We start from the raw sequence: 253,556 nt of genomic DNA, 5'->3' as shown, positions 1-253,556 counted from the left end.
TTCAGACATGCTCGTATTTCGAAGTGGCTGTATGTTAAGATGGGCTTTGGGGTGAAAGAAACCAATGCTTGAAGGCACACAGAAGACAAGAATGAAGCTGGTCCATGCATATTAGTGGCCGAACGAACGGATGGCAGGGCAAATCACAAACGGGGTCAATCGATCCTCTGCGGCCTTGCAGTTGTAGGCTGCTCACGTTAGCAAATAGTTTGGGCTGTGGAGGTTCCAATCGGGCCAAGGCCTCATTCCCATTTTTCTATCAGGGAAGCCCATCGATGCTTTCGGTTTTTTTTTTCTTGAGAAAAGGAAGGAAAGCCCATCTCTTTCTGTGAGCGACTCCTTTCCGCAAATTGGCCATGGATTCTATTGTTGCCATGGCAGGAATCCGATGGGCCTGTTTGTATTCCAAAGAGTACGTATATTTTGTGGCTCTGAGAACATGCACAGAATATCGAGACGCGGATTCTAGTATGCGCTTTGGCAGGACGTCCCAGGAGTGGGCACACTTGCATCTTATTTTTCATCCTTCGCTAACTGAACCTTGAACGTCACCCAGCAGGTAAAAAAGAGTGAAATGACGGGATATGACCAATCTCCCAAGAAGGCAGATGCTCAGTAATGCAACTCGACTACTAATTAGCAGTTCTTGGTCTGAATAGCCCAACTAGCACAGGATGAAGAAAAGGGGCAGTAGTAGCAGACAGGAAGAGAATCGCAGGGATTAACAGAATGTTAAGGGTGCGTTTGGTTCGGCTGTGAGCTGTGAAAAAGCTGCTGTGGAAAAGTTGCTGTGAAAAAGCTGCTGTGAGAAAGCTGCTGTGAAAAAGCTGAACGCCGTTTGATTCAATCTGCTGTGAAACCGTGAATTGCTGTAAAATATCCGTAATGCCCCTGAGATCCTGATATGCTGTATATATATATATATATGTAAAATGAGCGTAACGATGTAAACTTTGCATTGGCGACATGTTTTTCACGAAATTATATTACATATATAAATAAGTGTATTGTTAATTTCAAAAGAGTTGTGAGCTACGTAGCAATCTCATATTCCCCTTGCATTTTCTGATGGTTGATATTAAACCATAAAAAGCAAAATATATAATTGACTTGAAGTATTTTTCCTTAAGATTTTTTTTGTTTTGTTTTCAATGAACAAACGTTTTTCTCAATTTTTCGGTCATGTATCTGATCAATATCATAACAAAACGTTATCTCGAACTGCCAAGATATTACGGAAAAAATACATGAATATAAGATTTTCGAATGGCTGCACAGCCTAAACTCAGAATTTAGAACACAGCAGGAATCTGAAGAAAGCAGAATACATTTCTCAAAATTCAGACTTAAAACAAAATTGATAGGCGATTATCTTCTCCACAAGGGAGTACCATTACACTACAGGATCATAGGTCCAAGACATCACTTCCAACATTACACTTTTCAAACTCAAGCTTCATAATTCATTCAAACAAAACTCAAGCTCCAAGCGCACGGCAGTGCCACCACGGCCCGGTCGCGAGTCACGACCGGGAGGAGACGGCGGCGGCGGCGTTGAGCCCGCGGGCGAGGCCGTGGACGGCGCCGTAGCTGCGGTGGCCGAGCCCGATGCAGCCGAAGAGGAGCGGGGGCTGCGGTGGCCGAGCCCGGTGCGCGGGGGCGCGCGGCCGCCGGGGGAGCAGGGGGGCGGGGCCGCCGGGGCAGCAGGGGCGCGGCCGCCGGGGGAGCGGGGGGCGCGGCCGCCTGTGGAAGCAGGGGGGCGGGGCCGCCGGGGCAGCAGGGGCGCGCGCCGCCGGGGCAGCAGGGGCGCGGCCGCCGGTGCGCGGGGGCGCGGGCGCGGGCGCTGGGGGGCGGGGGCGCGGCCGCCGGTGCGCGGGGGCGCGCGGTCGCCGGGGGAGCAGGGGGGCGGGGCCGCCGGGGCAGCAGGGGCGCGGCCGCCGTGGGAGCAGGGGGGCGCGGCCGCCGGGGGAGCAGGGGGCGGGGCCGCCGGGGCAGCAGGGGCGCGGCCGCCGGTGCGCGGGGGCGCGGCCGCCGGTGCGCGGGGGCGCGACCGCGTGGGGAGCAGGGGGCGTGGCCGCCGGGGGAGCAGTGGGGCGCGCCCGCGGGATGGGGAAGCGAGAGGAGAACGAACGAAAAAAAGAATCGAACCGGTACGCTGTAACCGATGGCAGGCGGGTAAATAACTCCATCTTCCCGCCGCAACGCTACGGAAAGCTGGGGCTGACCGGCTGTGGGAGCTCAACGCAAAAACGCAGCTGCGTTAGGAAAAGCAGCGCGCAAACGCAGGGCGTTTGGTTCGGCTTTTGATGTTCCCACCGCAAACGCAGGTTGAGAACGCTGAACCAAACAGACCCTAAGCCTCTCTTCTACATGATCAGTTGTTGGGAAACTAAATAAAACAAGATCAAAGCTACAGTAGTACTTAATTATGCATTTGCCTCCTTATTTATCTCCGAACGAGGTGGTTCGTTATTACTAGTAACTTCTATCATATCATTGTGCGTTTGATCTAGAACTATCTCTTTATTCTCGTCAAGCTAATTCAGCTGCCCCCTCTGCTGGGACGCCGACGACAAGATGGCGTCGAGCGCCTCCCTCACCTGGGAGATCTCCGGCGGCTTTCCTCCCTGCGCCGGCCAGAACTCGTCTGTTGCGAGAACCTGCAATTATTGGTCAATCACACAGTTAATCACAGCGCTGATGCACTGGTATGCACATTATTGACACCATGTGCCTTCTAAATTGCTCATTAAGCATGCAGGTAGAAGCAGCACCTTGACTTGCAACTGGAGGAACTTGACGTAGCTGATGGCCTTCTCGAGCATGGTGACCAGGTCGACCTTGGTGCCGTTGGGCACCAGCTCCTGCAGCGTCCGAAGCCGCTCGCTGATCCGCTCCCGCCGATTCTGCAGCAAGAACGGCTCAGACCAACGGAGCTTTGCAAAGAATTGGAGTGGAGTATCGTACTGGAAGCGCCGAAGTGGAGAAGCTTCAATTTTGGCGACCGAATTTACCTTGGCCGCGAGGCTCTGCGGGTCCTTGGTCGGGACGGTGGGCGCCGACTTGGCCTTGCTCGTCTTCCTGCTCGCGCCGCACGGCTTCTTGGCACTGACGGCCTGCGGTACCGCATCCTGCGTGCACGCGCGATGAGCTACATGTCTGGCAGAGATCGGAACGGCCGACAAGCTGTACGGAATTTCCGAATCGTGCTGTGATTGCGGCACTTACCACGTAGGCCCGCTTCTGCGAGGCGCGCGCCGGCGCCGCGCGCTCTGGCGAGCTGCTCGACGACGACGTGCTCGGGAACAGCAGGCCGAACGGGCGCCCCACGCCGCCCGACGACGACGCTCGCTCCGTCAGGGTGAAGCACCCCGTGGCCGCGTCGAAGCCCACCGACGCCGCCGGCGCGTGGCGCGGCTCTGGCGCCGCGGCAGCGCCGTCACTCTGGTCCATAGCGTCGATCCACGCGTCGCACTCCTCGTCCCCCACAGCCGCCGTGGCGCGGTCGAACGCCAGCACGGACGCCGAACCGGAACACGCCCAGGTGTTCATCCCGCCGCCCGCCACATAGGCCGCTGCGCCGGCGAATCTCCCTCCCGCGAACAGCGCCGCCGCGTCAAGGCCCAGCAACGCGTCGTGGCCGGAGCCGAGCCCGTCGAAGGCCGCCGCCTCGGCGCTGTCGAAGCCTCCGTACGCCGCGTGCTCCCTCACTAACGCCATGATCACGATCGCTGACCTCTGTTTGTTAGTAGGTTGAGACGAATGAAGCGGCTACGCTGCACTACACACACGGACACGGTTGCTACGCTCTGGTGTGTTCAGTGTTCTGGAGGAGTGTGTTTCATTGGCGCCATGGGTTGTGGCTTTATATACGGGACTGGTGACGCCATGCACATGGGGGCCAAGGAGGATTTCCACAGATGCAGCTAGGTTCATTAATTGCGCGAGGTCGCTAGGGCGACCGAGCTGCCGATCAAATTAGGGATCCTGTTAGAGAGCTCAGTGGGGATTAAAGTAGCAGGACAATGCGCTTCGGATACTGTTAATCCCCTGGCTCCGGTGCTGGGTAAAATGTGCTTCGGATACTGTCGATTCCTTGCAGTGGCAGATCAAAACCCGGGGCCCGGGGGACAACTCCCTGCTGTTCTTGAGCTGCTTGTTCTTACCTTGTCTGCGAGATTAGAAGCTCGATGCTCTCCCTGCTCCTTTTTTAGTTCATGCACACGCTGTGATTAATGCAGCATCCGTGCGTGTAGTTAATGCTGTCGATGGGTAATTCTTCCCCTCCCTCTGATCAGGGGTTGATTTGATCAGAGAGCGACTAGCGCCTGGCGGCTCCCTCAGCTTAACTGCGAGTCAAGATCGTAGCTAGCGTGGATGCACGTCGACGTGTGGAGAGCGAGCTCAATCTCCTCGAGCATGCACCGATTCTCAGACAAAGTTCGATCAGCGCGTATATCTCCATCCGATTCTGTGCAAGTGCAACTTGTACTCCTGCTGGTTTGGCACATGACATGCATGGTAAACCTGTCTCCCATAGTATTTCACAGTGACCAAAGCTTAACTGATGAGGAATGTGCCTATTTGGGCAAGTGCAACTTGTGCTCCTGTTGGTTAAGCAGAAGCTACTGATGCCAGTGACGTGTGACGAAGGTCAGTTACTGTTTGTGTTACCGGCTGGTAGTCGTCACTCTAAACCTAGAGTGATGCAAATGACTTTTACCGGTCAAGCAGTAGATAAATTCGCATCAAACGGAAGGAAGAAAAAGAAAACGAAAAGTCCCTCCCGGCAATGTGTTGTAGGATTAAGCAATTAATGCGGCGAGATTATGGCATTAATGGCGCCCGTGCCAGCCCAGGCATGTGGAGTCCATTAATGAAGGCAACTTGCTTTACCCTCCTGATGATGACCAGCTAAACCCCCAGCTGCATGCTGCTGCTGCCTCGCTTGACAGTTGACGTGATCTTCCATTCTTCCCGGCCTGCCCTTCATGCCGCAGGTGCAACCGCGCAAGCGCTCATCTCGATCTCCTCCTCGATCGACCTCTAGGATTCCACTGCCATGGCGCATGGATAGAAGAAGAGGCCGGAGACGAACCGACCATTCGACACAAAACTAACCGTGCATGCAGCTCGGTAGGTTATTCATGGAGCGTGCGGCGTGCCAGCCTCAGGGCGTTCGGCGTGCACACGTGCATCGCTGACATTTGGGGGCTAGGAATAGGAGAGCGTAGCAGGACCACACGGGCGGGCATTGTTCGCGAGGCAATGCGACTAGGGTTGGATCTAGCTCCAAAAACCATTGTTATCATCTCTGCTACGCGGTGGATCTTGTTCATGTATAAAGAGTAACTTGCAATGCAATAGATAAAACCTCGTTGTTCTACTTGTGACGGCTAGCATAGTACAGGGCTGCCCCGACTGCATGGGATCTTGTTTGTTCATCTACAATGGAACCACTCAGATTGAAGTCTACAGTGACCGAGTGGCACACAGTAGGGTAAACAGTATCAAACAGTGAGCAGTTCTATACGCTTCGAGCGCGTCGTGCGACGCACGTTACGACGCCGCTGCTCATGAACTTATATTTTATTACAGCGACAGCTCTTGACTTACCCGATTTGCACATGAGCTATGGATTTAGAGTTGGTTTGTCTGTATGTGAAGCTCAACTCATTGCCCAATAAAGTATCCAAAACAAAACTCATCGCCCAATATGTCAACCTTGAAGCGCATCATTTGCCAAGCATCGTCTTCTCTAGTATAAACGGAGGCAAAGTCTTATCGTTTTTAGCAGGCGTGTAAGAATCTTTAAAAGTCCGACAACTTGTCAAATTATATGCAAGTTGAATATGTTAGAGTTGTATGGATACCTTCTAGCTAACTAGGATGAGATTGAAGCTACTGATCGACGGGAGAAGCTAGATGTTTCATTTATCATTTTTTTTCTTTTTAATGAGTTGTCTTACTACTAGAAGTTTTTCTTTTCAAAATACAATACACACATTTGAACTCACACACACATCCTATCCTTCCTTTTCAGCATCTGCGAGAGAATAGATTAGCACAACTTGTTGAATTACAACCCTTAATATATAGTACTGTAGTTCTTCTGCTGAAGTATAGCAAGTACAGCTCAACACGCCTCAACCAATCAAGCATACTACTACTGTACATGATAGCCACTACATATATAATGATCCTAGATGTTATCTGATTGAGATTAATGGCGTCAGTTGCCCATGCGGAATCTATCAGTTGCTCCTACCGTTAAGGTTAATCTCTGTAACCCTGCAATAATATTGCAGTTTGCAGCGGAGCTTAGATTAGTACACTAGCTATGCATGCAGCAGACGAGACTGGAATCATCTCAGCAAAATTCTCCCAGCTAAGCTTGCATTGTGGAAGCACCAAAATTCCATTAGTTATTAGCGGGGCTACTTCACAGCCTGATTGCTGCATCATTTATGAAGCTATTATCCTAATGTACGTGCACTCGGCAACAAATACTGGTATTATGAGCTCACATCGATCACCCGTGACGCGGCGAAAGAAGACAGTCCGCATGAGTGTCACATCAACAGCTGCAAGGGTTGCCACCGTTAGCTATTCTTTTTTCCTTGGTTATTAAATTTTGCAAGGTCGGCGGATCAGAAATTAATGTGCACCATCCGAAAAAAAAACCAGAATTGCTGTGCATCGATTATTCGAAAATTCTGTCCCGGCTCAAACAAAAAAAGTCGTCGTTGTTCTGCACAGTGAACGACAAACTGCGTAATTCTGCATTGTGAATGAAGGTCTAATAAGAAAAACAAAAACTTTGCACCGAACGAACGCCGCTGTTTCTGTTGCACGGTTAGTTGGCTACACGTGTTGTTGAGCCCTGGACCTGGAGCCTGGAGAACGAGGGCGCATGATGCCCTAGAGAAATTGAGCAAGCAATGCAAGGCGCGCATGCACGCAGTGTCCTTTCAGCTGCGGAAATGGCCGCCGCAAACTGCAGTGGCTGTTTGAGAGCTCCAGCTCCAGCTCAAGCTCAAGCTCCATTCGTGTGCGTGGGTATTTCTGCGCTCGGAAACCTAAACTACTGGGAGCGCCAATAATTGGCGATGCTGCTGGTGACTTCCGCCCGACAGTGAAACCGCCCGGGATCGGTCGCACGTGTGCGCTCTTTACTACCGTCCGTCCGGTCAACCATCTTACTTTCTTGCTGATTGAAGGTTCACGTAAAATCTTCGCGTGAAGCCACCTAAAATCCCATATGGACACTAAAAAAATAAAAAAATTCTCACAAAAATTAGAAACATCCGGCCGTCAATCCGATAACTCTAATCAGAATAGTTATTCATTGGATCTGTTATTTTTTCTAATAAATTATTCACCTCTACTATTATCAAAATAGACTAAACTAACCTTATAAATTTGTACCTAAATTACCCATCTCTGCCATTATAAAAAGATCTAAACTAAACCCCTAATCTTCGTGTAAATTACCCACCTATACCATTATAAAAATAATGCAAATAATCCCTAAATTTGCATATAAATTATCCAATTACTCCCTCTATCCCATAATATAGCTACTTCTATAGTTTTTCATATAGATTCAGGATGGAGGGTAAAAGTCTATATTACCCTCATGCACTAATTAAGAGAATAATTATAACTTTCCTATTTAGTTTGCATGCAGATCTGCATGTCATAATTAATTTGGATGCATGGAGGGGTATTTTAGACCTCTTATAAAAAACTCATTTGGGAACTCAAAAGTAGCTATATTATAAGACAAAATTTGAATGCTAGAAGTAGCTATATTTTGAGATGGAGGTAGTATGTCATTACTAAAAGTTAAAGTAACCTCTAAATCTAAATTATACAATTATAACAACATGTTAAAGTACACCAATATAAAATTATAAATTACTATTTCTGTCATTATTAATATATTATTTATGTTATTATTTATATAAAAAATACTATCCACGATATGTATCATCACGTATTCATGTATGATGGAAGAGATAAGAATACTGATTCACACACAAATAGTTTAATTAAATATATATCAAACACACATGGAGGTGTGATGCAAAATAAAATCTATTGCAACTAGATAATAATAAATATGTATTTTGGAGTATGTGTTAGAATGTTTAATAGATGAAAGAGGCTGTGAGATAGATAATTATAATTATTTGCTATAAGTCTTATTTTTATATTAATTTTAATTAGCCCGTGCAGGAGTATGAGTTGATAGGCTAGTTGATGGCTAATGGCAAGAGCTTCTGCCTGCTACATTTTTTTTAACGAAATCTGTCTGCTACATTAGCCCTACTCGAACCCATCCAGATGTAGAGATGAGCATCTCTTTATCCTCACTACCATGGAATGCATCATGGCCTGTTCTCAGTGTCAGCAGTTTCCAAATCTTGATGCTGGTGGTACTTGATCGCAGTTCCGGGTAGCGTCGTGGCTGATTTAATTTCACGGTCATACGTGGAGTAGATTAGTTGCCATTTGCACCAGATTTATGACAATTATCTAGTTTATCCACCGCCGCGATCTTCCCGGTCCGATAGTGTCCTGAAGGTTCTGATGGCTTCGCTGAAAAGAAGAGTCGATCATATACTACTTTACCACAACTCCACGACCAGAACCAGAGTAATGTACTGCAGAAAAGATGACAGCAGTGATACGTATAACTATACTTGTGGTGGGAAAAAAAAACTGACTGAAATGGTCATTTTATTTATTGGAATATATGGGCATGAACTCGTCCATAAATGCATTCATGGTGATCATCAGAGGCTTCACTTGATGGAGGTCTTCAGAAAAGCAGAGCACAAGAAAAACCAGCAATTTCGACGTTTCGCTAATTAGTGTGTTCCGTGAAGCACAACGAATCCGTAACCACTTCACCGTTTCATCGATCAGAGGAAAATGCCTTGCGATCTTTATACAGTTGTAAACAGCATGCAGTCTGGAACTCTGGATCCGTGCACCGATCACTTTAAATGCAGATTCCTTCTGATGATTTAGCGAATATACAGGATATTCAGATGCACAGGGAGCGATCATCATTTTGTGAGCACTTCGAGCTGCAAGCAGCAAAAGATACTGCAATTTGTTGCTTTGTGCCCAATTGTTAAGTAGCGAGTATTCAGATTATATACCAACCGCTCCACACGTACAAGCAACTAAAAGGCATTAATGCGAGCCCTAGCTATTCTGCATCATCCACAAGCGCCTTTTCCGGCTCTGCAGGAGGCAAATTGCATTAGAAAAAAAAAAGAAATTATTGGTTGCGCCCAGAGGCAAGTATCATCTCCCGGTTAGTGATATGACTGGATGAAAAGGAGCCGACGCTTTTATATGCATATGATTCAGTAGATATCTCTGACAATGCAGTGCAATCTTAATTCTTAAGTTAATACCGGCCTTTATTGATCATGGCTCTGCTGTCCGCGCGTACGTGTCGGGTCAGGAATTTCTCCCCGCTCGGCCGCTCAGACGATTCCTCGTAGTTCTACTTAAGCAAGGGCTTGTATGCATTTGTGGTTCTTCCCCACCACATGTCATTTCAACGTTAAATTTGAGTTATGTGTCCATGTAGTTTTCATGCATAGTCTCTTACATTTTATTATTTTTAGTGATTAGTCCCACCGTTTACCGGGTCTAGCTTAACTTTGATTAAATTTATGAAAAATGCACTATCATCCATGCGATCATGCAACATCAAATTAGTTTTTATTCGTACTGTATATTGAAGCGTCCCCCCCATCAGGGAAGACTTAAAAGTGTCACTTTATCAGTCCCAGGAGGCTGATAACACTTTTATTACATCAGATGGTACATCACCGTACAACTCTTCGCGGTAATGGGCAGTGAAGCGCCACTATCGCGAGGATTACAACAAAAACCCATACTACTACACTAACTACGAACAGGGGATCATCAGAGTCTTGCGCCATGCGGAGCTCCAACGGTGACCTCACCCACAGGCAAGACTGGGTGCAGGACGGGACCCTACTCGTCGTTCTCGGGGATGTAGTCGGGATCCTCCACTGTAAAGTAAGAACGGGGTGAGTACAAACGTACTCAGCAAGTCCAATCACACCCGCGGAAGGGTTATAACAGAATTACATGCACAGGATAATCCAAGGATAAGGTTATGGTTCATTTGCGGAAAACTTGACTTTATGCAAAGGTTCGTTTCAAAACATTTTTCAAAAAAATAAGTCGCTAAGCATCGAGGAACACACGGTGTTGATCCACACAGGATCTAGTTTAAAACCGCTACCGGACTCCCCGTCCGCCGTAGCACACGGCACCACAGCCGGATACTTTCCAAACAACTCACACTAGATCAACCATTCCCAGAGAGAAACACTAGTTATGTGACCACACCGTAACCTGCCCAGTACCGTGGGCACGGCTATTCGAATAGATTTTTAACTCTGCAGAGGTGTGCAACTTTACCCACAGGTGGGGTACCACAACACGAACACCTTAGTGTCGGTGCAGATCCCAACAAAGCCATTACCCACCTTAGCTAGACCTGACTAGCCACCACGGGATCCATCAAGGGGTCATTCGACCTATCTCCGAGGTTTAACCGGGGCATAAGTCACACAGATCTTATCCCTTTTCCTTGATCACCCGTTGCTCTCAGCTCTCCTGATGACTATCAGGCTAACTAGTGGGATTTATGCTGAGCCGTTGCCCATACAACGGTCAAGTGGTTCGCACGACAAGAAGCTAGGTGAGATGTCACATCAACTCGGTCCTTAGGGGTGACAGGATGGATATCTCCCTTCCTTGCCCTACCACACAGGTACGAGCACACCGACGGCAATTCACCCAGAAATGCCATCCATCCCGTCCGACTCGTCTTTCAAAACCACATTTTATCTCTTCCCACACACACACATTTTCTTTATAAAATCAGGTGGTCAAAGTAGGGTTGTCTCAAGCAAGGGTGGCTACCCTACCATGTTTTCAACACGCAAAACCATGCAATTTCATAAAACAGGCCACTGGGTTGTGTTTATAAAAACTAGGATAGAAACATGCATCAAAGGGCGGGATTGAACTTGCCATCGTCAAACCCTTGCGGGAAGTCCTGATCGGAGCACTGTCCTTCGGGTTCGGGGTCGCAGTACTGGTCCTCAGTTGCTTGGTCGCGGTCGGGAACCTCGTCGTTCACTCCGTGTCCTACGACGCAAACAAACAGACATACAATCAAGCGAAAGAACTAAAAGCTTTTACCGATAGGCTTGAATCGGAAATAATTTGGTTACGGAGTTAGGGGCAATATCTCTGGGTGGTTTCTTAATGGCATAGCTAAAACTACACTAGAAGCGGAGTGGTAAAGTTTCGGGTCAATCGGAGGTCGTTTCGCACATAAAATGACGCGCTAAAGGTGGTTTCCGGGCTCAAACGGGGGTTCGAGGGCTCGTTCGTAAATATCGGAAAAGAGCAGGGATCTATTTGCGAATCTTAAAAATATTCTAGGCATGTTAAAAGGTTGTCAAGTATATCTAGATGTATGCATTGGAGGGTTTGAATTGGAATACAAAACCGACGAGGTTTCATTTGTAAAACGGGAACGGATAAGGGTATTCTTAGAGGGGGGGGGTTTCTTTGGAAAACAGAAAACAGCAGGGGGTTTTGGGCAAAATGGTTTCTTCCTCCTCTCCTCCCCCGTGACAGAAACAGAGGAGGGATTGGGGGGGGGGCGCCGGCGGCCCAATCCCGGCCGGCAGGGCACGGCGGCGGTCGGGGGGTGAGGGGGAAAGAAGGAGGAGGGCACGGGGAACCCATCCCCGGCCTTACCTCGGGCCGAGGTGGAGCGAGGGGATGCCCCCACGGTGGGCGGCGGGCGGCAGGGGAGGCTGTGGTGGCGGCGGCTCTGTGGGCTCGGGGAGGAGCTGCAGGTGGCGGTGGAGGCCGTGGGGAGGCGGCTGCGCGGTGGTGGGGGGTTTTATAGGGAGAGGGCGGCGGAGAAGGGGGCCCCCGGGGGAGGGTGGCGGCCGGCGGCTGCACGGGGCGCCATTAATGGTGCCCCGGCAGCTTGTGTTCGTCGTCGAACGGCGAGGGCACCGAGGGCGGGGCGCTGTGCGGGCACAGGGCGGTGCAGCAGGGGGGGCAGCAGCGCCGTGCGCGGGCGCGCACAGGGGAGCGGGCGGCGGCGGACGCGGGGTGCCAGCGGGCGGCGCGGCACGCGTGGGCGCGTGGGGACAGAGCGTGCGCGTGCGCGCGCGGTGCGGCGCGCGGCGCGACGTCGCGAGGCGCGGCAGCGGAGGACGGCGCGGCGCGGCGCGCGGCCACGCGCGGTGCGTGCGCGCGTCGCGGCGTGGCCGGGGTGAGGCGGAGCGACGCAGCTCGGGAGCTCGGAGGGGGAAACAGGAAGGGAAAAGGAAGGGAGGGAAGGAAGAAAAGAGAAAAGAAGGAAGGAAGAAAAAGAAAGGGAAAGGAAAAGAAAAAAAAAAAGAAGAAAGGAAATAGGGAGAGAAAGAGAAAAGAAGGAGAGGGAGGGAGTGCCGGCGCCGGTCGCGGCGGTGACCGCGGCCGGTCGGCCACGCGCTGGGAAACGCGCAGCGCGAGGAGAACAGTGAGGGGGGAAAAGAGGACGCGTCGGCGCCAATCGCGGCCGCAGCCGCGGCCGGTCGGCCACGCGCGCGGCATTCGCGCGAGGAAAAGAAGTCGCGCCGGCGCTAATCCCGATGGGCGGTCGCGCGTGACGCAGAGCGATCAGTTAGAGTTAGGGTTTTGACATCGAGTCGTTTTTACGAACTAATCTAGCGCAGGATTTAATTAAGTGAATTTTCGGGGCGTTACAAACCTACCCCACTTAAATGAATCTCGTCCTCGAGATTCGGCTGGCTCCTAAACAGATGGGGAAATTCTTCCTTTAGAGCCTCCTCGCGTTCCCAGGTGGCTTCTTCTACTCCGTGTCTGCTCCACTGAACTCTGCATATCCGTACTTCGGAGTTTCTGGTCCTCTTAGTGACAGTGTCCAGAATCTTGACCGGCACTTCCTGATATCGCAAATCCGGCTGCAGGTCTATTGTTTCCACCGGCACATGTTCTCCCTCGGGTACTCTTAAACACCTTCTCAATTGCGAAACATGGAACACTGGGTGTATATCTGACATTTCTTCTGGTAACTCTAGTCGGTATGCCACGGCTCCTACTTTCTTTAGAACCCGATACGGCCCGATGTATCGAGGGGCTAATTTTCCTTGTACCTGAAATCTTCGTGTTCCTCGGATAGGTGAGACTTTGAGATAGGCGAAATCCCCTGGATCGAAACTTATTTCTCGCCTTTTCTTGTCCGCGTAGCTCTTCTGTCGGGACTGAGCTGCTTTCAATTTCTCGCGGATCTCCGCTACCTTTTCTTCTGCCTCTTTTATAAGTGCGGGTCCCACTAGGGCACGTTCTCCGACTTCCGACCACATTAAGGGAGTTTTGCACTTTCTTCCGTAGAGGGCTTCGAATGGCGACATACCCAGGCTGGCTTGGTAACTATTATTGTACGAGAATTCCGCGTAGGGCAGACTCTGTTCCCAGTCATTCCCATAGGTTAGTACACATGCTCTCAGCATATCTTCCATGATCTGATTTACCCTTTCGGTTTGACCATCCGTCTGTGGGTGGTATGCGGAGCTAAAATCTAACTTAGTGCCCATGGCTTTATGTAGGCTTTTCCAAAACCTAGATGTAAATTGGGTCCCTCTATCCGAGACGATTCTGCTGGGCACTCCATGTAGCTTCACTATATTTTCCACGTAAAGTTTTGCCAGCTTTTCTCCGCCATAAGTGGTCCTTACGGGTATGAAATGTGCCGATTTAGTGAGTCGATCCACAATTACCCATATGGAATCGTGTCCTTTCTGTGTTCTGGGCAGTCCCACTACAAAGTCCATGCCTATCTCATCCCATTTCCATACCGGAATAGGCAAGGGTTGCAATAATCCCGCCGGTTTCTGATGCTCGGCCTTGATCCTTTGGCAAGTATCACAATGAGCCACAAATCGTGCAATATCCGCTTTCATCCCATTCCACCAATATTTTTGCTTTATGTCCATATACATTTTGGTGGATCCTGGGTGGATAGAGTAGGCCGAGTTATGGGCTTCGTCCATGATCAATTGCCGGAAATCTCCATTCTGGGGTACACAAATTCTATCCTCGTACCATAATGTTCCCTTATCGTCCACTCTGAAACCCGGTGCTTTGTTTTCTCCAGTTTGTTTGCGAATTTTTACTAACTCTTGATCCGAGCTTTGGGCTTCTCTAATCTTATCCTCTAATGTTGATTGGACGTTTAGCACTTGGCTGGAACCTCGAGGTATAATGTGCACATTTAATCGTGCCATTTCCTCTCGCAGAGGGTCATTCGTGGGCCCATAGGATTTCCGACTTAAGGCATCGGCTACCACGTTCGCCTTTCCGGGGTGATACTGAATTTCCAGATTATAGTCCTTGACCAACTCCAACCATCTTCTCTGCCTTAGATTTAAATCTGGCTGAGTAAAGATGTACTTCAGACTCTTGTGGTCGGTGTAAACCTCACACTTATTTCCGATCAAGTAGTGTCTCCAAATTTTAAGGGCATGCACTACGGCCGCTAGTTCCAAATCATGGGTCGGATAGTTCTGCTCATGGGTCTTGAGTTGGCGGGAGGCATATGCAACGACCTTCCCGCCTTGCATCAGCACACACCCTAATCCTTGTCGGGATGCGTCACAATAAATGACAAAGTCCCGATGAATGTCTGGTAGGGTCAGCACTGGGGCGGTTGTCAGTCTTCGCTTCAATTCCTGAAAACTCCTCTCACAGGGTTCTGTCCAAGCGAACTTTTTCTCCTTCTTAAGAAGTTCCGTCATGGGTCGGGCTATCTTAGAGAATCCTTCAATAAATCTCCGATAGTATCCGGCTAATCCAAGAAAACTCCTGATTTCACTAACATTAGTCGGCTGCTGCCAATTGGATACCGCCTCGACCTTCTCTGGGTCCACTGCTACACCTTCCGCGGTTAGAATGTGACCAAGAAAAGCTACTCTCTCCAGCCAGAATTCGCACTTGCTGAACTTGGCATATAACCTATGTGCCCTCAGCTTTTCTAATACTACCCGCAGATGTTGCTCATGTTCCTGAATACTCTTAGAGTAGATAAGTATGTCGTCGATAAAGACTACGACAAACTTATCCAGCTCGTCCATAAACACTTTGTTCATGAGGTTCATAAAATAGGCAGGGGCATTGGTTAGTCCGAAGGACATTACAGTGAACTCAAACTGCCCGTAGCGGGTGACAAAAGCTGTTTTAGGGATGTCACTTTCTCTAATCTTGAGCTGGAAGTATCCTGACCTTAGATCGATCTTGGAAAAGTACTTGGCTCCTTTTAGCTGATCGAACAGGTCATCAATCCTGGGAAGAGGGTACTTGTTCTTAATGGTAACCTCATTCAGTGCTCGGTAATCTACACACATCCTCATACTCCCATCCTTCTTCTTGACAAACAGGACTGGGGCTCCCCAAGGCGACGAGCTTGGTCTGATGAAACCAATCCGTTGCAGTTCTTCTAGTTGCTTCTTTAATTCCGTCAACTCCGAGGCGGCCATCCTATAGGGTCTCTTGGCTATCGGAGATGTCCCGGGGATAAGGTCTATGATGAATTCTATATCCCTATCTGGCGGCATACCGGGAAGCTCTTCAGGAAATACATCTGGGTATTCGTTTACTACCGGGACTCCTTCTAAGGGCTTGGCTTCCATGCTAAATACCATTGGGTCATATTTACTATCCCGGGTACGGCAGATCACTTGTACTCCTTCGTGGTTGGTTAGGTGTACCACTTTATCAGTGCAGCCTATGAGACCATTGTGTCGGCTTAACCAATCCATCCCAAGGATCACATCTATTCCCCCAGGCTTAAGTACTACTAAATCTGCTAGAAAGTCTACCCCACTTAAATTGATCCTTACCCGGGGACAACCTAATTGACAATTGATGTCGCCTCCAGGCGTCCGGGTTAATAGGGGTGTTTTTAGTAGTACCGTAGGTATTTTGTGCTTCTCCACATAGCTCGAGGATATAAACGAGTGTGATGCTCCAGAATCAAATAACACTGTCGCCAGAGCCGAGTTGACTAGGTACTCACCGAGCACAACGCCCTGAGCTTCTTGAGCCTCCTGCGCGTCGATGTGGTTGACGCGGGCTCGTCCAAATGATTGCTGCCTCACCTGCTGGCTGTTGTCGTTGTTGCGGACGGGCACTCGGTTGGCACCGGTCAGGGCTGGTCTGGGCCCATTCACTGTGTTGGAGAAGGCCGACGTTGCCGGCTTATTCTTGGCGTAGGGGCAATTGGCGATGAAGTGCCCTGTCTCTCGGCAGTTGAAACAAGCCCTAACATTGTTGTTGTCGGGGGTGGCCTGACTTGCATTGCTTTGCGGGGCCCTCGAGGTATTCTGGCTTCTAGGCGGGGCCTGTGATCCCGTCACCTGGGACTGAGTTCTATACTGCATTGGGGCCTGAGTTCCTGGAGCAGTATAGCTGGAATTTCTCGGCCTCTGGAAACGGTCTTGTTGGCGAGCTTTACTTTCCAAGAACTTGCGTTTGTTGTCCTTTCTTTCTTCGGCCTTGGCCCTTTCCGTGAGGATGGCCTTGTTCATCAGGGTGTTGAAGTCTGGATAGATCTGGGGAGTAAGCAAGGTCCGGAGCTCCGGGCTTAACCCCTTCTTGAACATGTCCTGCTTCTTGTCGTCGTCGTTCACTTCTTCCGGCGCGTACCGGGCCAATTCTATGAACCGGTGGGTGTATTCTTCCACCGACATGTTTCCTTGTTGTAGTGCGCGGAATTCATCCGCCTTGCGCTTCATAGTGGCCGAAGGGATATGGTAGCGGCGGAACTCTCTTACAAATTCTCCCCAGGTGATGGTAGAGGCATCCTCGGCTGCAGCACAATAGTTTTCCCACCAGGATAATGCTGTTCCGGTGAGCTGGTGAGCCGCCAGAAGAACTTTATCCCGGTCCTGGCATTCGAATGGTTCGAGCTTCCTCTGAATTACCCGCAACCAGTCGTCAGCATCCAACGGGTTGCAGGATCCGGCGAAGGTGGGTGGCTTGGTCCTTAGGAAGGCCGTCAGCTTGTCGTTCATATTCTGCCCTCGTGGCTGCCGGTTAATGAGGGCATTCGCCAGAGTCTCCAGTATGAGGGTCTGGTTATGGATTATCTGCGCCAGGTCTCCGAGGGGTGGGGGCGGCGGTAGTTGTTCTCCTTCTTGACTCCCCCCTCGGTTCTGGCTTACTTCTTGCTCTTCCTGAGGAGGATTCTGCCCGGCAGGCTGTGCGCTGGCACCAGCGGCTGCGGGGTTCCGGCTACGGGAGGCCCTCGTGACGCTCCGGGGAATCATCTGTTAGAGTGGGTAGAGTGGGATTACGATTAGGTGATGTTTAAGTTGTTTAATACGTATATACGGCGGAATCTACTTCCCGCCAGTAGATAATTAAATAAGCAGCACACAGCACACACAACATCACACACAACAGGCACCAACAACTTTATTACTGCGGAAAGGGGGTACAACTTGGGGTAGGGCTAGGTCTCGCACTACTCGTCCAGGGTCACGCCCGAGGGTACGACTTAGACAAAAAGGGGCTGGGGTGTACACCGCTAGGGTGGCGTCAGTTACTCTACTCGCGGGGCAGGCCTTCTTCTGGGACGGAAAGCGTGAGTGATCCTTGCTCGCCGTCCTCTGGATTTCCATCGGTCAAGGGTTGCGCTGCGGCATCTCCCTCGTCGGCGGCAGCAGAGCTTTCAGGGTTCTCGGGTGGGGCTCGTGCGCTCCCGAAGAGTGATCCCCACCCAATGACGGGTGTCCCGAGTAACACGTGGTCTTCCCCTATCGCCGGGACTGGTGTTCCACTTTGGGTCCAATCTTGCATACGCCGGTCTCGGGCCTGTCTAAGGCTTTCTTGGGCGACAGCTTCGCTACTGACCGCGGCTGCGGCTCTTGCCTCGGCATGGGCGGCTCGGATCTGCTGTATCCTCACCGCGAGCTCTGCTTGCTCGGCTCGGTGAGTCTGCTCCCTCAAAAGGTTGGCTTGCTCGTCAAAGAGTTGGTCCAGGGCGGCTAGGTAAGTGGCCACTTGGTACAGGGGGCCTTCTTCGTGGCGACGTCGCTCCAGATTTCTCATGCGTGCTTCCCAGACTGGGGTTCTGATGGCCGGCGGGAAGAACTTCGCTGGTGTAGGGGCGAGGTGTTCTTCAAAAATCCGGCACAAGTAACGGAGCGCTTTCCTGACGGCCAAGGGGTAGGTGTCTTGGTGTCTAAACCCTGTGGCGGTCGCCCGCCAGGGCTGGATGTCGGGGTAGCGGTTGCTCCTGGCGATGACCAGGATCACCCTGCAGCGGAGGGTACCATGGTGCTCGTACTCTCGGCTGTAGTACCTTGGGCGCTTCGTAACGCCAAGGTCCTCCAGGGTGTTGATCAAGAGGCTGGGGAATCCAGGTGCAGCTTGGCAATCGCCCTGGGTCCATCCTTCCTCAGCCATCTGAAACAAAAGTAGGGTAAACAACATGGTACAGGTGCAAAAGCGAGTAGCTGATATTTATTATTACAACAAGGGTGGTACAGTTTTCATGGATACGTGGTCTTTAGGGTAGGGTTTTTGCTAGGGGTGCTAATCCTATCATGGGGATTCTTCCTCAGTCCTGATAGAGCGCTTCTTTATTGGAAGGAACCGATCCATCTCATTTTCGGTCTGAGTACCCTTATCCCAATGGGTTTCCATGGGTTCTTCTTCTTCTTCTTCGATCCATCCACCTATTCCGTTGCGGGTCTCGTATTCTTGCATCTGGACTTGGAGGGCGGCTAAGGAATACTCGGCGGTTGCAGCTCTTGTCCGTTGTTCCTCCAGCTCCTGGGTTAACTTTTCAACTCCATGGATTAATTTCTTCAGTTGTGCCGCCTGCTCGTTGCAGAGCGCATCTAAGCCCGTAAGGTAAATAGACAGGTGGGAGACCGTATCTTCTAGATCCTCTTCTTCTCGTCCGAGTCCCCTCATCCGGGCAATCCAAGTGCGCCCTCTACCTTCAGTGGGTGGAAAGAATCCCATAGGAGTCCGCTGAAGGTGGTGCCTATAGAGCACACGCAGTCGGCGTAGGGCTTTACGGGCGGCCTTTCGGTAGGTGTCGGGGAATCGGAAGCCCTTTGTGGAGATGAACCAAGGGTCCACCTCAGGGTAGCGGGGGCTTCTTTCCACAAAGATCATCGTGTCGCACCGAAGGGTGCCACCGGAGATGTATTCTCGGTAGGCGTACTCCGGCGTTTCCATGACCCCGACGCGTTCCAGGCTGAGCAATAGTAACTTGGGGAGGCCGGGCTCTGCGTGGCAGATTCCGCTAACCCATCCATTGCCAGCCATCTGGAACAAGGCAAAGACCAGTGGTGAGTGTTTGCGCAGAAAGATATCTAAACCAGGATAAGTTCTAGGGTCTGAAAAGGGGTCTCGCTCCTAGGGTTGCGTCCTACGGCCAGTCTACGGCTCTGATACCACCTGAAGCGTCCCCCCCATCAGGGAAGACTTAAAAGTGTCACTTTATCAGTCCCAGGAGGCTGATAACACTTTTATTACATCAGATGGTACATCACCGTACAACTCTTCGCGGTAATGGGCAGTGAAGCGCCACTATCGCGAGGATTACAACAAAAACCCATACTACTACACTAACTACGAACAGGGGATCATCAGAGTCTTGCGCCATGCGGAGCTCCAACGGTGACCTCACCCACAGGCAAGACTGGGTGCAGGACGGGACCCTACTCGTCGTTCTCGGGGATGTAGTCGGGATCCTCCACTGTAAAGTAAGAACGGGGTGAGTACAAACGTACTCAGCAAGTCCAATCACACCCGCGGAAGGGTTATAACAGAATTACATGCACAGGATAATCCAAGGATAAGGTTATGGTTCATTTGCGGAAAACTTGACTTTATGCAAAGGTTCGTTTCAAAACATTTTTCAAAAAAATAAGTCGCTAAGCATCGAGGAACACACGGTGTTGATCCACACAGGATCTAGTTTAAAACCGCTACCGGACTCCCCGTCCGCCGTAGCACACGGCACCACAGCCGGATACTTTCCAAACAACTCACACTAGATCAACCATTCCCAGAGAGAAACACTAGTTATGTGACCACACCGTAACCTGCCCAGTACCGTGGGCACGGCTATTCGAATAGATTTTTAACTCTGCAGAGGTGTGCAACTTTACCCACAGGTGGGGTACCACAACACGAACACCTTAGTGTCGGTGCAGATCCCAACAAAGCCATTACCCACCTTAGCTAGACCTGACTAGCCACCACGGGATCCATCAAGGGGTCATTCGACCTATCTCCGAGGTTTAACCGGGGCATAAGTCACACAGATCTTATCCCTTTTCCTTGATCACCCGTTGCTCTCAGCTCTCCTGATGACTATCAGGCTAACTAGTGGGATTTATGCTGAGCCGTTGCCCATACAACGGTCAAGTGGTTCGCACGACAAGAAGCTAGGTGAGATGTCACATCAACTCGGTCCTTAGGGGTGACAGGATGGATATCTCCCTTCCTTGCCCTACCACACAGGTACGAGCACACCGACGGCAATTCACCCAGAAATGCCATCCATCCCGTCCGACTCGTCTTTCAAAACCACATTTTATCTCTTCCCACACACACACATTTTCTTTATAAAATCAGGTGGTCAAAGTAGGGTTGTCTCAAGCAAGGGTGGCTACCCTACCATGTTTTCAACACGCAAAACCATGCAATTTCATAAAACAGGCCACTGGGTTGTGTTTATAAAAACTAGGATAGAAACATGCATCAAAGGGCGGGATTGAACTTGCCATCGTCAAACCCTTGCGGGAAGTCCTGATCGGAGCACTGTCCTTCGGGTTCGGGGTCGCAGTACTGGTCCTCAGTTGCTTGGTCGCGGTCGGGAACCTCGTCGTTCACTCCGTGTCCTACGACGCAAACAAACAGACATACAATCAAGCGAAAGAACTAAAAGCTTTTACCGATAGGCTTGAATCGGAAATAATTTGGTTACGGAGTTAGGGGCAATATCTCTGGGTGGTTTCTTAATGGCATAGCTAAAACTACACTAGAAGCGGAGTGGTAAAGTTTCGGGTCAATCGGAGGTCGTTTCGCACATAAAATGACGCGCTAAAGGTGGTTTCCGGGCTCAAACGGGGGTTCGAGGGCTCGTTCGTAAATATCGGAAAAGAGCAGGGATCTATTTGCGAATCTTAAAAATATTCTAGGCATGTTAAAAGGTTGTCAAGTATATCTAGATGTATGCATTGGAGGGTTTGAATTGGAATACAAAACCGACGAGGTTTCATTTGTAAAACGGGAACGGATAAGGGTATTCTTAGAGGGGGGGGGGTTTCTTTGGAAAACAGAAAACAGCAGGGGGTTTTGGGCAAAATGGTTTCTTCCTCCTCTCCTCCCCCGTGACAGAAACAGAGGAGGGATTGGGGGGGGGCGCCGGCGGCCCAATCCCGGCCGGCAGGGCACGGCGGCGGTCGGGGGGTGAGGGGGAAAGAAGGAGGAGGGCACGGGGAACCCATCCCCGGCCTTACCTCGGGCCGAGGTGGAGCGAGGGGATGCCCCCACGGTGGGCGGCGGGCGGCAGGGGAGGCTGTGGTGGCGGCGGCTCTGTGGGCTCGGGGAGGAGCTGCAGGTGGCGGTGGAGGCCGTGGGGAGGCGGCTGCGCGGTGGTGGGGGTTTTATAGGGAGAGGGCGGCGGAGAAGGGGGCCCCCGGGGGAGGGTGGCGGCCGGCGGCTGCACGGGGCGCCATTAATGGTGCCCCGGCAGCTTGTGTTCGTCGTCGAACGGCGAGGGCACCGAGGGCGGGGCGCTGTGCGGGCACAGGGCGGTGCAGCAGGGGGGGGCAGCAGCGCCGTGCGCGGGCGCGCACAGGGGAGCGGGCGGCGGCGGACGCGGGGTGCCAGCGGGCGGCGCGGCACGCGTGGGCGCGTGGGGACAGAGCGTGCGCGTGCGCGCGCGGTGCGGCGCGCGGCGCGACGTCGCGAGGCGCGGCAGCGGAGGACGGCGCGGCGCGGCGCGCGGCCACGCGCGGTGCGTGCGCGCGTCGCGGCGTGGCCGGGGTGAGGCGGAGCGACGCAGCTCGGGAGCTCGGAGGGGGAAACAGGAAGGGAAAAGGAAGGGAGGGAAGGAAGAAAAGAGAAAAGAAGGAAGGAAGAAAAAGAAAGGGAAAGGAAAAGAAAAAAAAAAGAAGAAAGGAAATAGGGAGAGAAAGAGAAAAGAAGGAGAGGGAGGGAGTGCCGGCGCCGGTCGCGGCGGTGACCGCGGCCGGTCGGCCACGCGCTGGGAAACGCGCAGCGCGAGGAGAACAGTGAGGGGGAAAAGAGGACGCGTCGGCGCCAATCGCGGCCGCAGCCGCGGCCGGTCGGCCACGCGCGCGGCATTCGCGCGAGGAAAAGAAGTCGCGCCGGCGCTAATCCCGATGGGCGGTCGCGCGTGACGCAGAGCGATCAGTTAGAGTTAGGGTTTTGACATCGAGTCGTTTTTACGAACTAATCTAGCGCAGGATTTAATTAAGTGAATTTTCGGGGCGTTACATATATATATTTAATATATTTTCTATAAGTTTGCTAAAAATTAGAAGGTTTCATTTAAGCCAAAACTAAAACACCTTATAATTTGAACATATTTTGAAACAGAGAACAACTCACAACTCTCACATCGATTGAATGAGATGGCCACTCAGGAGTCTTGCCTGCTCGAGGGAGTCTTTTAAGTCTTCATATGCATGTTCCACCGCGCTGTTTGTGTTGTGCTATGTATATAATTGGTGATCGCATACAGCTGTGCATTTTGGTAGTTTTTTTGGTAGTTCCTTTTTCTTCCCTCGAATACGCAAGAGAGCTGTACATCTTTGTACAACGAAGAAGTAAGGAAAATTCAAATTACAAAATGTTCAATGCATATGCATATGCCGGGATGCTCACTTCCTGATGGTTAGGGACATTATATTAACCCTCTTGAACCCAATCTTAGCTACAGGCAGAAGGTAGGTTCTGCTACTGTTGTAGCAACCTCAGGTTTGCCGATCGGTTCCATGCCCTCGCCCTGCGCTTCAAACCGCTCATTGTTTGCATTGCTGCGAAGAGATAGCGAGCACACCCTGTATATACGCCGCTCAGGACATCGGCTCCTTGCGCCTTCTTGGTTATTCGGACTTTAGGTGGAAGAAATGTTGTGGTTTTTCGTCTGGTGGTATACATTAGATTATAGATTGTGTAGGTTTGGTTCTTTGGTGGTATTAATGTGGTGGCAACACATCAATGATGAGATATAAGTCCCTTTTGCCTCTTTCCCATTGAAGCAATGCTGGATTAACCGCAGTTCAGTTGGTTAGGTTCCTGATAGTACGTAGTGGAACCCGTCCAATTGCTTATATGATCCTGGATTTATTATAGAAAGAAATGATACTATCCTTGTTAGGTTCCTGATAGTACTGATAGTACGTAGTGGAATCTGTCCAATTACTTATATGATCCTGGATTTATTATAGAAAGGAATGACACTATCCTTATAGCGGTAGACGGCGTGCCTATTGATAGGGAGATGCATGTACTGATATGTGCTGGCAGCTCTTAAAGATCCTCATACGTAGGATTTCATATGCGTGTATTTATATAGGTATGTGTGTGTATGTGCTAAATCGCATGGATTAACATAATGTTGTTAATCCCCTCCTCTGTTTGAAGTGCTATATGTTTCCTCTATACAGAGTTACACATATGTAGTGCTAATTACCAGTCGGGAAAGAGAATAAGATCAAAGTGTTATTACTTATGCATTTGCCTCCTTATTTATCTTCGAACGAGGTGGTTCGATGTTACTAGTAAATTCTATCACATGCGTTTGATCCAGAGCTATGCTCTTGTGTTCTAGCTAATTCAATTGCCCCCTCTGCGACGCCGACGACAAGATGGCGTCGAGCGCCTCCCTCACTTGGGAGATCTCCGGCGCCGTTCCTCCCTGCGCCGGCCAGAACTCGTCTGTCGCAAGAACCTTGACTTGCAATTGGAGGAACTTGACGTAGCTGATGGCCTTCTCGAGCATGGTGACCAAATCGACCTTGGTGCCGTTGGGCACCAGCTCCTGCAGCGTCCGTAGCCGCTCGCTGATCCGCTCCCTCCGATTCTGCAGCAAGAACAGAACGACGGCTCAGATCACCGTAGCAGCGGGGCAAAGAATTGTAGCGGTTCAGTGGAGAAAGCTTGGATTTCGGTCGCCGAAGTTACTACCTTGGCCGCGAGGCTCTGCGGGTCCTTGGTCGGCATGGTGGGCGCCGACTTGGCCTTGCTGGTGGCCTTCCTGCCCGCGCCGCAGTGCTTCTTGGGGCTCACGTCGGCCGGCGGCTCCACACCCTGCACGCACGCGCGCGAGCGAACCGTGAGGAATTCTGTGCGAGCTACATGTCCAGAGAGACAGAAACGAATTGTGATTGCGCGGCACTTACCACGTAGGTCCGCTTCTGCGAGGCGCGCACCGGCGCCGCGCGCTCGGGCGAGGCGGCGTCGGCCGCCGTGCTCGGGAACAGCAGGCCGAACGCCCGCCCCGCGCCGCCTGACGATGCCGCTCGCTCCGTCAGGGTGAAGCACCCCGTGGCCGCGTCGAAGCCCACGGACACCGCCAGCGAACGCGCCTCTGCCGCCGCGCTGTCGCCGTAGCTCCGGTCCGCGGCATCGATCCACGCGTCGCGCTCCTCGTCCTCCTCCTCCCCCGACACCGCCGCCGCCGCCGCCGCACGGTCGAACGCGAGGACAGATGACGCCCGCGCGCCCGGCGGCAAGCAGACGTTCCCGCTGTCAGCCACGTAGCCCGCGCCAGCGTGCGATCCGCCTCCCCCGAACAACGACGCCGCCGCGTCAAAGCCCTGCAGCGCGTCGTGGCCGTACCCGAGCGCGTCGAAGGCATCGGCGCCGCCGGCGTCGTAGCCGCCGTACCCACCGTGCTCCCTCACCAACGCCATGATCACACGACTCACGACAGGTGACCTCTGCTATAGTCGGTTGGAGACGAAGGTGTGGCTAATCTGCACGAGGAATTGCGCCAGCCAACAGATGGCTGCTACGCTGGTGTACTGCGGCGGAGTGTGCTTCCATTCGCGCCTGGGGCGCCGCTTATATAGACGCGGTTGCATGGTGACGCCATGCACATGGGGGCCGAGGAGGATTCCGCACAGGTGCCGCAAGGCGCATTAAATGCTCGAGGTTGGCTAGGCGATTGAGCTGCTGATCCTTGCCGAAGCCGTGTCTCCGGGCGGGGTGGATGGATGGGCGGGGGAGGAGAAGGGGAGGCAAGGTAGCAGAAGCCGCGCCGGAGCCGCCGGGGGCGCCCACGTCTCGAGATTCCGGACGCCTCTCCCGTCTCACGTGGCCGCTTGCAGGATGCCGCTTTGCCTTGCCTTGCCGCGCCTTTATGGCGGGCATGCAAATGGGTTTCATGGGGTTTCGATTTTTTTTTTCTTACAATTTCAATGCAGGAGGAAGCTACTGCCAACTTGTGCATGGGCATCTGATATTCTTGTGTTTTCCCTGATTTCCATGTACCAGTTTCTCGTTCTTTTATATTTGCTATACGTACGGTAGATGACAACACAATGATGATCTGATGGTTAAGCATTGTTTGTTTCGTCTTTTGTGCACACTACTACTACTAGCACTACTATTTAATTTTTCGTCCAATCTTTTAGGGTTACGTGTAATTAATTAGCTGAGCCAAACACAACATTGGGTACACACACTTTGCATCTCCACCCCTAGCACACCGCCTACCTATACTTGCTAAACCGATGATCGTGTTGGGTTGGGCAGCGCATGCATGTTCTTACAAAACTTGAGGCAACAAGTCAATCTCTGCTAACTGAATATATACATTATGTTTGCATCATTCGAGTTCAGTTTGGTTTTAGTGAACGATTAGTAGGTGCGCTGGAGGCGGATCCGAGGATGTCCACAACAGCATCATCAGAATCAGATACATCTTCGTCTGCTTGGTAGTGCGGAGCTTGAGGTTGATACTGCTGCTGCTGGTTGTCCATGTTCCATGTCCTCATCTGCTTGTGCTTGGGGCGGCGCACTTTGTGCTGCTGCAGCACCAGCACGGAGCCGCAGCCTACCATGTCGTCCGAGGCCAGCAGCTCGCCGACGGGGCCTAGCTCCGGGCACTCCTCGTCCAGATCTCCCATGTCGCTCGTCATCACGCCCCTGTCGCCGCCGGCCTTGCCGCCGTTGCCCACGACGAAGAGCGAGCACGCCCCCACCATGGAGCTCAGCGCAGTCACCGTCTCCGCGCCGTTGCTCACGTGCCTCTCCGTGTACGCTACCTGCCCTGGCGCCACGTACCTTCCGTACATGTCCGCCATGAACTCCTCGTCCTGCATCGCCTCCTCCGCCGTCTCTTGGTTGCCCAATAGGCCCTTCCCACTCGGGAGGAGGAACCTGCACAGGGTTACCCTCGCCGACGGCTGCGTCGCCAGCCGCGCTGCGAAGGCGACGGCCTCCCTGTCGTCTTCCCCGCCGAAGAACAACGCCATCACCTCAAGCTGCTCTCCCGTGACCTCCTGAGCGAAGGGGCGCTCCACGAGGATCCCCACCGTGCACTGAGACCTCTGCAAGACCCGCCGGTTCAGCTGGCGCCGCCCCTCGCCCCGGCACACCATGCGCCCGTCATAGCGCTGCTCCATGTGGAAGGGCATGATCACCATCGACGCGCGCGAGTCCTCCAAGTTGTGGCGCACGTCCGTGTCCATGGACGCCAGGTTGGAGATGGCCGTCATCTGGCGCACGTGCACGGCGTGGTCGAAGGTGAAGGTCGCCACGGCGGCGGCCACCTGGTCGATCTCACGCGCGTAGCCCCACTCGTCCTCGTCCTCACCCCCTTCGCGGGCGTGGTACAGCTGGTGGGTGATGGCGTACTTGCGTGAGGTGACGAGCTCGACGAGGTGCAGGAGGTACACGGGGAGCAGCGCGGCGCCCTTGGAGAGGTTGGCGAGCGTGAGCATGGGGTGCACGCCCGCGGCGCCGTGGACGCACACGAGCACCCGGAGCTCATCGTCCACCCTGATGTCCTGGAGGCAGCGCGAGCGGTAGCGGAAGGCGGCGCGCTGCTGGCGGACGATGGCGGCGGACGCCGGGCCGGCCATGAACGTGTTGATGATGGATGACATGAGGAGCACCACCTGCACGGGTTCGCCCCAGACATCGACCTTGTTCCCGAAGTTGATGGCGAGGATATCGGAGTAGCCCTTGACGTTGAGCAATGCACCCAGCACGACGGCCTCCCGCGTCGCCATGCCCAGCGCCCGCCCCGCCAGCACGGTGCCGGCCACCTTCCCAGCCGCGCTCAGCAGCGTGGTGACGGCGACAGCCACGATGAGCTGGACGGCGGTGAAGTTGCCGATCTTGGTGAAGTCGAGGCGGGCGCCGATGGCCCCGAAGCAGAGCGGCATGACGAGCTGGTGCACGGGGTAGGCGAGGCGATCCATGAGCGTGCGCGCCGTGGGGCCCTCACGCGGCATGGCGAGGCCGATGAGGAAGGCGGTCATGGAGGCGCTGTAGCCCAGGGCCTGCTGTACCAGGGAGAGGACCATGATGAGGAACAGCATGCCGCACAGCTCGTACTTGCTGATGTACTGGCGGCCGCGCTTGAGCCGGTTGAGCAGACGCGCGACCCATGCCACGAGGCTCACGGCCATCCACACCGCGACCGCCAGCACCGCCAGCCTCCCGGCCTTGAAAGTCGGGGAGGGCTCGTCCTCCTTGCGCACCTCGGCGCCGTACACGGTGTGGGTGACGATGATGACGCTGAGGGCGGTGAGGCTGGCCATGTCGTTGGCGAAGGCGGCGCCGATGGCAATCTGGCCGGTCTCGGAGCCCGTGAGCTTGAGCTCGGTGACGATGCGGATGAGGACGGGCGAGGCGGTGCTGGTGAGCACGAGCGCAAAGAGCGCGGTGGAGGCGAAGATCTTGTCAGGGTGGAAGGAGCCCTGGCCCGGGTGCATGAGGCCATAGCAGAAAGGCCCGGCCAAGACGGCGAGGACGAAGCAGAGCGCGGAGCCACCGCAGGCTATGGTCAGCGACCGGCGCAGGTTGTGGCGCAGGTAGCGCAGGTCCAGCTCGAGGCCGATGAAGAACATGAAGACCATGCGGACGAAGTAGATCGTGCCGCTGAGCGCGCTGCCGGCGTCCCGCATGCCTAGCTCCTGGAGGTCCATGGCACGGCCGAGCACCGTCGGGCCAACCATGATGCCGGCCTGCGTGCCGACGTCCGACGACGGCCGATTATTAATCAATAAAATATGCATGGCCAACCACTGGTTTACACGTGACGTGTGCATCATAGCATACCAGGATGTGGGAGATGATGCTTGGCTGGTCGAGGCGTCGGAGCGCGGATTGGAAGAGGCCGGAGAGCACGAGGACGGTGGCCATGATGCCGGTGATGGCCATGATGCTGGCCATGAAGTAGGCCCCCTCGCCGACCGCGGCGGAGCACTTGGCGCCGCCGCCGTCCGCCATCGCATCCGATTGACCGAGGATGGATCAGCGGGCTCCGGCCAGCCAGGCCTTCGATCCGCGCGCGCCCCGGCCCCCTAGCATGCTGCCATTTTACCTATATTTGCTCAACGTGCCGATGATCGCGCGGGTTGGGGTCATTAGGTGCTCCATGCCTCCATGCTTGCCCTTATTACAATGCAAACTGGTGGCTACAAAAGTCGATCTTTATCACCAACTAAATATATACATGGTGGTGTGTGTGGCGTGCGTGCATGCATCGTCATGCAATATGATGCACTAGTGCCAGTTCAATTAGGCTGTCACTTGTATTTGTGTTAAGAGGAGAATTTGAGGATGTCAAGAACAACATCAACATCGGCTGCACCAACATGGTGGTGGTGCTGAGCTTTGATAATCCTGCATGCTGTTGTTTGTCCATGCTCCTCCAAAAAGATTGTCCCAACTTGTTGGAGAGCATCCTTCATTTCTTGTGCATCAGCCGTGGATATGTTTTTATAGTATGTAATATTTTTGAAGTGCTTAGTGTTTTTGTATGATGTTCATTTTGTAACAGATAATGGACAATCCATTTGTAAAAGAAACTAAAAGTCAATATATATACTATTAAGATGTTTTCCATCAAAATACATCCTACTCCCTCTGCCCCAAATTGTAATTCACTTTAGCTTTATCCTAAGCAGACATCTTTTAACATCGATCGAGTTTTTATTAAAAAAAATATATCAACATCTATAATTCTAAAAAATACACTATCAAGATATAATTCATGGTGGATTTAATAGAAATAATAATTAAATGTTGTGAGAGTTGGTTCCTTTTTCCTATATAAATTTTTGCCTATTTCTAAAGCACGCAACGTTTCCTATATAAATATTTACCTATTTACCTATGTTGTATGCAGATTTGTAGGGAAGTTCTAACTTGATCTCCTTGAAACGCCGGTTTAGATCTTTGGTGATGCTGCCTTTCATGTATATCTTTCTATTGACTTTTAACAATTTGACTAAGGGAATGTTAGCGCAGTAGTACTAGTACTCCCTAGGGATCTACTTGATGAATCGATCGATGACGTACATACTTAGGGGGTTAAAATAGCGGGACAATGTGCTTCGGATGCTGTTAATCCCCTGGCTTCGCTGCTTCGACGCTGAACAATGTGCTTTGGATACTGTTAATTCCTGGCCTTGATGCTGGGTTGCTGGCAAATCAAGCCCTGCAGGCAATTCTCTGCTGTTCTTGAGCTGCTTGTTCCTTGTTTGTCTGTAAGATCAGAAACCCGATGCTCCTCCGCTCCTTTTTTTTTAGTACATGCACACGCTGTGATTAATGCAGGGCAGCGTCCATGCGCGCCAACAATATTCCGTCCGATCCTCTTCCCTGAAGTTGATCTGATAGCAGTAGAGCATAGCAGCAGGCCTCTTAATTGCGAGTCGAGAGTAGCATGCGTGCATGCACGTCGACGTATCGAGACTCGAGAGGGAGCTCAAATCTTGGCCGGCTTGCTAGGGGCATTTCGTGACTCTGTTTGGGTACGGACGCGTGTTGAATGCGTGCACGGTGCACTGATTCACGGTCATGTTCGGCGCATATGATCCCCATCCGATTCTGTGCTGGTTTAACTCGGCTGTTAATTTCTGTAATATTTATAACTCAGTTAGATAAGCAGCTTTTGATACAAGGAGTGGTGGATTTACCAAGTTTGTAAAAAAGAATAATAATATTTATAATATCAAATGAGCATCAGAGACCTATTATGAAAATATAGTTTCATAATTTATTACTACTTGAATACAGTAGATGTTAATACTCTTCTATGTAAATTTAGCAAACTTAGTATAGTTCGATAGGATAAACATGAAATACTCACTCACTCACTCCAATATGATGTGGAACCGTGTCAAATTTGGAGAATATTTACCATACTCGATCTACTGGTGGCCATGTTATCTATTAGGCTGATCCCAGGCTTGATATCCAAAATTAGAAAATTGTCTCATGTTTTAGGTTCGCTCCCATAAACACAAACGCATAATAACAAATTGTGTTGACTTACAAGAAGAAACAACAATACGAATGCACTGTAAAAGTTGTTTTTAATTAATGCTATCTTCGTGATATGGCAGTCTTGGATATAACACCATATTATTATGCACTATGATTAGCGTTATGCTATCCTTAGGTGACGTGTAGTACATGTGCATTCGTTATAATCAGTACTCTTAACTCCAGAGTGTGTTGAAAATTGCTTTAACGGGTCAACTAGTAGATAAATCCACCACCTCAAACAGAAGGAAGAAAAAAATTGACAAGTCCCTCTAGCCAATGTGTGGGAAGATTAGGCAATTAATGCGGCGAGATTACGGCATTAATGGCGCCCGTTCCAGCCAGGGCTGCTCAATTAATTAAGGCATGTGGAGTTCATTTATGAAGGCAACTTGCTGCTTTATCTTCCTGATGACCAACTAACCCCCAGCGGCCTCGCTTGGTAGCTGCCGTGATCGTCCTGGCCTGGACTGCAGCTGCATGCAGCTGCAAGTGCTCTCTCCTCCTCCATCCATCTCCATCTCTAGGATTCCGTTGCAATGGCGCATGCAACAATGACGAGCCGGGAGGAGGAAGAAGAGGAGGAGAAGGCTAGAAATGAACCGACCAGGCCACCAGCTGACACAAAACTAAGCATGCAGGGTTCAGCTCTGGTAGGTTATTTATTCATGGAGCGTGCGGCATGCCTGCCTCAGGGCGGTCCGGCGTGCGCACGTGCGTCGCTGACATTTGGAGCTAGGAGCCTAGGACCACGCACGCGTGAATGATCTACCAGTACTAAACACCGTCGGTAACGGCAGTTGTTTGTTATCACTATAGTAAGCTTGGTAGAGCAGACAGTAGTTGCTTGACCTGCCTAAAGTCTACTGTTACTTGTTTGGGCTTGTGAAGGACTAGCTAAACTATATATAGCATAACGCGGATGCTGGCTTTTCAGGTTCTATCACAAGGACATGTATTTGAAAGGGTCTAAAGATAGATCGAAGAAAATGGGGTAGATGTTGAGCGGGTCGCCTAAGGCAATAATTGCAGATGCATGGGGGGATTAGTAGCACATGATTATTGTTTTATTAGGGAAAATGGTTCTTGACTTACCCAATTTGTACATGAGTTATTAGATATAGAGTTGGTTTGTCTGTATCTGAAGCATGATTCGTTGCCCAAAATGTTAAACCTTTGAAGCAAAATCATTATTAGTAGAGCATCTTCGTTTGCTGCTGATAGTATGTGCCGGCAGGACTACTAGGAATATGCTTGTAGGTCGATAAGCTGAAGTGTTGGTTAACTACAAGAATTTGTGAGATGTTGTCTTACTGGAAGAATAATGAAGGTTTTTGCTACTAGCTCGTTAGTTGCTGCATTATCATAGCAAATCGATCTCTCTCTTGTGTACAACAGAGTTGTTGAATTCCAGTATCATGCGTAGGTCGGCCAATATGAAACATTAAGGAGCCACACAATGCTCCTAAATATCATTAGGAGCCTGTGTGGAATCTAACGGCTGCTCCTATTGTTAAGCCCTGCAGCCTGCAATATTATTCTCTCGTTCAGCTCGCAGCGGACGGAGCTATTTATTAGATCAGAATTACGATCATGAGACAACATGCCGCGCACTCATGAGTTCAATTCTGGCTCAATCGAATCATCTGATGAGTGATAAAATTCGCCAAAGCTTTGTTAGTGTCAGCAAGTGGGGCCACTTGGCAGCTAGATTATTGGTGCACCATTGATGAAGCTAATAGCCAAACATATAGCGGTGTAATCGGTCAACTAATACTCTACTGATATCATAAGTGGTCGTCATTTGCGATGCGGCGAAATAACCTAGCTGGTCGGCATCAGTACTGTCACAGCTACAGCTTCAAGGGCCATCTTATCACCTTTAACTATTCTTTTTTTCTCTGACCAAAACTATGCTTGGCAAGGTCGGCAGATCAGAAATTAATGCGGGCATCGACTCTGAAAATTCTTCGATCTGTCCTCGTAGTTACGCACAGTGAAGGACAAACCGCATAATCTTGCATGAAAATGTCTAGAAAAAAGTGCGCACTGAAACATCTACAGAATTGTAATAAGTTCCTTTCAGAGAAAAGAAGGAATTGTAATAAGTTTCGAGGGGCCGACAGGACGAACGCCGCTCTTGCTGTTGCGCGGTCAGACGGCCGCTGCACACGTGTTGAGTATCCTGGAGCGGGCCTGTAGGACGGGACGAGAAGGTGCATGCTGATCACTGCCCTAAAGAAATCGAGCGAGGCGCGCAGTGCCCAGCTGCGGAAATGGCCGCCGCACATTGCAGTTGCTGTTGGAGACATCCATCTCCAGCTCCAACTCCATTCGTGTGCGTGGGAATTTCTATGCTCTAAAAACTAAAAATACAGTGGGCGCCAATTATTGCCGATGCTGCTGGTGACAGTCCGCCGACAGTGTCACAGTGGGATCGTTCGCACGTGTGCTCTTTACTGCCGTCCGGTCAACAATTGACTGCTACTAATCTCGAGAGAATAGGGAGCCTCCATTGATCCATTGTAGAAGTAGGTGAACGGTCGGTCTTAAGACTCGATCGTCCCAGCTAGATGAAGATAGTAGCATCTCATAATCAGCTCAGCCCACTCCAACGGCAGCCATTTTTCAGTTGTTGGTGCTAGCTTAATTGAGGGGAAATTATGCTAGTGTGGGTACAACGGAATAAATAAGAAACAGGGAATGGAATTGATCAGAGTTCTCGAAAATGAAATCGCAGTGTCATGCAGTGTTCTGGTTGATTCCAGAGTCATATATACACGGAGTAGATTAGATTAGTCGCCATTTGCACTTAAGAAGATTTATGATTAACGCACCTTCTAGTTCATCCATGGCAATCTTCCCGGGACCACATACACTAGCTATAAAAAGACGGTCCATAAATTTTACCATAACCAGATTATACCACTGCAAAACAGAAATGATTGTGATGGTAGTTACAGTGGAGCTGAAAACATTGTCAGAAAGGTAATTATATTGCTGGTATACTCCACAATGCAGTATTATCGGTGAACCATACAGCCATTGATCATCGAAGGCTTTTGTGACACAGCTCTTACTAGAAGAACAAGAAAAACCTGCCACGTCCAAAAAAAAATGATAAAGAATCATCAAAGACCATAGCAGTTACATAGTTTTACTAATTACTCAGTTCTATGGGTCGCAATGCATTGGTGGCCACTTCAGTTTCGTCAGAAAAGAAAACTTAGTCTTTATACAGTTATTATGTGCTTCATGCAGTCTGGATCCGAGCAACGAGCACTTTAAATGCAGATTCCATCTGATGATTCAACGAATATACAGGATATTCAGATGCACAGCTAGCGATCATTTTGTGAGCACTTCTAGCTTCAAGCAAAAGATACTGCAATTTGCTTTGTATCACATAGTTAAGTAACAAATATTCAGATTACCAACCACTCCACGTACAAGCAACTAAAAGACATTAATGCAAGTCCTAGTTAACATAAGATGATTGGTCTAAAAAATATCATAAGCTGATTATAACTATTTTGTATCAATCCAAATGCCTTTTCCACCTCTACAGGAGGCAGATTCCAATTAGAAAAAGAAAAACAATTATTGATTGTGTCCAGAGGCAACTATCATCTCCCTGATTGATCAGTTCTTTGACTGAAGGAAGTTAACACTATGGTTTTTGTTGATAATACCTCTGCTGTCGGCAAGCAAGTACTCCTTATATTACTAGTGCATTTTCATCTCCTGCATCCTGATCTATGCCTTGACCGAAGGAAGAAAAGGGACTAATGGAGAAGATACTCTATCTGACTGGAACGCAAGCAGCTTAGGTTAATACTCTACTTAACGATGTGGCCTTTATTGATCATACCTCGGCTCTCGGCAAGTGAGTATATTAGTTCCACGTACTAGCAACTAAGAACAAGCATTGATTATACGCTAACTAAGTCCTGGAGCTTGGCTCAAGCCTGGTACTAGGAGACATCTGAAAGTAGTATTAGATATGGACCAGGTCCAGTAAGAGTCAAGGGCAGTGCAGTCTAACTCTGGGTATTTGGATAAGGGTTTTTAATTTTTGTTCTCTGACCGTGAAGTGCAATCTGCTTTAGTTAACACTATGGGTTTTATTGATCATAATTCATAAGTCTGCTGTCGGCAAGTATATTCAGAATCACAGCGATCATTTCTTGAGCACTTGGAACTGCGGCCAAAAGATGCTGCAATTTGTCAGGGAACCTACGGTTATCACAAGTTCTCAGATCAGTATGCAACTCCACGTAGAGGCAACCAAAACCACATTAATGCCAGTCCTAATTCACAGGCTCTATCTGATTCAGTAGCTCTATCTGACGGTGAAGCGCAAGCTGCTTCGGTTAATACTTCTAATACTCCTACTTAGTAATGTGGCTTGCATTGATCATGTATACCGCGGCTGTCGGCAAGTGACTAATATTAGTTCCACGTACTTGCAACAAAGAGCAAGCATTGATGATGCCTACCCTAACTATGTTCTGGAGCTGGCTCAAGCCTGGTACGAGGAGACAACCGAACGTAGTATTAGATTAGATATGGACCAGGTTCCATTATCTTATTTCTTTTACATAAACCAGAAATCGAAAAAAAATATATAAACGTGTTTCAAAGCGGAGCCTAAAAGTTCAGACGTTCCATTTAATTTTGGCCCACTTATGAACAATGTCAGCCCAGTTATGGCCCAGCAACTACCCAAACGTGTATCTATTAGAGCGTTCTCGAGAACCGTCGACTTTCCGGGCCTTCTAATCACAGCGCGGGCGCTAGGAAGGCCGCTCGCGCACCATCTCGGACAGCAGGCGAGTTTCATTTTTAGAAAACTTTCCTCATCCGCAACTTTTCTAGTTTTGAAAATTTATAACTTATACATATAAATTTTATATATAACTTTTTACAAGCAACTTCTCGGGAAACATTTTTCAGCACAACTTTCGTGATACACAATTTTACGCATAACTTATTTCAATCAAATTTTCAGAAGATATTTTTTAGCATAATTTTTCACAACATACAACTTACATATACAACTTTTTTTAGAAAATTTATCGGAAGATTTGTTTATCATAACCTCCACGATAATATTATCTGGAGAACATCTCGCGCAACTTTTACGTATAAGTTCACTATCCAACTTTTCGAAAAATATTTTTAGCATAATTTCAGTGAAACATTTATCAAACAAAAACTTCTCAGGAGAAAACAGAATAGAAGGTAAAAATACTGAAAAGAGAAAAAGATAACACTTGGTTTAACAGAACTCAAAGGAACACATTAAAGAAGGAAAAGAAAAGGAAAGAATGTAACTAATACATGTGCCCATCATGGCATCACGTGTGTGCGCACTAATAAAATAAATTGTATTAGCTCATAATAGACTTCTGTATTTCTAAGACCTTCACGCACGGACTCAAGCTAGCCTCTGTCTCAACAGAGCACGGACAGCTTGTCTCGCTGTCTCGTCACGTGTCAGAAGCTTGCTAATACGTACCGGTGGAATTGGATTTCCGCGCTCCGCGCCGGAAAAAAGAAAGGGAAGGAGCGCTCCGCGCCGGTCGCATCCAGTGCTGGGAAGAAAACTAGCGCGCGAGTGTGGCATGGAATTGCGCGTCTTTCCCCTTCCTATTTCGAGGGCGACTCGCTCTTCCCTCCGTCGATCCGCCGGTCCCCTCTCCTCCGGCATCCTTACCGGCGGTGGAGCTGAGAGGAGTGCCCAGCTTCTTGACGAGAGGGTCCTTGTAGCTTCTTTGTTCCGTCAACGTCTTCTATACCGCTGGCTAGAGTTAGATTACCTGTACATTTCTCCGATGACAATGGCATCGGCAGCAGCGTCTCCGGCAAAATGTGCGTTTCTCCGACGACGATAGCATGGATAGCAGCGCCTCCGGCGAGATCTGCACTAAGTTAGGCCCTGTTTTCCACCCCGTAAACGCAAAAAAGCCGTAAAGGCAAAACTTTCAAAGAAATCTTGCTAATTTGAAGTACTAAATGAAGTCTATTTACAAAACTTTTTGCATGGATGGGCTGTAAATCGCGAGACAAATCTAATGAGCCTACTTAATCCACGATTTGCAATAGTGATGCTACAGTAACCATCCGCTAATTATTGCTTAATTATGGATTAATTAGCATCATTAAATTCGTCTCGCGATTTACAACCCATCCATATAAAAAGTTTTATAAATAGACTTTATTTAGTACTTCAAATTTGTAAGATTCCTTTGAAAAAAATTTGCCTTTACGCCTGCCGAACTAAACACAGCTGTGCTCCTTTGTGAGCTTTCCCTTCCGGGTAGGTGGTGCTGCCGCCAGCTGCGGACTTTCTGATGGGCTCCGTCTTTGGACTGGAGGATGGCGCCATCCTTTTCTCTAGCAGTCTGGACGGTGGCTGCAACAGATTCTCTCGTTTTGAAATCGGGTTGGATCCTAGCTACCACGTGTTCCGGTGGTTTACCTCTCCTTTGGGGTGAATTGTCGCTTAGCGAGCGAGAGATGCTAATGGTTGTGGCGTTAGATATCTTGTTGTCCGGCGAAGCGATGGCTTCCGGCCATCCCGTTCGATCTAAGCGTTCAACGGCTACAAAAGCACATTGGAGTTTCTGATATGCTACTTTTGGTGCTAATGAAAATTTCTGATGTTCCTTCGTCGGAAGGGTGGTCGGCCTCAACGAGCTTGTTCCAATCGTCGGCCACGAGGACAATCGGGATTGTCATGCAAGGATTTGAGTGTAATTTTTATTTTTTTCAAGAGCATCTTTATAAGATGTGGGATGTAAACTATCGTAACTCTGTATGAAATACGAACCCGGTTTTTCTAAAAAAAAGAAAAAAACACAAAACGTCATCACTTCCACTTCCTCCAGCTCTCTGTTAGAAATTCAGTAGCTCCAAGAAGAGGCAGCAGCTCTGATCAGAAGCAGCAGTAGCAGCTGCACATTTCAGAGTCGAGACTATACAGACGAGTTAGAATTCTTGCTACTCCTGTGTCCTGTCTAGTTAGAATTTAGAAGAGTTTTTTTTATAACAGAATTTAGAAGAGTTCGCAACCTGAATTCCTGTAATACAAACTGTACAAGGGCATCACATCAAGACCAATCCATTTTGCGTAGGTGGTCATAGAAGTGGAACCAGCAAGATCGATCCATATGCATTGCTGACACTATCCATATATTCTATGAAAAATGCAGATGCCATAGTTATGCGTGTGACTGAATTCAGGCTCCAGAGTTGAGAATAGCGACGTTCATTCTTGTGCTTCAGTTGCTACACATCTACGCAGCACACGGACAAAGGAGAAGGGGTATAGTCGCCATTGTCCAGTGCAAGAAAATTTGAAAAGATAACAGAGAGAGGCAGAACTGCTGCTGAATTGCATTACATGAGCACCAAGTTCTTACAGCTATCTAGTCTTGCACAAGCAAGATGTGCCAAACAATGATCTGCTCTTTCTCTGCCAAATGCATAGCTAAAGATACAGTACTCGTGCCTAGCAGTGATTCAGATGAAATCTGGATGGTCACTTCTGCTTCTTCGATTTCTTCGGGGGGTTCTTGTCTGGTGCTTCACCGTCGTCATCAGATTCACCCTCAATGGAGTCGTCAGGAACATCATTGGAGCATTGCGCTTGGTGATGTATTCCTTAAGAATCACCATGCTCTTCTCCTCCATCGTGGCCAGCTGCTCGGACAGGATACCGGACTCGGAGCTGATAGCAAACGATTCTGCTCTAGGAACCAGGTTAGCCTTCTTAGCTGTCTGATCGGATCTGACAGCACAAGGGTCTCCCTGTCCGAACAAAACCGGCAAGGCACCGGAATCCTAACTCTAGTCAGCATTTATGTCTAGTCCGTCGCACTAGCTTGCCATGTCATGTCCTCAGTCCTCGCCTCTCATCAGGTCATCTGTCGTGTGGTGGAAGACGCAGGGTGGGCTCCCTCCACTGTCCAGGCCTAATTCTTCCTGGCCATGAAAGCCCATGACTCAGGACGGGCCTCCCTCCATTGTCCAGGCTCGGATCTCGACCGTGTGAAAGCCAAAAAGGCCCAATGCCTCCCTCGGTGGTGAGGTGACAGGTGAGGAGAACCTTGGCTTCGACTCCAGAGCATAGGACGCAAATCAGCGTAGGACGCACACGGCACACACACATGACCCATGTTCTCATCTCTCATCAGATCATCTATTCGCAGACGACAGGTTGTTGCATTGGAAGCCTGTGCTGTCGTACAGGTCTAAAGGGGGTCATCTTTTTCTTTGCCTGAAATTGCTATTTGTTGCTGTCGTGAGTTCTTCGTGAGAGGGGGGAGTACTCTACTTTACACCTAGACCGAGAGCGAGAGAAGCTTCGGAGGGTGCCCGTTGTTGTGTCTATCCAGCCAAGTCGTACAACCTGATAACATTTAGTTTTCTTTTTTTTTCTTGAACAAGCACTGAAAAATAGATACACTGTGTCAGAAGCTTTGTCCAATCACTAAGTAGGGGAGAAAGGGCACTAGACGCGTGTTGTCTAGTACCACTTCCTCCATTCAGATCTACATGACGTTTCGGATATCTGTAGAGAGGGATTGAATCAACCACACTTGTATTGATTCAGAGTGTAGTATTTATACACGTTACATGCATGCATGAGACTAACTAATCTCTGCTAGATTGCTAGATTACAGGAGAGTCGCGGGGAGCCATGCGGAGCGTGGCAAGTGCGCGCGGCGCGCGGGGCGTGGAGCGCATGGCGCGGAACGGAACGCGCAGAGCAGAGCGCATCAGACGCGAGTCGTTCGCGTGACCCGCGCCGTGCAGTTGCATGAGATCCAACACCCCCCCGCAGTCTCAGCTCGTCGATCCGACGCAGAGGCTGGACCTAAAATCTTCAAACAACACCGTCGGGAGCCCTTTGGTGAAAATGTCTGCGAACTGGCGAGCGCTTGGAATCTGTAGAACGCGAAGTTCGCCGACGGCCACCTTGTCCCGAACGAAGTGTATATCAATCTCGATGTGTTTGGTTCGCCGGTGATGAACGGGGTTGCGAGCCATGTACACACTCGAGATGTTGTCACAGTACGCCACCGTCGCCTGAGGAACAGCACATTGGAGCTCGCCAAGAAGCTGCCGGAGCCAAGAGCACTCTGCCACTGCATTGGCCACGCCGCGGTACTCCGCCTCGGCAGATGATCTGGAGACGGTGGTCTGTCGCTTGGACGACCATGAGATGAGCGCGTCGCCGAGGAAGACAGCGAACCCAGATGTAGAGCGGCGAGTGTCGGGGCACCCTGCCCAGTCGGCGTCTGTGTACGCGGTGATCGTTGGTTTCTTGTTGGCATGGAGATAGAGCCCAAGCGTCGTCGTTCCCTTGATGTAGCGAAGGATCCTCTTGAGCATCGCACCGTGACACTCCTTGGGCGCGTGCATGTGCAAGCATACTTGTTGAACGGCGTAAGCTATGTCGGGCCGTGTCAGTGTCAAGTATTGGAGTGCACCAGCCATGCTTCTGTACCAGGACGCGGCCTTCAGAGGTACACCTTCAGTGCTTGAACACTTGGACTTGGTGTCGGCAGGGGTCGCTGTTGGTTTGCAGTTAGTCATGCCGGCGCGTTCCAGGATGTCCAGAGCATAGGCGGACTGGGAGAGAGCGAAGCCGTCGCCAGTGCGCCGGACGTCGATGCCGAGGAAGTAGCTGACGGGACCCATGTCCTTGACGGCGAACGCAGACTTGAGGTTGGCGATGATCTTATGTAGCAGGGCCGTCGTGGAGGCAGAGAGGATGATGTCGTCCACGTACAAGAGTAGGTACGCCATGGATGTGCCTTGGCCGTAGACGAACAGTGAGGAGTCGGAACGACATTGCCGGAAGCCAAGGGAGATGGCATGCTCCGCAAACCTGGTGAACCAGGCACGAGGTGCTTGACGGAGACCGTATAGGGAACGGGATAGGAGGCACACGGCATTCGGATGCGCCATGTCCTCAAACCCCGTCGGTTGCTGGCAGTGAACGCGTTCCGTGATGTTGCCGTGGAGGAACGCGTTCGTGACGTCCAGCTGGTGCGCAGGCCATTTCTTGGAGGCGATCAGCGTTAAGACGGTGCGGATAGTGGCTGGCTTGACGACCGGGGAGAAGGTCTCGCCGAAGTCGATCCCCGGTCGTTGATGAAAGCCACGAACCACCCACCTGGCCTTGTAGCGTTCGAGGGTCCCGTCGGACCGGTACTTGTGGCGAAACACCCATTTTCCGGTGATCACCTGGGCGTCTGGGGGTCGGGGAACCAGTGTCCAGGTGTTGTTGCGGAGAAGGGCGTCGTACTCGAGCTGCATCGCCGCACGCCAGTTGGCGTCTTTGAGTGCTGCGCGCACGGAGCGTGGGATGGGAGAGATAGCTGACGTAGTACCGGCAAGGGCGTACTTGGGGTTGGGCTTGCGGATCCCTGCTTTGGCGCGAGTTACCATGTGGTGTTGTGGTGGCTGCGGTGCGTCTCGCACGGTAGCAGGTGGAGGCGACGGCGTGGCCGTGACTGCGGCCGGCGAGCAGGTGGGTGCCCCTGGAGATGACGGCAACGAGCCGGTGTGGACTGTGGGAGGCGATTCCGGCACAGGCCCAGGCACCGGACAGGGGCGCGGGTCATCATCGTCGGTGGGCGCTGCCGTGGACGGCGACGTCGGGGGTGTACAGGCCGGCGTCGCAAGCCGGAACGGGAAGACGGTCTCGACGAAGTTAACGTGGCGAGAGGTGTAGACGCGGCGCGTGGCGATGTCGTAGCAGCGATAGCCACGATGGTCGTTGGGGTAGCCGAGGAAGACGCACGCCACGGAGCGCGGGCTGAGTTTGTTCGCGGCCGTTGGTGTGAGGTTGGGGTAGCAGAGGCAGCCGAAGACGCGGAGCTCGTCGTAGAGGGGTGGGGAGCCGAGGAGGAGCTGGTGTGGCGTCATGGTTCCAGTGGCGCGGCAAGGGCGCCTGTTGATGACGTACGTCGCCGTGTTCAGGGCCTCCGCCCAAAACGAAGAGGGAGCTGCACTTTGGATTAGTAGCGTGCGAACACAATCGTTAATCGTGCGTAAGATCCGCTCAGCCTTCCCATTTTGCTGTGAAGTGTGCGGACAGGAGAGACGAAAGCTAGTGCCATGGGCAGCTAGGAAATGGCGCAGGGCATGAGTATCAAACTCGCGCCCGTTGTCAGTTTGGAGAGCTAGAATGGGGAGCTGAAACTGTGTATGGACGTAGGAGAAGAAGGAGCGAATGATATTTTGAACATCAGACTTGCTGCGAACGGGGAAAGTCCATATGTAATGAGTGTAAGCATCAATCAAAACAACATAATACTTGTAACCCGAATTGCTATAAATTGGTGATGTCCAGACATCCGAATGCACTAATTGAAAAGGGAAATAAACTGGTGTTTCTGAAGAGGCAAAAGGCAGTCTAACATGTTTGCCCAGCTGACAAGCATGGCAAGAATGAGCTGCTGATTTATTACATCGGAAATCAAAGGTTTGCAGGATCTGATGGAGAGCGCGCGAGCCTGGATGCCCAAGACGGTTGTGCCACAGCTCCACCGAAGGTGTTGACGAAGCAGTGAGAGCATGATGTTGTGGCAGCCGCAGAGGGTAGAGGTCGCCGGAGTTCTCACATCGGAGCATCACCGTTTGGGTGGCCAGATCCTTGACAGAGAAACCAACGGGATCAAATTCAATTGAGACATTGTTGTCGCGGGTTAGTTGTTTGACGGACACCAGATTTTTTATCAGAGAAGGAGTAACGAGAACGTTGTTGAGATGGAGAGGAGAAGAAGATGTAGGAATGGTAGCGACGGCTGTATGGGTTACAGGCAGCCGGGCGCCGTTTCCAACGGTTACGAAAGAGGGAAAGGGGAGAGGCCGAGGGGAAGAGGTGATACCGGAGGTAGACGACATGTGCGATGAAGCGCCGGTGTCGAGGTACCAATCTGCGGAGCTCGGCGGCTGGGTGGCGACGCCAGCAGAGTTCAGGGCGGTGTAGAGCGCGCTGGTGTCCCATGGCGACGCACCGTAGGAGGAAGAAGGCCCCAGAGCAGTAGGAGATTGGTGATGGGCCATCATCGCCTGCTGGGCCTGAAACGGCGGACGAGGACCCAGGACGCCGGAGCCGGGCGCGCGGAAGGGCACGCCCCAGGCCTGGACAAGCCCAGTCCACGGGTTGAAGTTGCCCATCCACGGAGCGGGTGGGCGCTGGGGTGCGCCGCCGGAGCTGTTGCCGCCGAATGTGGTGGAGCCGGTGGTGGGGCCGCGTCCGCGGCGCTTGTGCTTGGAGCGGGAGCTGCGGTTGCCGCCAGTGTCGCCGCTGGAGGAGCCTCCAGTGCCGGAGGAGGGGGCACCGTGGCCGGAGGCGCCGCCCTGCGGAGCGGATCCGGCAGAACCACCGTGGCCGGCGAGGAACGCCTGGCCAGCCTCCGCCTTGTCGTCCTGTTGCAGCTGCAGCTCTTCGAGGAGGAGGTAGGAGCGCGCACTCATGAAGGTGTGCGTCTTGGAGGTGAGCACCGGCTTGACATGGCGAAATTTCTTGTTCAGGCCGCGAAGCAGATTCAGCACCTGGCTGGGCTCGGAGACGGGGTGGCCGACGTCGCGCAGGCTGTCGGCGAGCTTCTTCAACTTGGCGCAGTAGTCGGAGATGCTGAGGTCGCCCTGAATGATGCTGCGGAACTCGGCCTCAAGGAGAACCGCGCGCTGCATCTCATTATCGCGGAAGAGGCCCTCGATATCCGTCCAGATGGTGAACGCAGAGGCATCGGGCTTGTAGACGAGGTCGAAGACGCCCTTGTTGATGGTGGTGTAGATCCAATTGGTGAGGGTGCAGTCAACTTGACGCCACTCGGCATCGCGTTCATTGAGTGGCGGCGGCGAGCGAACGTGACCGACGAGGCCAAACTTGCCGAGAACAGAGTCGAACAGGCAGCGCCACTGGCTGTAGTTGGAGTCGAAGAGGTCGAGGAGGATGGGGACGTGGTTGCGGATGTTGACCGTCTGAACCACGGCGAGGGAGGCAGGTTGAGGCGCGCCGAGAGGGAGGCCGGAGTCGCCAGAGTTGGAAGAGGATGAGGAGTGCGCCGGCGAATGCGCCATGGCGCTGGAGCGGAAGCGGGGATGTAGGATCACACGGTAACTGATACCATGTAGAGAGGGATTGAATCAACCACACTTGTATTGATTCAGAGTGTAGTATTTATACACGTTACATGCATGCATGAGACTAACTAATCTCTGCTAGATTGCTAGATTACAGGAGAGTCGCGGGGAGCCATGCGGAGCGTGGCAAGTGCGCGCGGCGCGCGGGGCGTGGAGCGCATGGCGCGGAACGGAACGCGCAGAGCAGAGCGCATCAGACGCGAGTCGTTCGCGTGACCCGCGCCGTGCAGTTGCATGAGATCCAACAATATCAACTGAACGGCATGTAAAAGCGATTAGGGCAATAGTATAATACTATCTTCATTTTAAATTATAATTTATTTTAATTTTTTAGATACATAGTTTTTCTATGTATTCAGACATAGAGCACATCTAGATACATAGCAAAATATATATAACAAGAAAAGTTAAAATAAATTGTAATTTGGAACGGATAGAGTAGCATTATTTACTCAATCAAAGTGGTGGTTCTCATTTCTCAATATGCAACTGTACCCGGACATCATTTTCCTATTATTACGTTGCCTGTAACAAACTATCTCGACTCTCCTAATAATCAGTGTTCACCTAAAGGCTAAATGGTAGTCGTTCGGTCATCCCTTGAGTAGCGAGTAGGCCATGTACACTAAACAGTGTGTACATAGGCTATACGGTTTGTACGACAAAAATAAAATTCATATATTTATGCAAGTAAAATTTGGAAAATCTAATATTCTATCAACCAAACATTACAAATTACCAAGCTTAACTGTTATATAGACCAAATATATAATCATATGCTCCTTATCAATTGATCATGTTATAGGACAAATCATAATTTACAAATAACAAATGTCATGCCGTTCAAAAAATAAGGCATAGTTGATAGTTCTCTGTAGCCTAAATGTTGTTTGAAATGGTCTACTCGTCGTGTAAAACCGTGTAGTTGCCCTTTTTTACACCGTGCAGGCCTTGTAGCCCTACTTTTTATTATGTAAACGGTTGGATCGTGTAATCACCGTTTAAGCCCTAAACTACACGGTAGCTTTGTCGAGTAGTGTGTACACGGGATACACGGCCGTTTACAGCAACATTGCTAGTAATAAAAGAGAATGGCGGTCCATGTTTCTTTGAACTTGACAAGCAGAAACTACAAAGAAAATCAGCAGCAGGAGGGGTGGATCTTAAGAGGAGGCTAGGCGGATTCGAGCCCTCCTACCCCGTCAAGATCAATCGCTATTCCTCTAAGTTCTCTCCTTCGTTTTTGGGAAGTAAGAATGGAGAAAAAGAGGGAGGAGGAAGAAGAGAGGTGGAGGAAGAAAAAAAAAGGAAGATGAATTTTTTTTCATTTCTTGGCTAGATTCGCCGCTGAGCAGCAGGTACATGAAACGATTTAATAGAATAGAAGAGAAAGGACGCTTTTGTTTTCTGCTCCTCTTCCTTTTCCAATACGAATACGCTTGTTCTCTGCCACCTGCCATTTGCTTCCAAAAATAGTCTGCATAATGTTCTGTCGCCTTTATTATTTCAAGAAAATAATGTTCTGTCGCCCAGAAAGAATAGTAGTGGATCAGAAGCACAGGTTATATGTAGCCACTAGCCAGGCAGCCGACGTTGCCCGACACCCTGGCGCCTCGCCGCACCACGCTGGAAAGGCCCCGCCGCCGCCTCGCCGCGCACCTGTCACCACGAAAAACTAACGGCGGCGGCGAGGCACCGGGGGAGGACGAGCCGATAAGGCGAGCACGCCCGCCCCACCTTCCGGTGGTCCACGTCCCAGCGACAGCGAGGGGGTGGCGGCGGGTGCATTCAGTGCCGGGGGCGCTGCGCCGCAGCGTCACGCAACGCGGCGAATATTCGAAACCCACCCCGCCTCACCGCACAGCTCGCGGCCACCGCGCGGGTCTGACGGTTCTGCCCCTGCTCGCGATCGTGGAAACCACGCCGCCCCGTCGAGCCGTTGCTTCCCGGGAGAACATCGCTCGACTGGCGTCCCGTCAAGGTGTCGATACTCCGTCCTCGCCGAGCAGAGCCGTCTCACGGCCATGTTCCGATACGATCCAACGGACATGCTGAGGAGGCAGCCAATGGGGGTGCCGCGTAGGACGGAATGATGGAGTCTCCGCAGTCCACACCCTGGCGCGAGTCATGCGAGCATGTCGTGCCATGCTAGGCTCGCTTAATTATGGGGCTTCTGGATTTGTCTGCATCCTTTTGCCAATCGCTAAACTTCAGTACGTCATTTGGCATTGTTTTATTTGGGGTGGTTGGAGCCAGAATTGTACCAAGGTACTGATGATGGCAGTAGGAGCATGGGTCGTTTTCACCGTTTGCCGAACCGGTGGTTCTATGTGAGATCATAGGACGAATATAAAGATTAGAGCATGCCACCCGAACTAAATCCAAATTAACAGCATGTGTACTTATGAAAGACATGATCGTTTGCACTGTGCCTTTGGATATATGTAAGCGCTAGACAATGCCTGTTTGTGCTGATACAGTAGTAGAAAAGTATTTTACTGCTAGAAGGTATATACTTACTTCTCTACAGTAAAACACATGTTAGAATAACTCTCATATTGAAATGGGACTCAAACGTAAACAATGTAATACTTTTTAGTAGCAATTTCTCCACCAAAATGGCTCTTGACGATATAGCGCTCAACAATACTGAGCATATTATGTTAACGATCAATCCATTAAAAAGTAGAAATACCTTCATGAGCATATATTTAAGGATTTTTAAAGGCTAGTCTAACGGTTGCATCCTTCCGTGCGTATGGCACTTTTTCCTACCAATGGATTTGGTCAATTTCTTTTTTTAAAAGACAAAAAGTTGGTCAAGTCCTCGAGTTGATATGATCAAAAAATTGTCTAAAGTTTGCAAACTTGGTCCATAGAAACGAAACCACTCAAATTGTTTTAGTTTACATGAAATTCAAATTGCTGCATTTTTCTAGCTCTAGTACAAACTAGTACTCCTTTTCTCGACACTGCTTTAAGCACGAAGATCAATTAAATACGGAACAAACTGCACAGCACTTTCCAAACCTTAAGTTGTCCAATGTCAGGCTGACAGGCGCTTGCATCCACTCACATCGATGTCCCCGTTAACCCTCAAATAATAGTCCAATGAGAGGACCCCGAGTCGGATCCAAATGATCACGTCATCGAAATCCCAAAATCTGGGGGGTAACGTGGTCATTTGCCGCACCGCACGCTCCCTCGCGAGCACCGCTTTTTTGCCAGCGGCTGGGAATTTACCACGCTACCCCTCTGCCCCCCTTTCCTCTCTCTCCCTCTCCCCCCTACTGCCGCTCCCTTTCCCAAATCCGGCCGCACGACGCACCAGCCAGGCAGCCACCAACCGAACCCCCCCCCCCCCCCCCCAACTCGAAGCCCAACCCGACCCGAGCGCCAGGTCCCGTACACCCCGCGCGGTCGCCCCCCTCGCCTCTGCGCCGCGTCCGGCCGCCGGGAGCGGACCGGGCACCTCCCGGTGAGCGCCCACTCCGCAGATCCGTTCGGTTTTTTCTCAGCTTGGTTTCTTGGGGTTCTTGGGATTTCGGGGGTGTCTGTCCCGGGGGATCAAAATTTACAACTTTGGAGCGCTTGGTAGACGCTTCTTGGTTCTTGGTAATGCCGGGGTTTCTTGTTGCCCTGGGGGAGGATTCGTTCGGTTTTCTTGATAATTAGGGTTTCTTGGCTTGGTTTTCTTGATAATTAGGGTTTTGGTGGAGGGAGCTTTGTTTGGTAACCTGTTTGTTCTCTTGGCTTGGGGAGTTGCAGGGTGGGATAGGCGCTTTGGTTCTTGGATGAGCCGTGAAGGGATTGGAAGGAAGAAGGCGTGATGTTTACTCCGCAGGGGAAAGGATGGACCGGGTGGTCAACACCGACTCCGGCGAACCAGCGGAGCGGTGGTGGTGCTCCGGCCGCATCGGCGCCCCTTGGAAAGGGGAAAGGAAGAGTCGCCGAGCTTGAGCACGAGGTTTTGCCAAATCTTTGTCTTTTCGTCCAGTCGGTGTAGCTTCTGAGTATGAATTGTCTATGTTTCTCTGCTCATGTTTGTCTCGAAACGATTTGAAACTAGGCCTCTGAAGTAGGATGAACTATTGTATATCTGACTTTCTGTAGAATGTATTCAGTCTGTAAAGATAAAAAAACCACTTTAGTTTGTAGATATCCAATTCTTCACTTTATACCCTGTTGCTTTTTAAAAGTCTGTTATGGTATCACATTTTATTAGCATAGAGAAAATTAGTTACGAAACTGTTGCAGCATTGCTTATGATGGAGTCAGGGGTTTACTATGCACCACTTCTGGACATAAGCCAAATTTCAGATGGCCCAATGAACAAACAGTTGTGAAATAAGCAGTACTTCCATTGCTATATGACTTTTTTACACCTGTTAAATATTTTTCCATGTTGGTTTCAGTGATTTGAAAAATATAATTACAAACAGTTGTGAAATAAGCAGTACTTCCATTGCTACGAGGCATTTTTAAACCTCCAATTGATTGACTTTTGGTCATTGTTGTAATAGTTATTTACTTCTCTGTCTATGCATATCTGCAGTTGCATGAATATCAGTACAATATGGGGCTGCTCTTGCTCGAGAAGAAAGAATGGGCAGAAAAACTTGAGGAAGTCAGTCAAATGCTGAAACAGAAGGAGGAGATATTGAAGCGGGAACAAGCTGCACACTTGAATGCTATATCAGAATACGAAAGGCGGGAGGAGAGCATGCGGAAAGCATTGGGTGTTGAGAAACAATGTGTAATTGATGTAAGTTGGTTTATCTAAGAATTCCTATTCTTGCAGTTCCAGCAACACAATTCTGACCTGGAGATGCCATGAGTAACAGAACACAAATTTATGTCTGTATGCTTCTGTGTAAAAATGTGATGATTAATACATTATTTGGAACGGAATAGAAAAAAGTATATCCATACCCTTCAATGACCTGCTAATTTTGAAATTGACCTTTAGTAGCCAGGATGATCTTGTGAAGTAATTGATAGGCAACACTACATGGATTGTATTGCGTTTGCCTTTCCACTCTTTAGTTATATAGTTATATCAGTAAAATTTTCCTGTACATAGCCTTCTGATTATATCTGAAATATTTCCTTACTTTTGTTTTTTAATGCTGCAGCTGGAAAAAGCCTTGCGTGAAATTCGCTCAGAGATAGCTGAGGTCAAATTTATGTCTGAGAAAAAGACAGCAGACGCTCAATCCCTTGAGGCTAGTTTGGAGGAAAAATCCTTGGAGATCGAGGGAAAACTTCATGCTGCAGATGCCAAACTTGCAGAGGCAAACCGTAAGAAGTCACAAGCTGACCGAGATTTAGATGAGGTCGAAGCTCGTCAACGTAGACTGGAGAAGGAGAAACTGTATTTTGAGACTGAGTATGTCAGTTTTGCTATTTTGTTTTTTCTACTTATGCTTGACTTGATTGCGCTGCGCATGTGGTTAAAGTTCCATTGTTTTGCCATGTTTAGGCGGAAAGCACGGGAAAAACAACTCAAGGAGCAGGAGGAATCACTGCAGGAATGGGATAAAAAGCTGAAGGAAAGTCAGAACAGACTTGTTGATTTGCAGAGGTCTATAAATGATCGAGAGGAGAGAGCTAACAAGAATGACCAGCTTTTCAAGATAAAACATGGTGAACTGGAGGAAGCAAGAAAGTCAGTGGAGGCAAATAAACGTGCTTTGAAAGCTAAAGAGGATGATATTAACAGAAGATTAAATGAATTACATTCACAGGAAAAGGTATCTAATTTTATTCCTGACTGCCTTTTCTTTATCTGGTGTTGAGAATTCAGTTTGCTCATTTTTTATTTGTTTTGCAGGATGCTAACTCAAAGCGCAAGGAGCTGGAAGAACAAGAAAAGAAACTGATTGAGAGAGAAGAAAAGGCCAGTAGTCGGGAAAAAGTAAGTAGAACAGAGAACTAGCCTCGTGTACCTCATTTTGCTTCTACCAATAAATGGATACCCTTATGCCACTCTTTACACTGGCCTTGGTCATACACCCTTTGTACCCTATGGCCTGTTAAACTTCTGTTATGTTTTGTTCCTTTGCGTCACAGCTTGTTCCTGTATTATCATTTACCATATTTTTTTAAGGATTTTTTGCATATAGTTTTGCCATCATATGAAGTCAGATTTAGCTGGGTTGCTACTGTTCCTAGTTTACCTTAGTGCTTGCCAATATTATTATTAAATAGTGTTCACTGTATGCCATTTCTTCTGTTATTATTGAATGCCACATTTTTCGTGAATGTTTGATAGTCTAATCATCAATCATCATAATATTGCTTTCCAGGAAGGGCTTCAGAAGCTTCTTGAGGATCATCAGGTGGATCTTGAAACCAAAAGACGTGATTTTGAGTTAGAACTGGCGAGGGAGAGGAAATCCTTTGATGAAAAGATGGTACAGAAGCAAGCGGATTTAGTGAAAAGGGAGAAAGATGTCAAATCATTGGAGGCTAAGCTTTCTAAAAGTGAGCAGGTATTGAATGACAAGAAGAAAGAAATGGAAGGTTGGCAGAATGATCTTGATGCCAAATCCAAAGCTCTGAAGAGATGGGAGGAATCATTGAAAAATGATGATAAGAGGTTACTGGAAGAAAAGCAGCGTATGGATCAGGAAAAACATCAAGTTGAGATGTCAAAATCAGAGCTTGAAAGGATCAAATCCACACTTGAAGCTGAAAAGGAAAGAATATTAGAAGAGCAGAATAATCTGAAACTCACAGAGGAAGAGAGGCAGGAGCATAGCGTGCTGACAGAAAAACTCAAGAAGGAGATTGAGGAGTACAGAATGCGAAGCAACTCTCTCTCTGAAGAAATTGAAGATTTGAGGAAGCAGCGGCAGAAGTTTGAAGAAGAGTGGGAACAGCTAGATGAAAAAAGAGCTCATCTGGTAGAGGAGGGCAAAAAGGTGAATATTGAGAGGATGGATTTAGAACGGTGGCGTGACAGTGAAGAAAAGAGGTTAAATGATGCAAAGCTCGAAATGGAAGAAAGATACAAGGAAAAGCTGGAGAATCTTGATCGCAAGGAAAAGGCTTTGAATGATGATATAAAACACAAGCAAATGGAGAATGATGAACTTCTTAAGGGAGAACGTGCTGATCTTAAGCGTAAGTTGCAGCTCCATCAGCATGAACTGGAGATGGAGCTGGAGCAAAAACAAGCAAGTAAAGAGAAGGAACTGGAAGACAAGGAAAATGAGCTAAACAAGAAAATGGACTTTGTGGAAAATAAACTCAGACATGCAATTGAGTTAAATGAGTCCAAGATTCAGAAGATAATATCAGAGAAAAAGCAGCTGCAGATGGAAAGAAAAATTCTACTTGAGGAAAGACAAAAACTGGAAACTGATAAGGCAGATATTAAAAGAGATATTGATAGTCTTCATGTGCTGAGCCAGAGTTTGAAACTACGACGAGAATCATATAACAGGGACAGGAATAACCTCATTAATTTATTTGAAAAGTATAAGGTGTGCAAAAACTGTGGTATTTCCCTCTTTGAGGGATTAGATTCTCTGGCGCTTAAAGATAGTGTTGAAATTGAGTATCCCAGTTTGGCTGTTGAGAGAGATGACCGTTCCTTGAACGCTGATACATCAGCTCCAGATACAGGAACCCTTGTTAATTCAGGTGGTCGCTTATCTTTGTTACAGAAGTGTTCTAGGCTGTTCAAGTTCTCTCCTGTAAAAAAGGGTGATCAGTCATCAGAGCAGCCAACAGAGAACATACCTTTTGGTGCAAGACTGGAGGAAGCATCACGGAGCGATGGAGATTATGAGCCAACTCCTGTCTATGAGATAGCACATGATTCTTTTGATGCAGAGGATGATCTCCCTTCTGATAGTGGAGCAAGGGAGAATGAAGAGTCCAAAAGGCATGACCCAGCTGATGATGTCCAGATGGAGTCTTCATTTGGTGTAGCAGATAATGGAATAGATGTTCGTGGAACTCAATCATTTGATGGCACTAACGACATGGCAGTTGATGCCACTATTGCCTCTGTTGATCAAAACGGAAAGGACTCTGCAGCTCCTGCTGAAGCAGTACAGCCTGAAATATCAAAGCAAGGACGACGCCAACAAAACAGGAAGGGTAGAGGGAAAGGTGGTGTGAAGAGGACACGATCTGTTCGTGCTGTAGTTGAAGATGCTAAAGCGATTCTTGGCGAGACTTTAGAGGAGAAGAATGATGGTCAGGGAGATCCAGTTGCGGTGGGTACACGTAAGCGGCGTTTTGCTGGAGCAACGATAAGTGAACAAGATGAAGAAGGCAGCGAGGCACATTCAGAAAGTGTTTCACTTGGAGGGCAGCGTCGCAAGAGGCGGCAAACTGCTGGAGCAGTGACGGAGACACCAGGAGAAAAGCGTTACAATTTGAGACGCAGTACAGTGTAAGTATTAATCCCTAGTTCATATCTACTTGGGGTTGCTTTTTTTTAAAATTTTGTTTCCTGATCTAATACTTGTGCGTTGTGTTGTTCCAAAGTGCAAATGCCACAGCTGCCACAGTCCAAACTGACAAAAAGAAAGCTGCAAAGGCAGGAAAGAAACATAAGGTAGAGGCTCCTGCTGATGATACGGAAGGAACCTCAAAGGCAGTTGAGGAACCTGCCCCTGAGAGCAAAAGGGCATCAGAATCTGCAGACTATGGTGCATCACAGTTGCATGAGTTTTCCCAGGTAATACCTTTAATATATTTGTGCTCGGTACTGGCCACATTTACTGTCACTGATGTAACCACATGCCTTTTCTCCCCAATCCTTGAATGACTTTCAACATTTGGGTACATTTGTCAATTTGTGTCGCACAGTGCCTCTTTGGTTGTTAGCACATATAGGACCAGAGTCCATAGCTAACTGGAACCTTATCTTTGTTTTAGGCTGAAGTTGGCGATGCCCCTGCCCCTGCAGAGGGCATTGGTGAGGAAGATGGTGATATCGTGGATGGTAAAGAGGCACTGCCTGATGTTCCTATGACTCCATCTGGAAGTGAGCTCGGGGCAGAACAGGATGGTGAGGATGATGATGATTTGGAGAGACGAAACCAATCTATCAGCAAAAAACTCTGGTCGTTCTTCACTACATGACCAGTCGAGAAGAGGCTGCTGAATAGATTGTTTCTAGCTTTTGTGCTTCGGATTCATGATTTCTCATTCTTGGAACTGTAGGACGTGTGCTTTTGGTGTATGATGTACTGGTAGATCTTCCATTCAATTGTGCTTCTCTCCCGTGTAATTGAAATATATTTGTAGTAGACATAGTTTGATGGCGCTCACAGAAGTAGCTCATGAGATGCAGTACAATGGCGATGATGCCTGTAACACCAGTAGCTTGGTTTGTAATTGTTGTTCCTTCTCCCAGGTCCGGATTACTTCGTTGACCTTACAAAGTGTTGTGGCTTTTGTCAGCCGGGGAAGTATTTTCTGCTCTGAATGTCTTTGCATGTTTTTATGCCCCTTTGAAACGCTGCAAGTCAGAATGCCAGCGGCTTCTGCCAGTTGACGAAACTTCTATTCTTTTGTGATAGTGTGATGGGTCTACCCTGGTATATGGATTGACTTTGTGCACGGGGGGCCTTGGGGGTACGGCCGGGAGCTTGAGCCTTCCGTATCCGAAGCAAAATTTAGAGAGTTAAATAAAAAAATCTTCTATCTCAAATTTAGAGAGTTAAATAAGAAAGATGCACTCCACCATACTCTTTACTAGACCGTCTATTTTGGGAACCAGATTCTTTACTAGACCGTCTATTTTGGGAAGATCTTCGAACCTTCTCCTCCACCCTCCATTCCTAGATGGTCTTTTAGGTCCTGATTACAAATTAAAATTAAGAACTATTACTAAAGTTAAAATAAATTTAAAAATCAGTAAAAAATAGAGGCAGCCCCATTCAACGTTTAGCTGGAGCTGTAAGTAAGCAATCTGTTTTCCTTCGTCATTAAGGGTGTGTTCGTTTCGCATTAGAGGGGTCTAAAATACAGACCTATAAATTAGAGGTCTACACATTTTAGAGGTCTAATATTTAGAGGGGTGTTCTTTACAGCCCTCTAAAGCCCTCTAATGTGAGTAAAATTACAGTTTTACCCCTTATCCACCCACACCTCGGCATCCGCGTACACCTCGCCCCTGCCCGCGAGCTCGCCGGACCCTGGCCGCGCCTGGGCGGACCCGAGCAGGTGGCCGCGGTACGAGACGGTGGCGGAGACTGCGCGGTAGCGGAGCGGGAGGACGAAGCCCGTGTTGCGGACGCGGAGCCGCAGCGCGAGGCCAAAGGCGGCACCGGCTAGGAGCGCGAGGGCGAGGAGGAGCGGGAGGGTTCGGGCGCAGGCGCGACAGAGGCCCCGCGCGCGGCGCGGGCTCAGGCGGCGGGGGAGGGGCGGCGCGGGCGCAGGCGGCAGGGGAGGGGCCGGGGGGGGGCAACGCTGGGAAAGGCGAGCGGATTAGAGGTTGTTAAAGGGCTCGTGGGCTCTAAAATTTCTGCACCTCTAAACGTCCCATCGGAGCGCGTCTAGTGGGCCGTTCGGATCCCGGCCTCTAAAGTTTAGAGGTTTCGGGCTTTAGAGGCCGGAAACGAACGGGCCCTAAGGCGGCATGGGCTATCAAGCAAGTAGGGAACAGGTTCATCAGCGAGAACAGGTTGATTCGTTTCCGGCGGATGCGCGAGAAATCAAGAAGCAAAATTTTCCCATTAATTTATTATCACATATTGGTAAATTAAGAATGTGCAGGGGTTGTGATCCCAGATATTCGCGTATGAAAAGATGATACTCAAGGAGTCAAGGAAAATGTTCCATAAAAAAATGCAAGAACAACAGCAAAAAATGTTAGATATTCATTGAAATGATTGATAACTTGTTAAAGCGTGGATTTTTTTGAAGGGTCAACGGAATTATTAAAGCTTGGATTTATAAATTACGCGGTGAGATTTGCTTATGGTTGTCAATACGATTTACGATTCTCTAGCAAATACAGGTAGGACTACTGTACACGAGATACCCACGTGTGCCGCGTCTGGTTTTCACTTTCCTGTTCACAACCCAAAACGTGTGCTGCTACAAGGAAACAAATATCGTAGCAACAAGGAGTTTTCGCAGCCACGCCATCAAGATACATCGTCGTCGTCACCAGCCTCGAAAAATTATTCAGGCTTCCAGCGTGCCGTGCCATTGCTTCGGCAGTAAGACGAGTTGGTCGGTGTCGAGCAAAACCCGAGATCGCACCTCTCCGCGTGGCGATGCGTGGAGGAGACGCAGGAGCAGCAGCGGAGGCAGGGTCCCCGCGCTCGCCGGACCTCTACGACCTCTCCGACGACTCCGACTACGCCGCCGCCGCCGCCGCCGCCTCCGACCACACGGTACTGGCCCGCCCCCCGCCCCCCGCCCCCGGTAAACTCGACGCTACCCTCGTTCATCTCGGCTTGCTCCCGTGCGCGATTTGGGGGCGGCGTGAGCGGATTGCTCGATTAGGTCACTGGTTCCGTCGGGGCCAGGGGACTTGGATGGCTTTACTCTTGCGGGGGTGGTGTGTGCGTGTGGGGTGGGTGTGTGTGTGTTGGGGGGGGGGGTGAGCTCTAGTTTGTGATGCTAATCAGTGCAGCAGTTGCCCCCTCAGTACGCAGTTAGATTGAAGTGGATATTACTTAGTACAAAATTTCTAGAAATTTGTTGGTCTCGTTGGGCGTGCGTGTTGTGGAGATGGATAGCCTATGTTTTCCCTTTGGATCGGGCTGATGCTTGTTTGGTGATTGAAGGCGATGCAGACAGATTTGGCGGACAGAGGCTCTGATGTGATGGCGGGCATTGACGTTGTTTATGAGAAGGAGCGTGTGACCATCCACCTGACGCAGTATGGCTCTGGCCGGATCAGTGGGAAGCTGCGCCTGTTTCTGCAGAAGGGATCATTGTTCCTGGTGAGGCAATCCAGCTCATGTCCCTGAGTCATTAGCGTTCATATACATAGATAGTCTTCATTTATATCTACATTTTTTTTGAAAGGATTGCAGGAGATTTGCTGCAAGATGTATTACTTTACATCTACATATGTACTCAGAAAATGGAGTAGTTTGCTAGAACATAGCATATAGTAACAGTCAGAAATAATCAAGTATAGTTCATACTATCATAGTAGGCATGTAGTCCCCTCAACCTTCTATGAGGACTTAACCTTTGAATTGCTTAGGATGGCAAACACCTTTACTAAATGAACCATATATTATTCGGCTTATGATATACTATTTTGTGTGCTAATAGTTAGCCACATGCTTACTCTTAGCTGATGTTTTGATCAATATTTACAGAGTTGGGAGCCAAATGAAGGAGCTGACTCTTTGTCTACCAGTTCATTTGGTGTTGAAATAGAAAAATGTATGACAGTACAATTTGCTTGTTATTATTGTTAGTCATTCTGGCATCTGGCATATGAAGGACATTGATTATGGCTTACTCTCTCAACTTCCTGATCCTACGCAGACAGAAATCTGTACACTATCAAGGCTTTGCCCTTAAGTGATGTTCGCTTCATCAGTAAGCATACCCCAACATTTACATTGGGCTACATAATAATTGTTCTATCATCAGGTGAGATGTTCTAGTTTTTTGTTCATCATATCATTAGTTTGAAACTCCACTTGATTACAGTGGTAATGCTGATGTGCTCTCATGCTCTACTTTGTTGACACGTGATAGCATTTCTGTTTCTTCTATCTAGATAAAACATTTAATGCACATGCTTGACAGAATACTAGAGCAAAAGGATCATGTTTGTTTATCTTATTGATCTTACCTACTAACTTCTGCAGGCCTGGCTTTTCCTCCATTCTATTTCTACAATGGGGGAATTCGTGAATTGTTTGCGACATTGAAACAGCACATCTTCATTCTCAGGTTTTCTTTTTTGGTTTAATGGTTCTGAATCACAATAATAGTGGTTCATTGTTTCATTTATTAACATCTAAAACAACAGTTTGGTTTCACCATATGGAAAAATCAATGATACTTGCACTGAAATAACCAATTTTCTTTATGGGGAATCATCCATACAATAAGGCAGATAACATATTGCTACAATTGAATCTACACTCAAAAGAGATAACTACAAATGTTAAATTAGCAAGCTATGTAAGAGGTTTTGTTTAACCCTGATTGCAGTTTTTTTTTAATTTCCTTATTGCATTGTTTGGAAGACCTTCCCCCCTGCATATATGATTGAAATGTTCTCTCTTCTGTTTTAAGGTCGGATGACAATCCTAATGTTTTTCTTGTCAACGACTTTCAAGATCCTCTTCAGGTGTGTTATCATATTCTAGTCCGTTCTTGCCAAATAAGACATTCTCAATTTATATTGGAGTTTGATTCTTCTCAGCTTAAAGAGGTTGTAGTCCTATCTGTCAAATAGTTGTATAGTACCTTCAATAGGAAATCTTTTCTTGCCTTATTTGGGTGCAACAGCTATTCATCTTTCAAATCTGTTAAATTTGAATCTCAGTCATTCATCATTTGTAATTAACCTAATCTGTCTTCTAAAGTGTTTCGTTTTACGAACAAATGTTTCCCAGTCTGAATACTGAGCCACATTTCTCCATTTGTGTGGTCACCTTGCAGAAAAGCTTGTCATCCCTGGAGCTTCCAGGAGTAGCCACTGTGGCAAATGCCATGTCACGACAAAATTCACTCAGTTTCACTGGGTCAGTTGATGAGACCAGGCATGGGGCCGATGAAAGACACGGGGAAGCTTCTAGTATATCTCAGTATGGCTCAAAGCAAAGACACAAATCAAACGACCCAGGCCGTGATCTTTCAATTCAAGTCTTGGAGAAGTTCTCATTGGTTACAAAGTTCGCACGTGATACTACATCAAGCCTCTTTCGAGACAATAGTGGTGCCCATGGTTATGGACGGCAACAACATGAATATGTTTTTGATAATAAAGCAAGTGATAAGCACAAAAATCAGTATATAACACCAGAAAAGGCTTATATACCCTCAGCTACACAGGAGGTAATATATCTTGCATTTAATCTGGTATTTTGTCACCAAAATTATGACTTCTGGAAGAAGTTGTTTACTGCACAGAAAATCAATACCAAATCTTTGAATCTGGTATTTTATCCAAAATTTGGCCTAATTACACTGCCAATAAGGATCAAGGATTCAGGATAGTTTTACTGAGCTGAAGACTTAAGCTGCATGGTCATCTGATATTTACTAGTTTAGTAACACTATGGTTTGATCTGGAAACTACCTCCGATAATCTAAGTCATTTGTAGGCTTGTATCTTATGTAAATTAGAGACTCTACCTGAGATATATTGGCTAGTTGGAGGGTAGTTGCCCCCTAGATAACCATGGTTCAGCTCTTACCTTGTGCATATTAATGCTAGTGTGGACATATCTCCCCTGGTCAAGTTTTTAACTTCTATAGAATATTTAAACAGCATTTGCTCAAAATTTATGTGAAAAAAACCCCAAACAAAAAGATGAGCTAACAAAAAAATGTTAAGTGAAACCATTAGTCACTTGGTTTTGTCTTCTAACCTTTGATGCTGTTGAAAGCTTTAATTGCTTAGCCTTTCATGATTGCAAATTGCACATTCATCAATTTGTATAACGTCAGCTTCTCCTCTTCTTTTGCAGTCAGATCCATTGCCTCTGGTATGGGGAAAACAAAGAGATTGCCCATTAAGTGTCGAAGAGGTAATGAGTCTTCAATTTCTGATGTATCTTTTTGAGTTATTCATTTCGACATATTTATGTTTATTTAAATTCAATTAACTTGCGGTATTAGAAGTCCATGCTGTAGTTCTGTGAACAACTGAACATAGCAGTGTGAATTATTAGTTCTAGATACATAACTTAGTCCATGTGATACATTACTTGTGAGTTGTGACTATACAATGGGATGAGTCCAAGATGAGGTTTCTGGTATATGTATTAGCATAAAGTATTTTCGATCCTTAGGACTACAAGTTTCTGTTCACTCTTGATATACATGACCCCAGATTCGCCTCCAGCCCAGACTCTAGGGATGCACAATTTATTTTCAACTTCTGGCTTGCATTCTAAGCAAACCTTTAGGACAGTGGTATTATAATGGAACCATCACCCTGTAATTTCCCATACTTTTACTGGAAAAAGAACTAAATATTTGGATTCCATAGTCAAATCTTTGATATGAATAACACAAGTGGTGATGATATAGATAGGTAAGTACATGGAACTAAAGCTTTTCTGGAATTTTCAGCCCGTAAGACTTGTCCCAGTTTTAAATTTATATTCTGTTCTTAATTTCATGGTGCATAATCAACAACCATCTAACAATATTCCTTTTTAACCATGTTGTCAGTACCAGTTTTCCTCTCTGAAATCTTCTGTTGTTTGTTTGAAAAATTTTCGACAGTGGACAGCTTTCTTAGATCCTGAAGGTAGAGTTATGGATTCGAAGGCGCTGAGGAAAAAGGTCTTTTATGGGGGAGTCGATCATGTTCTGAGAAAAGAGGTTTACACTTAGCACCTGCTCTGAATTTTTTTAACTAGTGAGCATTGCTTTCTAGAAAAATTATTCTGATATTGGACATATAGGTGTGGAAGTTCTTGTTGGGTTATCATGAATATGATTCAACATATGCTGAGAGGGAATACCTTGCTGCCATGAAACGAGCAGAATATGAAGCTATAAAATCTCAGTGGAAGGTTAGTCTGCCCGAGCCGGCTTTTTTTCTTTCTATGTAATACATAGATGGTACATGTTAACATAATTTAGTTTTTGTCACGAGGTTTGTCATTTTAACTCTGGATGAATTTTAAGAACCTGGAACTTATCATGTGCTTCTGTTTTGGCCTCTTTGGAGTCTGGGCATCAGTTGCCACCTTTATTCGGGTCTTCTGCATTTTTTTTATCACTGTTGGTTTCTGGATATATGATGTCTGTGAAGTAGAACATGGTTTTCTAGAATGAGCGGCTGTCATTCTTTGGCAGGTTATTTGTGATAGGGATCAACTGCATGCACTTTGAGCTCCTTTGTTTTTGTTGGAACAATGCTTTCACATTTTTTAGCATACATTGCACTTCATTTACTCAATGTATATCCATGATTATTCTTGATACCATTTGCAGAGTATCTCAGCCACCCAAGCTAAAAGATTCACCAAGTTTAGGGAAAGAAAAGGCCTCATTGACAAAGATGTGGTATAAATAATTTTCCTCTTGTCCTCTTTAGTCTTTACTGACATTCTATTTCAATTCTGCACTATACTATTCTGGCTCACACTGATGCTTTAATATTTTCTCTATCAAGGTGAGAACTGATAGGTCTGTTCCCTTCTATGAAGGAGATGACAATCAGAATGTTGTAGTTCTACGTGATATTCTGTTAACATATTCCTTCTACAATTTCGACCTTGGTTATTGCCAAGTAAGTTTTCGTCTTGCACACCGTCCATTTAAAATGGTTAGAACTTCCTGTCATTTAAGTGTGAAACACAGACTGCACTATGTCACTAGTTTTCTTCTACTAGTTATGTTAACTTACATTCTAGGGGATGACGCTTGAATAGATGCTTCATTCTCATGCTTTTTTCAGATGATGACATCACATTTACATGGAATATTTTAAGTCTTTTGGATTTATTCATTATTTCGGTACTTCCACTTCTAGATATATTGCTACTCCTGCTAAGTTGTTAACAGTCTTATGTGTGCTGTCCTAGTAGAAATAGTTTTTTTCTGTATGAGATGGAATCTTCTGGTGCATTTACCTATATTTCTGTTGTACCAAATTTCTGACTTCTGCAACAACAGATTGTTGTTTGTTTTTTAATACTAACCCAGTAAATCTAGCTTTTATTCTCTCTTTTTATACAATATATGCTGAACACATTTGCGATTCAAAAATTCAACTTTAATTTATTTTTTTAAAAGAATATTTTCTTTTTTTACTGAAATGTTGTCCATGATAATTGATATTGTTTATCAATTGTCTTCCTGGAACTATACTACAACGTTGGTGTTTGTATTGCAGGGAATGAGTGACTTTTTGGCTCCCATACTTTATGTCATGGAGGATGAGTCCGAATCATTTTGGTGCTTTGCTTCCTTGATGGAACGATTAGGAGCCAATTTTAATCGTGACCAGAATGGCATGCATGCTCAACTACTTGCATTATCCAAGGTATACAATATATTCATCATGCCAATGTGCTGAGTCAGTAGCTAGTAAGCAGCATCATGTTGCTCCTTCTCAATTCTCCAATGTTATGTGGCAGAGATTCCAATAAGGAGTCACTATCATATCAATAGAATGTTGCTTACTTGCTTAGTCTACTTACTAGTGCAAATGTTCTAGTTGTTCAGGCGTATCTATTGATTTTGTTATATTGTTCTCATGTGCATTCAGCAGTTTCTTCTCTTCCAATATTGAGCCTTCATATCATGGAAATAAACATAGAGTTTGGTACAAAATATAATTTAAAATTCCATGGAGCTTATAGTTTGAAGTCGCTAAAATCTTAAAACCTTTTCACATGCCATTACATCCAAATGTCAATGGTAATCAGTATGATCGAACCGTTGTCTTTGATGAATGCCTAGCTTAGGGCACGCATCAATTACTTTTGTCCATACACTATATTTATGGATATGCAGTGCTAATTCTTTTTTAATCTTCGTGCCTCAGCTCGTGGAGCTTCTTGATCCTCCATTGCATAACCATTTTAGGCAGAATGACTGCTTGAACTATTTCTTCTGTTTCCGCTGGGTTCTTATACAGTTCAAAAGGTATATATTTTTTTTCTTTTCAAGGTGCAAGTGTTTTGCATATGCATGTGACATGCATCAGTTTGTCATCTTTAGGCTTTATCACTCTGTAAAACTATTTGTTGGTAATGCCAGTACATTCCAGCTATTATCTATCTTACCTGGCAAAACATTGACCAGTGTCCATTAATCATGATGTATTGATGTTAGTAAACTTAGATAATTAACTTCATTTGGAAATACTGACTTGGTTTTTCTGCGCTCAATTGTAATCAGTCTGAGTTCAGATCTGATCTAACCACTTGACAGTTTGTAAATGGTAGATTGGTAGTCTAGTTTTTTGTTTCTTTTTTTCCTAGCACCGGTCTATCCTTTTCACAATATGTCCTGTTAGCTAAAATGAATTTTGCAGGAGATCGATTTAATTAGTAAATCCGAAGCAGTTATTACTTGGATTGATGAAAATGCGCCTTAGCAGTCAGTCATCAGTTATCATTTTTTTCTCTCTAAGATACCCCTATTTCTGATGGATTACAGGGAGTTCAGTTTTGACCAGGTCATGCTCTTATGGGAAGTTTTGTGGACCCATTATTTGTCAGAACACTTCCACTTGTACTTGTGTGTAGCAATCTTGAAAAGATACCGTCAGCGTATAATCGGGGAGCAGATGGACTTTGATACCCTCCTCAAGTTCATCAATGAGCTCAGTGGTCAGATCAATCTTGACCGGGCTATCCAGGATGCTGAGGCATTGTGTACTATTGCAGGAGAAAATGGGGCATCTTGTATTCCACCTGGAACCCCACCTTCAATGCCCATCGAGACCGATGGTGGCCTTTATGTGCAAGAAGATGAGGTTTTGTGAGATTTCACCGGTCACATTAGAAAATAAGTGCACAGAAGCATCTCATCAGTGTTTATCCTGTACTGGTTTCATGGATGTCATAAATCTGATGAGTTGTAAGTTTAACCAATGGAAGAATTATAAAAATCTTAGTGTTGTGTGTATATACTCCCTCGACCCTCGTTAAGCCTGTAATTGACACTTGCTTTCGCTTAATGGATACGGATTATCTATGGGACCCCTGGTTTTGCCTCATCTAACTTCTGCTGGCCAACCCTAACTGGTGACGCTGGCAGGCTTGTGTTGCCAGTGCCTTTGTTCCAGCTTAATTGCTTATGGGGGGTCCTTACTTCCTACTGTGTACTTTAGGCTCTTCCAAATGAAGTGAAGATGGTATTATAGCCAGGGTTTGTTACTGTATCTCCCTCGGAACTCTAAAAGTGGTGGCACACCTAGGTATAAGATTATTTCTTAATTTTGTTCTGAAAAGCAAGATTCTGTACAGAAAAGAGCAAGTGCAATATTCTGGTTGAACTCTCCGGGTATCAGATGCCTGACTCAATCTTCGTCTTGACGAACATGAATGCTAGAAATTTGTATTGAAAGCCTGCTAGTGCTGCCAGCTCTAGTTCTGGACTTTTGGTTTAGCCCGGACATCCTGGTGACGGGAACTTGGATGCTTCCTTCCACTAGCCCCGTGGCAAAATAATTTGGTCGCGAAATGCGGCTTGAAAAGAACATTTTGCAATGATGGTTGCTATTGGGAGACAATACAATTTGGCGTGCCCATTTGCGCATAAGACTAGCTGTAGGGACACAACAACTGGGAAGGATTAGTTGTCTCGCAGGGGGATTGTGATTTGGTCTCAGGACCTTATGATTTGGTTCCATACCTAAATCACGAGCGCACCAATTTCAAGCTATCGAAACTAAGCGAAATTTCGCTTCAAGCCTAACGCTTTTGCCCCAGTTTCCCGGAAAGATCACACGAGTCTTGCCGCTTGCGTCACAGGAATTTGCACCGAAACTTGTGAAGGACACCAGGCCCACGGCCAGGAGCCAAATGCCGCGCATGGTTTTAGGAGCAAAGCGGAATCTTGCGCTGGATCTCTCGGTCCGTCCAGGAGACAACACGGTAAGTATCCATCAGTCCATCCATGAACAGGAACCCCGGCATCAAGAAGCAATCAAGCACGACGCCAAGACAAGATTAGATCCCTCGGGCCCACGAAACATTCTCTCTGCCGTTCCCTGCGCCTGTCGTGGTAAATGAGCAAAGCAAGCATCCCTCTCTTGCTTGTGCAAGTGCCCTTTTTTACTTTCCTGAAGAATATGGTGGACTTCGTGAGGTTGGTCGCCATGGAAATGATCAGAGAACGAGCGCGGGCAAGAACTCCATCCATGGCTGTCTCTTGCTCACGCTCCGTTTCGACAATTAGACTTCTGCGCCGTCGCCGTCGCCGTCGTCGGCCGGTGGGCAATGGCTATCTGCCTTTCCGTCGTCGCCGTCGTCAGATGAGCTGACGTGCAGAGTTCGTTCAGAGTAATGATAGTGCTGGAGATGTTGCAGACCTGCAATGAATCCACAATGATGTTCAACAGGTAATACCGCTGATCTACTTGCACATATGAATTTATTCCGGACCGGAAATGATAAGTACAATAGAGACTCATGATATGATGGGTACAACAAAACATCGGGATTTATTCCGGGCCGGAAACTAATTGCAACAAAATAATTTATGATAGGTGCAGCAAGAGACCGAGAATCAACCGGAAATTAATGGATTGATTCCGGGTCTCTTGTTGTATCTATTATGAGTCTATTTTATTATAATTAGTTTCCGGTCCGGAATAAATTCCGATCTTTTGTTGTACCTATTATGAATTTCTTGTCGTACCTGTCATTCCCAGCCCGGGATAAATCCACATGTAACCGAACAAGGTCTTAGTGTTTTTGTCCATGAGCTTCCACCTTGAAAGACAACTATGATTCAGTTGATTATATATACAGTATACCAGTGTGTTTTATTGAGAAGTGTGGATAAGAGAAAGAGAGGCACATTCCAAGGCAGTCCTTAATCCAAGGACGTCTGCTGAGGTGCGCACTCGTGCGCAATCTTGTAGTAGCAACTGAACTCTACTTTCTGAATACCGACAGTGCCATACTTGTAGAGGCAACTTGCACCAAGAGGTCCCCAGTGCTAATCACGCATGCATCCTGAATCCCAGAACCTTTTTGTTGAAGAGCAGGTTGCCCAAACAACTCGACCAGTACCTACCTGTACCCTTGCAAGCAGATGAGATGAGCGTTTGATGATTGGATACCACTGGGCATTCCAACGAGTTCATTACGACATAGTGACAGGTCCAGACACAGTGATTAGGGAAGAGATTAGAGTAGAGCGCGAAGTGAACGGTGACGACGCAGGCCATGGAACTGAGTGGGGATAACGGAATATTACCCGCTTCTTCCTCCTCCTTTTCTCTCTCTTGTGGAATGTGCCGTCAAGATTGGACGGCGAGGTATAATGTTGTTGCATGTGCAAAATTCCACTTCTGCAAAAGGGAGCTACTGCTACTCCAAGTCGCGTGATTATTTAGTACCTACTTCTAGCACCTGTCTCTGGGTTTCGAGTAGGCTGCGACGCAGGCCTACCCTGATGTACGCTGATGAGGCCTGTCGGCCACGACATTATGCTGTGATGTCTGAACTCTGAAGTAGCACAAACTTCTGTACACATCTGATCATCTCTAACACAACATTAGCCGTTTCATACTGTGCATCCTTGCCAATTTGACTATGCCTCGCAACTGAACTTCAAATCTCCCCCATCGAAACACTGAAACATGGCTCAAGTTCTCATCGACAAAGGGTACCCATTTCCACAAGCGAGCACCTCTTCATACGCTGCTCCTTCACCAGGCAACTATGGGTAAACATCCTAGCTGCTTTCGGTAAGCTTTGCCCTGCACCTGAGGTGGGCTTTACCTTGCAGGAGCGATGGGAGCAGCTGCGCCTTCTGTGGATAAGCGAACACAGAAGAGGTAGCTGCTTTCGGTAAGCTTTGCCCTGCACCCGAGATGGGCTTTACCTTACAGGAGCGATGGGAGCAGCTGCGCCTTCTGTGGACAAGCAAACACAGAAGAGGTTTTGATACTCTCTTTGCCCTCGTCTCCTGAGAAGTTTGGAAAGAAAGGAATGCCAGGATCTTCCGAGTGGCATGCTTGTAGTAAGAACAGCTGCTCTTGAAGATCAAGGCTGAAGCGGAAGCTTGGGTCACTGCAGGAGCAGTGGTGCTGGGTTGTCTTGGAGGGGAGTAGTCCGTTTTCCTTCCTTTCCCGGTGCTCTAGTCCATCATGTAATATTTTCTCAAAGCGGAGGAGCGTTGTAACGCGTTGTAAAAACTCTATCTTCTACCTTAGTGAAAAGATAAAAAATACGTAATTCTTTTGTGTATTCGATTAAAAAAATACCCATCCGACAGCGTCGAATGCGTGCGGTCGCCGTCTCTCGCCACCCCCCAGCTCATCAGCGTCCCCCGCTACAATTTCGGCGGGGCGCAACAGGATATGACAGGCGGGGCCCACGCAGCCGGGCAGAAACGAAGCAAGCGTGCGAGCAGGCAGCTTTTCGCGCCGCGACGCAATGATGCGTGCGCGGGAATATCGTGGCCGTTGGCGCCTCATTTAAGAAACGATTATCGCTTGGGCTTTAAAAGCTTTCCCTTTTTCCAGGCGCGTAGGCCGGCCTTTAGGCTAACAGTTTAAAGATCCAACTGGTCTCTCCGTAGCCCAACAACCTGGGCAGTCCTCATGACATTCCTTGGGCCATGCCAATCGCCACGCACTCTCCTGGCCCACCTGGTCCCTTCGTTCCTCTCCTGCCCAGCCGGCGAAACGCATAAAGCCGGCAACGGCATGGATGAAAAGAAGAAGAAAAGCGGGAGGAAAAGGGTGGTTCCATTGTTAAGCCCTAATGATGAGGAATAAGTGGCAGAATTACTCGGGATTTGTAAAATGTAAAGGACCCTTCCAGTTGCGCCAACTTTAGAATATAAAAATTATTCAGGCTCCATGGTCTCAAATTGTCCATTTGTCTTTTGATTAAGCCTAGAGCAAGAGGACCATGTTCTTGAACAGTTGTAAAATATTGCAGTTCATTTGGTAGAGTGCAGGGCTTTGCAACCTGCCAAACTCCTTTCGGATATCATTGCGAAATTCTCGTTTCAGTAGTGCCAGGTTGAGCCGTTCTGAACATCATTGCAGCTACTTAGTGAAGTCTGATGATGATAAGGGAGTACTGTACTGCGAATTAACAAGGACAAAGGAATGGAATATACCTATACATCAATCATGATGCAGGAATAGGAATCTACTAATTAGAGGTCCCATGCGTCAGGTTTGGTGCATCAAAACCTCAATAATTATATCACAACTTGTTCTTCAGAAAGAATGAACAAAACATCTTCTAATCGTCCTCTACTGCACGGCTGCACACCCATGAGGCAAGGGCAAAAGGAACGGTTTTATCATTGTTATAATATATAGAAGCAATACTAGATAGTAGTAATTATTAACTTTAGTCAAAAAGAAAATAAATGGAGAGAAAAGGAGAGGCAAAAAAGAAGTTCAGAGTTTCTGATGGCTGATGAGAGACATGATAAGGAGTTGAATCTGACTCAGCCGGTGCAACTTGTATAGATGTATGACAGTACTATAAGATGTCAATTTCAATAAATCTCTCTCTTTTTTGGAGGAACAAATACAACAAAATTTAAGCAATCAGTCGCGTCACACTTATGGCATACAGTATTTGACGGTATAATATCTGTTGAACAATAACGGATCAAAGAACCTACACTGCACCATCACGTTCTCCATCGCATCTCCATCTTATTACGCAGCAGGGGCACTGATATTATTCCCAAATTTTCCAATCCAGTTGATCACATGACCAAAGAGAAAGATGATCCCCAACCTACCTATCTAGAACCACACCACTTCACACCAAAACCTAATCACCCAAAGTTTTAAGCCATGTAAGTGATCAGTAGCGTCGTACATACACCATTGCCAAGACCTCCAAATTACATGGAACGCAACTACACAAAAGCCCAACCAGATTACGCATGCATGGTTACATACAGAGGGGGGATGCAATGCAAGCTGAAGCGTCGTCTCCGGCGGCGATCAGACTCGTAGCAGGTAGATGCTGAGCTCGGGCCCGCCGCTGCCGTCGGGGTTCATCATGTAGAACGCCTCCGAGTCCCTGGAGCCCACCACCCGCTCGAACCTGGCGCGCATGTACATCAGGTCGCCCTCCGCGGCGCCGGAGACGTCGTCCGGGAGCACGCCGGCGCCCACGGACACGGGCTCCACCGCGCCCAGCACCCGCCACTCGTCCGCGCCGCACTCCCGGCGCACCGCGAACCCGCACTTGCGGCCGTTGCAGTACGCGCGCCACGTCGGCTCCTCCAGCAGCCCCCGCCGCTTCTCCCCTGCAGATATTTTTTTTTTCTTTGGCGTGTTATTGGTTGATCCCGGTGCAGAAATGAAGTCGACCATTTGGCGCGGTGCGTGTCAAAGTGTCAGTGACTCGGTGGTGCACGTACCGGCGGCGAGCGGCGTCTTCTCGCACTCGAGGGCGAGGCGCACGAGGCCCGAGGACATCTCCCTGACGAGCGCGCCGGTGGAGTAGGCGGCCATCTCCACGAGCAGCACGGGCGCGGAGCGCGGGTCCGTCTGCAGCGCCACGTGCACGCGCCCGCGCCGGCGGCCGAAGATGGTGCCCGTCACGCAGGACCCCAGCTGCCGGCGCCGGCGCCGGTGCGTGATCGCCGCCAGGAACGCCGCCCGCAACCGCGCCAGCGCGTCCGCGCGCTTCCTCGACGACGGAGACTGCTCGGAGGACCCGTCGGCGGCCGCGGCCGCCCCCTCGGCGGGCTCGTCACCCTTGCTCTCTTGTTCGGCGGCGCTCGTCCCGCCGCGCTGCGGCGCCGGCTTGCCCGAGCCCTTCTTGTGCAACCACGGGAAGCTCCCTCTCCCGGCGCCGCTCGTCACGGAGGTGGCGGCGCCCCTCGAGCTCGGGAGCGGCAGCGGGGAGGCCGCGCGGAAGGCTCTCGCCATGGCGACGGGACGGATAAGCTCAGTCGCTCTAGAGCTCAGCTTCCCCCCCTGCGTGGCGTGCGTGCGCGCGGCGCGTGATAACAATAATGGGCTGGCGGAGCGCGCGCGCGGCGCGAGTATTCGATGAGCTGCTCCTAGTGGCGGAGCCGGAGGCGAAGTGCCGAGGCTCTTTAAGGGGGTTGGCAGGCGGCAGGGTGGTGCACTGGTGCACGCGCGCGGCGCGGCGCGGCCCCGAGCTCTTTTGGCAAAGCGGCGGGGCGGGGGCAGACGGGGAGTGGCGGCCGCGGGCCCTGGCCGCTCGGGGCGCCTGCCTGGCGAGCGGCCGGCGTCCGCATGAACGCACTGGCGGTTTGGCTCGGTCGCGAGAGGGGCGGACGTGCGCCGTGCGCGAGAGGAGGCCGCACCGACCGGGCGACCAGGCGGGCAGGGCCCGTGTGGCCGGGGGTGAGTGAAACGAGCGCGCGGCGCACAGGTACTCGTGCGGCGGCGGCAGATGGGAGAGGGCGTCGGGCACGGCCGCTGGCCGCACGGGCCGTGTCGCCGTGTCTGGCCCGGACAGTGTGGGACTCCGCGTCATGGTTGACGCTGACACAGGTGGTGACGTTTGTACCACTCCACTTCGCTTGTACCACCAGTACCAGTGCTGCTGTTGCTTGGCTGCTCTTCCTGGGCCCCGTTTAGATCGCAAATCTTTATAATTTTTGGAACTTTTTGCTATTGCAGCGTTTTCGTTTGTATTTAATAAATTTTATCTAATCATGGACTAACTAGACTTAAAAGATTCGTCTCGTGATGTACAATTAAACTGTGCAATTAGTTATTTTTTTACATATATTTACTGCTCCATGCATGTATTCCAAAATTGATATGATGGAAAGAGAGTGTAAAAAGTTGGAAATTGGAAGGGATCCGAACAAGACCTTGGTCACTCTTGGTACAAATGGTACCAGTACTGCACTGCTGCCTGAGGTCCTGTCACCGAGAGCTAGCTGCTCTTCTTGGTCAGAAAACCTGGAATGCGAAGGTCCACCGGCAGGTGCGGATGTGATTCTGTCATCCATCAGCAGCAGATATCTACTCCATCACTTGTTCGATCACAGGTTGGTATTTGGTAACAACCACCGGTTCACGCTTGTGCCGACGTGAAGTTCGGCTTCTGTTCACCTGCAGCTCAGCTGCTCAAGCAGGAGACAAATCGAGACTCATCAAAAAGCCCATCACGGAGACGCATGTTTTTCCAGGCGAGGCGTCGCAAGCTCCCAGAGATAGAGTTAGCATGAGGCTGTGATCACCATTCACCAGTAGAGGCCGCGGCGGTCCCCCATAGCCCAGATGCATGTCGTCCGCCGGAGGCGGAAGGGTGTTGGTGCAGGGAGGGAAGCGGCATAAATGACGGCCACCCGCTTGAGCGGCGCCGGGTTATGGCGTAGGGATGGGGATGGGGATCAGGGGATCGTTCGTGCACGTAAGTAAAGGCGGCGAGCACTGGCAGCGGCCTGTGAACTCGTCACGGACCCTGCTAGCTAGGCCTCGGCTGCTACTCCATCGGATCGGGGTCAGCAGCCGTGTCGCCGGCTCGCCGCCCCGCATATCTGCGTCAACGGAGGTCGTCCTCTCTGCCTTCCGCGCGGCGGAGGAGGTAGAGGCCGTGACGTCATTTGGAGCCCGGGTCGTCATGCCCGTGGGCTCAGGATTGCGTGGGCCGGCAGGCCAAAACTTTACAAGTAAAACATGAACGAATTTCCTGTTTTTCTCTAGCGATACTTTTCAGTCTGACCGTCTGAGGACCAGCAAACATGATTTACGATGAATTTGATGTATGGTTAATGATAAAGATGAACTTTGATGGCAGGCTGAATGCTCCAACGATCTGGTGGGTTGATACTTGGTGCCACCTCTGATTGCCGTCTGGAACTTACTTAGCCATGGATGGAATACAGTGAAAAAACCAACTCGTTTTTCGCCCATGTACGATCGGTGCGGGCTTCGGGTGCCTTGTTCTGGTTCAGTTGTCAGGTGGGAAAAAGATGCTGATTCAGGTGCGAGCAAAGAGATGCCTGCTGTGAAAAAACTGAAAGTCATTTGGTTCAAACTGACATGAGTTGTCGACTATAAAAAAGTTATATATTGTCTTTATACAAATTGACAGTATACAATATTTCTTTGTGATGAATAAATTCTTTTTCTTTTAAATCTTTATTTTTATATATATATGAAAATATTTGGAGTTAACTTTTTTATTCTTTTTTATTTTTATTTTTCTATATATTAAAATATTTATTTTCTTATATAAAAAAGAATTGAATGGGTGTATAGGTGACCAATAGTAGATGTGTAGTTTTTATAAATTCGGAAAAGCTGCAAAAGTAGGGTACAACCTGCTTTCAAATTTATACTGCACAAAGTAGCTTTTCCAAAACAGCTGCAGAAAAGCTGAACCTGTTTGTGCTTTTTGAAAGCAGGTTCAGAAAGCTGAACCAAACGCAACCTTCATCGACACTTCCTGGCCCAAAAGAAACTAGCCGATTCACAAACCTGTTGCTCATGATTTTGTGTAATCGGATTTCATAGAAATGGAGTGTTTCGAAGGCTATATATATCCTACAACCATCTTGGATCACAACAGCCACGTTTTTCAGGCCATCCTCTGTCTGTTTCTGTCAGAAGGCCAGGACTTATGGTGAACGACGCTGGCACCGAGACGCCTGGCCGGGGGTCCGCGGCGGCGACGGCACCACCCGCCTCTCCGGGCGGTGGCCGCCGCTTGACCTCGCCTCCGGCGACACCTCCCGCCATACCGAGCAGAGGCAGCCACCAGTGCGCCATGTCGAAGGCGCAGACCTGCCAGGTGAGAAGCCCCCTGTTGGCATCCCAAGCATGGCCAGCGCATGTGCACAGTACAGGCAGTAAGCATTTCACCATGCCTTGCAGGCGCTGATCGGCCAGGGAATTGAGCTGCCTGGTCTCCATGATCCATAGGCAGCACACCCTCACGCAGTCACGCTCGAGGGCGAGCGCACAAGAAGGTGACATGACAAGTTAAGGCTTGTTGAAGGATTGAAGAAATGCCGGATCCGGTTCGCAAGACCGGAGAGCTTGCCGGAGGGTGGCGGCGATAGCGGCGAGGAGCGCACGCCAGCGTCCAGTTCTTGCGGGACGAGTATGAGCGCAGCCACCGCCATCTACATGAGGCGAAACGGAGCAGATGGATCATGGCAGCGGCGAGCCCGGCGAAGCAGCGCGGCGGGATGGCGTGAGAACGGGGAAGCGCTCAGGAAGCGTTTGGATTGGGTCTCCCTTCTTTAATCCCGGCCGCTAGTAATGGATCGGACGGCTCAGCGTGCCTCAGGGATGGACGGTAAATGAAATACCGTCCACCCCGGACGGTAAATCAAATACCGTCTGCCCCTGGTCGCCGCGCCGACACCCGCCGGCGAGCTGAGAGGTGCCGAGGGAACAAAGGATGAAGAATCGGGGGAGACCTGGAACTTTGTAGGAAGGGCACGCAACGCCGCAACCACGGGAACTTGCGCCGTGGGAGCAGGATCGCTCGCGGTCGGTTAGGTGAGCGCGCCGCGGATGCATGGCCGAGTAGCGCTAGAGCGGGCCGGCTTGCCGGCGATGGCGATGCGACCGCCGCCTTCGCGTCCGCGTAGGCCGGTAGCCCGGAACGCGTCGTGGTGTATCGAGAAGATGGGGGTGGTGATGTTGGAGGAGTGGGCACCCGGTGTCGAGCCGTCGAGGAGGAAGAGAGAGGAGACGAAGAGCATGGCGACTGTGGGGCGCGGCCGAGCTTCAGGGTGCGGATTGGGGATCTTGGCCTGTCCTGCTTTAGGTCAGGGTCGGTGGTGAATGGCGATGCCACCCATGTACGCCGGCGGCGCAGTGAACGTCAACAGCGTATTCCAATTGCCAATCCATGTACGAGCTATGACGACATATGGTACCTGCCTGCTCTCTTGCTCCAGCTTATCCGATGCCCAGAGCTGCAAGTGTAAGTGTTGCAAGGATTTTGACTGACTGCAAGTCTGAAACTGGATTGGACGCAAGATTGATAACAAATTGCCAGTTTATCCGTACTGAAACTATTGAGGAATCGCAACAAAGCAGAGTTTCAGGCGATTGTCGCCCTGATCTGAAAGGTTGTGCATCCTGTATAAGTAGGAAAAGGCTGATTGCCAGATCTCACAATAATGTCCTGTGAAGCCCGGGGAAACAGAGTGATTCAGTGTTTGCAATTGCAATGCATACTTGCATCTGTATGGACTGATTGCCAATGGAAAGAATATTAACAAACGTGCAAATGCGAAATGACTCTGTCCAAACTGAAACAATTTTCAGGAACTGCAAGGCAAGCAGCGAAGTAACAGCAAGCAAAGCTGCAGAGTTTCAGGGAACACGCTTGTTGTTCGTCTACTTTGGTCTCTTGACTTTGCACTAGCCATAGGAACAGAAGGTTACTGCCTAGTTAGGCGCTGCCAGGTGTGAAGATAAAAGGCCTGAACATATCTTTCAGCATGCACCCCATGAACCAAATCTCGTTGATATAAATAGATCCGTTAGTTACCTACATTGCAGATCGTGATACACATATTAACACTTCGTATAGAGAAATCCAGAGAATAAGATAAAACAATAAAAGAATAGCTCCATTCCAATTGTAATTTCAGACTGCTGAACAGGAACTTTTCAAGTTTTATGGTACAATAAGGTGAAGTGGAGAGCGAGCGGCTCGGGAGTCGGGACATCTGTTTTCTTCAGAGAGATCCACGCTGAACGCTTGCATCGTGATGCCTGCCCGGTGATTCTCGGCGTCGGCGCCATCAGTCTCTCGATCTGACCGGTGGGCGCCGCTTCACCTCCCATTCGGCGGCATCTCCTGTCTGCCACCATGGAGAAACTTATACAACAAGCAGAAGGAGCCAGCATCGCACCATGTCAGAAGGCACAGGCCGCCCAGGAGAGAACCCTCCCTGGTGGGCATGATACCGAGCATGGACAGCCGGCGAATGCACCGTGCGCACCCCCTGCAAGAACACCAGTCTATCCGGTGCCCTTGGGCGAAACGCATGGGTATTTCTCTTGACGGATCGAGATCAGACGACGAACGTGCATACAAGCCTTGGGTAGTTGGGTGCTCGCCGGAGAAGCAGCGCGGTGGGATGGCGCGAGGACGGGGAAGCATTCGGAAAGCGTTTGTAAGGGACCGCCCTTGTTTAATCCTGGCCGCTAATTATGGATCGGACGGTTCAGCGTACCCCAGGGGTGGACGGTAAATGAAATACCGTCCACCCGGCCGGTAAATCGAATACCGTCCGCCCCTGGTCGCCGCGCCGCCACCCGCCGGCGAGCTGGGAGGTGGCGAGGGAACACAGGATGAGGATCCGGGAGCTCTGGAACTCTGTAGGAAGGCCGCGCAACGCCGCAACCATGGACGCTCGCGCCGCTGGAGCAGTATCGCTCGCAGGCGATGTGCCGAGCGCGCCGCGGCGGATGCATGGCGCCATGGCCGAGTAGCGCTAGCGCGGGCTGGCTCGGCGACGATGGCGATGCGTCCGCCGCTTGCGTCCGCGTAGGTCTGGCGCAATGTGATCTACCGAGAAGATGGGGACGGTGATGTTAGAGAAGCGGGCGGAAAAGCGGGCGCCGGCCAGATGTCGCGTGGAAGGATGGAGTCGATCAGCAGAGGGGGACGACGCCGCGCGGCGAGGAGGAAGAGAGAGGTGACGCCTCGCATGGCGGCGGTGGGGCGTGGCCGAGCTTCAGCTTCGGGACTGGGGCTGTTTGGCCTGCCCTGCCCTGCTTCAGCCTTCAGGTCAGGGCCGGTGGCTCCAATTGCCGTCTGGAATTTACCTTTATTCCGCCATGGAATACAGTGTAAACCTAACTCATTTTTTCACCCATGTACGATCCATGTGGGCTTCGTCATCACCTCCGGCCCCAGAAGGAACTCGCCAATTCACAAAAATACTGTTCTTGATTTTTAAATCGGATTACATAGAAGCAGAGTGTATATATATCTCCAATCCAAGAACCATCTTGGATCAGAATTCAGAACAGCCACGTTTTTTCAGGCCATCCTCTGTTTGTGTCAGAAGGACGCTGGCACCGAGACGCCTCCCTGGCTGCTGCTGGTGGCCAGGGGTTCGCGGCGACGGCAGTACCAGCCTTCCTGGACGGTGGCCACCGCTCGGCCTCGCCTCCGGCGACATCTCCCGCCATACCAAGCAGTCAAGCAGAGGCAGCCACCAGTGCGTCATGTCGACGGCTCAGACCTACCAGGTGAGAAGCCCCCTGTTGGCATCCCAATCATGGCCGGCCGGCGCATGCACCGTGCGCGCCCGCGGCGAGAGCACCAGTCTCATCGGCGTCCTTGGGCGAAACGGAATAGATGGATAATTTCTCTGGACGGATCGAGCAGACACGGCGCGTGCATACAAGCTCAGGCCTTCTCGGGTGCTCGCCGGAGAGCAATGGCAGCGGAGGCCGGAGATGCAGCGCGGCGGGATGGCGACATGGCGTGCGGGCGGGGAAGCGCTCGGGAAGCGTTTGCATTGGGTCTTCCTTGTTTAATCCCGGCCGTTAGTATTGGATCGGACGGTTCAGCGTACCCCAGGGGTGGACGGTAAATGAAATACCGTCCACCCCGGACGGTAAAACAAATACCGTCCGCCCTGCTCGCCGCGCCGCCACCCGCCGGCGAGCTGGGAGGTGGCGAGGGAACATAGGATGGGGATCCGGGAGCCCTGGAACTCTGGAGGGAGACCACGCAACGCCGCAACCATGGACGCTCGCGCCGGGGGAGCAGTATCGCTCGTGGTCGGTAGGCCGAGCTCGCCACGGATGCATGGCCGAGTAGCGCTAGCGCGGGCTGGCTTGGCGGCGATGGCGATGCCGCCGCCGCTTGCGTGTCCGCGTAGGCCGGAACGCGTCGTGGTCTATCGAGAAGGTCGGGATGGTGATGCTGGAGGAGCGGGCGGAACAGTGGGCGCCGCCCGTGTCGCTTGGAAGGAGGGAGTTGCTCAGTAGAGGGGGACGCTGCCGCCGGTTACGGTGTGCGCCCGCGCGCCTAGGAGGAAGAGAGACGCGACGCGGAGCACGGCGGCGCGGCGGCGGGGCGCGACCGAGCTTCAGCTTGGGGGCTGGGGCTCTTTGACCTGCCCTGCTTCAGCCTTCTGGTCAGGGCCGGTGGCAATCCACGCATCTACGGTGGCCAGCGGCCAGCGCAGGCCCAGCGACGAGCTCCTGCTTCAGTTGTTGTCCCGTCCCTGTCAATTACCTGCCCAACCTGGTATTTCTTATTGACCTTGAGCCCATTCCCGAAGGCTTGCGTGCATGCGGGATCAACCGCGAGAGGACGCAACGACACCGGATGGCCGGCCCGCCCGGGATGGCCTACGATTCCGACGGGAGAATGGTAGTTGGTGGTGGCAGTCGTCGTCGTCGTCCAAGGATAATTCCGGCGGCCATGTGGGGGGCAGGGTAGGATTGCGTTCTTTATTGCCGTCACCGAACCATGCCATGCGTACCTAACTTCGCGGCACGATCGGCCTGCAGATCTAGTACACGCAAACGGCAAAGAACTATTCATTGCGGTTTTCTGTAGGTCAGTGCGGTGGCTCGCTCTTCAGTTCAGGACTCGTCGGATCGTCGCCTCAGCCTGCAGCTTCAGGGTTCAGTCTGATAGGATTTGAGGGCTGCCAACTGAAAGATGCCTTTTATACAACTGTCAGACTGCTCCTCACGATTGTAGCACTGTCTTGTTTGATCAGAGTACACAAAATTTGGGAGATCCAATATTCTAATAAAAAAGCATTTATATATCCATGCTGAAGAATACTGTACTACAAAACAATCCCATCACGAGTGACGCTACGAACAGATGATCAAACAACAGATAGCAAATTATTGATTCTTTCTCCTATCAGACTTTCCCACTAATAATCGTAATTCGGAGGAGAGTGGAAGAAGAGGCCTTGAACCTCGCCGGCGGCAGCGGCTTCTTCACGGCTCCTCCGGCGGTGGCAACGCCGCGGGCGCCTCCACCACGGGCGGCGGCGGCTTCGCCTCCCGCTTCACGACGGCCCGGCGATGCGCCGGCCACCCGCACCACCGCCGGGCCAGCCGCGTGCAGTCGTACCGCTCGTCGGGGCCCTCGGCCTGCGCCGCGCACACCCGGCCGAAGACGCAGGACAGCAAGGTGAGCAAGAGGACGGCCGCGAACACCCCGAAGAACGTGCCGATGGAGCCCGAGGAGCTGCGGAGAGGCTCGGCGCCCGCGGCAGAGCCCTGGTAGCCGTAGCCCGGCAGGGGCGTCACCGTCGCCGGCATCGTCGGCGTGCTGCCGGTCGCCGCCATTCTTGCATCCAGAGCGAGCAAGATCCGACGATGGAACAGTGGCGCGACTACCGAGCAGCTGTTGACTAGTGAGCCGGACTGTTTGGTGTTGGAGGTGGTTATGCACGTAGGAGGAGCGAACATGGGATGGAGAGGCGAAGGCAACAAGCCAAGAGGCAAGAGGGTTCGGCAAAGGCGTCCACCAGCTGCTTTGCGACCCCGGCGATGTGTCAAAGGATTAGAGGGCGGGCGCGGTAAAGTTTCATCAGGAGAAAGTCTGCGAGGTTGGCCTTTGTGAGGATCGCGCGAGTGGAGATCAACATGGAAAGGGCGCTCGGTGGGATGGTTGGCGTACTTGGTAGTAGTCGCCCATGAATGGTAGATACATTGTTGGTGATTCAGAAGAGAAGCTTTACAAGAGCGTATCTGGATATACTGCTTTGGAAAGATGGTAAATAATGTGAGGGAAAGCAAAAGAAAGTGCAGCAATCTACAAACATCTTTTGGGTCATGGATGGCATGGATAATCAGGTTGTTTATTTACATCGCTTTGCGATGACGGAACACAGTCCCCGTTCAGAGAGGTGCAAATGTACTGAAACATAACGCGCTGCATGGTTGCATCTGTCTTGACAACTTTCCAAAGAAAAAAAAAACTTTGGAAAAAGCAAAAGGGTCACGGTTACGAAGGTGGTGTTTTCTTAACATGCTAGGTTATCTACGAAATGTTTTCCACTTACTTTATTTGTCGTTGTCTCTGTGTGTTTCTAAAGTGCTGTTTTCTTCTTTGTCTCCGCAGTTGCTAACACGTCTTGTATTTCCTTTCAACGATTCTCATTGTTGCCTTTACCGGTGTTAATCTGACAGCGCTGCTGTTCCTCCGTTTAGCACACCTACAACTGCTGCTTCTCAAAGAAACGGAGAAGCCTTCTCCCCAGAAAAAGAAAAGGAGAAGGCATGTCTTACAGAGAAAAAAGTGAAAAAGCTTCAGGGCTGAATCTTAATAAATCCGCGCCCAAGCTAAGCTATCTGGCTCGTGTCGAAAGAGGCCCAAATATCTGGCCATCAAGGCCCACGTTGCTAAAGTACAGCCCAAGAACCAATGCGACCATCAAACTCCACGGGCTAAAGTACAGTCTATGAACCAAATCGGCCACCAAGGCCCACGTGGGTAAAATACAGCCCATGAACCAAATCGGTCAAGAATTTGTGCTCTTCTGGGCCGCTCCCGAGAGTTGTAGTTGTGCCCTGGCTCTCGGCATCGCCTCCGCTTCCTCTTTTTCCTCGCACTCCTCAAGACCAGCCTCCTCGTCCCCGATCTCCTGCCACCCCCGCACCCAAGGGTTTCGCTCTCCACCGCCGCGGAACAAGCCAGCGAACAGGGATGGCGGCGGCGCGGCACCTCAGATCCGGCCTCCCCCTCATCCGCGCCCACCTGGCGGCCTCCGAATCCACGGCCGTCGCCCAGGTCCATGCCCCCCACCCCGTCTCCGTGGTTGAAACAGATCCATTTCTCTCGATTTCGATTGGCCTTCCGCGTCCTGTATCCGATCTAGGACTGCCCTGTCTCGTGATGTTTTAGGTTATTTTGCAGGGGGATTTCTGAGTCATCCTTGTGATATTTAGGTTCATTTTTGGGGGACTGACGTGTTCGTTCTGATGCAGGGTTCGAGGGGCTTCTCGTCGCAGGTGGCCAAGCCCACCGGGAAGCAGGTCAAGGTACCTGTACTGTATCCCCCCTGGTGCGCGAATGTAGTTAAGAAATGGTATACATAGATTGTATTATTATGTTCGTGACTGGTAATAGGCGACTCTTGTCAATGTATTATTGGCATTGTGGGGATTATGTAATTATTTCTCTAATATCCTGCCTACTTTCGGGAAACCTAATGCTGTACTAGGGTTAGATGCCATTCGATTTGTTCAGTGAATGTAATTATGCAATCACTTATTTAAGTCATACACAAAGGATGAACTATTGGATGCGAGTTTCTTCAAGTTGCACTTAGCTGTATTGTTTGGTAAAGAAACTCCAGGACCGGAGACATTCAGTGCTGTTTAGTTTACATTTCTTGGTTTTCCTTAAATATCTGTGTAGTTTTCTGCAGGTTACTGCATTAAAGTTTCTCCTTTTAATTTAATTCGTTGCTGGCAGCTTGAGGTGTCTGTAATTTGACCATGCATGTCTAATTGTTTTTCTGACTTTGTCTTTAGGTTCCAGATGCTCTGTATGGTGGCACAGGCAACTATGCTAGTGCACTGTTCCTTACAGCAGCCAAAGCAAACACATTGGACAAAGTTGAATCTGAGATTCAAACTGTTGTAGAGGCATCCAAGAAGAGCCCGCTGTTTTCTCAATTCATAAAGGACTTGTCAGTTCCAAAAGAGACCAGGGTGAAGGCTATAACTGAAATATTTGCGGAAGCTGGATTTTCAGATGTCACAAAGAACTTCTTGGGTATGCTCCCTGCCCACTCATTTTGTATGCCTAATTGAGTTTGCTATATTTCCTTGTAATGAGTTGATTACTCCTGGTTGTCACAAAACATATGAACCATTTTCTTGTGTTACTGGTTCCAATAGTCTTTTCATATTTATACGGAGGAAATGCTTTTGGTAGCCTTGATCTGTATGATAATTTGTCTCGTGCAGTAGTTTGTTATTAAGGCAGCTGTATTATCGGTTATATGCTTGTTACCAAACCTGTTAATTGATGTACTTTTCTCAGGAAGCTGTTTTGAATTTTGAATTTCAGTACTTGGTATGATTGCTAAATGCATATAATTTGTTCCATACTACGTATCTTGTCAGTGTCTAACTTCATGTTGGTTTATGAAGCTGTCTTGGCGGACAACGGCAGGCTGAAATATATTGAGCGCATTGCTGAGAGATTTGTTGATTTGAACATGGCACATAAGGGGGAGGTGAAGGTTGTTGTCAGGACAGTTATTGTAAGTTGATTTCCATGCCTTATTTCCTATTGCAACTGTGAGTACAGTATCTGTTTGAATAGCTCAGTCCCCTTCACATGTTAAAAGAAATGTTTGTGATGCATATATAGCTTTCTTTTGCTTGATTTCATGGCAATATGAAATGAATCGTGATTGATAACATTGCTTGATGTGAATTTCTAGGGGTTCTTTTCTCCTTAAGTTTTTTTAATGTTCTTTCCTGTTTTTATTTTGGCATATCTTATCTTTCAAGCAGAAAATAGAAATACATTAACCATACAGGCAAAAAGGTTTTTTGGGGATGAAAATTGTATGGTATCTCCAGATTACATATGAAAAATTTGCCAGGTATTATGTCATTCATGTATTTGAAGTTGCAAAGTAAAGAAATAATCTGCACTAGTCATGACTGCCAGCGGGAAGTGCTATAGTGTAATTTTGACACTGCATTTGTAGCCAGCAAATATTCCACTGGCGCCTCGTTTCCTTCTAGCTGTTTCATTTTTGGTTTTCTTTCTTAGCCTTAAAAGATCGAGGGGGAATGTCTACATATTTTAGTGCATTGGGTTTTGGTCCATTGAAGAAAGCCAATTTGCAGAGCAAAGGGGCCAGATAAGTGGTGATCTTTGCATTGAAGGTTGGCGAAATCGAACTCAACCCTGCAGTTCTCCGTGCCGCTCAGAGTTGCTCCATTTTGTGACGGCCTCGAACAGGCTGCTACATCTTTTATCACACAATCACCCAGCAAATTTTGATAACCTTTCATTTCTGCAACAAAATGAGGATAAATCATTCTGGAATTTTGAAAAGCTTGCTTACCTCAGATCATCCATAGGTCGAGGTGTCCTGTCCTTAGTGCAGCTTCGTTTATAGTTCCTTGTGCATGTGACAGCACTTGATTTCTTTTGCTGACACATGTTTCTTTTCTGTTAGCCACTTCCCGAGAAGGAGGAGAAAGAGCTCAAGGAGACCTTGCAAGATATCCTTGGGAAGAACAAAACTATTTTGGTTGAACAGAAGGTAACTACTTGGTCCACGAGCTTCGTGTGTAGCCTCAGAAGTAATATTTGAAGGGATGTTCCTCAATTTTGCTTTCTCTGCAGATTGACTACAGCATCATGGGAGGACTTGTGATTGAATTCGGGCAGAAGGTGTTTGATATGTCGATCAAGACTAGGGCGAAGCAAATGGAGGCGTTCTTGAGGCAACCCCTTGAAATCTAGCTTCCTTTTGGATAAAAACATCATCAGAATGCAGTGGCTGTGCTGCTGAAGGTTTCCTCATGTCTGCAACTTTTATCTGGCCTTTGAATAAAATGTTTCCTCTAACAAGAGAATGCCACTGTTTTTATTTTGTCTTGTGGGCTAGAGGCCTGCTGAACAATTATGTTTATTTCTTGTTACTTGAAGAAGCTTGCACCGGAAATGTCATGAAAAGTTTTTCAGTTCCAAGTCATTGGAATATATGAATCCCCCAACCCCCAGAAATGCACCGTTCTTTGTATATTCAGTTTCTTATGTGAAGATGATTGACGCCAAAATAAACTATTCCTGCCTTCACGGGATTATCTCATGTCTGTATCTCGGAATGTACTATCTGAATAGTAAGTTTTGATCTTTGAAATAACAGCATGCCAGATCTGTGTGCTTGGACGTCATGTCTATATGTTATATCCCAGACAAAGACTTTTAGCCTGAATCAAGATACTATGCTCCCTGTTGTTTGTTATTTCAGAAACGGAAACAAATTGTCCGTTCATTAGATGTTGCTGCCTTGTGGCTCAACTCTTGCTGTGAAGGGGAGCAATCGGCAGTAGTAATCATCATCCACGCAACTCATGCCTGTAACACCTTCAATCATTTAGTTGGTTATTATTGCCATTTAGCGGCTGTTGCCGAGTCCTGGGTGCAGTTCTCAAACCGCTGCTTTCTGTTTTCTGATGTTTATGTGTTCCAACAGAAAACATGCCAAAACATGTGTTGCGTTCATGGGATATGTGTGCCTGCCCTGACGCGTGCCTTTGCTTTCTTCCCTGTCTTGATGCGTAGGTCAAGTTTGTGAGAACAAGAAACACCTATAGCCCCTAAAGTGACGGGCCAGGGTGTGTTGGCTTGAAAGAATGAACAAAATCGATTCCCCAAGCCACTACTCGGGCGGCTCAAGCAACCTTAACCTCTGGCTCACTCCTCCAAGCAACCCATGCAGCTATGGCATGCTAAGCTCCCAGCCGCTTCCTCCTTCATGTCCTCACCGCCTCATCTTCCTCCCTCGTCGCCGCTAGCTGCTCCTGTGGCTCTGCCTCCACGGCCCTCCGCCCAACAATGGCGTCGTGCGCGGCGGAGACCGGCCTGGTGGCCATGGACTGCCTGGTAGTGTGCTGCTGCTGCCCATGCCTGGTGCTGCAGGTCACCGTCTTCCTCTTCGTCAGGCTGCCCAAGAAAGTGGTCGTCAAGACGAAGCGGATCGTCCTGAGGAGATGGCACAGGAGGAGGCCGCCGGCGCCGTCGTCGTCCAAGGGAGGAGCTGGCTGCGCGGCCTCGGCGCGCCTGAAGCTGGAGGAGTTGCTGGACCTGGACGACGGTTTTGAGGCCGCGTTCGGGGACGGAAAGGGCGGCGCCGACGGCTGGAAAGAGCGGTGCTTCCCCGTCGACGACGACGGCGGCGACGCCGTGTGGGAGGCGATCATCGAGCAGGAAGGTCTCTTCTGGTTCGGCAGCTTCTGGGGCCGGCCGGAGCAGGAGGGGCCGGCTGCTGGAGGTGACGATCAGATGAGTGGAAGCTTCAGGCTACCTGTCGGCTTAGAGAGAGTCTGTGAATAGCCAGGTTAAACGGTTTGATTCACACGACGATGTAAATACGAGGCTTTTCGCCGAGGATCTCGTTCAGAGAATGTACATGTCAACGTACCAGGAATAAGGTATGTTCATGGCAGAAAGAGAAGAATGTTCGGAAAGAAATCAAACTTCACCCGAGAAATTTGGGACATCAGTAAAGCGGCAGGACGGCCGTTGCTGCTGTCGGTGGCGGTCGCCGGTCAATCGGCTGAGGATCGGGTACCGACTTGACAAGTGACGACGCGTAACTGTTAGATTGGATCACTTCACCATCGACCGTGGCCTGTCAGCCGTCGATCTGGTCTCTCCATCTCCATCCCTGCCAGCACGAATCCTAAAGCGCGTCCAAGCCGTGGGCGTGGCGCCCGCTGGCGGTGGGCCCAAGCGGGTCTCCTCCGGTCCTCACGTGCGGCGCAGCTGGCGGCCCCTGTCATCTCACTTAGCCCTCTGCGACACCAACTGGCCAGAGCTCCCAGGCTCGGCGCCGCCGCATCGTTTCGTTGATGGATTGCGCCACCCGGTTCCGCATCCGAAACCCGTCGCCGGCAGCCGCCTCCCACGTCGCCGGCGAGAGGCGGCTACCCGGCGGCAGGGCGTCCTTCCGTCCCATGTCGTCGGCGGCTCCGGTGGAGGAGCCGGCGGCGGCGTCCGAGGCGAGGCGGCGGCCGTCCGGTGACTCCTTCATCCGGCGCCACCTCAGGACCCTCGCGCCGTACCAGCCCATCTTGCCGTTCGAGGTATACAGAAGCGCCCCACTGTTAGATTCCTTTCCGTGTTGGGGAAAGGCGCCTTTTGCTATGCGCGCGAGGTGCTCGTGTAAATGCCCCGCGGCGAGATTCTCTGGCCTTCGTTAAGGACGGAATGTAGCACAACGCAAATCACTGAGCGCTATAGTGTATTAATTTTTCAAGCTTGCTTTTGATGTTGCTTGGTGAGCATTGAGCCCTTATCTATTTGCTTTGGTGATGGATGAGGTCACAAGGGACATACGGGGTGATATCCCTTGGTGTATGCTCTTTGCTGATGATGTGGTGCTAGTTGACGAGAGTAGGGCAGGGGTTAATATGAAGTTAGAGCTGTGGAGACACACGTTAGAGTAGAGGGGGTTCAGACTGAGTAGGACCAAGACCGAGTATATGATGTGTGACTTTAGCCCGACTAGACATGAGGATGGGGGACGTTAGCCTCGAAGGTCAAGTGGTGGCCAAGAAGGATACTTTTCGGTATCTAGGATCAATGCTTCAGAAAGATGGAGACATTGATGAAGATGTTAGGCATAGAATTTCAGCCGGTTGGTTGAAGTGGCGGCAGGCTTCTGGCGTCCTCTGTGACAAGAAGGTGCCACAGAGGCTAAAAGGTAAGTTCTATAGGACGGCGATTCGCCCGGCGATGCTATACGGTGCTGAATGTTGGCCTACAAAAAGGCGACATGTCCAGCAACTGAGTGTAGCAGAGATGCGTATGCTGTGTTGGTTCTGCGGATATACAAGAAGGGATAGAGTCCGGAATGAAGAGATTCGAGATAGGGTCGGGTTGGCACCTATCGAGGAGAAGTTGATTCAACATCGGTTGAGATGGTTTGGACATGTACAACGGAGGCCTCCCGAGGCGCCGATGCGTAGTGGAGTTTTAAAGCGGGGCGATAATGTAAAGAGAGGTAGAGGTAGACCTAGACTAACTTGGGACGAGATGGTTAAAAGAGACCTTAAGGAGTGGAATATCGCTAAGGAATTAGCTATGGATAGGAGCGTGTGGAGATTAGCAATTAACGTACCTGAACTGACCTTTGTTACTTTTTGTTTAACCCCTAACTCTTCCTTTGGCTTGTGCCCTTTTTGTGTTCTTATTCCTGTTTTCTGTGGGTTTTATCTCTAGCCTACCCCAACTTGCTTAGGACAAAAGGCTAAGTTGCTGCTGCTGCTGCTGCTGCTTTTGATGTTGCTATGATATTATACTGTGTAGTAGTAGGTTTACGTTTGCTGAAAATTGGAGATCTTATCAGGTGCTATCTGCTCGGCTTAAGCTTAGACCAGAGGACATAATCAAGCTCGATGCAAATGAGAATCCATATGGTCCACCCCCAGAGGTAAATTCTTAATAAATCAGAAGTTAGACTTGGGGAACATGAACCAATTCTAAAAATCCTGAAATTCTATAATTCAGAGCTGTGCTCATTCATGTACTATAATAATAACCTTTCTTCGCTGTATGTAACTAAAGCATGACTTGTCCTCTATAGGTGGCTACCGCATTAGGTAATCTAAAGTTCCCCTATGTGTACCCTGATCCTGAAAGCCGCCACTTGCGTGCTGCTCTTGCCAAAGATTCTGGACTTGAATCAGAATACATACTTGTCGGATGTGGTGCAGATGAACTAATTGATTTAATTATGAGGTTAGCTTCCAGTTCTTGTACATCTCATTTTTTTTTAAAAAAATGATTCTTTATCTCAAAGGTCAAAGCTGACCTATTCTCTATTTCATAAATGGTGCAAATGCAGATGTGTACTTGAACCAGGTGACAAAATTGTTGATTGCCCTCCAACATTCACAATGTATGAGTTTGATGCTTCAGTAAATGGTGCACTTGTCATCAAGGGTGGGCAGCGTGTTATTTCTTGATTCTTGGATTTATTGTGGCTTCTGTCTACACTGTGCATCTTCTGATCATGATAATTTCTTGTTGTGCCATTCACCCTTCTCTAATGTAGTTCCAAGACTTCCGGATTTTTCTCTAGACGTTGAACGTATTGTTGAAGTGGTTGAACAGGAAAAGCCAAAATGCATATTTCTGACATCTCCAAACAATCCAGATGGCAGGTATATTTTTGTCATTCATAAGTGGAGCTATACTATTTAGTTGCTGTCCAGATTACCATATTTTGCTGAACTGTACTTTGATTCTATTTGTTCAGTGTAATCAATGATGAGGATCTTTTAAAGATACTTGATCTTCCAGTGCTTGTAGTGCTGGATGAAGCTTACATTGAATTTTCAAGCCTTCAGTCAAGGATGTCATGGGTTAAGAAGCATGATAATTTGATTGTTCTACGGACATTTAGCAAACGAGCAGGTTTGCGATTGTTGTTCTGCCCTTTTTAGTTAATATGCAAATGTTAATGTGTTCTGAAGAAACCAACAACTTCACTACTATGAGATCTTGAAATTGATGTTCGTTTTTCCCCTTGTGGCACCGCCTTGTGATCGCCTGATTGATTTCTGAACTTTGCTAAGGAAACTAATAATTCGATCATTGATTGTACTTTTGTTAGCTCATGCAAGCTGCTATATGCCAATCTTCACTTACTAAAGTTATTTGCTCTTAACAAACATATGGAAGACACGTTTGCTACACAATTATGAACTGAGAGGTTCAGGAATGTCTTACGAGTTATTAATAATGCAGGTTTAGCTGGTCTTCGTGTGGGTTATGGAGCATTTCCTCGAAGCATTATTGAGTATTTGCGGCGGGCCAAGCAGCCTTATAATGTTTCTGTGGCAGCAGAAGTTTCAGCATGTGCTGCATTGCAGAATCCAACCTATTTGGAGGTATCACTTTTACAAAGTCACTGTAATATTCTTTCCACAATTTCACTTTGTCTAACTCAGTATGCTTCCTGTTGAACGTTGTACAATGGAAGAATGTGAAAAATTTACTGGTAAAAGAGAGGAAGAGGCTGTTTGATCATCTAAAAGGGATACCATTCTTGAAACCGTTTCCCAGTCATTCTAACTTCATTCTCTGTGAGGTCACATCAGGAAAGGATGCAAAGAAAATAAAGGTTTGTTTTCCTTGTTATTGCACACTCGTTTCCATCCTGTTCCATTGAGATATCATAGTCACTTCTATTGGATTTTGAGGTTGGAAAATGTCCGAAATTGGAACATGAAGATTAGTCATCTCTGTTTCTCTTTCCAGACTACAATTGGTTGTCTGGAAAAGAATATCTTATATCTCTGTTCACATTTTCTAAGAAATGCACAAATGATTGAAACAGTATGGAATTTGCAACATTATTGATGTGCTTCTATTAATAACAAAAATTTCAGGAAGACCTTGCGAAGATGGGAGTGATGATCCGCCACTATGACAAGAAGGAATTGAAGGGGTATATTCGTATTTCGGTTGGGAAACCCGAGCACACTGATGCACTAATGAAAGGCCTAAATGCACTTCAATTGTGAGCACTAGCATACCATGACTAGTAATGGAAGCATTGAAGTACTTAACCAATATGTATGCGCCATGCAGTCTATAAAGAGGAGATTTGCATCATTCCAACATCTAAGCCCAAACCAACAAGGGCCAATTACTTTTCAACAACCATTTGGTTTAATAAGTCGAAAAGTCGATGATTTTAGCAAGGTTTGAGTTCCGTGTAAAAGTTGAATTCCATGTGGTTATTTTCTGGGTTGAGTTACTTGTTTGGTGGTTAATGGAGAACTGAAAATTCTGTAGGTAAATAAACGCCAACACTGCCATGTTGTTGGTTGTATTTGAGCAAAGGTTGTAAGACATTGCAAGCTTAAACCAAGGCCCTGTTTAGTTCAGTGCCTGTAAAGGCAAAATTTTTTTTCAAAGGAATCTTACCAATTTGAAGTACTAAATGAAGTCTATTTACAAAACTTTTTGCATGGATGGGTTGTAAATCACGAGACGAATCTAATGATGCTAATTAATCCATGATTAAGCAATAATTAGCAGATGGTTACTGTAGCATCACTGTTGCAAATCATGGATTAAGTAGGCTCATTAGATTCGTCTCGCGATTTACAGCCCATCCATGCAAAAAGTTTTGTAAATAGGCTTCATTTAGTACTTTAAATTAGCAAGATTCTTTTAAAAATTTTGCGTTTACGGGTGGGAACTAAACAGGGCCCAAATACATTAAGGAAAACTGTAGGAAGATGCAACAAGTTTCACTCATATGCTCCATGACGACAGTGCGCAAACGTTGCGTGTCAGCCGTGACAGCAGCCAGCCGCAGGGTTCCCGCCATGCTGCCGCATCTTGACAGGTGCACACTGGTACTGGCTGGCGAGCGTGCCTTCCTTGACGATGTGAGAAAACCTGTGACCCTTGAGCCAGGTTATGACTAACATCTAAACAAGAGGACAGAACCCCGGATGGCCGGATATGCACATAGTAAAGGAGATTCAGGCTTGCATTCAGCTAATCCCAGAGGTGAAATTCAAGAAGGTCAGAACAGAGTACAACGCAGTAGTTCATGAGCTGACTCAATTAGCAAAGAGGACGACGCATTATGCTGTATGGAGAGGTAGTAGTGCTCCATCTTGCATTCTTGCGTAAGCGAACTACTCTCTCCTCTGGATGAGATAAGCACTCTTTTCTTTAAAAAAATTAAGAATTGCTATTTTCGTATACTAACTCCTAAAACGGCAAAAAAGCATTCGATCCTTTTCGTGTCGCCGCGAGGCGAGAACGCTACACGCGACCTTCCTGTGCCCATATTCCATCCTTGTTCGGCATGGCGCTTCATCAAATGGCAAACTTTATTCTCGCGAACCCTCTTCCAAATCTCCCCAAAAGCCATCGCCTTCGCGCTCTCGAGCCAACAGTAATGGCAGTATCGATGCATGAGCCATCGATCATAGGCCGCCGCGAAACCTTGCTATTACAAAAAGCACCCTCCCCGGAAGCAGTAGCTCCTCCGGGATGCGCATGCCGCGGCTGCCCCTCCTCCTCAAGATCGCCGCGGCGGCGGCCGCCGGGGCGCTGGCGCTCATTGTCGCGGCGCGCCTCCGCCGGGAGGATGCCGTGGCATCCCTCCGCAGGGAGATCCGCGAGGCGCTCGCGAACCTCGTCGCCGACGACGAGGACGGCGACGGCGACGGCGGCGGGAGCGCCAAGGAGGACGCCTCGCCGCCGCCGCCGCCGTCCGTGCTGGTCACGGGGTTCCGGGCCCACGGCAAGAGCTCGCTGGTGAACACGGCGTGCCGCGCGCTGGCGGCCGAGGACGGCCCGCTGCTGCTGCGCGCGGAGGCGTCGCCGCCCGGCGGCGGGACCGACGGGCCCAGGCGGCGGCAGAGGGTCAAGGCCGTGGTGTCCGGGGCCGACGGCGACGGCAAGGGGGACGGCGACGTGGTGGAGCTGCTTGACGCGCCGCCGCTCCCCGAGGCGGTGAGGCTCACGAGGGATGACATCGACGCCGCGATCAGCGGGGGGAACCCGGAGTGCGTGGTGCTCGTGCTGCGCTGCGACGCGCCCGCCAAGGAGCGGAACGCCGCCATCAAGCGCCTCCCGGAGATTTCTGCTGCCGCCAGGAACAAAGGTCAGTCTGCTTTCAGAAGGTTCTAGAACTTCTCGTGGGCTTCGACGTGTCGCGCTATTTATACTGGGCCGTCTCCTAGAGAGGCCCAACCAACATTGGGGCCTTGGATTTCCTTCAAAGAAAAGAAATGAGACCATGGAGCTTGTAGCGATTGTTAGTAATCGCTGTTGAATTTTCCTGTTGAAGTGTCTTTTGCCTATCAATTTAAAAATCCACCTATAGTAAGTCTTGCAACTAACATTGGCCTTTTTGTTTCTTTAATTTCGTTCACACCAAGGTAATATTGATCTGCCTTCGCGGAAAAGAAAGTGAAGATTTAGTACTCGACACTTTAATACTCCCTCCGTTCTAAATTTTTATTACGTATTTAGACATAATGCTTATCTTGATGCATAGCAAAAGCTATATATCTACATTTGACAAAACAATCTACATTTTAAAACGGAGGGAGTATGTGTTTGTAAAATATTGTCACAAGGCTGAATCTAATTGTCCCTAGCATCTTAACAGGGCTTAATTTGATCATTGTATTGACTTTTAAGAAGGCCATGAGATCAATTAGGCATGCTGAAGAGCTTCTACGGGAGGTTTCTTTCAGGGCCCGAACTGATTGTGTCTACTTCATCGAGAACTACACTTGGAGCAACAATGGGCCCAACCTCTGCCATCCACCTGTCATCAAGAACAACTTTGAGACGCATTTCACAGTGCTGACAATTATTCGACAGTGTCTTGAGTTCATCAAGCTAAATAGGAGCCAGTCCAAGGACAATAAGAATGGCAACCAGGCAAAACCAGATGAGCCCAAACCTAAGCAGGCAAAACTAGATGAGCCCAAACCTAAGCAGGCAAAACCAGATGAGCCCAAACCTAAGAATCCACCAGCAGAAGCTAAGCAATGCCGGAAATTCAATGACTCCAGTGTAAGACTTTTCTTCAACAGCCCAGAAACTTGAATCTTCATTGCTTTGCACAGGTATGGTCTATTGCAGGCTAATGTAGATATACTTGTATAGCACTGAGATAGTCTGACATGCTGCACCGAATGTACTATCGTCCATTCGTTACATGAAGATACATGTCCTTTTTATCAGCCATTGGCGTATAGTTGATGTACTTCTGGTTTCTCATTTTTCTGGATTCATAAAGCAAGGGGGAAAACCCCTCTTGCCAAATAATATCATTAAGATAATATCACTTCTTACATCTCTAAATCACCAATATTTATAAGAAAGCATTACATGTATATAGAATCCCTTGTTTATACGTCATAATTAACCCCCAGTATAGTCAAGCCGTAAGCTACTTGTACATCTAAAGATTATTTTCATAGACGGAATATGAATGGACCAACAATGTTGGCCTGCCTTATTCGCTTTGTAGCCAATCAATTTAGTAATCCAGGCACCAGCAATAGTAGTCTGATGCTGAAAGTGCAAGGAGTTCTTCTGGGCTCATCCTCTCCAGCTCTCTCTGCCTCCAGGCTGGGTAGTTGTTCTGGACCTCACCTGAACCAGAGTTGTAATCTCTCGGGTGAGCTTGTGATCGCATCCTGATGTACAGCCTCATTGCTGCCACACAGTCCTCATAGGGGTCCTCAATGCCTGTTTGAATCTCATACCTACAATTGGATGCAAAAACAATCTATTTAGCATTACTCAGATATTAAAGAGCAGGTTGATTGTGTAGATTAGCCTAGCTAGTGACATACCCCAGATATGCTTGTGTAAGGTACTTCAGGGAGTTACTCATCTTGCTAGTCTTCATCAGAGGCGGGTATTTTGCAGTGTCCCTGCACATGCATAATAATGTGTCAAAAGACAACTGAGTGGCAACTTTGACACCTGATTCCTGAACATAGCTCAGTAAACAAGATCTATATATGTTAGAAAGATGCAAGACTATAATCCACTGACTTAGCTATCTTTTGCTCCTAACCTGATCATGAATGCTGGGTACTCCAACCCTAGGCGCTCAAGATCATGGTCCAGGCCATGGCCAACCAGAATCTTGGCCCTTCCATAACTCCTTGGGCGTAACTTCCACAGAGGCTCCCCATTGCACAGGATCTCCTGAATCCTCCTCTGTGCAACCTTCAGTGGCATTGCGTCCCTCAAGTACTCTGGCCTTATCCCAGTTACTTCATACCTGAACACACAAGTAATTGGTCATCTCATTTTCAGAAAGCGGTCCATCCAAATCTCTACTGTCTAGTTTCAAGCATAGTGTTCATTGAATGATGAGTAATGCTTTCTTTCTGGTTTCGCTGGCCTGGTAATTTCTCTTCTACCATCACTTAGACATGGTAGACAGTTGGTCTGGAGAAGTGATGGAATGAAATGTTACCTGTAGTTGGTAACAGGAGCTGTAGGTTTGACATAGGTCTGGAAGATGATATTCTCGTCTTCTCCAATGAGGCACACCCTTGCACAAAGGTCCACTGAGCCGTCATTCACTCCTCCGACCATTTTGCAAGCCAGAGCAACCGCACGGCCGGTTATGCCGCCCCTGGGCATCTGGGACCGCATGGAAAGGAAAAAAAATGTTAGAATCTAGTATCAACCAAAGTCACAACAAAGGGAAGTCTATGCATCTGAGTTCAAAAATGGACTGAATATACTGTATACATGATGAATAGAGTAGAAATCAATAAACCATTACCGGAGCAGCACGGGTGTATTGGCAGGCAGCACGGTGATGTCTGACGGCAGCGTTGCTGTCAAAGATGTTGAGGCAGATGCTGCAGCCGCGAACGCTGAAGACCCGCGCGCACTCCACCTTCGGCAAAGGCCCTGAAGATGGAGAACAAGAAGCGTCAGAAACCACGCTCGTTGAGCAGTAAGCTGCCGTCTTTTCCTCTCGGCAAGTTCTTTTTTTTTGCATACCGATGAGATGCTCCCTGAGCGACTCGAAGGAGCGGCAGTGCTTGCCGCAGACGCCGCACCTGGGCTCGTGCACCGAGTGGTAGTTCACCTTCATGTGCTCCACCAGGTGCTCCATCCTGTTGTACTGCCTGTAGCAGGCCGCGCATTTGTTCCTGATCATGGAGGACATACATGCATATCTTCAGTTTGATGCATAGATTAACCTGGCCTTCCTGATTACAGGACGACATAGAGGGTCAAATGCAGGATCAACTGCAATCTGACTTGTTTCATGGTTACAAGAAATGGACATGTTTCAAGCCTTAGTAAGATTGGTAATTGGGGTGCCTTAGCTTGAGTTTTCTGCATATGCCTATAAGGGATAGGTGCAGCATAGCTTGATATCAATGCTGAAAACTGAAAGAACAGCATCTCTTATCATCTTACCTCAAGGTCTCCGAGGACTCCCTCCTGCTGTCCATGACTCAGATTCCTACACTTCGGTCAAGGGTTCCTGAGGAGGGATCGAGCTCGAGGCTGGCCAGGATAGGCCGTGCCGGGAGGCTATTTATAGGCTGCCTAGAGATAGAACCTTCACGAGGGAAGACCCGCAGCCTTGGCAATCTGGAAAATAAAAGTTGCAGTTATCCTAAGCTAAGTGCCTAGTATCTCCTTTTTCTGAGCATGCTAAGTACCTAGTACTATGGTACCTTGTCACTTTCAGTCCTCCTCTTTTAGGACGATGGTTTGAGATAAAATACACCAGTTTACTACCTAGTGAGCAGCAGCATTTGCATATGAAAAGATTTTTTTCTTTTGAAAAACCCAGAACATTGCCGGCATTCATTAATAAGAAGAATGGAGTTTTACACGCTGCACTATCAAAAGTCCTAGGCAGTTATCAAGATTGGCTCTTTCTCAGAGAGTAGTTTGAGAATAACAATAGCTTACTGCACTTGATGGCCTATATATGCATGAATCAAATGTACATGCATTGTCTGCTTGCCAAGGGCTAAATTGTATGACTGCATGTCATGCTGTCGTGTGCTGGGTGTGCTGGCTAGCAGCATTTCCCGCTGCAGCCTACAAGAAGTCGAGGCAGAAGCTGTTATGCGAGCAAGCGCCGAGAGACTTCCGATTTATTGTTAGAGATTTAGACCCCCGGTGAAATTTTTTAACCTCCTACGTATATTCTAAAGTTCAATACACAGTGGCCCGTAACATCGGAGTCTTCTGGTTGGATTTGACTAGTATTTAGCTAGCTGGCTAGCTAGATGAGTATTATATGCACCGTTAAGTATGTGTTGTTGGGTATGTTAAGGATGACACAAAGCACCGTTGTATTGATGGTAAGTGTATTGAACCTGTCATGCGCGTGAGCGCCGAGCGACTTTCGATTTATTATAAGAGATTCAGACCTCAGTAGCCCGTAACATCGGAGTCTTCAGGTTGGATTTGGCTGGTATTTAGCTAGCTGTCTACCTAGATGAGTATTATATGCATAGTTGAGTATGCGTTGTTGGTTATGTTAAGGACGATAGTTGAATAACCTAAGTACAAAGCGTTGCTACCGAGAGCTACGTACCCGTTTGCTCGTCCAACAGTACCGACCTGACGCCATTTTTGGTCCATCGTATGCTCACTGCTCTGACCTGAAGAACGCTATCATATTGACCATTTCACGTCGTGATCGCGCTCTTTCTTGGTCAAGATCACAGTGTCTGCCGGCCGCCGGTCCTCTCAAAGTTCGAATTTACCGTAATCTTCATCCTGTATTACTGCGTTCAAGTTGCCGGCAATGGTGAACGTCAGACGGTTAAGTCTGCTTGCAAGCAAGGCTGGCTGAGATCCTGCGTCCATGGAGGCTGGAGCTTGCTAGCTCTCCAGTCCCAGAGCACCTTGTTTGTTGGCCACTTGCTAGCTACTTCCGTTGACCACTGCGGGATCGGAGCTAGCTCACGGCCTGTCGGTCTCCCTGCAGTGTGCATCCGCGCGCAGGTTCACCACACGAACTCGGAATTAAAGCGGCGGCCGTTCATGCATATCCGGCTGGCCGGAGAAGACGGGAGATGCAAAGAGGAGGATCGGAGCCGTACGTGCATGCGAGAAAGCACGGGGGCGACATGGACACGGGCATTCTCCTGCCGCCAGGGCTAGAGGGTTCGCTTCATTCTCAGCCGGGACGGGACGGTCATGGGCGAGAAAGGAGGAGATTCCCGGTCAAAAAGACGGCCGTGGAAAGGCGGGTGGCCGACGGCGACCACTGCATCTCCCCCGGCCGGGATGGCTAAAGATATGGTGCTCCATCTCTCGTCCAGCGGAGCGGCCGGGGCGATCGACCGGCGAGGGCAAAGCGAGCCGGCCGGTAGCGGCCCCGGAGCCTAGTCAAAGGAACCCGGCCGGGGCGACGGCGACGGCGGCGGATTCCCTGCACGCCCGTCGTCTGGCCGATCGGGCTCGAGCGGCACGGTGGCGACCGCGACCGGTGCCCGCCGCGCGGCATCAGGATCTCTATCTCCAATTCTTCTGTCTCCTGCGCGCCGTCCCCCCGGCCTGCTCCTAGTCCTCTCGCTTGCTGCTTTGCAATGATAGGAGGTAGGACCCATCGCTGCTGGCTCTCCTTTTGCTCGATCAAATGCGTCAGCGTCACCTTTCCTGTGTCACTCATCTCATGTCGTCTCAGGCTTCTTGCAGCTGTGGGAGTTTATTAGCAGTTCCATGATGCTCTTGCTTTTCGATGATTAAGGAACTTTGCGATCTTAATGATGGGTATCTTCTATTTGTCTCCACATGCGACTGCTGTCAGAGCTGCTGTTTGGTGTATCTATGTATCTATGTGAGCAAATTGTTTGGTGTGTAAAACTTCAGCCAAACATGAGTTTTTAAACAATTTTTTAGTCTACAATTGCAATAAGATGGCTTTAGCCAAACATTTCTGACGACGTACCTTGAACTTCATCCTCACGACTTCGATCGGTCAAACCTCAAACTTGGCAATAGTGCCAAAGTTGATCTTTTTTCGGAGAATGGTGACAAAAAAAGAAGATGCAACAACAGTGGTGGTTGGCATATCCAGTGCTCCATGCGGATGAGGTGCTCTGATGGTACAATCGATAAGATGCACATCCAAAAGTATATAAAAAAGATTTGACAGAAAGATGAATGGATACGACCTGCAATCCTCTGTATCCATATTAAATTTGAGCTTGAACAAAAACTTTTGCAAGGCGAAACAAATAAGAGAAATCAGTATATGGATACATGTAGGTTACACCATTACGGATCATACATGGACATGTATGGGTGCAACCTTGCATACCTTCCGTATTCTTGCTGGAGAGTTTGAAGCGATTTTAGAGGATTTCTGTGAGAAGTTCTTCTAGGCCATAGTACATTTCTATGATTATGTTTATAGGACACTAAAAAGCAAATAAAAGTTACTCGAGTTAAGTAAATGGATATGGAGCAAGTCTATTGAAATAAGTGATGACACTAGAGCCCAAACAAATGGGAATATTAGTGTGGAAGGCCCATATTATTAAAAGTATATTTATCAAGAAGAAATCACTTATAGTGGTGGCAGAAAGAATGTGACTTAAAGCACAAACTAATGGTCAAACTAGGATGATACATGCATACTTGGATTGCGGCAGGGTACAAAGGCCAGCTCCTGGTAAAAAAAAACTTGTGCACCTCATCTCTCCTTCTTAAATTCCATGTTTTGGCCTTCTGCTTAGTTACATGTTCTTGTTTTAGATCAAATAATAGATCATATGCGTTCGTTGCAATACAGTGAGATGGTTTATGTTTATAGGGTGCCTAGGCGTGCCTGTGGATTGTGTTTCAGAACAAAATCACACATGATTGTTATGTATATTCCTACTATAGCTTCATTGTGTTGGATTGTAGTGCGAAGCTTACTCACATTTCCTTAAGCATTTGTATGGTTCTCTCTCTCTCTCTCTCTCTCTCTCTCTCTCTCTCTCTCTCTCTCTCTCTCTCTCTCTCTCCCTCCCTCTCTCCCTCCCTCCCTCCCCAACTACATTAGATGATACCTGAAAAGGAGACCAGTGGGCCATGTGATTAGATCTGTCTGGCCTTGTGTTCGTGGAAATGCATGTGAAGGAACTGGCGCGTGTTAGGCTGTGCTATACATTTTTCTATACCAGCAAGCAGTACGACACTATTTTTTCTTCATCATACTGTCCACATCAATGTGTTCATTCCATATAGGTAAAATTGTCATTTTAACTCGCCATTTAACCCTCTTCTAACAGGCAGCTAATGGAAATGGAATAAGAGGGATGCAGAACTTTTTCTAGTGGCACGCAAGGCAACCTAAGATCAATGGCATTCAGGGAATCCATATAAATTTTAGTGTCATTGAGGGAATTTACTCAGAAATCTATTGGTGCCTTTATAGTTTAAATAGATAACATTCCTCTGTGTAAAAGATATTCACAAAAAAAGAAAGTCGATCAAAGGGAGAGTTGGAGTACGGGAACCAATGCTCACATTTCCATAGGTAGATAACATGCTGCCTCTAGATGCATGAGCTAAGACTCGCTACGAACTAGCAAAAGCTTCAAAATATATATGAAATTCGTTTAAAAAAATGAAGTTGCTATTTGTATGTCCTTGCAGCATATATTTAAATTCTAAATTGTTCATTAAGCACCGAGCTATTTGATCAATATATTATTCTCGTTCTTATGTTACTATGTGATTATTAGGTGACTAACGAAACGTATCGCGTCCCATCGTGATGGCACGTGGGGCTAGTACTGTTGCATTAAGCATCCAACGCTCAATGCGTTATATTGGCCAACTTTAAGGTTATTCCTTGTAAAGCTGCGAAGATTCATACGCAAGCTACCAGATATGCAGAAGAGAGCGTGAATGAGATTCCCCCTGCCACTACGCCTTCACCTTCGGAGTGATGCTTTGCTTATCGTGTTCGTAGCTAAAGCTGCTAGTACCTTTACAATTCTATATAGCTGAATTGTCTTGCCATCTGGCTAATCTGATGACATGAAGATAATGCAGTACATGCTCTAATAAACATGTAATTATCAGTCATTTCTTTTTGTAAAAACTGCATGAGGAATACATATAGTTTCTTGGATTGTATTCGCCTTTGGAATTTGTTGATGATTGGTGGTAGATGACTAGGTGCAACTATTAGATATTGCGTGGCTGGCTGCAGCTGCTGGCTGCTGCACTACAGAACAGGGTACTCCCTACGTCTCATGAAAAGTGCACAAAGAGTGCAATTCTACAAAGAGTGCAATTCTAGAGATTGGATCTTCAACTACCTACCTAATCAAGGGGTCAGATTTGATTTACATACAAAACTAATCGCATGCGGCAAATAAATGAGGGTATTTGAATCTTTGCACGCTACCACTAATCTATCTAAAATAAACTAGAATCGCACTTTTTATGGAAAGGAGGGAGTAATCTTTTATTACAAACTTTGGCTGCATCTTTCTCTTGCATCTATAACAAAACACAACCTGGTGGTATGAGGTTTGTTTTATCATTAACCCGGATATAATTGTATCAATCAATTGTTAAAACTAGCAAAATTCACATTGAGATTAAGCCGCTTATATATAGATTTCGTTATCAAAGTGACATACAGCTCATGGCTAGAGGTGCTAAGCCGCATGGAGCACATGCATGTGTTGCTCAGAGAAACAAGAAAGGTGGTCAATTGGCATCGGAGCCGGCCGCCCTTCTTGCATCAGATGCTCTTCCATCTCTGTCCGGCGCTGAAAACATGCCGTGCAGCATATGCATGGATATCTGACAAAACTAAAGCATTGACGGATCCGGCTGACAGTGCTGTGCTGTTGAGATAAGACTATACTACATCAACTTCAACATAAGCAACTACTACATCTTTTTATTATTATTTTTAAAACAAAAACACACGGCACAACCATTTCACAGAGCCCATTTGGCGCCTAAGCAAATTAAACCAGCGATGCCCAGGAGGACTGGAGGAGGAAGAGGCTTGCAGGAGCGGCTCTGGCTTGGCCCCGGCCAAACCGGCTCGACCTGGACGCTCCTGAGGCCACGCACCGCCGGCCGACCCCACTCCGCCGCCGTACTGCACGACGGCGACACGTCGTCAGCTTGGGTTTCTTCCTCCTGAGACAGCCCGGGAGCGTTCCGAGTGCGCCGAGAGGATGCCATGAGGAAACGCCCTGGAATCGTGCCAAGAACCCGTGTGTAGCTTTGTTGACTCGTTAAGTTATAACGACAGGGCCGGTTTTTGTTTCACAAGCGAAACTACGGGTGGTAAAAGATTTTAAATTTTAGGCTAGATAATCTAAGAACCAAACTTTTAAAGAGCTAGACTCTAATTTTATATAATTTTAAGCTAAAAATAAATTGTGAAGAGTACGCTAGAATTTATAGTTTACCACCGATTGTTTTCTGACTTTTCTTTTTCCCCCTCAGTTCGTTTCCCTGCTTGGTTGGCATTGCTGCACGAGGAAAGGTGGCGGGGGAACAGTTGAGGTTCTTGATGCACGCCACGCCGTCGGCTCGCCTGAAGAGTTGTCCGCCCGCCGCCTCTCGCCTCTTGGCCGGTGACCCGCCGGACGCTGAGGCTGTCTGCCATGTGGGCCGTCGTTGGCGTTTCTTTCCTTTTTGGCTGTGATTGGGCCTGCGTCTGTTCGCGGGCTTAGGGGCAGGCGCAGTAGGTTTTTGGTCCAGCAGTATCTTGGTGGGCCGGTTCGCTCGACTTTCCTCTCGATGCCTACGCCGCCGGCCCTTTAGCCTGCTACGGCTTCGGGTGGTTGTGCTGTTCCGTCTCCACCACGATCTCATTCATGTCGTCTCCATGCTCTGTCGTGGTCGTGCCGGGACAATCCTTATCCTTTGGGATTGGCTTTGGGCCTTTCCTGCGCAGCTTAGGTGGAAGGCGAAGAAGGCCCCCTTCCGGGGGGGGCCCGAGCCATCAGTGAGATACCACTCTGGAAAAGCTCGGATTCTAACCTTGTGTCAGACCCGCGGGCCAAGAGACAGTCTCAAGTAGACAGTTTCTATGGGGCGTAGGCCTCCCAAAAGGTAACGGAGGCGTGCAAAGGTTTCCTCGGGCCAAACGGACATTGGTCCTCGAGTGCAAAGGCAGAAGGGAGCTTGACTGCAAGACTCACCCGTCGAGCAGAGACGAAAGTCGGCCTTAGTGATCCGACGGTGCCGAGTGGAAGGGCCGTCGCTCAACGGATAAAAGTTACTCTAGGGATAAGAGGCTGATCTTCCCCAAGAGTCCACATCGACGGGAAGGTTTGGCACCTCGATGTCGGCTCTTCGCCACCTGGAGCTGTAGGTGGTTCCAAGGGTTGGGCTGTTCGCCCATTAATGCGGTACGTGAGCTGGGTTCAGAACGTCGCTTCGGACTCGCTCGAAGCGAACCCTCCGGTTATGGATTTTGGTTGAGGAACGCCGCGGCAGCGGTTCTCCGTTTGGATTTGGGCTTTGCGGAGGTGCGTAGGCAACTTCGGTCCCTTTTATTTCAGCTTCTGACTAATTTTAAAGGTTCAATTTTGAAAAATTTAAAAAATCAGATGACTCTCATTCTGAATTATCGATTCTGGATTACGAGATTTATCTAATTTTTGAATTTTTCAAAAATGAACTCTCAAAATTGGTCACAAGCTTAAACAAACGGAGAGCCAGTGTCTCCATCTGTCACCGCCTACTTTGGTTTAATTGCTGAAAATTTTGAAGAGGCGCCAAAAAAGGTTGGATCCCTGGCTCCCGGCAGGTCCTGAATTCAAACCCCGCCCAAATACCTCGTGACCAAAAGCTTCTTCCCTCTCCCAAATTTCAAAAGCACGACGACTGCACTGCCTACTTTCAAGTTTCAGCTGTATGTCTGCAGGCTACATATTCAGATGCCGAGGGCGCAAACCTGAAAACGCAAAGCATAGTCTTCTCTTAAGATTTTTAGCAGAGTGATAGGGCGCAAAAGATTGATATTTGAAGGACCTGGAATTTGGAACGAAAGGAACATTGGAACCGAAAAATCAAACCCCATACTCCATTACCGAATTCCGAATTCAAAAACAAGAACAAACTGCCTCTAGGGACAATCACACTGTTGACAAGTAAATCTTGAAAAGTAGCACATCAAGAATCACAAGCCAATCAAGAGATTCTGCTAGCATAATATCACAAACATCGGATTACTGATCAAGTGTCAGATAACAATAGCCTTCCATTACCACCACGATAATTCATACAGGTCCAAAGCCACCAGAACAGTCACTACACCACACCAGCCAAGTCTCCGAACTACCACTGCACAAACAAGCCTTTCATAGTCTAAGACGAGGTGAACTTGGTGACGGCCTTGGTGCCCTCTGACACGGCGTGCTTTGCGAGCTCCCCGGGGAGGACGAGGCGCACCGAGGTCTGGATCTCGCGGGAGGTGATGGTCGGTTTCTTGTTGTAACGGGCGAGCTTGGCGGCCTCCGCGGCGAGCTTCTCGAAGATGTCGTTGATGAAGGAGTTCATGATGGACATGGCCTTGGAGGAGATGCCGATGTCGGGGTGCACCTGCTTGAGGACCTTGAAGACGTAGATCTTGTACGACTCCACGCTCTTCTTGGCCTTCTTCTTCCCCTTCTTGTCGCCGCCCTCCTTGCCGGCGGACTTGCCCGCCGGGAGCCGCTTCTCCGCCTTGGGCTTCTTGCCCGCGGGGGCCTTCTCCGCTGGCGCCGCCTTCTCCGCGGGCTCCTCCTCTGCGGGCTTCTTGGCCGCCGGCTTCTTCTCCGCCTTGGGCGCCATGTATGCCGGTCGGATTCTCTCGGTGGTGGAGGAACGAGGGTTTGCTCGGTTGGAATACGAGGATGCGTTGGGAAGTTGCGGAGGATTTGTGGGGAAGAAGGGGGGACGGGGGCGATTCCTTTATAGAGGAAAAGCGGTGCGCGCTGATTGGTAGAAGGGCGGTCGCCGCGGATTGCTGGCGTGGAGGAGCGCAAACCGTTGGTGCATGTTGGCTTGGACGGCTGAGATGCGTTTCGAGCGGATCGCTGACATGGCGAAAGTGTGGGCGGGAGAAGACGGAGGGAAATTGGTTTCGGCGCGCGCGTATGTGAACTCGCCAGTGGGCCCACAGATCATAGGCTCAGTCTGGGCGGGGCGGGAGCTCGATTTCATTGAAATCGGGGATATTAAAATATTAATTCCGAAATTACTTTTTAGCGATTACTACTACTAATTTACCCCCCAAAAATAGAAAAAGATGAGGAACATTTTCCATGATTTAAGGGAGAGATTTCTCTTTTCTAAAATCAGATAAACAACACCATCACTTCTTGGTTCTGAATCTCAGCTAGCCTATGCCACAGATCATACGCACAACCTCAACATTGGGGTAACCGGTTTAACTCACTTCGATGATGATTCTGTAAAATTTGAATGAAGGTATTTTACAATGATAAAGAATTCTCAAATACGCGCAATGCAGCCTGAATCGCTTTCATTTCAGGTGGCGTCTAACAAACAATCAGTTAAGCATGATGGTACGACTACTAAAATCAACATCTATGGTGTGCCTAATGCCTGCTTGTAAGTCCTATATCACAATCCCTATTGGTTGGATGAAGAATGAGATCCTAGCGGCCTACACAACTTAAGCTTCGGAGGATCTGCAACCGAGCGATTGGACAGTTCCTTATTGTCTTCCTGCGAAATTTAATAGACACGGCCTCGGCAATTCCTGGTTCCACAATGGCAGGGGCAGCCATCGCCTGCTACAAGCTTTTGTCGGTAATCATATGCGAGTTCTTCTCCCACAGCAATCTGAAGAACAGCATAGCAACAATCAGAAAAGGTCTGATATAAAGTTAAACCCCTGTTAAACAATATGTTGGAAATATGATAGATAAATTCTTACATCTTGATTAGCAAACAAGCCAATGTGAGCAAGCTGGCAATCTTTGCTCTCAACCAAAACCAAACGGGTACTGAGATTTGGCGAACAGCTGTTATCAAGGCAACAAACACAAATGAATACTGGTTCCAAAATGAACTTGTTCCAGCATTGAATGCTCCTAAGATTAAATAAAGTAGTCCAATTACCTGTGATTAATAAAGCGGGACACATTTCCAGATCTTGTGGCATCAATCATGTAGCTGACGGTCCCTACAGTCTGAACTCTTTCCCTATCAATCTGAGAAGCAATGTCAAACAAGTAACTGCAGTCACTACTTGACATCCTGAAATTAAGAAAATTCTCATCAGTTTCGAAGAAGAAATAATTATACAACATAAATCCACAACAAGTGCCAGTGTGGTATTAGCAGCCAGTTCTGCATGGCATGAGAATCAGTGAGTGCATCCCATCACCCATTAGGCCATCAGTACAAGAAAAGGAAAAAAATTCAAAACTCAAATCCACCTAGTTATTGCACCTTGATAGTTGAGTGTACCTCTTCAAAAATGTGAGATGAATTAGCCGTTGGATGAAGAATTCAGCATTTAGCGATGCATGCGTTGCTATGAACAAGATAATGTGGAAATATAACCATGAAAAGTGTGTTGAAGCTCATTTTCTGGGCAACTGAGAACTTCCATCAATTTTTCTCGAGTTCGGTATAAAAAGAAAACATAGGAAAAGAATGACAAACCTTTCTGCATTTTTCATGGCCTCATCAGTCTTAAGGACGTCGCCAACATACTCGCAGACAAAGGTGCCCTGTGGAATAGGTTCAGCAGCTCTAATAGCCCAACCCTGCACAATTTGACAGCATTTTAAAATAACTTGCAAGGGACAATCAGGTGCAGGCCGTGAGTCAGAAAATCCATAATGGGGAGTACTTCACCTTATTCTCAGTTCTAAAGAGTTCCAACTTAACAAGCAGGCCTTTCTGCAATACTTTATTCTGGCAGGATGAATCACAAGTACATGATGAATTGCACTCATAAATTGGATACCCTTCCTGCCAATCAGTGAGTACACACGTAAATATCAAATAATATAGAATAACAAAGAAGATAAAATAAAAATGTGGATCCCAAGTATTACGAAAAAGAACAAAAAAACTAAAAAGTATAACCTAAATAAAATAGACCCACTACAGATGCGCGGACCAAGACCACATCATTTAGGCCCCAAGCCATAGACGAAGCACATTAGTTTTAACATAAGTTTCACATAAATCAATATCAACCATCCTATTGGTGTATAATAAGGACGGTGAAAAACTAAATATTAAGGCCAGTGATTTGGTGTAAGTGTTTTCATATGGCAATAGAAAAATCTAGAACTAAAAGATGTGTGATGCTGACGATTATTACCTGTAAAATAATCTTACTATCTTCATCATATGCAAATCTGCCATGCATTGGTGTTCCATGGATATCCACCAGGTTATCGTAAACACCGTCAAAGAGACTCACGTGAACACATTTCTCAGGGGAGCATTCAGTACGAGAACATGCACACCCAGGCATAGCGTTCTGCAGAAATATGATTTGTTAGAAAACACTTTTTTCTGAAGATGAACAATGTGACATGAAATGTGCATATATTCAAAATATAGGGCCCTTATTAACAATATGTCCATGTATACATATCAATTATTAAAAAAGATCATCCAAAAGAGTACCTCTGAATCAACAAGAGATGAATCCATCACGCGCTTTGTGGTATAATGTAAACCTTGCCAAGGCAGAGAACTGCCAAGTGGCAGAAGTTCTTCAGGCTTCATACTGAAAGAATCTTTTGCATCAACATCAATGACACAGACAATTGGAACTTTCTCCCTGCCAAAGCTTACATCTTCACATAGAACAACCCTCTCCTTTTTAAGCTTCCATCCAAAATGCTTTGAATCAAGAACATAATGATATTCATCCATGTCCCACATGTCATCGTCATTTGGAGGATCAATAACAGAAGGAGCTTCCGGAAAATCAGCTGACATGAGCTGTATAGGAGGCAAAGCATTTGAATTATATCTAGACTTGCAACCTTTAGGGCAAACGAATTCCTCGTGGTGCCAATCAATTTGGATGCCATTGTCACTACATAGCTTTGCAGCTTTCACAAATATGTTCTCAGGTAGAGATCCATATTTAACTTCGAGTGCAGTAAGAAGACTTGTCTTACAGCACACAGAACGGGCAACAGACAAAATATCAAGGTTGCTTGGATGGGGTCTTGTCTTTTGAATCTTGGAAAATAAAGTTTCTGCAATATCTGAGCATTGGAAGTCTGGTAGCTTACCAAGGCTGGCTGTTTCAGATTCAACTATTTGTGATGTTACCATAGATAGGCCAGAGCTTTGAAACTTAAAACTTTTCTCAATTCCAGAGCTACTCCTCTTCTTTAATGTACTTGTTGGCCGTAAACTTTTCTTGAAAGAAGAATAGTAGTGTCGGCCACGGTTAAGCTGATACTTCCCACGTCCCAGTGAAATGTGGCCTTCAGCACCTGAGTCCATATGAGCGACTTGATGGTGGCGGCCAAGATCTGGTAGAAGATCAAATCTGAGCCCGCATAAGCTGCAGGTGAACTTCTGTGAGCCATCATCCTTCTCAACGTTGTGGTTATCATAAAGGGTCGCACCACTTGTCCCTTCTGTTTGTAGAACAGATCGATTAGGTCGTTGAGGGACATCAAGAAGCCTGAACTGTTGGGCATGATCAGAAACAATGTGCGGGTACAACAAATCTGTGTTCAAAAAATTGCTGTTGCATGACATACATCGAATAAGAATTGAATACTGGAGGTACTGAGCCCCATGTACATCCTGCACATGTCTTTCAAGAACTTTCTTGTTGGTAAATGATTCCATGCATACAGCACAAGAATAACCTCTGAACAGCCACCGGGATTCCTTTTTGTGGACCGATGTCCAATGTAATCCAAGAGCTTGATCATCAGAGAACTCATGAGTACAAATTTTGCACTTCAAACCAGATGAAAGATTAGTTCCCTCTCCGTGCAACAACACTGCAGATCCTTGTTTGTGTTCAGAATAGATTTGCTTAGATCTATTTGAACCAAAGCCCCAGAGATTTTCCAGTTTCTCTCTCTCAGTAGATATCACCTTCAACAAAAACTTTCCAACATCTGGATTTTTAGCCGCTTCAGCCAGTATCTGGGGCATATGGTCACTACCAAGACCGGTGCGTTGATGAGAAAGGTTGTTTCTCAAGAACCAATAAAGAAATTCACATGCTTGGTGTAAACATATTTTATCTTTCCTTGATGTGCAACCCTTCAGAACATTGACAAAGACATCTTTAGAAACAAGTCGACTCTTTCCATTCCTGGCACGTTTAAGGAACTTTGGAAGGTGCTTCTCACAGTAAAGAGTATGTCGCTTGGCATAATCTTGGCACTCGATGATACTGTAATGAGAGCGAATTCCAATACAAAGAGGAACATCATCAGTATTTGTGATGGAAGTTGACGCAGCACACAGATCAATTTTCTCCGTTGCACAAGCTTTTTCACCTGAGATCTCTGTAGCCACAGTCGGTATCAATTTCACTTGTACAGCAGCGTGTGAATTCTTGTCTGTTTCAGAATCAATGCTGTACATCGACTGTGACTTAGAAATTTCTTCTACCCCCTTATTTGGAGATTCTTCCCTCATATGGGGTACCTCAGATGAACCCAACAAATTCTCTGGGTGCATTGAATCAGAGTTTGTTCGGAGGCGGTGCTTTTTACAAAAAGTAGTACCATGCTGAGCTCGATGCTTGCATTTTCTACCCATATTAGTCATACCACTGCACAATGGAGCTTCAACAGTAAGTGTCTTGTCCTCCCTAGAAGAATAGTCAAGAAAATGCATACTTTGGTGCACGCAACAGTAAATATCACCATCATTTGCCCACCTACCACACTGCCTTCCCTTTGCTTCAATATATGCAGAACACTGCCGAGAACTCTTGAATGAATCTAACTCAAGTCTAGCATTCTGCAAAGCTGGATTGGCACTACCAGATGCCGTGATCTCAGTGGCACCAGAATTTCCAGAGAATGTAACGGCATTATTCTGATTCATTGCTTCTAATGCACCTACAGCTTCATGCGTGACAGAGTTACTAGGAAGATTACTTCGCTTCAGATCTTCTTTTGCAGTCCGGCCATCAGCCTCACCCATGTGTGAAATTTGAGTATCTCCTCTGCGAACTTCAAGTTTCGGACGCTTTCTACTAACTTGTTGATCTAAAGCTGGATCGTTGTAACAATTGTTTTTCTCAAAGTTGGCAACATTACCACAAGGATGTGATGAAAAGTACTGTTTCATGACTTCTTGTTTCCATGTTTTCCACTCAGGGACTAATTCCGGCTGCACTGATGCATTCCACAATTCCTGAATCTTGCTCCAAAGAACCGACTGCCTAAGTTCCTGTTGAACAAGAGAAGAAATAAAAATGATTGGCTACACTTTCATTGGAATAAGAAAATTAAGTAACAGGGGAATAAGCAACATTAGACACCAGAACACTGGAAATAGTGCAGAAAAAACACAAATACTACTGTATCTCGGCAGTAAAGAAACAATAAGAATAAATCTAGTTGCTTCAATAAAATCAAATTACATAACCTCAATTGCATCTTTGACATACTTTAATGATACTAAAGGGATGTCATGATAGAGCGCAATGGAACAATTTGTTGGTCAAGAAATGATCTAGTTGCTATAACCAAGAGCAGATACATAATTTCTATTTGTGATTAAAAAAATATACTACGAGTGACAAGCCATGATGTTTTGAAATAAACAATTATCAATTGACTGAATAATCAAAATCAACACAAAGAAAACAGAGTTACCAAGCTCTTCATACAAAGAAAAATACCAGTCAAATATTAACGTTTTATTTGTCTTCTGAACACCATTTCTACCATTGAATGTAGAACAATGTACATATACATGTAGCAGAAAAACCATATGCATTGTTGAAAATTAATATTTTTCAGATGAATTTGGTGGGAAACACATGGCCACAAGTCATGGAAACAGTCTGTAGTGCAAAAGCTATGAGTGCTTCTATAAATCTAGTGTGAGGAATTCAAGTGATTATTAACACAACCATAAGTATTCAACTGAATAACTAGGTTAGCATAGAGAATCCATATTCCTAGCCACCACATAACTTAGGTATTTCTAAGAACACAATGAAGAAAAGAAGTTGGAATATACATAGAGAAAACATAGACAAACATGACATCATCCAATAACATATTAGTAAAAATTAAATGAGAGGTTAACCATCAAACAAAGTAGATGCAACTGGGCAGGTTAAATATGCTGCCCATGTATTTGTCACGCATGGCCAGGACCTAATTTTCATGGAACCGGATAGGCATGTGGGTGACCCGTTGATGACGAATCCTTACAAAGGAGCCAGTAAATACTAACCAAAGAGGAAATATCTCTACCAGCAGAAAGGGAAATAACTAAGCAAGAGATGATTAGGCAAGAAATTGTGGACAATCCATGAACCAGCTAGCTGTCGAAAAGAAAAATAATCCAAGAAACAAAGGCTGGTAAACTCCACGTGAAGAGGCATAAATCCTATGCATCCCCGCATCTATTCTATTGGTAGCAAAAATCATGACTGTTTTATTCCCCTCACCTATGCAACAGAACCACGGAGCAAGAAGCCAGGATTCATGGCTGCGTGCAGATGCAGAGCCACCTTAGCCGTTGCCCCACGCTATGGCCGCAGATAGATGCAGATCACAAAGCCGTCGGCGCCCCTAACAAAATGTTCTGCGGCAAGCCTCTACTGGCACCGCTAGCTCCCTACAACCTCGGCACCTTCTCTATGCACATTCCCACGCGCCGCCATGGCCAATCTGCCAGATCTGGATGTGCTAGAGAAGAAAGAATGAGAGACGGCGGCGAGAAATAGCAGGAGAGGAGGATTTAAGTCTTGCGAAAGGATCAGACTGCAACGGAAGGTGGCCAGGATATAAGGCTCCATTGGCCCTCTGGGTTGGGTTGTGACCCATGAATGCAGAAGTTTAGGGGTAGGTCCGTGGGCCGACCCACCCCTTTTGCACTCTTTAAATCTAAGAACCTCTATGGTTCACGGCCCACTTTGCAATAAGTAAACATAGATAAATTTGCGGACAAAACGGCAGCCACAAATGAGGAAGTTAGACAAAGAATCAATCTAGAAACATCTATTAGGAGGCCTACAGAAGGGTAGCGCACCAAATTTGTGGTAATGAGTAGTCTAAAAATGGGCCTATGACACGTGCCAGTGTGATATTATGACATGCCACAGTTGTGGCAACAATCCATATACCTATCTAAGAAATTCTGGTCCATGTAACAAAAGTTTAAGCATGGCAAAGTTAGGCTTCAAGCTGAACAATCCCTAAATCACAACCTTCCAAACAAAATAGTGCAGAGAAAGGAGAATAAAAATGTATGGTACCTCATAAAGCATTTCAATAGTCTCAGCATCATGTGCATTCGTACACTTTTGTTTCCACATGTCAAAAGAATTTTGTAGCCACTGGCAGCTTATGTAGTCCGGAAGAATCATCTGAAATTAAATGACTAAGGTGAAACAATGCCAAGAAACATCACAAAGAAACAGTTGACATGTTTTAGATAATAAAGAACCAGACATTGTTCGCATGTTTGTAAGACCACCAATAATGCAATTTGTGGAAACTGAAAAAGCCCTAGTGAACATCAAGCCCAGTTTGAGATACCACATACTCCCTCCATCCCGAAATATAAGGCGCAATTTGACTTGGCACGGTCTTCAAAACTAGGTGCTAATTCTTAATTCCTCCAACATTATAGTGTTTGTAGCAACAAAATCATAACCATAGGAAAGTATTTGACAATCAAATGATATCGTTTTTGTAAAATAAATTTACATTACATATGGCTAATCGCTGGTCAAAGAATATAAGTTTTGAATCTTGGAATGCGTGTTAGCCTTATATTTTGGAATGGAGGGATTAGTAACAGTAGATCCATTGACCTTGGTCACAACATAAAAAACTATTCCTATATGAGTTGTCTTTGTATAGCTAGATTATAAAACAAATATATCGGATAAGTATCCTCGAGCGTACTGGAGATTAAGCACTCTCCCAAACGACAGCTGATGATGGTTATTGAGTTTTGCACAGACAAGAATTTAAAGCAGGAGGAGAAAGAATTTAAAGCAGAAGGAGAAAGGAGCAATCTCCCATAGATGAAGAAGAGGAAGAAGAAAGGAAGGGGAGGGGGAAGAAGAAAAAGAGAAGAGGGAGGTAGAAGAAGGAGAAAATGAGCACCCCCCAGTTTAGGACCTTGAATCCGCCCCTGCTTTTTGGGCTTCATCTCTAGCATACCCCCAACTTGCTCGAGATTAGAGAGTTTGTTGTTGATGATGATGCTTATAGTAATAATTCAGGCTCTATTTCATGTCATGGGAATTGACATAGCAGAATTCTGCGATACATCCTAGATAAAATAACTGCATACCCTACACAACAATGACTATGGTTCATCCATTAACAGCTAACGGAAAAGTTTGTGTAGGCAAAACTACCGACGGAAATATTCTACTTAGTTTACTGCCATTAAGGATAGAAAACAAGTAGGCACGTAAGGTCATCAAGAATAGATCATAGTCAGTTAGTCACATGGAAAAATATTTCCATAATACAATCAGCAGAAATGAGAAAAGGTAAAAATCATCAAAGGTAAGAAGCACTGCAAAGTTGACGTCATGCTCCATGAAATATCCACATGAAACAAGGTTCTCGGATTTACATTTTGTAGTTTGATGAGCATCTTCCCAAGATCAGTGTAATCTCTACAGCAAGACGCTTCCAGAGCAAATTCTTTCCAAGTTGTGGCCTTCCGAGCATTATCAATTACAGCCTAAAGAAACATATAAACTGTGTCAACAACAAGAATGGAGCCAAAAGAGTAAGAAAACATGTAACAACAAAACCAACCTCAATATGAAGCTCATCACTCAAATTTAGCATTGAAATGGCAAGTTTCTGCATGATGAATCGCCGAGGAACGCTCAAATCCTTCACCAGCTTTCTCCATTTACGATGAGTTCCATTTACAAGTGGCAAAGGACATTCCTCTATTGGTAGAACAAGTAGCATGTCTACCCAAGAATAAGTTTTTGTCCGTGGGAAGAAAACAACAATATAGCTCTTCCTGTCATGTGTTGGTTTTGCCTTTACAGTAGTTAAAGGATAGTCTACTCTACAGCATCGAATTCCTGTTTGCCATTTTCCTCTCCACTGTTTTCACATGAAAAGAGTAAAAAAACGAGCTCACAAATAAGATATTGGAGAAAATGGAAATTCCGGATGTGCCCAAAAAAGAGAAGGTAGCAAAAATTATCATCAGGGTATTAGCGAATGGTTAAGCTCAGATCCCATTGTTCATCTTCTAAGAATCAGCAAACAAAAGTTCTCCTTTTCGTTTTTGCAACTAAATAGCATCAGATGTATTGTTTTCATTATTCATGAAAGGAGAACATATTCCTGTGGTACCTAAAGCTCTCTCTCTCTCTCTCTCTCTCTCTCTCTCTCTCTGTACAGAAAATGATCATTTGAGTTTCAGCAAACCCCATCTCTGTGCACAATATTTACCTAAACAGAAGAAACCAAGTGTACCACTTTTGTGGGGGGGGGGGGGGGGTGTCTATCAGAGTCATGAAGAAACATGATATGGAAATTTCTAAACAAAAATTGTTTATTAGGCCACAGGAAGGTATTCATTCTAAGACCACGTATGAAAAGAAGCCCTATCTAATCGTTCTAGTCAAGACTTCGACTATCGATCTCAGGTTACCTTTTTGGTAGGACTAATAAAAAGAACAAAAGAAGATACTTTGCATGGTCCACTCAAATCTAGCATTGTTTAACTAAAACATGGCTGTAGGATACAGTTAGAAATCCATAGCAGAGCTATGAGTTCGCAACCCCAGCAATGCATGGTCACAGGTTTTGAGACCTTAAATGTGACAAATATTTCCTCATATAACCTAAAAAAGAATATACAACTATAAGGTTAAATAAAGAAAAGTGTACCTTCACCCAAAGTGCTACAGCATGATCTTCATCTCCAGGGTTACCCATGTTGAGCTCTTCCCCTTTGTAATTGGTATCACCATTACAACTACTGTTATCAACATTATTGCCTGTGTCATTTAAAGGCGAAACGGACGCATTGGTCTCTTCCTGTGGAGAAGATTTATTACGTACTAAACCAATACTGCAGGCTATTTCTGACAGATCTTGTAGCGTGCACTGCAATTCTTTCTGCTCAGCATGGCATCCTACCAAGTCAGTTCCGACTTCCTTAGTTACTGCATCAACAATTCCATCTACTTGGACATGCTCTTCTTCTATTTTCTCTTCTTGAGAAGGCATGGCATCTCCATTGAGTTTGCATGAACTTAGTAGTGACACTGTGGTGGGAGGAGGATGTATCTCTTCCTGAGGATGATGCCTATCCTCTTTACAAAAACTTTGTTTATTAAAGTTGCCATCATCACTTTGCAAGCCATTATTATTTTCAGTGCTTACATTCAACTGAAGTTTTACATCATTGGAGTGAGAATCGTCACCATTCTTCTTTATTAATTCTGTCCCCTGAGGTAAATCATCCAGGTTAATAGGAAATCTTCTGGAAGAAGAATCTAATACCTCATCTATGCCCGTTTGAGAAGCATTGTTAACCTCAATTGGGTTACAGATTATTGCATCATCTGTTGGGCGGACATCAGAGCCTGTCCACCCATAATCACGGTGCGAGACGGTCAGCTTCCTGTCATAGGATGAAGTTTTTTCCACGTCATTTTGCAACTGGCAATCCACTTGCATAACAGGAGGGTCCATCAGCATTGCTTTGGCAGTTCTGGTCTACACCACTATGAAATAAAGCAGGACTTCCAAAAGAAAGTGCAGCAGTTATCCTCTACTGGCATGAAGCCCATAAACACCGCCGACGTAGTTCTACATGGAAAACAGAAGACTGCTGAGCATATGCAACAATTCAGAAGAAAACATATTACGGAGGGAAAAGGGGGGGGTGTTAAATACCTAACAGACTTGCATTTTAAACAGAAAAAATAGATTATACCTGAAAACAACATTCTATTAACAAATGTATGAAGTGTTCACTGCAGTTCACATGCAAAAAGGAGTAAAGACAGTATTATTTTGTTCCCCGTGCTATTTTTAAAATTTCAGAAAACATGGTGTTTTAGAAAGTACTACACTAGGCGGACAGCAGGTTTGTGCCTGATCATCGGTTAGTCAAGCTAGGTATCACCAAGGCTGGTTACAAGGAAACTAGGCTTCGGAGGGTGGGGCCCAAGGCCTGGAGCCTAGGCGGGCTAAGCAGATGACTTTTGAAGCACTGATGTAAAGTCAAGAGTTTGATTCAAGCTTAAATAAGAAACAGCGAAAGGAGTTGCGCTCAGCATTTGGCAGGAAGTATTAAATAACTTGTCATAAATGACAGCATTGTCACACATACTCAGACAAGTAACGAACTCCCAGTTGGAGTCTATGATACACTGGATGCTTTCAAATCCGACAAGAGTAGATTAACCAACAAGCCACATTTCAACAGCTACCATGCAAGTATAGTCAATTTGAATTGCATGCATGAAATCATCGTGCGGCATTTTGTCTGAAATAGCTAAAGCAAAATCTCAACAGGGACAAATGGCGCCTGTTGAACATGCAAAACTGCATAATATAGTGGCATTTCCGTACGGATACCAGGGCCACTAAATACCTGTGTCATAAAACCCTAACGGCCAGTTTCAATGTGCTGTGAAATTGCCCTAGTGGAAATAGAAATCTCCTAGGTGTTCGACGTGACCGTGGATTAGGATCCCTGAGGTGATTGCGGTCAAGGACTGGCACCCTAGATTTGCTAGAATGCTCAACGGTCCAAATCCCAAACAAGCCGAACGTGACCGATCCTCAGGAGAGGGAGCAGAAAGGGGAAATACCCTCCTCGACGACGCACCGCGAAGGAGGCGGCCTCGGCTCCCGCGACAGGACGCGCCCCCGGCCGCGGCGAGGGGACTCCGACGACGGCCGCCGGCGAGGGCGGGCAGATGCGGCAGAGGCCACAGCAGGGCCCCGAGGATTCGGCGGCCGGAGCAGGCAGCCGGGGCGTTGGGCTACGGAGGAGGGACGCGGCGATGGCGCGCGTGGAGGGGAGCCGCGGCCGGGAGGCGGTGGTGGCGACGAAGGGTTTGCGACGTGCGGGCGGGGGAGGGAGATGGGGGGAGGTGGGCGGCGTGCGCGATTCGGCCCCGCCGGTGAAAGAAAACGGGGAACGGAAAAAAAAATTGAGAAAACTCGCCACCTGATTTCATCTCATCCGGGTTAGCCTCTTGGGCCAGTTTGGGCCTAGCTAAACAGCTATGCGCTGCGATGCGGCGGGAAGTGGTGTAGTCTCCGAGGTGGACCAAAACTATCATCTCGTCGAGGTGGGCCTGGGATGCGATCCGACGAGAGAATGTGTAACGTCAACGGCGGCATGGCCCAGATTCCATTTCCTCCGTGTCGATTCCTCTGACCTCGGCATCTCGCGGTCGCGGCCCGTCTCGAACAAAGCGCGCCGCGGGATGCGATGCGGCCTCTGCCGAGGCCGCTTCATCCCGTCACGCGCCCTCGCCCTGCTCTGCTACGGCGTCCGCACGCGCACGGCACGGGGCACGGCCATGTGGCTCCGCTCAGTTTCCCGCGTGCCGGCCGGCTCCACGGGCACGGCGCACGCCGCGTTGTCCTGCACGACGAGTCCACGGCGCGCCAGGCGGGGGCGCCACGGGCGGCCAAGCGCGATCCCCGCGCCGCGGACGAGGCGGCAGCAGCAGCACGGAGTTCGGCGACCGGAACCCGGAGACGGCGAGACGCGACTGGAACCGGAACGGAAGCGAGATCCGGAAAGCCGCCGTTCTTTGCGTCCCATCCTGCCTGCCCCAAGTGCCGATGCGTTCTAGCGTGCCAGGCCAGGATTCAAGAACACGCCGCTCGCATCGCTTCCTTCACTTTCAGCCGATCTCGATCTGCTGGTCCAGCAGCTGCACGTCTTCTGAAGAAGAAACTAGCTGCAGCGTGCTCTGCGAGTGCTCCCTGAAACATTACTCCAATCCTAGCATTCTTCTTCTTTTTCTTCCGTTTCTCTAACTATCAACGCTGGGTGCGGTTTGCTCACAGAAAACGGACAGCCTAACCGAACCGATCCAACCGGTCGTTAACCTTTTGTTTTCCCTGCAGTAACGTCAACGCACTAATCCAAATCCCTGCAGTACAGCGACAATAAACGCGGCCCATCCGGTCGTCGTGGACCACGCCGGCCGCCGGCGTCACGGGCCAGCGGTGGCGCGCGATAACTCACCAGCCGACCGCCGGTGTACAGATCGTCCAGTCCACCACAGGTCCGCAAGAATCACAGGCTTCCATTCACCAACCACTACATGCCATGCCCATCGCAGCTCGCATACGGTCGGATTCACTCGATCACCGGACGGTGCGCGCCATCCATTCTAGCACCGTACGCGTGTCCGTCCACCTCGACGCGGCGCGGATGAGGCTGGACGCGACGGGCGCGTCCGTCTCGGGCCGGTGGTTCAGGGGAATCCATCCAGCCACCGGTTTCGTCCAGCCAGAAAAAGGCGGCGGCCGATCGAGCTCGCCGGCCGGTCGGCCGGTCGGTGACGAGCAAGTCCCGCCTACCCTGAAGCTGCCATCCTGTCGTCTCTCTCCTCGCCGCGGCGGCAACTAGTGCGTTGTCCAAGTTTGTTGTGCGTCGATCGCGTCGTGACAACCTTCGCTTCCGCCGTCCCGTCGCTGTCGGGCCAACCGATCGTCCACTCTGGCCAGCTGCCGCCGCGGCACCTTCTCTCCTACTGACAACCGAACGGAGAACAGCAAAGCCAATTCATGGCCTTTCTTTAGTAGGAGCATGGGGGAAAAAAACACAGAAAGAAACAGCTCTACCGAAAGATCTTGCAATCATGTACTACCTGCACAGACCCATACAGAATGGTGCTGCCCAGTTTTGGTGTGTGACAAAAGATGCCGCGAACGAGAACGTTGCGAGATCTTCTTCCGTGGGTGGGGATTTGGTTCTCTGAAACTGCGGTACCTGAACCTGATCAATCAGTGTGGAGGTGACCACCGATGTGCCGGTAATGGAGGGATGCTGCATTGCTGAGCACGCCACTCTGGTCACAACTCACGACCACTGACAGGCAGAGGTGTGCAGCTGACTTCTCACCCTCCTCCACAAAGGCACAAACTACACAGCAGGACCGTCGTATTCTTTCATTGCCTCTTAAGTCTTAATCTCCATGTCCCTTTCTGTCTTCTCGTAGTTTCCTCGGGACAACATGCGAGCTTAATTCTGATTGGTGTTTGATCAGCAGACGAGGCATCCAATCAGAAACGTCACACGCAGGCACATAGCAGACATGACCGGTTCAGTTTACCAACCGTGTGCACACTGTAATTCTGAAAGGAAAACACAAACATGCCCCGTGGTGAAAAGGAGAACGAGATTTAGTGAGCGCTTGACAAAATTCCATGTCCTGATTAGTGATTAACATGTTGGGGGAGACAGGCACAGCTGCGCTCGCCATCGGTTGGCATCGGAGAGAGACCTGGCAAGAGTTGGGACTAATGGATAGAGAGGCAGGGCGAGTTGGTAGGGCGCCGCTTTCTGAAAGCCACCGGGGGTATGGCTCAGAAGAGAGGGGCTTCCAGCAACCCAGCCATAAAAAGCTGTGGAGATTTGCTACCGTGCCATTCTTGGAGTTGTAATCTGATGAAAACTTAAAATTTAAGATTTTTTTTGGATTATGACTGTAACATTTTGACTGTTATATATCGATATCACTAGTCAAAATATTCGTACGACAGTACAGGACATAAAATCAACAAAAGGCATTACGAAGTGATCAGATGGATGCAACTGACAAGAGCACAGTAAGATGGGTAGACGTAGAAAACGAAGCAACGGACGCTTGCATTTTTAGACCAAACAATTGACGATTTGTCATTTGTGGATCAAACAATCCAGGATTTGCCACCCGTTTCCGTTCCTTTTTGGGCCTTTTCTCTCTGGTGAGTGGTGAGTCCGGACGCAGCTGCCGAGGTGGACCAAAACGCCCCTGCCCGTGCCCGCTCGTGAGCCGGCTCATACGTGGTCCCGGTCCGATTGCACCGAGGCGCGAGCCATTTCCCCCCCTGCCCCCCTTCCGCCGCACTCGTCTTCTCATCTCCCCCCACCGTCACCACCACCTTCCTTATGGCAAGGCAGCCTCCCCCGACCTCCTCCTCACCTTCCTACCAGGCTCCCCTCCTCCTCCTCCTCCTCCCGCGACGGACCTGACGTTTCCATTCCTCCGTCTGGCCTCCCCGCCCCGCGAGCTGGTCGACCTCCTCCCCCCGCGGCCGGCAGGCGCACGTGCAAATGCCGCGTGGATCGAGCTGCTGAGCGCTGATCACGGTGAGGCCACCCAGATCCACCCGATTGCCGCGTCTTTAACTTCCCGTGCTGTTATTTTTCCGCGGTTTGGCCTGGAGGGATGCGTTGATGCGGGCGGCAATTGGAGCTCTGCGTGGTCGGAAGAGTGGGATCCCGCTTGATTGCTGCGAATTGGTATCCTGCCCCTCTTCCTGCCGCGTTCGCTGCCGAGAGTTGCAATTTTGTTGGTATTACTTTGCGCATTCCGTTCCGTCGTATGAATAAATCCGATCTGACGCTGTGTTGCACGCTTGTTTGGCATTAATAACTTAGCTAATGTTGAAGTTTATTCATTAATTGGTTCGTACGGGTTCGATTTTGAATCATTTACATGCCGCCTTAGTAATTTTGTTCCGTTTCTTCCAGGTTGGAGAGCTAGCCATCTGTCTGGGCTTCCGGGATAGAACAATTTTTGGCATAATTTTCGCCTAAGATGCCTGGAATTACAGTGGATGGAGTTGTCACAGAGGAGGTGCCGAACGGGGTGAATTCCTCTCAAAACAACGAGCATCTGTCCGCCCCAAAGTCGACGGCAGCTTCAACAATGGCTCCAAGCATGCAGAGCGAGGCACTTGAGATGCATGTTGAGGGTTCTGGTGCTGGGGAGCCCTCAATTGAGCAGCTTTACAACAATGTGTGTGAGATGGAGAGCTCAAGTGAGGGTGGGTCCCCATCACGCGAGAGCTTCGGCTCAGATGGGGAGGAGTCAAGGATTGACTCAGAACTTCGCCACCTTGTTGCCGGGGAGATGGAGGCCATGAAGGTCATTGAGGAGGAAGAGGAGAACGGAAGTGCTGCCAATGCTCTCCCTTCAGCAGAGAATGGGACCCCAGCCCAGGCACAGTCTTCCAATTCATCCAAGAAGTCAAAAAAGGCTTCAAAATCACAGCTCGAGTCTGATGCCTCTGTTGGCCCCAATGGAAAGGCGTCCACTGAGGAAGGTGAGAGCGAGATCAGCAAACCAGCAAGCCGAGTTGGCCGTCAGCGGAAATCAAATGCCAATCCACGGAATGGAACAGAAGATGCTGGACTTGATAACCCAGACCTTGGACCATTTCTTCTCAAACATGCAAGAGACTTGATTGCCTCAGAAAACCCACGGCGGGCGCTGAAATATGCTCTCCGTGCCACCAAGTCGTTTGAGAAATGTGCTGGTGGAAAGCCAAGTTTAAACTTGGTGATGAGTTTGCATGTTGTTGCAGCAATCTACTGCAATTTGGGAAAATATGAAGAGGCCGTACCAGTGCTGCAGCGATCCCTCGAGATCCCTGTAATTGAGGAAGGTCAGGAGCATGCTCTTGCAAAGTTTTCTGGCTGCATGCAGTTGGGTGATACCTATGGCATGCTAGGTCAGACTGCACTCTCACTGCAATGGTATGCTTCTGGGCTTGAAATCCAGAAGCAAACATTGGGAGAGCAAGACCCAAGGGTTGGAGAGACTTGCCGGTACTTAGCCGAGGCCCATGTGCAAGCACTACAACTTGATGAAGCACAAAGATTGTGTCAGATGGCTCTTGACATACACAGGGAGCATGGCGAGCCAGCCTCACTAGAAGAAACAGCTGATAGGAGGCTTATGGGTCTAATTTGTGACACCAAGGGTGACCATGAAGCTGCACTGGAGCATCTAGTGATGGCTAGCATGGCCATGGTAGCCAATGGTCAGGAAACAGAGGTGGCCTCGGTGGATTGCAGCATTGGTGATATCTACCTCTCCTTGGGTCGGTATGATGAGGCTGTGTTTGCTTACCAGAAAGCTCTTACGGTATTCAAGACCAGCAAAGGGGAGAATCATGCAACTGTGGCTTCTGTTTTTGTGCGTCTAGCGGATCTGTACAACAAGACAGGGAAGCTGAGGGAGTCAAAATCTTACTGTGAAAATGCCTTAAAGATTTACCAGAAACCTATTCCAGGGACTTCTCTAGAAGAAATTGCCACTGGTTTAACTGATGTTTCAGCCATATATGAGACTATGAATGAGCATGAGCAAGCACTCAAGTTACTTCAGAAGGCCTTAAAAATGTACAACAATTCTGCCGGCCAACAGAGCACAATTGCTGGAATTGAGGCTCAGATGGGCGTCCTGCACTATATTCTGGGCAATTACGGAGAGTCCTATGATTCCTTCAAGAGCGCGATTGCAAAGCTCCGCACTTGTGGTGAGAAAAAGTCTGCCTTCTTTGGGATTGCCCTGAACCAGATGGGGTTGGCATGCGTTCAAAGATACTCAATAAATGAAGCTGCAGAACTGTTCGAGGAAGCTAGAACTGTTCTGGAACTAGAATATGGGCCGTATCATCCAGATACTCTAGGAGTATACAGCAATCTCGCAGGAACTTATGATGCAATGGGCAGGTAAGCTCCCTACTTCTCCTAACTCAATATCGTTGTCTCAGCTAGGTGTTGATGATTGTTCTGTGTGCCTGCTCGCATATTATTAGCTTTTCTGTCAAGTGATTTCCTGGAAATAGTTAGGTGGCATGTAGGGTAAAGGTACTCTGGCAAGTTGGAATTCTTTGGCATTAGTCATCTCCTCTTCCAGCTAGGCACATGATTAGCATCTTTACCAGCTTTTGCTACTCGAATTAGTTGATCAGATATTGATTGCTAATAAAGTTGGATCAATTTAATTGGAACAGGACCATCTTGCGTCATCTTTAGTTGCTTTTCGCTGGCTGTTCTGTAAAGAAGGGCCGCAAATTCTTTATCCTCTTGCTTTCCCTTTATCTGTTTGTTTTTTTCTCCCTGTTGTATGTGTGGAAACTTCATGCTACTTTGTAAGACATGTGGACTGTTAGCTTTAAAGTCTGAGTAGAAGGGTACAACAACTGGCTGGATCAGAAATGTCAACACTAACTTAGCTGGCTGGATCAGACTTCTAAAGCAATGCTATCTTACTGTTAGCTTTGTAGTCTGAGTAGAAGGGTACAACTGGCTTGATCATTAATGTCAACACTAACTTAGCTGGCTAGATCAGATTTCTGAAGCAACTATGCCATATTGCTATCTTCCTGAATCACTTTCCAGAACTAACCATAAGGAAGAAATATCACCTGTCGGCACCTTGTGTCCTGCTAATGTGAATAGTTTGTGTTTTATTTTCACCCCCAACTATCAGTTAATATTTACATTTTGTTTACCAGACTGGATGAGGCCATTGAGATCTTGGAATATGTTGTTGGAATGCGCGAGGAGAAGCTGGGAACCGCTAACCCAGATGTTGACGATGAGAAGCGGAGACTTGGGGAGCTGCTTAAGGAGGCTGGCCGGGTGCGAAGCAGGAAGGCAAAGTCCCTGGAGAATCTGCTCGAGACCAACCCATACACCGTCACCAAGAGAAACACAGTTGCAGCATGACTGTTCTGATGAAAGGTGACGATTGTTACTAAGGTATTCAATTGGTTTGTTCGAGTGGGGCAATGGGAATAGTGGTGTTTACCTATCTAGAAATATGAAATGTTCAAATTGATTGCTGTAAAGTTTCAAATGCTATCATTGGTTATACTTGTTCAGTGCCCTTTATAGTTGTCTTTGTGAATGCGAGCGGTGACTACTGTTTCTCTCCTTTTTCTACCTCTGGTGTGCGAGCTTTTCTGGCAAATCCGCCACGTCAGAACTATTCATAGCACTGCAACTGCATTTTCTTGAATAAAAAAATTAATGCAATAGCTCACATGATCCTGTTTAATTGTAAAAGCAAGTCGCCAGCGAAAACTTGCTGTTAGAAAATCATCGAAGATCATTTTCGTGCCGGTTATTACGTCAGAACCAGTTTGATTTGCTTGGAGATCTGTAATTATGCAGGCAAGGTGCTTCGGCAGTTCAGCTAGTCAAAAAGTGGAATTTCGCTAACAATTTCTCTCTAAAATCATTAGCTTTGGTGGCAATTCATCGTTTGCCTTTGTGCAATGGAAACATTGCATATTCGTATGCAGAAAAAGGAAACAGAGAACCGCACATTGCTAATAGCCACCGAATGCCACATAATTTCTGCAAATGGAGATATTCCTCTACAACTTTAAGGGAGGAAAGAGTTGCTGAACACCCTTAAGGATGCATACGGTATAACCAAAGTACGAGCTTCAGAAAAATTAACCATCCGTAGCCTTCTTCAGAATGAGTTACCGCTACTGCTAAACTACGAGAAACATGAAGCAACTCCACGTCGAAGCCACAACTGTCTAGTGACCATACTTCTGGAACTCCCACTCGCTGTTGTCTGCAATATCAAATTACATCTTAGTAGGTGAGGCAAGGTGGACGCGCATGAGTAACAATGAGATTGAACAAGAGACAATTGACAAAGCAACTGACCTAGAGGGCACACTTGACGGGTCTTGAGCCAACGACTGATACAGTGGAAGTGGAATGCATGGTTGCAAACTCCTGAGGAACACAAACAGATTATCAGTTTTTTTTTGGAAGTCAAGCGACTATGGTAAGATTTTCAATACTTCACAAATATACAATGCATGCTTAGTAAAGCCACAATCAGAACCAGTCCACTCGAGTCCAATTAACAAATAAGTGGTTAGATTTAGAACAGAAACATCACAAGTACACATATAATCACATAAGTCCAGTTACCGCCCTTAACAAATAAACCATTTGAATGAAACCCTCATTGCTCAATGATTACACTTTGGTTGAGACTATACAAACAAATAGTGGCCCTGTATTCTTGAGGAAAACTAAGATTACCAAGCATGCATATTGCAACAAGCATACAATACCTAAACAAGCAAGAGGTTGCTGGTTAAGATCAGCCAACATATCCAAATGCATCACAATACCTTATCAACAAGGGATTACATAGTTAACGTTTATGCTCAACAAGTGATGCAAAATGCACAGTTCTAGCCAAAATTCTGTCCAAAATTAAGAGGTAACATGCAAAAGATCACATTAGTAAGATATGTACTACTGGAAGGAGCCTTTGACAACTATGCTATCAGAAAATTCACCACCCATAAATTGTTTTTCATTTGTCTCCTAACATGGTATTAATGATCCGTGTGAATTGGTAACACTTAGCACCTAAGTTTGCACCTGATTCCTGCATACATGGTATAAGCATGACTTGGGAATTCTCCTAGCCAATCAACCTTCAAACGAAATATATATAATTACTTAAAAAATTTAGGAAACCCAATTCTTTCAAGTCTTTCAAAACAATAACATTTCAGTCCTGTACTAGAAGAGTGAATTCACACAAGGACAATCAGATACATCACCCTGAACATTTTTGTTAGATTATAGTTACATGAACAACTATAATCAAGGCATTATAGAATGCCATATCCATGTTAAAATTACTTATACCTGGCAAACTAAGAATGACAACTGCTACTCAAAAACATTAATTGCTCCCGCAACTAAAATTAGGTGTTCCTATCAGGATCCTAGTTCCGAGCAGGCGAACCCCTTCAATACACCCCTGGATACCAAATGTTGGGTGAACTAGTGTTGACATACTATAATCAAGGCAGAGGTTACAGTCAGAAAATATAATCATCAAGGGACAAAAACAAACTAGTCAAGCAAAAACCAACATGTGAACCACTGCTGTTTGTAGCAGGTATAAGTCTACTTATACTGATAGTTCACCACCGTGCCTGAGTTTGATAACCAAAACCATCATCACAACTGCGCCAAATTATGGATCCAATTTCACGCCACAACCATCAGCAAACCAAGCAGCTACTGTAAACTAACCACAACCCTGTATTCACTAGATAATGTGGGGAAACAAGGTACGCAGATGGGAATCGTACCCCAAGCGACGGTGCACTCCTCGCTGGTGGCGCTCGCCTGGTTCGCCTGGCACTCGATACCTGCATCACACGCAAACGCGGAACCCCCACACCACCGCGAGATCAGACCAACAAGCAGAAAACCAAATCGAAGGGAGCGGAGGGACGTGGGGCGGCGTGCTCACAGAGGTCCATGATGTGGTTGCGGCAGATGGCGCAGTTGTCCACCACGATGTCTGGGGGGGCGCAAACGAGGAAGAAATCGAGTCAGATCGCACGAATTCAAGCGAAAAATAATTTACAAAAATCCAGGAGGGAGGGGACATGTGTCGATTCGCCCGTACCCCAGGCCCAGAGGGAGACGGCGTTCCACTTCTTGATGTCGAAGCGCTTGGCCTTCTTCCCCGCGGCGGCGGAGGAGCCCGCCGGGGTCGGGGGCACCGCGACGCCGCCCTTGTCCATCGCGAGAGCTGCGAGACGAGGGGAACCAACTATAGAGAGGATCAGGAAACGGACGAGAGGGGCGGAGCGGAGAGGAGGCGGCACTTGATTGACTTCAGGAGACGGACGTACGTAGTCAGAGGCGGCCCACATTTATAACCGCTGTAGCGCATTGGGTTTGGACTTTGGGGAAAGGAAACGGACGGGCCGGAGCAATTTGCACTTTGGGCCGTTCCGAAAGCCCAAAACTACTCTTTTGCATTGGGCCGTAGTCACGTTTGAGACGAAGAGGGTGAGCCCCAGCAAACTTTTTTTTTTGGTACAGCTGAGCATCAGATTTCATCTTGAAAGGCAACGCGTGATGTGGATTGTGTGTTTGTGGAGCTGAATTAGACTGATTCAACTCGCTTCAGAGTGAGAAGAAAGGCAACAAAAATTGGAAGCGTGCTGTCTGAATACAGGTGCAGGCATAGAGGTTGCGACCAACTTGGCAGGCAAGAAATTATCAGACAGACGACAATTATCAGCAGGATTTTCTCATAATTTCATCGACATTATCTGAGGACTATTATCATCTGCAAAATTTATTGATACTGGGGACTGCCAGTATCCGTTACAGGAAAAAGTATATGCCTCTGGTACATCATTTCTGAGAGTAATTCGCTCAAAAACGAAGGCTTTGTTGCTTGTGATGGTATATGACTATCTGTCTTGGGACTTTGTAAGCTGTTGGATATGGTCTTCCGGGTGTAAAAGTTTGAGGGCTGTCTTTCTTTAGCTTGCAGGAGAGAACATCAGTATGGAATCTTGGACTCCATGGCCTCGCAGATCAGTTGTCAAAGTTGGCTTCCTCCACTTCTTTGCCAAACTCGACGGAGCTCAGAGAGCATGCTTGGGCTGATTCATTTTGGTCAGCCCCGGCTCAGACCTTTAAACATGAAGTACCCAATACTAGCTACTGTTAGGCAAATAAGTGGACAGATGACAGTGTCGATATCCAGCACTCGATTCCTGCTGGCGGCATTAGACTGGCGAGTTAAGACCAAATGCTCATGAAGCAGGTTGGTCAGATTGTCGAGCTGATGTATAACTTGGCGTTGACCCCTTGATATGTTCATAATCTGCTTAGGAAACAAAGCATCAATCATGAAATATGCCAAGGTATGTACAAAGAATGTGTTGCAATAAGAATAAGATAAACACAGACCAGAAACAGGTTTACAGTAGATACTAAATAAAATGTCACAAACATATAGAATTACCAAAGAACTTGCTTATACCATTAAAATTTTCAAAGTCAAGAGTATATATTCATCTAGCCTAGGCTTTGCACAATACATAATTTTTATCTAAAATGAATAAAAAATCATATGCCCCATTGAAAGTTTTAAGAGTCCTCTAATGTGAAGAAGCTTTGTCACAGGAACATTTTATGCCAGATTTTATTTTCTGAAGAGAAGGTATGGGATCGATTACCTGCGATTCAGCTGAATGTTACAGAAGGCGAGTTTCAATTACTTGTCTGGTACTAGTTGTTGAAACCAGACTACAGTTTGTGTGTGTGGATACTAATAGTACATCAAACTAACTTATGAAACCATGCAATTAGCGATTCTCAGCTGGTATGTGTTTTTTCCAATCAAAATATTATTTGATATTTCATAGATGTATAATTACAATTTTTTACCATTGCCAACTATATTCCGGTACTACCTGTACTAGAAATGGAACTGGATTACTTAATTTTCCTTTTATTTGTTTTGGATAAAACTCAAACAGGATTCAATTTGCGGCCCACTTGTTGACACCCATGACAACCCTGATCCTTTGCTATTTTTATCAAATTGTTAAGATCCGTCTCTGAGATCTAAAAAATTCTCACTGAATTATTAATCTATTAAATAAACTGATATTTGAATAATGTCGACATTACTAATACATCTAATTTCAACAAGCTATGAAAAGGATAGGTAGGAGAGGGGGGGGGACCTCTTCTATCATCGGGGAATCCTTTGAAAGTTGGTTCGACGAAGAAGAATGAGGTATCAGAGTACCATTGCCTAACTGAGAAACGAAGAGATTTGTAGGCGTGGAACCATTGCAAGCATCATTTGGAAGAGCTAAATTCTGCTGACTGGGTAAATGTTTCTTCACTGTAAACTTTGAATTAAGCTCTTCAACTCGAGAGGTAAACTCGTCCATCCTTTCATTCAATGTTGATATCTGCTCAGAAAGCTGGGTGACTGCACCCTATGGAATACAAGTGGAAACAAGAACATTTGCATATCAGTGTTCCATATGTCAAATTTAGGCCCTGGACTGCTAGTTACATAACTTTTTACAAAAATCACCTGGTTGATGGCAGGAGGTTCAGGGGCTCGCCCTCCACCATACCTCCTGTTGCTATCTGTCAGTTTACTCAATTTCACCATATTTTTGTCTCCATGCGTTGAATATGAATGAGATAGACCACTGGAGAACATCAACAACAAAAGGTCAGCTAACTTTATTCAGGTTCCAGAGTTTCAAGTTTCAACAGATAATTCAACTTTACAGGAGCAACAGTTCAAAATGGAAACAAGGATTCTATTAAGAAACCTCTTCATAAGTTTGTTTCTTTTATCTGCAGAAACACGGGAAAATGCTTCCTTTGGACTTGAGACCAGCTCATCATCAATGCTGAGCTTCGTCTTCAAATCATCTGGTAATGCCTGCATATCAGTCAGACTCAACCAATGACTAAGCAATACAACTTGAAGTAATGTGAATATGCTGTGTAAGTGCATAACTAATAAAATACATACCATGACATCATTTATCAATTTCTCCAGCTGAATTTGTTCAATATATGTGCGTGGTATATAAGAACCATCCAAACCTAACTGCTCCGCTACAAATTTAACGTAAAGCCGATCTCTTCCTTGCACCTATATAAAGAAGCAATGTTATTAAAGAATTGTTGAGATACAAAAAGTTACAAATAAAACAGTACTTAAGAACTCGAGATGTGAACAACAACACTGAGAGAAACTACAGCAACCGAACAACAAAGATTATGCTCACTTGTATATACTGCCGGTTAAGTTGCCCCAGCCAGTCAATTTTAACAGTTGCCTTGCCATCAGAAAAAACACGACTGCTTCTCTTCAGTATAGCTGCTATAGTATATCCCAGTGCCATCAAACCGCCAAGAAGTCGTACACTGACTTCAAAAGTGATCCTTGGTGATATAATAAAAGGATTGTCGGTCACCCATTCCTTCAAGTAGAAAATAACATAACGGACTAAGTGAATGCTGACAGAAAGGGTTTGTTTGTTACAGGACATCAGGATTCAGGACAAAAAAAAAGGTGAAAGAGGGTGGATCTAAGCCAAGTGCATAGAAGACTGAGCAAATGTGTAAAGCAGTCCTAGTAAATATAGAAATAGACGTGCAACTAAGATTACTGCAAATAAAAAATTGAACTGAACTAGTGCTCCATGTTCTAGCAAATAAAGATTCTTGGAAATATGTGTATGCAAAAAACTACACAGAACTACAGAAGCAAAGGAATGAACTTAATACAAGAACCTTACAACACTAGCATCAGAACATGAACAACCAACAATATCCTTCAAAAATATAATATGCATCCATTAAACATAAAACTGAAATTCCATTACGCGAGAAAAAAACACATAAAACTGAAATTCCATTGATTAGAGGGAAAAAACATAGAACTGAACTTCCATTGATAAGAGGGGGAAAAACATAGAACTGATATACCTCAAACATTAGATTATATTTCCCTTCCCTATTCCGCATTCTCAAATATGATTGGCATGCTTCTGGGTCTTCACCAGGTGGAAGTAGATATATATCATAAGTTTCTTCATTGCTTTCTGTATGATCATCACCAAGCACAGCCTTGATTTTCTCAGGTGATAGAGACCTTGGTGACTGCAAGTATAGACGCCCAAGAGTCAGGCTATCTTGGTAAATCATAAAAACAGTTCTTGTTGAACTATGTTGTTGGTGCACAATTAAAAAATTTTCTATTAGTTGCTTCTGGATATCTATCCCTAGCTACTTCCTGTAAAGTTTTAATCTCTCTTTGTGGCCCTCCGGCAATGTTCTCAGTATTGTTTTTCCTCTTTTTATTACACACACACACACACAACAACAACAACAGCAGCAGCAGGGGGACCTCTCCTGCTGTTTTCCTTTCAAAAAAATCAACAATTAAGCTGTCTTGTGATCAGACGAGATCCAGGATTTGCTAGGACATGGACGAAAAAAAGAAAAAGAAATATAGAGGTTATTAATGCCTACCTTTAGAATGTACATGGGATTTTGGAACCCAGAGAATGGGTTGAACTTGTTGATGATTTTAATATGTGCAGTCTCCAAATCTGGTTCAATGAAAGCCTTGTACATTGGATAAACCTGGAAATGCCATCTTTCATTTAACCACACCAGTTGCAGTAAGAGGTAATTCACATGTTAACATGAACGACAAGACTGCTCATGAAATGTATAGCCAAGTTGGAAAATTCAACTTACCGTTTCTGAGATCTGATGGATTATTTCTTCAGGCTCCTGGCCAGCTCGCTGTATGTCTCTTAAAACCCTCTTCACCAGGTCAAAATGAACACCACCAGTGACAGAAACACGCAAGTCCATCACAGGCCGTAACTTCTCACTTAGTGCATATATACCTTCAATGATAACAATCCGGGAGCTAGGGGCATCAACTGTTCTGTTGCACTTGAAATGATAACATTAGAAATGAATGATGAAATATGGACCTAAGCTTCTATTGTAATGAAAGATGGCAGTGATTATTATGTACCTATACCCAGTCCGGCAGCTCGACTTGAAATCGTATATTGGAACCTGAACTGACCGTCCTTCCTTGAGACCATGAATATTTTCCAACAGTGTGTCGTAGTCTGTTAGACGTGGATCTGAGCAAGTTTGAAGATGTAAAAATTTAACTTCTGTGGTTGGAAACACTATCACCTTAGACAATGCAAGTTGTAATAATAGACCTCATTGATGCTAACATTGCTTCAAAAAGCATACAACTGCTCAGATACATGTGACATCAACTATCTTTTATTTTTATTTTTCAAAAATCTTGTTGCTGTGAAGGAAGTGGCATACATATCAATAAATAACAGGACAGGATGCAAATTGCATGGTGATTAGGACTACCATCAAAATTGCCATCGACTATGCGAGTTGCGTCATTGTAGTTGTCCATTGATATCACAGCAACATCAGGCATGAAATGAACCACCTTCTCAGTAAACACTGTCTTCCCAGCACCAGAGGGTCCGGCAACACCCACAAATATTATCCCTTCATTGTGCTGCACCAGAAGCTGGCAGGCGCGGATCACAACAAAGAAGCCTTTCTCAAAAGACAATGGATCATGAAAGCGAACGATCTCATAGCGGTTTGAGTCTTTCCTTTTCACCAGTTGGACCTTGTCTCGCAGAAGGTTATGCCGTCTCCTTGGTGAGTCAGCCATGGAATCATGCTGCTCCATCCGAACGTTGTCTTCAAGATACAATTGTAGCCTACACATCAGATAGGAAAGGAATGTAAAAGAGACAATAGAATTGTGGAAATTCAGGGTTCCCTAACCAGGGGCGGACCCAGCATAGGGCATGGGTGTACACATGTACACCCGATAATTTTTGCAAACGAAATCGAAGTTAGTAGGTAACATATTGTAACTGGATCAGATCCGAATACAGATAGTTTTGTTAGGGTTTCGGGTGCTCCGTCTCGCATAGTAGAAGGAAAGAGAAGGGGCGGGCATACCTGGTGGATGCTCGTCGCCGGAAAAGAGTTGGGCGAAGACGTGACTAATGGCGCCGCCGCTCGCCGAGTCGTCAGATAAAAGGGGGGAAGAAACCGAGGGGGAGGGCTGTCAATGAGCCGAGCTCGAGCGAGCCTGCTACCTCAAGCTGGAGAGTTCGATAGCATCCCGATTCCCGAGCCGAGGTCAATCAGGAGTGATCACGCCGAGACTACAGCCAAGCTCGAACTCAGTTCGCGATAAAGTCGTCAAGGCTTAAGCTCGACTCGAATAGGCTCGTCTAGTGCATATATTTTAGGAGAGAAAGAAGAATATTTTTTTTATCTTTTTAGAGGTTATTACAACACAGAGCTTGACAGCAGATAGAGATCATATGCGACATCGATAATAGGATGAGAAGATATATATATATATAAGATTTGGGACTGGGAAAATATTCTAGATAATAAATAGAATATGTCTGGTATAAATAGAACAACAAAATTATCCGAATAGTAATCGGGTAGATCTTCTAAGCTAATATCGGGCTAGAATTCCATATAAAGCTATCATAGAATATATAAGGGCGGGTAGGAATCCCTTCAAAGGACATCGCACCGATAATCGATTCAAGGCAATACAAACCACCATACAGGACCTAGGTATTACACACATCGCGGTCCGAATTTATCTAAATCTTATGTTGCTTGCACCTTTGAATTCCTAATCTCGGCGACACCCTGCCTACAACTCTACAACCTTAGGGTATCCCTAGGTAGACTTGCCGGTAAAATACCGACAGCTGGCGCACCACGTAGGGGTGCTCATCGAAGATCCCCTGGCAAACTTGATAGCATCCTTTCAACCTCCTTCCAACCTCACCGTCGCGCTTTCAACCTCCTTCCAACCTCACCGTCGCGCTGGAAGAAGGCACAGCTTTTATCTTCGGCTCCTAGGTGTGTATCGCCAGTGGTTCTGGTGGCTTCGGCAGCCACCTCGCCAACCTCAGGGAGCCGGAGGCATCAACACCAACATACAGCCGCGACATCAACGAACTTACCGACAATCTTAGCGAAATCAAAATTTCCGATCTAAAAAATCACGAGAGCGAATTCAGGCCTAACTCGGCTCCTACTCGCAAAGGGTCCGAACTCGAGTTCTGTTCGGACTTCACATCACAGTCACCGTTTATCGGGAGACGCTACGGTCCGAGTCCCTAGCCGTGTTGGAAAAAGGACTTGGATGATTTATTTCAACTCGGACTCCGACCTCAGATCGCGACGTAACATCGACGTACCGCTACTACTTCGACTTTGCGAGGATGCTCGGCGACCCGCCGATGACTACGTCGATTACTCGTACGTCGATTACTCGTCTCGAATAGAAAACTAGTCGGGAGCATACCTCACACCATCAATATCTAATGGGAATCGATTCCGACTAGTCAGGCTTCGTCAACAACCGTCACGGCTTCATCAACAATCACCCACGAATTAAGCTAAGTCACTTATATCTTTTCTGACTTGTTCTCCATAAGATCGGCTATTTATCTGTGTACGTCTCTCGACGCGCATGAAACCCTCTAGAGCTGCACTGTGTTGACTACTTATCTGTGTACATCTCTGAACAGGCAATGAAATCCTCCAGAGCTACACTTCGCCGCCTACTTTTTGCGCAACACGCATTTTTTTGTTACATGTTGACTACTTATTTTTGCTCGTTGTCCTCTTTGTTTGTCGCTAATCTGCTCAGGTAGTTTTCCGCCTTAATCCGTGAAGCCTGGAGTCTTCGGTCTTGGCCTCAACGACTCGTACACGGTATGAGCGAAAGCTAGAACGGGACCAGATGTTTAAATGTAACAGGCAGACTACTTGGGAGATTCAGATGACCTAAAAAGAGCCTGACACAGCAAAATTATTTTTACACTGAATAAATTTCAGTTTTTGGTATACCGAATAAATTTTGATATCTTCACATTATGCTAAATAATATGTATATCTCCTGTTTCGGATCAACATCCGGTTAAGACTCTCCACGACACTCGGCACATCTCCAATGGCTCCGCTAGTTCCCAAGCTCAAGGGTTGGGCATCAATCACTACTCGACATGGCTCCTTCGGCTCTCCTGGCTCATAGGCTCAGGGGTTGGACGCCGCAAAACTACTCGGAAATTTTGAAGAACCTGATTTAAAAGAGACTTTTGAGGATTTATCTCGGTAAGATAATTGTTTAACCATTATTTTAGAGATTTTATTTCGAAATAAGGGATTTTTTAAATTTCTAACCTAGAGATCTTATCTAGCCATTAAATCAGGGATATGATTTGTTTTGCGAGATAATTTAGGATAATTTCTGGTAAAGTTATTTGATTAACCATTTTTTAGGATTTTATCTCAAAAAAGAGGGGGGGTTTCAAATTTCAAATATTTATTTTCTATTTTTACCATCATTGCAAATATATAAAATACACTGCAATGTATGTCACCTTCATTTGGATTATTTTTTCTAAATTTTTAGGGATTTGGATTCAAGGTTTTGGGGCTACGGGATATGTGTCATCGATGGCTTATTTTAAATTTTTTTGGAAGATAAGGGAAGAAGATTCAAGACTAATTTAACTTTCAGCCTGATTCTTCGATTCAACCTAAGCCTCACGGGCTACTCCATATGGAGTGCCATTTTCATCGTACCCCATATAAAAAAAGACTTTAAACTACCTCGGGGCATGAGCACTTCATAGACTCGAGGCAGCCAAGGAAGTACTTGAAACACACCTTCAAGACGGAGTTTCAGAAGAACTCGAAGGCGCCTTCAAAGGCGCCTTCAGAAGTACCATGAAGCCTGCAGTACTCGGCTACAAAGATAGCTCGAGGGCTTCTCAGACCCGGAGCCACGGGACTGCGCACATGGCGTATAATATTCTAGGATAAGGGATGGGGCATGTCCTATACCATATATCTGTTGTACTCGGATATGAGTAGGACTAATCGGTATAGAAGGAAACTACCTAAGTAGTACTCGGGTAGGACTACTAAGCTAGTATCGGGGTAGAATTCCGTGTAATCCTATCCCTCCAAAGTATATAAGGGCGAGTAGTGACCCCTTCAAAGGACATCACACCGATAATCAATCCAAGGCAATACAAACCAGTATACAGAACGTAGGGTATTACGCACATCGCAGTCCGAACCTGTCTAAATCTTGCGTTGTTTGCATCTTGAGTTCCTAATCTCGGGGACATCTTGCATACAACTCTACTATCTTAGGGTATTCCTAAGTAGGATTGCCGGTAAAACACCGATACCGATTTCAAATACAAAACTGGGTAATAAAGACCATCCAACTATCGAAACCGGGCAAATTTAGCCCTTTGAGTGGTTTCAAAGGTGGTTTCTTATTTTATAAAAATTAAAAATATTCGAATTTAAACTAAAAAATCACAAGTAATTCATTTTAAATAAAAAATAAACTAGGTATTAAAAGTTTTCTAAAAATATAGCATATCTATTGATAATTTACTTATCAATTATTCGGATCAATTTTTTCATATTCATAATATTTGGTTGTTTATAGTTATGCCTATTATTTTTGAACAAATAAGATTCAAATAGAGCAATAATAGATAGGTTACATTTTTAGAAAAATTTTGGTATTAGTCTCATATTTTTTTATTTAAAATGAATTAGTTTTGACTTTTTAGATCTAATTAGTTTTTTAAAAAATATAAAACCACATTTGAAACCACCTAAAGGGCTAAATATGTTGGGATTTGATAGTTGGATGATCCTTGTTCTCCGGTTTTTTAGTTGAAGGTTAAAAGTCGGACTTTTACGATAGTTTGAGCGTGTAAACCGGACTTTTTTCAATTTAATTTAACGAATGGAAAGAGAAGGATATTTAGTTCCATCATTTTATGTTAAACTTAGTTTATACGACACAATAGCTTGATAACTAGTGAGTGTTGATGGGCTTCAACCTTCAACGTAACTATAAGAATTAACTTTAGATGGTTAGAAAATTAATAGAGGTAGCAAGGATGCATGCAGCGTCAGATTCCCAGAAATATTGGAGCTCCATCGTAAATGGATCGATTTCGGATCATTAGAACTCGAAAGCTCTAGGTTAGACTCGAGCTCGGCTTAATTCCTAGTATAACCGAGCTCAAATTTGAATAGTTCACAAGCCTCAATCTTTTGTAGTGGTCCTACGAGGAGGAGGGTTGAACTATAAATATCCAGCAGACTAGCAAACATTAACCAGCTAGCCGTGACGCGCTTTATTTCTTTGCATTGGCAACGCCAATAGCTAAAAAAGAATACGAATACTAACCCCTTTTCTCCTCCTCGTAGCACCGTCAATCTGGTCAGAGCATGTGCAAGTGCATTCCGGATAAACGAGAAAGTTTCGATCATCAGCGGGCGCACTGAAAGATCTCCCCACCACTTGTCCACACCAAAAGCTAGATGGTTTTCCATCGTACATTTAAAAAGTCGACAGCAACGTTGTGCATATCTGATTAGCCTGGAACAACAAAAGTATCCCCTGACCAGCCTTTGTTACTCGCTGACCGTTCTTTATCCCTACACCCTACTTGTGCTCGTCATGACAAGCTTTACTTGCCGGCAAGAAATTCCCAGGGCATCATCCCAGTGTCCCGTTACGTACAATCTGATAAAATGGAGCATCTTGCTGCCGTTATAAAACAGGAAATTCAACCAGGTCATTGCACGCTACAAAATGCAGAAGCATCTTATTCTCAAGTCCTTTTGACCCAAAAGAAATTCAAGCACAAGAACATCTGAAAGACAAACACTACAGGTACAACATATTCTTTTGAGCTTGGGACAACGGAGCACCACTATAATTATTGACCGTCTCATGTTCTCCTCTCCTCACAATCTGTTGCTCTTCATGAGCTCTATAAATTCACTGAAGGCTGCAAAGCACAAAAGATGAACCATCACATCAGCACAATCACACTAAGATAGCAGTAAACTCCACAACATGTTGTACATACAGAAGAGTCTAGAAATGTACCCGTGTCAGAGTCATGTGGCCCTGGTGAAGACTCGGGATGGTACTGGAGAGACATAAGCTTCATTTTGGGGTACTGAAGGCCAGCACAGCTATTGTCGTTGAGATTGATGTGGGTTACTTTCGCTCCTTCTGGAAGTGATTCTGGGTCAACTGCGTAGTTATGGTTCTGCAGGGAACAAATTGTGGTTTAGGACAATGCAAAGCACGCAGACAGCTACGAAGCATCACAAGTAAAAAGGGATAAAAAAATAGTCATTTCTGAGACTCAGAGATATAGATTAAAGAAAAGTAACAGCATGGATGTGACCATTCTACTAGGAGACAGAACTTAATTTAGTTGGGGGAGCCCAGTGCCCCAGTCATTTCAACCAATACAAATTTTATGTCTCAACTGATTTGTGATATTTAACTTTTAATCTAGCAGGCTATACTGGCTAAGTGGACATAGCACGATTGCCTATCAAAACAAATTTACAATTCAGTACAGAGAGTCTGACCAACTCAAATTTACTGAAGGAAAACATGAAAGAAGTGCAGCACCTCTCAACAAATATACAGGTCATACAACAGCAGATGGTGGTCATTGCAAGAGGGATTAGCATGAATTAACAATAATTTAACGCAAATCATTAAAGCAATGAAGACGGATGATTTTTCTGTTGAATGCTAAAACCACATTAAAAAGATGTTTATAGTACTAAGCGACATGTGCCGGTGTTACCCTAGTACTAGAACTAAGCAGGAGGATCAGCAATGTATCAGCCAAATAAATATGGTTTCTCCCCATATCAAGCAGAGAAGAGGCAAGATGTAGGAACAAACCTGTGCACTTATGTCCACACGTCCACTCCGGAGATCACAAACAGGGTGATTCCCCCCATGATGACCAAATTTCATTTTGAATGTCTTCCCACCAAGAGCCTGCCCAATCAATTGGTGGCCCATACAGATGCCAAACACAGGAACCTTCCCAATGATTTCTTTTACTGTCTTCACAGCATAGGGGACCGCAGCTGGATCTCCAGGACCATTGCTAAAAAGAACACCATCAGGCTTCATCTTAAGTACCTCGGAAGCAGGCCAATTCGCTGGAACAACAGTTATCTTGCATCCATATGATGTCAAGCGTCTCAAAATATTATGTTTGATCCCAAAATCATAAGCAACCACCTATAGAAGAAAAGGAAGCCAATATCAGGTGCGGGATATATTTTGAATGTGCAGAAAAATAAAAACACAGAGAGAGTGCCAATACTGACATGAAAAGTTGCACTCGACTGATCTTTCTTGAACTCCCATTCTGAATCGGTTTTGTCTGACCATTCATATGGAGCATCACATGTGACACCACTAATCAAATCAACTCCTGAATAATATTAACACAACAGTTACTTCCATTACAACCAAGAGACAACAGCATTAACAAAACAATGTTACCAAGAAGTACTCAAGTACGACAAAACAATGCCAAGATGAACCAAGTCATTTCATTGAAACGGTAACACCTGTAAGTTGCTCCGACAGATTCAACCAAATTTAAAAGTGTATGTTTTTTTGGGTGCTCCCTTATTCTTTTCTTTTTCAACTTTCCTTTCCTGAGACATGTACTGAAATATTTGAAGTAATGAATTCATCGATGATCTCCAATGGCACTCTGTTCGATAAAGGTCAACAGATATTGTATTGCAAAGGCATTTATATAATCCTATTAACCTGCTTTTTAATCAATACCAGTTAATTAAATACATACTACCATGTAGATGCTAGTTCCTACTATATTATGTTGGGAAAGAGCAATCTGTCATATACAAGCTAATAATTATGCAGTCGTTTAGGATCAGGTTTATCACTGGAGACTGATAATGAAGCATGCTGATCGCTAAATTTTTTTAAAATCATATAGATAAATCAAATATGGGGATTTAAATAGAGGTAGGTCACTTCTTGAAGGAAATCACTGCTTAAAGAAATCTTAACGTACCAACAATTTTCCACTTCTTGGCCATTTCCAATAGCTCATCATCTGTCCGAGATTGATCAGTACTCAAGACACCAATAAGACTACCATCTTCTCTTAACCTCCGTGTTATGGCACGTGTATCCACATCATCTGAAAAAAAGAAAAGACAATCGAAGATGAATTTAAGGATTTATTTCATTTTATTTTTTGCGCACACGTGTGTGTGAGAGATAGAGAAGAGATGTTAGCTTCTATCACTTACATATTCCCATAATGTTCCTCTTAATCAGATACTCTTCAAGTGTTTCTTTGCATCGCCAGTTGGAAGTACTACAAAAGAAAAATGGCAGTGTAACAACAAGAAACAAGGGGATGTTCTCTCAAGAGTGTCAACTGTAATAAAGAAATTCTTACCATATACTTAGATTTCTTATGATTAGGCCACCAAGGAAACATTGGTTAGATTCTTCATCATCTGCGAAAGAATGTTACATACTTTATTTCATGTTTAACTGTTGAACATCTTATATCTTTTAAGGAAGAGTAACACACCAGGATTAACACCAGTGTTCCCAATATGGGGATTGGTCATCAGGACAAATTGACCAGCATAGCTCGGGTCCGTCAAAATTTCCTGATAGCTGCAACCACAAATATGGCACAAAGAACTATTATTAATCTAATATAAAAGAACGCTCGCATAACCAAGATAACCAAGGCCACAGGGTCACGCATTATATTAAAACAAACAACCCCTCATTCATGCTAAAGTAATACTGTGGCAAGATAGTCTTGCAGCAGTCACATAGTAAAAGTGAAAACTCTTGTTTGGTAGTACAAAGAAGTTGACTGAGGAATGATAACAATCATACAATCCCTGTGTTGACCATCAAGACAAATAAGCCTAGCCAAAATCATCTGCTTTGTAATTTCTAAATGACCTTACCATCCGCAGTATCTCGAGGCCTGAAAATTGAGATGAATAAAATTACATCCCCCAAATTATCCATCCTCAATAAAGGCACGTATTTCTTTTTAATGTAAAGACTACCAGGATTCGGCCATTCATCCATAATGGTTCTGTTGCACCCAACTCAGGTGTAAATCTTTAATATTGTAGCAGTGAAAATTTTAAAAGAATAGGTTGAAAAGAAGATGGAACAGAATTCTCAGCCCATTTGTTTCATACAGCCATATGACTAAGTTGCAACCTATATGCGATACACACACAGCTATATGAGAGAAGTTAGTTTTGGTAGCAGTAACTGTAAAGTACTGCATCAAATATCCACTTAACTCCCATCATGAGCTTGCCTGAGTGAACGGTGCGACTTGACCAAGAAAGCAAACAATAATCAACTATGAAATGCAAAACATGCCACCACTCATACAAAAGTGAAAAGTGAGTCCTAGATGATTTACCCTGTCAATGACGTGTTGAAAACAACTTCACCAACTTGCGTTCCTGAAGCACCAAAAGACTTGGCCTTCCACACAGAACCATCTTCCAGAACAAGGCGAGCATCACTCAGCTTCCATGGCCTCTCCACTGCACAAAGATTTCAGAAGCGTTGACAGAGATGTCACCAATCCCCCAAATTGCACCGTTACACGATTGATGTATAGTAATACAGAATCGCATGTAGTACTCCACGCGACGGGTACAAACACGCTATCCGAATCAGCGAGCAACAGACAACTCACCCCCATCGTCCACCACGCTGGCACCCTGCACGCCACTGGCAACCTGCGTGGAAGAACACAAGTCAACTCAACTCCATGGGGGTAAGACTCCCATGAGGAGGCGAATACATAGCGGATTCAGAATGCCGCGTTAGCATGGTATTGGGATGAGACGGGAGCAGGGTTTTGGGGGAAGGACCGAACACGCCAAACACCAAGTCAAACGACATTTGGAGCCTCAAAGTTAAAGCTGCGGAAGCGACAATCTGGCCTCGCGCTCACCTCAGCACGGACGCGGAGGGCGCGGCTCCCGCATGGCCGGAGCCCAGCCGGAGGCGCCGCGACGGCGAGCGAGCTGGGGCTGCGGTGATCGGCGCAGCGCGGCCGGGCGCCGGAGAGGCACCGGGAAGGCGCGGAGGCCGTGGCTGGATGCGCCGCCATGGGTGAACGCGGCGCGAGGTAGGTGCGTGCTTCGCCTCGCTCCGCGCCGCCTGACCGTGGCTCTCGCCGCCGCCGCCGCCGCCGCCGCCTTAGGTTTTGGTGCGTTTTTGACCCGTTGCGTCGGTTGACGGTCGGCCTACCAGTGCCTGGGAGATATTGTGGACCCGTGAGCGGACCCTCAAGTTTTCTGCCGCCCAGCCCACACACACACGGCGTGGTGTATCGGAGGCCCAAATATGAAGGCCCGGAGACAGTAGTAGGTCAGACAAAACCGGAGCCATTTCGCGGAAGCGGCGGGCGGGCGGGGCCGCATTCACACACACCAACCCACTGGCGGCTGGTGACTGGGCTGCTGCGACCTGCAAGTGGGTCAGGTTTGTGGAATAGTAGCTGTAGCTTACTCTCCCTCTTTCCCCGAAACGGTTGCACACTTGTATCTGTAGCTGTAAACACGTGCGCATATACTCTACCAACTTTTATGAAGCATCCCAGCTCAGATTCTGCCATTCTTGGCTTGGATTTGGTCGTTCTCATCCCAGCTCCAGTCCCCTACACTACAACGGTAAGACCAGTAGTATGTGTACGTTCTTCTTGCTCCTTGCTCCTTGTCTAGAAGCTTTTCTTCAGCTCTGGGGGCGAAGTTCCCTTTTCAGCTGGCGACGATCTCATCTTCATCCTTGGTTCGCCGGCGGTGGTCGTCATCATCTTCGTCCACATCCATTTCAAACCTCTGTTGTGAGGCTTTCCCGCATCGGCCCCAAACATCATTTCGTGATCTTGTTGGACACTGGTGTCTCTGTTGGTCCTCACCGGCGAGCTTCTTGGTGGTGGCGATGGTGCTCTGCAGATGTGACGCGTGGTCTTCGTTGGAGCCAGTCCAACGACACATGCAGGTGTGTGTATCACTCTTAAGTAGTGGGATGTAATCGGCTCCTCTATGGAGGACTTGTTTGTACAACTGCTGCTCTTTTACTATATTTATGGTTTTTATAAAAAAAAATTTACGAAGCATTTTCATAAAATTAGACTAACAGAGTCAGGATTGATAGAATTTGCCGTAGCCAACTCGCTTATAAAAAAGAAAATAATGTTTATTTTTAAAACATATCTGGGAGGTGTTATTTTAAAACAAATCTAGGAAGTGCTCGTACTCGTGCTCAGTTTAGAATTCAAATCCGAGTAGACATGTATGCATAAGGATTTTAACCGATGGCGATGTGCAAATTTTTTCTCAGACAATTCATCACATGTTACTGAAATTAAGAGAAATCCATGAATATATCACCGCATATTTTAGGCTTCCAAATTTGTAAACGAAAAGTTAAACCCAGATGGTAGAGGTAGCGGAAGAATTTGGGCGCCAGCTCATGTTTGAGCTGGTAACAAGCAAAAGTGAGCTACTGGTGATAATGTGTGACCATTACCGTGTGAGTATCCATTCCCCTTCTACACGTAGAGAAGTCTGGCGTATCAATCATTGAGCAGCTCTGCAGTTCAAAAGAAAGAAAACAAAATATCGAGCCCAAACCGTAAGCATCATAATTCAAACTTTCTGACAGGAGACTTTGAACAGGCCGAAGACAATTCTTCTATCAGGCCCATGAATGATATTGCTACGGGCAGCGAGGCCACGTGTGACGGTGGGAGCAGGAAGGAAGACAGTGCACGGCCTCTACGACCCACGTGGAGCACGACTGACGTGTACCGGGGCCCAGGCGTCGGCTTCAGCGGGGGTTCTCCTTGCTGCCACGTGGGCCCGTGAGGACCACGCCGCGCTGCGGGGGCAAATGAGACTGGCAACTGCTTCACGTCTCGAAAGTACCTCACGGATCACAGTGAGATCGGTAGCAATCAAACGATCCATAACTGAAAGCGGACACGGCTTCCTGCACACCAAAACGCACCCAGAAATCTGCGATGGTGGACGCCGCTTCATAACCCGAGCATAACTTAAAGGTAACATGAAAATTTTAGATACAATGGATAATGTTATCATGCAATAGTGATGACAACTAATAATAGTATAGTCTTGAGGTGGAAATAAAAATAGGATAGAGATTAAAAAAGTATAAATCTACCCAAAAGAAGTGACGGCTACACGATAGGAAAGTATTTTTATGCTTAGAAAATATTTTGAGGCTGAGATATTACTGATGTTGCATGATTTTTCTTTAAAGCATATCCCCTTATGGTATGTCTCTGCCCTCTCCACACTCTTACATCCCTGTGTCGATTGCCTTTCTTATTTTTAGCATCATATCATATAGACTAATTATCAATTTAGCCTCACTTCTTCAAATTAAATTTATCAATCTAGCTTGCAGATGTCGAAAAAAATGAAAGGTACACTTGTGGGATAACTAGTATTTTGATTTTACTATATTTGACCTTGAATATTTTTATACAATTCTTTTGCAATGATTCTCGTCCCTCTAAATTATAAATTAGGAATCTAGGTTTTTTATCTTTAGTGGACCAAAAAATAGCGTGGAGACTTTAACTGATTGTGTTGTGGAAAGTTTACATTGTTGATAGATTGAGCCAACAAGGAATCATAATACTATTTTTTTAGGTGATTGTAAAATATCAGTAGTAAATTTTATAGCGATGGATATGTTTTAGAAAAAGATTATAGCAGTGGAAGAGCAATATCTTATGATTTTAAATGTTCGATGAAACCATAACTTAATGATATATTTGATAAATATACTTAGTAAACCTTTTCTGGTATAAGAAAATAAAAAAATATCACCCTAAAGATCGCAAAAGTGGGAAACGTGGAGGGTTGGCTGCGGCTTTTCCATAGGATGCAGATTGTTTTGTTGATGCTAAGGGTGGACCTAGCAAAATTGATGGGAGCTAAAAGAAAGAAATAGCATAGCCCTGCTGCTTTTTGTCCTCTGCTCAAATTTCCCCCAAAACTTCTCTTCTTCTTGCCGAGGAAGGCAGCCCGAGCGAGCGAGGCGTGCGTGAGTGCGTTGCAATGGCGGATTCTTCGGCGCCGACGCGGGTGATGATGGCGGTGAACGAATCGTCGCTCAAGGGCTACCCGCACCCCTCCATCAGCTGCCGCACTGCCTTCGACTGGACGCTCTCCAAGCTTGTCCGCTCCAACCCCGGCGGCTTCCACTTCCTCTTCCTCCATGTCCAGGTCCCCGATGAGGACGGTTCGTACATTCGCTTGCCCCCTGCCCCTGCGACATAGTCACTAGTTTGATGTGCGCGTGCTGCTCGAGGAAATCGCGAGAAATGCGTCTGTCCTCTTCCGATTCGTGCGTTCGCGTTGGTGTCGATTTAGTATGTGATGTCGGCATGTCGCTGTGCGATACTGGCTCTCCCGCGTGCACGGGTAGTTTTATTCGGGCCACGCACCCGCGGTGTTTGATGAAATGCGTGATTGTGCTGTTTAATGTTGTGCTTCCGCAACCCCCACTGTTTATGTACCCGAATGCTCGAATTGTTGCAACCCGTGTAGTATTTGATAATTGTAGTCAGCTGATTTCAGCTTCTTATGTGTTGAGCCTTTTCCTGCTCACATCATCCAATTTGTCTGCATAGTGCTATACTGACTGCTATACGACTAGTACATTTTGTGGAACTTGTTCTGTTTCAGAACTAGCCAATGCTATGGGCTCTCGAAGTAGGCTCTATAGGCTGTCTGTACTAGTCTGTGTCGGTTGTTATTAGTTGGCCGAGCATCTGAAAAATGTGGGGTCTTATGATACTTTGTATTATGACCATTCAGCTAGGCAAATGTCAAAGGGTATTGCAAACATCTCTTTTGTGCAGGAACATGGTATTGTTTTTTTAGAATTATTGCGCTACTGCTTGTGCACATGTTGTGTTCATCTCCAATTGCATCAACATTCCGCTAACCACACTTCACAGGCTTACATTCTGATTCTTTTTACCTCCTTTAGACCATCCCTTTGTGATCAGATCATATTCTATTTGCTGGCTTGGATTTTTTTCAACCTTACAGCTTACACTTCACTTATTTTGAGACATTGTATACCATGTAACTTTGCTCTGTTTCTGCTATCAAGAATTTTGTTAGCAACTCTTTACTGTTTGTCTTTTTGAGACATGTTGCTGTTTTTTCTTGAGTGACCTATTTCCATGAACCATCTTTTCAGCCTGTTTTGAGATCTATGGCTCTGTGTTGAAAACCTGGCATGTCAGGAACTTTTTGGGGATCACGATGCACTTTAGCTTATGCCAGAAACTGAAGAGAGGATTTATGCATCATGAATGTTGAGATGGCACTTTTCTTGATGCTTTAATTTCTTTGCTTTCTTTGTTCTCATGCCCTTTCTTTTGTTGTTGCTATACCATCTCTGTTAGACTGCAAGATGAAGCAATTCAGTGATTATAATTGGTCTACAGAATACTTCTTTTGCTCATACGGGTGTTTTATGTTACAGCAAAACATAGCTAATATAATAAAGCTAGAACAAACAAATGTTGTGGTACACAGGTTTTGCTTGGGGATTTTATTAGGCTTAGGGCTCATGTAATCTGTATATTTGGTTATGATCTGTAAAAGACTCATTATGAACTTAGTCAGTTGCGGTTGATGTTGTATTAGATGAAATTATTCATATACAGCTAAGAGATCTGGCTAGAAAAATTCTGTTGTTTGTTGGAGTATTTTATTAAAACATAACATAGCAAAAATGGGAAAGTGGGAGCAAACTAAGTCAATACGACTATACGAGTCCTGCTTAGAGATCATTGGGCCCAGGGATCTTCTGTTGCAGTTGTTTGGAAATTAGTTGATTATTTATCCCATGAACTTAGCTTTCCTTTTGTGTTGTTTCAATGTCCAATGTGTGATCGGAAATAAGATTTCTGGAACATGCATGATGCATTAGGATTAGAGGTTTTCAAATATTTTCTCACTTTATCTTTCTGTACATTGGGTTGATATTGGATACTTGCTCGAAATGTTGATATGATTACTATTTATGTGTCTTAAACTCTTAGTACATACCTTTATTTTTGATTTGATGCCAATCAAAAGGATTTGATGACATGGATAGCATCTATGCGTCACCGGCGGACTTCGACCAAATGAAACAGAGAGACAAGATAAGAGGGCTTCACTTGCTTGAGTACTTTGTAAACCAATGCCATCAGATAGGGGTAATTGAACTTGTATATTGCTCAGAAAAACTACTGATTTTTATCTGTAGTTCAGGCTCCAGCTGGAAGCAGTTGCCTCTTTGGTGTATAATGATCTTTATATCTACTTTGTATCACAGATAAAATGCGAGGCATGGATCAGACATGGGGATCCAAAGGAGGTTATCTGCAGCGAGGTGAAGAGAGTCCAGCCTGACCTTCTAGTTGTGGGAAGTAGGGGCCTTGGGCCATTTCAGAGGTAATATATGTTAGCATGATTCAGTGTTTCAGCCAGATTGCACAGCATTTTATTTAGATAATAAAAAATGTACAGCGTGGTAATCAACCTCTCACATTATCCTGCTTCCTGCTCACTGTACTTAGGATATGTTACATTTTCCTTGTGCTTTGATTATCCAAGAATCTATGATTACTTGTGTTGTTGCTTGGCCACTTGATCCAATTGTAGTTGCCAGGCCCAACATGACTTTTCCACACTCAGGCCTGGGGATCTGGATTGACAGGTGTGAAGGCCCGTTTGCCATCCTAGGAAACAGTAAATAAAATGTTTTAGCTTTTATAAATATATTCTGATAAGATTTATGGAAAATAATAATATGTTTATTTTAAACTAATAACATATTAATGCTTTGGGCTTTTTCTGGGCTCCGTGCTAACCCGAGAAGGCTTGGGCTTGGCTTATCCCATCACATTAACAGCTCCCTCCCTCCATCTCTCCCGAAATGTTGCTCCTTTTCTAGGAAATAAAATAACTCACATAACTTTCAGATTGGTTGAGGGATTATATTTCTTAAATGTAAATGTTCATTTTGAACCTGTCAGATAGTAACTAGTTATCCTCTTTTCAAAACATGTTCAGTTGAGTATTTTGCTTATATAGTTCTGGGAAAATCCAGGAAAGAGCGCGCAGAAACAACGGACCTTTGCATAAAAGTTTCAAGCTATATGGAGTGATAATAAATGCTCCATTTAACAGAACAAAAGAAGAAAAAAGAGGAAGAGTTTTTCCCTGGATTTTCATTGAGTCCCTTGTTGATTGAAAAAAGAGTTGTAACTAACATCTAAAAGCACAGTTAATATTGAATTTGTGGAGCCTCACTCTGACTTGCCGATTGTAGACAAAAACATTAGAGTACGAAACCCTATGCTTGATTTGTGAACCTCGATTGGTGGTATGGTGTTTCTGTAACATATTAGAATTATGTATGCATTTCAGCCTTGTATGGTACTCCCTTCGTCCCAAATTATTAGTCATTTTTGCTTTTCTAAATTCATAGACTTTGCTACGCACCTAGACATAATATATATGTAGATGCTTAGTAAAAACTATAAATCTACAAAAGCCAAAACAACTAATAATTTGGGACGGAGGGAGTACTCAATTGTGGTTTCTAATTAAACTAACAAGTTATGTGAACTGGAGATCTGTCTCTCTTAATTTCTTTGTTTGGTATGTTGATACTGCACAGTATAGGTTTGTCTGTTGATCCCCTAAACTTTTACCTGATTCGATTGGGCTGAGTTGCCACCTCATCCTTTGTAGTGGGCATTATCATCTTGAAAAAGAGGATAGGTAAAGCTTACCTTTATAATACAAAATTTTAAATAAATGGTGAAAAACAAAATAATGGCCAAGCATATGAATCACTTTTTTCATGACAACATTTTGAAAATAGAAAAGGTACCAGATGAAATGAAAAACAGGACGCTTTCTTTTGTCTACTTGGCCATGCTGCTTCTAGTGAAGTGTAATTATGGCCTTTGTTATGATCATGCCATCCTTTTCCCTTTGGTTGTGTTGGTGGCTTGGTGCTCAAATCATCTCGATAGTCTGTTTATCAACTTTCCAAGTGAATAGTGAATGCAGGATGCTGTTTTCCATTGTGCGCGCATGCATGTTGTAGTGTCCTCGTATGATTATGGCAGTGGTTTTGATATTCGTGCACCCTAGACTAGATTGTGCCGTACAAATCAAGCAGCAGTAGTGGAGCGTGCCTGTTGTAAAAGGCAGATGCACTAATCCTAAATGATTAACACTCCTTTGGTATTACTTTTGGATAATGTACTAACAGAAAGATTTCAGAATTTCGTGGCCTATACATGTAGAGCTAATCGTATCTCCTTGTATGTAATGTCTGTATATAAAACTAAATAGCGTTGTTTTCTTTATGCGTGCAATACATTGTATCAGTGCTTTTTGTGAACTGAGATGCATGCTACCAAGATTTGTTGCGAGTACTTTATGAATCGCAATACCATGTTCATCAAATTTGTCCTGCTCCTTGAAAACCCATATCATGTTCATCAAACTTGACCGAGTCTGACTGGTTTGTTGTTGCTGCTTGTAGGGTTTTCGTGGGCACAGTGAGCGAGTTCTGTGTTAAGCATGCAGAATGCCCCGTCATCACCATCAAAAGGAAGGCTACTGAAGCGCCGCAGGACCCCATCGACGATTGATGCTGCTTTCAAGCCATACCACTTGAGAATGAGATATTCTTCACTGCTTAATGGGTTTAATGTACAAAAATGCGACATGGAAGTGCCTGGAACTAGTAGCACAAGCTTTGCACACTTCGCCCCAAAACTATAGTGAAGATGGAAACGCTATCGTTGGCCCATGGATGATTCGAGATTGTACGTATCATGTGTGATACCATCAATCGAGTTGTGAACCTAAAGCTACTGCTATATGATCATGTACTAGGTGGCTTTGCTGGGATGAATGCGCCGCCCCTTATTTGCCCCTGCCGGACCACGGCGTCCGCGGGATACCTGAATCCCGCGTACTCCTTGGGCACGGCGCAGCCTTTGGGCATCATGCCAACAAGCTGCGGCTGATGATGGACCTGATGCTGCTGGTGCTGCTGGTGGTGGCGCCCCTTGCTGTCGGCCTTGCCGTCGCTCTTCCACGCCGCGGGCTTCCCCGGCGCGAACTTGATCTCGAAGCCGTCGTCGATGTCGTGGATCATGGCGCGGGAGCTCGCCATGGGCTTCATCGCCGCCGGGTACCTGACCTCGAAGCCCTTCTCCAGGTCGCCGCCGACGGCGTCGCAGCCGTAGGGGTCGTGGTCGGCGGCCTTCCTCCTGGAGAGCCGGCGGCCGCAGAGCCGCCCCACGACGCAGGCGGCCACGGCCAGGAAGGCGATCACCGCGAGCACGGCGAAGACCGGGCCGAACGAACCCCTGGACGCCGCGGCGGTGGACGGGTGCGCGCGCAGGATGGCGTTGGACGAGGAGGTGGGGTAGTACACCGTGGGGTCAGGCAAAGAAGCCATGTCCTCCCTTCCCTCGAGACTCTCAGCTCTCTTTCAAGCAGCCTAGCTACTCTGCTCTCCCTCAAAGCAACGGTCGCTCCTCTGCTCACTCTATCTAAGCAATGGTCTGGCCGTTTGGGTGTCTCTTGGGCACTGAGGGAGTGTGGTCCTTTTATGATGGAGCCAAGCCATCTGCCAAGCAAAGGGTGTGGATTTTGAACCGAGAGCAATTCCTTCGCATTTTCCACAGGCCAAGTGCCCAAGTGCTCGGCTCAGCTGCTGGCACGGCATGATGATGCCTGGCCTCCTCATTCCCTTTTGTTTTCCGCAGAGATCTTTGAACGCATCGGACCGCGAGAAAGGCGGGTGCTTTGGGATCCCTTTGGAGCAGTTCAATGCGAGCTCCGAATAACGTCTCGCTACCAGCACAGCCGCAGCAGCAGCCTGGTCTCTCTCGGCTCTCGCCCTCACTCCCCGTGTCCCCCCCTGTGCGCTAGCTGTTGCTTTTGCTTTTGGGAGGTTGCATTGGATCAAAGCAACCGCGGCACAGCAGCAGGGACAGGGCGAGAAGAAGGGCCCGGGCGCAGGGCCGGCGTCGATCGCTTTGGCGATGGTCTCTCTCTGATTGCTTTTCTCCTCCCACCCCCCCCCCCCCCCACCCCCCCACCCGGCGTCCGCTTTAGCAGGCTGTGGGGGCGCCGGGGAATGAGCGCCCGGCTCTTGACTGGTCGCCTTTCTTGGGCATGCCGACGCCATTGCCGCCGCCTCCAGGTCCAGGCCCCCTCTCGCCAAATTCCCCTGAGGTGACCGTGACGCTGACATCGTCGTAGGCCTGGCCTGCTCATCCGCATGTCTCCGAGGGCATTGCTAGCCCTCCCCATGATGTGTGTGTCCACGGCCACCTGAATCCGGCCTGGATGATGGGTTTGCGAGCACGACTATTAGGCCTAGGACTAGTACTCGTAGGAACGTGGAACTGGTCATGATACATGTTGGAGACGTGTTTGTTGGTGAGCTAGCTTGAAGATGAGCACGTTGCAAGCACTGAAGAAATGCCAACAAACGGTTACGACTTGAAATGCAGAGAATCAGGGTTCAGATCATCTGATAATGGTGGTTTTCGACTTTTCGGCGGGCTGAAGATACAAAGGCTATTTTCCCCATGGCAAGCAAGCAGAAGGCTGGAACGAATTTTGGGAGCTAGAGCTAGAAGGTGACGGCGACACCTTGTTAGGCCCTGCCCGTCCATTCGAATGTCTTAAGGGCATCGCTCTTTCCATCATGTGTCCACGCCCGCCTGAGCCCGGCGGCACGATCATTAGGCCTACGGCGCGTAGGGACGTGGAGTTTGGTCATGATACATGCTCGAGACGTGCTACTGCAAGTACCGCTCGTCCACTAGTGCCCCATCGATTGGACGGACGGGACGAGGAGTAGGCTTTGCGAGCACTGCTTCAAGAAATGCAAGCAGCTCTTGCCACTCGACTCAGCAGGCGAGAGGAGTTAGGCCAGAGATGCCTTTAAGAAAAAGAGAGAATTAAGGTCAGATCCCTCCCATTGCCATGGTGTTTCGGCAGCAACAGTGGAACGGAGATGGAAACGAACGAGATGAAACTGTACGGGTCCTGGGCTCCTGGCAACTTGGCAAGGGTGGCGAGTGGCGTGCACTGTTGGATCGTGTAGTGTAGGGGGCCTGCCGGCGTGGCCAATGCGGCGGGCCTAGGCTAGAAAGTGCTTCCATTTCGGCGACCGGGAGCGCAGTGCCATGATGCCGCGTCCTGTAGTGCTAGGGCACAGCACGATGTGGTCGCGTCACGCCGAGTTGCCGCCGCTTTGGTCGGCCGGCGGGAGATTCCCGCCTGCCTGCAGCTGCCAGGCCCTCGGCGTCGCGGCCCATGTCCGTGTTGTCACCTCAGGGTTGGACGCCGACGGCCGGCAAAGCCACGGCGTCCCGTACCGCCTGCCAGAGCCCAGAGCACTCGGCCTATCTCAGAGTTGCCGCTTTGCCAGGACTCGCACTTGGCCTATCGGACGAGCAGCCAAAGCCGAGCTAGCTCCTGTGGTCACGAACCTCGAGCCTCGAGGCCCCGTTTTGAACACGGGAATGAGAATTGCCATAGGAAACGAAAAGGACAAAGCTCGACGGTATTGCCCCATTCTGAGGCGTTGCCTGGACTCTCCAGCGATTCACTGGGTCTTCGCATCGAAGGCGTTGCAGTCTGAAACCGCCGCGGAACCGATTGTACTCGCTCTTCGTTAGCGGCGAACGCTTTGATCTCTCTTGTATTGTATCCATGCAGACTGACTTGGAGCTAGGGCCTGCACGCCCTTCAGTCCTTGCCTCCTTGCAGCCGCTGTCTTGTACCTAGTGAGATTACAGCAGAGATACGGAGCGATTAGACAGTCAGACCAGCTCCTAACTAATAATGTGATTGAGTAATCCGGGTATTTTTTTCGAAGACCCACTAATCAGGGTATTTGCCAGGTTCGTTCTCTTGTACGACACCTCCTACGAGTTAGCGAAAGCACTGCCATCTCCGCACGCGCCGAAGAATATGCTCCGGCTTTGGGTTTGGAGTTTCTTGTTCTTGTCCAGGATGAGGCCAACCTACGTTTTCAATTAGTTTCTTATGTTACACTTTCTTGTTTCTGGAGCGCGTACTCTTGTTTTATGTAATATCTGTCATGTAAGACCTGAACTTCTTCTTCTCCTAATATGATTTGGCAGTGCTCCTACCCTTTATTCGGAAGAAAAAAGTTTCTTGTTCTTGGGTGGCGGCGTTCCAAAAGGCCAAAGGAAGGAGAACGACCACGCTGAAAAGAAGACGACGACCGATGACGACAGAGAAATCCCCACCGCATGGATGGGCTGGACGCGTGCTATTTTAACCCGGCCCGCTTGAGCAAGGAAACGGTGGTCATGGGTGTGAAACATCTCTCGGCCCGTCTATAAGACCATCAACACTAGTAGCCTTATAGGCAAAATGCAGGACCAAGTAGCATTTTTTTTTCTCTCGGGAGAAAATTAATCCATTTCCCTTCCGTGCAGAGATTAGAGAGGCAACAGTACGCTGTTCGTTATTAAACATTATAAACAAACTAATTAGTTTGTTCTGAACGTCATATATTAAAACTACGGAGCCAATATACCCACGAAAATATCTGTGCAAAATGGTGAACTACACTATAGAACAGCCCAACCGATGGCAACTCGATTCCGAACATTCTGAAAAGGATTGCGCAACCTGTTCTGAATTTCTGTGCAGAATCGCCGTGCAAAAATAGATGCCAAGCATGCTCAACGCAAACTGCCGAGCACGAGATGCTTGGGCTTCGGAAGCACGTCGCCGCCACGCACGACGCGGTCGGACTTCGAGGCTTCGGAAGGGAGGTGAGACGGCCGGCGGCGGGCCGTCCAGTGGAGGGGAGAGGCCGGAGAGATATGACGGAGGTGGAAGAGGGTTTATCTGCAAAATAGTGAATTCAGACTAGGAGGTTAATTGTAAATATTCGGATTGCGATTACTGATCGCGATCCAAACTGGGGGTATTTGCAAAATATAGAGGTCTTTATGTAAAGTGTTGGATCGCGGCTAATAATCGCGATCCAATGTAGGATGCTTTTTGCAAATGATGCTTATTTGCCAAATCTCCTGTCAGGCGCCGGTGCGGCCGACGAGATCGCGCCGCCCCCGGCGATCGCCGATAACCCATGCTTTCCGGCGGGCCGCAGGCATTGCAAGCGAACTCTGCGGTAGCTTCTCCTCCGGCCAGTTGGCCGCCACCAGTCTACCACCACTTGCGCGCCGCGCACTTGCATTGGCCGTTCATGCCCGAGCGCGCGCGCTTCCGCGAAGCCCTGGGCTGTCCGACGCAATGCTGATCCTGGGGGACGAGGAACGCGGCGCCGCCATCTCGGAAGTTTCGCGCTCAGGCTGTTCGACGAAGTGCCGCTGGCAGTACCCGCCAGTTGGGATCGTTCCTTTGACAGAGACAGTGGCCGGGGTCGCAAACGATGTAAGCATGTCACTGCCACTCCATTTCATAGAACCAGACGTTATTTGCATACGTGCTCTGCATCTTTTCTTTACTCTCTTAAGCTCCAATAGTTTCAGAAGCCTGTCGATCGGAGTTAACAGCTGAGTTACAGCACCTAAATCCGTTAGTATCACTACTTGAGCTAGTAACTAGTAAGGAACTCGACGGTGCTTTTTTTTCTTAATAAAGTAATAATAATACCTGCTGATCAGTAATCACATCCGTTTCCAAATAACTATGATAATAATCACATTCGACACGCCTTTCACTTCGCATAGAAACTGCCTAGATACGACAAAAGCCGAGCAGGCTCGCGCTTGAATTCAACCCAGCCCGCACGCCCTGTCGGGGACGGCAGGGGCAGCCAGCCAGCCAGCCCAAGATACCAGCCACGGACTTCCTGAGATCGCGCTCGTGATCTGTACACCTGTGCAGGCGTGCAGGTTCTGATTTGGACACGAGAACACTGACCTGCATAGGCTTTCGGGGCATATGATTATTAGCAAAAAGGCTGAAGCGGTAGTGGCGAGAGATAGCAGATAAGATACTCTGAGACTCTGAACTTCCTAGCCTTGTCTATAGTCTATAGCTCTCCCCAAAAAAGACAACAGAAATGCTCTAGTCTGACGGGTCACCGCGCACTGCAGATCGGCCTCAGATATCGCGTGTTTTTTTCCCCCCCGAGTTGTTTGTTTGGACGCGCGCGATCGGCGGCCGACACACGCATGCTCGGGTCGGACTTTGTGAGGCGACCTGCCGCCGGGCAGCGAGCGACCCGCGACCAAACCCGATGGATCCACGGCCGGGTAGATGTGGCCACTAAACACAACAGCGCGAACGCGACGGGAAGCCAGGCCTGTCATCGTCTCAGCGGATCGCGCACGAGCGGGGGTCCGAGGGAGGACACACAGAATCTGAACAGAATTGAACGAGAGCACGCGCGCACGTGTGCGCGCCTGATCCGATCGCGACACGGCGCGACTGGGCACGTCGAGCGCACCCGGCGCGCCACGTGAACCCACCAGCCGCCACCACCATTTGTCCATTTGTCCATTTCCCACCCACCAGCGCGCGCGCGCGCCGCGCCGACCAAGTTCTAGCCCGGCGCCGGGTCCGGCGCAACGGGTTTCGTATGTCTGTTTCAAAAAATGCCACGTCAGTTTGGAGGATGAACGAAATACTATACTCTAATAAAGAGTTTCATTTCACTGTTTCCAAAACTAACCAGTGTAATTAAATGCTAGTTGATCTAGCGTGGCATGTATATTTGTAACCAGTGTAATTAAGTGTAATTAAATGCGCACGGGATCCCCATGAAATAACGACGGTCACAGTGGTCGTTTCACACCATTTCCAATATCTTGGAAACGAGTTAGCAGAGTGTCATGGGGATAAAACTGTTACCTTCTCTTTCCTCATTAAATCAGTGCCACATTATCAAAAATGCTGGTGTGTCATGAAAATTAATGCTACGAAACTCGCCATGAAACTCCACTGTGATTAGCCTTAAGCCCGTGGGGTTCGCGGGCCGCAGGCGTGCAGCTAAGCGGTAGCGTGGCCATCGAGGCGTCGACACGACGCATCGCCCGGGACGCCGCCGTCGTGGCGACGCGGACGCTCGCCCCGCCGTGCGAGAGCGCCGCGACCGTGAGCGAACAGCGACGACCTCCTGTGCACGTCGGAGGGGAGTGACGACCGCGACCGGGCGGCCGGCCAGATTAGCTAGCTAGCTCGAGCCAGCGCCGCGCCGACACGCGCCACGTCGGCGCGTGGGAAAAGCCGTCCAGCCTCGCGCGCGCGTGGCTCCACCGCCCCACACCCGCAGCCGGCGCCACGCGCCGCACTCGCTCCTGGGGCGGTTCTGTTCTCTGTATCGCGCCGCGGCCGCCAGCAGCGCGAGCGCGACCGATCACACGGCGGCGGCGGTCGCGGAAACGATCGGGCCGGACTCGCACGCGAGCGGAGGGGGCCGGGGTACCCGGCCGCCTGCCGACACGGTTCGGTGGGGGGCGTGGCTCGCCGCTCACGCCTACGAGAGGCGGCTACTACTGGCTACAGTGCGGTGAAGGCGTGCGGGGCGAGCGGCACAGTAGGAGAGGAGTGGCGAGCTACGCTCGGGAACGCACGCGCGCACCAGGCACCAGGCACTAGCTAGGTGAGCCGGATGAGGGCCGGGCCGGTTGGTCGGTCGGGCTGCTGCATCTCCCACTCCCAAGCTCGTGGCATCGGCGACTGCTCACGCGTGCTCGCCTCCACTCCGCTGGATCGGAGATGGCGTGGCCGCGTGGGAAGCCCGATCGATCGATCGATCGGGTCGAGCCGAGGCCACGACGTGCTGGCGCGTGCTTTCGCTCAGCAGGCGATGATGGGGCAGGAGACTAGCTACTTCGTCCACGTACAGTGCTACGCTCCGACGGCCGGGAATCTTGGATGTTCCGACTTGCGCCGGCACTCGCCGTGCTACCGATGGAGTCAGGTGACGCCAACGTTTCCACGCGCCCTGTTTCGATTGGCAGCCCGGCTCATTTCTCTCCACGCGCTTTTATCATCAAGCATCGTCTACACTTCGCCCATTTCTATAGATTGAGTACTGTCCCATCCCATCTCTACGCAAAAGTCATCCCTGCAAATATTCATGGCAGTGTGCGTAAGATCTCTCTCCCGGACAGAACACCTATTTGTTTACTCCTCCCGATTAGCATCAGTGATGCCATAATCCATATGATTGCTGAAGAAACCGAGCAGTTTATTACACGGCGCCAGCGCGTCACTTCTGAAGAGGTTAATAATTACCGATTCGCAGTCAGTTATCTAGACAACGACGGCACGGCAGTCTCGGCCAAAGTCGCCCGACGAGGTTTTCTTAACAGCAGCGCAGTGGCAGATTTCGCAGATGATGATCCGCAAATGTGTCACGTACGAAATCTCGTGCTGATGATGGAGTGATGGCGATGCATGCCGCCGTTTCACAGCAACCGATCCGCCACGTTTTCAACGCGCCCGCGCGTCAGCAAGCGATATGGATGGTTGCACGAGATCGCACGCTATACCTGATGGGGGTTTATCTGTGCAGCTTGGACTGTTGTGTAGTTACGACTGTCATCAGCAACTTCTGATTTCTGACCAACTGATGGCCCTCTGAATCGCTGTACGTTCTGCTTGCCTTATGATCAGTTGCAGAGTGCAGAGCTGCCAACGCTGTTCTCACAAACTCACAAGCATCGAACTTGAACAGCAATTGGTGGCATCGGAGAGAACAAGCAGGAGCGCAGTGTGAAAATGTGATGCAGCTAACATGGTACGCACGCAGAGGAGTAGACTGACTGACTGACTGACTGACAGCGTGGAAGCCTGCTGATTTTGCCGAACGATGCATCATGCATCTCTGGTTATCAGTCTGGGGGCCCCAGGGAATGAGAATGGATACCTTGCTTGCGGGCGGCGAGCTCGCAAAGGCGGATTAAAGGGCAAAGCAGACGAAATTTGAATCCGGAAAGGCAGGGGGGGCGCCGGGAAAGACAGACAGGGAGAGATGCTTCGCCTCTGCTATCTTTGTCTCTTCTTTGCTCCCACATGCCTTTCGAACCCCGAAAAACACGCTTTTGAACAGCCCCCCAAGTGACGAGAAACAAAAAATCACACCCATGCGTACCGACCGGCGCCACGCAGGCGTAGCTACCTGGACTAGGAATCCGTATTCGCCGTACTCCACGGAAGTAGTAGTAGTAGTAGTACAGCACTAGTATACTAGCTTAGCTTAGCTTAGTGTTGTTTGGCCACGCCAGACATTTTTGTTTCAAGCCATGAATTCTTGTTAGTAGTCTATTTTACTATAAGATACGTGGAAAAAAAAATCTAGTTATACATGACGTTTCGGACGCATGGTGTCGGTAAAATACTAAAATAGCATTTAAAAAGTTGGACACATGGTTTGGAAATATAAAAACCATGATGTTTTATGAATAGTATGTTCCAAAATACGAAAAAAAATACACTTACGTTTGCTCTATGCAAATCAGTTACTTTTGACAGCAGTAGGAGCATCTTGGATTGGATAGCTGGATTATTATTTTTCTGTTACTTTGGACATTGGAGGATCCCACATTGGTCTTCAACGAAGCACTTGAGAGTGCCTTTAACTTTTTCTCCACCTGTATCAATTGTTTATTTGTTTTCCATCACCCGTAACATGTAATCACCAGCTGCAGCATGTTTGGCTACTTTTGACAACCCTAGCGGAGTAGCGGTTCAGTTACAGTAGCAAGGGTACGGTACAAAATGGGACAAGTGAAAGCATGCAGGAGCTAGCTACAGGAAAGAGGTGCAGTAATGCAAGAGTAGCCAGCATCTTTATTTGGAGAGCAGCGTCTCTGCCAACAGGGCACCTTTCGACCAAAATTCTCTACGTATATTTTAAGCGGCGTGGGGGAATACGAACGATCGCCGGCGGCGACGACCGACGAAGCAGCGGCGATGGCTCGCTCGGCCGGTCAAGAAGAACAAGCAGCATGGGCCCCCATTGGAGGGAGCTTTCGGTTCCCTCGTCGCCTCTCCCTTTCCTTTCCTCACGGGGACCAAAATATTCCACGTGGCCCCGATGGGTGTCGTCACGGTTACGAATCGCTACCCTCGCTGCCACGTCAGTTGTCACTGTTGTAGTGCTAATTGCAAAGATACGAAGTTATGTCACCACAATAAACCCATAAGGTATTCGCGAAAAAAACAAACAAACAAACAAAATGGGCCAGTGGGCTGGGGTGGAATCTGGGGATTAGAGTGCTCCCAAGTCGTAACAGCCATGGAAAGAAAAATCGGTAGAAAGGGAGTATAAAAAGTTAAATTTAAACAAAATGGCCTAATGGCAGGCGTCTAGCAAACGCAGCGTCCACGCTCCACATGCAGAGTCTTCACACACCCCTCCAGTCGGCTCCGGCCGGCTGGCAGAGCCGAGCAGCCGATCCAGCGGCTCGGCTCCAGGCCGAGCACTCGAATTTGAATTTGAACTCGCCATTACTACTGTAAATTTGCCGTGCGGCGAACCGCAAAATTCACCTGGGAAACGAGCGGTGCCGGTAAATCCACCAGTCGCCGCTGCCGCTCGCGAAGCCGAGAGGCCGAGTCACCCGGATCCGGATCATTCGTCCACGACGAGCCAGCCAGCTAGCTACCTCCTAGTAAAGCGCGTCGCATATAGGGCCCCGGCCCCCGGGCCATAGGCTGCTGGTGAACTGAAGGCCGCCGAGCCGGCCGACAGCCGCGCACGCCCTCGGGATGCGAGCCGGCGGCGGGGGGCGCGCGGGCCCCAAGGAACCCAACCGCAGCGGCCAGCGGGGACCGCGGCAACGAGGGGCAGGAGGCCGACGGGACGACGCCGTCTTCCTTCCGTCCTCTCGATCAGCCGGCCTCTCCGGCTCTCCGCTCCCGCCGGCCGGGCGCGTCTCCACCCAAGCCGCTCTCCCAGTCCTCCACCACGCTGCCGGCCCCGACACGGTGGGCCACCCCGGCCTGTGGGGTGCGGGGCACAGCAACATGCATGCATCACCCGGCACGCTGCGGCCTGCTGCGGCTGGTACTTGTGCTCTCTCTCCTCTCTCTGGATCACTCTCGGTCTTGGGCGTGCAACTTTTCCTTCCCTTCTTATTCACATCTTCCACCGTTCACATCCCTCATTCTGTCACCAACCACCGCCACCACCAGTACCACACATCCATCCTCTTCTCCTCCCTCAGCTCTAGCTCTTCTTCTCTCCTACCTCCATTACCGCAGCACCTCTATTGATCTTCTCTTCGTGTTCTCTCTCCCAGTTAGCTGCACATCTCTTAGTGTATCCTCGTTACCTTTACAATTCACCGACAAGCTAAGAAGATCAGTTAGCATATGGTATGACCAGGATTCAGGATAATGAAGTAGCTAGCTATAGATAGTTTTCAGAGGTGTGTATCTAGGTTTTGTGTGGCTCGTGATTTGGAAGAAGACACTACCTTACCGTTCTCAGGTGGCTACTAGCTAGCTAGAGAGGTAGTCAGCTGGTGATCCATCGATCGATGATGGCCGGAGCACCGCCGATGCACATCTGCATGGACTCGGACTGGCTCAAGGTACGCACATCACCCATGATGCTCACACGAACAGCAAGTGCTTGATTTTGCATCTCGTGCGAATACATCCCCATATGATCTGATCATCTCTACACGATTCCTTGTCGCTCACAAGCCTTAATTAGTACAATTCCTTGCATCTTTGCATATTTCTTCTTTTTCTCATAGAACATATTTGTTCATATATATTTCCTGTTTCCATGGTGAAAATTTCATAAGGATTACTAGTTAATTTGCTAAGTATTCTCTGTGTTATATATATGAAGAATCTGAACATTGACGTTTCTTTTACATCGACCTCATCTATGTCAGCTGCCTCCCACAATAGATCCTTGTTTGTGAACAGTTGAAAGGCTGCCAGTATTTAGATGGCCCATCTGTTGGCAATTCACTTTTCTCTTTGTGGATCTCTATTTCTCCCTGTTTGATTTAGACATATGCTTAATATGGTGAAAGAGTACGATGAGACCATCGATCTGGTAGTTAAACCTCGACGATGATACTATTGTGATCATAAAAATATATAGCCGCATGCATGAAATTTACCCATACAGTTTGGATCATAAATATGGGTAGATGGGGTTTCATCTGAAGTTTTCCCTATTTATTTACGTTCCTTAGATGACGATTCAGTTAAGTCCACATGAATTATATAGCTCGCTCGTAAATGCTTTCAGTTTCAAACCATGTGTATTTTAGTCATGATGTGTTACTTTTACTGACAAACTGAAACTCTAGAAGGAGCAGTCACAAAAGATGTCATAAAACAGAGTAAACGATCAACTAGATAAACAGTAGAAAGTGTCATACACCGTCAGTAGATACGTACCCAGATTTTGCAAGCAAAAGAAACAGCGCGATGAAAGAGGGTTTGAACAAGTACGGTGTGATCATCTGATCTACCTTGCTTTAACTTTACAAACACTGAAAAGACCACGCATCTAGATCTCCTCAAAACTGTCAATATAGGGTTCGTTATAGCAGCACAAATATATAAGGACATTCTTCAGACAGCATGCACGTCAAGCAACACAAGATCGAATTAGCGTCATCTTACCAATAACAAACGTACGTAGATCATAGGAAATGCATGGGACGTTAGTTCATGCTTAAGAAAATCAAGACAAGTACACCCTGCATGGCCCTCATGAAATCTACGTTTGTTGTAACTTTAGCATGTGATCAAAAGCGCAAAGAAGATCGCGGGGCAAGTGATCGATGCAATTCTAAAAGCTACGGATACACCAAGCTGATCAGATCTGAAACTTTAATCTACTTGATGCACCCATCATCAGACATCATCATCTTGTAGCTTTGCATGGAGTTCATACTTTAGCTTATCAGAGAAACCATATGAATATCAGCTTCCAAAAGGTCCCTACTGGGCTGGGACCATATATACATGCAACCCTTGCTTTCTCGCATTCCGAGGCTTCCATTCTGTCACAGCTGATGATTGCGATCACAATGCCACAACGTGGTCTTGTGCTTTCCAGGGCATCGTCCCCGAGGAGCCCGGGATGGGGTCGTCGTCGCCATCGGCGGAGCTGATCGCGTGCCCGCGGCCGGTGCACGCCGCGGCGGCGGACCGGCGCCTGCGGCCGCAGCACGACCAGCCGCTCAAGTGCCCGCGGTGCGAGTCCACGCACACCAAGTTCTGCTACTACAACAACTACAGCCTCTCGCAGCCGCGCTACTTCTGCAAGACGTGCCGCCGCTACTGGACCAAGGGCGGCTCGCTCCGCAACGTCCCCGTCGGCGGAGGGTGCCGCAAGAACAAGCGCGCCAGCGCCAAGAAGCCCGCCGCGCCGCCGATGCTGCAGGCGCACGCGCGGCAGGTGGCCGCGGAGACCGGCCTCCACCTGTCCTTCTCGGGCATGCAGCAGCTGCCGCCCCCGCCCGCCGCGGCGGACCCGCTATGCAGCCTCGGCCTCCTGGACTGGAAGTACGACCCTATCCTTGCAGGATCCGGCGGCGCGGCCGGCGCGCTGGACGGCGCCAGCTCCGAGGCGCACTTCGCGGGGGCAGGCATGATGGGCATCCCCGGCGGCGGCGAGTGCCACGCGCTGAGCGCGCTCCGGTACGCGGCCGGCCTGGGCGAGCACTTGCAGCTGCAGGGGCTGCCGTTCGGGGGGCGCGCCGAGCACGACGCCGTGGAGATGAAGCCGCCGGCGGCGGAGAGGCTGCTGTCGCTGGACTGGTACGGCGAGGCGAGCCGCGCGCCGGAGAGCGCCATCAGCTCGCTGGGCGCGCTGGGCCTGTGGAGCGGCATGATCGGCGGCGCGCACCAGCACCACGGCTCCTCCGCGGCCATCTGAACCTGGCAGAAACGTGCCTCCATGCTGCTTGCGTTGCATGCATTAGTGGTTTGCTAATGGCGTTAACGAGTGACTACGTAGGAGTGCTTGCTTTCATTTTCTTTTGTTTGTTGGTTTTGCTATTGTCATCTTCTGTTTGGTTTCATCGTTTTGTTTGGACGATCGATGCTTGCAGCTCGTCATTTCAGACGGTGTCTCTGTTGTTGTCCCACTTCAAAGTTCGAACGTTTGCTGTGGTTCAAAGTTTTATCGATCTATGTGGAGCCATATATAGAGCTTAGAGCATAATACAAATATTTTCGTTAACTGAAGCAATTTTCTGCTAACTACACTTGGTGATCCAATCATTTGCAGTCTTAAGTCTTCAATCAGTCGCAACTAAAGAGTACTCTCTGTACAAGATTTATCCATAACCCTTGTACATGGTTAAGAGAAGGAAACACTGTACATACTAATAAAACTACGCAATGTCACAATTTGTTTGACAAGTTCAAGCATATTCGCTGGCGTATATGAGATAAAGATGAAATATCTCAGTATGTGCAAAGAGAAAAGGAAAACAAAAGGAGTCGGAAAAACAAAACTAGGATGGGTACTTAACCTGTGATCTTTCGGAAAAACAAAAGGAGTCGGAAAAACAACAAAGAAGCTGCACCTGCAGACATCAGATGGGTACTTCCACTGCCACATTTTACTGTGATCTTTCGGGTAGTTGGACACTGCCTCAAAGTTTCACATAGTACAAAAAAGGACGAGCTGTCGAGCTTGACCACAGCATTGACATTGCGTCAAGTTTACCGTAGCATTAGCAGCATTAGTAGTTTGACATTTGTAACTGATTGCTAGTGTGTCATTCAGAACAACTCAGAAGTCACGGTTTGTGGAGACATTACACCATGTACCAACACAAAAATGACTCATTGAGATAGCTATGATATCCATGTGATTTGATAGAACAATGTTACCGTTACCATCTTCCTTGAAACATCCAATGAGCAACCATGAGAACACCTGGTCTTGAAGACTGTGCTGATTGCAAATTTGCTGATATGCAGCTATGAAATTTGTTCCAGTGTCCAATTTGTGGAAAACACATGATGCAATGTTTTTCTGAAGTCTTGATGGCCGCCGCGTGTTTCCGGTCTGTGCAGTACCTTTTTCTTAATCAAAGTCCTATCCAGGCCTAGCTTAAGAATGCGAAGTCCAGCTTAAATGCAGCCTGAAGTTTTTCTTTCAATTCGGAGTACCCGCACACGCAGATCAGCTGCATGTTCGAGAATTTGGAGTACCTGCAAAAATAGTATACAAACTTCAAGTGGTCAAATATCTGGAGCACTTCATATGCGCCCATATGAATGGCATTTACCAGCTGCAAGAAAAGAAATGCTGCCACCATAGCTTGCATATGCATTATATTGGTGACCTATATATCTTATACTGTGTGTTTTTGTAGGTTGAAGCCAACTAGAATCCTGTGACAATGTCCAGGCCACACTTATCTGTGACTGGAATTACTAAGAGTTCCACTAAGTAATGGCATTTTATAGTTCCATCTTTCTTAAAGTGTTGTGAGCTCCACCTGAGTTTTGAAGGCGGATACTACTATACCGGCGACCAATACACACATAAATGTTGTATTCTTAACCTGTTCTAAGCAGTGGACCAAGGTGAAAAAGGCAGTTCATGTCATACCCTATTTATCTGAAAGAAGAAAACTATAGCTTCCAAAAATGGTTTCATCAAGCAATACCGCAAAAAGTAATTTTGGCTTTGCTATGTAACAGTAGTGTTGATATCCTCTACACAATTTAAGATCAAGGTGAAAAGACCAGTATATTTTACCCCATTTATCTAAAAGAAAAACACAGGTGCCAAAAAAGGGTTCCATCAACCATATCAGAAAAGTGATTTCCGCTAGGTAGACTTCTATGTAAATGCTGTGCTGATGCACTCTAAACAGTTTCACATATCAAGTAATGAAATTCAAGATCGCACTAACATTCAGAACACAAATATAACCACAGAATTTTGCAATATTAGACACTGAAAGTTGTATTCATTAGAATATCGAACCTGCAGATAACTTTAATGTTAGTACTCTAGGAAAGTTTTGGGCGTTTCTATTCATTAAAAACTGGTAATTTATTTGCAGACAACCATCAATGAAGACACAGGGATCATCAGATCGTACATTATAATACCTGCTCAATTACTTACTTCAGTATGCTATCTGCCTATAGAGTCTACAGAATGTATAAGAACTTCGAAATTTCCAAAACCTTCTTTATGAACAAAACTATGGGCTATGGCATGTTCCAGCCTACATACTGATCTTTAACTTGAATATAACAGTCAACATATACATCGCAAAATTAGGCAAGTTAGTATGATGAATAATAACCTTTGTAAATGCCATTTTCCTCCGCCAGTTTTCTTCTAGAAGTTCGGCATCAGTTGAGGTACATTCAATGATTCAAGGATCAATTTCAACTCAGAAAAGAGCAGAATCCTCAAATACTAAGCCAGTGTCTAGTTGAAAGGAACAGTCCTCGCCTCTCAGTTTTCTTGACAGGTCGCAGAGCAATGTATAGATATTCTCCTGATCTTGGTGAGGCCTCTCCCCAGCAGTGAATGTGTGCACTACATTATTGACCTCAACTGCACTGTAACCTGGCATTCTATGCAAACCTCTACCTCGCACCGTGTCTCTTGTCTCCTTTACACTCTCCCACTTCTCATCAAATGCATAAATATTGGCCAAGAGACTGTAGTAGCCAACATGGTCAGGATCCAGCTTGAGCAGGTTCTCAGCAACTGCTTCGCTCATCTCAGTGTTGTTGTGTTCTCTGCAGGCGGCAAGCAAGGCACACCAAGTATGAGCAACAGCTCTCCCATCCATTTCATGAATGACCTTTATGGCCTCTTGAAGTTCACCGGCCCGCCCAAGGAGATCAACCATAGCACTTTGATGCTCTGGATTTGGCATGACTCCATAAACTCGAGTCATGCTATCAAAAATTTGTCTTCCTTCCTGAACCAGGCCAGAGTGGCTGCATGCTGATAACACTGATATGAATGTCACACTGTTGGGTTTAATTGATGAGGCAATCATCTTTTGGTACAAGGCAACAGCTTCCTGACCAAGGCCATGGGCTCCATAACCAGAAATCATTGAACTCCACAGAACAACATCCTTTTTTGTGGTACTTTCAAATACCCTGATAGCGCTATCTAAGTTTCCACATTTTGAATACAAATCAAGAAGTGCAGCTGTTACAAACACCTTATTATCGAAACCACTTCTAACCAAATAGCCATGGAGACAGATAGCTTGGCGAGCAACACCAGATTCCGAGCATGCATTAAGTACCTTCACCATTGTGACCGCATCAGGAGCATGATCATCCAATAACATGCATTTGAACACTTGGATGGATTCATCAGGGAGACCATTTTGTGTGAGGCCACTAATGACTGCACCCCAAGCCACCACATCTTTGTTTGGCATCCGATGGAAGAGGTGCATCGCCTCCTCATGACATGAGCACTTCATGTACATATCAACCAGCGCAGTTGCAACACCCACCTCAAGTTCACAACCCATGTTGACAGCAATGTGGTGGATGCTCTTGCCTTCCTCAACATCCGCAGCAAGTGCGCAAGCCTGCAGAATACTCACCAAAGTCACAGAATTGGGTTGGACACCCACCTGAACCATCCCCCTGTACACCCTCAATGCCTCATGTGCGTTTCCTGATTGCACATATCCTTTGATCATGCTACTCCAAGTAACTACATCCTTATCTGCCATTCCCTCAAACAACCTCCTAGCTGCCTGGACATCACCAATTTTCACATAAAACCCAAGAACAGCATTCATTAGAGCTAGATTATACCCCAAGCTGTTCCTAACAAGATACGCGTGGGACGCCCGCCCATTCCAGGCATCCCCCAGCTGTGCCGCTGCCGAAATCACGCTCACAAGCGTGACCGGAGTTGGCACAACGCCCCGGCCAACCACGTTCCTTGCAAAGAACTCCATTGCCCCCATGGCCAGCCCGTTCTGTTCATAGCCAGTCACCACGGACGTCAAGAGCACAACGTCTGACTTCTCCAACGCGCCGTACGCGTTGACGGCCCCGACCATGTCTCCGCACCTGGCGTACATCTGCACGACCGCCGCAGCGACAAAGGCGTCTTCGGACGCGGCGCAAGAGCGTACGGCAACCGCGTGCACGGCGCGGCCGTGGGCGAGGGACGGGAGCATGGCGCAGGCCCTGAGCAGGAGCGGGAAGGTGAAGCCGTCCGGGCGCACTCGGAGCCGCGGAACGCGGAGGATAGCGGCGCGCCACTGCCGCGCGCGGAGGTGGGCGCGGAGAAGCGCATTAGCGAGGCGCGGCGTCGGGCAGGGTATTTCGTCGAATAGGTCGCGGGCGAGGCCCGGGGTGTACGACTCGAGGACGTGCGCGGTCAAGTGGTGTGAGGAGTGGAGGAGGCCTGAGCGGAGGAGGTGGGCGTGGAGGTGCGCGGCGGCGAGAGGGGTAGAGGCTGCAGCGGCCGCTTCTAGAAGCTTCCGGAGTGGTGGCATGTATCGGACGGGAAGACACCCGGAGTCGGCCGCCGACGCCGGTTATCGGCTTTTCACGCTGGCAAATGCCAACGGAAACTTTGGACGAAGTAGGGCTGTTTGGAGTTCGAAATTTGCTACCGGACTCAAACTAACAATATCACTTGCGGAAACATATATTTGAAGAAGTTCTTCCGTTAATGTTCGCATACTTTGTGGTGTTAACTATTTTATTACGATGCCTCACTTTTTAATATTTTATTCAATTGAATATTTGAATTTAAAGAAGTATATCTATAATGTTCCTTCTACTCTTATTGTTGTATAGTTGACGTTTCATAGAAAATTGCTACATATGCATAGGATAAAGAACAAATTTAAATTCATCCTTCTATGTTCTATCTTGTTAATCATTTTCAGACAACAATATTGCTATTCGCTAGATAAATAGAAGAAAAATCTTTTCTTGATGGTAGTAACGGGGAAGACCAACTTTAAATGGCATGTATTAACTATTCTTAAAATTATCTTTCGGTGGCATGCATGTTAATTTATCCTCAACTTTTTTACCATGTTTTGATTTTTATATATTCCCCATTAGTTTTTACATGGATATTTTGATTTGAAAACTCCATAATCATATTTTGACCAATTAATATAATTAATATTGCATAAAAAACCTTTGACTTGCGAGTTTATTAGTCTAATCTTTCAGACTAATTTGAAAAAAGATTAATTGTGGTCAAAACTTAGGAAGTTTGAATTTCAATTTATCAGAAACAATGAAAAGAAAAGTAATTCATTTGCTGCTATAGAGTGTCATAATAGCATTACACGTGGAATTCAGCTCTCAATGAAAGTTTAGATTTGTTTACACTTCTATGGATGTTTTCTACACTACTTGTATATATAGCTGCTATTGGTAGTATGAATATTTAAGACTACTAGTAAAACTGTGAAAATGTTTATCCTCTTGTTGTCTAAGTACGATCCATTGTTACTACGTTAAGAAAAGTATAGCTTGCAACAAAAATAAAATAAAGAAAGAAGATGTCATCATTTTCCAGATTTAAAATTTAAGGGCACTATATTCACAACAAATTCCGAGCAGTATTTCCCCGACGACCCAAATCTTGCCTACTTCTCCACATCATGCATAAAAAATATAAGGATAAATGACAACAACAAATTTGCGAGCACTCCCTTCCACGAATCCTCCACCTCCATCCACCACATCATTCACGGCTTTCTCTGTCTCGAGGCGAAGCGAGAGTGACAAACCAAGCGGAGAAGATAACGGAGTGGGACCCGCAGGAAGCGGAGGAGGAGAGGCAGGCAAGGCAAGGCAACGCGCCGTCATCTCCTTCTCCCTCACGCCGAGGAGGTCAGGTCAGGTCAGAGGCCTTCGACTACTAGTCATGGCCCGCATCTAGGAGGGAGCAGAAGGGACCGGATGGGGCGCGCGTTCGTGTACGTGATCCTGGGCGGCGGCGTGGCCGCGGGCTACGCCGCGCTCGAGTTCGCCCGCCGCGGCGGGTACTCCCGCGGTGAGCTCTGCATCATCTCCGAAGAGGCCGTACGCTCCGCACCCTTTGCTTCCTTGGTTTTTATGTATTTTCCCTTCTCATTTCTTTGAGTCCGGAATTTTTGAGTATTTCCATCTCCGCTTCCTGTCCAACCTTCGACAGATAGGGCCCGCGCTGGAATGCTTCGGCAGCTTGGATTCCTTGTTCTATTGTTCCTCGAACTCTAATTGGATTAATACTTTAGATAGCATATATCTCTAGTCAAGTAGAACCGGGACACGTAGGGGAAGCAATCGCTGAATTGAGCTGAAAAGGTTGCAATTTGGGGAGTCACCGACTAGTCTGCAGTTTGATTGTGAAATTTGATCTGTGAGGTATTAGTGTCAAAGTCATTATTAGTTCTCTTCAGGACTGGACTATCATTTTTACTGTATCACCAAGGAATAAATGCTCCTTCCAAATTCCAAGATTCCATTTTTTGATTCTACAAGGAGCTATTAGAATTTATAAAGGATTTGGACCTTTTCAGTATGGTCTGTGGTCTCTAAATTTAAACCCAAGAAGCTGCAGATCTTATTCTTACGGCCATGCATCACTTTAATATCAATCAACAGTGCCTGAATGATAATCTTTGAAGACTATACGAAGACAACAAGTCTGTAAAAATAAAAACAAGCTTTTTCTGGCTTGAAGATTGTAAGCTGAATTTTTTTAGGTTTGCATGAGGCAGTATTCTTTAACAACACCAAAAAGATGTTTCAGTTTGTTCATCCACAGAAAGTACTGCTTGTATTTTTTTTTTGTTCTCAATATCAGATGCTGGTTTGAAATTGCAACGTTGATGCTGTAGGCTCCACCTAACCTTCTGGCTACTACATACATGTTTTTCTTTTCTCTTTCCCCTTGTTAGACAAAACACATTGCCCATTTTTGCAAAAGTGGGGCACGGAATCCTCACTGGAATCACATTCTTTTGCTTGTAAAATATACTTCAGAGTTCAGAATTACCATTTAGTTCAGTGTTCTAAGGTCTTGTTATTTGGCACCTGCTTTGCTGGTTATAATTTTTTCTGCATTTTTTCCAGGTTGCTCCTTATGAACGTCCTGCATTAAGCAAAGGATATTTACTCCCAGAAGGTGATTTTCATATGCGTTTGTTAACTCCTCATTCTAAAGAATACAATGTTGTGTTCATTTTCTGTAACTAAAATAATTTTGTTTAATGTTGCTTTTTTTTTTCATTTTGAGGCAATTGTTGTTCTTTTGAATATTTTTTGAATGTTATGTGCATTGTTAATATCGCTGACTGTTGTTAACCTCTGAGATATTTGCAGGTGCTGCTCGTCTTCCAGGATTTCATACTTGCGTTGGTGCTAATGATGAGTTACTGACAACAAAATGGTACAAAGAACAAGGTAGGGTTTCAATCTTCTTTACTGGATTTTATGATTCTATGACTAATCACATATATTAAATATTGGCAAATGCTATAGATTATTAGATATTTAAGTAGCATCTTATTGGTCATGACCTGTGCAACTTATTCAGTAGATCCATCCATATAGTAATCTATTCTTTCATTCAGTTCGAAGGATCGTATTATCGTCCTCTGTCATTGTTCCTGTAAGAGTGCGTGACCATGATATATTCTGTTTTCTTGTAAGAGTGCGGTGAACATGATATTTTCTATTTTTCTAACTACTACTTTACTCAATTAGGCATTGAACTTGTTCTTGGAACAAAAGTGATTTCTGCTGACGTGAGGCGCAAGACATTGCTTACAGCCACAGGAGAAACTATCAGCTATAAAACTCTTATTATTGCGACAGGTGCTCGGGTATTGGATCTGTTTGTACTTCTTTTTTCGTCCAATTATTTTCGTTTCAAATTCAATTCTTCATAACACTTGCTATCCTTTACTGTTAAATAATGATCTAGTTTGTGATGTTTGATTTATGTATTTGTCTAACTTTCTTTCTTTACATAACATAGGCTCTGAAGTTGCAAGAATTTGGAATACAAGGTTCAGATGCTTCAAACATATGTTATTTACGCAATATTGATGATGCGGATAAGTTGGTCAATGCGATGAAATCATGTCCTGGTGGAAATGCTGTTGTCATTGGTGGTGGCTACATTGGAATGGAATGTGCAGCGGCATTGGTCACTAACAAGATAAGGGTCACCATGGTCTTCCCTGAGAAACACTGCAGTAAGTAGTTGATTTCATCACCTAAATAAAGTTTGAACTCTTTGTGGCAGGGCTCCCAGCATGCTATAATACCTCTCCTGCTGATCTAAATATGAACTTGATTTATTTCTGCAGTGGGTCGTCTATTTACAGAAAAAATTGCAGAATATTATGAAGACTACTACACCTCAAGAGGGGTCACCTTTGTTAAAGGAACTGTGCTTACATCCTTTGAAAGAGACACGACAGGGAAGGTGAGTTTCCATAGTTCCATACCATGAAACTGGAACAGGCTTGAGATAGATAAATAGCAATTTTACATCTAGTACCAAGTAAAAAGTCATAGTCATATAACCAAGTCATGGTCCAGAGCCTCTTTTTCAGCACTTCCTGGTAGTACATATGGATAACTATTAGACATTTTCATCCACCTATATCTACTTCATTTCATTGGTAGATGGCTATAAACTAGGTTTTCCATTTTTCGGGAGAATTTTTTCAAATTTTGCTATTGATTTGATCCTAATCCAGTCTCTTAGATTCACCTGGATCAGCCTACACGTAATCGGATAAGCTATCTAGTTTATGACATCTTGGTATTGCATGATTTGATTGTTGATAGCCCTGGAATAGAAATGGCTTATTTCTGAAACAGTATGTTCCAGCAACAATGACTCGATGTCAATGATGAGCTAACACAGATTCATCAATTCCTCTAAATCTCTTTACTGAATCTGGCGTATTTAGGCTATGAATATCAACCACTATTAGCTCTACCATTTTAAAGCACCTTAAGCAGTATAAGAAACTTAAGCTAGTACTGTTGTTGTTAAGTTGATAGTTAAAAATAATATTGTTCCCGTGTATGCACAGGTGACTGCGGTAATCCTCAAAGATGGTAGACACCTTCCTGCTGATATGGTAGTGGTTGGTATTGGCATCCGTGCGAACACTAGTCTTTTTGAAGGTCAGCTTGTGATGTCAATGGAGAATGGTGGGATAAAGGTAAATGGACAGCTGCAGACAAGTGACAGCTCTGTATATGCTGTTGGAGATGTTGCTGCATTCCCCATCAAGCTTTTTGATGGTGATATCCGACGGCTTGAGCATGTTGATTCAGCTCGAAGAACTGCTAGGCATGCCGTTGCATCCATCTTGGAGCCTTCAAAAACCAGGGACATCGATTACCTACCATTCTTCTACTCCAGGGTCTTCACACTGTCCTGGCAGTTCTATGGGGATAATGTTGGGGAAGTGGTTCACTTTGGAGACTTCACAAGCAGCAGCCCAAGGTTTGGTGCATATTGGGTCAATAAAGGCCGAATTGCAGGTGCATTTCTTGAAGGTGGAAGTCGGGATGAATACGAGGCCATATCAGTAGCTGTTCGGCGGAAAGCAAAGGTCGCAAACATGGCTGAACTTGAAAAACAAGGCCTGGCGTTTGCCATTCAGGAGAGCCAGACGGAAGCGCCTGACTGTGGGCTTGCCGTGGTTGGAAAACCTACTTACGCATGGCATGCCACAGCTGGTGTGGTCGCAGCAGTGTCAATCGCTGCGATTGGTTATTGGTATGGCAGGAAGCGTCGCAGGTGGTGAACTCAGGACCACCTCGTTCTAATTTGTGTGCCATCTGTTGGGATCTTGTGGTCAGCTGATGCAAGAAGACCTGGGATGTGCTATTGGGTTCAGCTACTCAAAGCAAGTCCAGTGTAACTTGTATGAAAGTATAGTTTCAACTCTCAAATGTAAACAGATAGTATACAAAGTTACAAACACCATCATGTACTGTTTAATGAGCAAAATTCTGCTGCTAAACTATCAGGAGCACTCTTGTTGTAAAATCACAATTCTTTCCCCAAATGAGATGCAGAGTTCTGTGACCTTGCTGGCCACTTTGTCCCATCCGAGGTCGTGCTAGCTGTTGCGCGTGTGTCTGTGTGCCTCTGGCGTTAGGTCTCTCTTTTGCTCTGTCCTGTTTTATTTTCCTGTCTCACCGTCTCTGCTTTCTTTTGTGCAAAAAACTGTTGTACTTCCTTTCTCCCTTAATGAAATGTGTGGTGAGCACGTTTTCTAAAAAAGTATGTCCAAAAGGCAAAAGCCCACCTGATTAGCACCGATGCTCGTATCATATGATGTTCCAGCATCAACTAATATTACCAACATTCTGGAAAGATGCATTATCAACGTTCTGAAAAGATGGTGAAGCTTTTCTTTACCCAGAAGGATTCCAATATTTCCTTGACGACGAGGGAAAGAACGGCACCGATCGGGCCCCGCGGGAGGAGAGGCGGGCAAGGCATAGTTTTTCCTGCCACGCCGGCCCCGCGCCTGCTCTCCTGCCCGCAAGCCAAGAACCTGGTCGGAGGGGCCCGATCGAACCGTGCTGCGATCACGGCTACTTAAAGCTCGTCCATGGCGGACGGGAAACGACGAGACTTGGGAGAGAGGAAGACAGAGAGGGAGAATTACGGTGCGAAGGAACCAGATGGGCCGCGCGTTCACGTACGTGATACTGGGCGGCGGCGTGGCCGCGGGCTACGCGGCGCTCGAGTTCGTCCGCCGCCGCGGCGACGCCGCCCCCGGCGAGCTCTGCATCATCTCCGAGGAGGCCGTATGCTTTCCTTCCATCCTTTCCTTATCACGCTCTGCCTTTTGCTGTTCGATTGAGCATTCTGTGATTTTTTTTTCCTGAGCAATCATTTCTCCAATCACTCGACAGGTTGCTCCTTACGAACGTCCTGCGCTAAGCAAAGGCTATCTGCTCCCGGAAGGTGCGTGCCTTTTTCAGTCACGGATCAAGGAGTGTTTGCGAAAAACATGTGTGGATTGCATCCTTAACCTTCGTCAGTGCATTGTTAATATCGCTGACTGTTGTTAACCTCTGAGATATTTGCAGGTGCTGCTCGTCTTCCAGGATTTCATACTTGCGTTGGTGCTAATGATGAGTTACTGACAACAAAATGGTACAAAGAACAAGGTAGGGTTTCAATCTTCTTTACTGGATTTTATGATTCTATGACTAATCACATATATTAAATATTGGCAAATGCTATAGATTATTAGATATTTAAGTAGCATCTTATTGGTCATGACCTGTGCAACTTATTCAGTAGATCCATCCATATAGTAATCTATTCTTTCATTCAGTTCGAAGGATCGTATTATCGTCCTCTGTCATTGTTCCTGTAAGAGTGCGTGACCATGATATATTCTGTTTTCTTGTAAGAGTGCGGTGAACATGATATTTTCTATTTTTCTAACTACTACTTTACTCAATTAGGCATTGAACTTGTTCTTGGAACAAAAGTGATTTCTGCTGACGTGAGGCGCAAGACATTGCTTACAGCCACAGGAGAAACTATCAGCTATAAAACTCTTATTATTGCGACAGGTGCTCGGGTATTGGATCTGTTTGTACTTCTTTTTTCGTCCAATTATTTTCGTTTCAAATTCAATTCTTCATAACACTTGCTATCCTTTACTGTTAAATAATGATCTAGTTTGTGATGTTTGATTTATGTATTTGTCTAACTTTCTTTCTTTACATAACATAGGCTCTGAAGTTGCAAGAATTTGGAATACAAGGTTCAGATGCTTCAAACATATGTTATTTACGCAATATTGATGATGCGGATAAGTTGGTCAATGCGATGAAATCATGTCCTGGTGGAAATGCTGTTGTCATTGGTGGTGGCTACATTGGAATGGAATGTGCAGCGGCATTGGTCACTAACAAGATAAGGGTCACCATGGTCTTCCCTGAGAAACACTGCAGTAAGTAGTTGATTTCATCACCTAAATAAAGTTTGAACTCTTTGTGGCAGGGCTCCCAGCATGCTATAATACCTCTCCTGCTGATCTAAATATGAACTTGATTTATTTCTGCAGTGGGTCGTCTATTTACAGAAAAAATTGCAGAATATTATGAAGACTACTACACCTCAAGAGGGGTCACCTTTGTTAAAGGAACTGTGCTTACATCCTTTGAAAGAGACACGACAGGGAAGGTGAGTTTCCATAGTTCCATACCATGAAACTGGAACAGGCTTGAGATAGATAAATAGCAATTTTACATCTAGTACCAAGTAAAAAGTCATAGTCATATAACCAAGTCATGGTCCAGAGCCTCTTTTTCAGCACTTCCTGGTAGTACATATGGATAACTATTAGACATTTTCATCCACCTATATCTACTTCATTTCATTGGTAGATGGCTATAAACTAGGTTTTCCATTTTTCGGGAGAATTTTTTCAAATTTTGCTATTGATTTGATCCTAATCCAGTCTCTTAGATTCACCTGGATCAGCCTACACGTAATCGGATAAGCTATCTAGTTTATGACATCTTGGTATTGCATGATTTGATTGTTGATAGCCCTGGAATAGAAATGGCTTATTTCTGAAACAGTATGTTCCAGCAACAATGACTCGATGTCAATGATGAGCTAACACAGATTCATCAATTCCTCTAAATCTCTTTACTGAATCTGGCGTATTTAGGCTATGAATATCAACCACTATTAGCTCTACCATTTTAAAGCACCTTAAGCAGTATAAGAAACTTAAGCTAGTACTGTTGTTGTTAAGTTGATAGTTAAAAATAATATTGTTCCCGTGTATGCACAGGTGACTGCGGTAATCCTCAAAGATGGTAGACACCTTCCTGCTGATATGGTAGTGGTTGGTATTGGCATCCGTGCGAACACTAGTCTTTTTGAAGGTCAGCTTGTGATGTCAATGGAGAATGGTGGGATAAAGGTAAATGGACAGCTGCAGACAAGTGACAGCTCTGTATATGCTGTTGGAGATGTTGCTGCATTCCCCATCAAGCTTTTTGATGGTGATATCCGACGGCTTGAGCATGTTGATTCAGCTCGAAGAACTGCTAGGCATGCCGTTGCATCCATCTTGGAGCCTTCAAAAACCAGGGACATCGATTACCTACCATTCTTCTACTCCAGGGTCTTCACACTGTCCTGGCAGTTCTATGGGGATAATGTTGGGGAAGTGGTTCACTTTGGAGACTTCACAAGCAGCAGCCCAAGGTTTGGTGCATATTGGGTCAATAAAGGCCGAATTGCAGGTGCATTTCTTGAAGGTGGAAGTCGGGATGAATACGAGGCCATATCAGTAGCTGTTCGGCGGAAAGCAAAGGTCGCAAACATGGCTGAACTTGAAAAACAAGGCCTGGCGTTTGCCATTCAGGAGAGCCAGACGGAAGCGCCTGACTGTGGGCTTGCCGTGGTTGGAAAACCTACTTACGCATGGCATGCCACAGCTGGTGTGGTCGCAGCAGTGTCAATCGCTGCGATTGGTTATTGGTATGGCAGGAAGCGTCGCAGGTGGTGAACTCAGGACCACCTCGTTCTAATTTGTGTGCCATCTGTTGGGATCTTGTGGTCAGCTGATGCAAGAAGACCTGGGATGTGCTATTGGGTTCAGCTACTCAAAGCAAGTCCAGTGTAACTTGTATGAAAGTATAGTTTCAACTCTCAAATGTAAACAGATAGTATACAAAGTTACAAACACCATCATGTACTGTTTAATGAGCAAAATTCTGCTGCTAAACTATCAGGAGCACTCTTGTTGTAAAATCACAATTCTTTCCCCAAATGAGATGCAGAGTTCTGTGACCTTGCTGGCCACTTTGTCCCATCCGAGGTCGTGCTAGCTGTTGCGCGTGTGTCTGTGTGCCTCTGGCGTTAGGTCTCTCTTTTGCTCTGTCCTGTTTTATTTTCCTGTCTCACCGTCTCTGCTTTCTTTTGTGCAAAAAACTGTTGTACTTCCTTTCTCCCTTAATGAAATGTGTGGTGAGCACGTTTTCTAAAAAAGTATGTCCAAAAGGCAAAAGCCCACCTGATTAGCACCGATGCTCGTATCATATGATGTTCCAGCATCAACTAATATTACCAACATTCTGGAAAGATGCATTATCAACGTTCTGAAAAGATGGTGAAGCTTTTCTTTACCCAGAAGGATTCCAATATTTCCTTGACGACGAGGGAAAGAACGGCACCGATCGGGCCCCGCGGGAGGAGAGGCGGGCAAGGCATAGTTTTTCCTGCCACGCCGGCCCCGCGCCTGCTCTCCTGCCCGCAAGCCAAGAACCTGGTCGGAGGGGCCCGATCGAACCGTGCTGCGATCACGGCTACTTAAAGCTCGTCCATGGCGGACGGGAAACGACGAGACTTGGGAGAGAGGAAGACAGAGAGGGAGAATTACGGTGCGAAGGAACCAGATGGGCCGCGCGTTCACGTACGTGATACTGGGCGGCGGCGTGGCCGCGGGCTACGCGGCGCTCGAGTTCGTCCGCCGCCGCGGCGACGCCGCCCCCGGCGAGCTCTGCATCATCTCCGAGGAGGCCGTATGCTTTCCTTCCATCCTTTCCTTATCACGCTCTGCCTTTTGCTGTTCGATTGAGCATTCTGTGATTTTTTTTTCCTGAGCAATCATTTCTCCAATCACTCGACAGGTTGCTCCTTACGAACGTCCTGCGCTAAGCAAAGGCTATCTGCTCCCGGAAGGTGCGTGCCTTTTTCAATCACGGATCAAGGAGTGTTTGCGAAAAACATGTGTGGATTGCATCCTTAACCTTCGTCTCGTCAGTCGTCAGTTCATCCAACCCCTGCCGCCGCCGCCGCCGATAGCAGAGTTGCTGCTGACAGAGCTAGCTGATCGTGCGTCATTCTACCGAGCTCGGTGCTCGGGTGAAGAGGACGAGGACCATGCCATCGCCATTTTCCTCGGAAGCGGCGACTGTGGGCTGCGAGTCCTGCGGCGAACGCGGGGCAGGGCACACGGCGATGGCGACCTTAGCGTCCATCCTGGCCTCCCGCCGATGTTGTCGAGCCTCCCGCTATTCTAGTACGGAGTAGAAATTAATGAATCGGAGAATCTGAAGGCAAGACGCGGTCACCTTCTGGTACAGGAGCGGCGGGCGGCGGAAGCCTCGGCTGTTCCCGCCGGCGTCCGGCGGGGTGGGTGGAGACGGAAAGGCAACTTTGCGTTCACTTAGGGCATAGCTCGATCTGGGCCGCAAACTTTGAATCCAACGGCTGGAATCGCCCCTTCATCGTCGGCTGCGGTCAAAGTATAATTTTCAGATACCCCCCTAAATTGCATTGCAATTATTCTCCGCGATCCAATATTTTACATAACACCCCCAAATTCGGATCGCGATTAACAGTCGCGATCCGAGTTAAGGTGTTAAGTGTAATTTAGACTAAGATATTTACATTTAACCCCCTAAATCGGATCGCGATTACTAATCGCGATCCGATTATTTGCATAAAGCCGCTAAAATGGATAGAATATTTACACATTAGGTTTTTTTTTGCTTCTGCCATCCTCCGCCCTTTCGTCGTTCGTGACCGCGCCCTTCCTCCTCCGCTCTAGTCAGTCGCCGGCGTCATGGACTCGCCGGAGTCGGAGGGCTGCGCGATGGTGAAAGCATATATCCATGCCTTCCTCGTTGCTCCACTCCTGTTCCTCTTCCTTTCCTCCGTTTCCGCATCCATCCATGGTCGTAGCTCCTCTCCTTTTCCCAGCCTCCGGCGGCGGCGGCGGGCGCATCGGTGCGGAGGATTGATGGAGCCCAAGGGTGAGTGGGTTCAGAAACCAAGTGCATGCGCGCGATTTCCATAATGCCGCGCTGCTCCTTGTCGCGCATGGCCCCGAGCTCGACCACTCCGCCGCCGTTTGGGGCCATTCTATTGCATGCGATTGGGCCGGGTCAATTTGGTGCAGCTGAAATTAATTGAATTTCGATGTAGCCTGCTATACCTTTTTTCTGCTACACGCTTCTGTTGGAATGATTCAGTTGATAGTTGCTTTCGAGATTGCGGCAATCGGCAGTAAACTGCTTAAGTTAGCTCTTTCAAATTCTATTGGGTATACGAAGGGGACACACAATGACATGAGTTTCAATCTTTCAGATTGAATTGTTTTTTTTTCTTTTGTGCAATTTCAGATTATACAGACGATTAATATTTGCAGGGCATTGCTATCCACATAAAAATTTGTTTAAATGATTTGGGGTCTGGATATCTTGAAAACTTTTTTTTTTTTTACTTTGGATTTATCACATTTACAGGTGGCGCTCGTCTCCCAGCATTTTATACTTGTGTTGGTGCCAACGATCAGTTACTTACACCAGATTGGTATAAAAAACATGGTAGGATCCTGTCTGTGTTTACTGGGTTTTATGTTATTTGTGCATTACATGTTGCAATCCCTATGTTTAGTTAGATTTCAATTGGACTATAACATCTGGGAAGTAACAAGAGTTAGTGTTACCGTCTATCTTTTTCTGACAGATGGATTAGCATGTCTGGTTTTCCCTCATCTGTAGTTTGATCATGTAATCAGCTCAATCTACATATCTAGTAACTGTTCATCACTATGGATGATATGAATTACCACTTTCCTAGGTGTTGAGCTTATTCTTGGAACGAAGATAATTTCTGCTGATGTGCGTTGGAAGACATTGCTTGCTTCCACTGGGGAAACTATCAGCTATAAAACTCTTATTGTAGCAACGGGTGCTCGGGTATGTCGAGATTCTGTTTCTGGTTATGTCTGACTAGCCTGCTATTTTTGGACTTAACATGTATGTTTGCCAGGAAATCGATTTATAACATGTTATTTTGTCTGTTTAAAATGTAGGCCTTGAAGCTGGAAGAATTTGGAGGGAGTGGCTCAGATGCTGAGAATGTCTGTTATCTGCGCGATATTGAGGATGCAGATAAATTAGTCTTTCGAATGAGATCATGTCCTGGTGGCAATGCTATTGTAATTGGTGGTGGATATATAGGAATGGAATGTGCTGCCGCTTTGGTTGCCAACAAGATAAAGGTTACCATAGTCTTCCCTGGAAAACACTGCAGTAAGTAGCTGATGCTATCATTTGATGAACATATGAAGCCTGAATACAATGACACTTATATGCAGATCAGTGCTTAGAACATATACGCACAATCTTATTTTTCTTAGCTGTGTTCAAATGCCAAAATATGCTGTTGATTTTTCGTTTTCAGTGGGTCGTCTGTTTACACCAAAAATTGCTGAATTCTACGAGAACTACTATACTTCAAAAGGAGTTACTTTTATCAAAGGAACTGCAGTTTCATCACTGGAGATCTCATCTGGAAAGGTGAGTTTCCGTTCGGCCATTGCCTGTAACTTCTACAGTAGATGATTTGATGATCAGCCATATTCAGATTGCCAATAGGATGTATGTTCACCATCTCCTAGCAGCTTTACTGGAAATCTGAAATTTCAAGCAGCTGTTTTGTGCCAATCAATACCAACCACTATCAACTGTGCTCCGCTATATTTGAAAGTTTGAAGTCTACTCCATCCAATCTGATTATCTGAGTTTTTTTTTCAGCAATATTCTTTTGCGTGAATGCACAGGTGACCACAGCAATATTGCGAGACGGCAGGCGCCTACCTGCCGACATGGTCGTGGTTGGCATCGGGGCGCGCGCGAACACCGCGCTCTTCGAAGGCCAGCTGGTCATGGAGAAGGGCGGCATCAAGGTGAACGGGCAGATGCAGACGAGCAACGCCTCCGTGTACGCGGTGGGCGACGTGGCCACGTTCCCCGTCACGCTCTTCGGCGGCGACGCCCGCCGGTTCGAGCACGTCGACTGCGCCCGCAGGACCGCCAGGCACGCCGTCGCGGCGGCGCTGGACCCCTCGGGCCCCGCCGGGGACATCGACTACCTGCCCTTCTTCTACTCCAGGGTCTTCGCGCTGTCGTGGCGGTTCTACGGCGACAACGCCGGGGAGGCCGTCCACTTCGGGGACCTGGGCTTCTCCGCCTCGTCCACGCCCAAGTTCGGCGCGTTCTGGGTCAGCGCGGCGGGACGCATCGCCGGCGCGTTCCTGGAGGGCGGGAGCCCGGAGGAGTACGAGGCGATCGCGCACGCCGTCCGGAGCGGGGCGGCGGTCCCGGACGTGACCCAGCTCGCACGGGAGGGCCTCGCGTTCGTCTTTCGGGATGGCCGGAGCCCAGCCGCGCGGCCGCGTCCGCGTCCGCGTGGGCTTTCTGGCGGCGGCGGCGGCGACAAGCCTTCCTACGCGTGGCACGCCACGGTCGGCGTGGCCGTGGCCGTGTTCATCGCGGCGCTCGCGTACTGGTACGACCAGAAGGCGCCGTGCTTGGTGAAGCACAGCTTCTGAATAAGCTTGGTACCGTGGCGATGAGTTCAGGGCGTGCATGTTTACAGAATGAAATGCTGGTCGTTGTGTGGACTAAACACATCGAAACTGTAAATCCATCTATCACGCTCTCGTAAACCTGCCTTCCATCAGAATTTGGATCAAGTGTTCCTTTTAAGTACAGAAAGGCAGTGGCACATTTCTCCGATCACTTGAATGACAGGTTGCTCCTTAAACAAAGGCTATATGCGGGGCACGCTGATTTACGGTCGCTTGTAATTTTTTTTTGGTGCGATCGATTTCCGATCAGAGTATCTTCCCTCTCTGTGCTTCCGCTGGAATAATGGCCCCATCCCACTCTCTTTTCAGCTCCGCCCACCAGCTAACAGGTTCGTTGATCAATAACTCACGCCAGTTGTTCTGACATATTAATTGTACTGCGTGAGTGAAGTTTTATAATAAAAAATATGAATTGAAAAAAATTGTGCAATTTTTAACAACAACATGGAGAAAAGAAAAATAGGAGAGAAAAAACGAAAAAAATAATTTCAAAACAAAAATTTTATGTTAAGATATATAATGTAGCAATAGTTATGCTGAAAAATTTTGGAAACAAAATTTGTGATAAAAAATTTACGAAAATAAAAATATTCAGAAACATTATTTGAAAACAAAAACTTATAAATCAACATTATGAACAAAATTCAAAATAAAAGAAAACGTTGGTTGCAGAAAACATTGGAAAGAAAAAAATGATAACAAAATTTATGAGAAAAACTTTTTGAAAAAGGATAAAATTCGGAAAGAAATTTTGGAAGGGAAATTATGATCAAAATTTCAAAGAATAAAAATGCTGAGGAAAATTTTGGAAGGAGAAAAATGCAGATCAAAAGTTATCAAATAAAATCGGAAACAAAATTTATACACAGAACAAAATAAATTTTGATCTGGACCGGAAACTGAGGATCCAATTGTTGGAATAGCGCTCTACAGCGTCGAGGGCGGTTAAAGTATAAGTTGCAAATACCTCCCGTTTTAGATCGTGATTAATAGTCGCGATCCGATTTAGAGGTTCACCACGGATATTTATATAAAACACCTAAATCGGACCGCTAACACGCTAGTATGGATAGAATATTTACACATTAGTTTTTCTTTTCCGCGTCCGCCATCTCCTCGCTCTTTCCTCAATCCTCGTGGCCGCGCCCTTCCTCTAGTCAGCCGCCGCCGCCGCCACCGGGACTCGCCGGAGTCGGACGTGGCCCAGCTCGCACGGGAGAGGCTAGATTTCGTCGTTCGGGAGGGCTCGAGCGGACCCCCGCGGCCGCGTCCCGGTGGGCTTTGGGGCGGCGGCGGCAAGCCTAACAACGCGTGGCACGCCACGGACGGCGTGGCCGCCGCGGCCGCGTCCATCGCGGCGTTCGCACACTGGTACGGCCGGAAGGCGCCGTGCTTGTCTGCTTGGTGAAGCGCAGCTCTGAATAAGCTTGTTACGGCTGCGGTGAGCTCAGATGTCACGGCGTGTGCTTGTGCCAGGTGCTCGTCGTTGTGTCGAAATAAACACATCAGGATTGTAAATTCATCTATCACGCTCTGGCAAACCATTCTTCCTTCAGAGTATGGATCAAGTGCCCTTTCTAACACACAGGACAGAACTAGTACGTGAGAGGCTAAAACTTCTTGAGGCGCTGATGATCTCAGGAAGACATCAAAGAGGAACGACTGAACAAGCAGCCGGCGTCACAATTTGGATCGGTTGGTTGCACCAATCCAATTTCCATTGTTTTGATGATGGTGTTAGCTTTGTGGCTCAACTTTACCATACTTAACTCTGACTGTTCTCTCCTCAAAAAAAGAAAAGAAAAGAAAACTCAAGCTTGACGTTCTGTTGAGGCTGGCACTTCCCAATTCCCATGTTGCATTCTAAGAGATCGCCCAACTCGAAATAACTGAAATGTAGTGGCAGGAAAAAGAATGCGAGGAATGACTGGATCAATGTCTGAATGTATGAGCAGGGCAGCCGGCGGCACAGTAGGATCTGTTAGTTGCACCAATCCAAGCTACCGCGCGCATGTGTACATCCCGGTAGATCACTGATCCCGCCCTCCACTTCCCCTTGTCCTCGCTCCCCTCCCTCGCTGCCGCCGGGGCCCTCGCCACCCAAACCCCACCCGCCCGCCGGCTCGCTCGCGCCCGTCGCCGTCGCCTGTCGTTACACCGCTCCCCGTCGTTGTACTTGCGCTGTTGCGCAGTTGCGCAGCCCATGCCTACACACCGCAGGCCCCCGTCGACGCTTGCTCCGGCGCCACCTCTCTCTATTAATACGAGCCCGGCGCGAACGATCGAGCAACAGCTAGCCTGCCACGCACCGACCACCACGCAGCGGCGAGCGAGCAAAGCGTGGCACGAGGGGAGGAAAAGGAGCGGCCGCGATCGTGCAAGATGGTGAACTTCATCGAGGCGCAGAAGCCGCTGCTGTCGCGGCTGATGAAGATGGCTGGGCTCCGCCCCATCGAGGTCGAGCTGGAGCCGGGCACCACCATGCACGTCTGGGCGCCCAAGCACCACGTCGGCAAGAAGGGCACCACCATCAGCCCGCTCGACCCTGCCGGCGGCGGCGGCAAGAAGCCCGGGGGCAGTAAGAAGAGGAGGAGCCCCGAGTCGAGGCCGAACGTGGTGCTCATCCACGGCTTCGCCGCCGAGGGTAATGTCACGTGGCAGTTCAACTTCGGCGTGCTCGTGTCGCGCTACAACCTCTACATCCCGGACCTCATGTTCTTCGGCAAGTCCTCCACGTCGAGCGCCGACCGGTCGCCGGACTTCCAGGCGGCGTGCGTAGCGGGGGCGCTGGCGCGGCTGGGCGTGGCGCGGTGCGACGTCGTGGGGTTCAGCTACGGGGGCATGGTGGCGTTCAAGCTGGCGGAGGCGCGGCCGGAGCTGGTGCGGTCGCTGTGCGTGTCCGGGTCCGTGGTGGCCATGACGGACGCGGTGAACAGGGAGACCATGGAGCGCCTGGGCGCCGGGTCGTCGGCCGAGCTGCTCATGCCCGAGACGCTCAAGGGGCTCAAGGCGCTGCTCTCCATCTCCATGTACAAGAAGATGTGGTTCCCGGACAGGTTCTACAAGGACTACCTCAAGGTATTTTTTTCCCCAGATGTTTGTGTTGGTACACTAACACTAGCAAAAAGCAGCAACAGTTTTATTCTAGGTCAATTAAGAAGATAAAAAAATATGATAAACATGAGTAGATTACAGATAACGATGATACTACTAACTTGAGGTTTTCATACCAAAAGTATATCGATCAGCATAGAGTTCGTGTGTTTCATTGTTTAACTTGTGACATTGTTGCTTTGGTTAGTGTTTATTGGGGTTTGATTCTGTTGATGTTTATGCTTGTGTTGGGTGGCAAGCAGGTGATGTTCACCAGCAGGAAGGAGAGGATGGAGCTGTTGCAGGGGCTGCTAATCAGCACCATGGACGCCAAGATCCCTGTATTCCAACAGGTACCTTAATTAGTTTCCTACGAAACCGAACTAACCCACAGCTACTTCATCTGTTCACCAACCTAGAGAATTGTAGATGCATGATGGAAATAGGAGCTCCATGTCAGTTGTCAGGCAGCTGAGTAGCTGACTGACGAAAGTGACCGGCAGACAGAATGCAGATGCATCTTTCTTTGTTTAGGGCCGTCAGGCCAACAACTTACCAACCCACTGTGAAAAAAAAGATGATGACCCAGAACCACAATTTGAGCGAACGGCCCGAACTTGTAGTGCGGCATGGTCCACGGCCTTTGATTTATCATGGGCTCCGACCTGATCTTTTTCGAGAAATAAGGCCCAGTTGATTTGTCACCATGTGTATGTATTACAAAAAAAAAAGTTCAAATGTTCTCCGTGGTTGCAGAAAATCATGCTGCTGTGGGGCGAGGAGGACAAGATCTTCGACATCGAGCTCGCCAAGAAGATGAAAGAGTAAGCACCTCCCATGCTTTATGCTTAGTTGTTGCCGGTCATGCTTAGCTGATACAATCAGCACGCCCGGCGCTAACCGCGAGCGACCAAACCAAATCGCAGGCAGCTCGGCGACAAGTGCTTCCTGTACGGCATCCGCAAGGCCGGCCACCTGCTCCACGTCGAGCGGCCGTGCGCCTACAACCGCCAGCTCCAGAGGTGGCTCGCCTACGTCAACTCCACCGCGGCAGGAGAAGAGCAGGCCAGCAGCTGATCGGCCCCGTCCCCAGAACGGCGCCGTGCCCCACCGCCGGAGAGTCGTTGAAGGCGGCGCAGGGGCTATACATGTGCTCGCCCAATCGTCCTGCTCCTGCTCATAGGGATCATGCATGCATCCAGTTCATGAGTTCATATCGATACGCCGTGACCGTTCCTTCTACATGCACCTGTTCTTGCCCTCTTTCTCTGTTACTCCCTGGCCCTGCTGGTTCAGTACATTCGTTTTGGATCAATTCTTTGTAACTCTCCAGTCAACCACACACGCAAAGTAATGTAAGTTCTTACAAAAATGTAATGTAACAAAGATTTCTTTTTCTTGGTTTGATCCGGTTCAGAAATCAGAGTCTCCAAACCCATGTGAGGGCTGCCGGAGTGCCCACAAAGTACAGGCACCGCCCCTCTCTGACGCGCCCCGGCCGGCCGGGTGCGGATTCGAGTCCGTGCCGTGATGGTTCCCCCTGCAAAAAGCGCCCCTTAGTGCGCGCGTGAGCGTGGCCACCACCACAACGAGACCGGAGGGGGAGCAAACCGGAGGTCACGTCGCCGATCGGCCACCCAGGGCGCGCGCGTAAGGGGCGTGGACTGTAGCTCCGCCCGCCGTCCGCCAACGTGCTAGGGCGAGGTCAACAGTGCCCGGCCACTGTGCAGGGCGGAGGAGCCCCGTCCTGTCAGGCAGGCCACCGGGCAGGCAGGCAGCTTTTCCACATGCATCTCCGGCCAGTCGAGTCCACCCACAGCCGGCGGCCGGCGTGGCGATGGGTTCCGCTGGGCTCGGGTGGGCGGGCGGGCCGGGCTCATGATGCGGCAGGGCCACGGTTGGTTGCCCGGGAGAAACCGGCAAGTTGTCCTGGATATGTTCGGCGAAAGTACAGGGGCCCCTTTATGGCCGGTCCAGCCAATACGCCGTCGACCGACCGGCCGGCCGGCCGATCTCGCCGTCCGTCCCGATGGATGGATCCATTGACTAGCTAGCGGCGCAGCGCTCGCCCTTGCGCGCGTGGACCACCGCGCGCAGCAGGGCCGCAGAGGGGCGCCATCATGTGGGCGCGTCGTCGTCGTGTCCCGCCGGAGGTACGTGCTGCTGCTGCTGCTGGTCAGCCCGCGTGATTACTCGTGGCCGGTGGTGGCCGGCCTCTGCCGCCGCCGCGGCAGTCAGTTGCCGGCCGGGCTGGAGGCCGGAGTGGTGAGCGCCGAGCCGGCCGGAGGGCCTCGCGCCGGCCGCGGCGCTCTCTGGTTGGCCTGTCGGGACCGTGCGGCGCGCGCCATCGACGCGTCTGGCGCCGGCCGCGCTAGCTGGGCTCTGTGCACGGCTGGGCCCTTCAGCGCTTTGGCGCTAGCCCACCGGAGCCGCCTCCTATAAGAGTTCGCGCGCAGCGAAACCTCCTGAAAATTCCGCGCCGTGCCCCCGTGCACGTAGGTTTTTTTTTCCAGCTGCGCGTGGCCTGCTGGGCGGGTGACCTGTTCCTGTTGCAATAGGAGAGTTCAATTGGAGTTGTGACGTTTTGCCTTGACGTGCAACGCCGGAACGCGCACGGCGCACGCACGCATTGCCGAGCCCGTGCCATACGCCCATGCCCCATACTGCCTCTCCCCTGCTGGAGCTGCGAGACGGCAGGAGCGCTCGTTGTTTCTCTGTCCGCTGCAGCGCAGTGCAGGGGTCTCTGCTGAATAAATGAGCTGCGACTGCGAGCAGGCCATGCATGTGCACGGACGGGGTCACAAGCAGCACGTTTTGGCCCGGCCGTGCCCTGCTACTGGTCCTAGTTTCTTAGGAAGCTGTACTGTAGTTAGTTCCAACCTCAATGAAAAGTTTACGTTTGTCTATGACGTCAAGACTCGAGAGGACATCCTTTAAGATTAATAGTTGTCGTTGAATAAATCGAAGATGAAAGAAAACGCAATGACCTATTGAGACGTTGAAGGTTTCCAAGCACCTACATACCCAAATGCATTTGAATTTCGCGTAGTCTAGCAATGCAAGTTCTATGTGCGTTTTGTACTCCCTTTGTGCTTGGCCGGTCGGTGTAGCTGTCGTTTGGCCTCTAGCTAGCACCCCCTCCACTCGTCCATGAGGGGGTCATAAATTAAGATGCCCCATGAGTCATGAGCAAAAAGTTATGCCATAGCTGCAGAGTACAAGAAAATCAAGATCGGGTTTCTAAAATTTGTCTAAATCAAAATTGTATCATGGCTATTTCCACTCTCTAACCTAATCGATTTGTTAGAAGGAGATCAGCCGGGATTTACTTGAACGAGGAAAGTTGGTTATGTCGTGCCATTTCCCTCCTATCACAAATATAAGACATCGACATGAGCATCGATTTTACATAAAAAATACTATGGCATTGCTCTTTATGGTGAATTTAGTAGCGTCAACCTTATGATGCAAAACTATCTGTAATTGTAGCTTTTATTTAATTGTCAAAGCTAAAGAAGTTTGGCTTTGGACATGGATAAAGGTACCTATATGCATGATTGCAGTATGACTCGTTTTTATATGGGTCACTAGAGTTTGGTTTGTGGATTCGAGAAGAAGAAATGGATTAAAATCATCGATAACATTCTATAAAAATTAAACGGCATCCACAATATATCAAACTGGCGGCGGAGATGGATTTTTTTTTAAAAAAAACACTGAGACATGAATTTAGCCATCGTGGACGGTTTATTGAAAAATTCGTATACAATAATTAAAAATACTGTTTGGCATAAATGAATAGCCGTGACAAATTTCCTTTTGCGCGTCATAGGTGAAAGAATTTCAAAGTGCCGGCGTGCAGACAGAGCCGCGCGGTGGCCGACCACCCCGTCCGCCGCACGGGCATGCTCGATCGTCGCGCGCGATCTGGTCCTCCGAATCCGGCCGGCCTGTCGCGCGCGGCCGGATCGGAAACTCTCCGGGCAGGTGATGATGAACCTGCGGCGAGGCGAAGCGGAAATTGGAAAACCGGCGCCTTGCCTCATTGAGGCGCGCCGTGCAGGGCGTGAGGTGTCGATCGATCTCTCGTCCACCACTCATGTTCGTACGAGCCGGAGATCCATGCGCGCGCCGGGCCGGCCGGCCGGGGTCCGGGCGCCGGGCAGAAGCGGCCATGCACACCTGCGCTCCATCTGCGCCGGCCACGCCATGCTCTGCCCACGCACGCGCGCACGGCCCCCGGCCGGCCCGGGGTGGGCGTACGTCCGCCCGGCGCGCGTACGCCGGCCGGCCGGCTCTAGCTCGTCGTCGCGAGTAGCAGCCTCTCGCAGATGGCGGCAGGGGCAGTGACCAATGAGCCGATGAGCAGCGACTGATGAGAGCACGAGCGCGCACGGGATCTCGCGGATTGACGTCGTCGTACGTGCGACCGCGCGCGTCGCCGAGGTGAAATCAAGGCGTGGGTACACGCTGGGGGCTACTACCCTACTGCTGCACAGTGTGGGCAGTTCGTAGCTAGCGCTGCTGCACGTTGCTCAGAAGGAAGGAGTAGTAGTTCTCCGATGTGTCGTCTACTGAATGGATCCGGTGGCCGGCGCTGGTTCTGTACGGTTCTGCACCCAAGGATTACATAAAAGAGAGGAGACTACTACGCCCAGGAATTTTCGCAACGTATGCCACGTACATGTTTTATTCGCACGTACGATGAACTTAATAACGGAACTAGGTGGGCGCTGTACGAGAGTGTGCTGCTATTTTCTCGTGTACTAGTTAGCTTTCACCTTTAATTAGCCAGGTAATGCTAAAAAAATTGGCATTTTTTTGCTGGAACGTCAAGAGATGCATCCAATTACGTACAGTGCATGCCGTTGGTAATAAGCAAGGCTAGCTAGCTTTCTCGTACATTTGCGCCACTTTAAGCATACAAGATTAAGTCGCAATTGAAGAGCTACTCCCACCGAATCCAAGGTGAAACTCTGACCAACTATTTCTACGATGGGAATATTTTGAAAACCTTCTCATCGTACGTCTTCACTTAGCCAAACAATTCGGCATACCATGAAGCAACCACGCTCGCTTGACAACAACCCTTAGCTTGTACGAGTCCATAGCATCTAGCTATCTGCCTACACACAAAACAACAACTAAGATGGACAGCCATCGCTTTCAGTAAGCACGCTTAGCAACTCGACTCACCTTTCCCATCTCCATCTTTACGTGCGATCAGCGTCACTTTCCTTTCCTCCTTCCTCGCTGCTTTACAAACCATAGCTAGTAACCGCGCCTAGGATACCTAGCTGCCCTTCAAAGCCAAGCATTTGCTGCGTGTGCCGTTGTAAAGGGCTCCAGCCCAGCTGGATGGCCATCCCTCACGTACCGTGGCTACTGCTGCCTGACAGCCTGAGTGCCTAGGCCTGTCCGGCAGCAACAAAAGCACGGCCGGCCGGAGCTGTGCGAATGCCCATGGCATGGTTACCTTCCGAAACGGGCTCGCGAGTTCATGGCCACATGTGCCGCGGATCCACAACTGGCAGGTCCACACGCATGGCGACCTTGATTTCTCTCTTGCTACGGCAGCCGGCAGGGCAGGGCTTGTGTTGCTGCTGCAGTAGTGCACGCCGTGCGCGTCGCCATGGCCGGAGAGAGGTGTTGCAGGCTAGGGCCGAGGCTTCGTACCTCGCTGGCTCAATTATTCCGCCGACGCGCCTGCACTGATGCGGGGAAGAAACTTGGAAGGCCGGGGGGAGTGTGCTTGGTTGTTGGTGGGTGGGAGAGCGGGGCACTCAAGTAGTAGTAGCCTGCCTTTTGGCAGAAGACACACATCTTCTTTTCCAAATTGCTGAGACGAAGATGCTCCCAAAGGTATAGGAGTGATAGTAGATCCAAAAACAACACTTGAGAGTGAATAGAGGGTCATGCTAGCTGCCTGATGATTACATTTTTTTTCCAGCATCAAAACCCTGTCAATCTTTTCATAGGCACATCCTGCCGCCAGCTCCACTCTGCCCTTAATTTTCAACCCCCCCCCTCCTCTCGTATCAAACCCACACACCTCAGGAGCTGCCGCTGGTCGGACAATGGAACTAAATCTTATTATGACCCGCCCCGCCCCTCAATGCGGAGGGTGGAATCGGTTCAAGATTTAATTTGTGACCTGCTATAAAAATCATACCAGGCAAGAGCTATTTTTTTATCCGAAGTTCGAAAAATCTAACCTAGCCTAAAAAATTATATATAAAATTAGATTCTACCGAACCCGACCTAACCACGTGTTAGGTTGGGCTCGAGCCAGAAAATCTGGGCTGGTGGCTGGATCAGGCTCAAGCTCAAGAAAAAAAACGACGGATATATTTTGATCTAACCCCATAAATGATCGGATTTACATCTGGGAGCAAAGGTAGCCGGTGTTTCGGCAGTACGCTGCGTACCCTAAATGAGAGCGACGTGTTTGAGCACAAGAAGCGATAATCAGGAGACGGAAGAAGCGTACGTACGCTGTTTAAGCAGATCAGGTTTATCGTATCGTATGGACCGAATCGGATTCGCACGTCTATTCAGCTTTGAATCTGTGCGCAAAGGCACGTTGCTTTTGGACGAGGAGGGGGATCCGCACGTGGCCAACATTCTCCTAGTCCTACGGACGCCGATAAACAGACCAGCACTGCACGCACGATCGACCGAATCAGCATCGCAGCGAGCTCGGTCGATCGCGTTCCATCCATGATCCATCGTCGGGCCCTGCGCGACGCATTTATCTGATGCCCTGATCGCCCCCATCAGGGCATCGATCAGATGGTCCAGGTGCTGCCAGGAGGGCACGGTCCACACGCACCACGCCCCGCGCTGTTGACCTGACCAGACCCGACCCCAACGGCAGCAGCGGCGTGTCGTGTCTGGTCCGGTCTGGCCTGCCGACCGGGCGCGCCGGCGCGCGGGGTTTAATGCCCGGCTCCGACCACGTGGCCGCCGGGGCGCCACGTCTGTGGGCGGCAGGGCTTCCGTTCCTACTGGAGAGGAGTACAAGACTTATTTAATGTGTAAGGCAGCATTAAGTAACGCTAAATTCAATCATAGCACAATTATAACGCCAATTGGGGGGGGGGGGGGGTGTTCAAAGTTACGTACATGAGCCGACTGAAATATGGAGTTTTTTTTTTGTCGGCTCGATCTGCGTTTGGTGCCAATTGTGAGCTGTTGTTGTGGGCATCCCTGAAATGCTGGCACAAGTTTGCATGGTCCCATGGCTGATAGCTAAAGAATGGTCGAGACAGGTAAATGTTTGGTTTATTTTCAAGTGGTTTTGCTCTAGAGAAGCTTCTGCATGACTAGCTGCGCCGTGTTGCGAGCTAATACATCACGTTTGGTCATCAACGAACTGAGATTGAAACTACCGAAAATTGCACAGCCTCGAGCACGTTTGACGAAGAGTACAACATTCGAGCCACTCTATCGTGATGTCGCACCAATTTCCTTTATTTCTCAGGAGAAGTTATAGCATGCATAATACAACGGTTCATCGAAAATGTGTATCGCCTACTCTGTGAGAGCGATGTTGTTTTAGGACCGATTTATAAATTTCCATCAATCTTTTTGTCGATAGTGAACCTTGCCCATCTTTACACTCGCAACTACAACAGATTAAAGCTAACAATCATCCTCATTGTGGGAGGTGTCACATTTTAAAATAAAAGGTGATAATACCAATGAATGCGTGCATTGAACCATTCCGCGTGGACACCATCATATGTCACGCCATCCTTCTCACGCCCCGCGAGGATCGAAACATTGAACCGAGTTTTGTCGTATAAGAAGCGCGCTGCCGGTGTTGCGTCACTTACCCTTTCTCTTTTTCTCCACATTCTCTTCTTCGCTTCCCTGCGCACCCGCCTTTTGCTATATATTCCGTTCCCCCGATATTTTATTACTCGCTCTCACCTTTGCTACACTAGTCGAGTTGTGGTGGCTCTACCGTCTCCTATACCTATCCTCCTTGGCCCCCCATCCCCTCTCATTTCTAAGATGTCGAACCCTAGCCGCCAAATAAGATTTGAAACAATCCAATCGTAGGTGACTATAGTCACGAGATCCGATGTGATCCGGAAACAATTTGGCTGTCAGATATCCCGGAAATCATACACAATTCTTAGTCCATCGTGGATCGATACTGCTACCTCCAGGTCGCTAGGTGAATTGAGCCGCCTCCACAACATATTTTTGTTCTGTCAATCCAACTGTAACCCCAATATTTTTCCTTCAGATGTGTGCTATGTTGCATGTCCTTGAGGACTCCACCATGACAATGCGCCGCCGCCTCCCTCCTTTGTGCAGCCAGAGATGCACATGCTTTGATCAATACAACTACACTTGAGGGGAGAAATATTGCAATATGATGAGGTGATAAACCTTTTAATCCCAAATAATTCTATGTCCTGGCTGTAGACATTCACTTGTGAATTGTGAATGTTCAAGGTTGGGAATTTCCTTTATCTAAAAATAATAATTTTGTGTCCATATATAATTTTTCTCCCTGCTGTTAATTTTTAGAGGTCCACAAGAGAGGATATGTTTTCAAATGTTACCATGCATGCATGCTTATTGGGTAGCTAGGGGTACGTCTCGAATCATCCAGGGCGGGGCTTCACGGGACCAATAATGGGCCTTGTTGGCCGGCCGGCCCCCACAAAACAAATCCCTACGGAACAGGTTTTCAAAATGACCACCGCTCTTACATTTTATCGGAGCCTTCTAGTTTTTGCTTTGGGTCCAACCTCCCATAGCATATCATGCATGTTTGAAAGCTTGGAATAATTCTTTTTAATAATCCACACAGGCCACTCCAAATTTCAAGTTCCTGGTACATGTACTGATTTCTAACATGTTTAATTTTACCGCTATTTTGACTTCCCTCTCTTTTTTCTCGTAGTCGTGGTTGGAAGCTCTCACTCAACCTTATATGAAAAGAGTTTATTTCATCAATCATGGGAATGGGAGCGACGAGGGATACAATATGCCCACTAGCAAAGTCAACTACCAAACAACATCCATACGAGTAGTGAACTTAAGTATTTTTTTCAAGTTCAGTACGTAAACTCATGCAAGAAATCGATGCTTCACGAGTTTGTAAGAAATGTTTTTGCCTAATCATGTACAACCATCCATTCTTATGTTTTTAGAATTCTAAATATGGAGTATATAGCAAATGCTAAAGATAGATGCACACGAATCTTTTGCAGAAATCCAACCGAACCTACATGCATGTATCTTTTGCAGCAGGTTCCAGCGGAACTTAGTATTTTTAGAATTCTAATAATCAATTTGCATGAACAAAAGAAAAGCCTTCCCATCCATATTATTATTATTATTATTATTATTATTAGAACAGCTGTGTATCCATATGTATCCATTCCTATGATGTCGTCCATAGTGAAGGCTAGAGATAGCTTATGCATGTAGGCAACAAGCAATTTTGGCAGCGAGCCCAACCGAACTTCGGACTTTTGGACTGCTAATCGATCTCACACAGCAAGATGGAGAAGTCCTTCCCAACCATATCAGAACGGTTTGGTTTTCATGCAGGCCGTATTGAATGTTGGCAGCATGCTGCATGCAAGCAAGCATTTTTGGCAGAGAGCCCAACCAAACCTGGGACCTTTAGACTTGTAATAATCAAATGCACAGAAGATCAGAGAAACCTTCACAGCAGCCACATTAGAATTTAGAGCGGTTCCGTTTACATGCATCCACAACCATGACGCAGCCTACATTAAATAAAACACTACTGGAGGTAGATCACAGATGGGTGCCATCATGTAGCTAGCTAGACAGGCATTTGTATGCAAAGTGAGCTAAGCATTGGACTTCCAGACATGGATTAAATTGCACAACCACCTTAGAGAACAGATCTGGCTTCTTCACAAATATATGTATGTGTGCATCCATACTTGTGTGACGCAACCCTAACAGACGCCGGAGAGATGTAGATGCCACCCATCCATCAAGTACTCTTGGTACATACCCATCAGATAACCCCCACCAAACCACCAAACCTTGGAGATCAACACGCACGCAAGCATCTTCAGGCAGTTTCATGCAGCTAGATAGGAAGATATGTTTAAATGCTGTGTGCGTAGCAGAGGCCGGAACTATTCCTTTTTCTGAAGAATCCGTATAGTCTTCGTAGATAGATGCTGGAGATGGACATGAGTTGTATGCCAGCCTTTTCTAGTTAATTGCGCTGGAACAGCATCAGAAATCCCCACAGCCACCTCTCAAGGCACTTGGCCGCATTTCGATCTACATGTAAATCCATGTGTGTGACACAGCCCCTAACAAGTGCTGGAGACGCAGGCGTCCGTTGGCATCATGCGTGTAAGCACTTGTTGGCAGGGAGCCAGCCAGTGCAGGAAGACAGCTGGTCTGCACTGCCTGCACTGCATGCATGCCAAATCGCCAATGTGTTGACACACTGACACTAGTACACACACTACGACACTAGTCGCTTGCCAACTGCTACCTTTTTCTCTTCAGTTCTTGGCATCCGAAGAAAAAAAAAGAGACCAATGAAAAAGAAAAGGGCAAAAGGGAAATATTAGTGGTAATAGAAATGGAGGGAGGGATTGCAATTCCGAGGGGGGTGAAAGGAAAGTGAAGCCCTGAAAGGAAGAGGAGATGGGAGGCATGCCAGAGAGGGGTGGCATCAATGGTAGTGGCAGACCGTGGCACACCAATTAGAGTGGCCTGACGATGGTGTTCGCGAAAGGGACCCAGCGTCCTCAATTCCCAAAGCTGCCCAGCGTCTGGTGACCGTTCTGCCCCTACTACCGCTTCTGCGGTGGTGCGAGGTGAAACCGTGGGTTTACTGGCCGGACGGACAGGTAGACCCCCTAGCTAGTGTCTTCGTGCTACGGGATGGAGGAGCGCTAAACTGGGGAGCCTAGGTGGATATAGCTTGGATTTTAGGTGCCTCGGCCTGCACGTACGGCACAGAGATGCACTCATGCAGTTCATCATTAAAAACGCAATCTTTTTTTTAATAAAGATCTTGTAGTAGAGTAGGAATTTCTTACTACTTGTTTCATGTAGTACACCTTTCCAAATTGAGATGTACAACACCACATTCAATGTACAGTGTGTTGGGTTAATAGAGTCGAAAAATAGCTGATAATTTTTTTGAAAAGAATAAAACAAATAGCTGATAAAATGAGTGTGATTTTTTTTAGGATACTTGATCAAGTGGCCATCTGTCCATACATACCCACAGATGGATGGTCATTTTTTTAAAAGAAATCATATGGTCATATTTTACCATTACATTGGCAGTACAGTAGTACCACACCCAGCCAAGTTCAGAGGCGTGGTAAATGCAGCAGAGGTGCGAGGCAGTAGGAGACACGCATGGATGTACTTGGAGTCAATGGGGGTATACCACCACACAAGCTGCACTTATTGCGGTGTGGTAGTAGGTCACTGGCACTGGCACAACTGGAAGGTAAACAGGGTCTGAGCTGAGTGCAATTAAGCAAAACTAAGCTAGGGCGGCAGTGGAGGAAGAGAAGACGAGCAGGTGACAATGGCCATGGAGGAGAGGTGGTGGCGCCAGGGTAGGCCATGGTGCAGGTGTGGGAGGGGGTGAAACATGGCCCTGTCGGTGGGCATGGGCTTCACCTCCCATCCTCTCTCCCAAGTCACTCTCAGTCTCGCCTCTGCGTTGTGGGGGTCTGGGGGAGTGGTAGACTGGACTCCTTCAAACACACATCCAAGCCCCCCTCCCTCCCTCTCTCTCTCTCTCTCTCTCTCCTGTCACCTCCTCCGTCCACCGTCCTCCCCCTTCCTTGTTCTCTTCTTCCTCCTTGGCCTTGGTCCTTTAGGGTGCATGCATAGATGGATGGATGATGGATGGATAGGATGGATATGTTTTCTCCTAGCTAGCTCTCTCACAAGGAGACATTCCCCACTTTGTGCCAAATTGTTTTTGTGATTGCTATTGTTAGTGTATTTTTATCACCCCCTTGTAATCTAACTTAGCTTGACCAAGCAATATAATCAATCTATCCCCATCTCCTTCCCCCCTTGAGGCCAACACCATCCCGCTCCCCTATTTCTTCTCCAAAACCTACAAGTAGAGCACAGCGCCACCAACATAGACAGCCTCACAAGCAAAAGCTAGGAGGTAAAGAATCCTTTTCCTAGACCACCGAACCCTCCGAGCTCTAGCTCAGCCCCTCACCTAGCTTGGTAGCCGAAGCCATGGAGTACAAGAGATCATCGCATGTGGAGGAGGAGCAGGAGGAGGAGGAGGAGGAGGAAGAAGAAGACGAGGAGGAAGAAGAGGAAGAGGATGAGGATGAGGCCAGAGGCCACCGCTATACCACTGCGGCAGCGGCACCCATAGGCGCGGCACAGCAGCAGCAGGTGCAGGCCCAAGCTCTTGGCCTTGGCTCGCACGCGTCGCTCATGGACGCCGCCGCCTTCTCGAGGCCGCGCCTGCCACCCAACTGCTCTCTGGTGACGCAGCCACCGCTGCCTCCCCCCGGCTTCATGCCGACTCAGCGCCAGCCGCAGCTCCATCCGAGGAGAGCGGAGAGGGAGAGGGAGAGAGCTGCGGGGGCGCCGCAGCCCCAGCCCCGGCGCCACCAAGAAGGCGCGAGGAATGGCGTTCTCGGCGGTGGCAACGTGCCCCCGCAGGCCTCTACGCTCGCCCTCGCGACTGGCGCCGGAGCCGTGGGGCCGGTGGAGGCGGCGCAGTGGAGGTACCGGGAGTGCCTGCGGAACCACGCGGCGCGGCTGGGCGCGCACGTGCTTGACGGCTGCTGCGAGTTCATGCCGTCCGCGGGGGACGGCGCCGCCGCGCTGGCCTGCGCCGCCTGCGGCTGCCACCGCAGCTTCCACCGTCGCGAGGCGGTCCCCGGCGTCGCTGCTGCCGCGGTGGCGGTGTCCCCCTCGCCGACAACCCCCACCGCCAGCTCCTCCCGTGTCATGCCGCTGCTCCTTGCGCCGCCGCACATGCAGACGCGCCCGCACGTCCCAGTCTCCCCGTCCTCCGCGCCCGCCGCGCTGACCGAGTCCTCGAGCGAGGAGCTGCGCGGCCCCGTGGCCGCGGCCGCGCACCCGGGCCCGCCGACGCCGCTCCCGCCCCACGCGCAGCTGGCCGTCGGGGGCTCCGCCTCCGCTCCCCCGGCGCCTAGCAAGAAGCGGTTCCGGACCAAGTTCACGGCGGACCAGAAGGACCGCATGCGCGAGTTCGCGCACCGCCTCGGGTGGCGCATCCACAAACCCGACTCCGACGCCGTCGACGCCTTCTGCGCCCAGGTCGGCGTCTCCCGGCGCGTCCTCAAGGTGTGGATGCACAACAACAAGCACCTCGCCAAGATCCCGCCCTCGCCCCCGTCCTCCCAGCCCCCGCAGCAGCAGCCGCCTCACCACCGTGACCACCAGCCGCCTCCACCTCCCCACCACATCCACCTCCACCACCCGCCGCCGCCGCCGCCGCAGCAGCAGCAGCAGCAGCATGATGCATGATTGAGCACCGAGAGTAGCCGCAGAACAATGCGAGAGGATCAGAGGATGCCATTAGCTTATTAGCTCATTTCTTTATCCTTCTTCTTCCCTTGTAATTTCAGTGACATCCTGGTTGTTAAGAAGTTAACTCATCATGCAGCAGTTAGGAGGCAGTAATATGATTATGTGACCTAATCTCATCTTAGCCTTACTTAGTCGTTCTCATTGCTTTCTTGGATAACCTCATTTAGGTTAGCAACTTAGCATCATGGCACTTGCATGGTCAATTCTTTCTTATGCTAATGCTCACTGCATATTAGGGCTTTCTTCATCCCCCTCCTCTCTCTAGTTTTCTCTCTCTATGAGAGGGAGAGAGACAGAGAGTGGTAGTGCATGCGCAGCTGTGTTTGGATGTGTGCAGTGTCGTGCCAGTGCTGCTGCAACCCTGCATTGCCATTGCATTGCCTGATGCAACGCTCTCTTGGGGCGTCCCCTCCTTTTGACTTTGCCTTTTGGGCTTGTTGGATTCCTTTTGGCAGGGCAGCCGCTCCAGAGCATTGTGCTGTGCTCTGTGTGCTGCAATGTCATTGCATGCATTGGGGTCTGGTCTGGTTGGGTTGGGTTTGGTGAGGGGCCCTTTTGCTGGGAGGGGAATGTACTTAGGCATGGGGCTTTGTCATTTGGTGTGCAAAGTACAATTAGAGGGGTCATTAAAGCAGGGTTCCTGGCTTCTAAGCCTTCCCTCCCAGCAGTAGCTTTCTGTCCTCTCTTGAGGGGCTGTGTCCTCTTCTGCTTGCTTGCAGCCTAAACCCCTTTCTTAAGGGCTTTTGCAGCCTTTCTTGAGTGGCAATTTTGCCTGAGCTGTTTCTACTGGCCTCCTGCCAAAGCTTAGCACAGTAGTGCAGAACAGTACTGGTGGTAGAGACTTCATTTTTTGCCCCATCACTCTCTTTGGCCACAAGTGCATCAGTACTGTAGCTGGAGTTGGGGGAGCTTTGGCCATAAGGCAGGTGTGTGTGCCATGTGAGAGCGGACTGGGGTGTCAGGAACTCAAAAGAGAGAAAGGAAGCCCTGTGTGTGTTGTAGTATTTGAGTGTGTATGTTGGACTCATGGATTATTATGGGGTATGCAGCGGGTTGAATGATGATAATGTGAATTGTCGGCAGCTGGAGGCTTGGATGGTAAGGAGAAAGGTGTGTTGTTGCCTTGCTGGTAATGACATCTCACCGCATTTAGTCGTTTTATGTCACCAGCACAGGCAGCAGCAGCTACAAATGATGGGTCTGTATCCTTGATTGATCCTGAACCCTGAAGCTGGTGTTTTCAGCTGCCAGAATTCTGAATCCAAGCGCCTTCTAGGCATTTATGAAGAAGTTTTGATTTCTGATGCATCTCTGAAAGATTTGTCAGATTTTGTAGGGTACAACTGCTCCTTGATTCCTGAAGCTAAAGCTTTATGCACTCAGAATTTCAGATAACATTGGGCGCTTCTGTTTTTTAGAAGTAACAGCCATGGCAACAAAAACTACAGGGCACGCAAGCACAAGTGCACTAGTAGTAATGAATAGGAAAAGCCCCTAAAATCTGCAGGTACCGTGTGTACTTTGAAATAGCTCACCCTTTGTGGTTTCCAAAGTGAGAGTTTTCAGAACAAGACGTCCCTTGTATGCGTCGATGTGAGTGTGACCAAGCTTATTTATTCGATCGGAGGCTGCATCATTTACACGAACCATCATTGATCTGGGCCAGCGGCAACGGGGGGACCATGCTCTCAGTCTCTCAATGCGGTCGCACTGTTGCGTTCGTCACCCCTCATCGAGTCTTCGTTGTCTGAAAGATCCTTTTCGCTGGAACCGTGGAATCGGTACAGAAGAAAATAGTGGCAGTCATTTTTTCTAAGAAAAACAAACAACCAGCTCATTAGAAACTCTTTGGCTCAAGTTCCTGTTCCGTCAGGTGCTAATCCTGAATACATACAATTTGTTTATGCTCGGAATCCGTGATGCGTGAGCTCTGATGAGCGCAGCAAATGTGTTGGGGACAGCAGGATATGAGACGGTTCCAGTAAAGAGACCGGTAATCGGGCATGAGGCGCGAGGCAATAAAAGTAAAAAAAATCGCCAGCCACCAATATACAGAAAACGTGTTGCAGGAGACCGGACAAGTAGAACAACAATCACCTAAATTATTGGCCCCCTTTTCATTGACATAAACAAGCGTACAGATGCGACCAAGAATGGTTAATAGGCTCCGGAGACTAATAAAACACAGTGCAAACCTAGAATAACTAATTTCAGTTTGAGCACAACTCCGGCCTATTTGGCTGCCCCTCGGACAAGTCTTGCTGCAAGCAAGAAATCATATGGAACAAAACTGGTGGAACATACCCTAAACATACAATATTTTCCTGAAATCTCCACCGGGACCCAAAACATCCACTACTACTGAAGTCAGTGGGAGGTGCTTGTCCCTCATTACCATACCTAATCTCTGAAAACTTGGAACCGTATGAAGATCCAAGATTCTGGTAAAACTTTCTTGTCGATCAAGCCATACCCTCTGAAGCAAGCTTGATGCGTTGGTGATGCTCAGTCACTTTGTAGTCAACAACTTCTGAAAACAACTGGGGATCCAATATACAGTCAGACCGGCCATAAACAGCAGCTTGCACACTAGCCACCAGCTTCGCAATCTCCCTGCCGGAGAAGCCATTGGTCTTCCGTGCAGCTTCCCGGAGCAAATCATCGCTTATGTCCTTCACCTGTATCTTCCTCTGCTGCTTCTTGAACAATGCACCCCAAGAAGAGCCTTTGCCCTCTTCCTTGAGTATATATTGCTTCAAGTATAACTTGAGCAGTTGGAACCTCTCCTCCTCCCCAGGTATGGGAAACTCTATGACTTCATCAATACGGTCAGTGACAGCAGCATCAAGATCACCAGGTCTGTTTGTCGCAAGGACAAGGACAATATCCCTTGACTGGTCACCGGTCCGAAACAATAGTGCATTGAGAGCACTCCGCTGAGCTTCGCTCATATGGGTACTGTTCCGCCTGATATATTGGAAAATAAAACATTAGAGGTAGATGGAACTTATGGAACTTCTTGTGTGGAACCAACCATTTAATATATACACATTTACAGTTTCATGATGACTCTTACATCAATGGGCGCGGATGGCACCACCTGAAGGGGTTTTATTTATTTATTTATTTTTGGAAAGGAAGGGGAAGGGATTTTGGAGAGAGGTAACCATAGAAAGGTGATTGCAGACATTTCGTGAGAAAATACTAGTTCATTCTTAGCTTAATATGCCACGATAGGAGGGATGAGCCCATAGACTAAAATTATGAGAAACTATGTGTGAGAACAGAAAACTGTACTGCTGCCACAATACCACAGAGTACTGTCATTGCACATAATAAGTTTCCATAATGCTGTTGGGTTCTAATTAAACTGGGTTTAAATTAAGCTCCCTTCGAGCTCAAAAACTGCAGCACTGGTACATAAATCAATTAATGTTAAGATTCCAAATTAGTTCAACTCAAGATTGATAACTAAGGGAATGCGCATGTGCTTGAGCTCAACTCGCTAGTCATATTGATCAAAATGTTACCTAGTCCTGGAATCATATAAGAGTCATGTTAAAAACTTACTCGCACAAGAAAGCATCAGCTTCATCAATGAAAACCAGCATTCCTTTCTTGGACTTCTTAGCCCAGTCAAATATCTGATGGATCTTGGTAACGGCCTCTGATCCTAAGGGCGCAACATCTCCTCCCGTCATCATGGCGTAATCCAGGCCCTGTCATGCCATGAATGCAAGGGTATGAGTGTTAATGGATAAGTATATATGAATTGACTATCTTAAATACCAAACTTGTGTCCCCACTAGTCCCGTTTCAAAGAAGATAACTCAATTAATTAAAATAACAAAATACAATATCCAACAAAGGGAAGTTCCACAGACCACCAAACACCACTCTATGGCTTTATTCGTTCTAAACCTTATAAACTGACCAGAAGGGAAAAAACAAGTCATTTCAGAAGATTAGCTATTTTTCTATGGTGCAAGGAAAAATGGATCCACTGAACTTACAGATTTGCGAGCCATCTCCCTGGCTACTAAAGTCTTGCCAGTTCCAGGAGGTCCATAGAACAGCATATTGCGGAATGGTGCACCATGGGACTTTGTATTTGCAGTAGCTCGTGCAAGATGTTCAATCCTCCGCTTGAGTGAAGGGTGCAGAATAACATTATCAAAGCCTGTTCCGCTCGACAAGGATGCCGAGGTAGGTTTGAGCAATCTAGACATTGGCAGTGGGAACTTTGGCATTGATGATTCACGGATCAGCGAGGGCTGACCCAAGATTCTATTGATATAACCCCATGTAACCCTTGCTCCTTCCCTGAAGATTAAAAAGAGCAAACATTAAAATTAGAAGTCCATGCTTGTGAAAATGTAACAGGTAGTGAGGTACAGCTAATATTAGTTAATGATTTGTGTGTATGCACAATCTAAAATGAAAATTAATACGGTATATTGGTTTTGAGGCAAACCTAGTAGTATAAACTCCAGCAGCCAGTGCAGTAACTCCTCCAATACCCATCATTAGTTTACTCCTATCAGTCAAAAGCGTTCTGAACCCACCTACAAGTCCACATTGGAAAGGTTCATAACCAGTACAAATAACAAACTACTACATTACATAATTATTTTGTTAATAGATTTTTTAGAAGAATGACACTGATCCTTGTCAATAATTCAGCATACTATGACCAAGTATGTTTTCACAAATACAATGTATTACTTTTGATGAGACCAAAGTGCATCTTAGAAAATATGAGACTTAACGACAAAGTAAAATAAAAGAGAAGAGAGGGGGAAGGGGGTCATCTGTAAACGGCAACAGTATTGTTAGGTTAAAACGAAAACCATAAGACCTACAGGTATTGAAAAATGACACGATCAGAAAAGCCTGGATTATCTTTTCTGATTGCCTGACACATTCTATCAGAATAAAAAGGAATGGTAGATTAACTTCATAAATATTGCTAATTGAAAGAGAATTGAAACCTTCAACATGCGAAAAGGTTGTATTTATTGCAGCGAGCCACTTTTCTTTTTCACCCTTCATTTTTTCCAACATCGTTCTCCTTGTAATTTCTTCTAATTCTCTCTGCTCAAGGGCTCGAGCTTCTGCTTCTGCTAAAGCTTTAATTCTGTCTGTTTCCTGTTCTTGTTTAGCCTTTTCTTTCTCAGTCTGTATCATTTCTTGTAAAATCTTCTGTTCTGTGGCACGCCTAGCTTCTTCTTTCCTGATGGCAGATGCCTCTTGCATTTTCACAAGTTCAGCGTCTTGTCGCCTCTGTGCATCACGCTCCGTCTGTCAAAATCAATGCTTGCTTAAATTGTGTGTAGCTCTCATAGCAGCACCAAAAAATAGACACATATTTAAGTACATTATTATAGGAGGTGGATAAATGAAATAAAAAAAGGAATCTCTTCAAAACCTGCATTCTTTTTCTAGCTAATTCATCCTCATAGCGTAATCCTTGTGCTTTTGCATGTGCTTGTTGTTGCAAATTATTGCTGTACTCTTCAGCTTCTTTCTGTTTCCTCTCCTGCAGATAAGATATGAACAGAGTTATATAAGTACACTGCTGGCAAGCAACAACTACAGAAGTTGGATGCACGGACACAAAATGAAATGAAAGAAAATCTCTACCACATCACAAAGTTCTAGGCTTCTACCTTTCCATGCCGATCAGTTTTCCATTTATATGTTGTGGAGTTTCAAATATGTTGTTCCTTGCTATTCACGAAGGTCAGCCACAGTTATAAGTTTTGCACATCCACATGTTTTCACATCTCAGTTGTAAAGTTACTATGCCTTACTAATCCCACTTCTAATGGCAAGCACCAGTCTTATGCAATTGATTCCAACTAAGGAAGTTTGTCAGGCTGTTAGGTAAATTAGATTCAGTATAATTGAGCGTTTGGGTTGCGTGAGAAACCAATAACCAGACACTGCCGACGTCCAAGCTACAGCACTGAATATTATCTGCATCAACAAAGGGGGGGGGGGGGGGGGGGGGGGAAGGCGTCAGGTACTCACGATGTCCCTGAGCTTCTCATTGATGGCGTAGTACACCTTCTCGGCCTCAATCTCCGCTAGGCGTGTGTCCTCCTGCCTCCGCATCAGTTCAAACACCTGCAACCGACCGAAAACATAAACGTCGTCAGGAGGGGGCGGCCCCGGTTAGGCAGGGCAAAAGCGCGAGCATCTTGCCTGCTTGGCGAGCGGCGAGTTGTTGATATCCCGCAGCGCGCGAGCCATGCGCTCCAGGGTCTCGGGGTCGCGGCCGAACGCTGTGGCCCCCAAATTGTCCCCGTCGTCCGGATTCGACGGCGCGGACTGGCGGCGGAAGAGGGAGGCGCCGTCGGCGTAGGCGACGTTGGTGAGCGACGCCACCGCAGCGGCCGCGCCGGCGACGGCTGGCGCCGCCCTCCCCAGCGAGCGCAGGCGGAGGCGGCGCAGCATGACGAGGGAGACGTAGGGACCCAGGGTTTTTCGAGGGGTTTTTTTGGTTGGCGGTGCGGCGACTGGGGGAAGAGACGCGACGGGACGAGAGGAGAGGAGACTGCGGAGGAAGGAGGGGGTGGAGTTGCGCCGTCCGCCGTGGAAGGGTGGCTAAACCCTCCGCTATCTTTCTTCTTTTCCAAGGGAGGCTTTTTCCTAGAATCAGTTTGGGCCTGAACCTGCCGACAAGATTTTGTTCCTCAGGCCCATTTAGGCCTTGCTTGGCGAGCCTAACAATGGTGGGCCTTGCTAGATGAGTCCTTTGGGCCGTACAAGGCTCAATTGTCCTCCAAGCCTGACCAGAACGTGTGCTGCGCTGCCTGTAAAACATGCTAGGGTAGAAAAGACACTGAAATACAGAACATGTTACTATCTAAGAGCATGGTTTTGCATGAATTTTTCACAATATGGTTAACTTTCTGCTAATCTATGTTACAAAACAGAAGACGGGGAGGAGGCAAAGACACAAGCAAGCAAAACAATCGAACTAGGGCTGCAAGAGAAGGAAGACAATACATAAAGAATCATGTGCTGCTAGACGCTAAAATGAAGTTAATCCGCTACAGTAGGCCTACAACGGGAGGAGTTAGTAGTCATCTTCATCGTCCAGGTCTGGATCGTTGGACGGCCGTAGTCTCTTGCCATCTCGCCCACCGGGGCGTCCTCCCTTCTTTGGTTTGCCTCTGTCAAAAATACACAAGGAATCAGAGCCAGGCATTCGCAACAATTTAGACAAACTCGTTCATTCACTGGATCTCTCCGATGACTAAAGAGTTTGGAAATTGTATCTGAAACTTACTGCCCATTTGCAGGGGTGCTTCCCCCCTTTGAACGGCCTGGTCCATATTCTCTTCCATCTGTAAGGATGAGACAAGTATTGAAAACATGTATGTGTTTCCTTAGCTGCCGTGGATTTAAATTCAACCAAAAAAGGGGGACAAAGAAAGCTTACCATCTCGTCCAGTCAAATGTTCATCAACCTATATGCAAAAGAAAAGAAAAGGAATCGAAATTAGCAGACTCCAAAATTTGGAAGCAATAGGAAAACGGACAATTTGAAAGCATGTGGTGTTCAGCAACATTGAGCACTACTATCAGTACCGCTGGAGAAGTAACTGATGACAGAGAGAATAGCCTCTCGTCGGCCTGAAATTTCCGGGAGCGCTTGAGGCTGAAATCAGGCAGAAGCCATCATGAATGATTCCATGTGATCTGCACTACATGGATTGCTTGCAAAATGCAAAACAGAAAAAGGAACATTTGCATGTGCAGAATAATCACATCAGACTAAATGCAGTAGAGGAGAAACAGACATGACATAGCACTAGCATAGAAAACATTCTTTTCTGGGCTATAAACCACATTATGTACATCTTGCACCCAGATTTCATCCAATATCTAGGTTATACATGACCCATGCTTATGTATACAATTCTGAGGTCAGGTCACATTCAATATAATTAATGATATTGAAGAAGAGAGACATTGAAATATTATGAGAATTTACTTCAGAAAAATAATACTGTATACAAAGAGTACTATATCCCTAAATATAATGAAGATCTTCAAATACTGAGGCTGCATCAGCTTATTCAAGAACCAAATAATGAAACTTAGTGTCTTACTTAGAAGAGTTTTTTGAGGATGACAAGAATGATTCGAAACCCTTCAGCACACTTCCAAATTGATTAGACTCTTGCAGGTAGGTGGTCTCCATATCATAAACCTGGGAGGGTATTGACAATTAACATTAGTTCGACAAAAATTACTCAAACCATGAACAGTAGAACTTTAAATTTCTCTGGTTGCATCATTGCTTGTATATTTGTTCATGTCTAAGGAACTAATGATTTTTTTCAGTTTTCGCTAAAGATAACTTCCCAGGTATGATAATTACTCACCTAACAAGTAAAAGCACACTTCAACACAAAATTTTAAAAATATTCTGACATCTTTATGCGCTCCTTAGGTATATAGATTTACCTTTAAGTCAACTTTACTGCATGCGGTGACACTGCAGATGTTGTAATGTCCCTAAGACATAGGGTTAACAGCCACTTATTTAGAGAAAAAAAAGGACAGTCACCAATACTGGTAAGTATTATGCTTCCTTGGTTGTATTGAGAAGCTCCGAACAAGAGGAATATAATTCAGTTGTTCAGCTGATTTAATAATTTTGGACGAAAACATAAGATTCACTACTGATGTAAAACTATTTTTAGTATTGTGGAACGCTTAACAGAATCCTGTGAGAAATCATACTAGAATACAGCATAAAAAGTTCTTATGGTCATCATATAAGTGGAATGTCTCATTTATCATGATTGGTTTCTCACAAACACAGCATAACAGCAACCTTTTAGTTTGATAACCAACACAGCAGTTCTTTTAGCATCAAGTGTTCCATATCTCCTGAACTGAAAGCTGTCAGTAAAGCATATTAGGAAAGGAGCCCTTTGGAAAGAGGGCATGGTTAAGCACATCAGCAAAATTCAGTCCACTTCTCTAGATCATTTCATTTAGTCCAATCGTAAACCTCACTCGCTGCATCAGTGGCTTCCCCGGATTGAGGTCATAATTCAATTCCATTCTCTCTAATCGAAGCTACAATGGCTCCGTTCAATAACATCAGAGGTTCAATGTACTTGTTCTTTTTTTTCGGTTAAGATTTGTATTGCTATTGAGGCAATAGGTGCGCATGTAGGACAAATTCAGGTTGCCACATACATCTGCAAGTCGAATTCTACAATCTCTCACCGACCCAAATCAAATGTCAACAACCAATTTTCCGTGAGCGGCGTTTCACATCTTCGGCAACGGCAAGTCCCGTGAGGGGCGCCGAAGAAAGATCGCATCTTTGGAACAGCAGCCGCGCCCGCCGACGCAAACCCTAGCCAGAAAAGGAGGGCCCGGGAGAAACAGCGGGAGGTGAAGACCTAACCTGGCGCTCGATGGAGCGGAGCTCCTCCTGGAGCTTGGCGCGCTTGCTCATGAGCGCCGAGAGCATCGCCGTGGGGTTGGGCGCCGGCGGCGCCGGCGAGGGCGCTGAGCCCGAGGCTGCCTTGTGCGCGCCGCTCCCTCCTCCGCCTCCCGAATCCATGGCCGCCGTTTCTAGGGTTTGAGTTCGCGTCCGCCCGTCCGGGGTGTCGGGTCTCGGCTCGCTCAGAGGTTGCACAGTTACAGCCTACAGGCGGGGCGGATCGCTGCCGATCCACCACGTCGCCCGCGAATCCTTCAGTCAGACCCTTTTTTTTCAAAAAAGAAAAGGATTGCGGAACTTAAATTATTTAGTCTCAAGTTGTGAGATTGGCGCCAGGGTAAATTTAATGGTGCAATTTGCCAATTTGGTTGGAATTGTTAAGGCTAAAATAAAGTTTAGGGGAACATGTCCTTTGTGTCAATTTCGCTTCTGTTAATACTCCAAGTTTACGTAAAATGATAAAGTGAAAAGTTTGGATGGCATTTGTGTAAGTCGGCATATATCCTTGAGTGATTGAATCGGCATCATCCTTGAGACGATAGGAAGCAGGGTGACGTCACCGACGTCTACGAATATTCCCCCATTTTTTTGCTGGGAGTTTGCACCTCATCTTATCTTGCACCCTAAGCTGGCAGTCGGCAAGATAGATGCCACCATGTCCAACAATCGCAACATAAACAGAAAACTGCCGCTCAAGTTCACGAGAATTTCATGTTCAGGATAACACATCGCTTTCATCAATCATGAATGCAAACGACTGTGTCGCTGGATACGCCAATGTACTCCCTATTCAGGTTTCGGTCTTGGAAGACTGTACCCTGCGGTCTTTTTTTTTTTTTTTTGATGCGCAGTGGATGTGCTGAGCCAATCGGTGACAACATGGCCGCCGTCCTGGGGAGGTCGCATACAATACAAGGAAAGATAGGTGACCTGGCAATGAACTGTGCAGGCTGTGGCCCCTGAGCAGCGGCAACAACCCACACGATCCGTCGCTAGCTACGAGCCACTGGAGATGGGCCAAACTTTGTTCAAAGTTCCATCTATGCATATTCCTTTCCATGATACGAAGCAAGACCACAAATGGTAGAGGTAGAGGGCAACGAGAATGAGCAGCTCAAAATCGCCAATTCACCATCACAGATTCACAGTGGCAAAAAGAAGGCGGCAAGGGAAGCTTAGTCACTTGGCCAAGATGACCAGTTTTTCCTCATCATACAGCTGTTGAGTATTTGGACATGAGTTTGGAATCAGGCCAGAGCCTGCCTGCCTGCGTTATCACATCACCCTGCTATACAGAAACAGCAAATAATTCAACACCAAAGGCATGACAACATAGGAAGTTTGGGACAGGGCCACAGGGGCAATGAGTACACACAAGGAAGGAACCGCAGATTTATTATCACCAGCGCATAGCACACTGCACACCACTGTCAGGTAGTAGAATACAGCAAACCGGCCATAACTATGTTACTACTATTGTGTATACTTGTCTACTATCGACAGCTGTCTTTTACACCATATCTCAAAGATGATATATCTTTTTTAGATAATGGAAGACAAAGATGATATTTGTACACACATAAACATGGATGGAAGCCACGAAATAGCATAGGTAACATCATCTTTCGTAAAGCACCAATCATGCTTCGCAGGACCGATTGCTGCTTCACGCTCTAGGGATAAGCTCTTCCATGACAAGACCACATTCACTGCGGTTTGAGGTACCTCATCCTGAAACAAGAAATCACAATGCGTCATCATTATCTTGCCCAATATTGGAAAGATTGGAAAGCTAAATTTGGTATGCATCCTCATGCAACACAACAACAAAAAAAACACTATTGAAAAGAGCTTTATACCTGTCATAAAAGGCGAAAAACTTTAAGGTGGTGGGGTTTCTGTACTGCTTTAATTGCAAAACCTTAGGATAATAGTATGGGACCACTACTACACAAGGTGCCATAGGCATGGGGCCAAGAATGCAAAGGCTACTTCCAGAAAACAATACCTCAGATTGGCGCTCTAAACTTGCCCATTTGTTTCGCAGACTAGTGGCAACAGTACAGATATACTAGATGTTGTTACTTGCAGAAAAGAATTTTCAGACCAGCAAAGACTAACTCTTAGGAGCTTGCAATATGTAGTTACCCCTTTTCTCATTTCAGCCAAGCGAGCTTATTTGTCTATCAACAATTGCACAGAATAAAAGCACTGTTAGAGTCACCCCTTTCTTTTTGGATTAATTCTTTTGTGACCTTTACTTCTGATTTTCTGGTATGAATAGGTGTTGTATATTAGTTTCCGCTACTGTTTTCGCTCAAAAAAGCTTATCTGTTCTACTACAGGCACTTATGTGATCAGGTAATATTTAGGATCAGTAGCTGCATAGGAGTACTAAACTGAATTGGATCAGATAGTAGATGTAATTATCCACTTCGAATGAATGGTGTTGTGAGCCAGGATCTGCTGTGCTGATCATTTATAGTTCATCCTACATTTAATCAGATTTGTAAGTTGCCATAAAAAGCAGGTCATAGACAGCTAAATAAGGGAGAGTCTCAATCAACGCAGGATACAAAACAGAAGAAAGAGCACAAAATTTCATCTCAAGTTGGAAGGAATCCTTATAAACAAGACCTACATCATAAATAAGGTATCATCCTAAAATGAAACCCTACAACTGCAATATAGATAATTCATAGAAAATGGGTAACTTGCAGATTCTCGTTTTCCCATCATTTGATTAAAAATGACACATAAATAAACGTTAAGAAAAAAATAATTAATGTAAATAAATACTAAGAACCATGGATTTACTTACCTTTTGGAAAACATATGATAAGGATAGTCAAGACTGGGCCCACGTGTGCATACACTTAGGTAAGCTAAAAAGGTATGTCGCATATTAGGGTGAGAAAGATAATCTAGGTGGACAATGGAACAAATAAAGTAAGGAATCGACCAAACGAGCTTCAAACTCAAGTGACTGCATCCAGAAAATAAAAGACAACACTGTTACACATATGACAAGAAAATTGCGTGATAAACATCATAATAAGGGGATGTACAATGTCATGATGCACAAATGGAGCAGTGATGGAGAGAGCAATGGATTACTCACTACCTCTTGTCATCATTGGTCTTGCACCAAGAACTGCCATTGCTGCTGCTACCACCAGAGCTACTGCGGTTGGATCCTTGACAGCCTCCTCTAGATTCAATGTCCTGAAGGTCCGTCTGCAGCTTATGGTAGTGCCTCTTCACATCCTCAACTGACTTTCCACCGCCAACTGCCTGTGCAATCTTCTGCCAGCGGTCTGGTGTGTCTTCGTCATATATTGCCAGCAAACTCTCGAACAGCTTGTTCTGATTATCTGTCCAGGACGAACTCATTATTTTCCTCCCTCTTGTGCGCTTTGCCAGCAAGAGAAAACACTTCAAGAGAGATAAAGGGGCAAGTAATGGCCACCGCTTGTTGCTGTTTGTGTCTGTGCATCAAAGAGTGAGGGCAACGGTGCTCTTTATATAGAAGGAGCATCGAATAATACCCAGTAATGGTGGGGATGGATTATGCTAACAGTACAGAACAAGTTGGCAAGCTATATAGGAGGAAGCCAAATGAAAAGTGCAAGAGGTGACATTGTTCCATTAATTTCTCGCATATTAGAAGCTGTAGGGAGGAACCACCAGCACCTTAGGTTTGCTGAGGCAGACAACGAACCTTTAATTTGTTTTATGCGTCAGATCTTCATAGAGATTCTCCTGTGCAATCCAGAAGTGGTGGGTCACTCTTCACTATTACCTTCAGTCCTCATTCTTGCATCTTGATCAGAAGTTTTTGGCAGATGCTACAAAACTTAGGACTTAATAGAAATTAAATATATGCCTATATAGCATTTCCCTAATTAGGGAAAGGGAGCTTTTATTAGATCAGAAAGGATAGGGTTCCTTATCTCTTCCCTGTAGATATTATTATTATTCAAAGCATTCACAAAATCCAATGGACAGAGGAAGAAGTTATAAAAAAAAATGGATATATCATTTTGTGGTCAACAAACAAATTGGACCCAAGAAAATCAATATCCATCTCCATTATCAGTCCCATTTTAGTGTAATGGTGACAAATTGGATATTTTTGTCCAGAATTTATCCATGAACAGAAATTTATCGAGAAATGGGCCCTAAGTGAACATGAAAGTCTAGAATTTCAGCATTCTAGGAGATAAACAACACCAACTTTCAGAAAAGTCTTAAACAAAAAAAGAATATATCTTATTAAAAAATTAGAATATAGCACATGTCATGATTAATGAAATGTTTAAACCATTATAATCTCTTCAAAAAGTTTGCCGTGGTACATGTTTATTCTATGAAGTTGAGCACAATGTTTGGTTCAACTTTTATACAAACTACAGTGAAGGAACCTTGTCGCTTGGTTCTTCATCATATTATATAGAATAACCTCTCAAACTAACACCATCGAGAATTTGCATCTCAGCAAAATGATTAATGAATGTTTCTGGCTTAAACTTTGCCTCTAATTACTGCAAGTATCAAACCAAATACAAAGAGGCTACATGGCAGTAAATTCTGTATTGTTGGACAATATAAGATCAAATGTAGCCACTTACAGTTAAACTTCAAACGAAAAGCAAATAAACACAGATAATTCAACAAGGAAATGGTTAGAATACACAACAGGGATATTTTGTGTTATCTTGATAGCAATGGAATTATCTTAATTAATACCGGAAGGAACATAAATCTTCTCTCAGTTTTTTTTATTATATTCCTATATACTTAAACAGCACTAAGAAAAAGATGCCTCAATAAGGCAATTGTCATTAGAAAGTAACAATTCTTTGTCCTGTCCCCACTTTGGATGAGAAACTTGTGTCCCCACTTTGGATCATAGAAGCACCTTGTTTTGTCCTGTCCCCACTTTGGATGAGAAACTTGTGTATTTATCCATATTGATCCTCATGATTCGTCGATTAAGAACATAGTGCTACAAAATATACATTTTTGCCAGCATCCACACATTTGACTGGGAAAACATCTGGAGCTGTTAGAAAAGAGATCTGTGAGGAATAAAATGGCTATCTTGTTGTCATGACAGTAGAGAGTTCATGCCTAGATTTTCCCCTGATTGTGCGGAACACTAGTTCTACTTTGCATCAGTCACATCAGAACAATACTAAAGGAGCTTCAACATATGCGGATCTCCCATGCGATACTTTGAGTTCTCGTGAGGTACAGATAGCCTGAGTTAAAGCACTGGGAGGGAACCCCACCATGAAAATTGTAGGATTCTCAACCAACTTGAATTTTGTTTTGCAAATCTAGTGCTTAGGCCAGATTTGATTCGAATGTTCATTTGACTCTTTACTATATCATATCTCCCACCGGCAAAATTATTGCACTGGATTTCCTTATTTCGATCTTGAAAACATGGTCGTACAATGCTCCCTGAATCTATGTATCAAAATCAATTTTTGTTTTAACTAAAAATACAAGATTCACCGCACCAAAATCCTGCCATGATATGCACGAATACAATATAAAAGATGAAAGCAAACAGTCAATAGTTCTGGCCAAATGCACATAATCCAAAAGGCAGCAGCAACTTTAGTTTACAAGGTTTAACCTAAGCACTTAAGCAAGTTGGCCCATGCAAAGAGAAGGATTCGTGGAAGGATCTTATAGAAGAATGGTATGTGCTGATTTCCTGATATTCTGATACGCTCCAAAAGAATGAAGAGACAGATTCCTCTGGGTAAGTAAGTAGTAATCTTATAGAAGAATGGTATGTGATGGTGATGTCATAATAATAGAGGAATCATCAAATATTGCATCTGAAAGATTGGATTCCTGATGCGATTGTGCACTTTCTGAAAGGCAAGGAACCTTGCAGGGAAAAGAAAGTTGATGAAGGATCTGTGGCCTAGGAGCTAAAGAGTGATGCCCAGATAAGATATGATAAAACCACTGTGAGAGGAGGAGGTGACAAAGTGATGGATAGAAAAAGAATAAGATCCAGTTGATCTTCAGAGCCTGACGTTCTTCTGCTTACAGAACAAGTGGCTCGGCTTTGTAGACAGGAAATGGGCACACGGCTTGGACAATGACAGGCAGCAGAATCAAGCAATGCACAGGAAGAGGAAATCACGAATCAAGCTGTTTGAGAAATTTATTCAGAAAACACATCATCAGGTTCAAAACTCCATGAATCACCCCAATCAAGAAAAAGGAAGGGCTCCGATCATCACCATGCATGGAAACTGTTACGTCAGTCGTCAGGGCATATGACACCCCAGTGATTCGCCTGATGTAACACAGCATTCCTACGTAGGCGTTCCTGCTAACCAGAAGAAGTATTTAGTTGAATATGTGGCGAGATCATCGAGTTAGGGTTGCCATCGCCACCCCCAGCGCGTCAGTGCCTCAGAGGCATTCGAACAAACACCTGGCGCCCGCGCGTGACGCGTACGAGCAACGGGATGTATGCTCACCTCACACTCAAAGCACTTACCTTTAGCGGCTCGAGGAGGCCCACGGCGCCTGCGCTGCGCGGCCGGCTCAGCCAGCCTCCGCGGAGGACGACGGAGCGGAGGCGCGCAGCGGGGTGAGGGGGAGCGGAAGTGATGCGCCGCGCCCTCAATCATTTCCTTCCCACGCTCACCCACTTGCCCGTGGTCGGGCGGGCTCTGGCTGGCCTCTGGGGCGGCGGCCTTGTCGCTTGTCGGTGTCGGGATAAGCGGGCCCTGACGGCTGGTGCGCGCCTGGGCTCCTTCAGTCCTTCTTCGTAGTACACATCTCATCCAGCCCAACTGGCAATCTAATGGGCCACACGCGCGGGGCCGATCTGTGGGCCGCGGGCGAAGCATCTCCCAGGCCCATCCTAGGCTGTGCGCCTGCGCCACAAAGGCACGAAGCCCAGTAGCCTGTGCTAGGGCTGGCGCTGCGCTCTGCCTCTAAGCGTCACCTACCTGTGCTTGCTGTGAACTTGTTTGTGATTAGCAAGATCACTCTGGTTTCCTCTCCAAAAAAAATAAAAAAGATCACTCTCGTCAAGGTTCTCTCCTCCCATCCCGACCGACGACCTCCGAGTCTCCGATGATCGGCGTGCGGCGTGCCGGCCAGCCAAGCAAACAAACTTGGCTTGGAGAGCCGGGCACATGATGTGGACTCACTCCACCCCCATCTCCACTCACGAAACCTGCTCGAGCAAACGTCGGTGCTGCTGCTGCACCGCCGGTGCATCCAAACACACAACCACCGCGATGGGCGTTCGCATCCCCGAGCAGTTTCTGCAGAGAGCGCATGCTGCGTCACAGCCGCGTCCCCCCGTGACCGGTGTGACCCTCTGGGCTCTACTAGCAGTTGGTTCGTCCTCGTCGAACTGAAACGTTCAGAGGCGTTGACGCCGCGATTACGCGACCCCCCTAACTCGTAGCGCTACGTGTATTTTTCCCTTCCACTTGCCCACGGTTTGCGACTTTTTCCGAACAAAAAGCACATGGCGCAGGCGGCGACGCGAGCCCTCTGACTCCCTCGTTCTCCGACCAATTCAGATACGACAGAACCCTGCGCGGCTGCGCTAAGGAACACGCAGTCGCATGCCCCTGAATCTGATGATGATTCCCGACGGCCTATGCGTAGAAACAATCTGCAGGGGACAGCGGCTGCTGCACGACGGCCATGACCGGATAGATGATCCTCTTTCGCGTCAGCTGGACATTTTCGCCACAGAAGTTACTGTGATTAACTGCCAGAATAATCGCCGCTCGCGAAAGCAGTCGTGCGCCGCGGCGGTGGCGCTACTCGTGTTTGAAGTTTGAGTCCTTCGCGCGTTGAGTTCGTGCGTATCCGTATCGCTCCTTTTGCGTGTGCTGGCTCGCGTATTGGAAAGACCATTCCATTCTCCATCGATCTCCATCTCCATCCTATAGTAATTCCTCCACCACCGTTCTACCTTTCCCAGCCGATTGACCCAGCTTTAGGCTCGCGACCAGCTACCATTCGCCGATGCGGCGACGCTCGCGTTCACCTCCGGACGGGACGAGACGATGCGATGCGTGGCTGCTTTCCCGGTCAATAAAGGTCGAGCTGTCTCCACCGCTGCAGATTCATACGCAACCGCAGCGTATCATCCGTGGCTAGCAAAAAGGTTTCGATGGATTACCCTTTTCGTGATAGAAGATCTATAGAGCAGCCCGTGCCAGTTTCCACGAGGCGTCCTCGCGACCTGACCTGACGCTACAATTTTAAAACGCCCACTCCGGCGATATTCATTGACCGGCGGGGGAGGAACGGGGCGCGCGCATCCGTGGGGTCAGCGGCCGAGCGGCCCGCCCCCGCGGCGGCGACGACGTCGCCCGCGCGCTCGGTGCCTCGGTCGCGATGAGGTCACCGGCGGGCGCGGCCGGCTGCAGCGTTGAAGTTTGAACGCAGCCGCGTCCTCTTCCTCTCCCTCTCGCTCGCGCGCCCGCGGGTCGCCGTCGTCGAGGAGCGAGTCCGCCGAGGTCCCGTCGCTACGCGCCACGTACAGACAGCGGCGGGGTCGCGCAGTCGTGCGCTCTGATCGCGGGACGGGAGAAAACTGTTGGGGCGCGATCGAAGGCGCGGTCATGTTGCGCACGGCCGCGTTCACGTGCGCCGGAGTGGGCCGCGGCGCCGCGCGGCGTGGCCTGAGATCTGCGCGCGGCGGCGCGCCGGACTACTAGAAGGCGAGACGTGTAAGCAGGAACATAAATGGTCACTTTTCGGCAAAAGAAAGAAAAGATCACGGCACGAAATCTAGCCAGCACTGGGGTGACCATTGAAGGCACAAGCATCGTGGTCGTGGCCACCTGCCAACGGCCACCACCCGATGTCCGGCGACGGTTGCTCCGACACGTCGGAGCCAAGCGTTCCCGGTGTGTCGGGTCCGTACAGACTACAGAGGGCGCAGAAAAGCAGCCGCGAATCTCATCATGGTCGATCAGTGATTCAGTGCAAGCTTCTGCCACGGAGCCAACTACGCGGCCACGTCTCCGCGAGTTGAGCCCGACCGGGACCGGGCCACGCACAGATGCCAGTGCGCATCTCTAAAGGCCCAGGCCTCCTTTTCTTTCGTGGAGCGGGGGGAGCCGAGTAGCTGACCTGTCGCCGGCACCATTTCTGCACGCCACTCCTCCCCTCACCTCACGTCGTCAGGGGAGGGGAGACGTGGTGGTATCGGACGACAAGCACGCCGGAGGAGACGGACGGGTCGGTGGAAACGGAGGCGAAAGATTCGATTCGACCGACCCACCACCAGCATGGTTGCGGGGGCGGGCCATCCCCTGCCGGCCAACACCTAGCCTGGAGCGGAGGCGGCAGCAGCTTTGGCTGGCCCGGCGAGAGCGAGACCCCATCGGATGGCTCGCCGAGAAGGTGTTCGCGCCGGCCTCATTGCCCGTCCCATCGGCGCCGCGGGAATTCGCCGAGCAACGCTCGCGCGCGCCTTTCCAGAAAAGAAAGTAGCAGCGGCCGTTGGCTTGTGGCGCACTGCCGGCGGGCGGCCGTGTCGCTGGAAGCGTCCGATCCTTTTCGCGATCACCCTTTGCGTCCCACCACGGGGGAAGAGAGCAGATCGAGATGCTGCGGCCGGCCGTGCGCCCGTGTCATCTCGCGCTCGCGCTCGCGCTCGCGGTTGCACGTGCCGGGCCGTCGTCTGGCCGCTGGCCACCTGCCTCGCTCTCGGCTCACGAACCATCTCGCCGTTTGCCGTACGCCGTGCGGTCTTGCATGCTATCCTGCCATTCCGCGAGGCGTGAGCGATCGATGATGAACGCGCTGGTTCAGGACACCATAATATAATGCCAAGCGCATGCACTACTCTGAGCGCCGTCGAGCTTGTGTAATGTTTCTGCCACAAGATTTGTTGTCTCCCTGTTGATCAAGAGCCTCTTTCATTGTTTTTTTTTACAAAGAACCCTTCTTAGTTTCATGAATATTATACGTCAAGTTTGTGAGCATCGATGCTGATGCTGGTTCAGGATGTAACACATAGATCGCCGAGGAATGAATGCTTGTGTCGAAAGATTTGCTGTCTTCCTGTCGATGAAGAGTCCCTTTCATTGGTTTCAAAAGATTTAGGAGGATTTAGGCTGCCTTATCCACGCTAGCTATATGTCTGGCGGGATTAGGTTCAGTTTGACTGTTTGAGGGCCGCCAAAGCTTAAAACTTGAAGCCGAGCCAGCCACTCATGGACTCACCGCTTCACCACACCAGCTTCCGGAACAAGTCAGCTTATGACGGAAGCTATAAGCTCCCGAGCACAGCTGTACCTGCTACATAAACAAAGCTCTCAAGCCTCCAACCGTGTCGGCCGCCTGACACCGTCACCGAGACCGGCGAAAGCGAATCTTCTTCTCTGAACTGAACAGGCCGGGTCGCGTCGTCAGCAACCTACTGCTGGCTAACCCGCTGTCCTAATCCCGCGACGCAACCTGCTGCTGCCCGGCTGCTAATCCGTTGCCGTCATGTGACTAAAAATCCCGCTGGATGCCGGCGGGCGTGCGACGCATGCCGCGCGCGGAGGCGGAGGCCGGGAGGGCTCCGGCCTCCGGGTTCCGGGGGTGGGTAGGTGGCCAACTGCCGCGGAGCCGCGTCGCCCATCATCGCCGGAGGAAGGTGGCGCGCGCGGGGGCGGGGGCCGCACGCAGCCGCAGAAATCATCGGCCAGTCGCCCCGCGGGCCCCGCGGCCAACACCAGGATCCAATCCGATCCAACCTCTCTCTATCTCTACGGTCTCGCTCCGTCGAAGGAGACGGGAGGGGAAGGAGGTGGCGCCATCGGTGGCGGGCCCCGCAAACCGCTAGGCCGAGGCGACGACCGGGAAGGAGGCGGGGTGGAGTGCGGTGGGCGGCCGGGGAAGAATTCGACACGAGCCCGAAACGAATAAAAACACCAGCGTGCGCGGTGCGGGGCGCTGTGCCCTCCCTGCCCCGGCCCCCTCTCTCTCATCATTTCTCCAGCGAACCCCGTCGGCCCTTCCCACCCTCCCCCCTCTGTCTCTCTCCTCTCCGCTCGGGCGCCATCTTTATCCATCTCCGCTGCTCCAGGTGCGGGTCAGCAGGTGCGAGGGGAACAGGTGGGGAGGAAGCCGTCGGGCCGCCGCCGCCGCCGTCCACGATCGGCTGCTCCTCGCTTGCCGGTCCAGGGGGCCACCGGGCTGGCCAGCCATGGTTCGGTGAGCCGGGAGGAATCCTTGCGCTGCGGGCCAAGGAGCCTGTTTTCTCAGTGGTTCGTGGCCTCTCTTCTCTTTCGCTTTCTCTGTATACGTCTGGTTCATCTCGTGATTGCGGGAGGGTTTCCATGTTGATGCTCCAGGGTAGGAAAGGAGGATCCTTTTGGTTACCTGCGTGCACCGTCTGAGTTTCGGAGAGCGCCCTCGGCCTCTGGATTCATTGGTCTGATCGATTCGTCCACCAAGTACGGGGAGATCCCAGCGACAAGCCGAGAAGGTTGGTTGCCTTGCTCTCAACTTCTGCTCGGTTTATTATACCAAGGGACTGCTTGATGATTGTTTCTTCGGGTGTTCTGTCCTTGTGTCCTCTGCTGCCTTCCCCTCTCTAGTAACGAGCAAGTTCAGAAGATTGTTCTGTTTCTAGAACAGATAAGGATTGCTGTCATTTCCATGATAGATGAGCGGTCCTGCTGGCTGATTTTTGTACTTACATCGAGTAATCAATTGCTCGTCTACTCCTGTCCTGTTATTTACTGGGACCTGAAAACCCCACCTTGGTTAGTTCTAGGTCGACACCTTATCACAAAACAAAAGGGTCGTTTTGTACCGGTCTCTTCTCCTACTAGTATTTTTTTTCCCTGCACGAGTACTCGGCCAGCCTGCCATTTCTGACCATGGTGTGGAAGCAGACGTATCGTGTAATCTAACTCTAGGAAGTACTTACAAGATGTAATTGATTGGGAATCGTGTTACATGAATAAATCCGGTTTATCTAGTTTTTCGTTGCGGCTGGCATAACACCTGCAAGATGCAGTTATGGGTTAATAGAACTAGGTTTTTGGGCACTGGTGTTGAGGCATGGATAAGTGCAGTTGGTGCAATGTGAAGTCCAAACTCAAAATGTTTGATTAAATACAAATTTTGTCAAATTGGTTTTAGAAGACTTTTCTTTAGGCCAAAAAAAAGTCAAATGCTTATTGCTATTTTTTTGATACAATACACAAATATTTTTGATGAAACAGGCGATATTAAATAGGATACAATACACAAATATGGATAGTACATGTGTTGCCTCAAGGAGATAAATTATTGCAGTGAATATACACTTAGCTCAAACTATATTAATTCAGTCTCAATATGCAACAGAAAAATATTATGTTCATAAATTAGTCGCCTTTTACCAATGGTTGGGAGTTCAACTGAAATAAATCGCATTTGGTTCTTTTTAATTGTTTCAATGTTAGAAAGAGCTAAAGCAAATTTTGACCTATTATTTGACTTCCGCCTATGGTGGGTGAATGGGACTAACACACCCTCCATTTAGCCATGGATCACAGATCTCCAGGTATTGACTATTGAGTCAACAAATGCTAATGTTGACCTTTGTTCAAAATGTTATTTAGGTGGACAGTTGACTCTGTAAGATGTGTTTAGTTCCATAGTTGACAACTTGCCTATAGCAGATTGAACCTGCAAATTATCGGTGTTAGATAATTGCTATAAACATTGATAGCATGAACCCTGAGATTTGATTTTTGTTTTAGCTCAGGATAAAGGTAAATAACATTAGTCAAACATTTTACACAATGCAAATAATGCAAAATAAATTTGACTTTCCCTTGTTACGGAGCCATCATATCCTTTGATATTAGACATTCTTGTTTGACATAAACCATTCTATCCTTCATAAGCGGCAAGCAACTAACCATTCAGTTATGACTGTACTTGGATCTGATATGATTTTACCAACCTTATTTGGTGTCCTTGTAAGACTAGATTCCTCAGGATTTTCGCTCCGGATTCTTTGACATTTTGATATTTTCAGGACTGCTGAGATCAAGATTGGCGACCTCTTTTGTGGATGGCAAACAGAAACAATAAAGTGATGGGTATATCTCAGCGCAAGTCTTGCCCAAAGGTAAATTATTGTGCTTCTTTTTTTGCACTATTTCTTTCATTTTCCATTCAAACATGAACTGTATGGCCATGTGCCACTATTATGCAAGTACGAACACTCTTTGCGACTTTGCCTATGGTAACGTGTTCATATTCCTTTCATTATGCTAATGTTTGCTTCTGTGTCATGGCTGATCATGCAAATTTAAACACAAGTAAACTGTTGGATTTGTTACATGATATTCCCTGCCAGTTCTCAGTTAAAGACATGAGAACAGCCGTTAAACAACACAAATCCTTGCGTTTGAATGTCTAGTGACCTGACATTAAAGAGGAGCTCATTTTTACCAAGCTTTTTTTGTCTATGATTTCATTTCATTGCTAGAAGCTTGATTCATCTTTTAGATTATTCTTATGAATCTGTTTCGCTGGATGTGTAAATTTCAAGTTTGTTCTTTCCATTATTGTTTATGTGATTCATGTTTCACTGTTTTGCTCTTTTAGGTTCATAGCTCAATGTGTAATGAGCTGACAATGATGTTGGATAAGGTTTCTTCTATTCTTCCATCAATAGAGGCAGCTCGACCAGGTTGTAAAGCAGGCATACAGGAATTATGCAACTTATATAATGTTGTTGAGAAAGGGAAACTCATAACTCTACACTGCATTGAGTGTAGTAAGCTCTACTTGGTACGTTGTCTTGATGGAAACTAAATATTCTGCTATCCTATCTATATTGTTTTATTTTTTTTAAAGAAAAATGTTTGATGATTTTGGATATTCATGATTCAGGCTATTACTGGAGAGGCGATTGTAGCAAGATGTGAAAGGATCAGGGACTCACTTAGGCGGAGTTTGTTCCTTATTCAGAATATGGTTCCACCAGCACTTGCTAATCAGGTTAGCTGACGTGGTTTGCTGTTTTAGTCTATTTTATCTGTACCAGTTAGTTCAATTTTTGCTACTATCGGTTTCAAGGAAAATGATCAACTTGTCCACTTGCCACATTATGTTCTAATAGCTTATAGAACAAAATAGCAGGCCTGCATTTTACCTGCTGTGAACTAAACTCAACCAGAATCTGCTTATATTCACTTGTAGGCATTCTGTGGGCCTATGCATAAGAATATATTGCTTCACCATTTAAGTTCATGTATTGCAGTTTGTTTCATTGCTATTACATTACTGCATACAGATTGCCGAAGTTCACGATGATCTCCGGGATGTCAAATTTGTTCTTGATCCAATGGAAGAAGAGCCTGGCAAAGCCATTTTACAGATGCTCCGGCAGTCCAATGCAAGTGAAGAATTAGAACTTGAGACATTCCTGCAGGCTGCTTCAAAGTTGGACCTGACATCTCCTAAAGCTCTCTTAATTGAAAGACGAGCAATCAAGAAACTGCTTGACAAGGTTAATGGTGATGATCCAAAAAAGGAGGGGGTCCTTAAGTTCTTTCTGTACCTCATTAAGAAGTATGGAAAGAGCATCAGATCAGAGACTGGTGAACAGAATGAGAATATACAATCTGAAAGTCAGTCTTTAACTCCAAGCACAACTTCCAGTGATGCCGGCCCTCCTGAAAAATGCTACACACCAACAGACTTTCAGATTTATGAGGATCACAATAGTATGTCTGGAGCCGCTACTCCGCCTGCTGAGTTCTGCTGCCCAATATCAACAAAGCTAATGCATGATCCTGTTATAATAACATCTGGACAGACTTATGAAAGAGAAAATATTGAGAGATGGTTCAATGAAGGATATGATACTTGTCCTAGGACACAGATAAAGCTAGAGAACTTCTCCATGATCCCAAATACCTGCATGAGAGATCTCATTTGCAATTGGTGCAAAGAGCATGGTTTTACGCTTTCTGATTTTATTCCTCCAAGTGAAAGTGCTTACAGTTACTTACCAGAGCAATTGCATGGTTACTCTGTGTCAAGTTTGCACAATGTTTCTGTACCTCTCATTGCTGGAAAGGACAACCGTTTTGTGATTGACCACAGCAATACATCTTTTGCATTGTCTGATGCCAGTTATGTCTCTAATGCATCCCACGCTAGGGACATGGAGGATTCAAAAGATATTTCTCAGTTCTCTTGGAACGCTGACTATCAAAAGTATCTGTCGTTCCACAACTTCAACCAGGAGATGTTCCTGAGGTTCTTTCATGAGCTTTCAATGCTCCCATTAGAACTCCAAGACAAGTCAATTAAAGATCTGAAGAATGTTCTTGATTATGAAAATGAGGTTTCATACGATATGGTTTCAAATGGATTTGTAGAAGCATTCCTTGAATTTTTGAGAAATGATACTGGCAGCCACAGTGTCCAAGTTCAGAAAGCTGGATTTCAATTTTTTCTTGCTTTTCTTTCCAATAGCAGGTAAGATCACTTTCTTACTCTTATGTTGGGGGTTCAGTAACATCTATGTGTTTCCAACCTTTAGTATAAAAGGGCAAAGTAGGCCTTTAAATCTTCCTGCTCTAGCACTATATTTATGTGTTCTGTTAGTTAGTTGGTATTGGGTAGTTACTTATATTCATACATGATATTTCATGAGATTATTTTCAAACATATATTTTCTTACATGTAGGGCTAAGGTTCCATCTATGAATGAAGAAGCATTTCATCTGATCATATCCTTCCTTGACTCTGAGTTAAAAGTTGAAGCTTTGTTGACACTACATGAGCTGGTTCAGCACTTGAGCAGTCCAAGGTCTCATGTGATGGCCTCTGTTGTTACTCCTCCATTGTTCAAAATACTGGCATCTGAAGATACTGAAGGGCTTGAACTTGCCCTGAAGATTATCTGCGAGCTTTCATGTGATGCTGATATAAGATCTTCTCTAGTTTCAATGGGAATAATCTCAAAGCTTGTTCCCATTTTCTCTGAAGGAAGCTTCGTTGAGTGCTGTTTGGAGATTTTACGGAACTTATGTGACATGGAAGAAGGTGCGGCTCGTATTACAATAACCAACCGGTGTCTTGCTTCTGTTGCAGAATATCTGGACATAGGAAGCCCTAAAGAACGAGAGCATGCAGTGGTTATCCTTCTGGAAATATGTTCCCGTAGCATCGAGGACTGTCTACTCGTAATGAAGGAAGGCGTGATCCCTGCCCTAGTGGACTTGTCAGTGAATGGAACCGAAGAAGCCAAAAGCTGTTCGATCAAGCTGCTCCATCTTCTCAGGGACATGAGGCGAAGCGACCAGTTCACTAACTCATGTTCACAAGAAGTGGTTGCCACAGACGTGGTAGAGGATGCTCCCGACAACTCTGTTCACAAGAAGCCGGTATCAAAGTCGTCCCGTTTTTTCCAAAAAAAGTTGAACATCTTCTCCAAACCTCGGTCACTCACACTGTTTTGAAAACTGGCAAAGTTTGTTCGAGTCAGTAGTCCTTTTAGTGGAAAGTGAGTAGTCCTTGACTCCTTGTACATGGTATGAAACTAACCACCTTCTGTATAGTTTGGTAGTGGTTGTCTTGTCCGAGTGAAATGCTTGATGAGATGGTAAGAGTTTCATCCACATGTATTTCAGTAGAGTTTCCTTGGTTGTTATGGCACCTTTGCTGTGTGTAAAATCAGTAGATATAGCAGTTCTTTTGGCGGGAAGTTTGCCGTTGTGTACTCCGCTGTTTCCAAGATACCTGCAAAACCTGAATAGAAGCTTGTTTTCTCTGAACAAGTCTGTTCCTCCAAGTCCGAGATCTAGTCCATATTTGCCCCATCACCTTGATGGTTGGCTGGCTCAAAATACTGCCCTTGCAACTTGCAGTAACTGATATGCCATATAAGCATGCTGCTGGGTGCTATGAATTTTGCTCCGGAGCATCTCCATTCCTGCCCTGAAAGTTCATCGACAGTCTAGTCCCTTTCGGGACAAAGGGGAACAGGCCTCCCGTTGGCGCCCATCTCCTCCCAATTATGCTCACATGGGGGCTACATCTCCATCTCCATCCGAGTCGGCAGCCGCAAGTCAGGTCAGAGCATTTCCCCTTCCCCAGCAGACGATCCGTCCCTGCTCCGGTGCTCCCTCCCTCCGCCCAGGTGCAGCGCATGGAGTCCGGCCGCCCATTTCTTCAGTGCCAAGGCACCATCATGAAGCTCAGGATCACCCGACGGCCGCCGGGTTTGTCCCAGGAGGAGTGGTTCGAGTTCGAAGCAGTAGATCTCCATGCACCCCTACATGCCCCGGAACACCGCCCGTTTCGTCGCCTGTGCCCGCTCCCCGTCTGATCTCGCCTATGCTGATCGATCGCCTGCAGATCGTCTAACCGGTCTCGTCGATCTCAGCAGACAGAAATTGCAGCACACTACTCTGATCAGCGCTCTGGTGTGACCTGTAACCGCATGGGCATGAGTAGTAGTGCAGAGACTAGCAGCGGCGGTCTCGGCTCATCGGCACGTGTTCGCCGGGACGACCGAGGCCACCGCCGGCGCTGCCCCGACCCCCGAGCTCAGCTCACACGCCTCCCACCGGCGCTAGCTCTCCAAGTCTCCAACTGCTCGCTGTCCCGTTCAGGCATCCAGTGTGTGTACTGGCCAAGCCGGAGCTTTCAGCCTGGATCGCAGTCACGCCACAGGCTTTACCGATCCCTGACACGCCTGCCTGCCTGCCTACCGTCCTACGCTACGCGTCGAGATCCTGCAACCAATGGCTCCTGCTCCGCACTTGAGGCCGTCGCGTCGCGCCCTCCCCGATCCCAATGGCACCATGGCAGCTGGAGCGCACGCAGAACGCCGGCGGGTCTCTCTCCACCAGCGCGCGACGGGCGCCCCGCCCCGTAGGCTGCTGCTCCTTCCCTTTCCAATGTCCATAGTGGCCTAGCTAAAGCCTAGTGGACGCCGCCGCTCCTCGCTTCCTTTTCTTCCACACCGGGCCCCCCCCCCCCCCCCCCCCCCAAAGATTCGGTGCATCGTGTGCCCAACGGGGCTATGGTCGGGTCCCTTTCCCTGCTGAGTGCGCGGCGACCACGCCCGCCCGCCTGCCTGCCTGGCTTGAGGCTGCGAGTGGCAGGAGGACGCTGCACGGCGGCGGCAGGTCAGCTGCCGCTGAGGACGACGCGACGGCTCCTGCGGATCATGAGATGCTTAGCTTCCGATGGCGAGGACTGACCGGGCGAGGGGCGCGCCGCATGGGCTGTGAGTGGCTGCACGTACTGTCTCGGCGACGGAGACCTCAGTTGAGCAGGTTCAGGGATGGCGATCAATGATTATCGGGTGCACGGCGGGTTGGCGATGGTGGTGTGGCGCAGGGGCGGAGCCCCATGATGCCCGGTTGCTGGGTCTGGGTGAGCACTGACACGGCTGAGGCTGATGTGTGCAAGCCAATTGCTTTGCCGACACCCTGATTAGATAAATCTTGGGATTCAGAGTCTCATAATCTAAATTTTGGATGTTTTTGGATGGGAGGGGATTGTGATCTAGTCGGTAATTGCTGTAGCACAGAACCGCTTTGGAGGAAGCTTGTTTCGCAATTTCCAATGCACACCTGGTTTTCTAGTTCAGCGGTTTTGCCAAGACCTTTTATCAAAGCTCTGATGCGAGTAAGATAGACTCATTAGGTTCACTTGCATGAACACGCATTTAGATTTCAGATGGCTCTGATCTGCGATGACCATTCAAGACTATGAGTCCGCCGCTGCAAACTGACCGGACCCTCGATCGAAGAACTATCTGAACTGCAATGGCAATGTGAGCAGTTTTTTTTTTTCGAAAGACCAATGTGAACAGTTTTTGGAACTTGTATGTTTTCCATTTCAGCAGTTGGAGGCCCCTGTTCCCTTTGGTCGTGACATTGTACCTTGCCCTTATCTTCCCAGCTGTGGCGAGGCCAAAAGGCGCATCGGACAGAAGAGAGCCACCCGAAAGCGAAGCAGATGGAGATGCCCCTCGAGAGATCGCAGGGCGGGCCTATCTCGGATTGGAGGCCAACAAACTTGACGATGACCAGATGCTGCTGCCTGCATGGTCCTTATGATTGCCCCTGCTTGTAGGTTTCTCGTGCAAGCTTCATTGTCTCCTGAAAAACCACTAGCTTCATTAACCAAGTAGACAGTAAGTACATTTCAAAAAAAAAAAAGTCAGTTCAATACATCTTAAAAAAATTGGTTAATAACACTATTCTTGTGCCACTCCAGGATGAATAACTGACATGTGGGGTCTAGGGCCACGTTTCGATAATGAGAAATTAATTTTTAAGTGGAAATTTATAAATAGCGCGCAAATTGAGTATTATGTTCTCAGTAGCCCCAAATATATCGAATTCGGGAAATAGACGCTCGTGCATAGGGTTTTTGTCGCCCTGCATCATATCAGGTGTAAGTTCAATGTCTAAGATCCCATTATTCAGCACCATATCAGGTTTGTTTGTTTCTTTCTTGGTTCATGTACACTGGATCTAACGCTAAAGAGCTCTGTTTGTGAGTGGAAACCCCAACAATCAGCATAGTACTGGTCTTCAAATCATGGCCACGTCAGATTCACCTGTCATTTTTTTTTCTGACAGAACATGGGACTGTAAAGTTGAGGTTGCTGCGGTGCCACCATGCCAAGTTTGACACTGCATCAGAACAAAAGTTCGAGTGCCCATGATGATGAAGCAAGGTGAGGTGCATCGTTAAACAGGAGATGATGAGGCTACTAACAGCCTCCGGGCTCTGGAATAATCCAGTCCGTTTCAATCAAAGTCCTGGGAAAAGGATAGTGCTCGATCGATGTGTGATGGGAATGCTAGTGCCACATCTCTGGCCTCTTTTGAGGGATAACCTAACGAGAGTTGGTGACAAGGAGATGCAACAAAGCAGAGGGTGGTGGAGACGTCTTAATGCCCTATTAGTTGTTCTTCCATGATCCACCAAAATCATTAGTGCTTTTTTGTCTGTTCATATATTAAGGTGCATGGACCGAATCTTATAGATATTCCACATGTACTCACTCCTTCTTTATGCAGGACATTTTTCTTTTTGAAAGGGGTTTATGCAGGACATTAGGATTTGAAAAAGATAGACATTGTGAGTTTTGACCAATAATTAGTTAAATGATATGCATGATTAGTTTCTAAAAGCTTTACCATCAGATTCATACTTCACATATCTTCAAATGCTAATATGCCTTACATAAAGAAAAGATGTGAGTATGTAGCAGAATAAAATTCTCTGATACAAACTCATATTCAGAGATCGCTGTTGTATTTTACTCAAAATGCCTTAATCGTGTCTATCGAAAAAAATGCCTTAGTCATACACAGAACACAGCAACCTCTTAATGAAAACAAAACAGAGTGCCAAATCTATGCAACACATACCAACATGAATTTCTCAGTTTTCCCTCAGCTTGGAAACATCGAATTTTTATCATATTTACATTAAAATCGAGTTGCCTTTCTATGATATTCGTGTGCGCGCGCGCGCTTCATCCGCTGTACTTCTTGCAGGTGCTATTGCTCTCAGCTTTCTACAGGCCAATCCAGCACGCTGTCCTCGTTCCCTGCAGACGCCGTCGTCCTACCATCTGTCCAACGGATGAGCACGCCACTTGGACGGGTGGACCAGAGACCAGACCGGGCGCCGCGCCCGCCTGGGTTAGCTGGCGCAGGGCCAACGGATCGCCGGGGTGCCGGATCGTCACCCCGCGGCCCGCCGCGGCGGCATCGGCATGCCCGGCGCATGTGGGGTGTCCGCCCAGGGGTGGCTTTCGGGGCCCCTGTTCAGCCGCACCGGCAGAGATCCCCCCTGCCCCGCCCCTCGCCGGCAGCGACAAATAGAAGACAACCCACAGCGCCCCCACACCGCTCCTCGCGGCGGCCTGCGCTCATCCGCAGGGAGGGACGCCGGGCGGCTGCCGCCGTGCCCCCGGTCAGACGCGTACTTGCCTGCATCTGCATGGGACGGGGGGGCGGTGTGCGTCTCCCGTATCTTTGATCGGGAAAATTGGAGGGAAATGCGACACCTGCTTGTGTGATCTGCGACGACATCTACAGGCTCGAGCATACTCGCGGTCTCGCAAAGCACGGGCACGAGCGTTGCCACGGGAACAATGGCGTTCCCATAGTGTCGGCATCGGCATTGTTATGTGTGCCCGTGACTTATAAAGCTCTGACACCTAACAAGGTCACGAATGGCTCCACTGTTCTTGGGGCGACCTGTGTGCGTGACGAATCGCCAGCATGGACACAAGGCCGGTAGCTGTTTCTGGAACTCCAACGATTGATCGATGGATCGATCCATGCGTGGTGACTCAGAGATGGATTAAAAGATGTTTGGGTGGTGCATCGTGCATGCATGGGCGCCGCGCCAAGGGAGCACAGCCCGGTGATGGCCGGGGGCATGGAGCTTCTTGCCGCGGAGCAGTCCGTGGTTACTGCGTGGCCGCGACGCCGTGGCGCCTCTCGGCTCTCTCGAGTTCGCGGCCTGTGTGGGGCGCTGGCGTCGCACATGGTGCCGACACGTCGCCATGCACAGCCGTCTCTTCTTCTCTCGTCCCCTTTCGCGCTCTTTTTGTTTATTAAGGGCCGCCTGTTACTGCAGGGTGCCCACTGCCCCACTCACCCCCACTCTCACTCCATTCTCACCCTACCCTCTAATGCACAGGCTATAGTGCCAGCTCTCACTTCACTCTCCTCCACATCAGCTTTTCTTTTCCAGATTTAATTATTTCAACCTCCTTTGTTCGAATACGCAAAAGAATTCAAGAAATAAATTTTATTCAACTTAAAAAGTTACCGATTACATAAAAAATAAAAAAATTACATAATAAATAAAAAAATTACATAATAAATAAAAAATTACATAAATCTAAGGATAACAATGTACCCGCACATGCTCAACCAAATCCTGCTGGAGCTGTGCATACATCGGTGAGTCCCTCATCTCGGTGTCCATCTGAATTCTGGCAGCTAGGCTTGGTGGTGCATCGTTGTGGATCGCCGGACCGACACTGAACGCAATTGTCTCATAGATATCGTCCAAATCGGTATCACGCTCGTCATCGATGATCATGTTGTGTAGGATGACACATGCACGCATGATCAACCCAAGAGTACGCTGTGAGTAAGAGCGTCTGGGAACTGTTATAATGTTGAATCTAGACTTGAGCAGTCCAAACGAACATTCATAAACCCAAGAGTACGCTGTGAGTAAGAGCGTCCGGGAACTGCTATCTTTGCGCCAAGCTGCTTGAGCATTTGTGAATACCTGATGCTTCTCATACTGCGGAAGAGTAATATCCTTCATAAACACCGGCTAAGAGGGGTAGATGCTGTCGGCAAGGTAGTAACCCCTGCTGTACTCATGTCCATTAACCGTAAAGTTCACTACGGGTGCTTCTCCTCTAAGCACATCAGTGAATAACGACGACTGATTGAGTACATTGATGTCGTTGTTGGACCCGGCCACTCCAAAAAAGGTATGCCAGATCCAACGATCATACGATGCAACGGCTTCTAAGATAATGGTGGGATGTTTTATGTTCCGCTTTGTGAATTTCCCCGCATGTGCCACCGGACAGTTTCTCCACTGCCAATGTATGCAATCGATGCTCCCTAGCATGCCCGGAAAGCCACGCTCCTCGGCTTTTGCTAGTTGACGTTGAGTATCCACGATATTTGGTCGACGGCAAAACTCATCCCCGTAACAGTGAATGATGCCTTCACAAAATTTCTCTAGACAATCTAATACGGTTGATCTAGCTAGATTTAGGTACTCATCTATCGAATCCGCAGCGTCTCCATAAGCTAACAAGCGTAAGGCCGCGGTACAATTTTGTAGCGGAGAGAGACCACGACGGCTGCAAGCATCTTCTCTTTGGGTGAAATATGGAGAGTATTCACCTAATCTACGCATAATACGTAGAAAAAGTTGACGCCTCATTAGGTACCTTCGCCGAAAGTAATTCGGAGGATAAACGCAGTTGTCGGCGAAGTAGTCTTGGAACAGCCGATCATGAGCACCCTCACGATCACGCCTGATGTAGCATCGACGACGTCGCCTTCTGCTTGACTCCTCTTCAAGATTGAGCATCGCCTCCTCATACTCCGCTTGGAACGCATCGATCGTTTCAGCCTCCATTCCTTCACTCGAGTTCGTGGTAGATGAAGATATGGCGTCGAGAAGAGTGAAATTGAAGTGTGGATGGGAGAAATGAGCTCAAATGGGGTGGGGAAGGAGTGAAACTCGGGTGGGGTATTTATAGGGGGGTTAGGAATGAAATTTGGGATTTTTGCAATTTTTTTTGAATTTTTTGGAGTTCAAACGGTCAAATAACGGCTAGTTCAACGGATAGTCCGCGTGGACCAATAGAAACGCGCCACGTCACTCCCGCCCCACCCCTCTCGCCCGCGCACGCTGACGCCAGCGCGCTGCCTCGCTCCCGCCCGCCTCCCGCCCCCGCATGCCTACAAACGCGGGCGAGAGCAGGGCGATAGCGCCCGCTCCCGCCCAGCGAGATCCATCCCGCCCTCTCTCTCCCACTCGCCCGCCTCTCGCCCGCCTCCCGCCTGCGCCGCGCCGATAGGGCGGCGGTACCGCCCCCCATTGGCACCAGCCTAACACTTGACCTATTTCTTTGTCCAAAAAAAATAAAACTGAACCTATTTTAGATTGGCACTCAAGTGATTTATCTGAAATTATGCATCATATCACTTGGCCGCAAAAACAACAGAAGCTCACGCATCATCAGGGCCGGGCGCCAAGTGCATGCATGCAATGCATCGCTACTGTCCCAAAAAAATACAATCCTGACCTGACCTTCATCCTTGTTGCACTGCCAAGTGAAAGGCACCCGTTCTGGTCTTTGCACACCCCGGTCCAATTATTTTCTGAAACGATGTGCCCTGGCCTTCGCTCGATTTCCAGCTTCCTTTTCAGAACGCGATGATAGAGATCCGAAGGCTTTGCTTCCGGATTCGTGTCAGGAGTGATCATTGCTGGACCAGATGATGTGCACGTGTACACAGTGCTGTTCGTAGCACTAGTACTCCTCCCTTGCTTCCATTTTTTAAAAGGAAGAGGCTTCCTTTTGTTCTATTTTGATCATGGGAAGATGCTTTATTATTAGATATTCATTTGGGGTTTGGGTGAGATTCGGAGCTATATTTGTATCCACAAAAAGTGGCAGTGCCTCGACCACGACTGCAGTCTAATCCTGCAAGATATGCAGTGTATCCATCCATTCTTGTTCAATGGCCAAGAAGACCAAATCAAAAATCCTTCAGATATTTTCCGTGTTTTTCTTGACAAAAATAAATGTTTAATTCGAGAACCGAGATAAAAAAAAAGAAACAGGGAGAGTATAAACCCCGACAGTAATTGCCTGTGGGGTTACTATTTTTGATCCGGTGGCCTTACCTGTTAATGCGAGAGCCCAAGTGGCAGGCCCCGTGTGGTGAGTCACCGGGGCCCGGCCAGCACAGAGAGGATTGAGCTGTCCATGCTGTTATTGGAGCAGCTGTCACCTCCCCACTCGTCCTTTTGTAGCCTCATCAGGGGAAAAAATTCAGAACAATGGGCACATCTCACTTTCAGCGCACGCACAGCTCGAAAAAACCCTAGTTCATTTGATGCGCTGCTGATTTCATTCACACCCTCAAGGGTCAAGGGACCGAGAAGCCTTTCCTTTCCGTTTTAACCTGCACCCAGTGTTCATACCTCTCCATGGAAAGCTTTCTTCAGAACGCGGGAATTGCCAAGAACTTGTGCACGAACCAGATGCTGAAAAAAAGCCAGTTTAGCTTTCCCTAATTGAGCACTGATCTTTGCGTGCTGTTCATCCTCGATGCCCTGCTGAAGTTGCAGCCTATGCGTAAGTAACCGAAGCGCCCCGCACCCGCGCCACCCCCCCCCCCCCCGGGCAGAATTTGTGGGGCCTACGAGTGAGCCATTGCAGATGCCAGCTGAAGAAACACGCTGCCCCCACACTCTTTTATCCAGCCTTACCTCACATGACCGCACCTAAAGGCATCACTGCAGCAGGGCCAAATCCAGTCTCCCATGGCCAAGTACCATCGCCCCAAGCAAAGGTCTCCCTCCCCTCCCCTCCCCTCCCCTATCCATCCGCCCGTCGTCCTCCCTATATATATGGATTGGGAAATTTTCCGGGAGGGCACGGACGCGGGGGATCGAAAGGGACGCGCAAGCTTCACGCACAAGCTCCTACATAATTGCTAGCCAGGCTGCTTGAATTCTCTCTTCACCGGGGGGCTCGGGCTCACGCACCACCTGCGCCAAGCAGCAGCAGCTTGAGCCGAAGAAGAAGCCTTGTCACTTGTCAGGCATCGTCGGCTTTTGTTTAGGCGAAAAGTGGTGAGCTCGTCTCGGGAGGGCTGGTGATGGCGCGATGCCAGGGGACCGTCGGGAGCCTGTGCCAGGGGCTGCTGGACCTCGACGACGACAAGTTCGGCGCAATGTGCAGCGCATTCGGTTACCTCCAGGAGTGGCCGGACCTGGGCGCCATGTGCGGCGCGAGCCTTGGTGCGACGCCGGGCGCCGGCGACGGCAACGACGACTCCTCCTGCAACGGCAGCGGCGGGCTCAAGAAGAGGGGGCCGGACGCGTGCCTCGACGCCAAGGTGAGAGATTTCTGCGTGCGCGGTGCAATCCTCTACCGGAGATGTGCACTGCTACTGCCGTGCAAATTCAGTTGAAATCCTTGACTGACGTGTGGCGAAAATTGACCTTGGCAGGGTGATGGCAACGACATGAGCAAGAGACCCAGAGGGAAGCAGCAGCAGCAGCTGTGTGGCCTCGTTGAGGTCGCGGCGCCCGGGAAAGGGAAGCAGGAGAGACCAAAGGCCGGCACCAAGAAGAAGGCGGAGGCGGCGTCGACGGCGGCGGCTGCCGGCCAGAAGACCGACTACATCCACGTCCGGGCACGCCGCGGCCAGGCCACGGACAGCCACAGCCTCGCCGAGCGGGTACGACCCCCCCCCCCCCCCCCCCCCCACAGCTCGATTATTGAACGAACATTTTGCGTGCTCGTCTGCTCGATGCTGCACATCAGCACCGATCCTGCCTTGTGCATCCTGCTGCTGTCAGAACTCAGAATCCATGGCCGAAATTGATGTGCAGGTGAGGAGGGAGAGGATCAGCGAGCGGATGAGGTATCTGCAGGAGCTGGTGCCCGGGTGCAGCAAGGTCACCGGCAAGGCCGGCATGCTCGACGAGATCATCAACTACGTCCAGTCCCTGCAGAAGCAAGTCGAGGTAGCTGCTAGCAGCCTGCCGTCCTGCTTCGTCTTCTCTTCTTCCAGCTTGTGCGATCGCTCACCGAGGGCTCTTCTTGCAGTTCCTGTCCATGAAGATCGCCGCGTCCAACCCGGTGGTGAGCTTCGACATCGTCGAGGACCTTTTCGGCAGGCAGCTGAAGCAGGCGTGCAGCCCTGCCGCCCTTCCTGCGATGGCTCTGCCGGCGGGGCAGCTGGAGCCGACCGGCCTTCAGATGAGCCCCTTGCAGCAGGTGCACCCATCTGCAGCAGCAGGCTCCAATGGCTTTGGGCTGGACATGGTCGTCAACAACCTGTACCCTTCCGCCGCCGCGAGCTGCCCCGTGTCGGCTGCCACGCCGGTGATGGCGGCGGGCGGACCGTCGATCGAGCCGTGCCTCAACGTACGTGGCCGGAAATCAGCTGTCCTCGACTCTGCTTCCTCCCGTTCTCTGAACTCAACCCAGTGATTTGCGTTCTCTGCAGGTGAATGGAGCTGCTGCTGCTGCCTGGGACATTGGCTCCCAAAATCTCTTCGGTGGATTTGATGCACAATTCCAGTCAGTAGAAAGTGAGTAGCTGCTTCTTGAACGGCAAACCTGAAGTTACTCTGCCTCGTGTGAAATGAAAGAAACATGGTAGTGGTTAGATGATCAGGGGAAAAAACTCCGTGAACAAGCTTACAGTTCAGAGTTCAGAACGATAATGTTAACACTGGCAGCCGATTAAAGAACTCTACAGATTCAAACTTGTGTGAAATGTGCCCCTCTTCAGCATAAGTTACTGAATCCAGCTGCTACTTTCCTTGCAGGTGACTGCTTGCTAGACAACCTCAAAATGGAAATGTAAGAAGAATTAATCCTCGTTACTGGAGTTTTAACCACAGCAAAATTTGTGGCTGAAGATTCTTTATTCGTAGCAGCTGTACTAATTAAGTATTCTGTCAGCAATGGCAATACAAGTACATTTCATATGTTCTATGTTTGTCTGTTACACTCCCAATTTCTAAACGCTCCTTCAGAGCCAAACAATACAGAGGGTTCAGAACTTCAGTTACGAACAAAGCACCTAAACCATGTTCCCACAACAATCCAACAACAATATACAACACTCTACCACCTAAACTGAAAGTACAACAAACATAAACCACTGCCTCCCGTTTATCTTCCTTCAAAGCACAGACTGCTCACCAGCTTCTGCAAAGACATAATTCGACCTTGTAATGGAAGTAAAGGATAATTCATTTGCACAGTGCACACTAACAATAACCACCGCAGAGTATTTTGAGTGCATTGAGATATCAGCTGAATTTGATTTCAATATTTACAAAGACATGCACTGACAGGGCACATGATTTGAGGGTATTGAGATACCAGTTCAATCGTATTTCAATTTTCATGAGTATGACTAATTTCTTTTGAATCAGACAGCATGTCTTAGTTCAGAACATAGCACAATATAGTCCCAGGAAACTATGCTTTGCTCTCATTGTGGCTAGACCAACAAAAGTATTAGCCCAAAATCATTTATCACGTCGAAGTTTGTTAATCTGGAACCATAATATTACTCCCTCTGGATGGAGGAGTTTGGATCCAGCCCTCTCCTTCCACCCATTGTGCTAATCTCGTCAACAAGACTTCAGTGCGCAGAGTAAACGAACTGTTCTTTATCATTCACATGTTTTGCCCGTCAGAAAGATCCAAAATAGCTTACAATTATTTGATACAGGACACAGGGACAGATTCAAAGACATAGGACAAACTATTTCCTTGCGGTTCAACATGACTAGATGCTTCTTGCACTTATCCAGAGCCATTCCCGTGCATGTAAGCGTGTGAATTCACAAATGCATGCTAAACTTGGTAGCACTATACCGTAGACCTTTATTTGGTACCCAGTCTTGTTTTCATGTAATGCTTGTGACAAGAGTAAAGAACTTGAACTGACCTTTGCCTGGCACGATGATAATTGGTGCCGCTTTACAGTTGTGGAAGCAATACTCACTGACACTTCCCTGCAGCACACTACAGTTCAAAGGCAAAGTTAGAGATATACTTAGAAATGCAATCTCCAGCTCATGTTCAGCAATAAAATATGAACTAGCACCAAAAGGTAGAAAGAACAGATAATAAAGAACATTCAATTGCATTCATTTGCTTTAGTGCCAAATCCTTCTCGTCATTTCAGATCTATTCAGCAAATTATCAGGTTCTTTAAAGGGCGCTCTAGTCATTGTTTTTTTCATGCATTTGTACAAGTGCCTCACCGTAATTCAGGCAATATGCCGTTTTTGATACTGATCAATTGGAACTACCTTCTTGAATCATTGAACCATGGGTTTAGCACTCAGCATTTCTCAGCAAACTTCCATAGTAGGAGATACAGGCATAGAATTAAGGGGACATAAAGAGTTGTTTTACATCATTCAAAAGGGAAAAAGGCTAGCATATTTTATAGCTGAATCTTGCAAGATCTTTTTCTTCAAATGATGGCCTTTAACTTTCCAGACAAGAGGACCATACATGCCCTAATTTGAGCTTCATACTACCAATAGTTATGTTAATTAGACAAATACTTGATAGATGTTCTGAGGCCAGCAAACAATTCTCAACAAGTTAGCATTAAAATATTTTTTTCCTTGTTGAGTGGAGATCCTAAAGATGACTTCATATCAGAACTGAAAACATGTGGTCGCTACTCTGAAATTTATTTTTTGGAGTAATTATTTTAGATGTTGAATAGGTGAGCAAAATTTTGTATCTGCAACTTACAAGCAACAAGAAAATTGTATGACATATATTGCAGTAATTTAATCATGACAAAACTCCAAAGAAGATCTGTAGATTGAACAAAAAAATGTGAGAAAGGCATTTGCATGACAACTTTTATGGATTGCATGCAGCATGAAAGATCTCATTGTGATGGTGACCAGAAAATTTGCTATTGCAAAGTTGGCTAAGAGGCCCAGTACCATAAGCTCCCAAAGCGAACAAAAGACCTGAGTTTCTAAACATGGCACAAATATAACTGATATGCAGTTTAAGAGTCATTTACCTTTGAATAATTCCTCTACCACGTGTACCAAGAATGACAGCTGCCGGCTTCAATCGGTCTGCTTCCCGGCATATAACTTTTCCAGCATCCCCTTCAACAATTCGCGCCTTGGTACGGACCTTACAAAATCCCAATTAAAGGTACATGTATCAATTCCTTGAGGAAAATATGGAGAGAAAAAAAAACAAAAACAGGTATTCACAAATGTACATACTTCAGGGCAGTATACTAACACTATTTTTTCTAGAATACAAGGCAGTAACTGAGGTGTATGAATTAACCCTTTGTGTTATACATAATGATCAGCATAAATGCTTGTATGTTGTACGATCAACATACAATGCTTGCATGCAAAACAGCATAACAGTACACACGGACATATAAAGGATGAAGAAAGCATACCAATAAAGTCTTGAATGCCTCAATAGCCAGATCCTCCATTAGCTCCCGACTTTTCTCATACACAATCTCATTATGCACACCTACACAGACCAAACTTCACAGTTATTGCAAATTTAACGTACTCTTCAGCCTTATATAGTTCAGATGCTTGACTGATCTTTTTAAAGAAAATGCAAAATATGAGGAAACACCTCCGGTCTGTAAGATCTGAAGTGACAGCGCTACTGCACTATACTAACCTGACCTACCCGATCATCAATCTGTGACATCACCAATCATACTTAACATGTAGCAGGACAAACATAATTGGTTCGCTCAACACGTATGATCAGAACCAGACGTAACTGATTTAAGCCAGAACTCTGGATACACAAAGAAGCCGCCAAATCGGAGTCAGATGTCCAAATCAGTCGACACCTTAAACAGTTCGAACTGTTAATTAACTAGTCGTATGGTCACCAACCTACGGCATAATCTAAACTGCCTCGAAGTTAACTAATGCTTTAGGAATCAGGATAGCTAGATAGATGGAGTATGCAGGCAAGGACGCAAGGTAGGGTCTCGAAGGATGGATGGCGGGCGGCGGGGAAGAGGAAGGGGCTCAACTGGAGACGGCGTGGACGAGGTGGACCGTGTCGGCGATGCGCGCGATGTGCGCGAGCGCCCAGTCGAAGGCGTGCTTGGAGTTGGGGCCGAAGTCGACGGCGACGAGGAGGTCCCTGCCGCGTCGCCGCTCCCCGGTCTCCCGCTCGAGCTCCGGCGGCGCGTCGGGCACCACGGGGACGAGGCGCGGCAGCACCACCTCCCGCCAGCTGTACTCCTCCACGTCCTCCTCCACCGTCTCCATCGGTCGTCCCCTCGCTCCCTCCGACTCTCCACGCAATCGACGGCGGTTGCAGGCGGCCGGAGCCCAGAGCACGACGCCTTTTTTTCCCTCACGGGTTCGGGGATTGTGGTGGTTGTGGCGAGGGCGGCCGCATTAATTCCCGGCGGGGTTCCGTGTACGCGTGACTCGTGGACTCGTCGTGTTCCTCGTTGAAAGTTCCTCTGAATTTGCGCCCAAGAAGAAAGGCGGCAGATCAAATTTCCTTCCGTCCCCTGCGAATTTCTACGGCTTTTTCCTACCAGCTGAAGAGATCAACAAGCCAGTCTTATCACCGAGACACCGAGTGATCATTCACAGCGAATACTGGTGGTAGCAGGAGGAGACGTGACTCGTCAGTCTGAAGAAAATTCAGCATCGGAAGGTATGCCTCTCCAAGCCTACTGGCATCCGCGTCAGCAGCAGCAAGGTAGCAGCAGCCTGATCGCGTCAGCGGCTGGCCTCCTTCAGTCCTTCTAGAAGGTCGGGTCCAGTAGACCTCTGCTTATCCGTGACAGTATCGTCCTCTCGACGAGCGTCGTCCAACGGCTGCCTGTGCATGGGTCAAAAAAGAGGTGGCTGACGTCATCGCGTGAGAAGAAAGTCACGGTAATCGGTTGGCCTCGCAAGTTTCGTGGCGGACGCGCGGCGCCGCCGCCGTGCCACACGTCACGCAACGCCACCGCGGCCTTCGAGTGCGTGCTCGTGGGCGGCGGCCGAGACACGCGGACAAGGACGAGGCAAGTGGCTTCCAGCATGGCTGGATCATCTCGCCGGGGAAGAAGACAGCCATTAGGATGCAGGGGCGGCGATTCGTCGACCCTACTCCGCGCCGGCGCGGCCCCCTTCTTCATCCAGGACTATCATCTCCGTGGAGAAGACGGCCGGCGTCTCCGTTCCATTAGCACGGTCGCCCTTTCCGATCGCCATCACGCCTGGACCTCGCGGCATGGATGCTTCTGATTTGGTTTCTGGGCTGAGGGGTATGGATGGGGTGCGCATGCTGATGCGGCTTGGGGTGTGAGCGAAGCCATTCATCCATGGATATTCCCAGGGCGTGGCGAGACGGGCTCTTGTCGGCGCTCCGGAGCCGCCATGGCCGTCGCGGACAGAGCTTTCCCGTCAGCGGTGAGTCAAAAAGTTTACAAAATACCTCCAAACATTACGTAAACCCCCCTATTATTTTACATTAAACTCCGATCCTATTTTTACGTGGAACCCCTATATGGCGTATGTGGGATTGTGATTAGTGATCGCGATCCGATTTTTTACATAAAAGTTCCTAAAAGGGAATAATATTTTTCGAAATAGTCCCTCTGCGGTTTGCGCACTCTTTCCCATGGCTGATGCTCCCTTCTCGTCCAGCGACGGCGACCTCGTCGCAGCGAATAGACTCCCGCTCCTCCTCCGGCTCTCCCTCCCCCTTTCCATGCGGGTTTCCGCCGCCGCACCCCGCCCCTACTCGTCTCCCACCATGGATTTCAAAGTGACCAGCCGGCACGGCACTACCGCCGCCTAGAAAAGAGTACAAGGTCGACGACGAGGAGGAAGAAAGGAATGGTGCGCGTTGCGCAGGACGGGCACGTGGATTCCCCTTCAGAGGCCGTGGGTTCCCCTCATCTGGCTTGCTCACGCCACCATGGCCGGAGTCGTGCTTGCTTTGTTGGATGGCACGTGGTGAACGGCAGGACGGCGGCGGCGGAAACGATCCGATGTCACCGCAGTTTGCATCTGACTGAGTTTGATCTGCGGCTGATCGCGTACTGCTTCTACCTCTTTCCTGACATCTGTCTAGCTCGATGCCCGAACTCGAGCTGATTCTGGTTCACTTCAGATCACCAGAGAGGCAGAGACGAATGAACTTTAGGCCGAAGTAGTTGACTACTTGCCGCGGTCCTAAATCTCAAGGCCAGTGGCACGGAATGTGAGATCCACAATTCTCCACCATACTGACGAGTCCGTCGCAGCTGTTGCCTTTATTGACATACCTCTGATTACACATGCAGTTCCTGAACTGAAGTTATGGTAAACCACAATAGGTTTCTGAACATGAATTGGACAAGTCTCTGAAGGCATGATGGAACTTGCACCTTCGGTTCTGTCTTCTGGTTTGACCCCAAAAAAAAAGTGCAGATTCTTTCCACGGTAAAATACTGCAGAAGTTGAATACCCTATCCTATCCACAAATTTCAGTATAGTCATTTTATGCATACCTTCCAGATCAGGTTAGAGATTAACATTTGCAGTATGCACATTAACAACAATACTTGCAGGATGCAACAGAATGAGCTGCAAATCAGCATGAGTTGACTTCTTGGAGAGTGAAGTTGGTTCCCTCATCTTCTTATTTACTGTTAGGAGAGTTTCCTTACGCCAACGGTTGGATGCCATTAGGATGCAGGGGGTTCTGACCTGAAGCTCAGAACCGGTGCGCGTGCGGCGACTTGCCGGTTCGTCGATCCTGCCTCTGCGCCTCACGCCGGTGCCGCCCCCCCCCCCCCTAGGGATCCAGGATTCTCATCTTCGTGGAGCAGAGGGCGTCGTCGCCGTCGCGTTCGCACAGTCGCCCTCTACGATGGCCATTGCGCCTGGACGTCGCGGCGTGGAAGCTTCTGATTTGGTTTCTGGGTTGAGGGGAATAGACGCGGTGTGCACGCTGACGCGGCTTGGGGTGTGGACGAAACCATTCCTCCATGGACAATCTGAGGGTGTAGCGAGACCGCGCTACGGGCCCTGGTCGGCGGTCCGGAGCCGCCATGGCCGTCGCGGATAGAGCTGCCTCTCGTGACTGTAGTCAACCAAATTTACAAAATACCCCTCATTTGGATCGAGACTATTAATTGCGATCCGATATTTTACATAAATACCCCTAATATTTTACACGAAAACCCCTAAATTGGATCGCGATTAATAGTCGCGATCCGTTTTTTACATAAAAGCCCCTAAAAGGGGTTAGCAGTTTACGATGTAATCCCTCCGCGCACTCTTCCCCATGGATGATGCTCCTTTCTCGTCTGGCGACGGCGACCCCGTCGAAGCGAATAGGCTCCCGCTCCTCGTCTACAAGCTCCGACGGGCGACGGCAGCCTGTGCATCGCGTGAGAGAAACCACGGGCGATGCGGGGGTAGTCGCCACATTTCGCAAGTTTCGTGGCGGACGCGCGGCGGCGCAGCCGTGCCACACGTCACGCAACGCCACCGAGGCCTTTCGAGTGCGTGCTCGTGGGGCGGCGGCCGAGTCACGCGGACAAGGACGAGGCAAGTGGCTTCCAGCATGGCACCATCTCGCCGGGGAAGAAGACAGCCACAAAAGGCTTCCTCGCTGAAGGCGAGGGAGCTCGCGCATGCGCACCGCGCTGCAGTGGGAACGTGATGGAGCGGAACGCGCCGAGCAACACCAGTTTCTCTCAGTCGGATACGGACGAGATCATGCGGACAAAGGGATGATGGGCTCAGTTGAGCGAGTGAGATCGCCAGGATACGGAAGGCAAGGCGGCAGATGCGCGGGCACCGTATCGCTGAATATCATAGGTGCCTTTGCTGGTGGTGCTCTCGTGATGATTGGCGAGATGCCCAGCTACCAGCAATGGCTGTTGCGTTACAGCAGTCTCATGCAACTTTCTTACCAGATGCAGATGCAGCATTCGGTCCCTGTAAAGAAAAAGAAGACACCCATTTCACATCAGAACATCAGGTAGGGAGCCAGAGGAAGAGGCAGCGGAATAAGCATGCGATGCTCCTGCCAACCCTGGATACAATCACGGTTCAAAATGAGAGCGGGCAGGCAAGATGGTTACAACGTCCATTATCCATACGGCAGCGATACTTCACGGCCAAACATCCCAACAATAATACATACGGCGCCCAATGCACAGCAGTTGGATACACCGGGTCGCTCAAATCTTCCTACAGTACAGACGCCATATTTCACCTCGCAAGCTACCATTTCACCCGGGCAGCAGCCCGGCACAGCTAGATCGAGAATTTACATTGACCCAGGAAGGAGGCTGTGTCTGGATAAGCAATAATCACGCCCAGCTTTACACCTCCGTCGGTTATTCGCATGCCGGCTTGGTGTCAAAGCTGGTCAGGCAGATCGCAAAGGCCTGGAAGGCCGAGAGCGGGTACCGGTAGTCCATGGTGAATATATCCTTCCCTATCTTCCCGAACTGGAGGATCACCTTCTCCTGCTCCGCCGCGGGGATGTTGAGGGAAGGATCAACAGAGGCAACAAGCTGGAAGTTCTTGACCGATGCCACGGTGACGCGCCCCCGGAAGTTGAGGCACCAGCACTGCAGCTGCTCATGCCAACGGGGGGCTTTATTCTTCAGAACTAGAGGCTCTTCACCCGTACAAGCTGGTCCAGACAGATCAGCACCGAGGCTTGTTGACGAAAATTCCACAGCCGGTTCCTTTCCTTTGGTACTCGGTAATGTGGACACTGGCTCATCAAGCGAGTGGATGGTGCCAGTAGGCGTTGGGGCCTTCCCACCCTCCTGAATGCACTGAGCTGGTATTGAGTGCATGGTGCATTGCATCCTCCTTGGTCCCCGATTGCGTAGGACGGTGAGCTCATATGTGACTGTAGCAACATTATAATTGCCAAGTGGCAGTCTTGGTGATACTTGTTTCGACTGCCTTTTGCTTGGTTTATTGTTTGGTAGAACCACAGCATCAGAAGGAGGCTGGCTGTCAAAGATTGTGAACTTTGTGCCAAGAAAGTTTGGCCTGATTCATGAGAAACAATTGCTAGGTTAGAAGCTTACTAACACAAAGTAGAATGATCATGCCACTTGAGTTGACATAATAAGAAGCTTACTTCAGTTTACCAACATAGGTGCTGCTGGAGTGAGAGAAATCATCAGAGGCCAGTGAGATCACAAAAGAAGTCCTCGTGGCACGCCTGACCTTACGAGCTGCAAGCAAAAGCTTGTCGTTTTCCACATTCAGAGCTGCATAACATACAGATTCACCAGTAAGTGACGTGTTCTCACATAAATCGAGCACATATAAGCTTCAGTATAGGTCCATAAATTATTGTAGAAGTACTATGGTCAAGACTTGTATCCTAAACAGGAGGTGTGAGCTGTCTAACAATTCTGAAGGTATCCCACTTAATGGCACACCAAGTTTTTAGTGGAAAGGACCACACCCATATTAATAAGGGGCCAAGGTAGTAGATATCTGTACACATCTAGCACAAATTTGAATGTGCAAAAAAGTATGTATACCATGGATAGTCCACAATAATGCTTTGTTGCCTATTCCAGTAAAACATAATGCACCGCTCTTCCAACGGTTGAGCTCATCTTTGGACCCTGCTATATGATTGCTATGGACGCAAGGAAAGTAACTTCAATGTGGTCAGGCAGGTACTCCCTCCGTTTCAAATTGTAGGTCATTTTATCATTTTGGCAAATCTAGGTACATATTTCTTACTATGTATCTAGAAATAGCGTATATCTAGGTGCATAGCAAAAGCTATGTAACTTGATTTGCCAAAATGACCTAAAATTTGAAACAGAGGGAGTATTTCAGTCTGTATTGGAACCTTGCAGTTCGCTAGTTACAGTTGGCTTCTTTCTTGAACCAGGCAAGCAGCCAATACAGCTCTTTGCATTGAAAAAAAAAGATATTTATTCAATTGTTCTGGATTGCAAACTCCAATGCAGAATTTCACACAGCATGTTCAAACAAACAAGCAGGGTAAAAAAAACAACCCGTGCAATAGGCTACAGATCCAATGCTCTAGCATGAAGTAGGAAATCTTTTGACACATAGTATAGGAAAACAGAAACATATTGTTGTCCGCCTAACTTGAACCAGGCATTCTTAATGCAAATACTTTTTGACACAGTTAACCAAATGAATAAACCATAGAATTAACTTCCTTTGCAAAGATGATTAGATTTGGACTGCAAGGACATTAATATTCTGAAGTTTATTCTTGCAAATTGGCACTAGCGCAAGATAGACATAACTTAAACAGTTCATCTCGATGCAGACACATTAATACGAAGCGTCCTTGCAAAAAAAATACAAAAGGGGTAAGAACAAGAACACTAAATCAACAGCCACACATGATTACTTACATGGACTGAGCCCTAGGTAGAGGAGATATGTGGATGTCGCCCTGTCCCTCCTTACAAAGCACTGCACCGGCTGCTCGCGAGGTCCCGGCTGTGCAAAATATATATGAAGTTAAGCATAAGATATCCAAATTTTCACTACGTCTTAGACGGTAAACTTGCCATGAACTCATGACATCAGAGGACATTGATGGAGGTCGATACCTGCTTGAGGGATATGGGGAATGTGATCCTGCCGCACTCTTCGAGCGTCTTCACCACCTCCTTGGTGATCTCACGCCACGACCGGCAAACGTGCGCGCACGCCACGACCTGGCGACGCGCCGGCCACGTCGCCTCGCTGGCCTCCACCCTCTGTATCACATCCAGCAGCAGTTCCGGCGGCAGGTTCGCCCACCGCCCCTGATGCTGCTGCTGCTGCGACCCCTCCTGGCCCCGGCCAAGCCGCTGCGGCTGTTCCGCCCACAGGCCAGGCCAAGAATGCCGCGACCCCGCGTGGCCGTGGCCGGCGCGCCCGTCGGAGCCCCCGGCGCGCCTCGACATGTTCCCTATGCCGTCCCTCATTTCCTTCAGTTGCCCCACAATGCTCTTGAGAGACATTGCAGCTTACGGCAAGTACCTTTCGCCTTCACCAAAAGAAACACCTAGTGCTCCATGGCAAGATCCGCCATAACTAGCAAATCTAACCTCAACAATTGCAGGGGACAGCTCATAAAGTAGTTGACATCACTCTCGCATCTACCCCCAACTAAAAAAATCGACTTTCTCTCAAAGATTTGAAGCACGGGGCTCCAAGAACAGCTCAAGAAGCCCAAATTTTGGGCGGATTTGTGGAGATGACGAGCAAAGATCCCACCTTTCTTCGCGCGGCAGCTCGGATCTGAAAGGAGGCAGCAATGCAGCAAAAGGGCACCAGGAAATCGAGCCTCTTTTTCACGCCGATGTCCCCAGGATCCAATTTCTTCAGCTCCGCAGCTCGAAAGGCCAAATCTCTCCGCTCAAGAACAGATCAAGAGCCCCTCTCGCGCATCTGCCAACCGTTTCCAAGGGATTTTCTCAGCTCCTCTCCCCAGGAGCTCCAGATCTCCTTGCCTCCCTCTATACGCTGTGGATTTTTGCTTCCGACTTCCAGGCTCTATCCCTCTCCAGTGACGCTCCCTCCCTCTCTCTCTCTCTCTCTCTCTCTCTCTCCCCTCTCACTGCCGCTCTTGTGAATTCTGTGCGCTTGTGTGTGGGTTTGTGTTAGGCTGAGGATAAAAAGGATTCGGGAAAAGTGGGGGCGATTTTTTTAAGCACGGTGGGGCAGCTTTTGTTTTCTTTCCCTGTGCTTTCACTTTTCAAGGTGTTTATCTTTCCTGTGCGGTACTTGCAGCTATCAACTCCCAAAACTCACAACCGCCCAGCAAGAATCCTATGCAATACTGTAACTCCAGTAGCACACTGTATACGCACAACTACCGCTCTCTAGCGGTTGCTGTTCCGGATTTGTAGTTGAACTGCACTGATGAGGTAGCTGGACAAGTTACTGCATGGTAAAGCTACTTTTTTGGGGGTTAGAAAAGTTCTTTCCGAGAACTGACGGCCAAAATGTGAGGCGATTCTTTCTTTTTCTAAAAAAAATAATGTAAGAGGTGAGAGGGGTATCATGGAATGCAGAAAACTTGACATCGTCCAACTTCATGTGAATACTTGTTATGTCCATTGGGGAGAAATTAACAAGGCTGTATAGCTTCCAGAGTAAAAAAGAAAGCGAACTGGCCGGTCTCGGTGACAATGTCATGAAGAGTTTTCTGGTATTAAAATTTATACCACATCATTAATTTTATTGGTACGGCAAGAAGAGAGAAGGAGAGAAGTTTCATACGATAAAAGAGGAGTTCCATTCCTATGAAATTCAACCGACATCCATATGAAACTCAACCGACACAGTTATCTAGTTCTCAGTTTTGATAATTATGCTATGAAACTGTGCATTGAGATTGGCCTAAGATTGCAAGGTAACCACATAACTATGTGTCTTCTGTGACAGAGTGTTGACGTCAGAAGTTTATGTGCGTAAGTTTGAGAGAAAAAAGGCGACATTCATGAACTTCTGGGTAGGAAAAGGCACATGTGGTCCTAAAGTGCATTTCATCCGCGGCGCTCTAGTAAATTACGTCCTAATTTTACGGAATATGTTCTGGACCAAGAAATTTCCTTGCAGTTTCGCTCACGAGCCCACGACCGCTCACTTCTTGGTGGCTCACTAAAACTCTAATAATTCAGATAATTTAAGTACTACTACCTCCATGCTAAATTATAATTTATTTTACTATTTTAGATACATATATTTTAATATACATCTAAATAAACACTATATCTAGATATATAGTAAAAGTTATGTATCTAATAAAACCAAAACGAATTGTAATTTGAACGGAGGAAGTATTTCTTAGTAGAATTGAGCCTGTCATGACCATAAACTTCCTTTTGAAATCTCAACACGTTCTTCCGACGAATTATATACTACTCATTTCATTTGCCCCCGTTCCTGACTCATCTACTCTAGCATCGGCCATCACGTCAAACTTTTTTTTCATAAAAGACACATTATAGATTGAGCAAGTTGCACACCCATGTGATCAAACTCCCTCAGGCTTATGAAAAAAACAACAATGGAAATGGTCAATCGAGGCGCATAAAAAAAGTAGAGGAATTCTCCTCGACGAAGCACAAAAAAAAATCAAATGATCAAGATCCTATTAAGGCTATTACTACACATGATAGAAGATGGTGTGTGCTCGCGCCCTCTCATGAGGATGACAGCTCGTTGGGTTGCCATTGGCATCATCGCATCATCGCTTGCTCGCACTGCATTCAAGGCATCGACATGGGCGCTCACAAGGGTAGGCGGCGAGAGCACATCCATTCCATTCCGCTCGGCCCCTTCGCATGCGCGGGCGTGGCGACCACACCTACGCCACCATCTCGCTTCCGGCAAGGACGCCGGCGGCGGCCAATAACTCGCCATGTTCAGGCAATGCATCATCTCTAGAGAAGGTTCTCACCTTGCTGATACAATGAGCAGGGGGTGTATGTGTCTACACGGCGTTGGCGTTCCCAATCACCGGCCGGGCAGCTACAGATGACAGTGTGAAAGTTTGTCAAAAGCGTGCAGGTTCGTAGTCAATTTTCGACGGAAGCACATGATGGTCCATGATCTTGAAATATTTTTGGGTTTGCACGTCGTGAGGCTCCCAATCATGGTCTCACTGCGCTGCGCAATTGGACACTCTTTTCTGCATGCCCTTTTTGACCGAGCAGCGTTGGAGAAGGGATTTGTGCACTGCTCAAACACATTCCACCTAGGAATTCTTGCTCACTGATGTTTCATCTGAAGTCACTCCTAGCGTGTAAAATCCACGGTCAGGCTTACAACATTAGGAGAGCTTTTTGTTCCTGCAAAAATACCATCTTTTGTGCAAAAAAGAGTTGATTGCAGAACTACGAGTATGGCCAAATTCTCTTTTACTAATTTGGCCTCTACCCTCTAGCTCTGCTGCTGACTCGACGCGCCACCTCATCCGTTCTCGTGATGTGGTGGCCCAGTCAGCAGATGCCAGATGGGATGGCTCACCTAACCCAAGGGTGATAATCGAAGGTGTTACTATTATTAAACCGAAATCCATTTGAGCTGTGGACTGTGGACCTCGTCAAGTGAGGACCGTTGGTCCCTGGCGTTTGATTTCAGAAATTCTTTCAAGCTCCCTCGCCACGATGACCACCGGTCCCTCTTTAGGCCGACGCTGACGGGCAAGTAGGCCATACTTTAATCTCACCCTTTGATCGATGCCTTTCCCCTTTGTTTAGTTTAGTTTCAAATGGGCGCCATGCAAAAGGGTCTCAGAGACTTTCATGTAGTTCATGCTCCGGCACTTGTTTAATCGTGTAGGAAAATGCATCAGTTCTAATGCTAGTTTTCCACCCTCACTGACACTGACCTGTGGGACCACGTGCATCTGGGCCCACCTCTCAGTGCCTGGCCCGGTCGAAAACACTGCGCGCTGCTTCCCGGCTGCAGAGCTCATAATTTTTTTTTCCCTCCCAAGTGGAGCTCATCCATCGACGTGCGCTCAGAGAGGCCCGTGGTCCATGGCGTGGCCATGCGTAAACTAGCGCTTCGCGGTTCGCGCCGAGTCCCCACTTTTTCGAGCCCCGGCTGGTGCCATCACGAGCTCGCCGTCTAGAGATTCTGAAACTGGCACGAGGAAGAGCAGTAGCGGCAGGCAGCAGCGGCGGTGTTAGATGATCTCCAATAGTCTCTGTAAAAAAAGTTGAATAGATAAAAATAGTTAACTAGGGTAAAATTTGGCTTCAACAGCCTCACTATTTTTCAATTAATACCCCACTAGCAATCTTTGCCGAGGTACGTCGCCTCGCCATCTCCTCCTCCCGCATGGTCTGCATGCTCCCGCGCTCTTTCCCGCGCACCGAGATTCACCAGCAATCATGGCGTGCCCCTCTCCTTTACCTCACCGGTAGTAGCGCAACAGCCTCCCTGCCTCTTCCCTTTGTCCCCACCGAGCAGCCTCCGAAACCTCCCTCTCTCTCCCATGGAGCACTTCCACCAGCACTGCATCCAGGGCCAACCGCAGGCGTGGCCAGCGGCCGGGCCGGCGCTGGCGTGGTAGGATCCGGGGCGGCGACACGCAGTCAGCCGCGACCAGGCGGCCAGCGCAGGGTAGCTCCAGGCGCGGCGCAGCACAGCCCACGACCCGCTTGCAGCAGATCCAGACCGATCCCGTGGTGCGCCTCGCTATGCGGGCCACCAGCCGCGAGGCTAGCCAGGCGCGGCTGTGAAAGGATGTCGGTGATGCATAGAGGAGGTGTATATGAAAACTTAAAAAATTTTCATAGCAATTAAATATATCGGAACTTCCGACACTACGTGGGAAGTTCTGACGAGACGAAACTTCCGACAAAACTTATAAGAACTTCCGACAAAACTAAAGTCCTTATATAAAATTCAAAATTAAACTTGAAACTGCAGAACTTGACTGAATCAAAAGTTGCATAATGGTACTACTAGACTTCTCCAGGTGATCTTTAAAAGCACAACAATTCAAGTATATAGATCGGCACAAAACAAACTCTAGGTCAATAAGAACTAAATAGATGCAATAAGCACAAGACACAAGATATTTGTTTTCGAAATTCACTTCCATTAAGGAAGCTACATCTTTGTTGAGGAGCTCACAAAGAGCCGGATCTTCCACTAACTCTTTACCTCACTCAATCAACCACAAAAGGAGGATTGATTGAGTAACTTACTATGAAATTCATAATACAAATTTTCGAGGACGCACACATAAGAGAGGACGCTCCACGGGCGACACCAAACTGTCTAGAAGCAAGCTTTAATAGTAAGAAACGCTAATCGAAGGATGAAGATGCTGTCGGTGTTTAACCGGCTGCCCACCGAGGGATATGCCCAAGGTAGTAAGTTTTGGGTGAGGAGACGCCGAGATCAGGAACTCGAAGGTGCAAGACACACAAGACTTAAACAGGTTCGGGCCGCATGGAGCGTAACACCCTACGTCCTGTATGGTTTGTATTGCCTTTGATGTAGAATGACCTAATGATCTTCTGTTTTGAGAGGGGTCCCTGACCTCCCTTATATATCCGAGAGGTCAGAGTTACTAAGATGCTAACCAACCCCCTCCAAGGGATCACACCAGAACTGATCTCGAGTAGATCCTCTCCGTGTTGGTTAGCTCTATCTCCTATTTAAACGGGATAAACGAGAGATAAACAAAATGAATAAGAGATAAGACGGGCTTAATCTCTTAAACTTCGTAACATGCCCAGCCCGGTGGCCCCGGATCTGACAAGCCCCCGAGCTCTTCGTAGCTGAGTACTGCAGGCTTGTCGAGTACTTTCGAAGCAGTCTTCGACTTCCTCTGATGATTCGTCATGAAGCCCTTCTTCGAGTACTCCTTTGGCTGCATCGAGGCTATGAGGTGCTCATGCCCCGAATTTTATTCCTGCTATGGTGTGCGATTGCAAAATCGCACTCCATATGGAGTAGCCCCCGAGACTTAGGTTGAATCGGAGAATCAGGCTGAGGGTCCCATTAATCTGTAATCCTTCTTATCCTTCAAAGAAATTTGAAAAATAAGTAGTCGATGCCACGTACCCCGCAGCCCCCGAGTCTTGAATCCAAATCCCACAAAATTGGAGATAAGGGTCCAAAAATCGTGGCATACAGGCTAAACAATGACACGTTAAGGGGAGATCAAAGTCATGATACAAATGATGTAATTAGACCAAAGATTCGAAAAACCCCCTTTTTTCGGGCTAATTAGTCCTGAAAAAATGATTAATCGAATATTTAATCCAATCAGGTCACCAAATGACCCCTCACCTTCGGAATATTCCACAAAACGACTCTTGGACTTCAGAATAGTAACTTTCCCCAAGCCGCTGGTTACTTAACCTCGCGGCAATAGGAGGGAAAATTGTGCTTTCAATCAGCATTCCGCCAAAAACCACCAAAACCCCAATCTGAGCCAAACGCCGCCGCCATCCCCTCAAGGAGATCCTCCCGCTCCAACCTCCCCACCCCTCTCCCCGCAGCCCCCGAGCATCTCGTGGCTTAGCGCATCGGAGATGGCGTCCAAAAAGTCGGAGATCGAGGAAATGAAGAAGGATGCGGAGCCATTGACGACGGGGTAGACACACAGTAAGTGCTCCCTCAACAATCTGAAAAAATTGGTTTCCGAGGGGTTGCTGCAAAAGAAGAACCTTGCCAACTGGCGCCCCTCATTCCGTGAGCCCTTCCCCATGGAGAATGTTGACGAAATCGTCACATTCTTCCATTTTGCCGAACGGGGATTGGCCCTCCCCACTTGTTCCTTCTTTCGTGGCCTTCTTTACTACTACGGGCTTGAGCTTCATCACCTCAACCCAAATTTCATTTGCCATATTTCCATTTTCATTCACTTCTGCGAAGCATTTCTTGGAATCGAACCCCACTGGGATCTATTCCGCTTTCTCTTCCGCGTCAAACCCCAGCCGACCACAAAGAAACTTGCCGTGGTGGGGGGCGCCGGCATCCAACTGCGACAGCAGGCCGGCGAAAAGTATCTTTCATATAAATTCCCCTCAAACCTTTCTGGATGGAAAAACCTATGGTTTTACATCGAAAACCATGCTCCCCACCTGCCGACGAAGTCGAGCAGACCGCCCGTGGTGAGGGGGGAATGGAACCTTGAACCCTCCGGCATGGAGATGATACAGGTCAAAGAGCTGCTGGAGGCCATCGAGGCGCTGAAGAAGGAGGGAGTGACCGGCGCCTCCGTCATGTTCTCATTTTACAAGCGCCGCGTCCAACCCATCCAACAGCGATGTTGCCTGGGCTTCGAGTACACCGGCTCCGCTGCCCTTCTCGCATGTGCACAGAGGAGGTGCCAGACGAAGTCGCGCTCCAGCGGGTACAGCGGGTGCTGCTGGACGTAAACACCGTGCCGTACGTGCCCACCTTATACTCCGCGCGAAATCCGCCCCCGCCGGTAAGTATTCGACTTCTTTCGCTGAAGAAATCGGCTACTGCGCCGGTACTGAACTGAAGAAATTCCTGCAGGGACACTCGGAGCTGTACTGCAGCTACCCGCCGTAGCCGGAGCTCCCCCGAGCGTATCACCTCCTTCCTTCTGCAGCCACGGCGGCCAAGAAGGCTCGCCTTGCTGCGGCTCAAAGCTGCAACGAGTCCGCCGAACGCGTGGATTCGCCAGCGGGGGAAGAAGCCGAAGGAGGTCCGCGCCCTGCTGCCACCGTTGCCACCAAGACGGCTCGCCTTGCTGCGGTTCAAGGCAGCAGCGAGTCCACCGAGTGCGTGGGCTCGCAGGCGAGCGAAGGAACCGGAGGGGAGCCGCGCCGGGACAACTCCTTCGACCAGAGCGTGGAGTTGGCCGGCGCTCTGCCACCGGTGCCGAAGGGCCAGCGCCAGGTGCGCAAACTCAAGGCCCAAGAAGTCGAGTCCTCCAGGTACGGAATTGTTGTTTTGGCCGGTTGCAAAGTTTCCATGATGCTGAGTACTGACAGCGTCCCCTTGCAGTCTCCCTGCTCTGCCACCCGGGACTGAACCCGAAGTGGTGGAGGCAGGCCCCTCTGCCGCCGCGGCAGTGACAATCGCCGTGGCAGGGACCCCTCCGTCGGCCGACCAGGCCTCGCCATCAGCAACGGGCGTTCCCCGACGGGCTTGGCGGGTGAAGAAGGTTGCCAAGAAGAAGTCGACACTGTAAGTTTCCTTTCGATTGCTTGAAGATCCTGCTCGTGCCCACTTGGATAACGATGTTGTCGATGTCACCAGGGCTGCGAGCGCCGTGCAACTCCAGCTGGAACCAGGCACGGCTGCGGCGCCTGCCTCGGCTGCTGCAGCCCCCGAGCCCCCAGTGTCAGACCCGGGGCCACCGGGCTGGGCATGTTATGTAGTCTAAGAGATTAAGCCCGTCTTATCTCTTATTAATTCTGTTTATCTCTTGTTTATCCCGTTTAAATAGGAGATAGGGCTAACCAACACGGAGAGGATCTACTCGAGATTAGTTCTGGTATGATCCCTCGGTGGGGGTTGGTTAGCATCTTTGTAACTCTGGCCTCTCAGATATATAAGGGAGGTCAGAGACCCCCCTCAAAACAGAAGATCATTAGGTCATTCTACACCAAAGAGAATACAAACCACCATACAGGACGTAGGGTGTTACGCTCCGTGCGGCCCGAACCTGTCTAAAGTCTTGTGTTCTTTGCACCTTCGAGTTCCTGATCTCGGCGCTCCCTCACCCAAAACTTACCACCTTGGGTATATCCCTCGGTGGGCAGCCGGTTAAACACCGACAGCTGGCGCGCCAGGTAGGGGAGCGCGTCGAAGATCCGCCGGCGAGCTCGATGGCATCTTTCAGTTTCATCAGGTCAGTACCCTCTCAGGGTACGATGTTTGTTTTTGGCTCGTGGGTTTGCGTCGCAGATGGTGCGGGCGACTTTCGGCGATTCCTCGTCGACTTGACGCCAAGAACCGTCGCTGCGGATCCTCGCAACGGCCTCGTCAAGTTCGTCGACGAGCTCGACAATCTGCCGCTCCACGCTTCCGCGGCATAGGTCGAGATGGAATCTATTCCAAGCTCGACTTCTTCTGGTGTCGCGACAACTTCCCCCGGTTTGGATTCGTTCCAATTCAGGGATTCGCTGGGTCGGACTCAACCCGGCTTGCGCGAATCGGCCACTGATCTTCAGGAGGCCAATGCGCTCAGATCCCTCTTCATGTTAGAGAAGGATCTGGATCTGCTGCTCCGGGACGGAAACCCTGAAGCCACCGCGTGTCGGGGGGCTTCGGGTTGTTTTGGCCCCGGTGATTTGGTGATCGCTTCCTCGCCAAAGGGACACATCGTGCATTGGAAGGGCATGAAGCTCTCCAATCTACTCGAGGCAGAGAGTCGGCTCGTGGCTCACCTCGAGCCATTGCCTTTCCAGGAGGGCAGGCCGTTGGCCACCGCGGCGGAGGAGTCGACGGAGCTAGTCGACGAAAGTTCTCATGAGCTTTCCTCCCGCCAGGTGCTGATGGCCGAAGAAGGCGAGGACGGTGGGAATCTCCTCATCGACAACTTGGATGTGATATCCGACGATGAGATCACGGCCAACGCCGGTAACGAGAACGACGCCGATCGTGAGGCGCGGAGGGCCAGGAACAGGGCCCGAACGATCCGGCGAAGGAGAGCTAACGAGCGAAGGCGATCTATGCATCGCGAGCTCGACCCCGAGTTTGCTGCTGTAAGCGAGCGGGGCTTCAGGACCCCGGTGGCCAACATTGCCAGGGTCACGGCCATTCTCGAGCGCAGCCACGACCCGGAGGTACGTCAAGCACTCCTCTTTGCGCAGAGGGCTTGGATCCAGTTGGATCAGCATAATCCGGCGTCCATCATCCGGGAAGAGCGCGTGGATGAGAGCCGGAGCCAGGCTCGCAGTCGAACGACTGGTGGTCGTCCTCAAAATCAGATCAGCAACGACAACGCACGCGCGAGCCAGGCCCCTGGCGGGAGGCAACAGCCACCGCAAGGGGGTCGTCCGCGACAGGCCAGTCGACGACCTCCTCCGGAGGACCTGCGCCAGCACATCAATGACGGTCGCGACGCGTGCACCGTGATCTCCTCCAGGCGCAAGACTCGCGAAGAAGTCGAAGCTGAAGGTACTGATTGTAGCGATCGATTTCCTGCTTTCTCTGCTCGTTTCAGCAGCTACAAGTACCCGGAGGGCTTCAAGCCGATCGGCATCACCAAGTACGACGGCAAGCAGGCTCCCCAGCAGTGGCTTCGTTGCTACTCCACGGCCATTGACGTCGCGGGGGGCTCAAATATCACCAAAGTCGTCTACTTCCCGATGGCTTTGGACCCTGCGCCGCTCACTTGGCTGGAGAGCCTCGGCAGCAACTCCATCGACTCCTGGGAATGACTTAAGAAGGTCTTCATCGATAATTTCCAGAGAGCAATTACCCGTGCAGGTACTCGACACGATCTTGCCCAGTGCAAGCAGGAACGTAACGAGCTTCTACGGTCCTACACGCGTCGCTTCTTCGACGTCCGCGCCACCATCGCGAACATCTCGGAGGAGGACATCATCGACTGCTTTTACAACGGCATCACCGACCCGAGCATATACAGAGATTTCGGGCGGAACAGGCCGAAAACCGTTGCGGTCCTTCGTGATATGATGCACGATTGGTCTGAGCAGGAGGAGAAGATGCGGGAGCGGTTCCCGAGGCGCCATGATAGCAATCTGCGGCGCCCAAACGACAACCACAGCGACAAAGGCCAGCGGGACTTTTCCGGGCCACCCCGGAAACGAAAGCCAGATGATGTCATCGCGGCTATCGATCGTCCTTCGCGGGGCAAGAAGTCGACAACTCAGGAGGAGTTCGAGAAGCTCCTACAAAAGAAGTGCCCGTGGCATCCAGGCGCCAACCACGCTGCCATCGACTGCTATCACCTTCGGAGGACGTTCAGCAATTCCGGTGGCGGCAGGAAGAACAAGAAGCCTGTTGACAAAGAACCCGAGGACGATGATCACGAGGATCACGGGCGCAATTCGAAGTTTCAGGATGCGTCGAAGGTGGTCAACGTCATCTTCGGGGGGGACGAGGATTTCTGTTCCAGGCGGGATCAGAAGCTGCTCCTCCGGGAGATCATGTCCATCGAGCCGGCGGTACCACGACCACTCCGTTGGTCGGAGGTCCCCATCTCATTCTCTCGTGATGACCAGTGGACGAGTTTTTCCGAGCCCGGCAAGTTTCCCCTGGTTCTGGATCCTGTGGTAGCGGAGGTCAAGCTTACCAAGGTCTTGATCGATGGCGGGAGCGGGCTCAATCTCATCTTCGTCAGCACTCTGAAGAAAATGGGCCTGGATTTTAAGGACATGCTGGTTCCCAGCAAATCCCCCTTCTACGGCATTGTCCCAGGTAACGCGGCGCATCCGCTCGGTATGGTGGTCCTCCCAGTTACCTTTGGCACGAGGGAGAACTATCGTACCGAGTTTATCAAGTTCGAGGTGGCTACCTTCGACTCCTCTTACCATGCAATACTGGGTCGTCCGGCACTTGCCAAGTTCATAGCAGTGCCGCATTATGTCTATCTGCTTCTTAAGATGCCAGGACTCGGTGGAGTACTCACCCTCCGTGGTGACCTGAAGAAGTCGTGCGATTGCAATCAGGAGGCGATCCAGTACGCCTCGACTACTCGCGTGCCAGATGCTTCGGGAGAAGTACTCGCGGCCGCGCAGCAGCTCTCCCAGACCGGGCTGGAGATTCCATCCAAGAAGGCTAACAAGTCGAGCATCCAGTCGACTGACGATGTGGCCCTCAAGACGATCCAGCTCCAGGAGGGAGATTCATCCAAGACCGCCATCATTGGTGCGGGCTTGGGTGACAAATAGGAACTCGCGCTCGTCAGCTTTCTTCGGGCTAACCGAGACATATTTGCGTGGAAACCAGCGGATATGCCAGGGGTGCCCAGGGAGTTGATCGAGCACGCCTTGAATGTACACCCGAAGGCTACGCCTAAGAAGCAACGCCTGCGGAGGTTTGCCCACGACAAGCGTGAGGCCATTAAACGGGAGATCGCTAAACTTCTCGCGGCTGGATTCATTAAAGAAGTAATCCATCCAGAGTGGGTAGCGAATCCCGTCCTTGTAAAGAAAAAGAATAATGAATGGAGAATGTGTGTCGACTACACCGATCTCAACAAGCATTGCCCAAAAGATCATTTTGGGCTGCCGCGCATTGACCAAGTCGTCGATTCGACGGCCGGGTGTGTCTTTCTTTATTTTCTTGATTGTTACTCAGGGTATCATCAGATTGCGCTCAAAGAGGAGGACCAAATCAAGACTGCATTCATCACCCCGTACGGAACCTACGCCTACAAAACAATGTCCTTCGGGTTGAAAAATGCAGGTGCGACATATCAGCGGGCAATCCAGATGTGTTTCGCGGATCAGCTGCATCGAAATGTCGAGGCTTATGTAGATGACGTGGTCATCAAGACCAGGGAGTCCGATAACTTGATCGCGGATTTGGAGGAGACATTCAGCAGTCTGCGCAGATTCCGGTGGAAACTCAATCCCACCAAATGCGTCTTCGGCGTACCTTCAGGGAAATTGCTTGGGTTCATCGTCAGCAACCGAGGCATTGAAGCCAACCCTGTGAAGATCACGGCCATCACTGATATGGAGGCTCCGGCCACAGTCAAGGATGTGCAAAAGTTAACAGGTTGCATGGCGGCTCTGAACAGGTTCATCTCCCGGCTCGGGGAGAGAGGACTACCCTTCTTCAAGCTCCTGAAACGACAGGATAAGTTTCAATGGACGGAGGAGGCCGAGCGAGCTTTACAAGATCTGAAACATCATCTGCAGTCACATCCAATCCTCACAGCACCGTTGCCAGGGGAGGATCTACTACTTTACATTGCGGCAACAACTCATGTCGTCAGCAGTGCTATTGTAGTCGAGCGAGGCGAAGAAGGCCATGCGTTTGGAGTGCAGAGGCCTGTCTACTTCGTCAGCGAGGTCCTCTCCGAATCCAAGGTACGGTATCCCGCTGTTCAAAAGCTTTTGTACGCTATCTTGATCACATCCAGAAAGCTGCGCCATTACTTCAACGAGTACAATATCACTGTGATCACGGACTTTCCGCTGGCGGATATTCTGCATAATCAAGATGCCACGGGACGTATATCCAAGTGGGCAGTGGAACTGGGGGCTTTGTCAATAGACTTTAAGCCACGCACTGCAATCAAATCACAGGCTCTAGTCGACTTCATGGCTGAGTGGAGAGAGAATCAGGTCCCAACTCCAGTGGACAAGCCAGAGCATTGGACCATGTATTTCGACGGGTCCCTCAAGCTCGACGGCGGTGGCGCTGGGGTTCTGCTTATTTCCCCACGAGGTGAGCAGTTGAAGTACGTCCTTCAGATCCTGTGGGCGGTATCCAACAATGAAGCCGAGTACGAAGCTTTGCTTCACGGGTTTCGTTTGGCGATATCACTAGGGATCAAGCGACTACTTGTATATGGCGATTCTCTTCTTGTTGTTCAGCAGGTCAACAAGGAATGGGATTGCAACAAGGAAACAATGGACGCTTACGTGCAGGAAGTGCACAAGTTGGAAAGCAAGTTCTCCGGCCTGGAAGTTCATCATGTATTGCGGGAGCACAATGTCGGCGCGGACATCCTGTCTAAACTGGGGTCCACGCGCGCCCAGGTCCCGCCGGGAGTCTTCGTCCAGGAGCTCAACCAGCCATCGATCAAGTCTTCTCCGCAAGTTGCCATCG

The 253,556-nt window shown here is 48.0% G+C and overlaps 35 protein-coding genes and 1 non-coding gene across 43 annotated transcripts; 17 read left to right on the top strand and 19 right to left on the bottom strand.

Moving 5' to 3' along the window:
- Positions 1-2,365: 2,365 nt before the first annotated feature.
- On the bottom strand, positions 2,366-3,720 carry LOC112898603 (transcription factor bHLH83-like). Its single transcript, XM_025966959.1, has 4 exons — positions 3,232-3,720; positions 3,015-3,131; positions 2,775-2,906; positions 2,366-2,660 (listed from the first exon to the last, which is right to left on the bottom strand). The coding sequence occupies exons 1-4, from the start codon at positions 3,718-3,720 to the stop codon at positions 2,538-2,540; spliced, it is 861 nt and encodes a 286-aa protein (XP_025822744.1). The 3' UTR covers positions 2,366-2,537.
- A 20,133-nt stretch (positions 3,721-23,853) lies between these two features.
- Positions 23,854-25,064, bottom strand: LOC112898594 (putative transcription factor bHLH086). Its single transcript, XM_025966948.1, has 3 exons — positions 24,522-25,064; positions 24,337-24,450; positions 23,854-24,232 (listed from the first exon to the last, which is right to left on the bottom strand). Exons 1-3 carry the CDS (start codon positions 25,062-25,064, stop codon positions 23,981-23,983), a joined length of 909 nt encoding a protein of 302 aa, XP_025822733.1. The 3' UTR covers positions 23,854-23,980.
- A 927-nt stretch (positions 25,065-25,991) lies between these two features.
- Positions 25,992-28,614, bottom strand: LOC112878867 (cation/H(+) antiporter 1-like). Its single transcript, XM_025943108.1, has 2 exons — positions 28,444-28,614; positions 25,992-28,349 (listed from the first exon to the last, which is right to left on the bottom strand). Exons 1-2 carry the CDS (start codon positions 28,612-28,614, stop codon positions 25,992-25,994), a joined length of 2,529 nt encoding a protein of 842 aa, XP_025798893.1.
- Positions 28,615-42,295: 13,681 nt separating this feature from the next.
- Positions 42,296-43,767, bottom strand: LOC112898583. The gene is made up of 2 exons (XM_025966926.1): positions 42,567-43,767; positions 42,296-42,330 (listed from the first exon to the last, which is right to left on the bottom strand). The coding sequence occupies exons 1-2, from the start codon at positions 43,765-43,767 to the stop codon at positions 42,296-42,298; spliced, it is 1,236 nt and encodes a 411-aa protein (XP_025822711.1).
- Positions 43,768-47,168: 3,401 nt separating this feature from the next.
- LOC112881783 (protein CROWDED NUCLEI 1) lies at positions 47,169-53,287 on the top strand. Its single transcript, XM_025946651.1, has 9 exons — positions 47,169-47,308; positions 47,599-47,797; positions 48,386-48,595; positions 48,966-49,219; positions 49,313-49,583; positions 49,664-49,747; positions 50,139-52,240; positions 52,336-52,528; positions 52,729-53,287. The coding sequence occupies exons 2-9, from the start codon at positions 47,660-47,662 to the stop codon at positions 52,933-52,935; spliced, it is 3,459 nt and encodes a 1,152-aa protein (XP_025802436.1). The 5' UTR covers positions 47,169-47,308; positions 47,599-47,659; the 3' UTR covers positions 52,936-53,287.
- Positions 53,288-54,921: 1,634 nt separating this feature from the next.
- On the top strand, positions 54,922-62,926 carry LOC112888861 (TBC1 domain family member 15). Of its 3 annotated transcripts, XR_003227954.1 has the most exons (16): positions 54,922-55,199; positions 55,596-55,754; positions 56,142-56,208; positions 56,314-56,421; positions 56,643-56,727; positions 57,076-57,130; positions 57,445-57,840; positions 58,476-58,535; positions 59,239-59,337; positions 59,421-59,531; positions 59,956-60,027; positions 60,137-60,253; positions 60,860-61,009; positions 61,514-61,614; positions 62,131-62,553; positions 62,663-62,926. XR_003227954.1 is itself a non-coding variant. In XM_025955237.1 (15 exons), exons 1-15 carry the CDS (start codon positions 55,080-55,082, stop codon positions 62,456-62,458), a joined length of 2,019 nt encoding a protein of 672 aa, XP_025811022.1. In that variant the 5' UTR covers positions 54,922-55,079; the 3' UTR covers positions 62,459-62,601. The 3 variants fall into 3 exon arrangements, 2 of the variants coding, with proteins under 2 accessions (XP_025811022.1, XP_025811012.1); XM_025955237.1 differs by lacking the exon at positions 62,663-62,926 and having other exon boundaries at positions 55,605-55,754; positions 62,131-62,601; XM_025955227.1 differs by lacking the exon at positions 62,663-62,926 and having other exon boundaries at positions 62,131-62,601.
- A 4,387-nt stretch (positions 62,927-67,313) lies between these two features.
- On the bottom strand, positions 67,314-68,891 carry LOC112894638 (protein MIZU-KUSSEI 1-like). The gene is made up of 2 exons (XM_025962410.1): positions 68,053-68,891; positions 67,314-67,938 (listed from the first exon to the last, which is right to left on the bottom strand). The coding sequence occupies exons 1-2, from the start codon at positions 68,564-68,566 to the stop codon at positions 67,631-67,633; spliced, it is 822 nt and encodes a 273-aa protein (XP_025818195.1). The 5' UTR covers positions 68,567-68,891; the 3' UTR covers positions 67,314-67,630.
- Positions 68,892-76,349: 7,458 nt separating this feature from the next.
- LOC112876577 lies at positions 76,350-77,419 on the bottom strand. Its single transcript, XM_025940721.1, has one exon. It carries the CDS (start codon positions 77,045-77,047, stop codon positions 76,571-76,573), a length of 477 nt encoding a protein of 158 aa, XP_025796506.1. The 5' UTR covers positions 77,048-77,419; the 3' UTR covers positions 76,350-76,570.
- Positions 77,420-78,176: 757 nt separating this feature from the next.
- LOC112889114 (ATP synthase subunit O, mitochondrial) lies at positions 78,177-81,319 on the top strand. Its single transcript, XM_025955607.1, has 6 exons — positions 78,177-78,371; positions 78,569-78,622; positions 79,118-79,361; positions 79,742-79,854; positions 80,788-80,874; positions 80,958-81,319. Exons 1-6 carry the CDS (start codon positions 78,288-78,290, stop codon positions 81,075-81,077), a joined length of 702 nt encoding a protein of 233 aa, XP_025811392.1. The 5' UTR covers positions 78,177-78,287; the 3' UTR covers positions 81,078-81,319.
- LOC112879126 lies at positions 80,452-80,578 on the top strand. Its single transcript, XR_003225952.1, has one exon. It is a non-coding gene; the product is annotated as a small nucleolar RNA snoR86 (small nucleolar RNA).
- A 135-nt stretch (positions 81,320-81,454) lies between the features above and the next one.
- LOC112889124 lies at positions 81,455-82,993 on the top strand. The gene has a single exon (XM_025955616.1). It carries the CDS (start codon positions 82,176-82,178, stop codon positions 82,671-82,673), a length of 498 nt encoding a protein of 165 aa, XP_025811401.1. The 5' UTR covers positions 81,455-82,175; the 3' UTR covers positions 82,674-82,993.
- A 114-nt stretch (positions 82,994-83,107) lies between these two features.
- LOC112889112 (histidinol-phosphate aminotransferase, chloroplastic-like) lies at positions 83,108-87,238 on the top strand. Its single transcript, XM_025955605.1, has 9 exons — positions 83,108-83,425; positions 84,691-84,774; positions 84,928-85,082; positions 85,189-85,286; positions 85,399-85,507; positions 85,603-85,760; positions 86,094-86,236; positions 86,329-86,469; positions 86,738-87,238. The coding sequence occupies exons 1-9, from the start codon at positions 83,192-83,194 to the stop codon at positions 86,870-86,872; spliced, it is 1,257 nt and encodes a 418-aa protein (XP_025811390.1). The 5' UTR covers positions 83,108-83,191; the 3' UTR covers positions 86,873-87,238.
- Positions 87,239-88,265: 1,027 nt separating this feature from the next.
- LOC112894806 lies at positions 88,266-90,100 on the top strand. The gene is made up of 2 exons (XM_025962621.1): positions 88,266-88,980; positions 89,491-90,100. The coding sequence occupies exons 1-2, from the start codon at positions 88,365-88,367 to the stop codon at positions 89,934-89,936; spliced, it is 1,062 nt and encodes a 353-aa protein (XP_025818406.1). The 5' UTR covers positions 88,266-88,364; the 3' UTR covers positions 89,937-90,100.
- An 83-nt stretch (positions 90,101-90,183) lies between these two features.
- On the bottom strand, positions 90,184-92,375 carry LOC112894795 (RNA exonuclease 4-like). Its single transcript, XM_025962611.1, has 7 exons — positions 92,292-92,375; positions 91,866-92,017; positions 91,642-91,772; positions 91,327-91,496; positions 90,919-91,128; positions 90,692-90,772; positions 90,184-90,601 (listed from the first exon to the last, which is right to left on the bottom strand). The coding sequence occupies exons 1-7, from the start codon at positions 92,324-92,326 to the stop codon at positions 90,373-90,375; spliced, it is 1,008 nt and encodes a 335-aa protein (XP_025818396.1). The 5' UTR covers positions 92,327-92,375; the 3' UTR covers positions 90,184-90,372.
- Positions 92,376-99,996: 7,621 nt separating this feature from the next.
- Positions 99,997-100,746, bottom strand: LOC112889766 (histone H2B.5). The gene has a single exon (XM_025956541.1). It carries the CDS (start codon positions 100,647-100,649, stop codon positions 100,185-100,187), a length of 465 nt encoding a protein of 154 aa, XP_025812326.1. The 5' UTR covers positions 100,650-100,746; the 3' UTR covers positions 99,997-100,184.
- A 487-nt stretch (positions 100,747-101,233) lies between these two features.
- LOC112883071 (histone-lysine N-methyltransferase SUVR5) lies at positions 101,234-113,152 on the bottom strand. 3 transcript variants are annotated; one of them, XM_025948303.1, is made up of 13 exons: positions 112,843-113,152; positions 111,920-111,959; positions 110,906-111,832; positions 109,808-110,110; positions 109,620-109,730; positions 108,280-108,390; positions 103,476-106,235; positions 103,165-103,326; positions 102,690-102,806; positions 102,495-102,598; positions 101,946-102,083; positions 101,761-101,848; positions 101,234-101,666 (listed from the first exon to the last, which is right to left on the bottom strand). In XM_025948303.1, the coding sequence occupies exons 3-13, from the start codon at positions 111,719-111,721 to the stop codon at positions 101,559-101,561; spliced, it is 4,818 nt and encodes a 1,605-aa protein (XP_025804088.1). In that variant the 5' UTR covers positions 111,722-111,832; positions 111,920-111,959; positions 112,843-113,152; the 3' UTR covers positions 101,234-101,558. The 3 variants fall into 3 exon arrangements, with proteins under 3 accessions (XP_025804088.1, XP_025804095.1, XP_025804079.1); XM_025948310.1 differs by lacking the exon at positions 111,920-111,959 and having other exon boundaries at positions 110,906-111,469; positions 111,557-111,832; XM_025948294.1 differs by lacking the exon at positions 111,920-111,959.
- Positions 113,153-116,099: 2,947 nt separating this feature from the next.
- Positions 116,100-119,933, top strand: LOC112891957 (protein KINESIN LIGHT CHAIN-RELATED 2-like). The gene is made up of 3 exons (XM_025958976.1): positions 116,100-116,351; positions 116,736-118,724; positions 119,513-119,933. Exons 2-3 carry the CDS (start codon positions 116,803-116,805, stop codon positions 119,724-119,726), a joined length of 2,136 nt encoding a protein of 711 aa, XP_025814761.1. The 5' UTR covers positions 116,100-116,351; positions 116,736-116,802; the 3' UTR covers positions 119,727-119,933.
- Positions 119,934-120,307: 374 nt separating this feature from the next.
- On the bottom strand, positions 120,308-122,690 carry LOC112879972 (E3 ubiquitin-protein ligase RBX1). Its single transcript, XM_025944447.1, has 5 exons — positions 122,467-122,690; positions 122,308-122,358; positions 122,144-122,203; positions 120,684-120,755; positions 120,308-120,588 (listed from the first exon to the last, which is right to left on the bottom strand). Exons 1-5 carry the CDS (start codon positions 122,582-122,584, stop codon positions 120,551-120,553), a joined length of 339 nt encoding a protein of 112 aa, XP_025800232.1. The 5' UTR covers positions 122,585-122,690; the 3' UTR covers positions 120,308-120,550.
- A 385-nt stretch (positions 122,691-123,075) lies between these two features.
- On the bottom strand, positions 123,076-128,659 carry LOC112892731 (uridine-cytidine kinase C-like). The gene is made up of 12 exons (XM_025959857.1): positions 128,376-128,659; positions 127,761-128,128; positions 127,396-127,510; positions 127,107-127,302; positions 126,876-126,989; positions 126,330-126,503; positions 125,627-125,821; positions 125,368-125,490; positions 125,162-125,274; positions 124,915-125,035; positions 124,553-124,813; positions 123,076-123,684 (listed from the first exon to the last, which is right to left on the bottom strand). Exons 2-12 carry the CDS (start codon positions 128,095-128,097, stop codon positions 123,475-123,477), a joined length of 1,959 nt encoding a protein of 652 aa, XP_025815642.1. The 5' UTR covers positions 128,098-128,128; positions 128,376-128,659; the 3' UTR covers positions 123,076-123,474.
- A 4,362-nt stretch (positions 128,660-133,021) lies between these two features.
- LOC112872502 (carbamoyl-phosphate synthase small chain, chloroplastic) lies at positions 133,022-137,637 on the bottom strand. The gene is made up of 11 exons (XM_025935560.1): positions 137,315-137,637; positions 137,054-137,096; positions 136,772-136,898; positions 135,902-135,990; positions 135,764-135,824; positions 135,612-135,679; positions 135,371-135,499; positions 134,649-134,755; positions 134,212-134,559; positions 133,390-133,555; positions 133,022-133,288 (listed from the first exon to the last, which is right to left on the bottom strand). The coding sequence occupies exons 1-11, from the start codon at positions 137,471-137,473 to the stop codon at positions 133,245-133,247; spliced, it is 1,341 nt and encodes a 446-aa protein (XP_025791345.1). The 5' UTR covers positions 137,474-137,637; the 3' UTR covers positions 133,022-133,244.
- Positions 137,638-140,368: 2,731 nt separating this feature from the next.
- Positions 140,369-145,337, top strand: LOC112876465 (universal stress protein A-like protein). Its single transcript, XM_025940588.1, has 4 exons — positions 140,369-140,640; positions 142,497-142,618; positions 142,738-142,856; positions 144,967-145,337. The coding sequence occupies exons 1-4, from the start codon at positions 140,457-140,459 to the stop codon at positions 145,073-145,075; spliced, it is 534 nt and encodes a 177-aa protein (XP_025796373.1). The 5' UTR covers positions 140,369-140,456; the 3' UTR covers positions 145,076-145,337.
- Positions 145,098-146,508, bottom strand: LOC112876454. Its single transcript, XM_025940579.1, has one exon. It carries the CDS (start codon positions 145,891-145,893, stop codon positions 145,312-145,314), a length of 582 nt encoding a protein of 193 aa, XP_025796364.1. The 5' UTR covers positions 145,894-146,508; the 3' UTR covers positions 145,098-145,311.
- An 8,865-nt stretch (positions 146,509-155,373) lies between these two features.
- Positions 155,374-158,574, top strand: LOC112901724 (dof zinc finger protein DOF5.6-like). Its single transcript, XM_025970696.1, has 2 exons — positions 155,374-156,007; positions 157,504-158,574. The coding sequence occupies exons 1-2, from the start codon at positions 155,954-155,956 to the stop codon at positions 158,323-158,325; spliced, it is 876 nt and encodes a 291-aa protein (XP_025826481.1). The 5' UTR covers positions 155,374-155,953; the 3' UTR covers positions 158,326-158,574.
- A 387-nt stretch (positions 158,575-158,961) lies between these two features.
- LOC112879920 (putative pentatricopeptide repeat-containing protein At3g01580) lies at positions 158,962-162,998 on the bottom strand. The gene is made up of 2 exons (XM_025944358.1): positions 160,727-162,998; positions 158,962-159,614 (listed from the first exon to the last, which is right to left on the bottom strand). The coding sequence occupies exon 1, from the start codon at positions 162,911-162,913 to the stop codon at positions 160,817-160,819; it is 2,097 nt and encodes a 698-aa protein (XP_025800143.1). The 5' UTR covers positions 162,914-162,998; the 3' UTR covers positions 158,962-159,614; positions 160,727-160,816.
- A 1,179-nt stretch (positions 162,999-164,177) lies between these two features.
- LOC112900025 (monodehydroascorbate reductase 2, peroxisomal) lies at positions 164,178-168,509 on the top strand. The gene is made up of 7 exons (XM_025968764.1): positions 164,178-164,468; positions 165,504-165,555; positions 165,753-165,833; positions 166,137-166,255; positions 166,411-166,630; positions 166,745-166,863; positions 167,483-168,509. Exons 1-7 carry the CDS (start codon positions 164,346-164,348, stop codon positions 168,203-168,205), a joined length of 1,437 nt encoding a protein of 478 aa, XP_025824549.1. The 5' UTR covers positions 164,178-164,345; the 3' UTR covers positions 168,206-168,509.
- A 570-nt stretch (positions 168,510-169,079) lies between these two features.
- On the top strand, positions 169,080-172,242 carry LOC112899809 (monodehydroascorbate reductase 2, peroxisomal-like). Of its 2 annotated transcripts, none has more exons than XM_025968536.1 (7): positions 169,080-169,220; positions 169,329-169,380; positions 169,506-169,586; positions 169,890-170,008; positions 170,164-170,383; positions 170,498-170,616; positions 171,236-172,242. In XM_025968536.1, exons 1-7 carry the CDS (start codon positions 169,095-169,097, stop codon positions 171,956-171,958), a joined length of 1,440 nt encoding a protein of 479 aa, XP_025824321.1. In that variant the 5' UTR covers positions 169,080-169,094; the 3' UTR covers positions 171,959-172,242. The 2 variants fall into 2 exon arrangements, with proteins under 2 accessions (XP_025824321.1, XP_025824241.1); XM_025968456.1 differs by having other exon boundaries at positions 169,329-169,428.
- Positions 172,243-172,397: 155 nt separating this feature from the next.
- Positions 172,398-176,984, top strand: LOC112899942 (monodehydroascorbate reductase 1, peroxisomal-like). The gene is made up of 7 exons (XM_025968643.1): positions 172,398-172,973; positions 173,082-173,133; positions 174,702-174,782; positions 175,039-175,157; positions 175,274-175,493; positions 175,645-175,760; positions 176,024-176,984. The coding sequence occupies exons 1-7, from the start codon at positions 172,848-172,850 to the stop codon at positions 176,792-176,794; spliced, it is 1,485 nt and encodes a 494-aa protein (XP_025824428.1). The 5' UTR covers positions 172,398-172,847; the 3' UTR covers positions 176,795-176,984.
- A 2,155-nt stretch (positions 176,985-179,139) lies between these two features.
- Positions 179,140-181,330, top strand: LOC112872726 (monoacylglycerol lipase ABHD6-like). 2 transcript variants are annotated; one of them, XR_003224726.1, is made up of 5 exons: positions 179,216-179,911; positions 180,190-180,279; positions 180,683-180,750; positions 180,853-181,077; positions 181,116-181,330. XR_003224726.1 is itself a non-coding variant. In XM_025935800.1 (4 exons), the coding sequence occupies exons 1-4, from the start codon at positions 179,216-179,218 to the stop codon at positions 181,001-181,003; spliced, it is 1,005 nt and encodes a 334-aa protein (XP_025791585.1). In that variant the 5' UTR covers positions 179,140-179,215; the 3' UTR covers positions 181,004-181,330. The 2 variants fall into 2 exon arrangements, 1 of the variants encoding a protein (XP_025791585.1); XM_025935800.1 differs by having other exon boundaries at positions 179,140-179,911; positions 180,853-181,330.
- A 10,212-nt stretch (positions 181,331-191,542) lies between these two features.
- LOC112901714 (zinc-finger homeodomain protein 7-like) lies at positions 191,543-193,617 on the top strand. The gene has a single exon (XM_025970686.1). The coding sequence runs from the start codon at positions 192,173-192,175 to the stop codon at positions 193,442-193,444; it is 1,272 nt and encodes a 423-aa protein (XP_025826471.1). The 5' UTR covers positions 191,543-192,172; the 3' UTR covers positions 193,445-193,617.
- Positions 193,618-195,589: 1,972 nt separating this feature from the next.
- On the bottom strand, positions 195,590-200,195 carry LOC112890120 (ATPase family AAA domain-containing protein 3C-like). The gene is made up of 8 exons (XM_025956984.1): positions 199,715-200,195; positions 199,541-199,636; positions 198,936-199,046; positions 198,499-198,808; positions 197,982-198,072; positions 197,521-197,830; positions 197,078-197,226; positions 195,590-196,474 (listed from the first exon to the last, which is right to left on the bottom strand). Exons 1-8 carry the CDS (start codon positions 199,964-199,966, stop codon positions 195,970-195,972), a joined length of 1,824 nt encoding a protein of 607 aa, XP_025812769.1. The 5' UTR covers positions 199,967-200,195; the 3' UTR covers positions 195,590-195,969.
- Positions 200,196-200,360: 165 nt separating this feature from the next.
- LOC112890127 (chromatin modification-related protein MEAF6) lies at positions 200,361-203,218 on the bottom strand. 2 transcript variants are annotated; one of them, XM_025956994.1, is made up of 7 exons: positions 202,947-203,218; positions 201,989-202,039; positions 201,631-201,731; positions 201,107-201,176; positions 200,958-200,985; positions 200,805-200,862; positions 200,361-200,688 (listed from the first exon to the last, which is right to left on the bottom strand). In XM_025956994.1, exons 1-7 carry the CDS (start codon positions 203,103-203,105, stop codon positions 200,592-200,594), a joined length of 564 nt encoding a protein of 187 aa, XP_025812779.1. In that variant the 5' UTR covers positions 203,106-203,218; the 3' UTR covers positions 200,361-200,591. The 2 variants fall into 2 exon arrangements, with proteins under 2 accessions (XP_025812779.1, XP_025812786.1); XM_025957001.1 differs by lacking the exon at positions 201,989-202,039 and having other exon boundaries at positions 202,947-203,212.
- A 1,135-nt stretch (positions 203,219-204,353) lies between these two features.
- On the bottom strand, positions 204,354-209,806 carry LOC112898575. Its single transcript, XM_025966915.1, has 4 exons — positions 209,518-209,806; positions 206,110-206,359; positions 205,807-205,971; positions 204,354-204,716 (listed from the first exon to the last, which is right to left on the bottom strand). Exons 1-4 carry the CDS (start codon positions 209,804-209,806, stop codon positions 204,692-204,694), a joined length of 729 nt encoding a protein of 242 aa, XP_025822700.1. The 3' UTR covers positions 204,354-204,691.
- A 4,125-nt stretch (positions 209,807-213,931) lies between these two features.
- On the top strand, positions 213,932-219,804 carry LOC112887216 (U-box domain-containing protein 6-like). The gene is made up of 7 exons (XM_025953345.1): positions 213,932-214,258; positions 214,346-214,479; positions 216,028-216,120; positions 216,603-216,788; positions 216,891-216,998; positions 217,294-218,486; positions 218,698-219,804. Exons 3-7 carry the CDS (start codon positions 216,064-216,066, stop codon positions 219,470-219,472), a joined length of 2,319 nt encoding a protein of 772 aa, XP_025809130.1. The 5' UTR covers positions 213,932-214,258; positions 214,346-214,479; positions 216,028-216,063; the 3' UTR covers positions 219,473-219,804.
- Positions 219,805-227,976: 8,172 nt separating this feature from the next.
- LOC112891001 (transcription factor bHLH49-like) lies at positions 227,977-230,283 on the top strand. The gene is made up of 6 exons (XM_025957894.1): positions 227,977-228,670; positions 228,785-229,015; positions 229,170-229,304; positions 229,387-229,707; positions 229,790-229,874; positions 230,115-230,283. The coding sequence occupies exons 1-6, from the start codon at positions 228,431-228,433 to the stop codon at positions 230,150-230,152; spliced, it is 1,050 nt and encodes a 349-aa protein (XP_025813679.1). The 5' UTR covers positions 227,977-228,430; the 3' UTR covers positions 230,153-230,283.
- Positions 230,284-230,322: 39 nt separating this feature from the next.
- On the bottom strand, positions 230,323-233,947 carry LOC112891010. Its single transcript, XM_025957905.1, has 5 exons — positions 233,366-233,947; positions 232,760-232,839; positions 232,358-232,476; positions 231,251-231,327; positions 230,323-230,499 (listed from the first exon to the last, which is right to left on the bottom strand). Exons 1-5 carry the CDS (start codon positions 233,604-233,606, stop codon positions 230,474-230,476), a joined length of 543 nt encoding a protein of 180 aa, XP_025813690.1. The 5' UTR covers positions 233,607-233,947; the 3' UTR covers positions 230,323-230,473.
- Positions 233,948-237,344: 3,397 nt separating this feature from the next.
- On the bottom strand, positions 237,345-241,000 carry LOC112874859 (tubby-like F-box protein 5). Its single transcript, XM_025938425.1, has 4 exons — positions 239,915-241,000; positions 239,714-239,801; positions 238,441-238,573; positions 237,345-238,349 (listed from the first exon to the last, which is right to left on the bottom strand). The coding sequence occupies exons 1-4, from the start codon at positions 240,308-240,310 to the stop codon at positions 237,677-237,679; spliced, it is 1,290 nt and encodes a 429-aa protein (XP_025794210.1). The 5' UTR covers positions 240,311-241,000; the 3' UTR covers positions 237,345-237,676.
- Positions 241,001-253,556: the final 12,556 nt, after the last annotated feature.

The sequence above is a fragment of the Panicum hallii genome, chromosome 1, assembly GCF_002211085.1.
Source record: "Panicum hallii strain FIL2 chromosome 1, PHallii_v3.1, whole genome shotgun sequence".
Classification (NCBI taxonomy): Eukaryota; Viridiplantae; Streptophyta; class Magnoliopsida; order Poales; family Poaceae; genus Panicum; species Panicum hallii.
The sequence above is the reverse complement of the archived record's forward strand: the minus strand, read 5'-3'. Positions and strand labels throughout refer to the sequence as shown.

What these genes read in the sequence shown, in the direction of transcription:
- LOC112898603 (XM_025966959.1), bottom strand. Translation starts at nt 3,720, where the DNA reads ATGGCGTTAGTGAGGGAGCACGCGGCGTACGGAGGCTTCGACAGCGCC. An exon ending in CCTCGCAGAAGCGGGCCTAC is followed by an intron (nt 3,132 to 3,231) that starts GTGGTAAGTGCC and finishes GCGTGCACGCAG; the next exon opens with GATGCGGTACCGCAGGCCGT. An exon ending in TCCTCCAGTTGCAAGTCAAG is followed by an intron (nt 2,661 to 2,774) that starts GTGCTGCTTCTA and finishes CAATAATTGCAG; the next exon opens with GTTCTCGCAACAGACGAGTT.
- LOC112898594 (XM_025966948.1), bottom strand. Translation starts at nt 25,064, where the DNA reads ATGGCGTTGGTGAGGGAGCACGGTGGGTACGGCGGCTACGACGCCGGC. An exon ending in CGCAATCACAATTCGTTTCT is followed by an intron (nt 24,451 to 24,521) that starts GTCTCTCTGGAC and finishes CAGGGTGTGGAG; the next exon opens with CCGCCGGCCGACGTGAGCCC. An exon ending in CGCAGAGCCTCGCGGCCAAG is followed by an intron (nt 24,233 to 24,336) that starts GTAGTAACTTCG and finishes TTCTTGCTGCAG; the next exon opens with AATCGGAGGGAGCGGATCAG.
- LOC112878867 (XM_025943108.1), bottom strand. Translation starts at nt 28,614, where the DNA reads ATGGCGGACGGCGGCGGCGCCAAGTGCTCCGCCGCGGTCGGCGAGGGG. An exon ending in GCATCATCTCCCACATCCTG is followed by an intron (nt 28,350 to 28,443) that starts GTATGCTATGAT and finishes GTCGGCACGCAG; the next exon opens with GCCGGCATCATGGTTGGCCC.
- LOC112898583 (XM_025966926.1), bottom strand. Translation starts at nt 43,767, where the DNA reads ATGGCGCATTCGCCGGCGCACTCCTCATCCTCTTCCAACTCTGGCGAC. An exon ending in GCACATGTCGTCTACCTCCG is followed by an intron (nt 42,331 to 42,566) that starts GTATCACCTCTT and finishes TTCTCTGTCAAG; the next exon opens with GATCTGGCCACCCAAACGGT.
- LOC112881783 (XM_025946651.1), top strand. Translation starts at nt 47,660, where the DNA reads ATGTTTACTCCGCAGGGGAAAGGATGGACCGGGTGGTCAACACCGACT. An exon ending in TCGCCGAGCTTGAGCACGAG is followed by an intron (nt 47,798 to 48,385) that starts GTTTTGCCAAAT and finishes GCATATCTGCAG; the next exon opens with TTGCATGAATATCAGTACAA. An exon ending in AGGCCAGTAGTCGGGAAAAA is followed by an intron (nt 49,748 to 50,138) that starts GTAAGTAGAACA and finishes ATTGCTTTCCAG; the next exon opens with GAAGGGCTTCAGAAGCTTCT.
- LOC112888861 (XM_025955227.1), top strand. Translation starts at nt 55,080, where the DNA reads ATGCGTGGAGGAGACGCAGGAGCAGCAGCGGAGGCAGGGTCCCCGCGC. An exon ending in ACTTTCAAGATCCTCTTCAG is followed by an intron (nt 57,131 to 57,444) that starts GTGTGTTATCAT and finishes GTCACCTTGCAG; the next exon opens with AAAAGCTTGTCATCCCTGGA. An exon ending in TACCCTCAGCTACACAGGAG is followed by an intron (nt 57,841 to 58,475) that starts GTAATATATCTT and finishes CTTCTTTTGCAG; the next exon opens with TCAGATCCATTGCCTCTGGT.
- LOC112894638 (XM_025962410.1), bottom strand. Translation starts at nt 68,566, where the DNA reads ATGGCGAGAGCCTTCCGCGCGGCCTCCCCGCTGCCGCTCCCGAGCTCG. An exon ending in GAAGACGCCGCTCGCCGCCG is followed by an intron (nt 67,939 to 68,052) that starts GTACGTGCACCA and finishes AAATATCTGCAG; the next exon opens with GGGAGAAGCGGCGGGGGCTG.
- LOC112876577 (XM_025940721.1), bottom strand. Translation starts at nt 77,047, where the DNA reads ATGTTCGCTCCTCCTACGTGCATAACCACCTCCAACACCAAACAGTCC.
- LOC112889114 (XM_025955607.1), top strand. Translation starts at nt 78,288, where the DNA reads ATGGCGGCGGCGCGGCACCTCAGATCCGGCCTCCCCCTCATCCGCGCC. An exon ending in TGTCACAAAGAACTTCTTGG is followed by an intron (nt 79,362 to 79,741) that starts GTATGCTCCCTG and finishes TGGTTTATGAAG; the next exon opens with CTGTCTTGGCGGACAACGGC. An exon ending in CTATTTTGGTTGAACAGAAG is followed by an intron (nt 80,875 to 80,957) that starts GTAACTACTTGG and finishes CTTTCTCTGCAG; the next exon opens with ATTGACTACAGCATCATGGG.
- LOC112889124 (XM_025955616.1), top strand. Translation starts at nt 82,176, where the DNA reads ATGGCGTCGTGCGCGGCGGAGACCGGCCTGGTGGCCATGGACTGCCTG.
- LOC112889112 (XM_025955605.1), top strand. Translation starts at nt 83,192, where the DNA reads ATGGATTGCGCCACCCGGTTCCGCATCCGAAACCCGTCGCCGGCAGCC. An exon ending in CATATGGTCCACCCCCAGAG is followed by an intron (nt 84,775 to 84,927) that starts GTAAATTCTTAA and finishes TGTCCTCTATAG; the next exon opens with GTGGCTACCGCATTAGGTAA. An exon ending in AGAATCCAACCTATTTGGAG is followed by an intron (nt 86,237 to 86,328) that starts GTATCACTTTTA and finishes GTACAATGGAAG; the next exon opens with AATGTGAAAAATTTACTGGT.
- LOC112894806 (XM_025962621.1), top strand. Translation starts at nt 88,365, where the DNA reads ATGCGCATGCCGCGGCTGCCCCTCCTCCTCAAGATCGCCGCGGCGGCG. An exon ending in TGCTGCCGCCAGGAACAAAG is followed by an intron (nt 88,981 to 89,490) that starts GTCAGTCTGCTT and finishes GCATCTTAACAG; the next exon opens with GGCTTAATTTGATCATTGTA.
- LOC112894795 (XM_025962611.1), bottom strand. Translation starts at nt 92,326, where the DNA reads ATGGACAGCAGGAGGGAGTCCTCGGAGACCTTGAG. An exon ending in GCTCCTGTTACCAACTACAG is followed by an intron (nt 91,129 to 91,326) that starts GTAACATTTCAT and finishes TTGTGTGTTCAG; the next exon opens with GTATGAAGTAACTGGGATAA. An exon ending in CTTACACAAGCATATCTGGG is followed by an intron (nt 90,602 to 90,691) that starts GTATGTCACTAG and finishes ATCCAATTGTAG; the next exon opens with GTATGAGATTCAAACAGGCA.
- LOC112889766 (XM_025956541.1), bottom strand. Translation starts at nt 100,649, where the DNA reads ATGGCGCCCAAGGCGGAGAAGAAGCCGGCGGCCAAGAAGCCCGCAGAG.
- LOC112883071 (XM_025948303.1), bottom strand. Translation starts at nt 111,721, where the DNA reads ATGCTGATGGACCCTCCTGTTATGCAAGTGGATTGCCAGTTGCAAAAT. An exon ending in GTGATGAGCTTCATATTGAG is followed by an intron (nt 109,731 to 109,807) that starts GTTGGTTTTGTT and finishes ATGTTTCTTTAG; the next exon opens with GCTGTAATTGATAATGCTCG. An exon ending in CATCTCTTGTTGATTCAGAG is followed by an intron (nt 103,327 to 103,475) that starts GTACTCTTTTGG and finishes ATATTTCTGCAG; the next exon opens with AACGCTATGCCTGGGTGTGC.
- LOC112891957 (XM_025958976.1), top strand. Translation starts at nt 116,803, where the DNA reads ATGCCTGGAATTACAGTGGATGGAGTTGTCACAGAGGAGGTGCCGAAC. An exon ending in ACTTATGATGCAATGGGCAG is followed by an intron (nt 118,725 to 119,512) that starts GTAAGCTCCCTA and finishes TTTGTTTACCAG; the next exon opens with ACTGGATGAGGCCATTGAGA.
- LOC112879972 (XM_025944447.1), bottom strand. Translation starts at nt 122,584, where the DNA reads ATGGACAAGGGCGGCGTCGCGGTGCCCCCGACCCCGGCGGGCTCCTCC. An exon ending in CAACCACATCATGGACCTCT is followed by an intron (nt 122,204 to 122,307) that starts GTGAGCACGCCG and finishes CGTGTGATGCAG; the next exon opens with GTATCGAGTGCCAGGCGAAC. An exon ending in CCGTCAAGTGTGCCCTCTAG is followed by an intron (nt 120,589 to 120,683) that starts GTCAGTTGCTTT and finishes TTGATATTGCAG; the next exon opens with ACAACAGCGAGTGGGAGTTC.
- LOC112892731 (XM_025959857.1), bottom strand. Translation starts at nt 128,097, where the DNA reads ATGGAGCAGCATGATTCCATGGCTGACTCACCAAGGAGACGGCATAAC. An exon ending in ATCCCATGTACATTCTAAAG is followed by an intron (nt 126,504 to 126,875) that starts GTAGGCATTAAT and finishes CTATACTTGCAG; the next exon opens with TCACCAAGGTCTCTATCACC. An exon ending in AATTGATAAATGATGTCATG is followed by an intron (nt 125,275 to 125,367) that starts GTATGTATTTTA and finishes ACTGATATGCAG; the next exon opens with GCATTACCAGATGATTTGAA.
- LOC112872502 (XM_025935560.1), bottom strand. Translation starts at nt 137,473, where the DNA reads ATGGCGGCGCATCCAGCCACGGCCTCCGCGCCTTCCCGGTGCCTCTCC. An exon ending in CAGCGTGGTGGACGATGGGG is followed by an intron (nt 136,899 to 137,053) that starts GTGAGTTGTCTG and finishes ATCTTTGTGCAG; the next exon opens with TGGAGAGGCCATGGAAGCTG. An exon ending in GTGTGGACATAAGTGCACAG is followed by an intron (nt 133,556 to 134,211) that starts GTTTGTTCCTAC and finishes TGTTCCCTGCAG; the next exon opens with AACCATAACTACGCAGTTGA.
- LOC112876465 (XM_025940588.1), top strand. Translation starts at nt 140,457, where the DNA reads ATGGCGGATTCTTCGGCGCCGACGCGGGTGATGATGGCGGTGAACGAA. An exon ending in ACCAATGCCATCAGATAGGG is followed by an intron (nt 142,619 to 142,737) that starts GTAATTGAACTT and finishes TTTGTATCACAG; the next exon opens with ATAAAATGCGAGGCATGGAT. An exon ending in GGCCTTGGGCCATTTCAGAG is followed by an intron (nt 142,857 to 144,966) that starts GTAATATATGTT and finishes TGCTGCTTGTAG; the next exon opens with GGTTTTCGTGGGCACAGTGA.
- LOC112876454 (XM_025940579.1), bottom strand. Translation starts at nt 145,893, where the DNA reads ATGGCTTCTTTGCCTGACCCCACGGTGTACTACCCCACCTCCTCGTCC.
- LOC112901724 (XM_025970696.1), top strand. Translation starts at nt 155,954, where the DNA reads ATGATGGCCGGAGCACCGCCGATGCACATCTGCATGGACTCGGACTGG. An exon ending in TGGACTCGGACTGGCTCAAG is followed by an intron (nt 156,008 to 157,503) that starts GTACGCACATCA and finishes TGTGCTTTCCAG; the next exon opens with GGCATCGTCCCCGAGGAGCC.
- LOC112879920 (XM_025944358.1), bottom strand. Translation starts at nt 162,913, where the DNA reads ATGCCACCACTCCGGAAGCTTCTAGAAGCGGCCGCTGCAGCCTCTACC.
- LOC112900025 (XM_025968764.1), top strand. Translation starts at nt 164,346, where the DNA reads ATGGGGCGCGCGTTCGTGTACGTGATCCTGGGCGGCGGCGTGGCCGCG. An exon ending in TTATTGCGACAGGTGCTCGG is followed by an intron (nt 166,256 to 166,410) that starts GTATTGGATCTG and finishes TACATAACATAG; the next exon opens with GCTCTGAAGTTGCAAGAATT. An exon ending in AAAGAGACACGACAGGGAAG is followed by an intron (nt 166,864 to 167,482) that starts GTGAGTTTCCAT and finishes GTGTATGCACAG; the next exon opens with GTGACTGCGGTAATCCTCAA.
- LOC112899809 (XM_025968456.1), top strand. Translation starts at nt 169,095, where the DNA reads ATGGGCCGCGCGTTCACGTACGTGATACTGGGCGGCGGCGTGGCCGCG. An exon ending in GCATCATCTCCGAGGAGGCC is followed by an intron (nt 169,221 to 169,328) that starts GTATGCTTTCCT and finishes ATCACTCGACAG; the next exon opens with GTTGCTCCTTACGAACGTCC. An exon ending in GGAGTGTTTGCGAAAAACAT is followed by an intron (nt 169,429 to 169,505) that starts GTGTGGATTGCA and finishes AGATATTTGCAG; the next exon opens with GTGCTGCTCGTCTTCCAGGA.
- LOC112899942 (XM_025968643.1), top strand. Translation starts at nt 172,848, where the DNA reads ATGGGCCGCGCGTTCACGTACGTGATACTGGGCGGCGGCGTGGCCGCG. An exon ending in AGATTGGTATAAAAAACATG is followed by an intron (nt 174,783 to 175,038) that starts GTAGGATCCTGT and finishes CCACTTTCCTAG; the next exon opens with GTGTTGAGCTTATTCTTGGA. An exon ending in TGGAGATCTCATCTGGAAAG is followed by an intron (nt 175,761 to 176,023) that starts GTGAGTTTCCGT and finishes GTGAATGCACAG; the next exon opens with GTGACCACAGCAATATTGCG.
- LOC112872726 (XM_025935800.1), top strand. Translation starts at nt 179,216, where the DNA reads ATGGTGAACTTCATCGAGGCGCAGAAGCCGCTGCTGTCGCGGCTGATG. An exon ending in TCTACAAGGACTACCTCAAG is followed by an intron (nt 179,912 to 180,189) that starts GTATTTTTTTCC and finishes GGTGGCAAGCAG; the next exon opens with GTGATGTTCACCAGCAGGAA. An exon ending in AGATCCCTGTATTCCAACAG is followed by an intron (nt 180,280 to 180,682) that starts GTACCTTAATTA and finishes CCGTGGTTGCAG; the next exon opens with AAAATCATGCTGCTGTGGGG.
- LOC112901714 (XM_025970686.1), top strand. Translation starts at nt 192,173, where the DNA reads ATGGAGTACAAGAGATCATCGCATGTGGAGGAGGAGCAGGAGGAGGAG.
- LOC112890120 (XM_025956984.1), bottom strand. Translation starts at nt 199,966, where the DNA reads ATGCTGCGCCGCCTCCGCCTGCGCTCGCTGGGGAGGGCGGCGCCAGCC. An exon ending in GCTGGAGTTTATACTACTAG is followed by an intron (nt 197,831 to 197,981) that starts GTTTGCCTCAAA and finishes TTTAATCTTCAG; the next exon opens with GGAAGGAGCAAGGGTTACAT. An exon ending in GGGAGATGGCTCGCAAATCT is followed by an intron (nt 197,227 to 197,520) that starts GTAAGTTCAGTG and finishes ATGGCATGACAG; the next exon opens with GGCCTGGATTACGCCATGAT.
- LOC112890127 (XM_025956994.1), bottom strand. Translation starts at nt 203,105, where the DNA reads ATGGATTCGGGAGGCGGAGGAGGGAGCGGCGCGCACAAGGCAGCCTCG. An exon ending in CATCAGTTACTTCTCCAGCG is followed by an intron (nt 200,986 to 201,106) that starts GTACTGATAGTA and finishes TTTTGCATATAG; the next exon opens with GTTGATGAACATTTGACTGG. An exon ending in ACATTTGACTGGACGAGATG is followed by an intron (nt 200,863 to 200,957) that starts GTAAGCTTTCTT and finishes TCATCCTTACAG; the next exon opens with ATGGAAGAGAATATGGACCA.
- LOC112898575 (XM_025966915.1), bottom strand. Translation starts at nt 209,806, where the DNA reads ATGAGATGTGTACTACGAAGAAGGACTGAAGGAGCCCAGGCGCGCACC. An exon ending in AAGACCAATGATGACAAGAG is followed by an intron (nt 205,972 to 206,109) that starts GTAGTGAGTAAT and finishes TTCTGGATGCAG; the next exon opens with TCACTTGAGTTTGAAGCTCG. An exon ending in TATCATATGTTTTCCAAAAG is followed by an intron (nt 204,717 to 205,806) that starts GTAAGTAAATCC and finishes TTCTTGTTTCAG; the next exon opens with GATGAGGTACCTCAAACCGC.
- LOC112887216 (XM_025953345.1), top strand. Translation starts at nt 216,064, where the DNA reads ATGGCAAACAGAAACAATAAAGTGATGGGTATATCTCAGCGCAAGTCT. An exon ending in AGTGTAGTAAGCTCTACTTG is followed by an intron (nt 216,789 to 216,890) that starts GTACGTTGTCTT and finishes TTCATGATTCAG; the next exon opens with GCTATTACTGGAGAGGCGAT. An exon ending in CACCAGCACTTGCTAATCAG is followed by an intron (nt 216,999 to 217,293) that starts GTTAGCTGACGT and finishes TACTGCATACAG; the next exon opens with ATTGCCGAAGTTCACGATGA.
- LOC112891001 (XM_025957894.1), top strand. Translation starts at nt 228,431, where the DNA reads ATGGCGCGATGCCAGGGGACCGTCGGGAGCCTGTGCCAGGGGCTGCTG. An exon ending in GCCACAGCCTCGCCGAGCGG is followed by an intron (nt 229,016 to 229,169) that starts GTACGACCCCCC and finishes ATTGATGTGCAG; the next exon opens with GTGAGGAGGGAGAGGATCAG. An exon ending in CCCTGCAGAAGCAAGTCGAG is followed by an intron (nt 229,305 to 229,386) that starts GTAGCTGCTAGC and finishes CTCTTCTTGCAG; the next exon opens with TTCCTGTCCATGAAGATCGC.
- LOC112891010 (XM_025957905.1), bottom strand. Translation starts at nt 233,606, where the DNA reads ATGGAGACGGTGGAGGAGGACGTGGAGGAGTACAGCTGGCGGGAGGTG. An exon ending in CCTCGTCCACGCCGTCTCCA is followed by an intron (nt 232,840 to 233,365) that starts GTTGAGCCCCTT and finishes TGGTCTGTGTAG; the next exon opens with GTGTGCATAATGAGATTGTG. An exon ending in AGGCATTCAAGACTTTATTG is followed by an intron (nt 232,477 to 232,759) that starts GTATGCTTTCTT and finishes GGATTTTGTAAG; the next exon opens with GTCCGTACCAAGGCGCGAAT.
- LOC112874859 (XM_025938425.1), bottom strand. Translation starts at nt 240,310, where the DNA reads ATGTCTCTCAAGAGCATTGTGGGGCAACTGAAGGAAATGAGGGACGGC. An exon ending in TCCCCATATCCCTCAAGCAG is followed by an intron (nt 239,802 to 239,914) that starts GTATCGACCTCC and finishes TATTTTGCACAG; the next exon opens with CCGGGACCTCGCGAGCAGCC. An exon ending in ACCTATGTTGGTAAACTGAA is followed by an intron (nt 238,350 to 238,440) that starts GTAAGCTTCTTA and finishes CTCATGAATCAG; the next exon opens with GCCAAACTTTCTTGGCACAA.